We start from the raw sequence: 288,358 nt of genomic DNA, 5'->3' as shown, positions 1-288,358 counted from the left end.
CAAGAATGCAAATAAAAATGTAGTTGAACCTTTAACCCCTATTAACCACAAGGTAAATTGACAATTAGGGTCTTTGTTTTGATTTTTGACTGCAGAATCATATTAGTAGAATAAAGAGTAAACTCGCCACAAAAAGTATTTATTAATAATTGTTCTATCTGTTTTAGCCACTCTCCCATGCATCTTTAATTTTGACTTTAAAACTGTTGCCTTGTTGCTAAGTTAATTCTAGAAACCCAACAGAAGTTGAAATTTCAAGCCTGAGGGTTTCAAAGCAATAATGTAAATATATTAAAAACGTAAACATTTTTTTAAAAATTAAGGCTAACTGCATGTCATCTTAAAATACTTATGTCTACATGATTATAAAAGTTAATTTTTATGTAAATTATCCTTTCAACTATCAGAAACATTGCTTACAAAATTTAGCTTGAAGAAAACTACTTGACAGAGCTTTTCTCTGTTACCTGGGTTTCTAAAATATTTCTGTCACAGCACTCAGGAGGAATGCTATGAGCATCATATGTTGTAATTAGATTTTCTAAAAGCATTTGACAAAGTTCTGCATCAGAGGTTAATGAATACAGGGCAGAGTGATGGAATCAGAAGAGACAGATTGCACTGAATATTGGCAGGCAGCCAGAAAACATAAGAATTCTAAAAATGAAAGCTTCAAATTAAATTCTACGTGGACAAAATAGTGGCCTTAGTTTGGTCATGTTATAGATACGAAAAAATGTTAATAAGATAGTAAACAGATAGATAGATAGATAGATAGATGATAGATAATGATAGAAAATGATAGATAGCAATTATACTTTTTGCTTTAATTTTTCATGTGCATAGAATCTATAAGCTAAAGAGAGAGCAAATTAATTTAGACATATAAAGGCTCATTTACAACTTCACTGCAATTTTCTGCCAAAGTTCGCTATGTTATTCCCACAATGCCTGCCCCAATTTTGTGCAATATGCCAAAATTTAAATAAAGCTTGCTCTTGGCTGGTGTTCAACCACAGGGGTTTCTACTTATGAGCCATTAAATAAAGGAATTTCCCATAAATCAAGATACCAAACCAACCTGCAAAATCAAATCTGAGAGACTTGTCTGAACTTTAACTTGCAGGCAATATAAGTTTGTGTTTTCCTAAATTGTTATTTTAATGAATGGCCCACTGACCCTATTTTCTCACACATTGTACCCTGAAAGCTCATTTACAGTAAATATAACTGCAGAGAGAAAAGCACAAAAGTTTTCTTTTAATCTTAATAAAAGTGTGTGTAAATGCTGCAACTTTCCACTCATCATTGCATATTATGCCAGACATGACACTGCAATGCAGTTCATCAAGTGCAAATTATTTTGTGTAACAATAAAAAGAAACCCTAGATGTAAAACCACCTCAATGCAGGTGTTAATTCCAGGGTTCCCTTGTCTCTGTGCTCCCTGTTTTTCCATCTTGCATGCAATTCATCAAACCAGTAGGGATGTAGCGAACTGCCGTTTTGGTGTTCGCGAACGCCGTTCGCGAACACCGGCAAAAATGCGAACAGTTCGCGAACTTCGAACACCCGCAAAATCGTTCGATTCGAACGATCGAAGGATTTTAATCGTTCGATCGAAGGATTTTCGTTCGAATCGAACGATCGAAGCCATTCGATCGAATGCTTTTCATTCGATCGAATGCTTACAATCGTTCGAACGAATGGAAATCGTTCGATTTTAGCGGTCGAAGGAACCGAATGGTCGAATGGTCGAACGATTTTTATTCGAATCGAACGCGAACTCAAATTGGCGAACGTCGCGCGACGTTCGCGAACATTCGGCGGACGCGAACAGTCGAAGTTCGCCGGCGAACAGTTCGCTACATCCCTGCAAACCAGAGGAGCTGTGCTGGGAGAAAGTTGCAAAGGGCATGTATAGCACAAGTACCTTTTGCAATAGCATTTACTTTTTCCCAATACACAATTATCTTGCCTCCAGTGACCATCAAAGTCAGTTTTTTACCTGATGTGGACAGAAGAAATGTATACAAATATTAAATTATCTAAGGGGCCCATTCACTAAGATTTTCGAATGTTTTTTTTGGCTACTTCGACCATCGAATTGGCTACTTCGACCTTCGACTACGATCTTCGACTCGAACGATTCGAACTAAGAATCGTTCGACTATTTGACCATTCAATAGTCGAAGTACTGTCTCTTTAAGAAAAAACTTTGACCCCCTAGTTCGCCATCTAAAAGCTACCGAAGTCAATGTTAGCCTATGGGGAAGGTCCCCATAGGCTTTCCAAGTTTTTTCTGGTTGAAGGATAATCCTTCGATCGATGGATTAAAATCCTTCAAATCAAACGATTATTCCTTCGATCGAACGAATTGCGCAAAATCCTTTGACTTCGATATTCAAAGTCGAAGGATTTTAATTCGCCAGTCGAATATCGAGGGTTAATTAACCCTCAATATTTGACCCTTAATACATCTGCCCCCAAGACTAGCAAGAGAAAGCAAAGATTTCGGGGGTTTACCTTTTAAAAATTGAATGTGAAAGAAATCAGAATTTGGAATGTTTGACACTAATGTACGTGTTAAAACAAGGAGCATGAATCTGCTTCAGGCCTTCAGGCTAATCCTGCACCCAGTTTTCTGAACTATTTATATATTTCTCCATCAAAGGGAGAAGGGGGACAAATGTTAATTCTTCTTTTGTAGTGGTTACTGCTTTCCTTGTACAGGTATGGGACCCGTTATCCAGAATGCTCAGGACCTGGGGTTTTTCCAGATAACGGATCTTTCCGTAATTTGGGTCTTCATGCCTTAAGTCTACTAGAAATAAACCCAATAGGCTGGTTTTGCTTCCAATAAGGATTAATTATATCTTAGTTGAGATCAAGTACAAGGTACTTGTCAAGGTAATCATTTTTTAAAATTTGGATTATTTGTATAAAATGGAGTCTATGGGAGATGGCCATTCTGGATAAGGGATCCTATACCTGTAGTAAGGCTATGGCTGCAATCATACCATTGCCAGAAAAAAAAATAGTCTGTTGCTCTGGATAACAATTTGCAGATACCACACCAACCAATGGAATAGTAAGTTTAAGCCTAAACCTGTTTGGATTTTTCTTAAACTTCAGAGCATTTACATTCTAATACTTGTACAGCCGAGGTGGTTGGGAGAATCAGACAAGTAGATATGCAATAGTAACAGCCAAACTGAATTTTGAATTGCTATTTATTAAGACTCAATTTTAGGGTTGCCACCTACTCTGGTATTAAAATCTGGACAAATGGGCAGGCTGATTATGTTAGAGGGGCTGTGCATCAGAGGATGGGGTGGTGACTTTGGGGCATGCCCAGTGATATATAACTTGAAAAAATACGGAGCTCAAATTTTTTGGACAATGTTTATAAGCTTATCACTTTAAATGTTGTGTCTGGGTGCTCATGCCCCAGACCTCAGCAATAGGAAGTAAACCACTGGTAGATATAGTGACAGGCAGGCAACAATCCAGAACCTCAGAATGTAGAATCCAGGAGCCCGTAGTTTGAATAATATCCATTTTTATTTTACATTATAATTAAAAACAACAGAGTGCCCAATGATGTTAGAGTGTGTCCTGTGGCATAGGGGGTGTGGCTATTATATCATTCCCACATGATTCAAGTTTTTTAAAGCGGGCAGGATGTTCTGAACTGGACAGGCCCCTAAAAAACAGCCGGTCTGTTTTTTTAATCTACATATTATGGAACAAATTCTTTTGACATGTTATTTGAAGCGATCTTTTAATGCTTAAAAATAAACATTATTTACTTAAGTTTAGGGCAATAATATCCTGATAACTGGTGGGGTCACTGGGGTGGTGCAATCTAATTTGGCAGTCTGCATTTTGGGGGATATTTCCTCCCTTTCATTCCTTTTTTATTTCTATCATTTGCTTCCCCCTGTAGATTAAAAATAGAGCACAGAAGAAAATTTGCCTATATATAACAATTTTCCTACCAGCCTTGTTGTATCTTCAATTGTGATTTTACAAATAGCCCTCTGAAGGTATTTTATTTGAAACAACTCCGGTTAGTACTGTATACATAGTTATCTGTAAGCAGCAAACACACACCATTAGCCATTTTCAGTTCATTAAAAAAATACTGTTTAGGTTTTTCAAAAACGCATGAATAATTCACAGACCATATTTATACAAAATCATCTGAATTCTATTTATATCTGCGTGTGCATCCCTCATAGTTGGAAATTCAGCTCATAATGTAATCTGATAAGCAGAGGTCTTCTTGTGAACAGTGATCCGCTATTATTTAGAAATATTATTGCAGAAGATATGAAGGAAATGAAAGGGTGCTATGGAATGAAGAAGGCCATAAATAAAAGAAGACATGATGCATACACACTCATTTTTCAATTCAGTTTAATTTCATCTTCTGGGACAGTCATTATAGGATTGCCGTTTGGAACAGATGAAATATTGCTGAAGAAAAATAAATAATAATGTAGTAACTTTCTGGAAACAGATTAATAAACTGTGAAACAGCTCAAGCATACTGAAATGAATCAGATTTGGGATTTTTCTTGCATACCGGCATTTACATAGTAATAAAGGAACCAAATGTAAAATAAAGGTGATGAAAGGATCAAAACTGACCCTTCCTTCTCCTTGTGGTGTCCAGTGGCAATATTCCTTCTGTACCCTTCAAGTTTGTCAGCAGCACATGTGAGTTACTTGGATCACACTATGCAGGTTCAATACAGATCATAGAGTTCTACAGGTATGGGACCGGTTATCCTGAATGCTGGGGGACCTGGATCTTCATACCTTAAGGGGGTTATTTATCAAAGGTCGAATTTTAGCTTTATGTGAACTTTTTAGACCTTGAATGAACTCGAATGGGTTCTAATTTAAGAAAAAAATGGAATCAGAGAGTTTGGGGTTAACAACCCAAATACTCAATTAGTCTCATGTGTCATACATCTTATGCAACAGTTACGATGCTCTTTCGAGGCTGATATAATATCATTGTGAATAAGGTCTGTGGAATGAGTCCATATATTTAACTTTTCATAGCAATAACAATTATATGCCAACATAGTTCTTCTCCTTAAAGGAATAGTAACAGCAAAAAAAGTCTTTTGAAGTAATGAAAATATAATGTACTGTTGTGCTGTTCTGGAAGCTCTAAAATAGCTAATATAAACAAGCCACTGTGTACCTTTGGGGGCAGCCATCCAAGCTACAAAAGGAGAAAAGGAACAGGATACATAGCAGATAAGCTATGTAGTATATAATGGCATTCTTTAGAATGTATCTGTTATCTACTGTATATTCTGTGCTTGAAGGGCTGCCCCCATGGCAACTTGTTTACATAAACTATAGTTGTGTTTCTGAAGCAAACACACCAGGTTAACTAGTGCATGGCAACACTGCATTATATTATCATTCCTTTAAAACACTTTCATTTTTGGCGTTACTGTTCCTTTAACTAAAAGATAATTGACCACTCCTTTAAATTCCCCTCACTGAATCCTCCACCTCAAGCCCCCTTTAAAGCACCCCTCCAATCCTTGGAGGTAATTCCAATACTTGAAATGAAGAGATGCGGCAGGTTATATAGTGTAATTTTATTTATGACAATTTAAATATAATTCTCCCCTGTGGCTGTCCAGCCTACATCCCACTAAAAACATTTTTCATTTTGCACAGCCTATTTAACCAGTTTTTATTTTTATTTTATATTTTATATTGCTTTAAATACTTAAAAGTAGCAACCTAGACTTGGTCTTAACCACTGTTGTCTCTTCTGTACACCAGGGGCTTTATGTGATAAATTCCGTTTGTGTCCATTGTTAAAAAAAAATGAATACAATCGTACATATAACAGACAGTTAATAAGTGCATAACCATGGCTTACACAGTCATGCATTCATATTCAAATAAGTTCAAGTATGCTAATATATTTTCCTCTAAAGGGTATACTGGATAATTGCTATTTAAGGGGACAATCTGTAAATAAGGCAACTATATAGATAGGGCTTGACTTGAAAATGTGCTCTGCCTTTACTTATAGGGGGTTATTTATCAAGGTCCGAATTTATCTCAATATCAGCTGCTACAAACTCCGATTTAACCCCCTCGGGTTTTAATGCTTATTTATTATTACATTTTCCCGAAAATTACCTTTGCAGGAAAAACTCAGATTTTCACGATTTCTCCGAATTTTTCGAAGTTTTCACCCAAAAGCTCTGAAAACATTGTGAAATTGCCAGAAACCCCAGACAAAATCAACGGGACTGTTCCCATTGACTTTTATGCAACCACAACAGGTTTGAGATGCCGTGTTTTTATATTCGGGGCTTTTTAGCCCTTAGGTGTTTAATAAATTCTGAAAAATTCGTAATTTTTTTTAAGCCTATTATAACACAAAAAAAACCCACAAATTGTTTGGATTTCGGGGAATTTCGGGTATTCAGAGCTTTGTAAATAACCCCCATAGTGTTCATGGAAAAAATATCTTTAGTCCTTTTTTCATTATAGTGAGGTTTAACTGGAAAGGGAAAACCTAAGCTAAAAAGTCAAAATGCTTAAAGGAATAGTTCAGTGTGAAAATAAAAACTTGGTAAATAGATAGGCTGTGCAAAATAAAAAAATGTTTCTAATATAGTTAGTTAGCCAAATATGTAATGTATAAAAGCTCTAAAAAAATCAACCAAAAACCACAAAAAACTGTAATAAAAAAGTTAAGTTGTAAACGTCCTATAGAAGTCAATCGGAGCTGCGTCCAATGGTCCTATGATCCTATTAGACCATTTTTAATCAATTCAGACTTTTAGAGGTTTCTGGATTTTGTTTCGCTAGGAATTGTCCAAATAACTTTAATTTTTACAGGTTTTAAAGGTAATCATATTTTTTTTTTCGAATCGTTCTGTGCTTTTTTTCAGTTGTGCTTTTTAAATTTGGACCTTTTAATAAACTTGTGATTTTAGCGAAAGTGAGTTTAGTAGTAGTTTCAAAAACCTCTAAAACCTCTAAAACGAGACTGTTGATAAATAGGCCTCTGTGTGTACTAAATACTAAAGTGGTAAAGAATTTCATTTTGGGGTCCATACATTATTTAATGACGAACACTATGATCATGTTCAATCTGGTCTTCTGCGACTGATTTATTCTGATTTTAAGGTGGGATTTAGGGCAGACCCATTTATGCCAAATGTGGACATGGTGTTGGTTATGTTATGCATACTATTAACTAGATCATAAATTGTTCATTTGCTTTTTCTGACCAAATTTACCTACCAGATCAACTGATGTATGTTATGTTTATCGATATATTACCAAGTACTGTTATTTTCATAGTTATACCAGTGACTGATGTTATATTTATTTCTTAAAAGACAGAATTCTAAAAGACTGCATTAAGAATGCAGGAACACACTGTATATGGATGTGTGTAACCATAAAAATAAACCAAATAGGAACATAATTTATTGCTTATTTTGAGCGGAGAAACAGAGAAAACAAAACAATTTATAGTTCAATGTACAGCTTATGTTATGTTACAAATAGCTGCATTTTTTTCCAATAAGTATTAATTGTAAGATACCAACTATATGCCTATAATTTTTATTCCTCCTTAGCATACTGTGAGGGAATGTGAATATTTCATAATTATTTACTTTACAGAAATTATTTTACCTTGCCTTTTTTGCTGGTTCAGCTTCAAGCAGCCTGGATATGTTTTTTATAATCATGTGCATTCATTATCCTTTATTAATTCATTACCCATGGTCCCATAAATGACATTTCATATTACTTTTTCCTTAATTTTCTTATGCATCGGTAAAGTTGATTTAGCTAATTCTAGCTTTTTGTGTATGGACAGTGCAATAGGGGCTTGTTTATTTTAGAATTTATTTTTTATAAGGACATCTGTTTTGCCATGTTTTACAATCTTTTAAATGCCTGTTTAATTGTTGTTTTGCAAAAAACCCTTTAAAATGACAGTTTTATAGGCTGGATAAGCCTGCTCAATTCCTAATGATCTCTGAAAACATTTTATCTGAACATAAAAAACTAGGCTTCCCCTGAATTATTTTGAATTTATGATGACCAGCTACACAAGGAGAAATCAAGAGATATATTTATGGTAAGTTTATATCAGCCACTTATCTAGCTCTGCCAATCCTATTTATGTGTTAAAGTGAAAGCAGAGCACCTGTGTTTAACCCATAAATCAGGCATCACAAGCACCTTACAAAGTAATTAGTAAATAAATTGCACGTAAAGGGGTTCTTACACAGGGAAAGAGCACATATGTAAGGGTTTTGACAAAGAAAATTTGATAAATAGCTAAAAAATCCTGATCCTCTGTAAGAGAGTTTAGGGGGCAAATTCACTAAAGCGCGAAGCGGCTAACGATATCTGGCGTAAATTCGCTAGCGAAGTGGACCTGCTCTAGTGCTACTTCACACCCTTACACCAGGCGAAGTTGCGCTATGGCAAAGGGACGTAACTATGCTAATTCACTAACTTGCGCATTTTACTGAACGTTACCTCTTGCACCAGACTTGCCTTCACCACCTCAGACCAGGCGAAGTGCAATAGAGTAGATAGGGATTGCTTCAAAAAAAGTTGACATTTTTTCTAAGTCCCAAAAAACACTGGCGTCTTTTACTTTTTTAAGGGTGATAGGCTGAAAAGGATCGTAAATTTTTTTGGGGGTACCCTCCTTCCCCCCTACATTTCCTAACATATGGCACCTAAACTATACAGTGGGCACATGTATAGGGCAATATAACAACTCTATTTTATTTTATAAAGTTTTCCCAGGCATGTGTAGTGTAATGTATTTGCTGCTAAATATACGTCCATTGTACTTTAACTTGGCTGTATGCACTTGGCTGTATGCAAATTAGGCATCGCTAGCGTAACTTTGCTTTGCTTAACAAATTAACACTAGCGCAACTTCGCTTCGCTACCCTCCCTGAGCACAACTTTGGGTTTTAGTGAATTAGCGGCGACCTGGCGAAACTTCACCTGGCAAAGTGTGGCGAAGTGCAGCGAAGTGCGGCCAAGCCTGTGCTAGCACAACTCCGCAGGTTAGTGATTTTGTCCCTAGGAGAGATATTGACCACTGATAATTTGGCCCCTTTAAAATTAAAACCTGCACATTCAGGAATGATACTGTAAATCAGAAGTAATTTCTTACAGTTTTAGCTGCTACAGATCCATGAGCTTGATCAGGCATTTCCACTTTCACGCTTCAAAATTTATAGATTTTTCATATAATACGTTTTCATCTATGTCCCAAAACAATAATGGCATCCTTACTGAAGGGAGGGTGATATCGATTTGGGACAATGAATAATCCCTTTCAATTAAAGTATGTAGATCAGTACATAGCTGGTCACCCAAACATTGGGAATATTATCAGCAACAATCTCAATCATCTGTTTGTCTGTTCACATTGTTGTCCCACATGCACTTGGATAGACCTCACCAAAAGGATTGGGTGCAACACCTGTTGGCCATTGTTAGTAAAGGAGTTAGTAAAGGGTACAAAAATGATCAAGAAGTTAGCTAAAATGTTGGGTTTAATATTATTAAGGGGGAATTTATGAAGATTACCACAATATACAAAGTATAAAGCATTTATGCACTGGATGTACTTGAATGATAACTTTAACTTAAAAGGTTAAACATTAAAGTTGTCAGGAAATGATTTATTCTGAAAATTGCCTGAAACTGACATAAGAATTATTCTTGTCAGGCGAACCATTGTGGGTACAAAAACTTTTCCGTTCACTAAGACCTGCTGTTGATTTTCTAAAAGAAAATAGACCTTTTATAGTCACTTAAAATATATTGTCTTCAGAAGAAAACCTGTTTTTATACCTTCCGCATCCACACAAATGAGAGCTTCTTGCTGGCTAGTAAATGTGAGATAGTTTTGCACTCTGTGAAAATGTTCAGAGAGAAAATTGATCACTCAACCACAAAGAACAAAATAACAAAGACAACATTTAAAGCAGATAAAGTAACTGAAATGATGCCCCATGTATACTCAATTTCATTTACAGTGATATTTTGAAAACAATATTGCAGAAGAAAAGAACTATTTGCTGAAGGCAGAGATATTATTTTAAATGAGTCAATACAAAGCTTTTCTAAAATGTAACAAAGGAAGTTATCTATAAGCAAGCCAGGCAAGGTCAAAGTCACGTAGATAAAGAAAATTCAGTGCACTAACTCTGATGATAAGCACGGTCACTGCATGTACAAAACTAAAGAGGGCACTAAAGCCTATTAGTGTGCTACACTCTGAGCGCTCCATTGTGCAAGTATTTTCCTTGACTTCGTTTAGCTGGATGTTAAAAATCGTGATGGGAAAAAATGAATTAGCTAAACCAATTAAAAAGCAATAGCATATTGACATGATATTGTAGTCATGTTCATTGCTGAATTGATTCAGTTTTCTGTTCAATAAAGTAAGACTGATATTCTGATCTATACACACATGTATTAGGTGCTGCCACCCACACCCCCATCTGAAAAAGCAAGTATTTCAATATTTAAAGCCACACACACAAATATTATTTAGACTGATCACATTATGTTGTACATTAAAAGGGTTAAAATCACCAGGACCAAACATTAACTCAATTCTGAGAAAGTGGCATGAAACCACAAAACGAGTCAAGCGTGGGGTATGTTACACTACTGCAGATGTTTGACTGGTTTTAAATGTATCTAAATAAATGAAGATTGTATGACAATAAGCTGCCTGGTGCTTCATGGAAATGTACAAGTTGACATAATAGTTTGCGAGTTTCTGGAGGCGTGGTCACGTGTTAGCACATGTACCATCAGTTAGACGTATTGACCCAGCTCTGGTTGGCCAACAATATTAAACCATGTATGGGACTCCTACAAAAGATCACTTAAAGTGACACGGACACTAAAAAATGATTATTCAAAATATTAATGTACATTAGAAGTTACCTATAGCTCATGTTGATTGTTTTTCACTTATAGGGCTGCTTTTGTAAGTAATTGTTACTTGAAGATCCTAAACCTGACTGTTTTGCCAACCTGTCTGTCCCTTCTCGACATGTCAGTTAGAGTTTCTAATTCTAACAGACTGCTGAAGTTCAAATATGGCAGCCCCCTCAGAGAGGAACATGGGGGATCAGATGGGTAATGTAAAAGCATCTGTAAATACTTTTATGGCAAAATTATAGATAGCATGCAAAGACAATATTATGATAGATGTAAAAAAAGGCTTAACGTCAGTATCTCTTTAAGTTCACAAAACTCACCAAGTACAGGGGAGGCCCTGGTGCACCACCCTGAGCCTTCAGCTAGGGGAGTGGATCCAATCGTATTAATGAAGGGAAGGCACTCAAAAAGTAGTTTCCCAAATAAGTTTATAAGAAACAAAGGTAATATTTTTAGGTACACATAAAGGTACGTGATTCATGTGCAACAGACACTTAAACATAGGCATTTAAAATCTTTGACCAGTCCTTAGAAGCATGCCATTTTTACTATAAATACGGGCAGGCACACAGGGCTGAATTTACATGGCCCTCACCCCTAGGCCTGCTGATATTTGTCTCCCCTGCCCCTCCCCTTTATTTTTGCACATGCGGATTGGCACATGGGAAATGGAAATAACTATAGTATTTTCATGCACATATTCAGTGCTTCTTAAAAAAATTGGATGTGGTTGGACAGCATGCCATTCCCTAAAGTCCTGAAGGGCTAGGCCCGGGCCTTTGTGGCCTTTCCACAGATCCGGGCCTATAAGCCAAGAATGTCAATTCAAATGAATAAGTTAACTTTTTGGTGTTACTGGCCCTTGTTAATAAAATGAATCTGAGTACATTAGGAGATATAAACTCAAGTGCATTATAAGATCTAATCTAAATCACATAGCTAGTATACATTTCTTGACTTCTTTCATAAGTATCAGAAACCTCTTTTGCTTGGAATGACAAGTTGGATCATTAAACAGAGGGTTTTTTGTGACATTCTGCTCTGTATTATGCACATGCAGAAAGCTTCCAACCAATGTGGGCAAAAGTTAGATGGTCCTACCAAGAAGACTAGTAGTAACACTTACAAACCTGTTTACTGTTAGTGGTAGTATGAAACATCTGTTTAAGTAATACATTGTTCTAAACTATTAGGGAATGTAATAAATAGCTCTTTATAGAAAAATATGCAAAAGTCAAAAAAATTTAAGTTTACCTTTGCATAAATTTAACATACTGTAGCTTCTGCAAAAAGTATAAAGCAACTTCATGTGGAAGTTTTCATCAAAACATCAGCCATTATTAAACATTGCTATGTACAATATACATTTGCAGTTTAACAAGTGTCAAACAAAGAATATTACCTAATGAAATGCAAATATTTGTTCTCAATGATATATATTTATTCTGTTTATGCCTCTTATTACAGATCCTACAAAGGCAACACAGGGAGGCACATTTATCAAGGATAGAATTTCGAATTCATGTGAGATTTTTTTTAAACTCCCTTAAATTTGAATGAATTCAAAATTTGACTTGCCAAAATGTATTAATAAAATCAACTATGAAAACTTGAATGGATTTAAACGCCCCAAAAACTCAAATTGATTCGAATTCAATCAAACTCAATTCGAGTTTTTTCTTGAATGTTAGGAAGGCTGCAAATATCTCCAAATTGATCCCTGGAACTCTCCCATTGACTTAAACAGTAATTCGACAGGTTTTAGGTGGCGAATAGTTGAATTTGGATTTTTAAAGGGCCAGAATATGATAAATCTAGAAAATTAAATTGGAATTTTTTTTATATAAAAGTGAGAAAAATGCATGGACAAGATTCAATTCAAGGAGAAAAAACTTTTTTCCGAATTCAGTTGCAGTTTTTTCATGTAGATAAATCACAAGTTTTTCTCAACTGAATTGCATTTTAATTTGAATCTCGCCCATGAGTTTTCAGGTGATAAACTTTTCTCACTGATTTAAATCTGGCCCACAGTCTGTGACTGAATATGGGTCTAATGGCTAATAATTGTATTAACTAGTGATGGGCGAATCTGTCCAATCTCCAAACTTCCAAATTTGTGAAACGCATTGAAGTCAATGGGCGTCAAAATTATTAAATCGCGACAATTTTAATGCATGCGACAATTTTTACACGCATGACTCTTTTGTCCAAATGCATTAAAGTCAATGATAATTTTGACGTGCAACAATTTTTACACCCACAACTTTTTTGTCGTAGGGAATTTTTCGGCGGCAAATTTTTGCAGCAGTTTTGCAAAAACGTTTGCAGGTGGTGAAATGTGGACATTTGCTGCGAATCCATGCCTGGCGAATAAATTCACCCATCACTAATATTAACAGGTAATTCTGCAATTATATGGAATCCGATTGCAAATTAAAATCCAAAGAAAATGACATTGCTTCTAAGTTTCCAAGCATCAATGAAACCAAATCCTCTTAGCATTCCTATAATTCTACTTGGAACGGCAAAAAGGTACAAATCACATTGAAGTCAATGGATGTTTTTTCGTGCCTACTTTTTCTATTCTGTGGCAAATCTTTTTTGTGACTAATTCACAATGAAATCTGGTGGAAATTTTTGCTCATCACTGCTCCCAAGGAAGTGCTGTTACTGTAAACCAGGAATGACATCATCTGAAGTGGGCAGGGCAAAAACATTTTCAAAAATGTGTAAAGAAGTAAAACTTGCTACAGCTAAGACCCGCAAACCTACCCACACCCAAAAGTGCTACCTGCAACCCCCATGTATACTCAACTCGCAGCAGGACTCTATCTCTGGATATGAAGAAAAACTTTTTTTCTAAAAGTTTAAGAAACCACTTTCTAAAGTCCAAAAACGATGAACTTTCATACAGGTATTTCATGCCTAATATTATAATTAAGATCATCATGAATTTCTTCATTCCCATTGTCACCATGACACTAGTCAGTGCTTTGTAGAGTGAGGAAGATTTAAATAGTGATAACTGTATCAAAGCTGCTTGGCTGGTATTCTTATGAAATATATTCTGCAACCTTCAACCTATTTTACACTGAAGAATACTGCCAGTATTAGTATGAAAAAGCTTTATTAATCATCCCTGTAGAGATCTTTCAGATTCTATTACTTGTAAAATACATAGTTTCTCTGTTCAGCGCAAATTGTTTTAAACTATTCCCACACTGCACACCAGGATATATACTTACACATCTTGCCTTTTATCACTTCTAAAAACTTAACCTCAATTTCCATACTCCTTTTGCTTAAGCTACTGAATATTCATGATGAATAGATTCTGTGGATACCAATGAAAGTAATAATATTTCAAATGATTTCTTTTATACAGTGAATACAAAATGCTCTGCTTATGTAAAAAATGTTTTTAATCTGCTTTTCCTTCCTCGTGTCAGGTTTTTGTGTTTATTGAAGAAAGCCTTACTTTCCTGTATTGATTCTTAAACAATTGTACTAATGATATATTTACAACTTTGGCTTCACTGTCATTTTGAATTTTAAGCAGTGAAATAGAATGTAATTTATGTAGAAACTTTCCAAAACCCTATACACAGCTAAAACTAACAGCACGCAAGTATTATTAATAGCCCGTACTCTACATATCATTTACATAAGCAGCTTGCATGATATCCAGGACTGGCGTAGTTTGGCAGTCAGGAATCTGGTGCCCTGAGAGCAGAACTGCAACTATAACTTAGTTTTTATATTCAACCATAGTTAGGCAGAACAGATGCAATTCAGTTAGATTGAATTAAACTAATGAAATTCATAGTCTATATGCAATAAGTATTGCAGTCACTGAGAAATGTTTTTTTATCGAATAAAGTCCCCTGACTGATCGCCCTTTGGCAACGCTCCCAAGGATCTTCAAATTTTATGTTCAGTATTTTCTTGAACTCTTAACCTACAGGAAGTAAAAAAGAGGTCACAAAACAACCTCCTTCCCAGATGCATCTCCCATTATATCTCACACATTGACTACATGTATTTAGTTTTCAAATTCCACATATAAGCCTGCATAAAAGGAAGTAACCTCATTTTAATGGAAAAGTGCAAATAAAGTAGCAGATTTTAATGATGTGTTTGCTTTGATGTACTTGCAGGTTGCATAACCATAAATAATGAACTAAGCATGTGGATAATGATAACAAAAATAATTATGCATACTATAGATGGATACATTTTCTCTATAGAGAGCACTTTAGTTACAACAGTTAGTATTAGTGAAACAATCCATCAAGATTTGTAAATGCAAATACAGATTATATCAATTTTTGGCTCCACAACTGGAAGAGGGTTAGGAAAGGTCAGGAAGTGAGCTCAACCAGGAATCAATAGTGTAGCACTTCCAATGGGTTTATTCTAGGTAGAGACAAGGCTGTTGTTTTATAGCTAGTGCCTACTAAATTTGTCTCCTCCTTTTCGATACATCTGTTTATGTAACTCTCCCTCATCTGAAATCTCATGCCTGAACAAATCATTCTTCCAAAACTCAAGCTGGTTAGCATGGCATACCTTTAATAGAGACATAGCAAAACCTAACCATGCTAAACTCACTCTGATTACAGAAACCTTTTGAAAATGTGATCCTCCAGTCCAAGCATTTACTGGTACAGTCCATTCTCAATACTGTAGATGGCCTGATTTTGATACCTAGTCATATTGCTTATTTGCATATCATGTGTGGGCTGCCTCAGGGTATAAGATTAATAAATTTGTATAATAAAATTGCTACATATAACTTCCTGTTCCCATTAAATTCATGCCTTTAAATGTTTTCTAAAAAATATAATTAAAGATCATTCTCATGCCCTTTAAATACAATATGATCATTTTTGGGGTTATATCTTAGCAACAGTTCCTAGACTCGTTCAGTGAATCACTTCACTACATTGAGTAGCAATACTTTCCCAAACTGCCTCGTTTCTGTATGCTCTTAGTTAACCTTGTGTCCCCAGATTCTATTACAGCATGATTTAAACTTTAGTTCTACAATCTGGTGACCCAAGCCTAAAAGAGAATTCATACCCCCAGACCCCCCCCCCCCTTTAACATGACTCTGTGTGTAGTAGGGTACAATGTTGTGTTTAAGGCAAATGTGTAATTAATAGTTAGTATAGCTATTTTCAGGTGTGCCACTAGGGGGAGCTAGAGGATCACTGTTGTTAGGGAAAGTCCCCAGTGGGTGGAGAAAAGGAGGTTATAAAAGGGAAGGTTACAAGCGGGCATTTTGGACATGCGTTATGGGAAGCGAGAGACTCTGCAGCAGTAGAGTCATCTCTCGGAGGAGCTACTGGTTCTAGTCAGTGAAAGGGCTAGTGGAAAACAGTACCCTCTAGATAGTGTAAGGAAGTTAGGTGACTAGCATGGGCAGTTGTGGACCCTAAAATGAGGTAGTGGGCATAGTGTGCCAAGCGAGAAACTCACCAGTCAGGGCTTAAGTGGAAAGGCTTAGCCTTGCAGAGTCGTCTGGGACCGAAGAGGGGTGCCTGTAGAAGCAAGTCCTCCCAGGCAGTGTGCAGCCACTGTAAGAGTCATAGGAAGAACCCTGTGGATGGTATGCTGTTCTGTTAAAGACCATGACCAATAAAGAAAGAAGTGTTTGACTATAACTCACTGTATTATTATTGGAGGATTATTATTGAGGTTACTATAGTGTGGCAGAAAAGGCAGTTGCCCTGTTAACATGTGTATCACCACACCCTCTCCTCACTTAAAAGTGTTCATATTTGTGAACCTATCATAAAAATGCAGAGTAGTTCAGTAGAGTTCACAGACGCCATCTTCTGCCTCTATAGTCCTATTCAGTCAGCTATCATAGAGTATAATTAGCCAATATGGGAAATCCACACTGGGTTAAAAAGGCTTAGGGCCCATTTATTAAACCACAATTTTTTCTGGTCAATGTATTTAGGAGGAGAACTAATTTTTTTGAGATTTATCATACCCCAAAGCTGCTAAAAATCTGAATTTGAGAATACTCATCTCAAACCTATCGAGGTAAAGTATAAGTCACTGGCAGATGTCCTTAAAGAAGTCATGGTTTTCTTCTGATAATCCGAAAATTTTGATTTTTCAAAGCGAAAATTTGATAACATTGAGTTTTCATGGCATCAATCGTACAAAATGAATTGACACTCAATTTTGTCACAACGTTTTGTTTTGATGTTTTCAAGAAAAATCATTGATAAATGAGTTCATTTGGAAGGGAATTTGGCCGAATTTGTTTTCATAAAAAAACTGAGATTAATTTGAGTTTTAGTAAATAATCCCCATAAAGCAGAGTAAAGCTATTGTGAGGAAAAGTACCTGCTTTTGGAAGAGTTTTTTTTTTTTTTTAAATTTTCATTTCACTTCTAATAAAGGAAAGAGCTACAGTATATTTGAGAGAGAACAAGAAAAAACTGTCATGCTATTCAAAATTTGATATTACAGTTATGAGATCTATTATCACAAATGCTTGGGACATTTGTTTTAAAAATTTAATTATACTAAAAAAAACATTTAAACATTAAATAACCCAATATGACTTTTTGCCACCAATATGGATTCATGCAGCTTAGTAACTATCGAGTACAAGGTATTGTTTTATTATTACAGAGAAAAAGGAAATCATTTTTTTTAAAAAAGACAAGATAAAAATCACAAGAGGTGAATTATGAGTAGAACTATTAATTTTTATATGGAATATGTGTGAGATGTCCTGTAATTTGGAGCTTTCTGAATATCTGGTCTCTTGTTAGAAGATCCCATTTCTTGGGATAATTTTTAATGTAGATCGATTTTAGGTATCGTACCTGGATTGCAAAAGAGGTTGAGTCGGGGGGGATGGAACGTGCTGCATAAATCATGTTTGACAATATTTATACTGTTCAATCATTTTAAATGCGATAAGACAATACTTATTTTAAAATGAAGCCTTTATTTGAATATGACCTTCTACTACTGTTTAATGCTGTAATGTTTGTGGTGTTGATTCTATTTAACAAACTATTTAACATGTGCAGTATTTACACTATACAGTTTCTCATTCGGGGGTGGCGACAAGAATTCTAACTGGGAATTTACACAAAGACAGTTTTGTCTGCTTTGCTTTTTATGCATGCTGAGATTTTAATAGCCTGCACATCATCTAACTGTCATTGTCCTGTTAGTAAGTTATTCCTACATCTAATTTGCCTAAATTTATACACTCTGGGCTTTATATAGTTTGCTTGTTAATGTAGTCTACTTACCTTGCATTTACAGTATTTGAAATGAAACTCATCTGCCATTTTCATGCTCGATGTGACATAATGTAGCTTTCTGTAGCAAGCATAATCACAAGATACAATACATTTCTGACTCAATAAATTTACAGAGCTCAAAGTCATGGTCCGATATTGGAACCTTATGTACTAGAACATATTGAATGGTATTAATAAAATACAGAAAATGACTGACCCCTGCAGTACTACATTGGTGGCTAGAGCTGTTTTCTGTCATTCAGAATAGATTCAGTATACTCAACTGCGAACATTTAGTACTTCCCTTCTCAAAGAAGGTAACAATAAAACCATTTTTTTCAAGTAAGGTACTATGGAGGGAGAAAACAAGAAGGGGATGGTGTTTTAGCTTAACAGAGGTTTAGTTCTTCTTTAAGTAAGATTCCCTCCTACTGTTGACAACCTTTCTTGTGTTGTAGGTGTTCTTAAAAAGTAAACGTGGATTAATCCTATGGATTAAATATCATCAAGGAGACATATTATGTAAAAAACAAGAATGTATCAGTGCATTAAGCTCATTTAGATATAGAAGGAATGTGCTTCAAAAAAGTAGTTTCTAGTAGTTTCTGGTTACTTAATTGAAAAATTATGCAAAACCCCTACTAGTTCCGCCCATCTGTTCCACTTCCTGCTGCCTCCTTTCCGAGGCTGTGCAGGGGAGCCGGCGGCACTCAGCACATTGCACTGTCGGCTAGGAACCAGCTAGGCTGCCTTGATAGGGAACTGAAGCCTGTCTTCTCTTGTGTGACTGCAGGGCAGTGATTAGCTGTCTCCCACCTAATTCTTCTGGCCAGTGACACAAGAAGTATTCACTGGCACTTGAAGGCTGGTGCAAGCAGGGACAAGCCCTTGCATAAATCAGCTTGCCGTTAACCTCGGGAATTGCTTATTGAGAACAGTGTTCTGTACAGATCTTGAAAAAGTACCGATCCAAAAGTATTGGTTATTTATTAATGTAGCCACAAAAATAAAACAAACCAACCACAGACTTCCAAACAGACATATCTCAGGCAGGATTTGAACTCGGAGCTCTTTGGACAATTTGATATTTGTGCCACAGAGCTTACAGGCTGTGGCTGCTTCCCCTGAATGGTTTTGTCCTGAATCCAAAGTAGCGGTGACTGGTTAATGCAGCTTGAAAAAAAGTACACAGATGTATCCACATAGGTCTGCTTACAAACCCCTCCATGTATAAGAAAAGGCCTCAACCGGGATTTGATCTCAGGACTCGGATAAGACTATTTAGCCACAGCGCCTAAGACATCCTTCTCAGGCTCCTGCTGACCATTACAACCAAATAGCCCTTTGCGACTTAACAAACAACGCAGCAGTGACTGGTTAATGCACCTTGAAAAAAAGGGCACAAATGGCTCAGCATCAAAGTTTGGCTCAGGCTTCCCTCAAAGGATTCAGAAATAACCCCCTCCGGGATTTGAACTCAGTACTCCACAGCCGAGAAACAGGTGTCTTAGCAACCGTGCCACAATGAACAAGGCTGCCTGCTAAAGCTTTGGATGACTATTACAACTGAATGTCCCTTTGTGCTTTACATTGAAAGCTGGTGTCGGCAGGCAACCTTCAGCCTAACAGAGTCATTACGCTCTCTGAAAAATAATGGGCATATTTACTATTTAATAAACTGTCAATTTGTGCAGCACAAATTGCTAATATTTTAGTAAAACCTATGGTATTTACCACTATATAGTCTCCCTAATATCATCAACAATACTGATGATGTGATGGTGTTTTGTTCTTATCTTGTGAAAAGATCAAAAGCACAACATCAAGTAAACTGAATCATCTGCATTATGCATTTTTTAAAAATATAATTGTTTGTGCAAAATAAATTTACATTGCATAATAAATATGAATAGTCATAATTTCATTTATACTAATGGTATAAAAACATGAGCACCACAGTTATTTGTAAAATGACCATTTCTATAGCTTCTCTGCCATTTATTCACCTTTGCATGGAAGAAATGCAATGTTTTGAGGTGCCCTTGGATTTGTTTTTGTTGGCTAATAATCCTGTTTTTCACACTGACTCACTTGTCTCAATGTGATTTGAATATAATTCTGTTCTGAAAATAATAGGTGGTAGACAAATTTGAAAAGGACAAAAAATTGTGCATGAGGAACCCACTAAGAAGCCATGCAGTGTACATGCTGAAAAAGTACAACTGACCTGAAAGGTGCAGCAATAGAAAGTTTAAATATGTTATTCCTCTGTTATATCCCCATGTAAATTATCAGGACTGCATAATATGAAGAACCCTGTTGTGTTGCATAAGACAGTGGCTTTAAGTGCGAGATTACATAAATACCCTCCTGCTGCTCTCTTCTTCATAGGGACTGAGAATAATTGTGTGGCACTTAGAAACCCACTGGTAGTATGACCTGTAACTCAATAAGCTAAGCACTCAACGCTACATACAAGCAAAAAAATTGAGGCTTAGTAACATTTTCTATAAATAAGTTATTAACTTGTCTTTGTATTCATCCAATAAAACATTCGATTCTTCTACAATATGAGGTTTGAAGAAGGAAGCGAGTTCTATATTTAAGACCGTTGTCCATTTTATATATTAAAGTTTTTTTTTTCAGTTGTTCATAGAATAGTCGCTCTGCAAATGATGAAAATAAATATTCATGTTATTCATTTTCCATATGAAAACTGACTTTCAGAGTAATCAGCTTTTAATAAAAAAGATTTCTCTATTGAAGCTGTTCATTTTGAGATCCAACTATAAATTCTATATATACATTTTTAATATTCACTGTAATGCTGAAAGATAAGATTATAAATAAAGTGGCAATGTTACCCATTCTTTTAGGAAAAATCCTTTAGTGTGCTGAATTATTGCGTGTATATACAGGTAATTAGTAGAGACTTTTGCACAAGTTATCCTCATTATACTAATTGCTATATGACAACATTGGGCTTGATTTAATTATATGCTACTTTTTGTATGATAAGTGCTACTTTTCACATGTTTGCAATTCAATTCCTTACGTTAAACACTTATTGCGCTAACTGACAAATTTTCTCTATTCTCGCACATACAAAGGCATTTATAGCTATGCTTCAACAACTAAAGTACTTTCACATGTTCTCATGTTTGTACAAAATACATTGATTCAAAAAATATCACCTATTTGTATTATTTTTATTTATGACATTTTCATTCAGGTTTAGTTGTTTGAAAATAAGTGTGTGTATTACTTGACTAGACCTGCATCACTAATTTTTCTTTTTCCTTACCAACCATCCGGTGATTGAAGGCTGCAAGTAGACTTGGAAAGGGCCTTACATCAACTCCAATTTTTATTCAGAGGTCAATAGCACTATAATATTCAACTTCACACCTCAATATATTTTGTTTTCTGGGTTATTGGTCACATTCTGACAAAGACAAACCTTCAAAAAGATATCAATGTGATGCAGAATGAAGATCCTCCTGTTCACCCCGCAGATGCAGGCCAACAAGGAAAACAGGTCCGGCAACAAATCAATCATGAACGTCTCTTGTAAGTAGATTTAAAATGCTCTCACACATGAGATTCTAATTGGTTAGCTTACAAATGTCTGCTACCTCATCTATGAACATGCTAATTTTCATTTGATATAGTTGATATCACATTGTACACTCCTTTTATCAAGCAGGATCATTGTAATGTTGTTGTTTGGCCTTGTCTTTTAGAAAAGTATAAATTGCACATTCCATTCTTCTAAACATGTATTACTATCCCTACCTCACTAAATAGCTTTTTATGTGACGGTACGCTTTGCTGTTTCCAGAAACATTATGAACATCTTCCCTCTATAACACGCTCTACAATTCACTTTACACTCTCTCATTCAAACAGTTAGTTATAGTAAAATGTACACTAATCCCTTGCAGCGCACACTCAACCGAATAACGGTGTGATTAAAACATATTTATTCACCGGACAATCCTCCTAATGCATTTCGTGTGAACACACACATACTCATAGGCATAAATCAGTAATACAAACATTGCATAAAAAGAGCTGCAATGCAATGTTTGTATTACTGATTTATGTGCGTGCTGAAAGGGAATCATGTTCACTGTGAAGTGTCCCCAAGCTGCGGGTCCGGGGCATTGCACCCGGACCAGAGACGTGGAGTGGTGAGTCACATGTTAACATTAAATGCTTACTGAACGGTAAAGTTGAATCTTAAGTGAAAGGTCTGGGGCAGTTGCACTGCACTACAACAGGATTCTTCTTGTGCTTGTGTGGCAAAAAAAACCCAATGACTCGAAATTCACTTGAAACACCTCACCTTGGTGTCAAAGAAAAGTAGGCACTTTGCTGCAAATGTTACACAACCCAAATACTGTATCCACATAACAATTTAGACATATCATGACAATAATAAAATTGTCAAATCAAAAATCATGTTTTTATACTGTGTGTTTTACCCTTTTTCTTTGGAATATTTGAAGTGGGATATGCTATAGCACAGGGGTGTCCAAAATGTAGATCAGGATCTACCAGTAGACCTTTAGCTGGTGATCAGTAGATCTCAAGACACTGTCAACAAACAACTTGTCTAAATCACCCTCCTATTTCATGCTTTTTATTCAGATATTTATTATGTTAAGGTTACATAACAAATATTTGTTCATTAATTATAGCAAAATGTATTCTCTCTTAAATCAATATAATATTTAAAGGGATACTGTCATGGGAACAAAAATATTTTTCAAAATGAATCAGTTAATAGTGCTGCTCCAGAATTCTGCACTGAAATCCATTTCTCCAAAGAGCAAACATATTTCTTTATATTCAATTTTGAAATCTGACATGGGGCTAGACATATTGTCAATTTCCCAGCTGCCCCAAGTCATGTGACTTGTGCTCTGATAAACTTCAATCACTCTTTACTGCTGTACTGCAAGTTGGAGTGATATCACCCCCCCTCCCTTTTCCCACCAGCAGCCAAACAAATGAACAATGGGAACACAAGATAACAGCTGCCTGGTAGATCTAAGAACAACACTCAATAGTAAAAACCCATGTCCCACTGAGACACATTGTTATATTGAGAAGGAAAAATAGCAGCCTACCAGAAAGCATTTCTCTCCTAAAGTGCAGGCACAAGTCACATGACTGGGGGCAGCTGGGAAATTGACAAAATGTCTCGCCCCATGTCAGATTTCAAATTTGAATATAAAAAAATCTGTTTGCTCTTTTGAGAAATGGATTTCAGTGCAGGATTCTGCTGTAGTAGCACTATTAACTGATGCGTTTTGAAAAAAACATGTTTTCTGATGACAGGATCCCTTTAAGTAATATCTCCCATGGAACAAAGTGCTAACTTTAATGGATGTAGATCTTAATGGGACAACATCACTAAAAGTAGACCCCGCATTAGTAAAGTAAAGGCATTCCTGCTATAGCACTTTGTTGTCTCAGCCCATTGTGGAACACAGGAAATTTCTTTTGCCTTGGCCATTCTGTCACATACCAAATCACAAGTGGTTGGTGTGTTGTTGACACTAGGGTGTTGTTGACACTAAGTAAGTATGCTCTTATGAGTTGGAGGTTTGTAAAGGACTGGTGGATTAAGATACTTTTCTGTATAATGACTAATTCCAGTTTTGGGTCCTTGTATAACTATGTACATCTAAGAAAAGCCATTTGTATTGTTTCAAGTACAGTTGTTAAAAATGGTATAATAATGAACTCCTACTTATCTGTTTTTCTGCAAGAGTGAAATACAGGAGGCAGATGGTTTTGTTTATACATGTGCTCGTTATCTCTGTTTAAACAAACTTCCTGATTACTGGGGGCGAGTTAGTACTGGTACAATAAACAAAAATATATTTATGTTACATTTTTAATGAAAAGAACAGGAAAAATCCAGAGTTCTTCCGCATATACAAATCCTATATTTTAAAACTTAATGAATTTCATTAGATAATAACCCGCTTTCCTTCTTGTATCTGCTAGTATTTGTATGTCGTCTGAATGTTTTATATATGGACCCTTCTGTTAAGGAGAACTGCATATGCAGGTGCTTTCTAAATGCTTGCTAATGATAATTCTTATTTAGAGATGAGTCTACAGTATGAGTATGCTGTATATCAGTACAAGATATATACATTGTTTTATTGTCTTGTATAATATAAAGCACTTTCTTCTTTATTTGTTTTTGGTGTATCATCTGTATGTGTGGGATCAGAAACTTGATCATTTTAATGGAAAGAAAAATATTCATTTACAACAACAAGCCTGCGATCTGAAATATAATCTCCACATTGTCATGTGCAATGCTTATATGTCTTCTTCTCAAGCCTCATTTAAGTAAATATACAAAGAAACTAAGAGGAAAGGAGGGAGAATTAGGCTACTGATTTAAAGGGAAATATTATAGGGGTTATTTATTTAGGTCAGTTTATTTCAGCACATTTTAGTCAGCACAACTCTGCTCTCTGCACCAAATGCCAAATATATAATCTGGTATTTGATACAGAGTGCAGCAGTCCTGGGGCACAAGTTAAGTGTGCTCTTCTGCTATTTAGTGTTAAGTGACCCTTAAATGATGACCGCTTATATATCTACCATTTTTTGTAGAACTGCTTTTTGCAGTCATAAAATCATGCCATTTGGTCCATATATTTACCCATGGATTTAGTTTATTAATATATCAGTAAGATTAGTTTAATCATAAAAGAACCAGTGAAAAGATAGAGGAATATTTACCAGTCATGTTACTGCTGGGGAAAGAGATTCATTCTGGGCCTCTGACTACATCTAATATGAAAAGGCAAAAAACCAAGACCAGGACTGGCCTAATCATGACTTTTTTTTACTATAATAAACAATTTTTATGCTAAATGATTCATTTTGTTTTTCTCACATTTTTAGACAAAAACAACTTAAATTTTTCAAGATTTATTATACCCCAAGGCTGTTAAAAGTCAGAATTCGAAAATTCTCCATTTCAAACCTGTCGAGGTCCTGAATAATGGCCAATGGCCAAATTGAAGATATCAGGGTCTGCTCTGGGTTTCGTATGATATTCCGAAAAATTTGGGGTTATCGGGTGTTATTACGATAAATTTGATAATTTTGGATGTCAAACTTGAAAAATTCAAGTTTTACTAATTTTTCCATTTGTTTATTGAGTTTTTTCAATCTGGGTTTTTGAGTTTTTAAAATTATAAATGAGGTAAAATCACGGATAGGAGTTTGGAGGGACTTTTTTATTAAAATAGTGAGAAAAATTCAGATTTAAGTAAGTAACCCTCTAAGTGTACTTAAAATGTATTTATTATTAAACCAATAGGCTGGTTTTGCCTTCAATGAGGATTAAGCATATCTTAATTGGGATCAAGAACCAGGTACTGTTTTATGATTACAGAAGCATTTTTAAGAAATCTGAATTAGTTGATTAAAATGGAGTCTATGACAGATGGCTTTCCTGTAATTTGCAGCTTTCTGGATAATAGATCCCATATATGTACAATCTTGCATTCAATAAATTGCCATACAGTACAATAAATGACCCAGCTCGACTACTGTGTTACATGTTTAGTCACATTAGTTTGAAGTTGAACATGAACCTTAGAGAAAGGTAACCTTTTAGGAAAAATAAAACAATGGTACAAAACTCCACCAAATTAAAAGGACTAACGTGAATTTTCTTATAACTATTCATATTTTCTTTTAGGAAAAGAAAACTCTCGCACAGCCTACATTTGGCAGACAAGGCCATTTAATAGTTCATGCAAATTGTGCATTTTATGGGCTTTATCAGTGTGCACATTAAAACATGGTGATGGTTATGAGGAAATAAAACAGGATGTCTGAGCATATCAGAGAAGCAAACAATATGAAATGCACTGTGTGTTGACGGATGTCTCATAAAGCAGAAATAAACTATTTGAAATGCTTTCTGTATTTGCAAAATATTTGTATTGCAATTCTTAATAACCTGGAGAAAGTTATTTATACTCATGATCTAGTAATTATATTATCATGCTCTAGAACCATAAAGTAGGACATCAAGCAGAGCAATCATCATATTCCAAATAACCAATCCTGAATGAAGCCATCTACTTGAAGCACTCAAAGCCTGCCTTGCAAAAGCATGTTTAAACATTCCTTTGATAAGGTGCATTATTAATATTCTAAATGACAACTTGCAGATTTTTTCAACAATGTTGCATATAAATAATATTTATACCGTTGGTATATTTTCTAGCCTGTCAATTTTTATTCATTGCTATTTCCTAGTATTTACTGCTCATCTTCAAGTGTAGCTAACAAAAAAATAACAAAAAGTTTTTAATTTTTTGAATTAGTTGAGAATGTAACATATATACCTATGCTGCTTTTCTATTTCTCTGAAGAACCTAATATTTTCATTACGGGGATATTGTTAAAATGCAACACGTTAAACTTGAAGCTTGTATTAAGTCTTTTGCCAAAACATATAAAATACATTAAAGGGATACGGTCATGGGGAAAATTTTTTTTCCAAAATGAATCAGTTAATAGTGCTGCTCCAGCAGAATTCTGCACTGAAATCCATTTCTCAAAAGAGCAAACAGATTTTTTTATATTCAATTTTGAAATCTGACATGGGGCTAGACATATTGTCAATTTCCCAGCTGCCCCAAGTCAAGTGACTTGTGCTCTGATAAACTTCAATCACTCTTTATTGCTGTACTGCAAGTTAGAATATCACCCCCTCCCTTTTCCCCCCAGCAGCCAAACAAAAGAACAATGGGAAGGTAACCAGATAACAGCTCCCTAACACAAGATAACAGCTGCCTGGTAGATCTAAGAACAACACTCAATAGTAAAAACCCATGTCCCACTGAGACACATTCAGTTACATTGAGAAGGAAAAACAGCAGCCTGCCAGAAAGCATTTCTCTCCTAAAGTGCAGGCACAAATCACATGACCAGGGGCAGCTGGGAAATTGACAAAATGTCTAGCCCCATGTCAGATTTCAAAATTGAATATAAAAAAATCTGTTTGCTCTTTTGAGAAATGGATTTCAGTGCAGAATTCTGCTGGAGCAGCACTATTAACTGATTCATCTTGAAAAAATCTTTTTTTTCCCCATGACAGTATCCCTTTAAGTACAACTCTATAAAGCCATGAACACTGTCAATGAATAAAATTTGGGTTACATTTTAGGTATTTGTTCCATGTTTGGGCCCCATTCATTTTTAGCATTGATTAGAGAAATTAGTTCTAACATGGTTTGCAGTTGGTTTTCATCTGTTAGTTTTTTTTTTGTAGTTTGAGAATTATTGAAGAGTAAAAAGATAAAACTATCTACTAAAGGGATTTTCTGTTTTTCTTTATTTGGCTTGTCAACCAAGTTGACTGATCATGAGACAGGAAAAAAAATGAATAAATGAATGTAGTGCAAAAGGTAAAGTGAATCATTTGAAAATCTCTTTACAGAAAGCAAGGCAGCCATTATAGGTGTACTAAGTAGCTGGGACACCAGAAAATTGTGGGTCTTGCCACTATTTATACTTATTGTTAGCAGAGAGCTGATCTGAACTGCATGTGCAGCTTCTCTGTAAGTGAGGACAGACACACCAACTTCTGTGTGAACAGTAACTTGATTGCTTTATATAACTCAGCATAACATGTCTGCAACAGGAACTTTTCATAGAGAGCATACACAGGAAGAGGAAGAAGAAAATCACACAGGGTTACAGGTTTACAGGTCAAATGTATATGTAAATATATATAGTTGAAGCCTTACAATAGTTTTTGTATTGAGTTGTCAGGGCCAGTGACCTCCAACAACCAGATAGCATTTTGAGTGGCTGGACAGAGGCAGGAAAGAAAAAAAAACACACACAAAACAAATACTGAAAAGTCTAGAATCTGGAAATGTATAGCATACTAAAAGTTTATGTAAAGGAAACCCTTTAATATTAGTTTCAGTAATGGTACATTTAAGCTGCTCTGTAACAAGAAGTATGTTCATTTTTGCACATTTGTCAGTTTCCGGCATTGACTTTATAATACAAGATCTATTTGGTTTATCTAGTAGATTTGTTAGGTAGATAAATGATTTGCTTTGTGTTACAACCCATAGAAGGAACAAGCCATTGTTATTGGTCCTAAAAATATGTCACAAAATCTGATTGTTCTAACAAGCAGCCTTCACAAATATTGAGTATACACTGTATCTGTTGGTACATGCTAGGCAAGTCTTGCTAAGTGACACCTAGGGGCAGATTTACCAAAGGTCGAGGTGAAGTTTCAAATTGAAAAACTTTGAATTTCGAGCTATTGTTTGTGTATTTAGACTAGGGAATAGTCGAAATTCGAAGGTCGAATTTTTGTTAAGTACTGTCTCTTTAAATCTTCGACTTCGACCATTCGCCACCTAAAAGCTGCCGAAGTGCTATTTTAGCCTATGGGGGACCTCCTAGAACCTGTATGGAGGCAATTGGGAGAGTTTCGGAGATCGAAGTTAAAAATCGAAGCACGATTGGACGATTCGAAGTAGGCCGAGTTCGGCCCACTTCGACCCCAAAAAACGTCGACCACCATTCGGTTGGTCTTTTTGAATTCGAAGTTTGAAGTTTTTTTAACTTCAACCTTTGACCTTTGATAAATATGCCTCCTAATACTGCCTTTCAAACAATGAGAAATCAATGTGATGACTTTTTTTGTAGTGTATTAATTAGCTTTAGCAATTTGACAAATCAAACCTGCATCATGTTGTGTTACTGTATTATTGAGCAACATGTGCTGTAAAAAAACCATTTTCCAGATCAATGAATGCTACTGTTACATAATCTGTATTTGGTCTTTGCACATCTTAAAAACATACTCACACCACTTGGTTGCTTTATAAAATGTATAACTACAAGGAAAGGTGTATCTGTTGTGGCCTGAATGCTTTCTAAGGCATGTATATAATGGGTGAGTTGCTGTTTAGTAAAATGAGCAGAGAACTGATGGTAGATTTTGTCTACATTTTCTAGTTCTATGCAGAGGCAGTGGTTCTCTTTAAACAAAATGCTCAATGCTGAAAAGAAGTGTGGTGACCACATTCTGGTATAAAAAAAAGAAATCTTCCTGAGCATCCTGGCTTTAAGTTGCCAGTTTGATCATCTAAAACCATTGGAACAAAAATTAAAACTTTTTTTGAGGTGTTTGATGATGTTGAGGTGTTTAATCTTAAGGTGTTTGATGATGTTATTAATCACATTCTCCCCTTCCCTTTCATCTTTTCTGTTCTGCATCTTATCTGACTGCACTTTGTCAGGAATGCCTCATCTTTTTTTCTTCTCCATTCTTTTGATTGTTGCCTACAAATGCATCCTAGTCTTAGAGATTCACATATCAGTTGTAAGCTGACTTGCAGTAATTGAAATTTAAAAAAAGTAAATAATTTGTCTAAAATGTCAAACTGGGAATCGGAAATGTTGCTTTTTGTGAGGGATGCATTCTAAAACTCATATTATGGGGTTTATTATATGATAAACTACATACAGTATAATGTAATATTACATTTATTGTTGGCCTCTACATTATAAGTTAACACATGTTGCTGTAGCTTTATCACTGGCCAAAGAGTTATTCCCATATGGTGACATTATAATTTACAGGTTAAGGTTGTGCATATTACACTCACTGTAATTCATATACAATTAGCAGAAGGCATTTATATATTGCACCAAATCCCAGATTCAGTCAAATATGAGCCTTTTTCAGCAGGATTTGGATGCAGTTGAATCCAAGAGCTTGGCCAAACCAAATTTAAACCCTTAAAACCATGTGACATTAGGTCACATGGTTAAGGGGATCAAAACATTTTGTTCACACACACAGGCTTAATTTCTCCCTTCCATACCCTAACTTGGATATGCAAATAAGGGTTCTGATTTGGTTCGGGATTTAGCCGAATCCTTCATAAAATATTCAGGGTGCAGCTGAAAATATGGATTTAGTGCATCCCTAATTTGAAACAATAAAAAAAAGCAAATATCTCAATTTCTCCTTAGGCTCTTAATATGTTATAGAACAATGCTGAAAAGAACTCATTACGACTCATTTCAGAATGCAAATGCAAGTGCAAATGTACTAATATTGACAAAATATTGAGCATGCTTCGACACACTTCAGACACATACTTGCATCTATACATGCTCCTTTGCATTTTGCAGTTGTTATCAACTTATCTACCTTAAATACCTTAACATGGAGTAATATCAATTTCCCCTGTTAGCCTGTCCAAGAAATAACAAACAACATGTATTTTTCATTAAAACAACAGGTACAGTCCTATTAGTTAAACTCATGTTGTAAAAGGGTAAACTCTCCCTTTAACTTGATGGGGCCGATTCACTAACTTTGAGTGAAGGATTCGAAGTAAAAAAACTTTGAATTTCGCAGTGTTTTTTGGGCTACTTCGACCATCGTATGGGCTACTACGACCATCGACTACGACCTTCGACTACGACGACGACTTCGAATCGAACTATTCGAACTAAAAATCGTTCGACCATTCGATAGTCGGAGTACTGTCTCTTTAAGAAAAAACTTTGACCCCCTAGTTCGCCATCTAAAAGCTACTGAACTCAATGTTAGCCTATGGGGAAGGTCCCCATAGGCTTAGCTAACTTTTTTTGATCGAAGGATATTCCTTCGATCTTTGGATTAAAATCCTTAGAATCGTTCGATTCGAAGGATTTTATCATTCGATCGAAGGAATAATCGTTCGATCGCACTATTTGCGCTAAAATCCTTCGACTTCGATATTCGAAGTCGAAGGATTTTAATTCCCAGTCGAATATCGAGGGTTAATTAACCCTCGATATTCGACCCTTTGTGAATCGACCCTTTGTGAATCGGCCCCGATGTGTAAGATCGCCTTATATATTATCTGAAATTTGTTTTCCAGCTCTTAGCAATTGCAGGCAGGGTAAACATATAATATATATTTTCTTATCTTAGAAGTAAAGTACTGCCTTAAATACTGCCACCACATTAGTTATGTCCAGCACAATTTCAGCATGCAGATCTTATTTTGCAGCAGTAATTATGGTAAAAATATAAAAATTGTGCAATTTTGCCAAATAGTTGTGTATTGTAGCACTGGAAGCAGTCTAACTTAATCACTGGCAACTGCTGGAATTAAGGGCATTTAGGATATGCTGGTCATGCAGGAATTTTTTTTATCATATTTCATATTTGATTCCAGTTCTTACTTATTCTACCCCCTTGATTTAACCATATTGTAAGGCTCCCCATTAAGTCTCCAGTCTCTGAATGTAATTTATACTAGAACTACATTAACTCCACAAAGAAACAGAGTTAGAGAAATGAGGAAAAGGCTGCAAATTACCATATTTAATGAACTTTTGACGAATTTACTAATACTATATTATATGACTTCAATCTGGGATCTTTATCCTATTTGCATAAACAATTCAGATCTATACATGCACTTATTTTGTGTTGTCCATTTAAGGAAATTTTTTGCAGAAAATGGAGTCTGTCATTATGACCCAAGCATGCACATAAAATCTGCTGATTACCTTCATGAAACAAGAGTGAATAAAATAGTGCAGTTTAAGGCACACATCAATAGGTGGCACTGATCAGCTAAGAATGGCATTAATCAACTCTAACAAGAACAATGCTAAAGTGTAAACTGATAATTAAGAGGAACATAATATATTTCTAACTATGAATGCATACACAAATATTTTTTGTTGTAACTTCTTACCATCACACCCACCTCACATTGGCGCAATAGTCATCTCAAATATCGCTCATATAACTATAGCAAGTCGCAAGTGAATCATGTATAAAGAATAACATTTACAAAATGACTGATGGAATCCTATATAGTTATGAGATCTCTTAACCCAGTATTCAGAAATTTCAACATTTCAGGAAGGTCATCTCCCACAGCATATATTTTTTTAAGCAAATAATTCAAATGTTTTTTTTTTGTTTATTTCCTTTTGATCTGTTATAATAAAACAGTACCTTGTAATTGATCCTAGCATAGTTAGTATGTATCCATACTGATGTCAAAACAGTCCTATTGGGTTTATTTAATGTTTTAAATGTTTTTTTTTATTAGCCTTAAAGTATGGCGAACCAAATGACAATAGATCCTTTATCCGGAAAAAACCCCGGTCCTAAGCATTCTAGATAATAAGTCCCTTACCTGCACTGTGAGTTTTAGTTTTTTTTGGTAGTTTAAGTCACATACATTCTTATACCTTCCAAAATGGCAAGATTGGAGAGAACCCAGGGTTTAAATACTAGATTAGAGACATGTGAATGTGAGATGTCAGTTTAAAATGCTAAAGATGCACAATCTAAAGCCTCAGATGTTTATTGTTTCCAATAGCCATTTGTTTTTTAACATGACTACGGCTTATACATGTACAGGTAAATACATTTTTACATTACTTTCAAAGCAAAGGAAGAAAGGAATCTAAGCATACTTCAAAATGGATGGCTTATAGTTTGAGTAAAAGTAAAAATGTGAAGTTCTGTTTGCCCAACATCAATGACTCTGACTCACATTATTAAACAAAATAAAAACAATTTTCTGACAGTGTGCTCATATGTATATATATATATATATATATATATATATATATATATATATATATATATATATATATATATATATATATATATATATATATATATATAAAACAGATCAGGAAGGCATGAGTGCACACTGGGATTTACTTATAACATATGATGTTTATTATGTTACATTAAAACAAGTCAACGCTTCGGTCCACCTCTAGGACCATTATCAAGACCAAGGTCCCAGAGGTGGACGGAAGCGTTGACTTGTTTTAATGTAACATAATAAACATCATATGTTTTAAGTAAATCCCAGTGTGCACTCATGCCTTCCTGATCTGTTATGCTTATATGAGTGGCACCTGGGTGTTTTGCGGATTCCAGTGGAGTGCGGATTACCAAGGATTTTTATATATAGATATATATATATTTATACAGTATAAATATACTGTATATATAGAGAGAGTTTCCAACAATAGACATTAGCACACTCAGTAGTTTCACATCTTTCTTTTCTACTCAAGTACTACAATCTCCTTCTAATGGGTATCCTGGTCTCCACCTCTCCCTTGCAACCAATCTTAAATTCTGCTACTAGGATCCTCCTGCTCTCTCCTGAGAGGGACCCTGTTCAACCTCTGATTAAATCTCTATCATGGCTGCCTGTTAAGCAAAGGATAGCATGCAAGATCATTCTGCTAATATTCAAAGCCCCTCACTCCTGTCTTCCTCCCTAAATTACTTCCCTTGTACATTCCTGACCTTCTCTGCTCCTCTTGTCTGTCTACACTAAGCACACCCACTGCCATCTCAACCTTTCTACCTGGTGGCTCCTTACCTCTGAAATTATATGCCTGAATTGCTGCATAGGAAACTATCTCTTGATCTTTTCAAAAGATTCTAACTTTTGGTGCACTAGGACATATCTTGTCTGATCAGTTCTGGCATTTAAGGGCCAATGCCCAAACCTCTGACGTTTTCCTTCAATTTGTGTCTATATGTTAACAACCCACTTAGATTGTAAGCTCTATGGGGCAGAGACCTCCTTCCTACAGTGTCTTTTAGCACATGACACAATGAGGCTTATTTATCAAAGGTCAGATATTATTTGCACGTTTGTGAAACTAAACTCACAAAGTCTAAACTACGAATGTCAGAACATTTCTAATAACATCAGAACAAAAAATAAAATTATGAATGGAAAATAATGCTCTAAATTCCTAGCCAAAAAAAATTTGAAAACCTCAAAAAGTTCAAATTTAAAAGGATGCAATAGGATCAGCACCGCTCACAAAGACTTCTATAGAACATTGACAATGTTTACCATGGATTTTAAACTATGGGGCAGATTTATCAACGGTCAAAGTGAAAATTATAATTTAAAAATTCGATTTTCTTACTATTTTTAGTGTACTTCGACTATCGAATAGTCCAATATTGAATTTGAATTTGAGAAAAATTTGAAATTTATTATGTACTGTCTCTTTAAAACTTTGACTTTAACTATTTGCCATCTAAAAACTGCCAAATTTTTGTATTAGCCTATGAGGGACCTCCTATTTGGAGTCATTTGGTGGACTTCGAAAAATTTAAGTATTTTGTGGCAAATACTTTAATTCGACTTCGATGGAATGCGGTAAAACTATTCGACTACAACCTATTCTAAAACTTAGATTTTTTAATAAATTTTGATTGGTCTTATGTGTCAAATAAACCCTTTAATACTTCTGCACTGCAAATTAGCAATAAACTTAGATTTATTTAAAAAAAACAGAAAGAAATAATGATCTATAGATAGATGATCGATATAGGTCGATAGATAGATAGATAGATAGATAGATAGATAGATAGAGATTAAAACACAATTATTAAAGACTTATTATCCTTAGTGGTCTTCAAAGGCAGCTGTTTGCATTTCTCCCCACTTGACAATAATCTGAATTTTTGTAATTGTTGGCATTTTACTCCACAATATGTTTCAAGTGATATTTCAAATGCAAATGTTTCATAAAGAGCCTAATTATATTTCGGTGAGTCTTATTATTATGAATTATTTCTAGGTAATCATGCAAATTATTACACTTAAGTATTTATATTTCATACATATACTTTAATGTCATTATCCCCCTAAGAAGATTTGACATTTACATTTTAACAGAGTGAAAGTCACAGAGCTGAAAAATATTAAGTTCTTTGTAAGCATTAGTTTAATTTTAATTTCTCATAGCAATCATATTAAATATAGCCTGGATAATTTGTAATGTGACTGCAAAGCTGTTTTTGCTTAGACTTACAGGAACGCACGAGCACACGACTAATAACTGACCGGAAGGTTGCTAGGAAATAACACTATGATCTCCATTGTTTTCAGTAACACTGGGGAGGATCAGAAAAAGAAAGATCTGGAGAAAAAGGTGCCACAAAGGAGACTGGGAAGGAACCAATGTGACCAAAGACAAGGCATGTCATCAGTTCAGCTACACGAAGCTTGCTGGTGCACTCGCAATTACAGAAGGTAATCCCAGAGTACCTTAAACTGTGCATGCACCAGCAAGCTCAGTGTTGGCTAATGTATAACAAAGTGATATTAGTTGTTTAGTTTGGTTACAAGTATTATTTCTCTATTTTCTTTCTTTTATATTGTGTTTAATTTTCATGTTTGTACTGCTTAACCTTATGTCGGTGCTGCCACTGCTTTTGGATAGACATATTGATTCATCAGATATTGCTTTATTGTTTTCAGCAAGAGAACATTTGATACAACATGCGGAACAACTACCTTGGCCCCACTGCTCATTTGTCTTGGGGAAAATGATCTCTGTCACATATCTTGTAAATAGTAAATTAGTTAAAGGGATTGGTAACATCTGAGTTAACTTTTAGTATGATGTAGGGAGCAATTGCTTTTCATTTTTTATTATTTGTGGTTTTTGAGCTATTTAGCAGCTCACTGGTTTGCAGTTTCAGCATCTGGGGTCCAAATTACCCTAGCAACTATGCATTCATTTGAATAAGAGACTGGAATATAATTAGGGGAGGGTCATAATAGCAATAGGAGTAATATAAAGTCACAATTACAATATATTTGTAGCCTTACAGAGCATTTGTTTTTAGATGGAGTCAGTGGCACCCAGTGAAAGCTGGAAAGAATCATTAAATAATTTAAAAAAAAACTGTAAATAATAAATAAAGAAGACTAAGTTGCTTAGAACTGGTCATTGTACAGCATACTAAATGTTTACATAAAGGTGAACCACCCCTTCAATATTTAATTTAGTCAACCTCACCATGAATAACCATTTTCAGCATTAAATGAAAGTTCATTTCCTCAAAGTCTAAAGGGTGGCTCTTTTCTGTGTGAAAACCATCTGTCTATAATACCCTCTAATGTACGCATGAAAAATAATCATGTCCCCTATAAGGAGCCTTTTCTCCAGAGAAAACAATCCCAACTTTACAGTCTTTCTTCATAGTTTTATTCTTCCATTCCCCTTACCAGTCTAGATGTACATCTCTAAGTCTCTCCAGCTCATGTCTCTTTTAAGGACTGGCAACCAAATATATTGCAATTGTGGATTATTCACAATCCACTGTGTCATCTGTCCCTAAGAACAGTTTTCTCTGCTGTCTTTGTTATTGTTCAGTAAAAACGGAATAACTTGGTGTTGTTTTTCATTTCATAAAACACAGAAAGTGCAATTATTTCAAACATGCACAAAGAAAAAAAATATTTATTGAAGGAGCAGGAATACATCAGTCTTAGACTTATTAGCTGAACAATCAGCTTTTTCTGTATTTCTACACTAAACTGCAAAGGCCGTCCTATTAACCTTTGAAGAGTTTTGTGTTTAAATTGTCATGAAACAAAGCCACAAATCATTTCTCTCTAAGGCCTCTACAGTTCATAGGAGAAATGTGCTAAACTCTAGTTGCTTTTGGAAAACAACCAAATCAACTCCCTTAACCAACAATTATCGTTGCACTTGACAGATTTAGGTCTGTAAATTCTAAAGAAGAATTGAGAAAATATTAGAACAAAAGTAGCTGCCACTGTGCTTTTCCTAGGATTTAGGATTATAACATTTCTCATGAGTGAAAAGGGAAATTTAAGCATCTGAAGTAGATTAAGTTTTCTTTAGTTGAAGTTGTTTTTTCATTTGAGAAAGAAGAACTTTATACAACTGTAAAATAAGTGCCTAAAAGATTGTGTATGTGTTTGGGTATGGGTATTTTGGGGATATGAAATGTTTTAATAAATTATGTTAAAATCTCTAATTTGCTTGTGCAGAGATTATTGATTCCCATTTTTGAGGACTGTAAAATGCTATGAGGCATAAGAAAGTAGTAGGTAGGTAGTTGATGTAATTAAAAGAATAAAACACTGGTTCTTAAACAAATTAGATACAAATCCTTTGCTATTTATATTTATGCTTTATATATATATATATATATATATATTTATGTTGATTCTTGTTGTAATTCTATACGGCACTCAGCAATCAAATCTCACCTGGTGCTCAGCAGCATGGGACTTGCCAAGACCTGCTCATAATCTTCTTTAGGTAGACTCCAAGGCACCCAGGAAAAGTTTAAAAACATATTTTTATTGCACCATATAAAACATGTTTTGGGACAGCAGAGTGTATTGAAGTCACATAGAATCAAACTACAACTCCCACCTCCCTTAAAAAAACCAAAATCCCAACCCTTCTTCCACATGATCAGCCTCCCATTAACTTAACCCTTTATGTACACTGATTCGTTGTGATCTGTGCTGGTCTTCATACGTTAATCTGAAAAAGTCAGTGTTTTTGGGCCAGAATTCGTAAAATTTGAGTGTCAAATTCAAAAAAGTCATATGATTCGATTGTCGCACGATTTTGATGAGGCTTTTTTGAGCTGATTGTTGATAAATGATAAATGAGTTAAATTCATAGATGGGGGTTAGGTCGACTTTATTTTAATAAAAAACTTAGATATAGTGATGGGCGAATTTATTCGCCAGGCACGAATTTGCGGCGAATTTGCGCGATTCGCCGCCAGCGAATAAATTCGTGAAACGCCCGCGAAAATTCGCATGCGTCAAAAAAAAATTTCCGAAAAAACGGACGCCGGCGAATTTTCGCCGCAAATTTCCGCGGGTGTTTCGCAAATTTTTTGCCATTTCCCAAATTTAGTGCGAAATTCGCAAATTTTTCGGCGAAACGGCGCAAATTCGCCCATCACTACTTAGATACATTTGCGTTTAGTAAATACGGTATGGGCTCACGCCACTTAGTTACCATCAAGTACAAGGTACTGTTTTATTATGACAGAGTATAAGGAAATCATTTTTAAAAACTAGAATTACTTATGTGAAATGGACTCTACGGGAGATGACCTTCCAGTAATTCTAAGATTTCTGCATAAGAGATCCCATTGCTGTATAAACGTAATCATTTAAAGCCATTTTGAGTGTGCAATCCTCTTCTCTACATCTAAAATCACACAGAAAATGACACTAGCTTTTAGTTTAAAGTAATGGCATTTTACCAAAATAAAAGTTTTCATTTGCTTTGAAAACAATAAGCAGAATAGCTGTTTCATGGGAAAACAGATCTATTTTACTTTGTACTTGCATAGGCAAACTTATTTGCTGGTATATTATTATCTTGCTGGCAAAAACAATATTATTGTTCTATTTTAATGTACAGCAGGGATTCTAGGTATGCATTCAGGATCAGAGTAATTATATATAATTATAAATGATATGATCAATTGCTCTGTTTCTGAGATGCACATCTACAGCACTGCTGTCTGAAGATGCCTCTGACTGACTTAGGTATGAAGAGATAAGAATGCTTAGCTAAACAGAACAAATAAAAATGTTGATTTTACAGCAGTATTTGATATATAAATGGATAGTAAAGGGGTTATAATTGAACAAGCTATTAAATATGAGGCAATTATGTGAGCACACATGAATGCACGCCATGGTACTATACATATGGTTAAAACGCAAACCAAAGCAAATACTGCAGTTTATATGTGGTGTTACTTCCATGTTTGTGTTTTATATTCAAATTGAAAACAGGTTTATTGAAAGGGTACAATCTGTTTTTAAAACAAATTTGATCAGAGTGCTTGCATCTGCTTGTGCCATGAGCACTGAACTGTCAGTTCTAGAACCTGTTTTTACAATATTGGTCCAGTTGAAAGCTATTTATTGCAGGAAAATTAATATGCTAAGAAAGAATGGGACCATATATCAAATGGGACATTAACTTTCCTTCCCAGTGCATAATGAAATGCAACATTTCTCTCCTGCCGAAGAAAATAAAAGATTTAATTACAACTTATGACAAATATTCTTCTATACTTGAAAATAAACAAAGATTCTATTCATTGCATTTGCTACAGTGAATACACATGATTGCCAACATTTAATTTTCTTTTGTGCAAGGCAGGGAGTTTCAAATTCAATTTTTTATGCTGATTTTCTTGTTCAAGTGTACTAGTTAATACAATCTTGGAATACCAGGTTATACCCAGAGGTTAAAGAAAAAAATAACACACAAAGCCTTAATCATCCTAAATAGTAGAACTGCGCACTGAAGAGTACAGTATGTGCATACAGGGTTGAGGTGGATTGCTTTCTGGTGCAGTAATATTAGAGGGTCCCTCACTATAGAGGGCTCTGCAGCTAATGTTGTTCATATGTCTCAAGGTAAAGTGTAACGATGTATACTGTATTTATTAAAGTACCAAATAAATCTTTGAAAATACCCAGCTACTTTTAGGGGCATATTTATCTAGGGTCGAATTTTGAATTTGAAAAACATCGAAATTCGAATTCAAAAAAGCAAAAAGACCAAACGAAATTAAGTTGAAGTTTTTTTTTGGTCAAATAGGTCAGTTTTTGATCGAATAGGTCCGTATTCGGCCGAATTAGAATCATACGAAACGAAGTAATAGCGCATTCTATCGAATTTCGATTTTTCAAAGTCCACTACTTGACTCCAAATAGGTCTGTAGGCTAAAACAGCAATCCTGCAGGTTTTAGAAGGCGAATGGTCGAAGTCGAATTTTTAAAGAGACGGTACATGATAAATTTCGATATTCTAATTTTTTTCAAATTCGAATTGAATTTGGACTATTCCCTAGTCGAAGTACACAAAAATAGCTCGAAATTCACATTTTTTTTATTAAAAAATTCACCTTGACCTTTGATAAATCTGCCCCATTATTTTGAATGAGTGACTAACATTTTGACTATTTATTCATTTCTGTTGATTTGCAGTTCTTTGATAGAATATATACTCAGTCCTACAGACTGTATATAAGTTTTGAAAGCAAATGGAACTTTTACCTTTAAACTCATAAAGGATTTATAAATTGGCTTTGCTCAGGATTTCTGTTTGGAGCTTGATTTCAGCAGCTCAAAACACTGCATATTACACACTGTGTCAGATTTCCACCTTATTGTAAACCTTATCTGGGGGACCCTGGAACTGTTTATCAATATGTTGCAGCTCAGTTTGTAGTCTTTCAGCATTACTGTTCTTTTTAAATGTAGACATGTTCTTAGTTTCCCAGGTGCCCTGAGCCATATGCCTTGTGCTCTGATAAACTTCAGTCTCTCTTTAGTCACTCTTTACTCCTGCACTACAAGTTGGAGTGATATCACCCCTCCCCTTCCCTGGCAACCCATCAACTGAAATGGACCCATCTGATCCAAGACAATTTCTAAAAATTCTCCCCACCTAGTGCTAGATATACAGTAAAAATAGCACTCAGTTGTAAAACATCCAAGTCCAACCCAACACAAGACTCCTCCAGTTACATTGAGTAGGAGAATAGCTTATCTGAAAGCAGTTTCATTGTGAAGTGCAGGCTCTTTCTGAAAGCACAGGATCAGGCACAATGCACTGAGATGGCTGCCTACACACTAATATTACAACTAAAAAAACATTTATTGGTTCAAGATAGCACTTTTAAATGGTAGATTACTTACAATGTACACAGTGTCATTTAGTAATACAACTATACCATCATACCAATTATGATAGAGCCAAGACTAACTCAATTGTGTTCTTTGCAAGTAGACATTATATATGCCAAATTACACTAGGTTTGTATCAAGAGACATGATGCTCAGCTTCTCCCCCTCAGAAGGCTCGATTTCAGTCACAATGAAGATGTAATATAACATATACCCAAATGCAACAGAATCCCCATCTGTAGGTGACAGCATTTCCTTCCATATTGTCCAAATAGCTTCCATATTGTGATGTTGGTTTCTCAATTCCTGAAATCCAGTCTGTTCTTTCTTGAATAGATGTGCTTGTGATACATTTTTTACACCTGCTGGATTGACAAATCACCTGATATCCATGGCAGAAAAATATTGATTATTAATGTCCAGCCTGCATACAAACAATTTAATGGATACGTGTGGCCAGCTTACTAGATCTAGACCCAGGGCCGGATTTACATAGTGGGTGACCCTAGGCCCACTGCCGTTCACCGCCCCTGTGCCCTCCCCTTTATTCATGCAAATTTTCATCATCTGGAACAGAGCAATGGGAAATTTAAGAAATGAGTATCTCGAGTGCATCCCCAGTGTTTTTGAACCAATGTGGGTGTGGTTGGGCAGCATGCCGCCCCCTAAATTCCTGCCACCCTAGGCCCGGGCCTAGGTGGCCTTTCCACAAATCCAGGCCTGTCTAGACCATTAAGTATAGAAAAAGGAAACAAAACTCTCCTTACACTGAAGTTATCGTGGTTTGCTCTGTGCTTAGCCAGAAAATCCTGACTTTTTCTAGATTTTTTGGAAAAAAAAGTGAAAAAATTAAGCTATTTAGATTTTTGATCAATTTTATAGAGTTTTTTGGTTATTTATTAATAAACAAGGTCAAATTGAGCATGGGAGTTTGATCGTTTTTTTTTTTTTAAATAAAATATGAGATAAATTTAGTAAACAACTCCCTAGTGGTTACCCTTAACCATCAATGCAATTCATGACCACAACACCCAGCAGACTGAGAAGGAATCCACCAAACAAAGCTGTGACTGAGTAGGATGATACAGGACCTATAGCTACCTAATTAAATGCCTTCTCAAAACTTAACTACATTATCTAGTATCTATTGTATCTCAGCACTGAATGTCACACTTGTGACCACTAACAAAATAACAAACTGAAACAACAAATCACCAACCAACAATATTCAGAAGGGAGGGAATAATTCCTGTTGCTCCGCCAATTTCCTGCCTATCCTACCTAATCTAAGCTCCCCCACCCCTTATTTCTTCTCACATCAAACTATCCTGTTCTGCTCTGCGAGCCAGCAGTCATGTAATCCAATCTGCCAGTCTAAGCCAATGCAGGCCTTAGAGTCTCTGCCATTGACTGATTCCAATGCTGCCATGCAATGAAGCCCTTCCTTAACACAACCTATTTGTTTTCTATTCTCATATTGTACAGTTATTATAATTAGTTATGAGCCAACTCCACAACACATGCCATAAAAATGAACATTTAATTAGCAGTTGTAATTGGGCAAGAGGTTCTAACTTACTAAGTGAAATTAATTTTAAATCAGCTCTAATTTGATATAGATATTGACTTACAATGTGTAACTGTATTTCATTTTTACTGTTGTTAATTGTACAATATTAAATATTCCTAAAGCAATTACATGGTACAAAGATCATTTGATTTATTTTAGAGTTATTGCAGCACTGAAGGTGAAAACTGGCAATATAAGTTCTGCAAGCTTTAAATGCTAATTAAAGAGCAACAGAAGTTTTGAATGTTATGGGTTTTTAAAGATATGTATTCATTATTGTGATATCAGAATATTTGTAACTGCTTCATTGTTAACCTTTCTTTTCTCTGGAGCTTTTTTTTCCCCTTAATAGTCACTTGGAGTCTCATAGAAGAACTAATTAGTCAACAAATGATACTGTAAGAGCAGAAGCAACACAAATTACTTCTTTGTTTACTGCTACTTTGCTGTACCATGTAATCTATCTTGTAATTAAAATGCGATGCTATATTGTTAAATGAAAAGGGTATAATTCAAAGATAATAGCAGTATTTTAAACTGAAGCTAGCTGAAGCTCATGTTGACATATTTATTGGCTAGTTAGCTTATCTCTGCATTTGACTAAGTACTGAAACACCTGGAGATCGGAAGTAAATGTGATCATGGCACTGCAACTGCAACACGTACCAAATTTATAGCCTTGTCTGGCACATAACATTTTATGGAAAGTGTATAAGTGGAGTTAACATTTTATTTGTGCTACACCATCCTTACTATGCTAGAAACAGTAGGCAAGGCAAATTAGCATAACTACACAAAAACAAAAATACAGGAACACCAAACTGTCTTTGTTTTTATCTATAGTACAAGTCCCACAGACAATGTTGCAGAGAAGGTAAACAGAAAAAAACAGGCAGAAAATGTCCTTTATTATGGCTACTTGTTTTTTTGAGAGTATTCATTGCATGGCATTAATAATACAGGTGTCTTTGTGATTAAGGAGAATGTGTCTTCAAGTTAATATATTTCCAATATATATTGGATTCCTGACAAAGGTCCCTGTGGAGGGACCGAAAAGTTGTGCAAAATAAACCTTTGGAAGATTGATTCAGCAAGTTCTGAGTGCCGTTCTTCTGCATTCCTTACATACATACATACACACACACATATATATATATATATATATATATATATATATATATATATATATATATATATATAGATATATATATATATAATAGATATTGTTTGATGATATATTCTTCTTTGGAAGAACTCAACTCCATAGTATCTACTGAAATATTGCATACAGTGGACACATTAAAAAAAGAGTAGTGTGTCCTAACAATAAATATTTTACTCTACAAAAAGTCTGAGAACATTTCAAACACAACTTTACAGACCTTCTTCAGTCATGCTGTGCCAACTTCCTTTTTTTGATAGAGCTAGCAAATGCATCCATGTATAAATTAAGGTTTGACATGCCTAGTCCATAATGTTAAGTCTTTATTTTGTATGCAAGGCCATCCATGCTAATACAGCACGTTATGACCAGTATTCATATATAAATATATATATATATCTGTCCCAAATAAGGCATGCACTCACGGGACTTATCCAAGGTGAAAAAACAGTGTTTATTCAGCAAAAAACTGCTAACGTATCGGCTAGCCCTCTAGCCTTTCTCAAAGTGCATATCACAATAAAAAACCAACATTTAAACATAAAACGGTGGGAAAGGGAAGGTCATGACGTCATAGTGCGTCATTGTAAGTTAAGTTAAGTAAATGTTAATAAAGTTGCAACAGGGAGAAAGAAAAAAATAAAAAAACACAAAAAACAAATATTTATCATGTATATATATATATATATATATATATATATATATAAATGTTCATAAAGTACCTGCACTCCTTCCTTTCGGTATGGGTGGGTGCCTGGTCAGTCAGGGTATGTAGATTCAAGATGGACCAGCACTCCAAGTTTTTCAATCAAACAAGTGTTTATTTTAACATCACTCAAGTGTCCAACGTTTCGGCCCACATTAGGGCCTTTATTACTCGTAAAAAATATTACTAATCGCCAAGCAGGGACAGATTGTTACAATGTAGTATGTTGCAATCCCAGTGCTTTGGTACAACTGATAATTCAAACAAACATTATAGGACTTACTGTCAGTATCGAGTGCTGAACAAAGACAGGGGAAGACAATCACTCTGCGACAACGTCCATATCTGTAGCATGGAGGATGCAATGGCTAGAGTCACAAAAACGAGTTCCTGGTTGAGCTTTGCTGTCTTCCAAATCAAGCCCTGCAGGCGCCAGGAAGACAAGGCCGGTGGGTGTGTCACTCAGCTCTGGGGCGTGGGCGTGTCAATCTTCCATCAATCAGAATGGCCTTGTTGTTAAGGGCTGCTCGCATAGCAACCGCTGATTCTGGACTTGGCATAGAGGCGGTTGCAATATATTCAATTTGAATGCTTGTACATAGAAGTGACCAGAAACAGTAGCAAAAGTAAAGGAATAGAAGAAAAAAAGTGAGAGGAGTTAGAACAAGAGATACGAGATATAGCAGGAAGAGAGCAGTGTTGCTGTATTACCCCAAGTCCACCAATTGACTCCAAATAGGTTCTAGGAGGTCCCCCATAGGCTAAAACAGCAATTCGGTACGTTTTAGATGGCGAATGGTCGAAGTTGAATTTTTAAAGAGACAGTACATGAAAAATTTCGATATTCAAATTTTTTTTCAAATTCAAATCGAATTTGGGCTATTCCCTAATCGAAGTACACAAAAAATAGCTCAAAATTTTAATTTTTTTCATTCAAAAATTCACCTCAACCTTTGATAAATCTGCCTCTTAATATAGAGGCACTCTGCATTGGAATAACACTGTACCAGATGCTGAGATGCCACTGCAAGTATATAATTGTAAAAGAAACAATAATCCTATGTAAAGGTGTTTCATATTGTCTCAAAACAATTTTCATATTAGCAAACAAGCCTGTAAATAGTTTCCTTTAACCCGATGAAACTATAACCATCTATTTGGAAATCTACTGGTACACCTGACCCTATCTCAACCTCATTAAAATGAGTTTAAAGGAATAGTTCAGTGTGAAAATAAAAACTGGGTAAATTGATAGGCTGTGCAAAATAAAAAATATTTCTAATATAGTTAGTTAGCCAAAAATGTAATGTATAAAGGCTGGAGTGAACAGATGTCTAATAAAATAGCCAGAATCCAACTTCCTGCTTTTCAGCTCTATAACTTTGAGTTAGTCAGTGACTTGAAGGGGGGCCACATGGGACATTTCTGTTCAGTGAGTTTGCAATTGACCCTCAGCATTCAGCTCAGATTCAAAAGCAACAGATATGACCCATGTGCCCCCCCCCTCAAGTCTCTGATTGGTTACTGCCTGGTAGCCAGGGTAACCAGTCAGTGTAAACCAAGAGAGCTGAAAAGCAGGAAGTAGTGTTCTGGCTATTATGTTAGACATCCAGTCACTCCAGCCTTTATACATTACATTTTTGGCTAACTAACTATATTAGAAACATTTTTTATTTTGCACAGCCTATCTATTCACTCAGTTTTTATTTTTACACTGAACAATTCCTTTAAGGGCTATGGAACACAACATTTTGAGCACTACTTTTTACTAGTATCATTAATAGAATATATTGTAGGCTTTTGTCTTCCAGTTGCAGCATTCTAGCTATATGTACAGTAGAAAGTTAGGATTCATGTTATCCGAATTACTAATTTCTGCTTTAAAGCTTGGGATAAAAGGATAAATAAATACTATAGCCATATGCCTTTTTGTTATGCTTGTTTATTTTATATGTCCTCCACTTTTCTTGAGTATATACTGTAATCATCAGACTGCATTCATATGATTGACGAGAACAAAGAACCAATGGCACACCTGATGTTTTGAATTCTGTGGAACAATTAGTAACTATGGAGGATCAAAATGGCCTTTTCTGACTAAGAAATGCTCGCTTTTAGCAAAGGGTGACTGTGAGGAAGAGAGTACCATTTAGCACATGTAATTGCTATTTATTATTATTAGAAATTGTATTTTTATTTTTGCTCAACAGTATTCTTTCAATGTATACAATCTACATTAAGAGAAGCTTTTAATGAATACCACCAGAACCCATTTGGTATTTTTCAAATTTATTACTTTTAAATATAGTTATTGTGTTAATTGAGCTGTGCAGCTACCTAATGTTTTTTTTTTATGGTTTTCACCTTAATTAAAATTAACAATTGTCATGAGCATTTGTATCATTTACTGCAGATGCCAGTTATTTGGACTGTAAAAACTTTACTCTACACAGAGTAATACTAAAAACCCAGCCTCTATTGTGTGTTAGGGAGTGAGAAGGGAAATAACATCTAGGAAGTGCAGAATGTAAAGTGAAAGTAATTGCCTGTGCCGCCTCTATCCATAAGGCATAGAGATAGGGCAGGCAATATAGGATTGACAGCTGAGATTTTTTAAAATACATTTATAATGGTTATGGATGTTTTAATAAGAAAATAATTTGGGTTGTGTGTTTAATTGGAAAAATACTTTAAACTTTTTTTGTCTGGGTGACAGTTCCCCTTCAATCTCATGGAAGGATATTTCTAAAAATTCTCTTCCATTTCTGAAATAACGAATTTACTTTAAATAAGCTGTCCCTTTAAATGCAGGAGTCAGAATCCAATTTTTATTGGCAGGTAGGTCATATACATTAGTGCTTCCATTGTCTAGAACATCTGTTGACATAACTGTCTTTCAAAATAACCGATTCTAATAAAAAGCTAAATGTAATGTGATAAATAGATTGGGTAACTTCATTATTTCATAAAAATTGAAATGTTAATTTATCATATATAGAAATGTTCTATTTTGATGAGATGAAGCTTATAGAACATTTGATTTTCTCTATTGTTCCCCTCTAACTTGTATGTAGAACACATTCAATACAGTTTCAATACTGGGGTCTTATCTTTATCTTGTCTCCTTGGAACATAATACTTCTATAGTTCCCCTCTAACTTGTATTTAGAACACGTTCAATATAGTTTCAACACTGGGGTCTTATCTTGTCTCCTTGGAACATAATACTTCTAGCAAACAGTGGTTTAGATAAATATCATTTTGATATAATAATAGCCTTTAATGCTGGAGAAACAATGCATTGTGCTTTCATTTTTGAAGAACATAGTCCTGAACCATAACATGTTGCAAATAACTGTATAGAGTGTGTGCTGCTCTTAATACTTTCATGTATCCATGCAGCTTCTTTCTAAGCTAAATACCGTAAAATAATAATCTGAATCATCCTCAATATGGGATCATTTTCTAGTTTCTCAGTATAATAGCATTTTTTGCAGAATGAGTCTTCATTTCTTGTAGGACTCTTCTATGCTTTTTTGCCTTTAAGATATCATTCAACTTTTTAGGATTTTAAGGATTTGTATGTGATCCCAAGAGTGTTATTGTTCCTTACAATGAATGTTATTCCAACTGTAAGAACGTTCTGCTTATAGAAACATTTTTCTTTGGTCCCCATGGTGTTTTTATTGAGGCAATTCACAATATCCTGCATTTAGTGTTTTGTTTTATAAGTACAGTTTGAGAAGAACTGCAAAATTGTATCTTTTGATGATTCTCACAATACTGTATACCCAAAAGGTTCTTTTTTTCTACTAGGCTTTTCTTTGTCATCTGTCATCCTTAAGTAGAGTATATGAACATTGGCATGTTATTTGTTCTGTGTAAGCTATGAAATATAAGCAACTGTATAAATCTTGCTTTGTTTTTTTAATTTTCTTTGAAATACATATATCAGATTGAAAAGTTCTGTAACAGACAGTTTTAGAGGTATTATTTGTGATGCAGATAGAAATACTCCAAGCAACTAGCCCCTATTTTTATTTTGAATATATTAAGTAAATTAGGGAAGTTTCTGAAAAAAGCATTTGGGTTATACATCCAAGATTACCCACGAAAGTTTGCCTACTGTGTCTATTCTTCTTACTTGAAATCAAGAACTATCTTCATTACTTTAGCTGCTACTGAGAATGGAACATTTATATATGAGTGCCAGCATTTTCAGAAATCAAAGTTGCCCAGGCCAAGTGAAAACCTGATGGGTAGTCCATGAGGTAGAAAATTGCAGTTCAGAAGCACAATAAAAACAAGAGTATGTGATCCCAGGAAACAATACACTAGTTTTCTTCAAAATGTAGACACTAGTGATGGGCGAATTTCTCCTGTTTCCCTTCGCTAAAAAATATGCGGAAAATTGTGAAATCAGAAAGTTCACGAAAAAATTGTGAAATTAGAAAGTTTTCACTCAAAAATCGTGAAATTCATACGTTTTCACTCAAAAATCGTGAAATTTGAAGGTTTTCTGTCCTCTAATGTACTTGTAAAGTGTAATCAATTAATCAACTGTACCTCTGCACGCCATCATCCTTCAAACTATCCTGAAATTCTAAAATACTCTACACTGCTCCCATCACCCTCTCTCAATCTAAGCACCATATCTTCTAATGTTAAATCTCTTATCCCCTCTCAACCCATCAAACAATATCTAGGTCACACCTTGTGTCACTTTTTTCTTATTACTTGCAGCTGGGGACATCTCCCCAAACCCTGGTCCCACTCGCTCATTCCTACCCTCGTCTATTCCCACTCTCAAGCATTTAACAATGTATTTTCCATTCTCTAAAAGGTTATACACTTCTAATCCTGCAAACCTTATTCACATAAAGCCAGCACCCTCTCTGCTTTCTCATGTGCCTTCTGGAATGCACGATCAATCTGCAATAAACTCACAGCTGTCCATGATCTCTTTATATCCAAATCTTCACCTTTTGGCTATCACTGAAACATGGCTCTATCCCACCGATACTGCTTTATCTGCTGCGCTCTCTTATGAAGGCTTCTCCCTTACTCACACCCCTAGATCGGGAGGCTGTCACATTGGTGGGTTTGGATTTCTTCTCTCACCCCCAAATGTAGGTTTCAAACCCTAAACACACCAACTTCTCTCTCCTTCACTTCACTCACTTTTCCACAGCATATGTTTTTCTCCAATTTCTTTGTGTGTCGCTGTCATATATCGCATATATCATATATCTTGGATCACTTTGCAGACTGGCTTCCATACTTTTTCTCCAGTGAGACACCTTCTCTCATTTTAAGTTACTTCAACATTCACATTGACAACTCTGCTTCCCCTGCCACCTCTAAACTCCTCTCTCTAACAAATTAATTTGGTTTCTCTCAGTGGACTGACTCACCTACCCACATCAAGGGTCATCCTCTTGACCTTATATCCTGCCACCCATCCAACCTTACTAATTCTCCTTACCCCCGTCTGACCATCACCTACTCTCCTTTCAGATAACACTTTCGCCTGCACTATCACATTCATCTCTCTCCGACCCACACATACAGAAACCTTAACGCATTTAATCCACAACAATTATCAATAATATCAGCACAACCCATCTCTCATATTGACAATCTTTCCTGTCCAAATATGGCAGCTTCTTTCTACAACGGTGCTCTTTCAACAGCTCTCAACTCCCTTGTTCCTTCTCCTTCTACAAGCTAACCCTGGCACACTAGTGTAACTCAGCTGAACAATGGTGTTAAAACTGATCCTGACTTAATCCACTTCAAATTCATGCTCCGCTGCAACAATCAAGCTCTATCAATAGCTAAAGAACAATACTCCTCATCTTTAATCTCCAATCTGTCCTCTAATCTGCAGCGACTGTTTGTCACATTTAACTCAATCCCATGCCCCCCCCTCCACCCATAACTGTAACTGCCCAAGATCTTGCTAATTTCTTTATAAGGGAAGACAGTTTTACTTTCATCTCAACTAAAGAATTAGAGATTAGTAACAAAAGATGTGTAATATAACAATAAAAAGCTCCACTCGTGCTATTAGGAATTAATTATATTACATAATATAGCTAAGACATAATTCAGTGTTTTACTATAAATTGTATTTAATTTATTTTAACATTGGGCAAATATAATGCAATGTGCATCTGTTTACATGCAATCCATGATTACTGTTTTGCCTGATTCGATAAAACTTCAGGACACACACTTGAACTGCTACTAATAAACATTTGTTTTAGCATGCTAAGAAATTAATGTAAACATTTTCAAAGAAACACTACCCTGACCTCATCGAATATGTATTTCCACTAACACATTCTTAATAAAAGTAATTCCACCATCCTACGTCTAAACGGCTTAATTTTTCTGTTTTGCATTTTTAATATAGAAGCCAGAAAATTTTTGTATATCTAAATGTTTCCACTACTTTGTAAGTGATATCGAAGAGGAAATAGAGTAACTGTCATGTCTAATTGGCAATACATCTCATCATACACTCTCAAAGATGGAAGCTTAATCATACTTTTAAGTGATGTTTTCAATGACCTAACAATACCACTGAAGATTTGGCAATTGCCATTTGAGACACATCTTATACTGAGCTATGCTAATACAATTTTCAATCCCAAATGAATGGCATGCTAATTATCTGAACATATCCTTCAGTTGCTTTTAGAATGCATGAAAATACAATAAAGCTGGAAAGATGTGGGAAATGAATTGTTAGTAGATGAACTAGCGATGATGTGACAACAATCCTAAAACCCAATTTTCTTCAATTTGCAAAGCCATTATGATGGAAAGGCTATCTGAAGGTGACCGATTTGGTTTTACAGATTCTATGATAGTTCCTTTATTAGGTATTGTATTTATTTTGTAATATTAATCAATGGCCACATTATCTTTAAATTCATATTTCTAAGCAATGACTTCTAGAAGTGATATTCAAAAGCACAAACAAGCAAATATACAAATCCCATTCATAGTTTTAAAGTATTTAATAATGTATCTTATCATGCTTCTTACCAGAAGAAAATGTTGCCATTGAAAACACAGATAATATGGGAAATTAAGCCAGAATATCACAAAAGCACCAACAACAAAGTAACTAAGATAGGGCTTAATGAGATTATATCTGACTACTGGTATTGGGGTGTGCACTAAATTAGCAATATGAAAACGAAAAACACAAGGGACTTTTAACTCCACAATACAAGTGTCAGAAACGATCTAGAGATAATGAGTGAATATCCACTCAATCGAATATATCTAACCTAAGGAATTTATAACTACAATTTTGCATTTATTGTTCCAAAGCCTTCTTATCCTTCAACACTAACGGATTACCACGTTTTTTACACAATAGCATGCCAATTTTCCCATATCTGATTAATACAATCAGCCTTTGGGGTTATGTCCTTACAGAAGGGATCCCTTTAGCTTCATATACAGCGCTGCTTAGTTTTTAAATATTTTTAATCCTATGTGATTATTATGGCATGGTGGTGAATAAAAATTGCTTTTTATTTTATTCTAATGTGTAATTACTTGCATTATCTCTAGATTGTTTCTGACACTTGTCTTGTGGAGTTAAAAGTCCCTTCAACACAAAAACACATTACTGCTCATTTGACCTGCATTATTTTATACTTTCAATAAGGGAAGAAACCTCTCTTAGCATGTGTGCATGAATATTTGTTGTACAGATTACATTGTTTAGATTGTTAGCTTCTGGTTCACCATGTCATCTCACCTTGTTTTACTACATCCTGTTCCAGTCTCTTGCCAGTCCTGACTTTTCTGTTTCACTTTGCCCTTCTCTCTGTTTATTTTTGGCACTCTTTGCTGCCCTTGGGGATGCTCAGGGAAGAAGCTGGTTTTCGCCAAGTAACTGTGTAAATTGAGGGCAGAGATAACTCAGCTCAGTTACCTGGTGCATTACCTGGGTTTGTGTAGTCTTAAGTGACAAGTATATAATTATTATGTAGGACAGCAGTTGTATATGACATATATTAATACAGTATATATTATATAAAATACTACTAAATCCAGGAGCAGAAAAGTTGCTCACACTATAGTGTGTAAGCATTATCTCAGTGCTAATGAGAGGCACATTTTTAAGAGAATGTGAATTTATCATTGTTCATCTCTAATTGTCAGATATTATTGCACAGATGTAATATTGTATTGCTGTGTGCATGTAATTCTGGCATTTTGTAAGATTAAAAGAATTTGATTTGTTTACATATTTATTATGATACAAATTGTTTAGCCAGACCACACAGTGAATGCTTCAGAGAGATTGAAATATAAAAGAATCACAGCTGAAGAGAGTAGCCGATGGAAATAACAGATATAATAACCACTTAAGTGAAGCATGATTATGAACACTGAATTAGAACAGTGTCTTTGTAACAATAGTTATATTATGATACTACTGTAACCCCTAAAATCACAAAAGATCAGTATAAGAAAATACTAACTAAAAAACTAGACATATAAATAATGGGTAACCTTGCATTACTGAAATATGTTTCAGGGGGAAAATTATGTATTAATAACCCATGGGGGAGTTTGAGCATAACCAGAGGTTGAATTGAATCAAATTTTATCAATTTAATGGGATTCAATCAAAACATTAAAAAAATATTTTTAAAAGTTTTAACATGGTCTACAGACTTCTATAACATTCCACATCTCAAACCAGGACAGCACAATGCTAAATATCAGTACTGATCAATATTTATTGAATTGGCTAAACAGCCACTTGGATAATTTTCTAAAAATTCCTGGAGAAAACAAATTATTTGGAATTGGGCACGGAACCTGCAGCTCTATCACTTGGATAAGCTTTAACAGGATGATATAGACTCGAGGAAATTAGGAATAAGAGTCATGTATCTCTTGCTTCATTCAACAGCTCCCTCAATCACTTATAATTTGCAGCCTTCAATGGTGATATGTGAGATTTTTTAATTAACTTAAAGACTGTAGAATCCAATTTGGAAAACGGTTTCTTGTTTTAGAAACACCATTCAATTTGACTGCTAATAAAAAGCATTTCTAAGATGAAGGTATTATCAAAAAAATCTGAACAATTACATGTGTGGTGAAAATGGCCAAATATATTCTAAATCATAATTCAAATAAACTTGAAAATTTTCCAAACACAGATGTTTGCCTTTTTATTACAAAATTTGAATCTAGAATAAATCATTGAATAAAACTGTGAAAATAAAGTTGAATGCGTTGCATTCATATTCTACTAATCATTTTCAATGGGTCTACAAATTCTCAAAAAAACTGAAGAACTTACAGTTTGAATGAAAAAAATCTTACATTTTGCATAGGGCAACACCTATTAACTTCTACATTAACCTACAAGCTTTTAGATGCCACAATTTTACATATGAGTTTTAAAAATGTGGTGCTCTTAATTCACATCAAACATTCAAGTTTTGGAAACCCTTATTCAAGTTCATGAGTTTTATGAATTTTGTAAAAATTTGAACAATTGATAAATCATAATGTTAATGATAAATTTGTCCTTTTAGCCACATGGTGCCACCATTTTATGACTGCCAAAATGTGCACAACAATATGACACAAGGGGAAGGGTAGGGGGCAGGAGAGGGGACTTAATGTACCTCCCTAATCCTGCCCTGACCAATAGGATAACCAGTAGGCTAATAGGACTTATAAATAAGTAGCTCTGATGCATAGTGACTGCTGACTTCCCTGGTTTCTATGGAGCCATATAAAGCATATTTGACTAGTTCCTATTCAGGATTAAAGTATGTGCTTTAGTACAGTGTGGCAACCTGCAGGTATTTTATCAGTTGCTAATTAGTAATGGTTTAATCTTTTATAAGAAAAAACCTTTAAACAAGGTTACATGTTGAAGCTGGTAACCACATTAAATACTGTGAGTAACCACATTTTTGTGCTGATCAATTTATGCTATTCAACATAAAGCATTATATTAATGTTGCATGGATGGATTCAGAAAATTGGCCTGCATTATGCAGTCATTAAAAGTGTTTACATATAACAGGCTGATCTATTCAGATTTAAGGGTTTGTTTCATCCTGGCTGCAGAAGACTTCTGGTTCCATAGATACACTCTGTGCCCGCAGAGAACTAAAACAACAGTAGGTATTTGCTGTTATGGGTTAGGTTGTTTGGCCAATTCATAATTCCCACTTTGTCAGTACTATAAACCATAACCTAACTAACTAGTGGTGAGTAGAATACCCAAATATTGATAACCAAATTTTGTCATTTGTAGCTAAATTGTATTGGAAATATGCAGTTGCAGTTAGTGATGGGGGAATTTATTTGCCAGGTACGAATTTGCGGTGAATTTGCGCAATTCACCGCCAGTGAATAAATTCACAAAACGGGCGCGAAAATTCGCTGGCGTACAAAAAAAATGGACGCCGGTGTCCAGAAAATGGACACCGGCGCCAAAAATGGATGCCGGTGTCAAAAACTAGACTCCGGCGCCATTTTGTGAATTTTTCGCCGATTCACAAATTTTGCGAGAAATTCGCAGATTTTTCGGCGAAGCAAAACGGCGCCAATTCGCCCATCACTAGTTGCAGTGCCTTCCTATTAGTGTTATATATTTTAAACCTTGAATTTCTTTATCACTCAGTGCAGAGCGTACAAAGTGATCAGTTTTCCCAACTGGAATACACTATTGTGCAACTGTAACTCTAAACAACTTCCTATGGTGGTAGCACATATCCAAGCAGATATGAACTGGGGGGGAGGGTCTTGAGAGCAGGAGCAGTCACAACCCAATGTTTACAGACTTAGCATATCAGCAGTGGTTAGTGTAACAGCATTGAAGGTGGAAGCTCCGTCTGAGAATTTAGTCAGACATTTAGTCAGCCAGGCCAGGTCATACACAGAAAGTCAGAAGTGCACAGTACCAGGGATTTAGGAAAGAGCGGAAACCAGGGAACGGAGTTGAATCATAATGACCAGCTAATATATGGTTCCTACTGCTGTTAGGAAGAAGTCAACTAGACATAGGACACTGATTTTTCCTTTCCTCTCACACACTGACCTCCTACTCTGGTTCCAGTTTAGAACAGAGAGAGAAAATGTCTCCTCAGTCCAGGTGCATCTGGTGTGCAGTTCGGCAGTAAATAAGGCCTATGATCCGCTGGTAGGTCATGTATGTGTTGTGCTATCACTGTATGTGGCAAAATCTGGGTTTTCTACTTAGGGGGTTTCAGGCTTCTGTCCTTGCTTTGTTAGCTGTGTCAGATTTCTTATCTATTTTCCTATTGTGTCCTGTCTGGCTTGTCCTTCTGCCTGATACTCAACTTGAATTCTGTTCTGCCTACCCTGACCTTTGTATCTCATCTAGACATTACCAGTCTTTGTCTACTCTGACGGATACCTGTTATCCCCTCGTTATAGAATGGTAACAGTGTGGGCTGCTTGTGGGTCGCTATCTACATCTGATCCCACATCAAGCCTGACAGAAAATGTTTAATACTTTGGTAACAATAATTTGTTCACATTTTTGAAAAACATAGCAGTCAGAGAACAACATATAGGGCAGATTTATCAAATGTGAGTTTAGAGCTTAATAAAATAAATAATACATAAAAACAAATTTATTAAGCTCTAAGCTCCCATTTTGATAACTGTACCCCATTAGATCCTTTGCCAGGAAGCTGAGAAAGCCTGAGGCAGAATCTTCAAGATCTTGCCTTATCAGGAAGAGATTGACCTTGGTTAAAATTAACCCAAGACATAATGACAGAAATGATGACTTTTCTGTAAATGCAAGGGATCCCTCACTCTGCCATAATATATATATTTCACTAGTGCCTGTAAAATAAATTGTTATAAACTTTTTCATGTTTTAGTCAATGATGTCATTTGTTTCACATGACTCACTGATTTACAATGGTTCACAATTTAACTATTTTACAATAGGGGGTGCATTATTCACTATATATATATACATTGCTTCCTGTCTCAGCACTAGTTTGTCTTTACTTGTGATTGTGAACTCTATCTGACCCATTGGCTAGCTCCAAGCATATGATAGTTATAGGCAGAAGAAATAAAGGGATTTGTTCAGAAGTGCAGACATCACCCTCACATTGCTTTTTAAGCAAGCTTAAGAAGGATTAAGAGAAGTTAGGTGTACTCTGTCTAATGAGTGATTCTAATGAAATTCAAATAAAATGCCCTTGAAGTAACTCTTCTTACTGACATGAATTACTAAAAACCTTCAGCTGAAGACATTTCATTATAGTCGTTTTTCAACTCTTGGTGACGTTTCACAGACTATATAAAAAAAAAGAGAGAGGAAGAATCATATCTTTAGATTAAGAAGCATAGAATTTGTTTTGGTTTATTTAGGAGGAGAGTGTTTACTAAAACTCGAGTTTATCTCATTTTTTTATTAAAGCAAAGTTGACCCAACTCCCACCCACAAATTTAACTCATTTATCAAATAAACGGTTTGAAAAAGTCAGTACAGGAAAAGTCGAATTGTACAACTTTTTCAGATTTGATGCCCAAATCGCACAATGTTTTCAAGTTGTTGCTCGAAACATCCAGATTTGTCAGATTATTGTATGAAACCCAGTAAAACCAATGACCTCTTCAAATTGTAAAAGGTACATCTGCCATTGACTTCTACATGACCTCGACAGGTTTTAGCTGGAGATTTTTTGGATTCAGATTTTTAGCAGCTTTGACGTATAATAAATCATTAAAACTTCAAAGTTTTTTTTCTTCTAAAAATTCAAGTTTTCCCCTTTAAAAACTTGACTAGAAAAATTGAGACTTAATAAATAAGCATTGATCTAATTATGTGCTGTTAAATGCACGTAAACCAGTTTTTGTGTGCTTGAAAAAAATGCAATGACATTTTTGCGAGTCTGCTACACTATATAACACTCCTACATAAAACGTCTTTCATCCTTCCAGCAGTCACCCTACGCAGGTTTGTACCAACTTTGGGTCAGATTGAGGGGCCTGGGGCTCACTGGGGCTGCCGTTTCAGGGCCACCCTATGGGCACCCTGCTGCAACTTGTGCGTGTGCGCAGATGCGCGCATTGTGTTTTTTTCTGCTACGGTCAGGAGGTGCCAGGCGCCAGGCCAATGGAGATACCTCTGATTTTTAGTAGTAGAATGCAGGAGAGCAACCTAGTGGGTAAGCCACTATTGAAAGGCTATTAGCAGGATTATAAGATTGTGACATCTGAATGAGAATTATCCGTGGACAGGTTTTCTGTCTGTAGTAGATACATGGGAGTAGCTACCTTGGTTCAAATTCGGTACACTTAGGGGCCCATTTAGTAACAATCGAATTTCGTTTGTTCCCCTTATCTCTAAAAATTCATGGTTTCTAAAAATGTGAGTTTTATTAATTGTAAAAACCATGACAACCACTAATAGTAATAGTATATAAAACAGGTAAAAGTTGTTGAGGTGCTAAAGTCAATGAGAGCTGCGCTGAGCCTATTGGGCTGTTTTAAATCAATTCAGACTTTCATAGGTTTTCTGAATGCCTTTTCACCAGTAATTGTTCAAAAAGCTAAACTTTTTAGAGGTTTTAGAGGAATTCATATTTTTTTTAGTGCATCCTTCAGCGTTATTTTCCGTTCAATGGTTTAATTTACTTACCTGTGCTCAGTAGCTGCAAAACGTACTAGGATCACATTAAATGCCAGGAATTTTGCACTTTGCACTTCATCCTGCATTCATAAATGAGCCCTGCACTATGTTAATAGTTTTGTAAAATGCTATTTATGACCTATATTGTACAGGAATATATATTGATGAATGCATTGCGAGGTATAAGAAGCAAAGATGTGCCTGAGGGGACCCTATTCTGAGCTGCAATCATTCAGTGGGATATTGTGAGAGCTTGGTTTATTCATTTCAGTGCAGCACTCTGGGATTTTCCTGTAAGATAACGGAAAGACGCTGGTATGCTAAACAATCTGTAATACTCCCTGTTCCATATTTATAACATTCCTTTTCCAAAAGAAAAAATAAACTATAGCAATAATTCCTAACCCAAATACTGTTCAGTTTGAAAAAAAAAAAACAGGCCTAAACAGACCTAGGATTCCTTGATTTGATTTTTCCAGCTGTTTTAAGAGAAACACTGATAATTTCCGACAATATTAAGTGAATGTTACTGGTGATTTCAGCTGGCAGATATTACTGGTAACTCTAAAGCAGGATAATGAAAACGATCATGGGAGCAGGTGTTTTCCTGCTTTGTTATTGCTTGTGTGGCTCTACTTTAAGTGTCTGCAGTGATGTGAGATTGAAACCTTCATTGTTTGTTAGCTGCTGGACTTCAGGCCCATAATAAACATGTTGCGCTCAATAAAATCTACAATTTCTATCTGCTCAAAACCTAATTCCTCAGACTAATATTTGGGTTTGGATGATTGCTGGATGATTCAAATGTGAGATTTTATTTCTATACTCACAGTGACATGCTGAAGAGAAAATGAAGCTCAGTTTGGAAAACATGCGTACAATGGTCACATTTAGATGTTACATCTGTTTTTTTTCTCCTTTGCATATGCCAGACAGGAGATTAGTATTTGTGGACTACAAATAGCTTTTATTCATACGACTATGCTTATTTTCAAGGCAATATTCTAAAGCACTCTGCTCCACCAAACACACACATGCATGTGAAGAAACAGACTGACCAAGAAGACAGAATTATGTCTTTTGGTATCATTTCAGATAATAGAGACAGTTGAACTGGGCACCAAGACAAGGAGGCTTGACATCTAAAAACCTATAATGCTTTGGTTTTCTAAACTCTTCTAACCCTGGAAAGCACCGATGTGCAAGTTGTTTCCTGACCAAGCCCGGGACTCCATTTGTGCACAGGTTTGGCAGTTTTTGTTCATTAATAACTCAAATGTAAGTATGGACAAAGGAATGGCTGAAGTGGGATTTTGCCGGGATGAGGGGGTTGAACCAAACTCCAAGGTGGGCTGTGGCTGGGGGCCCCAGTCTGACACTGAGAAAAGTAATGATTGAATATGATTTTAAACAACAACCATTTCTGTTCTGTGTTTTTAGGTGAACCCCCCCCCCCCCCCCGGTCCCAATCTAACCCTTAAGTAATGCTTTTTAGTCTTTCTGAAATTTTGGAAGCCCAATGTATTTGTGTGTTTTGCAATAGAGGATTAAACAAGATAATATAATGGTCACTATTACCCAGATGTTCTAGTACTTATACATTTGTAATTAGCTGTGGGTTGTTTAGAAATCACTAGAAGTATAGCATTCTTTCTGAAGTAGTAGGCAACTGAAGATCTAAGCAAAAAAGAGAGAGAAAACAGCTAGGGTCTGTTCTAGATACTCGGATCAATGTGAAAGAATTCTAATAAAGCTTGTTCATTCCCATTTAAGGTTCTTCGTGTGATGTATGTAAAAATTTTGTATACAAATACATGGTACATTGACTCAATACATGTGATTTATTAAGGTATTAATAAGATTCACAAAATATTTTAGCGGATGAGAGGTTTTACCATGTTCAAATATTAAGCGAGCCTTCTAAAATGTAATGTGTAGTTTGTATGGCACCAAAGTGGCTAATGAAGGGTGCTGGGGACTGTGGGGAGCAGAAGGAACTCTCGTTATAACTACGTGGAGATGAGGGATTGGCTATGGACACTAATAGGAGACACTAAGGGAGATCATTTACCCTCCTCCTCTTTCAGCATCACGGGCACCTGGAGCACTGTGCAGGAGTGTCTGGTCTTCCATAATGACGTCTGATCATCTCATCCACACGTCCTATTGCATTGTTATATTTTGCAATATACGTTAATTTAAAGGTTTTTATTTTTGAATTAACAAAAAATTGCTTACATTTGTCAATATGGTGTTACTTGTACCACTGTTTTGATGTGTTATGCCACAGCTGCTGGCAGGTAATTGATTTTGGTCTGAGCCATTTGGGTCTGTTATGTTTTGAGTATAACAGTGCTTTATTAGCAGGCCATTTGTATAAACAACACAGTCTGGTTATTAAAGGTTTGCTTTTTACATACCCACTGCTGTGACTGGCATCTGCGGTAACCTATGTTTTGGCATAATATGGCAAGGATGGGTTATTTATAGCATGGTTTAATAAAGCTGTGGCCGACCTCCACCCATTAAGAAAAGGAAAACTGAGTCTGGTGTTTTTAATTTTATTGGTCGCAAGGAGAAGGTTGTATGTTTCAAACAAGCGACTGCCTCCCCACAGTCTATGCTGTGTGTATAATTTTACACTGTTGTGCTACCAAGCGTATATGCAAGCATGCAGAAGTAACTTGCAGAATATTTTTGTTACACCAAACAGCGTACAAATAGTTGATGAGATTCTACTAATGTTCACCTCAAGCAATATTATTATTCCCCAAAAAGGGTTGTCAAATTTTGAATGTATTTTGTTGAGATAATAACCATTTACATTTTTTTTCATCAGGCTTATTTGATGTATTTATCCAAACAATGTATATGTATACTTTATGGGAAATATTTATGTCTGCCAGTTGTAAGCAAGCAGTGGGCAATATCAGCTATGTCTATTTTGACAGAACTAGAGAAATAAAGATAAGTTATACAAAATCTTAACAGTCTAAAGTATTATCATACAATTAATTTGGGTACTGTGGTAGAGTGACTAGGAAAAGGAGGAAAAAGGTCACTCTAGCCTTTAATTTCGCCCCAGGTACAGAGATAGGCTCCAGGAAGGGAGTTATGAAACAGAGAATTAGTGCTCTGTTTAAAGACTTTAGTAGCCAGGGACTCCATTCCGCAGATCCAGTCCAGAGATTGGAATTCACCTTCCACAGAAAAGCTGTCCTGTGGAAAGGCTATTTAAAGTTAATTAGAATGGGAGAGTGTGTCTCTCAGCAGGATACACCAGGTAGGAGACCTGGCTGTGTGAGGAACTCCCAGAGGAGCTGGGAGTGCCGCCTGATCCTGCCAGAAGCAAAGGGAGCCCGTGGCTGTGACTAAGAGCCAGAGTTGTTGTCTGTGTGGGACATTGGAGAAAAGCCAGGAGGCTAAAAGGTTCACTCCAAGACCGTGAGTACAGGGGTGAGCCATAACAATTGTTTTGTTTGCTGGTAGTCCACAAGGGGCCCAGCCTAGTCAGGGACTGCTCCAGAGTTGGAAGGTAGTGCCCAGTGGGCAAGGTTTTTATTTTATTATTTGTTTGAATGATAAAATGGTCACCCCTGTGTCTGTGGACAATACACTGTGTTTGTGAAAAGTAGGAAAATAAACATGTGTTTTCCTTGAAGAAGCTGTGTGTCGCTGTCTTTATACTCCTTTTTCCTATGCTGCCTGCTCCCCATTGACTAATCCCCCTAAAAGCTCGCGCAGGGAAATGGAATGCGTCGGAAATGGAATTCAAACAAAGCAATTCGCCGGCAGTTGTTCCCGGGCAGCCAGCAAGAGGGGAGACTGGGCCAGGAAGATACGGTGCCGGTGCGCAGGGGCAGCAGTAAGAGATCAACCGGCTCAAGAGGCGAAGGGCAGCATCCAGAGCCATCTTTTAATGTCCGGACCTTCCTGTCCTGTACCCATACATCTGGGATACAGTAATTAGCGAATGCATAAGGCGCCTCGGGGATGTTGGTAATTGCACCGCGGCTGGAACCGATGAGCAAGGCACCGCAGATCTGCAGAAAGTTCATGCTGGAAGCGCTGCTGTACTACAGAAAGCACAGAATGTTGCAGCTAAAAGATCCAGCAGCAGAGAGCCAGGGAGGAGAAATCAAGTGCAGCTCAATGGATGGTCGCCGTTTCTGTACAAGACAGGAAGCAGAGTTTCTGTAAGTTATTTCTTAATAAAGACTTTGCTTTTTTAAAGTATAATTTGTGTTGGTGTTTTTTTTCATTGTGTACTAACGAATTTTTTAAAAAATCTTTTTGATGTTACTGGTCCTTTAAGAATGACTTGGATGATGTCTTGGACAGACAGAATATCAAAGGCTATTATGATACTAAACTCTATAGTTAGTATAGATATGGGTATATATAATTTATGTGAAAGTAGGGAGGGGTGTGTATGGATGCTGGGTTTTCATTTGGAGGGGTTGGACTTGATGGACTTTGTCTTTTTTCAACCCAATTTAACTATGTAACTATCTTTCTATTCAGATCCTCTCCTATTCATATTCCAGTCTCTAATTCAAATCAGTGCATGATTGCTCAGGTAATTTGGTCCCTAGCAACTAAATTGCTGAAACAGGAGGCCTGCTGAATAAAAAGCTTAATAACTCAAAAACCACAGTTAATAAAAAAAAAAAATAAGTCAAGTGCAAATTGTCTTAGAATATCACTCTCTACATCACACTAAAAGTTAATTTAAAGGTAAATAGTCCCTTTAATAGGTACTAAATCTCAAAGGTATTTTATTTACTTGAATAGATGATCACCATTCCCTTGCAAAACACCTTTTATGTATTTTTCAATATTTTTCTCAACCTACAAACAGTCAGAAAAGAGCATGTATAGTAAAGCATGACACAGTTTAATTAATTGAATGATAAAATTATGAAAACAAAAGAATACATTTTCTTCCCAGGAGGCGTAAAAATCCTATTACAGGAATCACAAGATCTCTTGAAACAATGCACAGCCAAGCTAGAACATTAAATGTTCTAAATGAATTTACTAAACAATTTATCCTAATTAAAATGTAGAGCACTTTGAATATCTGTGCTTAGAAATGTATTCTTGTTATTTAGACGCTAAATGATAAAATATACATTTTAATTTTATCGGTTGTCAGTTTTCACTCACCTTGTGCATTTACTGAGTAGCATTAATAACATTGATCTGGAATGAGCCATGCACACCTGGTAAGCCCAGAAAGTGCTTTAGTGCACTCATACATCATACAAACCAACTTCTATGAAATTTTTATGTCAATTAGTTGAGAAAAACCTGTGTTCTTGTTTCACTGCAGATACAATTGCTGTTATCTGTCAAGCTTAACTAAGGTTCAGATTACATTGTACCCTAGAATTTAGTAGGAGCAGAGACAAAATGTATATCATTTTATTTCCATCAGTTTAGTATTTCCTCAGATTTTCAAAATGCAGATTTGATATTATATTGTGTTTTCCTCATGGCAATTAAGATCTACGTGTGCATTCCTGGATTATTTTATCTGCTAATACTTTTTAAAGGGGAACTCCACACAAACATAACTTAAGCTTTTTGAAATGTAAACATAATTTCAAGCAACTTTGCAATATACATCAATTAAAAAATACAGTATGTAGACATTTCATGATTTTTAATGGTTTGGAACAGTTCCCTAAGCCTAGCCCCCTGATCTCTCTGACTACTTTACTGAGCTGGCTGACTACTGTTACTTTGTATCAACAGCCATCTGTCCTCAGCCTGCATCCTCCAAACTACACAATTAATTGCACATGTGATTTCAATAATGAACAAAACATCACAGTGCAATGCATTGTGGGTTATGTAGTTCCTGCATGCTGCCTGTAAGCTGTTGAGAAGTTGTTAAAATTTGTAACATCTGTGTTTAGTCCCTCCTTCCCTGCCAGGATTTCAAATGATGCAGAAAGAGACAAACTGTTAAACAGTTGGATTTCAGCATAGAAAATGGCATTTATTTATACTTTTTCAAGAAACAGGTATCTGTGATTGGTATATTAGGGGTTTCTGTGTTATGTGGGCCTCTTTATCAAATTTTGGTTGGGAAGAGTTCTCCTTTAAATAAAGTCATGTAGAAAGTCAACCACTGTTTTAGCAGTAAAACTGATCAAGGCTTTGTAGGGCAATGTGCTTTATATATCCATCTGAAATCATGCAAAAATAATGTATTTTTTATAGTATGCAGATTGAAATGAGATATAACTCTATAATACACTATGAAAAGATGTCATATAATTGGGGAGTGAGTGGTGAACTGGATACATTGCTATTTAATGTCTTATGCAAAATCTGGCAACAGTGCCAACATAGAAATTGACCAAAAAATGTCACCCCACTCTCCCCAGAACTAGTGATGAGCAACATTTTTCACCAGGTATTGGATTTGAGTTCTGCACAAAAACCTGCAATTCAATGTATTTTGCACAGAAAAAGTCATTGTTAAAATAATTTCACCATAAAAAAGGTGTGTCGAAAAAGTCCAATGACTTCAATGCACTTTGCAAATATTTTTCCCATGGGAAAGATTTGCTCATAACCACCCTGAACTAGTGTTCGTTATGAACGTGTAATTAGTGTTATATTTGCCTTATATTTTAGGTATATTTCAAGTATCTTTATCCCTGTGGGGTTTACAATTGAGATGGGATAAACAGACATTTAAAGGGGGTTTTAAAGAACTAAAGCCTAACTAAAACAGAAGGGCAGAAATGTTATCCATTATGTTTTGGGTTTCTATACCAGCCCAAGCCCTTTAGAAGGGAAGATCTGTGTCTCCACAGATGCAACAGTAGCTCTCCATTTTCTTTTCTGCTGATTTACTTAACATGCTCTGTTTACTGTCAGTTACTGAGTTTAGGGACAGAAACACATTCTACTGACTATATACAATATACATGTCACAATATAGGGCTGGTAAATTATTCAGATTGCTGGTACATGGCAGCAAAGAAACCAGCACAGTTAGCATCAGAATTTACTAATCAGCCCTGTAGCATCAGCTTATGTGACAGACAAAACTCATTTTCTGCTTGATTATTTGCGACAACTCCTAAGCTTAGCTTCTCAACAGCTGCTCAGAGCCCACCGAGCATGTGCGTGTCACAGACACTCCTAACATAATCCAAGATGAGAAACTGCTGTGACAAATTTGAAGGCCTGGATCATTACTACTATAGAAATGCTGAACTTTTAGGCTGGTTCAATAAGTTCAATATATAAAAAAGGCATTCTAGCCATATTCATTTTTTGGGTTTAGTTTAAAAAAATGTATGTTCATTTTTATTACATTATTCTGTTGAGGTTCTTAAATATAACAATTGATTTGTAATCCTAATTCCTTTTGCTTGAAGTTAGCATGGCCATGAGCTTCACAAAGGGATGCACATTCTTTGACACAGTAAATGTACTAGCCACTGACAAGTACAAAGCAATATAAAATCCATCACATAGGTCAAGGTTAATGATCCAGCTTCATTGTGTAACGCTACCTGCATCTGTAAGCAACTAATAGTATTATGTTCTAAAAAGTTGAAACATCTAGTTATACTGCAGTACAGCCAAAATCGATCAGCTAAAGCATAAAACATAGATATACTGGATAACACATTTGTCAATATAATATTGTTGATTGAAGTCTGAGTTTCTTATTTGGAAACTCCTTTTACTTTAAACAGACATTTGAAGCTGTCATTGAGCATATGGAATGCTCTTATGAAAAAAACATTTTCTAAAACCACAATCCATATTTTCCTGTTTTAAATGGCTGCAGGAAACCAACCTATATCCAAAACCAATGATTTTCAATCTTGTTAAAGGCTTGGACCATGTAACATCTATCAAAAGTGAAGAAAATGCATCTAAAATAGATTTTAAAAAATGAAACCTTTCCATATAATTGGGTAATTTGATGCAAAGGAAATACAAATTCTGTATTCAGATCACAATCCCCCAGCTGACAGAAGAACCGATTCCCTACTGCAAATGAATGTCATTATACCTAGATATATTTATACTCATAATGAACACAAAGTCTTACATAACTCAGTTAAGCAACAAACAAATTGGTTTACTCAGTCATGCTGGAGGAAATCTTCTACAAAATAGTACAATTGATGTATAGGCAGCTGCATTAGTACTGAAGAAAAAAAAAGTATCCAGATGAAGGCGTCTTCTATTTCAACTTTGCTTTCTTTGAATTATAAACACATTTCCTCTGCTTATTTTGCTCAGATGACTAGAGCAGTCCTGGGTGCACAGTATTCAACATGGGAAATTATTTGGTGGCAATTGTGCTTTCATTGTTGTATCAAAACCTGATCCCTTGAGAAGTCATTCTGAAAAAAATCTGCATTTTGAAATTGAATTCAAGCATTCCAGAATGTTTTTTTTAAAATCTTTCATTGCTGTCCAATCTCAGTCCAGGATTCTCGCTTGTCAATAGCTACCGTGTTACCTAATAAAAGAAAAATAAGTACATTTTTATGAGTCTATTTATACATTTGAAAATACTCTTGTATTTATTACCATTACCAATATAGTCAATGTCTAAGACCTCTGTGGAAAATATATTCTGGCTGCTTTTGCATCGATCTAGAATAGTATAATGAATATGTGCTTTATGCAAAGCACAAATATCCTTATCATATTGTCCATACTAAGTACAGTATATCACAGTTGACATCACAGTAATTAAGCTACAACTTTTTTTGGTTGTGCTTTATGACACTAAAAATTTGAAAATGTTACAGAAAAAAAAGCGTAACCTTTTATGCATTTATTATGCAAAAAAGCCTCCAGCTAAAACCTGTTGAAATCATTTAGAAGTCAATGGCAGATGTCCCTTTCACAACTGGAAGATTTGTCTTTGTCTTGCGGTTTTAGAGGTTTTCAGGTATTTTTGGCACTTGCTTTTGTACGACAATATGAAAAAGTCGCAGTTTTCGTGGTTTTAGTGAAAGTGAGTTTAGTCGTAGTTTCAAAAACCTAAAATACAACCTAAATAGGCCTCCACGTTGATATAAAATATACTTGTCATTTCACTCAGGATACATTTATTAAAGGACCCGGACTACTAAAACACTAGGGGTATATTTATCAAAGAGTGAGGTTAGAGATCACCACAGTCCACTAGAGTGAAATATGCCTCTCTCCATTAATTTCTATGGGATTTTTAAAGGTGTATTTATCAAGGGATAAAAGTTTACCATTTGATAAATACACCTTAAAAAATCCCATAGAAATGAATGGAGAGAGGAGGTATTTCATGCTAGTGGATCTCTTTGATAAATATACTGAAAATGCCCACAGCATAGCATAAAAACTCAAATTATTCTTATTATGTTGTCAACCAAAAGAATTCCAGTTGTCTTTATCTTGTCTTGAACCTCCCATGCATGCTAAAAACTGTACCAACATATGAAAGCTATATTCACAGGTTCCAACCTATAATCAATAACAACATTAGACAATATGTTCACAAACTGTGAAACTGGATCCCTAGGGAATTAACCACCTTAAGCCAAATTCTCTTCAGTAGAGATTTTTGTTGGAATCGGTTGGAAACATACCTGTTTGAAACCTGTATATACAGTATACAGCACTCACTAATATAATGCATGCACTTACACATACATATAGAGGCATCTTTATTATGCTGTGTAAAATTAAATTCCCTAAAAAAACTATGTAAAAAGCTTTGTAAAATAAATTTATGTGACTTTATCAAGGTATGTGTAATTTTATGCCACGCAAACGCCAGATTTGCAACCGCTTTTTTACATTGCTTCCGGCAGAAATCACTCTAAGAAAAAACGTTTGGGGATGTGTGGCGTATTATCCCACTGTTTCTTACACAGCATTAGAAATGTGCCCCATAATGTATATACATACTTTCATATATCATTCAAGCACATTATACACATACAAAGCAGGAAAGAAACACGGGTAAATGTATTTTCTGCTCCTAACATCTTAAAAGTACAGTAATAATGTCATTGTCAAGGCTGTGCCAAAACAACATTAAGACAGTGCACATAAATATCATGGAAATCTATAAATGTGAACAGTCACTGATTTCCTTTCCTCTCTTCCTTGCTTTCAAGCATGAGAAATTTCCCCCACTGAATCATCGCTCTCAAGAGACTTAACGCTTATTACACAATTAGATAATTGCAGAGCACTTATGTCATCCATCGAGTAGAAACAAAACAAGCCTTGCTTTGTTTTAATCTAGAGGTGTAAGATAAGGGATAGAATAATGTTGTAGCTAAATGAATCATTTTTAATTATCATTGCCTTGACATATTCATCTCACAGCAGAAAATATAGTGGTTATTTTTTTGGTGTATATAAGCAAATAAAATAAATAATCAAGGTGCAAATGAAAGGTATGTGACTGACGGTCTCAGTTGAAAAGAAAATTTAAGTTGCGAGCAAAGATGAACAGTGCTATCAGTATTGAAAGTGATGTCTATGAACAGAGCCCTCCCTCTGTGCTGGAGAACTCACTGTTCCTTGCTAGTATTGTTCTACCAGATGGTTTCCTGTCCTCTGGATCCTTGATGGAGACCTGGGTTGTGTACGTGCACAGTAGTGCAATAAATCCACAATTTTAGTGTCTAAATTTTAAATTTTAATCTACTGCGCATGTGCACAGCCCAGGGCAGCCGCAAGGGATCCATGGGACCAATAACTGGATGATGGAGTGGCAATCACTTGAATAGTATACACACAAAGCCAGACTTAATTAACAAGAATATAGAGCTGTCTGTAATCATCGTAAAAATAAGCAAATTAGGTTTGGTCTGCTTGCTACAGGTTTTATAATGAAAGTACACTTGTGAATAACTGTTGCCCATTGTAAGTAAACGTTAACATCTGTTTGCCAAAGCTCTAATGTGTTGCCTTGACTGAGTGTAAGTAATTATTTTTATTGTTATCTAACACTTAGGAGGTTATTTAGCAAAATCCAAATGCAAAAAACTCTAAAATGTGAATTTTCAGTGGAATTTTTTTTTGGAGATTTATTATACCCCGAGGATGGAAAAAGTCAGAATCTGAAAATCCTCCTTCGTAGACCTGCCAATGTTGTATATAAGTCAAAAGGAGAGGTCTGTATCCTATTTAGAAGTTTCTGTGGTCAGCACTGGAATTAGCCAAAAATCCAACTTTTTCTGGCTTCTAGGGCAAAAATTTGAAAAATTCTGACTTTTCGGGAAAAATTCACAAAAAAATTAAGCTATTTGGGGGAAAAAATTCAAACAAATCATACGATTCAGATTTGTTTTATTCAAGTTTTTTCCTGATCAGATTAAATTGTGCTTTTTTTAATAATAAAAAAGGTCAAATCGTGGATTCTAGTTTGCTCTGACATTTTTAAATAAAATTATCAGATTTTGATAAATAACCCCCTAAATAATTTTAGGACTTCTAATGAAGAGTGCATTGCTAGTCAATGGGAAAAAATAATCAACACACATTTACATCCATGACAAATTTGATCCAAATGCAATCTAAATCGGTTACCTTGACTTGAACCTTAAATAAATATAAAATCCATAAACGTTTTAATTAATTATTTACTGTTTGCGCCACAAATACATGTATATCTTTACAATGTGATAACAAGCTGTTAGGATTTCCTGTAATATTATCATTACAAGTTTAAAAAAGGCTTAGTTAAATTCAAATTAGCATGATAATTAAATATTCTGAAATCTACAACAAATCTACAACTACCGTTTAACAATAAAATTGATTGAATAGTTTTATCTTTGCATTTTTTTCCCTTTATATCTCCTGTACATCATCTGATAACAGAAGGCAGAAAATATTTCTACCAGGCTCTGTGGAAATACCATTCACTAGGGTGCAATCAGAGAACTCCAGGGGCACTTTATCTCGTGACAGCCATGCTGTTGAAATGATGATGCTTTTAAAAGTCAATATGGCTGGGAATTTGAGTATTCCCAACAGTTAGAGGTTTGGGTATAATGTGGCTCATTTTACCTGTTGAAACAGATCTCTGAGGATTGTTCAAAGGAGCTTCAGAACATTCCGTCCTGAGAGTGTTTTTCCTGTTTCACAACCAGATTGCTTTATGTTTTTTTATCATCTTCAAGAAATTATTTGTTATAAGCAACTCATATCTATCTATCATCTATCTATCATTTCATGCTGGATTAACAGGTTTTTTTTGTCATTGATTTAAATTACACACTGTAGTTTATTTACCTAAACAGCTAGAGTTTTTTTTAAAATGTATTTACCTTTTTAAATTTATATTAATATGTACTCAATATATTTTAATATGTTGATTTGCAACAGAGGCATTGTTTATTCAGTTATATTAAAGGACTCATGTAACAAACCTCAGCTGTGAACAGTGAATTTGAAGAGTGTTATTTCATTGCTCCCCATAGACTCACTTTGCTTATTGGGTAGGCTCCATCAACTTCACAATCTCTAATTGTGAGTGCACTGATACATACATACAGTACATACATATATATATACCCAGTATTAAAAAAGCTATATGCCATTAAACCTCATGGTCCGCAAACCAATTGCAAAAAACTAACAAATTAAAAATATTATACAATATTTATGTTTCTCTATAAATAAAGTTTCCTTAACTCAGTACAGGATTGGCTTACACTTCAGGAATACCAAAATCTTTTAATACAAACTTTAATGGATTCAAGGAAGTACACAAAATAATGGATGCCAACAAATATACTGTAGAAAAAAGCTTTTGAAAAGATTCATTCATTTCTAGAGGATGGATTAAGAAGAACCCTGACATCTGAGGTAAAGAGGTGCAGATACATCTAGTACTTTACTTTCCCACACGTCTCATAATTATTAGCTGCTTCCACTGCTCAAGATAATGCTCATAACACCAACATATGCACGTGTATTGGCTATAGGGACAAGTGGTCATTGATACACGTTTCTAAGTGCTCTGAGATCCAGTTTACAGGCCCACAATCGTATACAGTACAGCAAATTAATTGGCACTGCACTCCTTGACACACGATTATTAATTACTTGGATTCATTTGGCACCAACATAATACATAGAAACTGTACATTATTCACATCAGTCTTGGAATCAGTGACATTCAAAATGTTATTCCCCTACACAACCCAGTTCAGCAGATTAAACTGAGCATATATTTTTGTAGTGGGAGAGTATGGGAGAAATGAAAACATCAATAGGAAACATGACATGAAGAAAATGTATAAGTTCACCACTGAACCTAGAACTTCAAAAACAGAAAGGCAACAATGATGTTTACAACCAACAAAATATATCGTAAAATGGGTAAACTAAATATAGGCACAACTAATACAAGGAAAGGATGCTTTATTTGTGCTGCACCACTATGCCCCCATTGTCATACAGTACTGATTTTTATTGGAGTGTGGATTTTAACATATTTGGAGTTTCCCAATATAGAAAGTTTTATCGTACATGAAAACATTCTCTCAAAAAAAAGAAAGGTTATACTATTTAGGTATAGTTTTCTTCATTAAGAGTTTCACCATATACACATTAAGGGGCCACTTAGCTGCAGAGTGCCATTAGACCAAAAATCCCATTGTTTCCCTATACAATTGTACAGCCCTGATTACTTTAAGCATAAGAGTGCTACATGCATGACAGCTGGCACCCTCTAACACAGGTTTATTTTTTGATTTTGTCTGTGGTGAAGGGCAGGTTAGGAGTGATATAGAAATATATTAATATAATTGAATATAACAAATACATTTACAATAAATGTACCTTTGTTGTTTTCACTTTATTCCCTGAGGCACAACTCCAGCCTTTCTGATCTGGAAGGACTTTGCATTCTTCACCTTCAAGACACGGCTGCATATGGCACCACCATTTCTGCTCGACAATTGATACTAAAATGTGATAAAATAATTAACTTAATGAATATTGTTTTGGCAGATATGTGATGTTATTATACAGGTATGGGATCCAGAAACCAATTATCCAGAAAGCTCTGAATTACGGAATGGCCATCTCACATAGACTCCATTTTATCCAAATAATCCAAATTTTTTTAAATATTTTCCTTTTTCATAACAAAACAATACATTGTACTTAATCCAAACTAGGATATACACAATCCTTATTGGAAACAAAACCAGCCCATTGGGTTTATTTAATGTTTACATGATTTTGTGGTAGACTTATGGTATGAAGATCCAAATTACAGAAAGATCCTTTATCCGGAATGCCCAGGTCCTGAGCATTCTGGATAATAAGGTCTCATACCTGTATAAAGAAAAACTCTCACAAAAATAAATCAGCCTTGATGGGTTATACAAAATGGAAATAACAATCTAGCAGCATATTTCAACTATTTCCTAGTTGGAGATGAATTAAAAAAAAAGGTAAATAATGCAAAAAATACATAAAATAGAAATCCAGCTGCACACTGCATACTAAATACTAATTTTAAAATGAAAACCATTTAAAATTTGATTTCCAAATTGTCCTACACAAGTGATTATCAATTTTAGAAGACCTCCAACATTTTCCATGGAGATCATAGGGAATAATTCCGTTGGAAACTCATAGGTGTTTTAATCACAAACCTTTGTGCAATAGTTCTGAAAGAGGTTAGTAGTAAAAACAAATAAATAAACATATATATAAACATATATATATATATATATATATATATATATATATATATGTGTAAACAAAGAAATTTTGTAATTTCAACATTTAAAATATAACATTTACGGTAGCGCTGTGTAGGAGGAGGAGTACAGAAAATCTTTCCGTAATTTGTACCTTAAGTCTACTAAAAAATCATTTAAACTTTAGATAAACCCAATATGATTTTTTTTTTTTTTTCAGGTACAAGATACTGTTTTATTATTACAGAAAAAAAGGAAATCAGTTTTAAAAATTTTAATTATTTGTTTAAAATGTCTATGAGAGATGACCTTCCTGCAACTTTCTGTATAACAGGTTTCTGGACAATGAATCCCATACATATAGTTGAGGTCTTCTACTACATGAAATGGTGGACATTCTCAAACAAGTCTGTTGTGAATGGCAGATCAAAGTAACAAAATTATTATTTAGGCAAAATGCCTAATCAGTATTCTTATTTAAAGAGCTAGTTGTGTCAGTGTGCTAAGATTCTAAAGTTACAAGCTCACAGCTAAAATCCATGATCATATGTACATTATATCATTTATGACACTAGTATATGAAACAATTGCATTTAAGTGACAGTGAATTCTAGCCAATACAAACAAAATAAATAAAATATGTATGAGATATTAAAAGAATTGACCTTGATGTTTCAAGCTTAGCAAGACTATGGCCAAATTTAAACCATTGAAACGTGAAGAATAAACTTGTATACTACGTGAATACTAGTTTTTAAGTGATTTGTTGTATATGTTTTAACATTCTGTTTAGAGGAGCTTTGTCATATATAGACACATTCTACTTACCATCCACACAAGAAGGAGTTGCCCTTGTGGTCCCTGCCACTTGTCCTGGGAAACATGAGCACTTAACTGTTTGGGACCTTTCTTCTATCTTATTTTTATTGCAACATCTGTGTAGGGCCACAACTTCACAAGTTCCAGTTCTAACATGCTGAGCTGAGAAGAGAATGGTTATATTTACTATATTTCCAAGTATACAGCAACACGTATAGATATAGATATACATTATAATATATTCATGTGCACTTTTACTTGGCTATTATAAGAATAATACAAATATTGAATTGCTACTTAGTTAACCTGCAGAAAAAAATGCTAAACAATTGTTCAATTTACATTGCCTTAAATTTTTTAATTAATGCTTTTGTAAAATCCTTTATAAGCTTATTTTTCTAATCCATACTGAAGCACTCAAAGAACACAGTAAAAGCATCATTCTACCAAGAGAGGAGACATCTCCAATGAGACAATCAGAAGCCACCTGCACAGTGAATTGTTGCTCCCCCCTCCCCTGCTGTCAATTTACTACACTGGAAAAAGCTCTGGAGAGCGAGAGCATTATCCACAAACATAATTTTACAGCTAACACTAATTCCTCCCCTGCGCTAGTATTGTGACCCGGTCACTGCTCTCTTACAGACCCAATACTATTGGGCCCCCTGACTAGCAATTAAGTTGATGGCTCTGTAATAACCATTGATTCCTGTAGTACAATAGCAAGGATAAGCAAGGTTTTAAAAGACTATTTCTTAAACACGGCTCATTTAAAAACCAAATCAAATTGCAAATTTTTTTGGGAAGCACTTCTTGTACATTTTATTTTTTGGAGGCTTTCCTTCCCCTTTAAAGCTCAGCCTTATAACATTTGACTAACACAAGGTACAACGCAACATAATTATAAAATGATTCAAAATGTATTTTGTCCTAGAGAATGTTTCCATTAAAAACCATGAAGATTAAAAGCATAGCGCTTTCACTTGCAGATCTCCTCTGTATCAACAAATACAGCAATTAAGCTGCATCCTATTACATGTTGATTGTATATAGTTTATATTGGAGACCAGATGCTGCAGAGTTTATGAGATTGAATGCTCAGTACACGCTTTGATTTAATAAATGGTAGCTGATCTAAAGGGGCTCGATTTAAATATGTAAGAGGAATGATTCTATTAATGTTTCACACAGAAGCCAACACAAAAAGGATGCTCTAAAATTAAACTGCATTTTAAAACTTCAGAAGGTTTGGTGCCAAAGCTGTTAAAAGAAGGAGTGCTTGCTATTTATGTCACTGCTATTATCCCATGTATTGAGATGATTAGTCAATAAGCCATCAGCTCTTGGACATTCTCGGAGGCAATACCTTTGAGGGCCTCCTGCTGGACAGCAATGACCAGAATAGTTAATGAGCATACCCCCTGTCTAGGCCTTTACATCAGACTGGTTTAACATATTTTGTAATTTTCTTTTATTCGGTTTGCCATTTTGATGATCTTTTATTGGTGCCCATATCCCTATATTTTCAAATCAAACCCTTATAAATTAACATATGAAACATCAAAATCTTTCATTTATAACATGACAGTCATGTTAAGGCTCAAGGAACATGGGTAGTTTTACCCCTGGATAAAATTGTGGTGTAAAATTGTTAGCATTTGTCACACATAACTTTCTCTATAACCAACTACCATCTTCATTAGCATGGACTACAGCACGTTCATCACAAATAAGGCCTGATGGCCTGATTTTTTTTAATAGATAATAATTACACGGAGAAAATCATTTGGCTTGGTCATGTTCAGTTACCAGATTTAGAAGACATTTCAATTCAACTAGTCTTGCCACTTTAGTCACCCATATAAAACCAGACACATATAAAAGTACAACAACTTGCTAAATGTCTAATTATACATTTTAGATGCATATTAAATAATTAGCAGAGTTTATTTCCTATGTGTCTAATTTTGATTCTATGTTTTAGCAAACGAGCAACCCCCATCTGAGTAAAACTTAAACTGTCAACGTTCAGGGGCTAGTCCACATGAGGAGATTTTGTCGCCTGGGGAAAAACGCTGAGGCAGTTCGGGGAGATAGTCGCTCAAAAGACGAGGCAATTAGTCGCCAGGCGACAAAATCTCCCTGAATCTCCTCGTGTGGCCTTACCCTTAAAGGAGAAGGAAAGCTACGGAGGCATTTTATTGCAAATAGATTAGCTGCAATAGTGCAAGCTAGAATGCTATATTTATTCTGTAGAATGTTTTACTATACCTGAGTAAAAAGCTCTAGAAGCTCTCTGTTTGTGTAGGATAGGAGCTGCAGTATTAATGTGGTATGACATCACTTCCTGCCTGAGTCTCTCCCTGCTCTGGGCTCAGATTACAGTAGAGAAGGGAGGGGGGGGAAGAGGAGCAAACTGAGCATGCTCTTGCCCAGGGCAATGAGGTTTAAGCTGAAGGCAGGAAGTTTGATACAGAAGTCCATGTGTACACAATAGAAGGAAAGAAATGCAGTGTTTCTTTTAACAGGGGACTCAGAGCAGCATTACTTTGGGGGTTTACTGGTATATTTAGATGGACCTTTCTGATAAGGCTTACTTAGTTTTAAACATTCCTTCTCCTTTAAAGGTCAAACTTTAGAGTTTTTAGACCTCGAATAGTTTCTAATTTAAGAAAAAAACAAGAATGGAAAAAACTCAGTGAGCTCTGGGTTAACAACCCAAAAATTGATAGAGTTTTCGGCAAAACCCCCCCCCCCCACAAATTACTTGTATTGATCGAGTTTTCAGACAAAACATGGATAACTGTTAATCATCACTAAATACATGCTGCAAACTGCATTGTTTTTGACCAACTCTGTGCTACATATCTAAATTAATAATCAGTAGTGAGCAAATATTTTCACCACACATGGATTCATCTACAGATTTTTTCGCAAAACTGCGAAAAAAATTAACCTCCAAAAAATTTGCAGAGAAAAATGCAATTGGAGTGAGAAAAAAAGTCGCCCGTAGCATCTAATATATTTTGCTACAAAAAAACACCCAAAGAATTTAAAGCGTTTCGCGATTTTTTTTTGCTGTTTTGTGAATTTTTCAACAGTTTTGCAAATTTTTCGGCAAAGCAAAACGGGGAGATTCACTTATAATACACAAAAGCCATGAATATCCTGTAAATTATATCCTTATAAACGGTGAGTTCTGATGTCATCAGTTATAAACGGTAAGTTCTGATGTCATTTCTGTCACATGACTCACTGAAACTTGTGTATTATAATAAATAAAGTACCCCCAGTTGTAAAATATGAGGATATTAGAAGTTACCTCGGAGTTCCATGACCTGTATAAAAACACTCGGCCTTCGGCCTCGTGTTTTTATATGGTCATGAAACTCCTCGGTAACTTATAATATCCTTATATTTTACAAGAGGGGGTACTTTATTCACTATATCACTACTAATCAGCCAATTTCAAATTATTTTATAAGAACTGGGTCACCAGATGAACTGGCTTAGACACCAATAAAATACACATGCTGCTTGGCTGTCGTTTGCCATGCACAGAAATTAATGTTTTATGTATTATAAACAACACCAACAGTACATGGAGACACCATAGTATTTTACTGTATGTAGAAAGAACAGTATAAGAGTTTAGTGTCCCTTTAAAGAACATTAAAAAATGGTGAAAGTCAAAATATTTTAATGCAAATAGTGATTATAAAAGTATGAAAAATATGTAGAACAGATGTTAAAATAGACCACAGTGCATGTAATTAAATCTACTTTGTTTCTCGAATATAATGTTCTCCCCTTTGCTTCATCACCTTGTTATAGCTGTTTTAAGTTTCGCTAATAAATTGTTTCTCTGTGCACTTCCATTTAATGTTCTACACAGGCTGCCTAGGCCTACTCTCTAGAGGTATATATTTTATAGACCAAGCAAAAAAGGAAACCACCTACATGCACTAACAAGCATAAGAAATGCAAGCTACTTAGTAATACAGTTCATTTCTGAACTTTCTAAAAATAATTTGCTGGAATAAACCAAAGTGTATTCTTGGATTAATCAAGAAAAATGCAGATAAAATGTATTTTTTTTTAACTTTCATGCTTCATAGTCTTTATTACATAATTAACTTTTCTCAAGCGCTTCATAAAACGGGTGTACCATATATACTGTAACTGTATTTAACTTCATAATGTTTAAGGTCTACAACAATTAATAAAGACTTTTTAAAGGAAAAAATGCAACTTAAAAAAATGTATAGCACTAGGCTTTTAGTCGTGGGTATAAATACAATGAATACTTACAAACGAAATAAATATATGAATTCCTCTTACATTTTAAAAAATGTATAAGATTTTGCCTTGCAAAGTGGTCATTGCCAAACTTATACAGTTATACAGATATGCAGGGAATAAGAGAGAGTTTTTTATACTTTAATATGAGATATCCTTTAGGGATTACACATTATTATACATTACTATAATTTAACACGCATTAATAATCAATTTGACATTTGTTAAAAAGTTCAGAGATGAAAGAAAAGGAGTTTATAATTCTACTTAATTTAATAAACCCACTAAACACTTTTATTATTGCAAGCTGGATATGTAGTTTGAACTGTGTAATAAATCCCTTTTAGTATGTTCTAGTATGTCCCATTTTATATCTTTCTGCTCAATGTCTCCCCTATTCATTTCTTATCATCTCATTCACGCCATTGCCTAACTGCAGTGGTTGGTAAACTGAACCCAAGCAACCAGATACAGTAGTTGTTGAAATTCCAACTGCTGAATAAAACGCCTAATAATTCAAAAAGTGGTTTTCAAGCAGGCTGATAAGGGAGGGCTCCTTGTGATCCAGAACGTAATAGATTATGAAAATGAAGCACTGAGACAGCTTAATGATGTAGAAAAGTATAGTGTTGAGTAATCTGGTAAAGGATTTTAAGAAAGAATGAGAACATATTGCACAATTTGGTAAACAAGTGAGTATGTGTTTACGATGTGTAAAGCAATAACACCTGATTTTCCACAAACGCCAATATTTTATCACCTACGCAAGGTGCATAAAGGGGATAGCCACTACGGTACACACCAAACCTTATGTGGGGAACTCCATGTTGAGGGTGGTGGACTCTTGTCACCAACGACATTTCAACAAGGGTATACCCAAGGGCAGTGATGGGCGAATTTATCCGTCAGGCGCAAATTCGCTGCAAATTTTCGAAATTCACCACCGGCGAATAAATCTGCGAAACCACTGCGAAAATTCGCCGCCGGCAAAAAAACGGACAAAAAAAAATGGACGCCGGCAACAAAAACGAGACGCCGCGCTTTTTCGACGATCCGCGAATTTCGCAGGAAATTCGCAAATTTTTCAACGAAGCGAAGCGCCCCAAATTCGCCCATCACTATCCAGGGGACAATTTCTCATGCTGCGCAGGAACTGTAGTACGGAGGACCGTTTCCTTGTGGAGTCTTGTAAATTGCAAGACACATTTTTGGAGAAGGGGTGTGAAATGAGCGTATTGCAAGGCACTTTTAGGTCTGCCCTGTTAGCGGATAGGAACAAGTTGATAATGAAGTGATAGCGTTAATCCTTCCACACAACCGGTATCACTGAGTATGAAATATAACAGACAATTTGGTCGAATAAAGGGAATAGTCAACAAATAGTTTCCAGTTTAGCATGCAGATAAAGAATTTAAAGAGATATTTGATTCTGGGTATCAGGATGTAGCTAGGAAAGCCCCTACAATAGGCTCCATTTTGGCCCCGAGTTTTTACTCTGGATATAAATCAGGAACATGGCTACAGAGCCGGGAAATGTTTAAGTGCTGCTCAACAAGGTGTATAATGTGTTCAGTGGTCCAGATATCGAATTGTTTTGAGAGTAGCATAACACATGAAAAATTCAAGATTAACAGATTTATTAACTGTAACACAAAATCTGTTGTTTATCTTTTAGCGTGTGTGATTTGTTACAAACAATATGTTGGCTGCACCATTAGACCCTTGAAGGAGAGAGTGAGGTAGCACTTCAATTCAATCAAATCTGGGGTGAGTCGACGGTAGTGTTGAGACACTTCAAAGAGTGTAATGACTGTAGTGTGGGGGCTCTCAAAGTTCAGGGAATAGAGTATGTGACCTTAGGGCCAAGAGGTGGGAACTTGCAATCGAAACTTTTAAGGGGAGAAGTCAAATGGATAGATAAATTACAGACGAGACACCCTCAAGGATTAAACTCTGTGTTTGACATCAGTATATTATTTTTAATATTTAAAGAATGGAATAGGGATTGCAAAAAATTATTGGAATAAATTGATACTAATTTGTATATAACCATCTTTTTACATATTTATCTATGGATTGAACTAAACTTTGTACCTACTGTTTCTAAATGAATTTGTAACATTATGAAACTATGGATTTGAAACTTAATGAATTGAAACCTTTTTTGCTTTATGATAAGTAATACAGTAGCTATTGTAGTAACTGATAGTAATGATCATTTATACATTTGTTTGAACTTCACTGAACTTTAAGATACATTTGATTAATTTGGTATTTTTCCTTTAATTAGAATGTTTTTAGACGGTCTACTCATGTGTTGCTAATTAGTATATTGAACGGAATGATGAAATATGTGGGAAGAGGGCGAGTTACCTTTGTGGGTATAAATTGTGGGAATAAATAATTCCTGCTCAGGAGTACGTTGTTACAAAATGTGTCAGACCTTGGGCTACTTTGCTCTTTTAATTGAATGTAAGTAATAAAGATGGATGTTTTAACCAGGGCCGGATTTACATAGCGGGCGCCGCAAGGCCCACTGCCGTTTGTCCCCTCTGTCCCCTACCCTTTATTCATGCAAATTTTCATGGAGATTGTATCTCCTGCGCATCCCCAGTGTTTTGAAGGAATGTGGGTGTGGTTGGGCAGCATGCCGCCCCCCTAAAATCCTGCCACCCTAGGCCCGGGCCTAGGTGGCCTTCCCACAAATCCGGGCCTGGTTTTAACCTTTCATTGAACTGAGTGATTCTTGCCTCCAGGAGTGTGCCACAACCTCTAGGTTCTTCTTTGTGCAAGTTGCCTCCTTAGTGACAGACTCGGGACGGTGGCATCCGGGTCACACCACGAAGCGGGTAAGCTTTTCCATATATGACTGCTTATGGGAGATTGAAAATTGGGGTAATACTTGTCGTGAATGGATTTGCCTAAAACAGTAAGAGCGGGGTTCGGGGGTATGGTGCACCCAAACCACTTTGTTTAAACAGTGAGCGGTCATTGAGTCCAGCAAGCTCCATAGCAATATGGGTGGTGGTGAATAAGTATTTACTAGGAAACTCCAAAAAGGGTGCTGGAATTTGTTGTATATATTCATCGCCAATACAACCATTTTTGGGAGTACCGTGCAAAAAAATAATGACATTTAAAAATACTTCTGTTATTCAGGATACAGTATAGAAACTTCATTGTTAATAAAAGCATTGTTTTAAATTATTAACTTCCTGCTGTCACGTGTTCCCTTAGGAGACGTTGTGGAGTACCAGGAAGTTGAAAGCCTAAAGACTGGGTAACCCCGGTTGTAACAAAACACAGCAGTATGGAGGTAAGAATCCATGATAATGGTGAAAGAATACAGTGAAAAAAAAACAGTGCTTTCAATGTAATCGTAGAAGCTGCAGGTAGAGACCCTTATCTTGTTTACTTTTATTAGCTGAACGATGCACCAGGCCAGGATATACTTTACTGCTTCCTAATTGCCATTTTGGTTATCAGGGACCACACACATTAGCAATAAGGACAATAATTCAAAATTAAAACTACCCATTCTGTTTGGCCTCTTCTCTGTGACCCTAAGAAGCACAGCGTACCACTAACTTCTGTGGAAGTACAACTATTAGCAAAAGCATTTTGGTACAGGTACCACCATATAATACTTTTTCTCCACAACTTTATTTCACACTTTAAAATCACTTTATAATCTTTAAGTTGTTCCATTTTGGAATTTATTTTAACTATAATTATGTAAATCCAGGAATCATTATGGCCGGATTGATAGCACTTATTGATTTTTTTTTTTTTAAATCGACAATTTGGCAGGTGCATAAAATTCCTTTTGATGCACCAAGAAAAAGAATTAAACACTGGGGTCTGGCAAGTGGCCATGTCACAATGATTAGGTCCTTTTATTGCTAGTATAGCATAATTTAAAACTACATTTATATAAAGTTGAGATTAATATGTTATGAATTTTATCATTGCTATTAAATAAAATGCAAATTATACAAAAGGACTGGACGAAATGGCACATAATTTGCAGTTCAATAATTTGCAGTTCAATTAAATAGCTAAATAAGAAGGGCACCAGCTAGTAATAATACATTTACAACTAAGCATTGTTTGGAAAATTAGTACATCTCTCTTTTGCTGGAAGTGATGGTGAAGTAATGAATAAATGCCAAGTCTAGGGCTGCACAATTTGAAATATAAAGAAAGAAACTGGGTCATATCAACAATTATGCTTTTGGCCAGAAAAATTTGGATTTTCATTATTTTAGTTGTGCATGCTCTAGGTTTGTTTAGTTATTGTATCCCTCCTACTCTGCTAATTAAACATATCTATACTTTACAAAATACACAAACAATATATATTCCTATAACAGGAAGATTTCTTGGACAAGCATAATATCCAAGGCAATGGTAATACTAATATCTACAATTAGTATAGATATTGGTATATATAGTTTATGTGAGTGTATGGAGGGGTCAGTGTGTTTATGTATGTGCATTGGGTTTCATTTGGTGTTTTTTCAACCCAACCTAACCATGTAGTTATTGACATCTGCCCTATGGGAGGTAGGCACCCTCATTAGCCCAAGTATAGTTCAGCAGCTCCTTATTCCCTACTGTATATTATGGACCTGTCAGTAGTGCAGCAGGTAGAATTTACTGGTCAACTGTTTAAAAGCAAACTTCTTATTGGTTGCTATAGGTTACTGCTAATGGGCAAATTTAGTGCCCATATTACATATGGAGGTATGACTAAAACTCCTGGTACAGCAATTTAAAACTGCTAATATCTCAGAAAAACTACTAAAATAGTAGTAGGCAGACTGTTTTTACCCATTACACTATCCCTTGAAATTAAATGTCAGGGATTCAGTAAAAATCCTACCACTCTGCATTATGAGAATATATGGGGGATGCCTCTGAAAATACCCTATTGGTGAAATTAGACTGGGCCACTAATACCTTATTAACACTATATTTAATCTCCAGGGTACAATTTCGTGGGAATGATCATTTTATATTCAGAAGAAATGTATTTTGGCAGTATAGCTACACAAACCTCCTTGTCTGACTCATTTAACCAGATTTGAGTTGCTGCCCACTTGCATAGAATAATGTGGTCAGCAGCCCAACTTCTAGTTGTAAATTCAGGGATCTCTACCACCGCAAGTGCTCACACAAGTGCCACACAACCACGCGCACACAGCTCCACAGACTGACTCCCAGCAGGCAATAGAATTGAAAAATGGGAGTGTAACCAGACACCTGTGTGGGAGTGTAGTGAGAGGGAGTGGAAGGGGAGTGTAACTAGTCACATATAGAAGGGTTACATTTAAATCTCTGCTCCTTTTGGCTACCACTCCTTTCTCCCTTCTTCACTCTAGTAAGCAAATCTATCCCAATTCGCTTTGCCAAAAAATCAGCACAACTGCTGAACAATAAACGAAACAAAGAAAAATTCCTAAAAAGCATTGAAGCAACTTTTTTTTCTCACTTAAAGTAAAAGGGCATTTTTTTCTCACGTTGTTTCTCATACAAAAAGGGGCATCTTTTCTTGCGGCAACTTTTTTTGTCTCTGCGATTTTTCGTAAGTTTCGTAAGAAAGTTTGCAGATTCGCTACGAATCCATGGTTGCCAAAAAAATCTCTATTTATTTCTCTCTTACAAAAAAACATGTTCTACTCACTTCTATATTAAATCTATCAGCATTGTCTATGGGGTTGTTTCTAGAAACCCTCATTCATTTTTTCTGTTAACTGATTTCTTCTGATTGACTGCCAGTTACCAGTTAAGTGATTATATCTAATTAGATTATATCTAATTATTACCCATCATTATCATCACCGTACTTATCATAATAATGTTTCTTTATGCAGTGTGATTTGTAAAATGTTTAAGGGATATTACAGGTTCAATATATTTTTGTATTATATTCTGTGAAACAGATTCATAAAAACTAGTTAAAGCTTTGTCAATTTATTCATTTTATGATGCACTCAAATTTTTATTACCTAGCAGCCATATAGGCCAGACCTTACCAGTAACTCTTTGCTGCGTTACAGCAGATGAACTGAGCAATGGCCCCAGGTAATAGTTGATGCAATGCCATGTCTGAGGTGGCCAAGTATTCCATTTTTCAACGGCAGCAAGAGCTTTAAGTAGTTTGCTTTTCAGTAACTGAGTTTAACGCACGCATTTAGGATCTTGACTCTCCAACGACCCCGAACATTTAACCAGCAAGTTTATTTATACTTCATTAATGGAGAACCATTTAAGATACTCTTTAAGGTATGATTTAATACTCGTCAAGGCTGTATTCACACTACTAACTGCATTTATAAAATGTAGTAATATATAAAAGAACACATTGCCTACCAAGAGATTTCAGAGCTGTTATGAAGTAGAGGACTTACTAAGTGGAAATCCATTGCATATATTTATGTGAGCACTGAACAATTATATGTGTCACACTATTGCCTTTTCCAGAGCTGTAAGCTTCAAACTTAATTGCAAAAACTATTATTCTATTTTTTAAGGGGGTTGGCCAGTCCTACAGTTAAGTTTTTCTTATCTGCATTCTCCTACCATAAAAGTACAGTAATTACACACTAAGGGGGTCATTTACTAAGCTCCGAATGCCCGAAATTCCCCGAAATCCGAAAAATTTGTGATTTTTTTGTGTTATAATAGGTTTAAAAAAAAAAACATGTTTTTTCGGAATTTATTAAACCCCAAGGGCTAAAAAGCCAGAATATAAAACCGCGGCATCTCAAACCTGTCGAGGTTGCATAAAAGTCAATGGGAACAGTCCCATTGATTTTTGGTTGTGTCGGGGGTTTCGGGCAATTTCACTATTTTTTCGGAGGAAAACTCAGAATTTCTCTGAATTTTTGGGGGTAAATTCACGAAAAAATCGTGAAATTCTGAACTTTTCCCGCAAAGGTAATTTTTGGGAAAATGTAATAATAAATAAGCGTGGAAAACGCGAGCCGGTTACATCGGAGTTTGTAGCAGCCGATATTGAGATAAATTTGGACCTTGATAAATAACCCCCATAGTTTTTCACTGCTAGTGTATTTCAGCCAGCAGAGAAAGGCCTGATACCTCACATTAATCATGTCACTTAAATAAATGGAACCCTGTCACTGTTCATAACAGCTGGTTTAAATACTGAAAATATATATGAGAAATATATACATAAATATACATTTGAGAGTTATCTTTAAAAAGTGCCCGTCTTGAATAATAACAGGTGGTTACCATTCATATCAATAAAAGGGCAATTCACTACTAGCTCTAATTATTCTTTTATATCTATATCTATATATAGAAAAGAACTTTCATTTGAAGCAACGTAGGGGGTTCTTCACAGTCAGGACAGTGAGGTTGTGGAATGAAAGTAGGGAGGGGTGTGTGTATGGATGCTGGGTTTTCATTTGGAGGGGTTGGACTTGATGGACTTTGTCTTTTTTCAACCCGATTTAACTATGTAACTATGTAACTATGTAACTATATATATATATATATATATATATATATATATATATATATATATATATATATATATATATATATATATATATACACACACACACACACATTTAAATGTGTACCTTTGCGGCTTTATTTGCTTGTTTGAGTGTTTGTTCCTTGTGATTGGACAAGGTATGAGCAAACATTCTTATTCTTAAAGAGTATGACTTTTTGTGCAAAAAACAGCAGACCCCGTGCATGCACTGCTATCCAATAATCAGGATGTAATGTTGTTCCATCTATTCCTGCATTTGCATCCATGCATTTTAACATGCATTAGCCACTTAGCACTGGGTGGAGTAATGAGAAATGAACACCACCCTCTATATCTGACTCTAACCCGCTCCTGCGTGACAATAACCTTGCCATACCTGAAAAGTAGTAATTGTATCATGCTCGTGAAGCTCTTCAAGGTATGATGAAAACCAAACAGCTCCTATGAGAGAAGGTATGTTTTCCAGGAATTGATGGAAAAGTGGAGGTACATATCCAGTCTTGTATACACCTAACTACAAGCATTGCACCCTTGAAAATAACACCCCTAACGGATAGTCCATGGACTGCAGTTATTGTTGTCCTCTGCTCAATGTCAGACCATTTCTACTTCCTTGGACTGCAGTTATTGTTGTCCTCTGCTCAATGTCAGACCATTTCTACTTCCATGGACTGCAGTTATTGTTGACCTCTGCTCAATGTCAGACCATTCCTACTTACTAGTCCTCATGGATGATTTTGTCCATATATTCTGTAGTTTAAACTGTCTTGGCAACCTCAGCCAGAGCTTTCATACCCAAATCAGACAAGATTTTTTGGAATATGGCTTACCAAAAACTGTAAAGACTGACAATGGCCCTCCTTTCAGTAGTACAGACTTTCAGTCTTTTGCCACTTACCTAGGCTTTACCCACAAGTTAATTAATCCTTACTGGCCTCAGGGTAATGGTGAGGTTGAACACTTTATGCAATTCATCAACAAAACTCTCAAGATTGCTATCATAGAATATAAGGGCTTGCAAAACAAATTATGCAAATACAGAGCAACTCTGTCTATACTATCAGAGGAATTTGCATAAAATTATAAAAGGTTCATTTTTAATATGTATTAGCACTGGGTGGAGTAATGAGAAAGGGTATGACACAGTAAGGGGAGGAGCAGACAGTGTGGAATGAACAGGCAGGAGTAAAGCTGACTTATAAAGTGTAGTCTGGCATGTTTGTGTTTATTCTGCAAGTTCCGCCACACCCTGCACTGGGTTATCACACAGGACAACTACTTTTGGAGTATGCTTAGAGTAGCTTTAATTTCCCTGTTTGCCTTGTTTAGTTCAAGAATTAAAAAAAATAGTTTTTTTGTGATTAGAACAGTAAGTAATGTTCAGCACAAATGTACAATGGGCAAAATGTAAATAAATATATAATATGGGGAAAATAACAAAAATAATAGTGTTTTTTTCCAAATACATTTGCACTATATAATCTAATTTTGCTAGTTACATTTTTTTATGGTATTTCCCATGTTAGTTGTACTGTTTTCTAAATTACAGTACAATAAACAAGCATCCAATCACCAATGGTGCATAACCACTAGGTTTTCTATGCTTGCAGCCAGTATAGTTCATATATAACAAAACAACAACATTAAATTACTTTTTCAGGAGTGACTGAAGCCAGTTGTTGATTCCATCTTTCCTATAGTAAAATTCACTGGGTTGGAAGACCAATTTATAATCTTTAAATTTCCATAGTTTAGCATCCAATGGCCCAATGTGACTATGAAGGGTGATGAAACAGCAACCTCCACTAGCTTTACCTAAGCCCACATTCATATACTAGTAATGGTGACTTTTTGGGCAGCTGTGTTTATTAGGCAGTGGTGCCTAAAATCTCATAATAACTGAAAAACAATAGGAAAGAGCATTACATTTTCCCCAGGTCACAAGCACTTTAGCATTTGCACCCCAGTGAAAATAAATGGCCCCTTTTATACTGTATATGATATAAGACATCTTAAAAAAAAAGTCTTCTTCTAATACACATGTTTGTGTTTGCTGATTTGTTTATTCTGTAATGTGACCGCAAAGGTATATCTTTCTGAAAGACGATACACAAAGTTATCTGATTTATTTTTAATACAGCTTTAGCAAAAATCACCAAGCATGGTTTGTCAGTGAGAAACTGGTCTGCTATTGTGCTGTCCTTGAAAAACAAGTAAAAGCTATTGTCTCAGCTTGTAGGGTGAAAAGTATTAACTACTCCAAGGATAACACTTTTGGAATCCACAAGGCAGGCACTGCCAATTTGTACTAACCATTTCAGTGCTGGAAAGAACAGGCTGTCCCTACAGTTGTTCTACCCAGGGACACCCTCACCATATTTACCCTGTCTACTTAACACACTTTAACATACTTTGTAATTACTGCTTGTCATTGTAGGTGGTAAGGTAGGAATGGTCCCAGGAGGCATCTTTTGCAATCTATTATCTACAGTTTATAAGCACAAAAGGAAGCTATTGTGGATTAAAGTTCAGTTTGGGCAGATCTGTGCTCTTCTACTTGTATGGCAAAATCAGGTAATCAGGAAGAACCTTGATGTCTTATTTATTCGATGCATCCTTCCTCCATCACTATATTTAAATTATTTATGGCACTTTATACACTTTCCTCCATTCCCTTTCTAAAAGAATGGGTGCAAGAACTCTCATAGGACCAGTTCAGAAGTTATCCCATTTGAATGTAGGAAAATGGTTCAAAAGAAAAAATAAAACCTTGTGGGACTGCACTTTTCTAATTGCTTCAACTCTGGTCTCTATTATTTTGCTCTGTTCTGTTTAGTCTTGTCCTTGGTCTTTCAATGTATTCATTTGCTCATGTGTCACTTGCCCTGACATTAGATAGGATTCGATTGAATTGGTATAGTAATTGTGAGTTGTTCAGGGATCTGTTGCAGTAGCCTTGTCAACTTCTTTCATTTCCGATACTGTATACAGAGGTGCTTAATTTTCTTAAAAACATCAAGTTCCAGCAATGCTTCAGTAAAAGGAGCAGAACTTAGTTTCGTTTTGGATTCTACTCAACAGATGTATAGTTAAGCTACAGCAGTCCCAAACTCTACAAGTGCTTCACTCTGAGCGGCACTACATGGCAATAAATGGTAATACTTGAACCGGTTTCACTCTAAAAGAAACCACCAGGATTTGTACACCCCAAGCCAGTATCATTTTTGCCCCCTTTCATATTGATAATTCTATATAATAGAGAATCCTTTTGAAACCGTTGTCTACATAGTTCTTTTTTTTGCTTAATGTATTTCTTATTGTACTGGTGTTCTGTGTTTGCACAGTAATAATACACATTTAAAGGTTCTTTCTTTACAATTTATTGTGTCTAAAATTCATTGTAACCACATAAAGTAAGGACTTTCCTTTGTGTTATCTCAATGATAACACTAGGCCATTGCCTTGCTATAGAGGGGTTCTGATCATTAACTTATTTTTATAAATGTTTATAGACATAATATTAACAAATTTAATGGAAGAAATAGAAATACTTTTACAATTCATGTAAATAAATAAGGCAGTTACATGAAGAATGGAAAAATAACAATGGTGTATTGAGTAAAATATGGTGATTGGACTAAGTAACAGAAAATAAATATGCCATTTATTTTATACCTCCTTTTACAGTTTTTTTCAGTATAATTTATTTTACACAGTTTGATAAATAGGTCCCTTTAGAGTATAACAATTAAAACACTCCAGTTTCCTCTCCTTTGACTAAAGAACACAGTTAAAATATATGATAGTTGAAAGAAAAAAGTAGCACATGTTCCTTAGTACAGTGCAATGTCTAAAACACCTCCACTAAGTCAAACAAGGGCATAAAGGAAATCTATATCATCAATAGTCAGGCCTTTTCAGGTTTCTTTGTGAGAAATATTGATATTCAGAATTAAATTTTGTGCTAAGCAAGGCCACTGACTGGTACAAACATTCAAAAGTAAGATCTATGAACCATTCACAGAGGCAATAAGTGCACATACTATATCTTTATCAGACAAGATTCAATGAGAAAAAAATGTTTCTAAAGATTCAATTGTTTATTTCTGTTTCTTTTTATAAACTGTTAGTGATTCTTTATTTTAAATGTGATAAATACAATGAAGCTCTTAGTAAAAGATGGGTCTTTACAAATATTTATTCTTGTTTTGCTTAGAGAAATCATAGGATTACTTTAATAAAATGTAATTTAAATAGTAACAGAATAAATATAAAGGGAAGTCATGCTACATGCAGGGCCGTATTTTTAAAATAATACTAGTCTGGTTACACCGAGCATGTGATTTTGCAGTACAATTATTTTGTACTTTTTTTTTTACTTAAAAGGGGATAGTGTTATTTCTAAGTGAATGATATGGTGCTTAAAGCAGTTTTAATGTGTATCTTGCTCAGTGTCTGCCTTAATTACAATCAGTAAAGAAGCTAATGCTTGTCATGCAAGGCTACTCATAGTAACTTCTACAGCTACTTACAGTGGTCACTATGATTGCCTAGACGTCGGTTTTGTATACGTGCACGGATATGATTGGCAATCTATATGAACTATTAGGAGAGGATGATTATTTGGTTTAATTTTATGGTCACTTACTATATCTAGATTCCCTTAAATATAAATACTTGCAAGTGAGATTTTATCTATAGAGATACCCTTAAGTATTATTGCAAAATTATTTCTATCCAACAGTTAAAGACAAAATTGGATAATCCTAAAGCATTATTACAAGGAAAAAATTGTCCTTTGCAAATTAGCATTTGTCATAACTAACTGGCAATGTATATAGTGCTTAGAAAATTATATTCCTGATGGCCCAGAGCTCTGGAATTCAAGTGTATCATTATTGTGTGCTTATTACTATATTTACTGCATTGCATTATAAAACAGAATGCAAAATTTCTTACCTTTGTGATGAATTACACCGAATGCCAACTTCGCCCACAGAGTTACAATAAATATTATTATAAGTAATTTTCCTTTAATTGCTTTCTGCAGATATCTTTTATTCATCCTGGAAAAAATAAAAAGGTTATCCTCTAAACAAAAGTACATTTTGTCCCTGTTTCGAATAATATAGTATCTGTCCCTTAAGGATTGAAAAAGCATCCAAATCCTCATATAGAAAATGCATTATTGAAAAACTATCATTTTTTAACACCATGTCCTAATTACAAAATATACCACACAATGCCATAAACCACACAGTTTTGGCTGGTTACACCAACATTTATCTAAACTGTGGAGAGGTGTAGTAAATGCATAAATGATAATAATTTAGCTGGGAAATGTGACTGAATAAAATACAAAAAATGTTCTCATATAAAAATTGCAAATGAATAGAATAAATGGCTAAACCGGTATAGGATATTTTTTCTGTAATGCAAGGGTCCTAGGGTTTTGTAGATATGATATTTCTGTAATTTGGTAAGTTATAAAGGATAACGGATCTATATCTGATATACCAGTACCTGTACAGGTATATATAATAATTTATGCCTCAATTATGTTATGTAGGAATGACCAAATTGCACAATGTTCAATTGCAAGGAGTTGGCAGATTAATCAAATAAATGATAGATTGCAATAAAAATTAAGAAATGATTGATAAAAAATGCAGTTAGTGTAGAAACCCAATAGAGATTTTTAGGGAAGCAAGTTAATCTATATTACACTATAAGGGTTCAATCACACGGGCAGACTCCCCAAACTGCCTTCCGTCTGCTATAATGAGAAAACGCCAGAGCCACTGCACTCGCCGCGGCTCTTTGATTTCCGAAGACGCCTGAAGTTGCCTCACGAGAGTTTTGATATTTTATTACATGTTTTATAATAATGTATTTGTATTAGATGTTTCTTCTGACAAGAGGACTACCTCTTCCCATCAGGGAGCGAATTGTAAATTTGCCATGTTTTTTGAGGTTGATGAATATTAGAACTCTCTTTATTTTGGAGTTTAAGCCACTAACATTCCAAAACAAGAACAAGATCACTATTATGATTTCTAAAAATATTGCATCGGGGGTGGTATCTTAGGTAATGCCTAATGATCAATTACTTTTGTGTTACTTTGTTTAATGGTGCTTGCCCAGGAAGTAGGGAAAGAGAGCATATACAATTAAATAAAAGGAATTAACATATTTAAATCTTAGAATGCCAACACACCCTGACATACCCAACCAAACTGGAATGGCCTTAACATTGTAATTTGGCAAAAACTTGTGATGTGCTCATCTAATTGGGCAGTTGAGTCAGGGGCAATATATCAAGAGTCGAATTTCGGATTCAAAAAAATTCAAATTCAAAAAGACCAACCAAAAGGTTTTTTTGGTCGAATAGGTCAGTTTTCATTCAAATAGGTCTGAATTCTGCCAAATTCAAATGAAGGAATATCGCATTAGATCGAATTCGATTCGAAGCTTTTAAAAAAAAACTTTGATTTTTCCACCGATTGACTCCAAATAGGTTATAGGAGGTCCACCATAGACTAAAACAGCAATTCTGCAGGTTTTAGATGGCAAATTGTCAAATTTGAATTTTTAAAAAGACAGTACATGATAAATTTCGATTTTCAAATCAAATTTGGACTATTCCCTAGTCGAAGTACACAAAAAATAGCTTGAAATTCAATTTTTTTTCATTCGAAAATTCGCCTCAACCTTTGATAAATCGGCCCTTTAATGTTGTTGAACTATTTAAGTCTGACAGTGTGTTGAAGAAGAGAGTCCTATGTCTGAAACAATTAAATGCAGGAGAAAGAAATAGGGGAGGGGGTTTCATGTTTGTGTATCTATTAAATGGGAACCTGCTATTTCTTTATTTCTCTTTTTGTGCTTCATACTAAGTACAAGGTTGTTTCTCTGTCACTGTACCAGCTTCCATACCTTTCCAATATGTACAAATGGGGTCTCAACCTAAGGCCTAACCATAGTAGTAAATAGTCTTTTAGGGTTATGAAAAATTATTCTGAGCTTGGCAGGAAAGATTGCAGAATATTATATATTACATTCCCTCAGAAGACTAGAACTCTGCCAGCTGCTGCTTTAGTTCTCTAATAGCTTTACAAAGAGGGTAAATGCAATTCCCATTATCTCTGATCCTGCATTCAATTTCTCCCCTGTGCTGTCACAGGGATTGCTTATTGTGCCAGAGAAGCAAGATGTCCATTTTGGGTTCAGAGACATTGAATCTACTTTGGTCCTCAGAGCTTAACTAGTCGGTTTTACCCTGTAAGTAGTAAATGGAGGGATGGCTCTCCTCATTCTAGCAAAGGTAATGAAGCCCATCTCTACATCACAGCCACCATCTTGGATATGTCTTTCTACAACTTAATTGATTTTGTTTTCCCTGCATCTGCTGCTCTTGGCCTGCCTCCCATTTGGGAGTATGGATGCCTCAATTATTACATGCAGCTTGGCTAAACTCTGGCGCAGGTTAAAATTTGCTCACAAAGACTGTCTCAGAGGGAGCTAACTGTAACGACTTCAGTTAGGAACCTCTATGGCAGCTGGAGCTCTTTCATGCACAAGGGAACCCGGTGTTCACCGACACCCTTTTGGGGCCCTGGGCTTTCTGCTGTAGAACCAACAAGGAACTTGCACAATCCAGAGAGAGAGTATATGAAAAGGAAGTACTGGCAAGGATCAAGCAAAACCTAATCAAGAAACAGGCAAAGGGGTCTAGGCAGGCGGCAGGAATCGTAGTAAGACAGGCAAGGATCAAAAAAACAGGGAATTAATCAATATATAACGCTTTTGCAGGATCTGTAAACAGAAGCCAGCTTGGGCACTGTTACAAAGCAGGAAAGGCTTTTTAAAGAATTGGCGCCAAAATTCAAACTTTGCACCAAAATATGATGTCATGATGCTCCACGACATAGTGTCCTTAGCTCTAACCACTTATTCTAGAATCCTGTACCTTCTCATTTTCTCCTGTGCTTAGTTTTGATTCTCTAACCTGTTGTTTTAATCAGGATTTTTTCGGTCCTTCCTCCTTGCCCATTGTGGAAGTTTTAGTTTCTGTTGATGTTCCTTTCATATATTTTCCCAGCATTACCACCCTACCCCCACTCCATCCCTCCCCAGCATCCTCCTATGCCTTTGGCCCAAACTGAAATCATCTATAATCCAGATCTTCAATTGTCTAAATTTGAACATTTCTCAATTATCAGTAAAGGATGATTTGAAACGTGTTGGCACATCCATACTCACATATGCTTTGTTCTTTTGTAATTCTTTGGGTTTATTTTTTAAGGTTTATTTAGGACTTCACCATCTGTGTCCATTTACTCTGCAACTCTGAAAAAAAACAATAACTATATATTATCTTATTAAAGTCTCTATTTAATCTCAATGTATCAATGATTTAATAAATGTAAATCTGCGCGGTAAGCATAGGCAATTGCCTATTTTATATGCTGCTAGGTCTTATGAAATGAACTTAAATCAATTGCTTCCACTTTTTTTTTTCTACTTTGAGTACTGAAAAAATATGTAATCGGATACCTCCCTGTTCCACATTTACAAAGAATAACTATTTCAGATAAAGTCATGAAACTGATCCAGGATAACAGAAGTACCACATCCCTTTAAGGTAGATTTATCAAAGTTTAATATTTTATTTGAACAGTTCAAAAGTTTCAATAAATATGAATTCAAATATATATATATATATATATATATATATATATATATATATATATATATATATATATATATATATATATATATATATATATATATATATATATATATATATATATATATATATATACTTCAAGAAAGACCAGCAACACCAGGGTTTCTGTGTGTCAAAGCAAAAGTGTATTCAAATAATGCATGAATAGCCGACGTGACGTTTCGGTCCACGCAGGGACCTTCCATGAGGAAGGTCCCTGCGTGGACCGAAACGTCACGTCGGCTATTCATGCATTATTTGAATACACTTTTGCTTTGACACACAGAAACCCTGGTGTTGCTGGTCTTTCTTGAAGTATTCGCATTTCTTACCTTGCACCCAGGTAACACGACGTCAGCAGGGTGCTGCCCTAGTGAGGATATATATATATATATATATATATATATATATATATAATATATATATTACAGGGCCGCTAATAGGAATCACGGGGGCTGCGTACAACTAAATGTTCAGGGCCCCACCCACCCCAGCCCCCAAGTCCCACCCCAGATCCCGCCCACTCCACACTACAGTTAAAAGACCACATAGACATCAGTGCTAAAAAAGATAGCTCCCCCCCACACCCAAGTTATAAAAAGCTATTGATGGTCAGGCCCTTATAGGTTAAAAAAAACTGTGGTGAAAGGGCCCCCATAATTATTTGTGATCAGGCCCCCCCTATAAGTTAAAAAAATAATTGGTAATCAGGTCCCCTCTATAAGTTAAAAAAATAATTGGTGATCAGGGCCCCCCTATAAGTTAAAAAAAAATTGGTTATCAGGGCCCCCCTATAAGTTAAAAAAAAAATATTGGTGATCAGGGCCCCCTATAAGTTAAAAAAAAATCGGTGATCAGGGCCCCCATATAAGTTAAAAAAAATAATTGGTGATCAGGGCCCCTTATAAGTTATAAAAAAACATCAGGGCCCCCGGTAAAAGTTTTTTTTAAAAAAAAACATTGGTGATCAGGGGCCCCCCTGCAAGTAAAAAAAAAAACTGATGGCCTGCCAACAGTATTCTGGTCATTCCTTTCCCTGGGAAACTTAATATAATTCCATGACACAGAACTGTATTCTGGTCCTGCCCAAGGTATCATGAAAATGTGTTAGTGGTGGTAGGTAAGGCTCCAGTTCCTCATAAAGGTCTTTAATAGCTGCCCTACAGCTCCTCACTACATCTTCCTCTATTAATCCATCTGATGTTGTTTAGTAACGCCTACTCCTGGGAGGTGTTACATTTCACAGTAATTATCACACTATTTTATGCTTTTATCACTTAAAAAATGTTAGTGAGTAATGTGTTAGAATTAATTCTATTCTATAAGTATCGTAATGCGATTAGAATACCGCTGTGCAGAAATGTAGAATTAACGCTTGCTATATGTCTATTATCGCATGCGAAAATACTTTGATGAATCATTCCTTAAATAACGCATTTTGGACCTGTCATCCAGACACAAAAGTCTGTACAATAACAGTCCTTTTCAAATTAAACATGAAATCCAATTTCTATTATTTATTAAAGCTTTCATAGCTGTAGAAAGCCCTGATCACCAATTTTTTTTTAACTTATAGGGGGCCCTGATCACCAATATTTTTTTTTTAACTTATAGGGGGGCCCTGATAACCAATTTTTTTTTAACTTATAGGGGGGCCCTGATCACCAATTATTTTTTTAACTTATAGAGGGGACCTGATTACCAATTATTTTTTTAACTTATAGGGGGGCCCTGATCACAAATAATTATGGGGGCCCTTTCACCACAGTTTTTTTTAACCTATAAGGGGGCCTGACCATCAATAGCTTTTTATAACTTGGGTGTGGGGGGGAGCTATCTTTTTTAGCACTGATGTCTATGTGGTCTTTTAACTGTAGTGTGGAGTGGGCGGGATCTGGGGTGGGACTTGGGGGCTGGGATGGGTGGGGCCCTGAACATTTAGTTGTACGCAGCCCCCGTGATTCCTATTAGCGGCCCTGTAATATATATATATTATTTATATATATATATATATATATATATATATATATATATTTGAATTCATATTTATTGAAACTTTTGAACTGTTCAAATAAAATATTAAACTTTGATAAATCTACCTTAAAGGGATGTGGTACTTCTGTTATCCTGGATCAGTTTCATGACTTTATCTGAAATAGTTATTCTTTGTAAATGTGGAACAGGGAGGTATCCGATTACATATTTTTTTCAAAATCTCAGCTGTAAATGAAATATTGTCTGCCCCTCCTCTATGCCTTAGGAAGGAATAACAACCTTTAGTGAATCGGCACCTATGGGTGTTTTTTTCGTAGCACCTTGTTTCTGCCATGGGAGGACAAAATCACATGCGTTTTTAATTATTCTCAGAAAATCCCAATGATTGTTTGTGAAATGCCTGCAGCTCTGTAGATAATTCAGTAGGATATTACCTCAAAATGTTGCCTGCAAACCTATCCTTCATTTTCATTCCTTTGAATGAGATGTAATGAAGGAGTTAATATCAACCCTTAATGCATAGTTATTTATCAAATAAAAAAAGGCTGTTATGCTTCTATGCTTCAGTTGTCTTAACATAGAGACACCGATCCTCATTTTGTCTTATCCGTACCACTCCAGCCTCCTGTGTACAGGATTCCCTGCCTCACAGATTTCTTACATCAGTGTCAATCTGCCTCCCTGCAGTGGGAACCTTTATGTTGTCTTCCTAATAAATATCACATCTAATAAAAGATTCTTCACTCCATCAAGACCCATCACTCCCTTGGAGCACTTTTTGAGGCTTATTCTATATTAGGAGAAAATTATTTATGGCATTTTTTTTCCTGATAGGAAGAACTGCTGTCAGATACAGTTAACATGAAAAAAACAGTCCAGTTAGCTTTTACCTTCTGCAGAATAAAACTATGTCAAATTTCTCACAGAACTGAGATTGTTGGTTGGGTATTGCAACTTGCTATTTTACTATATTAGTTTTTCTGTTTTTTTTTTTAAATGTTTCACAACTCATTGACTTAATTATGGGAACAATGATGTACTCTAACAGATACATTGGTGCTGTGGCAATAAAAATACATTTACAGTATATTCTAATTATGCAAAATATGTAATTATCTGTTACAAAACAGCATGTTTTCTCTGCCCATTTAAACCTTTGTCTGCAGCAGAATGTAAAATATGTGGTGCTAGTTGTCAAGGACCAGGGTGCCAGGCACCATAGATAATACATTTCTGCATTCCATTCTCCACCAGGGTGAAATGTATAATCAAACAACCAGTGGTGCTGGCAGCAGCTGGAACTAAAATGTTACACAGGGAGGAAAATTACTTTTTCCTGCCCTAGGTTAATGTTTCTGTGAAAAGTATTCAAAATTCTATAGTTTTTTTTATTAACTGTTGTTTTGCATACTGCAAAACAATTCCATTCCCATTTATGTCAAGGAATGTATGCAGGTATTGGATCCATTATCCAGAAATCCAAAATCCTTGTACTTGATCCAAACTAAGATATAATTAATCCTTATTGGACAGTCTATTGGGTTTATTTAATGTTAACATGATTTTCTAGTAGACGGTATGAAGATTAAAATTATGGAGAGATCAGTTATCTGGAAAACTCCAGGTCCTGAGCATTCAAAAAATATGAATAAATGTTATTTACTATGCTGAAATCCAGCTGTTTAACAGTTCTTCTCTTTCTGCATCATTTGAAATCCTGGCAGGGAAGGAGGGACTAAACACTGATTGTAACAACTTCTCCACAGCTTACAGACAGCATGCAGGAACTACATAACCCACAATGCATTGCACTGTGATGTTCTGTTCCTTATCGAATAACGTGTGCAGGGAATTGTGCAGTTTGGAGGATGCAGGCTAAGGACAGCTGGCTGTTGATACAAAGTAAGAGTAGTCAGCAAGCTCAGCAAAGTAGTCAGACAGATCAGCAGGAGAGCAGGGGGCTAGGCTTAGGGAACTGTTCCAAACCATTAAAAATCATGCAAAATCTGTATATTTCTTAATTGATGTATATTGCAAAGTTGCTTGAAATTATGTTTACTTTTTAAAAAACTTAAGTTATGTTTCTGAGGAGTTTCTAAACATTAAATAAACTAGGGATTCCCAACCTTTTTACCCTTGAGCCACATTCAAATGTAAAAAGAGTTGAGGAGCAACGCTAGCATGAAAAAAGTTCCTGGGGGTTCCAAGTAAGTGCTGTGATTGGCTATATGGAAGCCCCTATGTGGCTTGATATAGGATTATATGTTTGGCAGTACACCTGTTTTTCATGCAACCAAAAGTTGTCTCAAAGCCAGAAATTCAATAATTAGCACCTGCTTTGAGGCCACTAGGAGCAACATCCAAGGGGTTGGTGAGCAACACATTGCTCATGAGTCACTGGTTGGGGATCACTGAAATAAACTGTAAGGAAATTCTTGAGTTAATACTTGAAACGCATGATATGTGAAATGTAGCTTCTTTTACCAATAACATGTCCTTGTGATAATTGTAGCTTCTTTAACAATAACAAGTCTTTGTGATAATTTGAAACAGTGCATTTGTACACAGCTAACTGTCCCCTGAATAAATGACATGAACGTGGGGCCAGATCAGCTGCAGAAAGATTGTAACATTTTACAGTATCTATAAAAGCCAGCTACTTTCTGTATTAGCTGGTCAACCTGCAGCTTACTTCTGTATTGCTTGTCCCCTCGCAGCGAGTATAAAACTTATCACATTCCTCTGAACCCTGAATGGTCATTGGCAGATTTTTCTAACAACTTGGTCCTTCGAGCCGGAAACCAACATCTGTCTTCTCAAACGGGAAACGTGACTGTGGTCACTGCAGAGGGTTAATCATATTCTCTCTGTGGACTGAACCGAAAGACCTCCGACAGCTGTCGTAAAGAGAGGCCAGTTGCACTCGTTTGGGGGAACAGTGACGGTTTCCAAAGAACACAGCGACCAGGGTCACTGGAATCTGGTAACGTATATGTTTTCTTTTTGTTGTTGTTGTTATTAGTTGTCTACGTAGAGGTCCCATCACTAGACTGTTGATATTAAGGTGTTAAGTGGCATAATCGCCCGCCTTTGATAAAGAGACAGGGAGTGATAGTGGGTCCAGTCACCTAGACTGTTGCTACGTAAAGGTCCCGTCACTAGACTGTTGATATTAAGGTGTTAAGTGGCGTAATCGCCCGCCTTTGATAAAGAGACAGGGAGTGATAGTGGGTCCGGTCACCTAGACTGTTGATATTAAGGTGTTAAGTGGCATAATCGCCCGCCTTTGATAAAGAAACAGAGTGACAAGCGGACGAGTCCATAGTCTGTGTGAGAAGACTACAGGAATAACTAACTCCGTGTGCACGTTAAAGATAAAGAGTACTCCGGGGACCGCGGAATTTGTGTTTGAAAGTGTGTGAAAGAGAGTGTTTGGGAGTCAAAGAGGGAATGGTCAACCCCTCAGACAGGCCATAAAGGGCGATACACTGACCGGTGAACGTTTTCGGCAAACGGACTACCTTGCTCCTCAGGTTTTACTTGGCCGAGCTCCAAGCTGTGAGGCCATATCCGTGAGTACTGCTTCACCAGGCGTTTGACTCCACAAAATTGTTTGTCAATTGTTTGTCATCTATACCTACTAACCATGGGAAATAAATGCTGTAAAAGTATCAATGATCTAACTGAGGACGCTCAGTTCATGCGTGATCAGAATCCAAATAATATCAGGTTCTTAAAAGGTAGAAAGAGGATTCTAATTTTAATCCTATATTAGACAAGGAACAGTATAGATTGCTTGTTGGAGAGGTACTGACGATAAAAAATGTACATTAAAAGTTACCTATAGGTCATGTTTTTTTTTTTTTTTCTCTTTGCTGGGAGGTTTGTTTTTGTAAGTAATTATTAGATGAAGTTTCTAAACCTGACTGTTTTGCCAACCTGACTGTTTTGTCAGCCTGTCAGTTAGAGACTCTAATGCTAACGGCCTCCTGCTGCACAAATATGGCAGCCTCCTCATACAGGAGCATTGGGCATCAGACACGTAATGTAAAAGCATTATGCAAATACGTTATTGTGAAGTTATAAGTTTCTTTCCAATGCGATATTATGAGGAATGTAATAGGAGGGAAAATAAAGAAAGGAATGCCAAGAAAGGCAAGGTACAAGATCAACTATATGTCAGGTAATAAGATAATGAAGGGATTGTGGATTGATATTATTGTAAACTGAAGGAAGTCTTTGACACATATAGTGGTGTGCCTATACCAGCTCAGGGCATGGTTAATGATAGTCCTTATGAGCTACAACTAAAAAATGCATTCCTATGAGGATGTCTTAGCAGTTTTGTGAGTCAGCATATGGTAGACCACCGGGTAGCCAGTTTGCAAGCAGTCCTTGAGTATGCCAGACATGCTGAAAGACATCTCCAAAAAACAAAACAAAAAAAAAACCGAGGGTTAAACTATGTGTTTTAGTAGAGGAAGATGTGTATGTGGTAAAGCAGGATAGAGGATGAGATAGGCAGAGAGAAGGGGGGGATCAGACCCCATTGAGATGACAAGCGAGAAAGGGAAATACTGTAAGTAAAAGACGTAGGAGAAATTAGGTTTTTTCATTGTGAGAAACCGGGGCATTTTCCTAGAGAATGCCGAGCAGAATTGAGCAATGGGGATGACAGGAGCCCCCTTGGGGAGGCATGACTATCTGAGAGTATACATTCCCCTATAAATAACTGAGGATAATTCTTAATATAGAAGACATAGAATGTAGTCTCTTATGTAAGTCGAAACCCCAACTCACACTTGAAGTTGGGGGAAAATCCATTACCTTCCTATGTGACACTGGGGCATGTAGATTCCTTATACACCCCCCTGATGTGCCAACTATCCAAAGAACTGAGGAATTTACTTTTCCAGGAATAGCAGGGGGACAATTAGATAAAGTATACTTGTCCCCACTATTAGCCGTAACTGACCCTGACATTCAACAGACTATTCTTAATCAGTTCATTCTCTCTTCCCATTGTCCATTCAACTTACTGGGAAGGGACATGTTGGTGAGATCAGGAAAGTGCCTTATAACCACCCGGATGGTTAATTGCCTTTGGCGACCATCCGCTTAATAGAATAGCAGCCAACCCGAATCAAATACCAATCAAACCTCTTACACAATCACAAAAGATGAGGAAGCTAGAAAGCTAGAGGGAGAGATAAAGCTGCTAGCAAAGGAGTTAAGTCAGAAAATAGTGAACAGTGAGAAACAACACCAAAAGGAAAAACACCTTAGAGACAATTTATCTTTCAGTGCTGAAAATAGCAGCTCTGATACTGAGGAACAAGCAGTTCCCAGCCCCCCAGCCAAGTTCTACCCCGCCTGTAAATACAAACTAGAGAAGAGGGGTAGAAGTGGGGGCTGCTGCTTCAACACGTCACATTACACACACAGAGTACATTCCATGGGCAGCATCAGATCTTAGAAGGATTTTTCAAGACGTTCCACATCCCCGCACCAATCCACACAAATTTGTACAGGAACTCATGTTTGTCCAACCCTAATTGGACTGATGTTAGTTGTACTCAAACATGTGTGTGGTCCAGGGGCTTACCAACATTTGTTGGTCAAAATGAATTGGGACACTAATCCTGCTGACCCAGCCCAAGTAGGGTTCCGCTTACGTTCTCTGGAAGGTACCAAAGGCACCATTTTTCCAGAAGTTTATTGGGAAACAGTTTTCAAATTTAACCATGATGCTCAAGAGTCTGTTGTCCAGTATGCAACCAGATTTAAAGAGAGGGTCAATGCCTGTGGTGGACCTGCTGTCCTAACAGATGAGGAAAACCTGATGGGAGTTGTTGCATGGTTTAGGACCTACAAGCAGTAAATCAGGCCGTTTTCCAAGATCTCATTAGGAAATGCCAAAGCTGATGCGGCTGCTAAAGCACATTCACATTCAAGCTTTAACTGCATCACCAGACACAAACTTTTTAGATCAAGGGTTACTCAAAGACATGCAAAATAATGTCAGTGAAGCAGAATGCCACAAATGGGTTTCTAAAGGGGCCCAACTTAAACAGGGCATATATTATTGCCCCAAAAGGAAAACCAATCCTTCCTACTACACTCTTTCACTATGTTGCCATTTTGAGTCATGGGCAAAGCCATGTCTCAACAGGAGGAATGGTAAATAACATACTCATTTTAGATTTTAGATCTGCATGGATTTTATCAAACTCAATAGATGGGAGAACAAGAAATGTTGCCTTGTAATTATAAATGCCTTTTTCAGATCATCGAGGAAGAGGCAGACCAAAGTTTGGCGGAACATGTGCAGAATATTAAATAAACAAGAGCTTACTCCAAATTCTCTTCCAGATACCGGAGAGCCCATCCCAATAGAACTTGTGAAGCCTGGAGGCTACATGTGGGTAAAGGTAATAAAAATGAAGAATTGGTCGACTCCATTGTGGGAAGGGCCTTATCAGGTGAAATCGCAGAAAGAGTGTCCTGGGTACACTCCAGTCATTGTAAACTAGTAAAAGAACTAGGGCAAGTAGCTAGGGAACCCAAATAGTCCTTTAGATACAGTCTGACTACAAAGGGGGTTCTCTCCACTAGGGAGGGGGTCGTCTCAACGTCAGTGAAGAACCATGGGACTATTTGGGAGCAGCAGCAGAAGTAGGGAAAGAGTAGAACAATATGATACCTGGACACCATTCTCAAGGTGGGGTTGTGCAGGCATGTTAGAACTAATAATGTTTTTCATCTTATTCCCTTGGCTTTTCTTCCCCTTATAACATAATGCCACCAACCACAATAATACACCCAAGAAATAGGACTCCCCAGAGTGTAGGTACAACAGGCAGACAGGATTGGGGACTACCTCCCAAGGATTATTCATATCCACCGTGGAGCAAACCTCTAGACATTACCATTATCGAAAGAACCACTACCACAGTTGAATTTGATGCCAGTGAATTCAGAGTGATTCCTTAGAGACTGCTAGGTCCTTTGCCTGGGAAAATAAGTATATGTGCATCATTGTACCCCCCAACCCCCGGACTAAAGCCCTGCCCAGATTGGTCCACAGTCTGGTGGAGTACAGATCCACAAGGGTGGGAGATAGCACCATGGGTAGGAGACTTAAAGAAATTCATGCAGCAGCAGATTTCCATAATAAAGAAAGCCCCATCTGCTTACTGCACGATCAAGTCATGTAACCCACTGCTCCAAACCATTAAAAATCCACATCCCAGAGACCAAAAACTTTTTGGTCTCGGGATTACCATCACAGGAACAGACCCCATGGGATTAATTAATGTAACCATAGATAGGGCAAAGGCCATAAAGAGAGATTCCACAACCCCATTCCTCAAAGAAAAGATCTCTATCTCTGGTTTTCTGAGCCCAGGCTCTGAAGGGAGGGTGACTTACTTACTTACCCCAATCTCACCCTTGAAAAAGCTTTTGGAATAGAGACAGGTGTCCCCGAGGGGAACAAATGGTTAAAATATGTCCCAAACATGTCCCCCCGCTCAGGGAAAGATAACTGATTCGCTTGCGCAAAAGCACGGCCAGCCATTGGTACGGTGCCATTCCCGCTAAACCCTGATAATGACTTAGAAGGGTTGTAGTGTGTGCTTAAGTTATATACTCAAAAGAAACCCGCAAACGGTACCACCCTGTCCTTTCTCTGCCCTGCTAGATTTGCCACCTTCCATTACAGTATATGCAGGTAACCACACCTGTTTCCATAGTCAAGGGCGTGGTCAGAAATTACTGGCACTGCCAGCCTCCTTTTGTGCCCGAAATAAAGTTCTGACACAGAATGACACCACATTTAAAAACAATGGTTCCAGGACCACCGTAGTGTGTGGGCAGATATATGGTGGTTATGTGGAGACACAAAATTGCGCCCCTTACTTCCAAGTCTCTGGAGTGGGAGCTGCTGTTTAGTACAACTGATATTGCCTTTCTATGCTTTTCCCATAACCTCTATTCCGCAGGTACCAAGATTGGAAATGATTCACCGCTCCAAATGAGAAGTCCGACTTAAAGGGTCTTTCAACAATCATGTATACATTGATGATATAGGAGTACCCTGAGGAGTCCCAGATGAATATAAGGCCAGAAATCAAATCACCGCTGGTTTTGAATCCTTCCTCGCCTGGTGGGCAACTATAAACAAGAACGTCGATTGGATCTACAACTACATCTACTACAACCAACACAGATTTGTCAACTTTACCCATGATGGATTCAAAGGTTTAGCAAGTCAACTGGAAGCCACCTCGGTTGCCTGGCAAAATCATATAGCCTTGGACATGCTTCTTGCCGAGAGAGGTGGCATGTGCAAAATCTTTGGTGATATGTGTTGCACCTTCATCCCAAATAACACGGCTCCTGATGGGAGTATCACTAAGGCCTTGGAAGGACTGGCTATGTTATCTAATGAACTGGCGGAAAACTCTGGGATATCCAACAATTTCACCGACTTTCTTAAGACTTGGTTCAGGAAATGGAGCGGACTTGTATCCAGCGTGATAATTTCAACTGCTATACTTGCAGCTATTTTGGTAACCTGTGGGTGCTGTTGCATCCCTTGTATTCGTGGCTTATTGCAACATCTTATCGATACTACTTTTACTAAAACCATGTATACTGCAGCTTCACTCTGCTCTTATGACTATGTGGATAATTATAACACAGATATATGACACGAAGGATGAAAAGCTATGCTAGTCCTGATCACTGATGTTTTTCTGTCACACATAATGCATTTACAAGTATAAAAAGGGTGGAAATGTAAGGAAATTCTTGAGTTAATACTTGAAACGCATGATATGTGAAATGTAGCTTCTTTTACCAATAACATGTCCTTGTGATAATTGTAGCTTCTTTAACAATAACAAGTCTTTGTGATAATTTGAAACAGTGCATTTGTACACAGCTAACTGTCCCCTGAATAAATGACATGAACGTGGGGCCAGATCAGCTGCAGAAAGATTGTAACATTTTACAGTATCTATAAAAGCCAGCTACTTTCTGTATTAGCTGGTCAACCTGCAGCTTACTTCTGTATTGCTTGTCCCCTCGCAGCGAGTATAAAACTTATCACATTCCTCTGAACCCTGAATGGTCATTGGCAGATTTTTCTAACATAAACCCAGTAGGATTGTATTGCCGCCAATTAGGATTATTTATTTCTTAGTTGGGATCAAATTTATTTGATTGAAATGGAGTCTATGGGACATGGCCTTCCCACAAATCAGAGTTTTGTGGATAATGGGTTTCTACCTGCTTAATGGTGGCCTAGTCTATTGGCGCAAGAAGTTTTATTACACACAATAAATCGTACTGGTGCAACTTAAAAAGTTGAAATCTTTCCTTCACTGGCAGATGATAAACAGTTTCCAGGTTCACAAAAGCTGTATGTGATTCACACACAAAATTTTTTTGCAAAGGAATTTTTTTTCAGGGCATTGAAAACTAATGAACAATGAAAAGAATGATCCCTGCCAGCAGGAAGTAAAGTCACTACAAACTAAGATGGTGGCCACACGTTTTACAAACACAAGGGAACTTCAAGTAATGTATAAGCTGGTATAGTAAAGGTTTCCTAACTAATTATAGCCTTTTAGTAGAACAGGGTGCCTTTAAACTATTTAAAATAAACCCTATTTCTACCTTTTGTTCTACTTCAAGTGTTCTCATCATGAGCCAAATGCAAACCCAAAGAACTTGACCAAATAAAAATCCTGCAAAGATTGTATCCTTAACTGCATCTTGGATTCTTTGCAATTAATATGTTATTCTTCTTATAACAGATCATTAAAGCAGGGGACAAAAACAAGGGTAAAATATCAGTCACTTTGCATAAATTTTCTATGTATATTCCATTTAGGGATGCACCGAATCCACTATTTTGTATTAGGCCAAACCCCTGAATCCTTCACGAAAGATTCGGCTGAATACAGAACCGAATCAGAATCCTAATTTGCGTATGCAAATTAGGGTTCTGATTCGGTTTGGCTGGGCAGAAGGATTCGGCCGAAAAAGGCCAAATACTGGCTGAATCGCAACGAAATCCTGGATTTGGTGCATCCCTAATTCCATTCATTCTTGCTGTTTATGTGTATTTTTATTTGTCTTTTAGGTATTGCTCTACATGACAGAACATATTGGTGACTGGTCTTAGACACATGTACTGTAACTGGCTCCTTGTGTTGATGGTTGGACTAGGCACTCAATGTATCTGACGTAAGCTTGGTGGCACTTTTGACATAATATTGGTACAGTTATGTGGGCAATGACAAATGGCTAACACACTAATTCTTTTAACCTTATCACCCAGTCTAAACCATTTTATGTTCTGAACGGCTGCATTGGTAGCTATGCTTTTTCTGGCAAACCTTAAAATAAGGCAAAACTGGGATTGGCAGCTGAAAAAAGTGACAAGGCAAGTCACGATATGATTGCACACTGAGGGGGTGATTGGTGATTTTTTAAAAGTCTGATTTTATGACAAAAAAAAACACTATTTTTTTGTGATTTTTGCATTCGGAGTTTAGTAAATAACCCCCTGAGGGACCCGGTGTTATAACCAGAAAGAGTTTTTTATTTCATGTTTTTTGTTACACTATGATGTCACCAAAGTGGATGGGCTCTTTGATTTCCAAGCCTCTCTTTGGTTATATATTGCTTGCTCTTTCACTGCACTGTTTTTCCTTGAAAAAAGGTTCCTGTGTGGGAACGAAACGTTGGAGTAATAAACCTTTTCTTTTAACTATATTGATTTTGTTGTACAAATCCCCCCCTCTCTCTCTTTTAAAAGCAAAGCCTTAAAACAATGCACCAGTTATTACCCCAAATAAATGAATTTGCATTTGCATATATAAAAGGTTTATGTGCAGAATACATAAAAGTGGTCTGCATATAAACCACTGGACTAAAGCCAAAAATGACCAACTAGACCTCAGTATCCAGATTAAGAAATGATGATCAATATCATTGATTATAAAGAACCTTATTTTTCAGGAACTAGTTCAATGCTCTGCCATATGAATAAACCATGGTGAGCTGCTGTGCCCCTGAACACCAGACCCAAAAACCAGAGCCCAGCAGTGGCAGGATTCAGTTCGTATTTGAATAAGAAGGCATATAATCAGATCCTAGGACCATCCAAATAGTGAATTACCTGAACCCTGGAAAAGACTTTTGAGAGAGGCAGTTGGCGCTGATACCTAAATTCCTCCATTTAATGCTCAGGCCCCTAACGTGACACCTCTCACTAAATTAATGTCAGATAATCTACATCACCCCATTGATGGGCCAGCTGACACCCCTTAAACTAATAGATTAACCTTAGCTAACTAACTCCCTCTACCATCCGTAATTATAATAAAACGGGTGTAGGACCACATACACCATTGCCGCCAGACACTTTTCAGGCAGGCCGGTAAGGCACACCGATGGAGGGACAAGCACTTGCTGCCAGAGATGCTGTTGGCCAGCCGGGAGGGCACATGCATCCAGGACAAACAAGTGATTTCATACAACCACAGTGCCTACCCCTGAAAATGTGGATAAGGTAGTGCTTGCGGGTGGTAAAAGATCACAAGAACAAAAACCCCAGTCCCTAGGATGCTTTTTTTGGCAGCCCTAATGCTATTTGAGGCTAAAAAGAAAAGCATGCTTCCAATATGAGCAAAAACTGAAGCAGAAGAACAAAAGACACTGAATTGGGTGTAGGGTTGGGCTTTTAAAGCTTTGGGGAGGGTCATTCAGATGGGATCACTGGGGCTATACCCAATGAGTATGACATAGAGTTGGAAAGGGAAAAATCAATAACTTACCTACTCTGTTGTATCTTTTTGAAACCTTGCTGATCCCGATACCTTAAATATATCCAGAAAGAGGTCCATAGGTACATTTGCAGTAATACTAAAGCAGGAGATTATCTGCTTTAATGTCAAGCAGTCATTGAGGTGGTTTACTTATCCCAGAAATTTGCTAATACTATGAAGCAGCCCACTTATGTCAGACCTTGGCTTGCATACAAGCAACACCCCCATAAAATGGGCACAAATTCAATAATACACATCCTTACCACTTAAGTAATATGTTATTCACTCATATAACCAATATTCCCTTATCCAATCTCTCTATTCTAACTGAATAACATTTGCAGTATCTTTTTGGAACTGGTGTATTACATATTGATTATGTGGCGTCTCTTCACCAGCAACCCTAGAGTTATGACACCAATTCATCTGTTGATCTGGGCACCACGTTACATGACTAAGATTATTAGTAGAGATGTCGCGAACTGTTCGCCGGCGAACTTGTTCGCGCGAACATCGGGTGTTCGCGCTCGCCGGAAGTTCGCGAACGTCGCGCGACGTTCGCCATTTTGGGTTCGCCATTGTTGGCGCTTTTTTTTGCCCTCTCACCCCAGACCAGCAGGTACATGGCAGCCAATCAGGAAGCTCTCCCCTGGACCACTCCCCTTCCCTATAAAAACCGAAGCCCTGCAGCGTTTTTTCACTCTGCCTGTGTGTGCTGAAGAGATAGTGTAGGGAGAGAGCTGCTGCCTGTTAGTGATTTCAGGGACAGTTGAAAGTTTGCTGGCTAGTAATCGTTTTGATACTGCTCTGTTATTGGAGGGACAGAAGTCTGCAGGGGTTTGAGGGACATTTTAGCTTAGGTAGCTTTGCTGGCTAGTAATCTACCTTCTACTGCAGTGCTCTGTATGTAGCTGCAGTGGGCAGCTGTCCTGCTTCTGATCTCATCTGCTGACTGCTGCAATAACAGTAGTCCTTGTAAGGACTGCTTTTATTTATTTTTTTGTTGTTTTACTACTACTACTACTACTACTATAAGAGCCCAGTGCTATTAGTCTAGCAGTGTTGGGGAGTGGGACTGGTGTGCTAATCTGCTGCTCCTAGTAGTTCAGCAGCACCAACTTTAATTTTTTTTTTTAATATTCATTTTTTTTTATTTTACTTTTTTTTATTTTACTACCGCTGTAGTAGTGTATAAGTTGACCTTTTAGGCATTATTTGCCCTGTAGGCATTATTTGCACAGTGTTTTCTTCAACCCGCCATCTAGCTGTGTGACCTTGTTCACATTCTGTCTAAATATCCATAATATTACCGTCTCCAGAAAAAACACCGGAGTGACTTTTTTCAAGCAGCCATAATATATTTTACGTAATCCGTATCCACCGCTGTAGTAGTGTATACGTTGACCTTGTAGGCATTATTTGCACAGTGTTTTCTTCAACCCGCCATCTAGCTGTGTGACCTTGTTCACATTCTGTCTAAATATCCATAATATTACCGTCTCCAGAAAAAACACCGGAGTGACTTTTTTCAAGCAGCCATAATATATTTTAAGTAATCCGTATCCACCGCTGTAGTAGTGTATACGTTGACCTTGTAGGCATTATTTGCACAGTGTTTTCTTCAACCCGCCATCTAGCTGTGTGACCTTGTTCACATTCTGTCTAAATATCCATAATATTACCGTCTCCAGAAAAAACACCGGAGTGACTTTTTTCAAGCAGCCATAATATATTTTACGTAATCCGTATCCACCGCTGTAGTAGTGTATACGTTGACCTTGTAGGCATTATTTGCACAGTGTTTTCTTCAACCCGCCATCTAGCTGTGTGACCTTGTTCACATTCTGTCTAAATATCCATAATATTACTGTCTCCAGAAAAAACACCGGAGTGACTTTTTTCAAGCAGCCATAATATATTTTACGTAATCCGTATCCACCGCTGTAGTAGTGTATACGTTGACCTTGTAGGCATTATTTGCACACTGTTTTCTTCAACCCGCCATCTAGCTGTGTGACCTTGTTCACATTCTGTCTAAATATCCATAATATTACCGTCTCCAGAAAAAACACCGGAGTGACTTTTTTCAAGCAGCCATAATATATTTTACGTAATCCGTATCCACCGCTGTAGTAGTGTATACGTTGACCTTGTAGGCATTGTTTGCCCAGTTTTTTTGGCCGCAGCCACTGAAGCACAGAGGCCAGAAAAAATATGCCATATAAATGCTGAAAATAGTCATTTTTTGCCATACGTTGACTCAACGTATATGGCAAAAAATGACTATTTTCAGCATTTATATGGCATATTTTTTCTGGCAACTGTGCTTCAGTGGCTGCGACCAAAAAAACTGGGCAAACAATGCCTACAAGGTCAACGTATGGCAAAAAATGACTATTTTCAGCATTTATATGGCATATTTTTTCTGGCAACTGTGCTTCAGTGGCTGCAACCAAAAAAACTGGGCAAACAATGTCTACAAGGTCAACGTATGGCGAAAAATGACTATTTTCAGCATTTATATGGCATATTTTTTCTGGCAACTGTGCTTCAGTGGCTGCGTCCAAAAAAACTGGGCAAACAATGCCTACAAGGTCAACGTATGGCAGTTGTTTAAAGAGAACAGTAGATTACTAGCCAGCAAAGCTACCTAAGCTAAAATGTCCCTCAAATCCCTGCAGACTTCTGTCCCTCCAATACAGAGCAGTATCAAGCAGATTACTAGCCAGCAAACTTACTATCATCTGTCCCTGAAATCACTAACAGCTCTCCCCCTACACTATCTCTTCCAAGCACACACAGGCAGATTTTTCAGATACATTTTTGCCCTTGATCCCCCTCTGGCATGCCACTGTCCAGGTCGTTGCACCCTTTAAACAACTTTAAAATCATTTTTCTGGCCAGAAATTTTTTTTTTAGATGTTAAAGTTCGCCTTCCCATTGAAGTCTATGGGGTTCGCGAACCGTTCGCGAACCGCTCGCGTTTTTGCGCAAGTTCGCGAACTTTTTTTCCGACGTTCGCTACATCCCTAATTATTAGTACTCCCCCTAATAAATAATCTTTACTCCAAAATGGAGTATGAATATAAATAAAGAGTATCTTAAGGTCGAGCAATTCATAAATGCTAAACTAGATAAATTGACAATAGATCCTTTAACCTCATTTGAAAACATTCTTAGTAGCCCACATCAATAAAGGGGCATGCTATCCAATCTCTATAAGCTAACCCTTCCCCAAACATAATTATATTCAATATTGGGTTAAGATATGGAATAATGCTTATAGGATTGTGGTTTGCCCACAGGGGTGATCCTGGCCCCTCCGCCGCCTGAGGCAGCAGCAGTTGCTGCTGCCCCCCCTCCCACAGAAATTCGCTCTTAAAGTATTAGGAGCAGCATTTTTGCTGCCCCTGGTACCTAGTTGGGCGCTGCCGCCTGTTTGCCCAGAGCAAATAAAGTCATGATGAAGTGGTACTTAGCACCTGATAGGCTGAGAAAACACTTTTGGCAGTCGTCCACAGCTGGTTGGAGGGGATGCTCAAATAAATAAGCAAGGGGTCACCCTGCATTGCAATGTACCTCGTGTGCCAGTGTATCTTTACTTGCAATCTTATACTATCCATATTGGCATAACTACATACCATTAAACTACCACGTCTTGCTGGCAGAATCTATTTTGAAACTCAAATGCCCAGCTCATAAATTGGTTAACATGTTAGCCCAGCTAGCAATTACTTACAAATAGAACTCTCAAAAATGTCTCATAATCGCTGAAGTCATTTCCAGGATTCAAATTAATAAGCACTTTGAAAATATATAATAATATAATAATATTTCTGCTGTTTCATTATACTTCGACATATGGTCCCTGGATTTACAGATTACCTACAAATGCTTGGTATTGTCGTGGAGTTTCAGAAACCGGACATCATTTGAGGAATAAGATAGAAGTTTATTTGACACAAGCAGGTTGGATTCTGAACTCACCAAGGGTCAGAATACCAACTAATGGAATCACAGGCTGTTTAAAGAATTTTCATGGTCACAGCACACAAAGACAAGTTCATAAGAAACTGCTCCCAGAATGCTATATTAGTAGTTCTGAATTCAAGGCCATGGTAAAACTGAACCATGGAGATCTTGAGAAAGCACTAGCAATTTAAGGGGGCACAATGCTACAGGTGAAATCTGCCTATACAGAACCAGCCATTAGAGTATCTTAAGGAGATGAGTACCCTGTATTTTATTTTTGAAGCTTACTGGCTTTTGTCATTTGACCATATAACATGACATACTGCTGCATTCTCTGTTATTACTTTCTATGTTTGTATCTAGTTTTTCTATTTGCCATGTTCATAAGAATGAATACCTTTGTACAATTTCATATGGTTACAATGTGCTATATTTCTGAAATTGGCAAATAAAAATGATGTTGCAGAAAAAGAAAAATATAAGCCCCTAACCTAAATAAAAAATGACCAAAAAGCAACTATGAAAAGACAAATGGTTAGATTGACAGCAAATGAGAAATATCAGTGTTAGAATGATTATGATTTGTTATAACAACACCAAACAGACAAGTGGCATGGCTGAAAGGTTGATTAGCGGAGTTAGTTTGTGTTTTAACGAAAGACTGAGATTAAGCTGAAGTTATTATATTGTTAGTGGAATTGTCAAGTTGCCAGCCTGTCTCAATGTATACGTATCAACACCAATCTTCTACTGAAAACATGTATTAAAAAAACAGAGCTTTAAATGGGAAACAATACTCTTTCTTATGCTACACCCATTTGCCTTATTTCAGAACCCAGTACTCCATAGATGTGCAACCATTTGCCTTTGATTAAAACACAGGACATAAAAATATAAACTCTGGTGTTTTCACACAGGTTGTTTTATAACTTGAATGGCAGCCCTCCTGGCAACAAAAAGGCTTACTTTATTAAATATTTTGAAGCAATAACTCAAAAAGTTTTTTATTTTTACACTGAACAATTCCTTTAGAATAACTTGGAGCACTTGCAGGCTTCCAGGTGGACAGCCTTATCCTAGTGGATTACATCTAGCTATAGGATGCACATCACAGGAGTGAAAGGGTGGAGCAAAAAGTAAGACTTGATGTGAATGATTCCCACAGACTATGTTGCCAAATGTTTCTAAATTTCCACAGTGATTTGACAGAATTTCCATTTGTAAAATGAGTACAATACATTTAAATCACAGTGCTCAATATTTAAATTCAAACAGCCACTATAAAATAATTAGATTTTCCATCTAGGCATTAAGATACCTGGAAGATAGGCTGATAGGGAAATGATATGTTCTATACCTGGTGCCACAGGGTTGTCAGGTTCAAGGGAGCCCGGTACTTAACGAAGAACTAAACCACTTACCCCATGATTTTTATGCTTAGCAGCCCCACATAGGACCCCCGGTCCCCTAAAAATCATTTCAATAAGGGATAGAAAAGGCTTAAAAAGACATACAGATACTGTATGGCTATATTAACACCCATAGCAAGAGTACACGTTTACCCTGTATTGCCACTTGTAGACTTCAGACACATGATAGCTTTTACCTAGGTCTTTTTAGCCTTGTTTAAATATAGTGACAATATAAGTGCATTCATTCTGAGCATAGCACAAGTCAGACAAGTCTGTGAATGGATCTCCAACAGGGAAGAGAGGATATGAGAGGAGTAGTCTTGGTTGAAGGCTCTGAAGATCCCATATGGTGGGTTCTGAGACAGTATTCGATTGAGTTTAGGCATTGCATGTCTGTTGTTCTTTTTACTGTCATGTCTACAACATACCCAACTTTTTATTTGAATGACAACAGGTTTTATGATTTATTTATGATTTAAAGCACAGATACATGCAGTTTTTTTCTAGATGTATGTATGTATGTATGTATATGGTTCCTAGTATCCAACTAATAAAATATTACAAATTGTTACCTATGCTTTACCTACACTTTTCATCCCAATGTTAGCTTTCTAATACCACAAAGGTGCTACTTTATACACAACATTGATTAATGCTGTGCCAGGTCTAAACCTTAACACCCACCTCAAACTTATAAAGCCATCCCTAACATCTTGTCCAGTGTTTACTATAAATTCTTCCCATACTGAATGTTATACTTATTCACTGGCAGATTTAAAGCTTGTCAGACTTACATGCTATATACTTGCAGTGCTGGTAAATCTGTTGATATTTCACAATAATAAACAGGTATAGAGAAAAACAAGTCTAATGTTTCAATAATGTTGTGTATCACATTCCCTTGTATATGTTTTAATCAGATCGTTTTTCTTATTTAAAAGATAGAATGACTACATTGGAGAGATTGATGATGTGTTGCCAAGCCTTCTAGTTTGTTCAAGAATGTGATCTATACAAGATGGTCACCGCAATATTGTCTCCAAGATAATATCCAACAGATGAAAAAAGAGCTCTCTAAGCAGTTGATGTTTATGTAATATAGTAAAACATATTTTTTGTGTTTTTTTTCAAAGTTGTTAGCAATGCTTATATACAGTAAGTCTGAAGAAAATTAATTTAAAGAAACAGTTCAGTTCAAGATTTAAAATGTTGCTAATATAGTTAACCAAAAATGTAATGTATAAAGGCTGGAGTGATTGGATGTCTAACATAACACAACAGAACACAACTTCCTGCTTTTCAGCTCTCTAACTCTGAGTAAGTCAGCAACTTTAATGGGGGCAACATAAGACAAAACTGTTCAATGAGTTTTGCAATTGATCCCCAGTATGTAGGTCAGAAAAAAGCAAACAGTTATGACCCATATGCCCATATGACCCATATGCCCCCCCCATCAAGTCACTGGTTACTGCCTGGAGAGCTTGAAAGCAGGAAGTAGCGTTCTGGCTATTATATTAGATATCCAATCACTCCAGTATTTATACATTACATTTTTGGCTAACTAAACTATAGATGAGTGCAGCAGCAATCCAATCACTGTTAAAAGTGCAGCCCCAGTGTTCACTGGACACTTGCTATCAAGACACTGAGATAGTTAAAAGCAGGTATCAATGAATTTGCACAAGCTCTTATACATGATAATACAGGACATATTATCCCACATGCACAGAATTTAGCTGTTTCATTTGCCCTAACATTCAAATACCCAATTCTTCATTTTCCGCTAAAAATATATTATTTTTTGTAGATTTTAGAAACAGGGCTCCAAATGATAAACCTAACACCAGCTTAATAAATGAAAACATTGATTTGCATGTCAACATACATAAAGGTCTGTTCAACTTGAAAAAAAAATACTGTGTTGTTTTCCAGTCTGCAATAAATAGTATGGCATCTGTCAGTCCTGCAGATGCAGGTGTTTAATAGTCTCTGCTCTTTAAGTAATATATAATCCATATGAGCAACACAGGAGTTATATTTCTTAACTGATGGAAACTTCTAGTGACTGCTCACATAGCTATTTGGAGATAATTAATTTTTTTACCTGTAATTAGTCATTTTCTTGCATAAATGTACAGATTGTAGGATCTCTTATACAGCAGTTTAAAAAGACGGTATTTTTTTAACCTGGTGAAGTGTACACTGTATTCTTCGATTCGGCAGCAAAAGTGTACCACACCAAATGCAATACTGCGGTGAAACGGTGATTTCCCAAGAGAACTCTTGGGAAGGATAGATTTCAGCAAAGTGCTTGTATCCCAGTAGGGGAGGAAATGTGTTTTGATCTTGCTCTGACTGATGCACAACCTAGATCTTGCAAATCTTAATCAACAGAAAAAGAGCAAGCATGAGCAATGTTATTAAAAGGCCAAGTATAATCTTAATCTTCTCTTTTATACTTACCTGAGATGTTACCATCACGTGATGATATATAACACATAACTCACAACACACCTTTTCTTCTTTAAAGAAGGCCTCTTTACCATAAAATATAATAAGTGTGTGTGTGCACTTGTTTCAAGGTCTGTCGCTTACATTTACACTTCAGATGAAAAGGATGTTAACTGCAAAATGTATTGCATTTGCCTTGGTGTTTAGTTCAGCTCCTACTTTAAAATGCTTTGAAATGAAATCTGATTTAAAATACATCATTAGCCTTGCTAATGTTGTATAAGTGGATAACAATCACGGTTATATGCTATATGCCAGCTAGATGAACAGTGGAAAATATCACAAAATAATAGAACTATCTACTAACATAAAATATTAGTCAACGGCAGCCATACATCAAAATATGTTATAATCACAGAAAAATCATTCTAAAGAATCTGTAATTCGCAGATTCCTTCATCTAATGGCCATGTCATTTTTCCCCATCTACTATGTCAACAATATGGTAGTAGGCTCAGAGACTATTCGCTTGCAGTTTTATTGTATTGCTTTAGTGTTTTGGAACAGAATCAGCAAACAGCAAAGTAGATGATGTAATAATAGGTCCAAAGTTTGATCCAGGTATGCCAATCTAGAGATCAAACAGCTGACAAGTGTGACTGTTCATTGGGTGGCAAGGGTTACTAGAAATGAATGTACTAGGTAAACGCCCACACACCTTTCCAAATAATAGATGCAAAGTTTATTCCAGGTATACTAATCTAAAAAACCAATAAGATGTTTGTTATCAAACAGCTGACAAGTGTGACTGTTCATTGGGTGGCAAATGAACGTAATAGGTAAACGTTCGCACACCCTTCCGCAGTAAACCGTTTTTGCAAGGGCTTGCAACTACACTCCTTGTGTGCCAGTGTGTTTCTTTTCTTACTAGAAATGAAGCAATCATTTCTCACATTACCCAGTCGTAACATTTTTCTTTCAGGAATGTATTTCTTTGGTCCATGAAGAAAAATGTAAAATGAACATTGAAGTGAGCGGGTTAATATCCAGCAGAATAAGCTATATCATCAGAAAACTGGGCACGCATTTTTAAAAATGAGGAATAGCTAAAAGAAACATACAAAGACACAAAAATGTGTATTATTTTCAGCAGAGAAGGACAGGATTATCCAGAATGCTCTACTCATCCTGCTGTGGTATACATATTACATCTGTTTTAGAACAGTTGGGTTCCTGCTGTCTGCATCTTTTGCATTTAATATATTCTGCCACTGAATATTGCATGTAAGATGCACAATATGTGCTTGCCAGTTTTTGATCTAGGCACCAGGGATCTTACACAATGCAATAAACACCATGAAAATATAATAATTCTTAATCCTTATAGAAGCACCAAGAACACAAGTCTGAGAAACATATAATTCTCTCGTTATGTTGAGAAAATGTAAACCCCTGATGGGACCCGACATTTTCTCCTCCAAATATTTCTCAAACCATTTATATACAATCGGGAATAACATACTTTACAGCTGTTCCTTCTTGCATCAGTGAGTGACTTTTTAACATCAAATCACAACACTGTTGCCTTGACATTGTAAATCAGTTCAGAAAGTATAAATCGTGAATATAATTTAGTAGTCCCACATAGGTACTAGCATTAAGCAAACTCAAATTAAGCACAGGATACGAAATATATTAGTGTCAGTCTTGTGAATGTGCTTGCATTTATCTCACAGACTACCTTAATTGCATTTTCATTGTTTTGTGCTCGTGTTGTGTACAATTTTGTGTTAAATGTCTATGATTGTAAACTCTTTTGAGCAGGGCCCTCCATTTCTCTTATATTGGTCATCGGTTGTTGTTTTTGTATGTAATCTGTATGTTCAATATACTCACCAATTTACTGTACTGTGCTGCTGAATATGTTGGTGCTATATAAATATGCAATTTTATTATTATTATTATCATCATCATTAATAATAATAATAATAATAATACAATGGGGATTTCTTTATATTCTTTCTTTCTGTGCTCTCTCCTAAATAAAATGGTCTTGTTTTGTGTAAGCGTATAAAAACGAATATATTCCTGCACATTCTGTTTTCATTTGGGAAGGCTACATACAATATCCAATATACAGCCATAAGTGCTTATAGGACTTTGTCAAAAAAATGCAGCGTAATTTGCAACAAAAATGCCTATCTATAAAATAAAATGGTTTTGCTCATTTTATTTATTTACTATTTGGTTTATTGCATCTGTAGTGTTGCCATGACAAAAAACGCTTACAAATTTTACAAAATATATAAGTACATTATGTTTGTAAAAAAAGATTTTATTAATAAATTCAAAAAGTTACCATGATAGGCAGTGATTTAGATAGCTCTGATTTGTTTTATGCATGTCAGCTATCATTGTAGTTAAAGAAAACAACAAAAGCTCTACGTGCACCAACGAGTGGATTTAGCTTCCCTACCTGCCTAAATTAAAATTTCCTCAGTGTTATTCATGCTAATCCACAGCAGGTGCTCTGCATTGCAGAAATAGCACTGATCAAAGGGCTTTGAATATAAATCAGTAAAGGAAATAACATTGGCAAGAGTAAGCAAGCGGAAAACGCACAGCTAGGAGTTTGTCTTAAGACGTATCGTTTTTTAAAGTCAGAAATCATTGTACAGAAGGCCATTTACTTACAAATGATGGCAGCAATATTGTAAACACATTTGTGTGTGTTAACATGCTTCATTCAGCATAAAGCTGAGCTGTAAGTCAACATAAGCAAAGCAAATGTTCACATGACATAAAAAAGCAAAAATTCAAAAAGACTCATATATGGATTCAAACATATGCTAATAAATAGCTTTGTAAACAACCATTTTCAATTAGTGCACTAGTTATAAATGCACTGCATGTGCAATATCTTATAAACATGTTTTTAGATTATACAGAAAATGGTCTGTGCATGAATGGCACGTGTATATGTCACAAAAGCAGCAAAATCAACAAATGCTAAACAAAGATAAAGCTATATCAGTAAATAAGAAATGTATTCTCAACTGAAAGGGATAAACTGACACTTATCAGCATAGTAGACTGCACCCTATAAAACAATATAAAGGCATATGGACTATTATACAGAATTCTTCAGACCTGGATTATTCTAGATAAGGGATCTTTTCAACATTGGATCACCATACTTTAGGTTTTGCCACCAATGTGGATTCATGCAGCTTAGTTAGGATCAAGTACAAGACATTGTTTTATTATTACAAAAAAAATAAAAATAAGAATTTGTTTAAAATGAACAGCTCTTAAATGGGAGATGGCCGACCTGGGAGATTTCTGAATTACAGGTATTCAGGTAAAGTACTATCAAAGTAAAAGTGTTTTCTGTCAAAATGGTTTGGGAAATTTAACAGAAACTAAGTATAATTTAAGCAGAAAAGGAATATGACAAGTATAGCAGATGTTTATAAGATTTAAATATCTACTTGGGTTGATAAATACTCTGCAACTTTAAATATAAGTGTGTGAACAGAATTTTCAGTATGTAAGCACAAGGTCCATAAATTGAGGTGATGAGTGAAACTTTTCCATCTCAAAAATAACACCAAGATTTTTTTCACCCACAGACTTCAAAGCATTTTACGTAGATTTTCGTTGAATTGAGTCAGATTCACCCATCACTATTGAGGAGTAAACTTATCTTAAGTTACTATAAGAAGTCTATTGGGAGAAAGAAGAATCATAAATAAGTAAAGCAAAAGTCAATTATGTGTGCCCTAGCCTTTTTGCTTCCAAGAAAGCTAGGCTAAGTTTTCTTTTTCAAATGAAAAATCTGTGAAATCTGTGAAACTTAATACGAGGTTGTGATTCAGAAAAAAAAATGCATGACATAAGTTATACAGTGCCAATATTGAGATGCAAAAAAAAACTGTGTAAGATATAAACCCAGGATACAATGGCAATATATACTGTATAGATATGTATACAGGTATGGGATCTATTTCATGGGATGCTTGGAAGCTGAAATTATTATTACTTTGTGTAATTTAGAGAACCATTCCTTTAGACTACTAAAAATCTTAACACTTTTAAAATATACAGTAGGATTCATTTGCCACCAACATGGATTTATGAAATCTTAGCTGCCATCAGGTAAAATGAAGTGTTTTTATTATTACAAAGAAAAAGAAAACAATACAAAAATTATTTGCTTTAATATGGGTCTATGGAAAATTACATTTGCATCTTTTAGAGCTTTCTGCACAAAGGATTTCTGGATTATGAACCCCATATCTGTATATATATGTCTACAGGGGAGAAAAAATAGCATGAGAAAATAAATACTGCAAAGGGCAAATAAAGATAAATTATATTTGCCTGATTGCCAATAGATAATAGCTATAAATTAGGTGTGAAAAATACCAATTGTATGTGTGTTTTTAAATAAATGCTCTGTGCATGAATGGCAGGTGCATCATTGACGAAAGCAACAAAATTATGTTTAGAATTCTAAAAAGTTATGTCAACAAATGCTAAACAAAGAAAAAGCTGTATCAGCAAATAGGAAAAGAAAATGTAGTCTCAACTGACAGATACTTAGCAGCTTAGTTGTTAAACACTGCAAAATTTCAAGCTCTATATGAATTAGCACTGCTGTTACCCCATGCCAACAAAGTCCATATATTGTGAGTTTCACAAAGCTGGGACATTTTGCAGTTCTTCAATTTGGAAATTGCTTATATCCCATGGCAAATGAAAAAAATGAATGCAGCGCAAATCATTGACCCTTGAACAATAAAATAATAAGTATGTCTAATAAGAGAGCACCAAAGGATGCCTTCAACCCAAAATGTCCCTTGACAAGCATTTTGGTGAATATATCTATTTCAATGTGATTATATATTTGGTGATTATGGATCATGTCATTTTACATTCTACGATACAAATTGTCTTCATAATGTTCCCAAATTTTAAAAGCATAATAAATCAATACATGCTACAAAAAGAACAAAAAAAGTTGAATCAGATCCTTTAAATAGCCTCACTAATCACATATCTGACATTGGCAAGACACTGCAAAATGTGCCACTAATTAGTTATTTTTGCCTTTTATTTTGGAAAATATCAGTCTGACACTGGTGTATGCGTGGATTTAAAATGATAGAACCAAATAATTTGGTTATGGTTCTTCTAATTTGATAAAGATGATGACAATGCTAGTGTAATATCCTGCCTGGAGTTGAATCAGGGACCTGGTGTTTGTCTGAGTTACCACTGCTCTATGTGAGCAGACAGCTCAGGCCCTGGTTCTCTCCTATTGCTATACGTGTAATTGCAAGTAGGGCAGAGATTTGTTCACCTGTTATCTATCTGACCCTTCTGTTCCCAGGTGATCAATATAAGCCATTAGGATGCCTATAAAGACCCCTGCTCTGCACTGAATCATTGCCCAATATAGGTTCTGTTTAGTAGTTTCTGGGTGTGATTATTATATTTATATCTGTGTTTGACCCCCTGCCTGTTCTGACTCTGATGTTTTGCTGAATGTCCTGACCCTGGCCTGTGACCTTAATTACTCTTCTGTTCCTGACTTGGTACCGTATTGTCTGATGCTTGTTATTGACCCAACCCATCCCTTGACTACGCTTCTTGTACTCCGTTCCTGTACCATGTGTGGTTCCCTTGCCTGCCCAGAACCCGGACCTTGGGGTTTGTTCTGGGTTTGGGATAACATCTAGAATATAGCTATCTTACAATGCTTCCTAAAATGTACATTCATGCCGGCACATACTGAGAGAAGATTTTTCTTAACAAAAACAAAAAACAACACACACACAAACACTGGGTATTCTGAAAGATATATGTCGCTTTGCTAAACCAAGCCATCAACAATGTCTAATTTATTTACTACTACATTTTGTAGAACCACTTTTTAAAAAAAGTGTAATCTCTACATTTAAATACAGTAGGACCCAAAATACTTAACCCCACCATGATTTACAATAACATATCATTGTTTGAGCATTTTGGTAACTGTGATAAATGCACAGCTTGTTTAAATAAAATCACTTAGCAAACAGCAGACGTGTTTGTTCAATTTATCTTATTTACAGAATTATATCTCCTTAGGTGAACAATTTAAAAATCAAGTTTTAAGTTTACATACTGAATACATTATTTTATAGCAGGATTTGTAGGCTTTTAATGATTCTAATGCATTTCTTAAGTGCAACTGCTGTGTTCAGGAAACCATTTTACATACTTTATATGTGACAAAAGTCATTATTACAGAGATTTAGTTTTTTAATGCTACTTATTTGTTGGAAACTCTTTAAACCGCATATTTCATTTACAGGTTAATGCAGGTGTGTCCTTACAAACATGAGCATAGACAGCCAAAAACACAACTTATACATCAACACACTTTTATAGAGAGTAGCGATTCTGTTTCTTGTAGAAGCAGGAACATCATCTTTAATTTAGTAAATTGAGAGTATAGTAAATTCTCTACACAGTGTGAAAGTCTTCTGTTGTACATAGGTATATATTTCCAACTAGATGTTGAGGGGTGGTTTATCTTTTACCTAACGTTTAGTACAATGAAGATTCATATTTTAAGACTATTTGCAATAGGTTTTTATTTTATGGGATTTTTAAATGTTATCTTTTTATTCTGCAGCTCTACAGCTAGCTAGTTGATAGGGTTTAGTTTATCCCAGCAACCAGGCAGTGGTTTAGATGAGAGACTGGAATATGAATATGAGAGAGCCTGAATAGACAGATAAGCAACACAACTTAACAATAACAAAAAAATTGCAGCCTCACAGAGCAAAAAATATTAAAAATAAACAATGTCGACAAATTGAAAAGTTGCTAAGAACAGGGCATACTATAACATACTAAAAGTTAAAGGTGGACTACCCATTTAAGCAACAAAATGCAAAGGAGAAAACACTTTCCTTTAATCATGGTTTTTCCCATACCTGTTTCCCTAAAAAGCTTCAAAGAATCATGTCATCTGATTTGCACAGTGTATAGGATCATAAAAAACAAGATTTATTGGCATTAAACTGTGCAGGCTAAGCACATTCCTTGTCTTATTTATACATCTATTATTCATCTATTAGCCATCTGTATAATTTAAAATCACTGTACATGTTCATGCTTATTACATTAAGGACCAGTAACACCAATTTTTGTAATACTTATTCCCACCAAAATAGCTATAATGATAGGTAAGGTTTACTTCCCCTTAGCTTTTTTAAAATCTTTAGTTTGAATTTGACATGCAAAGTGTCCCATAGGACAAAGGCGAAAAGGCAACAACAGCTTGAATTCCTCTATGTGCTGAACCATAAATCAGCTTCGTACCAATAACCTAAATCACCTAAGCTTTTTTTCAGTTTCTGCAGCTTAAATGTATGTTTCTATTCCTTCGGACAGCTTTGGGGATAATGATATGAGCATACTGTATATTTAAGCAGCAGATGCTGAAAAAATGCTTAGGTGCTTTAGGTTATTGGTAGGAAGCTGACTTCCGGATCAGCACACAGAGGAATTCAAGCTGCTGTCGCCTTTTTGCCTTTCTCCTATAGGGCATTTTGAAAGTCAAATTCAAGCTGAAGATTTCAAAAATTAAGAAATGGTGTTACTGTTCCTTTAACTGTCTGTGTGTTATTTTTAATGACAATTGTTTGGTACACATTTTGTGTCATGTTATCTGGATAGAAAATCAATAGCTATTTGGTAACTCACAAAAATTCTTCAAAATAGCCTAACCTCAGCTGACCTTCAGGCAAAGTATTACAGGGATATATCACCAGTACAGTAGTATTATTCATATAATTATTTATATTAATAGTGATATTTTCTACTGGATATCCTGAAAACGCTACTCGTTCCAAACATCTTCACTTTTTGTCTGCAAAACCTCAGCCTCCCTCAACCTAACTGGCTGTAAGTAGATGCATCCTTTGTTTATGCTTTTTTGGTATACTGTATCATCAAAGGCAAGAATTCAAAAGATCTTGTTTTGCTGAACATCACTGCCGAGAAACAAAAGAGTTGTTTTGTCCTCTTAATTCCATTGATGTGAAAGGGGTTACCAAAAATAATTTTAGAATATGCAATACATTTCAAATAGACACACATAGACGCAACTTTCATTGCTGTGTATTGTTGTTGTGTATTGTTGCTTATACTTTTTGTACTGCTGTAAAAGGCCCCAAAGTGCTGTTCTATTTTTAAGTTTTGATTACAGGTTACAAGTTTGGATAGTCATCTAAACACTTGATTTATCATCTAAACAAGAGGTTAGTAAATAGAGCAATGAAATAGGGGCCCTTGATAGTTCTCTAGTTTTTAGACTCTTTGGTTACAATTCTACAATATCTGTCGATGACCTTTAGGCACAGGTTTTAAAAGTGTTTTTTCAAAACAAATGCAAACACACTATTACAGACATTTCTATTATGCTCGCGTTCCCTATTTTAATCCTTCTATTGTTACATACCCAAAAGATGCTGTCATTGTTTAATTTGCCTTGCTCAGCTTTCTTTTCATATTTACACCATAAATAAGTCCTTTTACATTACTTAATAGAAAACAATAGCTTTTACAATCAAGACCTGTGTACTATGGTCTGAATGGTCTATCACAAATAGCAAGAATCAGGGGCGATCCTGGGCACTTTGCTGCCTGAGGCAGCCTTCCTTTTGCTGCCCCCCACCCCTCCCCACGGCACTCTTCAGCCTCTTCAGCGACGGAGGGGGTATGGGGCGGTCCACGTTGTACCGGAGGGGGTCGGGGGTGGTCCACGTCGCTAGTGCAGAGAGCGCAATTGTGCTTTCTGCACTAGAAGAACCGAATTTATGGGTTGAAAAATGGAAATTCAGATCATAGTTACCAGAAGTGCCATTTTTGCAACGAGGGGGGCGCTGCCACCTGAGGCGGGTGTCTCAACTTGCCTCATTGGTAGAGGGCCCCTGGCAAGAATCCTAGCCATAAGGCCTATGGCACACATAGATTTCTTTCTCTGGTGTATTTCACTCTTAATTAATGATGAAGATGGTAGCATCTGATCTCAGCATCAAAGTCAGCTGTCTGAAAAATAACCTAAACCTAAAGTAATGAGAATTGTATTATATAAAACAAAGTGGTGAATATTGATGTACAGTTTAGCCTTACTCGCCATGTATATATCTGTTACTTCAGTTTCCAAGACTGAACTAACTGACTAACTTATCACATCATCCTTCACCTACCTTTGCCAGTTAAAAATCATTGCTCCCTTTTCTGTTCCAGCCATATTAGCCTGAGTTATTTTACATGTAACCAAGTGACCGTACCTATATGGAAAAATCTGCACCAGGTTTGAGCTGCTCCACGTAACATATTAGGCAAATAGATACCCTAGACAGTAAGTAATGCAGTAGGAAAAATATTTAGAGAGACACTTGGTCTCTAGGGGACTTAGGATGTAATTATTCCTTTCCGTTGACAGAGCAGAAAGTGAGCTTTGGGCACAATGGGAAGAAATCTTGACAGATTGCTCATTGATATTAATGACTCTCTTAGAAAGAACTTATTTGAGTGAACTGGCCCAAGTGAAATTATACATTCAGATGGGGAGTAATCATTAGAAACAATTTATGGCTGATCCAGCCTTACAAAAATTTGGATAAGAAGTGTAGATTAAATATAGAAGATGTAAACTATGAGCAAAACATATACATACACACACACATATTTTAAAATTATAGCTAAGATTATACAAACATTAACAAAAATGCATCCATAAAGCATCAAATGCTCTTGGTTTTCCAAAAACATGTGTCCAGCAAACCAATAAGTATAATGTTTCTAAGTGCTTTTATATTTCACACAGACAAGTATGTATTATTGGGGCTGGAAAAAAAATAATTAAAATTAAGCACCAGTAAAAAGAAAAGAAAAACATCCTTTACCTCACAACAAATATGATCAGAATAATGATAAATCCTCATCGGGTGAGAAAAAATGCAGGCAGTCAGTTTATCAAAGCATTCTTTTCCAATAGACAATCCTTTTTATATTTAAAAAGGTATTTTTCTCATAATGTATGTTTGAAGCAAACTATTTTTTTGTGCTAGAAGGATAATCTTATATAAACATTATTATAATAGAAGTTAAGCTTTTTTTTTTTTACCACTTTCTATATTTTTCTGAAATGGATTACATGGGACACTGACGTTGCCCTTTGAAATGGTATATAAGTTAAAATTATACAGTGAACAATTTAAAAAAAAAAAAGGTTTAGAGAAAATCCAAACTTTCCCTATTAAGTAATTCTGCAGCTGTGGAAATGTCCAGCAAGTCTGCAGGAAGATTTGCAATATGACATTTAAAGAATAGGTAGAATCATAAATCAATCATAGATGTGAGGCTCTAAATGCACCTCTAGAGCAATACTTTTTTTTTTGAAAAATATGAATATAAAATGTGGTTACATTTTTCAAAAGAAACTCATCCAGCTCACACTGTGCACACAAAGTACAAGGTGCCACAGTGTATGACAAAAGTCGAAAGCATTTCATTTCAGTTGCCATTGTTGTTACTTATCTTTTTACCATCTTTTCAGACCTTATTATTGACCATGATAATGAGGTGTTGCCTTACGTTCAGGCCTTACGTTCAGCAAAACAATCTTTTTCTTTTTTTATATTCCCCATTTTCTCATTGTTTCATATAATATAATTTCCCATTTCATGCATCCAATCCAAATGTGGGGGAAAATGTTTCATTAGATTTAAAAAGACCATTAAAATATTATTCTGTTCAGTCACTTCCCTACAAATGTAATCTAGTATGCTATGATTTCTTTTAAATGTATAATCTCATGAAAGGCAATGACACACAGGGAGTATTGTAACTACTGCCCCCCTGCCAATGCACACATGCTGCCATATGAAAATGCAGCATTTTTGACCAATAATACAAGTGCACCAGCATGTATACAGCAAGAAAATATCACATTAACTAACCTTTAAAATTTACCTTACAAAACAATATTTAAAAATGCCTAAAAATGTAAACCTGCCTGGGGAGTGTGCACATGCACTGACTTTCATTTTCTATTTGTGCCCTTCCAATATGGAACTGAAGCATTGTGCTAGACAGTGTTATGGTCCCTCAATATAACAACAGAGAACAATTTGCAGAGATGGAAGACTATGGTGTCTACCAATGTTTATAACAAGCTATTATCAATCAAATCTAATCTAATTCACTATGAACCAATTAGATTTTTTTTGTTCTTTTCTTCAAAATGTCACCATATTTTACTAATAGTCATCACTAGTAAAAATCGACTTGGTATTAGGCCTTGTTTACCGTTGCATGATGAAAGCTTTAGCTTAATAAGGGGAAATCTGCTATATCTTATATTCCAAGGAATAACCTAGTGTGATTCTTTAAACAAACTGACTTTAATAATATATGAATATATGACCCACATACCAACTCACAATTAAAATAGCCTTCTCTAAAAGATTTACCAGAATCTGCTGATTAGTGTGTAATTCAATAGGTAAATAAAGTGCTAGGATGGATGTGTCCTAGGCTGAAGGCACAGTAGTTTTACCTCTTCACCTGCCCTCAGCGCTCCTGTTATGCAAATTGCAAAAACTACATATACATTTATGTTAAAACATATGTAATTTAAAAACTTGCCCTAAATTTCCTAGAAACTCAATGTAACTTACATAGACGCTTGTGTTACATATCAAGCGTTACAGTAAACTGTCTGACTTATTAGCACATTAATTAATTATTTGTGCTATTTACAAACTACTACCAACTAGTTATTGGGTTCCACACTAAAACCATTAGACTAAACTTTGGGAACAAGATATTTTCCATGAACTTGTGTAGCAGCTACTTATCAGTTCTACTGCCCCCCCCAGCAATTGCACAGTCTGTTTCCTCTACAGTTACACAACTGATTTTCAGTACAATAATTGCCCCGCCCCTTGATGTCATAATGACTCCCCCTTGGTTATGCGGTTCCACCCATTTAGTATTGATGCCCATAGACTCTAATGGGTGAAAGAAATTGTTGAGCGTCAAAAAATGCTGTTGCCTATAGACTTCAATGCATTGCAGCGAATTTGTGCTTTTCCAGATAGTGATTCTTTCTGTAATTTGCAGCAAAATGCCTGAAGACCAACTTGTACACAAGTTAACAATGCAAAAAAATTGCTTGAAGTCACAGCACTATTTAGAAAGCCCCAACTATTGCATTGTAGGTGAATAAAAGTAGTTATTTTCATAAATTTTTGTATTATATTGTATTGCCTTATAAACCCTGCATTTACTTCGGCAAAAATATCTTACAAACCAAAGGGAAAGTACTGTATCTTTAAATAAAACTTCAAAAATGACTGGTAAAAGTACATTAGATATATAACCACCTATTCTCATTTGTTGACTTTGCTATGAACTTCAGCACAGGCATTACCCTGTGGGAAAAATTACTTTGAAGTGTGATTTCTTGGGAAGTTACTTTTTTTTTGGTTGTAACACATGCTACAGCTACTGAGCGATCTTTGCCGATACATAATTATAAATTGTTACGTAAATTATTCACAAAGGCAAAATATACAGTCTTTTTCATTTTGACTATTTGTGAAAAATACTTAGACAATCATAACTAAACAAATTAGAACGTATATCCTGTGGATGACAGCAGGGAGATTTGTCACCCGCAGTTAAATCTGTGTGCTACATGGGGGGCAAAAGTGCTTTCCCACTTTGTATACCGAGGTTGCCTGACGAGAAAACTTCAGAAACTGAACCACCATCACCTTAAAGCTAATGTGATTATCACTTATTTGCCCTTGTTTCCCTGTGTAACTTTGATGTTGTTGTGCAACCTAACAGTACCCTGTCTATAAAATCACTTATCCCCTTATTCTGAGATTTCAACAAGGGGAGGCACCAGGAGGTCTTTAAAGACAATTGGGCCTAATTAAGGTTCCTTCAGACAAAACACGGGCACAATTGTTGCAATGAAATGAACCACTAGCTTATTTAGTGATTACTAGGTCACATCCAGTTGAATACAGGTGAATACAGGTGAATCAGTTTTGGGCACTCTCTCTCTCTCTCTGTATTAGTATATCATTCTCAGGCTACATAATGCTAACAGTTCACTCATTTTTACATTTGGATCAAACTGATCAGCACAAGTTAAATTGATTTTGTACAATTTAACTCTAACTCTATCATTTTCACTTTTCTACAATAAGGCAAAGCTTATATAATGATTAAACTTTAAAATCTGACTTTTTTTTTTAAACAGTATTACTCTTTGCTTTCCCTTTTTGCTATTGGAATTGTTAATCATTATTTAAGGCAGTTATTTAGCTGATGGCACACAAAAACATATAAGTGGAATATCAATTAAAACAAGTTATAATGAGGTCCAGCGCCTGTATTACTTATTAATTAGAAGCAACTTCTTTCCAGGATTCTGGCAAGACAATTATGCATTTTGGTGGCATGTTTTGTGAAGATTTTAGAAAAAACAAAACTAATACTGTAGGTATGAAAACCAAATTCAATGGGACAAAATGTAGTATTTTAGAAAAGGTAATAATGGAAATAGTTATTAAAAGCAATGTAAACTTTACGAGAACTATAAATATTGCAAAGTATCATTATTATATATACACATCACTATTTCTTTCTGCAGCACTTTGAGGAGTAAAGGGAAACAAATAAAGACATAACAGTTTACCAATAAAGTTACATTTGAATAATGTTAGGAGACCATAAGATCAGATAGTAATGGTAAGTGTATAGTAAAAATAGAAACCAGTAGTTAGTGTTTGTGTAAGTGAGGAGTAAGGGGGTTAGGTACACGTGGGTTTTAAGTGATCGTTTGAAAACCTGGAGGTTCTGAGAGTGTCTAATGGGATGGGGCAGACCATTCCAGAGGATGGGTGCAACAAGTGAAAAGTCTTGGATGCAGGAGTGAAAAAAAGTAGTTAGTGAAGAGGAGAGAAGTATACCTGGTCATTAGAGATGAGATGTATGGTGTGGCATTGTTGAACACTTTGTTAATGAGTACAAGAATCTTAAAGAAATTTCTATGTATGACATGTAGCCAGTGCAGGGACTGACAGAGAGGGCTAAACTTGAGTGGCAGAATTCACAATTGTAGTGGGGTCACTGCAGAACAGTTTGTAACAGTAGTAGTCTGTATTCGATATGAAGATGGTTATGGATGAGAACTTTGACCATCTCTTGTGTAAGGAAGAGTTAAATGTGAGAACCATACCATGCTTTTGGCCAATGCCTTATAAAGCCTAAAATGTCATGCATCCTAATGTTGTTCTCAAAATTACTTACTGTATGTCTAAGCATTTACAAAAAACTTTGTTTTCACATACTAAACCACAAAAATGTACTTTTTCCACTGCTTTTTTTTTTTGCTGTTTTTCTAACATTTTATGAATTAGTATAATTTTCTTCACTCTGTTACTTCTCAGTAGCAGAACAGTAAGTCAGCCATTGGTCGACTACTCAGCTGTATAAGCATAAACCCAGCATGCTTCCAGAGCTTTGCTAAAAATAATTAAGATGAGTACAATTCCATACATTAGTTGCTGGGACTACTCTGATGCTGCTGAGAAATGTATCAAATATTGACTTTATGAACTGGCACTGGTAAACATGAGATTATTATTTGCTGATTTGCTAATTCCTCCACATAAATCTTTTTGGGATTTACTGCTGTCGCCAAACTCTAACACCCCTTATAAAAGAATTTCATTCAACAGATTGAAATTAATTATGATGTACTGGCATAATTTTAAAAATGCATGTATCTGATTAAGATACAAATGTATTTAAACACTTTCCTGACCTACACTGTGCTAAATATGCTATCCAGCCCCCAGTGGAGAATACAGCTAATGGCAGATGGGTACTATGAGCAGCTTGATGTCAGTGTGTGTTGCCTAGGGTTAATGTGGGCTAGGGAGGCCGGGTGGGGTACAAGCCACCAGGGTTTGGTCTGGGATGTGAAGCGGGTTTGAGCAGTGTGGAGGGAAGGCTAGTGGCCCTGCTTATTTAAACAAGTAAAAGTAAAATGGGTTTCACATAAACATGGATTCTATCTTAGATTACAATAAAGGGCAAGGTCATTCAAAACAGGACACTAATGGAAATTCAAATGCCATATTTTGGAGGTCTTCGAATAATAGATCCAATACTAGATGATGTATTGTTCTCAAGTTATAGCTTTGTAAAGATTATTTCTAGTCTCTCCTTCAAACTACCGAGGATAAAAAAAACATTATCTAATATAATTAGCCAGAAAGAAGCATTACGGTACTTAAATGGGACCGTGGGCTGCTTCAGAGCCATTAATCTAAATAAACTGTAGGAATCATTAATGCACAATTCAATTTTTTATAAGATTGCAATAACTTGTAAAGAGCATTCATTTGATGGCACAATATATAAACTAGGCTTATTAATTAGTGACAGTTTTGGATCAACTGATTGGAGATTTCTTGTATTTTGATAGTATTATCTAAAAACAATTCATTCAAATGTATAAGAAGTTAGCTGTAACTGTGCAATTTCTTCCACTATTCCAGGCATTAAGGACATTGTACAGTACTATTTTTGTTGCAGTATAAATAGTAACTATACAGTGATATCAAACATTGACATTTATTTATTTTAACTGATTTACCAAATGTTCTTAATATGTAAATATATAAATAAGTTGTTCTTTCTCTGCTATCATTTCTGTTGCCTACAGATTATTATTTAAATAAAATGCTGCTGAATATATTGTGTAGATTTAGATAATGCATATTCATAGTTAGAAATATCTACAAAATAAAATGTATTTTCAATTAAATATCTAATTTTTTACTAATGACTTCATGGCATTGCTTTGCTTATAGAGTTTGTTTTTGCCAGTTTGCCAAGCGCTCTATAGCCATTGCAAATGGTTTGAGGAATTATAGATACTACTACCTTATGCCTTTGCCAAGTTCCAATGGGACCAAGATTGTATTGGGTTTTTTAACCCTGGCCACACGCTTCTCCAGTTTACAGATTTGAAAGCCATTACTTCTCACAGATAGTTGAAGGCATGTTACTCCTCATTACAGGCCAGTTCATTATATGTAAATAGTCTGCAGATATTAATATCTGGATATAGTACTGAAAGGATTAATTTTAGGCATTGGTTGGCAATAACATTTGCTAGAGTTTAAGCATAATTGGCTAGTAGTGAAATAGGCCTATTGACAGAACAATCTGCTTGGTCCACTCCCTCTTTGTGTGTCATGCCTGAAAGGCAGCTTAAGTAACTTAAAGAAATGCTGACACTAGTAATTAAACCTTTTTTTACATCTATCATAACATTGTCTTTGCATGTTATGTATAATTTTTCCATAAAAATATTTGCCCAATTTGACAGTCAGATTGGCAAAATAGTCATTTTGCCAATCTGACTGTCCCTTCTCATCCTGCCAGAGTTTCAGATGCTAATACACTGTTGCTGCACAAATATGGCAGTCATCTCACAGAGGAACATGGGGGATCAGATGAGTCATGTAAAAGCATTGGGCAAATATTTTTATGGAAAAATTATACATAACATGCAAAGACAATGTTATGATAGATGTAAAAAAAGGTTTAATTACTAGTGTCAGCATTTCTTTAAGTTACTTAAGCTGCCTTTCAGGCATGACACACAAAGAGGGAGTGGACCAAGCAGATTGTTCTGTCAATAGGCCTATTTCACTACTAGCCAATTATGCTTAAACTCTAGCAAATGTTATTGCCAACCAATGCCTAAAATTAATCCTTTCAGTACTATATCCAGATATTAATATCTGCAGACTATTTACATATAATGAACTGGCCTGTAATGAGGAGTAACATGCCTTCAACTATCTGTGAGAAGTAATGGCTTTCAAATCTGTAAACTGGAGAAGCGTGTGGCCAGGGTTAAAAAACCCAATACAATCTTGGTCCCATTGGAACTTGGCAAAGGCATAAGGTAGTAGTATCTATAATTCCTCAAACCATTTGCAATGGCTATAGAGCGCTTGGCAAACTGGCAAAAACAAACTCTATAAGCAAAGCAATGCCATGAAGTCATTAGTAAAAAATTAGATATTTAATTGAAAATACATTTTATTTTGTAGATGTAGCATCAGAATTTAATTTAAAAAATTTGACTTTTTTAAAAAAAGCAAAAAAATTGAGTTATGCCCCAAAAAGCCGACCAGAGTTTAGTAAAGAACCCCATTGAAGAGTAGTTATTAATGTCAGTATCGCTTTAAGGGTCAGGGCCCTTACTAGTAAGGATGAATTGTATCTTAGTTAGGATCAAGAACAAGGAAGAAGAAAAGTGCACTTCACTTTGATCAATGCTTGCCTTTCACTTCTACAAACTAGAAACTATTTTGTATGTTGTGTGTCCATTGTAATGTTTCTAGCAGTGACTTATTAATGTTTTTTATTAGTTAGTTCAAAATTACATTCTTATATTAACTAGACAAAGTTAGGCATAATAAACCCTAAATGTAAAGTGAAAATAGCAGATTTATTCAGAACTGTGCTTCAATATTTGTTTTTATAAATAGGTCCCTTTGTATTGTTAAATTCATGTCTACTCTGGGTTGTGTAGAGAGAGGCTCCATGGCACAATGAAAGCATATAATTACATTTGTTACAGCTAAGGTATATAGTCCATTACAGTACAAGACGAATTACAAGCTCTGTATAAACCCTATTACAAGTAATGGCGTTTGAGTATAATATAAGGACATTAAGTTAAATATATGTAAAGTACTGCTTTAGTGATATTATAGCACATTATAAAAATGTTAATCAGTGTCAATGGCGCTGTTGATATTGATTAAAATGCTTATTAATGTATGAGTTAATAACTTTCATTTCTTCCAATGTCATTCAAATCTAGTGCTGGAAACAATGACGTACAAATTTGTGTGGTTAATATTCTAAGTATCGGCGGTATATGAACTGCACTGTCAATAATTATTTGCTATTTTTCAAACTTGGGCAAACCTGTCTGCGCCTCTTTATGAATGTAACATTAGAAAACCAGTGAGCTGAAAAACACAGTAATGTAAAATATGTAAATGATTGAGGGAAACGTATTTTGCCTCAATCGTTGTGGACGCTTTTAAATGGGTTTTATTTATTGTGTAAATTATTTTTCCTATAGTTCTGTGACTGCATAATGAAAGATTGTAATACAGCATGGTGTTTTCAACAATACCCTTGAAAACAAATGCATTGAAACACTTTGCTCCCCATACCCCCAGAATATGATTATACAAAGTAAAGGACATGGAAATATTTCTGAACCTCGGTGTATCTGAATAATGCATCGTGTTTCCATTTTCTAAGGGGTAAGATTAATTTTGATGACTTCCGCAGTGCATGCAATTTATTCTTTATAGTTTCATTTTGGATATCAGGTTTCTTTTTTAACATTTTGCTTGCTTTACACAGAAAGTTTTCTTTAATAAGGTTTCATATTTACAGAATAGTGATTGTGCTCTACTGTTCAGTTGTATCTATGGAAAGGGAAATGTTTTCAAGTTTCACTTGAAATATTTATTTTGCACATCTGTTAAATTACATTAACACCATCCTAATTCATCACAGTAATAACAACAACTATTACATTTGTATACAATTTTCAACCAATCACTCAGCAACGGCCTGCTGAGTTTTGTGTACAAATGAACAGTGCACACCATTTGCTGTTCATTTCTATTTATGTTACATGACTATTTTAAATTGTAAATATCAAATGTTTACATTTTCTTTATAAGTAAAGTGAACCTTTATTTTCTATATCTTCAATTCAATTGACAATCAAGTACTTAGATATTGCTTGTTGTATGTGTTTAACAGATATACCTGTTGTCTGAGTACCTACTACTTTCTGGCTGTCTCACCATATCCATTGTGCAAATAGAGCTAACTATAGATACATTGGGTCTGTCTGCAAACTCCTCTTTATTTATGCTCACTCGAGGCTTATGTAACCATTTGTGTGCCCGGCATGCTCTGCAAATGCAGACCAGATTTCCTTGTAAATTGGACAGTGTGTATGAGAGTTATAGTTCAGCTGAATACCACTCCTTTCACTACTCATGCAAGAGAAGCTGAGGGATTAAGTTCTATGTACCAGAAAAGCATGAGTTGATAGATATATGAGATTATTTATCAAAGATCGCGTTTGAGAGTTTTTTATAGCTCAAATAAACTCACAACTCAAATATTTTACAAATTATGAAAAGATTTGAATGTAAAAAACTCGAATTCGGGGTGAAAAACCTTTAATTTAATTGAGCATCTGGCAAAAGAAAACCTTGAATTGCTCGAACTAATCAAACTGTCGAGCGAAACCTCCAGATGAAAACCCAAATATCATGAAGGCTACAAACAAAGGCTACAAAGGGACCTCTGCTATTGACTTCTACATGACATTGACAGGTTTTAGCTGGTTATTTTGGAATTCAAGCTATTTTCAGCTTCAGGGTATTATAAATCTTGAAAAAAATTTCGTTTTAAAAAAAAAAACAGAAAAATTACAGTTTTCAAGGGTATCTTTGAAATTTTTCCAGTAAAAAACAACTCGACCAACCCCCTTAGTGTAACCACCATTCCAATGTACCACATTCCTTTGCAAGCCTATCCTTCCCTTGTTCACCTCAGTTTTTTAATAAAAAGATAAGATAAATTTGAGTTTTAGTACATAACTCCCTTAATGTCCAGAAGCACAATTTAAAGGAATAGCAAAAAGTATTTTAAAGTAATGAAAATATCATGTACTGTTGCCCAGTACTGGGAAAACTAATCTGTTTGCTTCAAAAACTCTACTATAGTTGATTTAACCAAGCTTCTGTGTAGCAATGGTGGAGATTGAAAAAAAGGCTATATGCACAAGGTAAATAGTGGATAACAGATAACACCATTATGTTCTACAGAGCATATCTGCTATCTGCTGTGTAATTTGAGCCTTTTCTCCTTTGAATGGCTGCCCCCATTGCTACACAGCAGCTTATTTATATAAACAATAGTAGTGTTTCTGAAGCAAACAGGAGTTTTACCAGTGCAGATCACCACTGAATTATATTTTTATTACTTTAAAACACTTTCATTTTTTGATGTTACTGTTCCTTTAAAAGATAGTATATTAGGGCTAGGGATAAAATCCCTGTTTCTAAAATAAGTGCAAAAGAAGCATAAAATAAGTCCCTTCTCCTGTTATTCATTAATGTATAATAGGGTAAACATTGTTTCTTACAAGATACTCTAAAGCTGTCCATAGACGTGCAGGTAAACCTTTGTGCAGTGCAATCTCCCAACCTGCCACTAACCTTTCATATCAAATAAAGTAGTAAAAGAACAGATCAGATAGTACATGCCGACAGAAACTTCCTAACCTGTCTGATCGACTGAACGAGCAATCGTCATTGCACGGAAAAATGTTCGAGACACTCCACACGGCCCGAAAATCGTATGAAACAGAGATTTGTATGATCAAATCTTAGGGGCCGATTCATCAAGGGTCGAATATCGAGGGTTAATTAACCCTCGATATTCGACTAGGAATTGAAATCCTTCGACTTCGAATATCGAAGTCGAAGGATTTAGCGCAAATGCTACGATCGTACGATCGAAGGATTATTCCTTCGATCGAACGATTAAATCCTTCGAATCGAACGATTCGAAGGATTTGAATCCAACGATCGAAGGAATATCCGTCGATCAAAAAAACTTAGGCAAGCCTATGGGGACCTTCCCCATAGGCTAACATTGACTTCGGTAGCTTTTATCTGCCGAACTAGGGGGTCGAAGTTTTTTTTAAAGAGACAGTACTTCGACTATCGAATGGTCGAATAGTCGAACGATTTTTAGTTCGAATCCTTCGATTCGAAGTCGTAGTCGTAGTCGAAGGTCGAAGTAGCCCATTCGATGGTCGAAGTAGCCCAAAAAACACTTCGAAATTCGAAGTTTTTTTACTTCGAATCCTTCACTCGAGCTTGATGAATCGGCCCCTAAGTGTCTATGGCCAGCTTTAGTAAGGTATGGCATACCAGAAACTGGATTCCAAAGCATTTGATCTAATTACTAGAATTGGATTTTAATGATTTATCGAAGGGGGAAGGGAAAACAAATAAGATCATGACATGCAAAACAGGTACAGTCAAAGGCAGAACTGAGGTGAAGGTCACAGGTGAGTGTAAGCTAAATATAAATCTTCAATGCAAGTGGATATATAACTATCAGTTGTTAAGCACAGATCTAGAATTACAGAAACTCGTTGAACTGACAGAGATTTGTAAGGCTAGACAGTTCCTTTGAAAGCAGTGCAAGCAATGAGCTAATCTCCTTCTGGGAAAGACCCAGAATATCTAAACAGCAAAGACAGACAGGTGCTATGACCCAGCTGTAAGGTAACTATGAGCTATAGATTGTGTGGTTCAAGCCTTAATTATGAACCCTATACTGTAGTAATATTACATTTTGATAATTCTTTTGTAATTACATTCTGTCTTGAACAGAATGCTATAGCGACAATTGGTAACCTAGATAGAGAAGAAATGGGCTAACATAATGATTAATTGAGTTGTTGGAAACAGTTCAAATGACCAGATAATATTCTTGAGTGAATCTGCAAGTGTTTTATACATTCAGTGGTAATTGGAAAGGTGTGGGCTCATATCACGTCTACTATTAATTTGATTTTTAAGGTACTGTTCAAGCTTTTATTTTACCTTTCTTTTGCAGCTACTGTACCTCAAGCACAGGCAGCAGATTTTATTTCCTACAAAGAATTATACCTTAGCAGCAATGCATCTTATTACCCTGGTGACAATGAAATTGAAATACATTATCCAGCCTAATTTTCAACAACAAATTACAATACATTTTCCAAAGTGCTTTCTGTACTTCTATGTAAAAGTACTGTTCAATATTTTGATTAAAAGGACACTTGTTATTATAACAAAATTAGCCAAACCACTGTGGACATTCAATAATAAAAATATTCTTTTTTTTTTCTTACAATAGTTTATATATTTAATGACTCATTTGTGAGCTCCTAAACACAACACTTTTTTCCTGACTGCAAACAACACACTGAGTTACTTTCAGATTTCCCCTGGTTGGCTGATTCCAGCATGACCCAGAACTTTCAATCCGCCACTGACAAACAGCATGCTTGGGTTAATAATTAATATCTAAAAACCTATAAGAATAAATAAAACCTATTTACTAAAAAGTAATTGTGAGGCATCCACTACAGTTGGACTGTATTAGGGCAGACAGACTGCTTATGATTATGGCAAATTTATCATTGTCAGGCAAATCTGGAGGCTGAATTAGTGTGTGAATCACGTAGCCTCATTGGGCCTGGTCCCAGCACAGAGAGAGCACCTTTCTCTAAAAGCGATCCCTATGTACAGGGTTTGTGCCCCTTATGATTATGTGGGCATGTATGGTGCCCTACTGATCCTGACAAATATCCATGTACAATATATATAGGTTTGTTTTGAAGCCAGGCAGATTTAAAAATTAAATCTAAAAACAAAAAGTACAATGGAATAGAAAGGAGACCTTGCCATGCATATGCCTTTCCTATGTCTGTCTATTATTATTGACCTGGAGGTGGGAATTGAAAGTACTGATTCTTTTTTTGCTGATACCAAATTGTGCAGAACTATAGGTTCCATGCAGGATGTTGCCACTTTGCAGAGTGATTTGTCTAAATTGGAAAACTGGGCAGCAAACTGGAAAATGAGGTTCAATGTTGATAAATGCAAGGTTATGCTTTGATAAAAAAAATATAAATGCAAGTTATACACTAAATGGCAGTGTGTTGGGAGTGCCCTTAACTGAGAAGGTTATTGGGGTTTTTGTAGAAGTTAGAACAAGTTGTCTAATTCTGTGGCTACTAAAGCAAATAAAGTTCTGTCTTGCATAAAAAAGGGCATTAACTCAAGGGATGAAAACATAATTGTGCCTCTTTATAGGTCCCTGGTAAGGCCTCATCTGGAGTATGCAGTGCAGTTTTGGACTCCAGTCCTTAAGAGGGAAATAAATGAGCTGGAGAGAGTGCAGAGACGTACAACTAAATTGGTTAGAGGGATGGAAGACTTAAATTATGAGGGTAGACTGTCAAGTTTGGGGTTGTTTTCTCTGGGAAAAAAGGTGCTTGTGAGGGGACATGATTACACTTTACAAGTACATTAGAGGACATTATAGACAAATAGCAAGGGACCTTTTTACTCATAAAGTGGATCACCGTACCAGAGGCCACCCCTTTAGACTAGAAGAAAAGAACTTTCATTTGAAGCAACGTAGGGGGTTCTTCACAGTCAGGACAGTGAGGTTGTGGAATGCACTGCCGGGTGATGTTGTGATGGCTGATTCTGTTAATGCCTTTAAGAATGGCTTGGATGATTTTTTTGGACAGACATAATATCAAAGGCTATTGTGATACTAAACTCTATAGTTAGTATAGGTATGGGTATATAGAATTTATGCGAAAGTATGGAGGGGTGTGTGTATGGATGCTGGGTTTTTAGGGGTTGAACTTGATGGACTTTGTCTTTTTTCAACCGATTTAACTACTGTATGTAACTACAAGTATGTAACTATGTATGAGTCACAGATGGTTCTCGATCAGTCCATGTACAGTCCATGCCCTTATATTGATGATTGAAGATGGTTTCCCCATTTTCTCTTCCTGAAGATGCTTTTAGTAACATAGTAGCATATCATCAATGTAAAATTTTTCCAGAGGAAGGCACAACATTTAATCTGAAGCCTCTTCAATGTGCCTCATATTTTCAATGACCCTGTATTTCCTCACTTGCTAAAAGCCACACAAACCCTTCTTAAAGCTATCTAATGTATCTGCCAGTACAACAGATTTAGAGAGAGAATTCCACAACTTTACAGCTCACTGTAAATATCCCTTTGTGTAGTCCTCCTTGTATAAATAATTTCTGCCTTAAATAGGGGTGGGCGAATTTTTTCCCCTAGTTTCACCGTGGAAATGACGCCCATAGACTTGTATGGCGGCGTGCGTCAAAAAAAAAATTCCGAATGTCAAAAAAAATTCGAATCGCGACAACATTTTTTGGACAGCCATAGACTTTAATGGGCTAATTTTTGGCGAAATGAAACGGGTCAAATTCGCCCATCCCTAGCCTTAAAGTATTTAATAAATATGATGGAATATGCTCTTACATCTACTAATAAAAATACATAGATAGCATGTGTTTCTCCTCACATGCTACCTCAAACTCATCCATTCATTAACTTTGCTTATCATCTCTTTACAGACACGATGCCATCTCTCTCGATCTTAAGAGCTATCCACAGTTCCAGCTCTGGTTTAAAGCTGTTTAAGGGTCATTTCAGTCTAGGTAACTGGATAGAAGTACAAATATAATCATATAAAGCTTATGGTTTTTTTAAGTGGATTGGGTATATGATCATAGCCAATACCTTTGTTATATTCATCGATTAGGCATTTGAGAGCTATAAAATAGAACAGTACAATAGAAAAGTGTCCATAGCATGTATGGCCATTTGTATGGTATTCACACGGGGGAAGATTTATTAATAGTTGTATTTTTACAGAGCAGTAACATTTCAATTTTAAAAATCCCTTTCCTGTGGTATGATTTGCTTCAGAGTGGAGGATTTGGAGAGGAGTCAGAGCTCAGCTGCAGAACTGTGTTAAAGTTTAGCACATTCTTAGGTATTGATACATTCATCTACTTTAATAAACTTAACTGATTCAGAAGCCTGACAGCTGTTAAAACTGTGTTCACCCAATATTCTGTATTCATTGTTCCACTGTCTACCACTATTAAAATATAACAGATTATTTTAAAATCATCACATTTTCTTACTGGGTTTTACTGTTAAAACATTAAACAAATGCAATAGTAATGGTTTTTCAACCAATAAAGATTAATTATATCTTAGTTGGGATCAAGTACATAGTGCTGTTTCATTATTGCGGAGAAAAAAAAAATTTAACATTTGAATTACATAATTAAAATGGAGTCTATGGGATATGACTTTCGTGTAATTCGGAGGTTTCTAGATAACTGGTGAGAAAACAAAGTTTGGATGCCATGTAACAACCTGCTTAAAAGTATGGGAACTCAGTTCTCCTTTGCTATAGTTTTCCTACTATTTTGTTAGCCAGCTATACCATCTACTCAGTTAACTCTATACTTCTTGATTTAGATTTGACGTTAACATCGTCTCTGTCAGCTGAGAATAAAATTATTTTGATCTGCCTGCAGGTCATTCAGATCCCATGTCATACTGCCACTGCGGATATAGCTCCAGGGGTTTTTTCCAGCTCTGCCTACATTTCATATCAGAGTAAAGCTGGGAATGATGCCAGACAAATAATACACTGTTTTTTGCAGATAACATTGTTATCCATAATAACACAAACAAAGCGTACAAAAATAGCAATAACAGTTAATTCTGGATTTGATTAAAGCCATTAAATATGACGTTTCAAAGAAAATGGTGCCCTTTCCTCTTTCATTAAGGTATATGATGATGCCATAAAAAGGAAAAATAGTAATTGCCATCTCTTCCAAAACACCAATAATAAATACAACATATGGAACAGTTGCCTCTATTAAAAAAGGAAGGGGCTATGAGATGTTAGAAGAACTCTAAGCAAATATAAAAGAAGAGAAACATCACTTAATGTTTCTTTACGTTCTTGTATACTGTCCAAACAGTGAAAGCCAAGGAATGCTTATGTCAGTGAAAAGTCTTAACAGAAACCCCATATCAAATTATCTATAGCTGCAGTAATACAGGTTTACCAGCTGAACAAAAATATTGCTTTACACTTAGCCTCCCCGAAAAAAAAATCTGAATACATTTTAAATCCTTCATGCAGCATTTTGTGGGAGACAAACAATACATTTTAATTAAAACATTGAGCAGAATGCATGTCCAACACTAGCCCTCTTTATTGAACTCATGTTGAACATGTTTATATTGCTCTTATTGGTCCTAAAGTACAAAGAAAGCTTTTTTTGTGGGAGTTAATTAAATGTACTGTGTAAGAATAAAACCTGACATTCCCAAACACAGTAACAGAGAGCAATAGTTTTCCGATAATGAAAGAAAATGGGCAACCCACAGTGGGAGTTGGAGTCTTGGCTGCAGTTGATTTCTGATACAATTAGCGATATGTGATAAAGATGTAAATGGAATAAATATTCACAAAAAATAAGAAATACAAATTTGCATTTCATAATATAATAATGCTCCCTAAATAGTTTAATGCATTGCAGACTTTGGGGCAAATTTACTAAGCGGTGAAAATTCACCAGCGATGGCTTCGCAGGCAGCGCAACACTTCGCCAGCGAAAATTTGCTCAGACAATGCTAAATCGCTAAAATACGAAGTTGCGTCCAGGGCGCTGAACGCTGGCGAAGTTGTGCTAGCATTAATTCAGCAGGCAGAGCGAAGTTGCGCTAGTGTTGGCTAGTTTGCATAGAGCACAAAGTTAAAGTTGAATGGACGTATATGTTGCAGCACATACATTACATTACACAAGCCCAGGGAAGCTTAATAAAGAAAATAGAGTTGTTATAATGACCTACACATGAGCCCAGTGTGTAGTTTATGTGCCATATGTTAGGAAATGTAGGGGGGAAGCCGGTTACCCCCAAAAAAATTTACGCTCTTTTGCAGCCTATCACCCTGAAAAAAGGAAAAGACGCCAGCATTTTTTTGGACTTTTCAACTCAATTTTGAGGAAGTCCTATCTACTCTATTGCACTTTACCTGGTCTGAGGTGACAAAGGCAAGTCTGGTGCAAGAGGTAACATTCAGTAAGATCTGCATCTTAGTGAATTTGCGTAGTTACGTCCCTTAGCCATAGCGCAACTTCGCCTGACGATTGAGTGCGAATGAGCCTCAGTCTCTTTTGCTGGCGAAGTTACACCTCCTCCCGTTAGTAAGTCGGCAAAGTTCCAAAATGATGTCACACTGGCAAATTAGTCACTTCGCCCTTTAGTAAATTTGCCCCCTTAACTGAGCCTTGTACAGTTTAATAGCTGCAAGGAATTTGCCCTGTTTTCTTACATACTGTACACTACACACTAGCATAAACAGCAAAGCAGTTTATTGCCAATAGATTAGCCACAATAGTGCCAGCTATAACACTATATTTATACCATACTTGAGTAAACAGCTCTAGAAACTCTCTCTGTTTGTTTAGGATAGCATCAGCCATATTGGCTTGGTGTGACATCACTTTCTGCCTGAGTCTCTCCCTGCTTGCTCATAGATCTGGGCTCAGATTACAGCAGGGAAGAGGGAGGGGAGAGGAGCAAAATGAGCATGCTCAAGGCCATGCCCTGGAGGTTTAAGATGAAAACAGGAAGTCTGATACAGAAGTCCATGTGTACATAATAGAAGGACAGAAATGTGGTATTTCTTTTGACAGAGGACTCAGAGAAGCACTACTTTGAGGATTTAGTCTGTATTTATATAGACCTTTCTAATAAAGGTTACTTAATTTTAGCCTTTCCATCGCCTTTAAAGGGGTAATGTTATAAAAGGTCTTAAGTTGGCTACATGTCAAGTAACCAATAGCTATAGCAACCAATCAAAAACAAATATCTGAATGGTTGCTGTGGGTTACTAGATGTGAGCAAACCTAAGACTTTTTATTACATACTGTGTTTTATTATCCTGTTTTTGAGTTGTTCCCTGGTGCAAATAAAAAAAAATGGGAAAAATAAAGGCACACACGAGCTTAACAGTTTGTCTGCCACAACCATACCTTAAAGGAAAACTATACCCCCAAAATGAATACTTAAGCAACAGATAGTTTATATCAAATTGAATGACATATTAAAGAATCTTACCAAACTGGAATATATATTTACATAAATATTGCCCTTTTACATCTCTTGCCTTGAACCACCATTTCGTGACTCTATCTGTGCTGCCTCAGAGATCACCTGACCAGAAATACTACAACACTAACTGTAAACAGGAAGAAGTGAGGAAGCAAAAGGCAGAACTCTGTCTGTTAATTGGCTCATGTGACCTTACATGTGGTTTGTATGTGTGCACAGTGAATCTTACGATCTCAGGGGGCGGCCCTTATTTTTTAAAATGGCAATTTTCTATTTATGATTACCCAATGGCACATACTACTAAAAAAGTATATTATTATGATAATGGTTCATTTACATGAAGCAGGGTTTTACACATGAGCTGTTTTACTCAGTATCTTTTAATAGAGACCTACATTGTTTGGGGGGTATAGTTTTCCTTTAAATTCATCACAGAAGAGTCATTACCACTGCCTCTTAAAATGGCCTTTATTCTTTATATGTTTAACGCATACTTTGCCACATTTGCACCCTTGACTGACGTTTGATTGCTATTTCATTTGTGGTACAGGTATGGAACCTGTTATTCAAAATGCTCAGGACGTGGGACTTTCTGGATAATAGATCTTTCTGTAATTTGGATCTTTATTTCTAGTCTACTAGAAAATAATGTAAACAATAAATAAACCTAATAGGCTGGTTTTGCTTCCAATAAGCATTTTTTATATCTTAGTTTGGATCAAGTCCAAGGCACTGTTTTATTATTACAGAGAAAAAAAATATCATTTTTTTAAAATGTGATTATTTGGATAAAAAGGACTCTATGGGAGATGGCCTTTCTGTAATTTGGAGCTTTCTGGATAATGGATCCCATACATGTACAATTTTTTTAGAAGCAAAAATCATAGACTGCTATATAGGAACACCATTGGTTCTGATGTTTTCTAGAAACAAGAATTTGAATAACTCAACATACTCATTATGTAAAAGAGCATCTGCATTGGATATGCAGTCTCTGAAAAATAACTACAAGTGAATCGGCATCCTTCAATTTCTATATTTTACTTCAGTCTTTGGATTTAAGAGATTAAATCCTATTGCCATATGTAAATATTGTAATATAGAAAGCAAACCAAAAAATGCTTTTCTTATTTTTTAATAAGTACACTATTATTGACATGTTTAGGCTTAAGTGATTTTTTTCCCATACAGCTTTTATGAAGAAACTATAAAATAAAAATGTGAGATAATAAAAATTTATTTTACAAATTATGTTTTTATCTCCCTTCTGATTAAAGCTGAGTGTGCAGGCCAGAATCTCTTTCAGTTATTTGTTTCTATAAATCATTTCCAAGAGTGCATTATGAAAGAACATTTTGTTAACTGTTCATAACATTTAGGTGATATTAAAAGCATAAAACAATAGAGCTAGTAACATGTTCCTTTCCTCTTCTTTTATTTTTCATTTTTGCAAACAGTATAAATGTTCTTCGACATTTGTAAGCGAATGGTATTTTAGGATTTCAGCCTCAATGTCTCGGTAGGACAAATTTTAGGCACCAAATGTGGCAAAAGGGATAGCAGGGTGGTTTGTAAAAACTGCCAGCAGGGCCGCCATCAGGGGGGGACAGGGGGGACAAGCGTACCGGGCCCGGGCATGAAGGGGGACCCGGCAGCGCTGCATTTTTTTGAAGATCCGGGCCCCCCTTACGAGCGCCCGAGCCGTACGTCTTGCCTCTTCAGTGCCGAATGCGGAAGTGCCGAAAAGCCGAAGCCGATGCGACGAAAAGACCCGAAGTCACGGAAAAAGCCGAAGTCCCGAAGTCACGAAGCGCCGAAAAGACCCGAAGTCACGAAAACAGCCGAAGCCGAAGTCCTGAAGCAGCGCAAAGACCCGAAGTCACGAAAACAGCCGAAGCCGAAGTCCTGAAGCGGTGAAAAGACCCGAAGTCACGAAAGGAGGCGAAGTTGAAGTACTGAAGCCATGAGTTCAATTCTACTGAACACCAGTTTGTGTTTTTTTTTTTTTTAATCCCCTGGCCACCAATGTATTATTTTAATATTCTATAGGCCCCTGCCACCAATCTTTTTTTTAAAACTTTTGTTTTTGGGGCCCCAATTTTTTTTTAACTCGTAAGGGGCCCCTTGCCACCATTGTTTTTTTTTGGGGTTTTTTTTTAAAAAAAAAATTAATTTTCATTTTGGTGGCCCCAAATTTTTTTAACTTGTAAGGGGGCCCCTGCCACCAGTTTTTTTTTTTTTTCAAAAAAAAATTATTTTTTTTTTAAATTTTTTTTGGGGCCCCAATTTGTTTTTAACTTGTAAGGGGGCCCCTGCCACCATTTTTTTTTTTCAAAAAAAATTTTTTTTCTCCAAATTTTTTTTTTGGGGCCCCAATTTGTTTTTAACTTATAAGGGGGCCCCTGCCGCCAATGTTTTTTTTTTTTTCAAAAAAAAATAAAAAAATTTTCAAATTTTTTTTTGGGGCCCCAATTTGTTTTTAACTTAGAAGGGGGCCCCTGCCACCAATGTTTGTTTATTTTTTAGGTTTTTTTACATTTTTTTTGGTGGGGCCCCAAGTTTTTTTTAACAGGGGGCCCCTGCCACCAATGTTTTTTAAAAAAAAAAAAATTTAATTTTTTTTTTTTGGGGCCCCAATTTTTTTTATAAGGGGGCCCTGACCATCAATAGCTTTTTACAACTTGTGTGGGGGGGGGGTTACTTTTTTAGCGCTGATGTCTGTGTGGTCTTTTAACTGCGATGTGGGCGGGATATGGGGCGGAGCTTGGTCATCAGTGTGGGCGGGGCCCAGGGGGCCCCAAAAATTTTGTTGTACGGGGCCCCGTGATTTCTAATGGCGGCCCTGACTGCCAGTCACCCCCAGAAAATAAATGATCAGACAAATCTGCAGAGATGTAACTGCAGATCATATAGCTCTATGCAGGGCTGCCATCAGAAATCTGGGGTCCCGTACAACAACGTTTTCAGGCCCCCCTGACCTTAAGATTAAAAACAAAAACAAAGCAAGAAACTCAAACTGCTCTCACTGATTGGCTCTTTCTCCTGCCACATAGCACACTATTTCAGATAATTAAAAATGAACACTTTTAATACTGCACTACTGCTGCATTGCTACACAAGCAATCTAGGACTCAGATATAAATTGTTTCTATTTTCTGATGTTTTTCTTTCCTGCTCTCCTCTACCAGCCTCCTTAGTATATATTTTAGCCACACTCTCACCTCTGCCAGTAGATCACCCAACTTTCCTTACTTATTTGGTGTTCTCTACATACTTTTATCTTCAGTTCTGTATCCACCAATCTTTCCCACTCACTATAATATTCTACACATCTCACTTTCCACTGTAGCTCTTATGTCCTCTATCTGATTTACAATGGGGGAGGGCTGGGCCAATTTGGATTGTGGGCAGGCTTGGCCAATCAGGGTTGGGGGTGGTCTGGGCCAATCATTGCTGGAGGTGAGCAGGGCCAATCACAGCTGGAGGTGGGTTGGGTCAATCAGAGATGGGGCAGTCTGGGCCATTTGGGGTTGGGGGTGGTTTGGGCCTATCAGGGTTAGGAAAGGTGGTGCAGTGGGAGTAAGTTAAAGCATCCGCCTTTATCTGCTGCAGGAGCAAGGCCCGATTTGTCCAATCCCAGTTTGCTGACAGTGGGGGCCCGGCTAATACAAATAAGGCATGGCTGACAACCCCTTGTCCAGCCCACTGCCCCCTGGACAACTGTCCCCTGATGGTGGCCCTGGCTCTATGCATCGGTACTTATAGCCATTGTCTAATGCAAATATTAAGAACTGAATACAGTTTTAAATTATTTCCACCTTGTTTTATTGTTCATAATATTTTTATGGTGACTGCAAATTTTACTTTAGCCTTGCGCCCTAGTATTTAAAAGGCCACTTGGCCACAGTCTATTTTTTCACCTTAGAAATAGAAAGGAAAGACCCTTGTGTGGTGTGGGCTGCCATGGAACAAATATGACTTATAATGGAATATCCCAGGAACACTACTCCTTCATTTGCTTATAGCCTTCTAGAGAGATAGCATAGAAGTATACATTTCTTCTAGGTAAAGATGATTGACTGACATAAGGTTCTTATACAAGGCTTAGATTTTTACACAAATATACATTCACATAATGACAATTAAGTAAGGATGCATAAAATCCAGAATTTGGTTTGAGTTTGGCCAGGAGTTGGCTTTTTTTCAGCAGGATTTGGCTGAATCCAATTGCCTGGTCTGACCAAATCTAAATCCTTAAAATCACTTGACTTGTCATCACACAAACAAGGGAATTGTGATTCTCATTTACCCTCCCTTACCCTAATGTGCATATGCATGACATGAAAGATTTGGGACAAGTGTGAATCACAAAATAGTAGATTTGGTGTATCCTTTCTAGTAAAGTAAATAATTTTTCCAGAATAAGCATACTGGTCTTGGTTCAGTTTTGAAAAATTCTAAACTTAAAATAGATCTGTGATTCATTTTCATTATTTATATCTGTATCTCTAAAAATAATGGGCCTTAAAATTCTACCAATGTTGTTTCATATGTGTAACTAATATGTAAAAACATACAATGTACTGTTGTCATTATGTCATCCTACTCTATGGTGTCACTTGGGACTGGACTTAAATGCTTATTTCCCAACAGGCTTAAGTATTAATGTATGGTACTATTAAATTCACCACTAGATAATCAGTAGAATAAATGGTTGTATCAGTCCATACATTATACATGCACAGTATGCTGGCAACAGGGCTACATGATGGTGCTAATGTGCACTGGTGTCACGGCCACTTTAACTAATGAAGACTACAATAAGGCAAAGTCACAGTATTTACACCACGGCTTGCAATAATTAGCACCAAGTCTGAAGTTTCAAACTAATAACCATTAAATGATGTAATGATTCAAACACTATTATCTGGAACACAGGGATATTTAAGGCTCTCTATAGCACATTTTTTGAAGAAGAAGAAAAATGCATCTCAGTGATTTGAGACATGACAAATAAAGAAGGAAACAGAAGACAAGCGAGAGATAATTAGTTTTCTTTTTAATTATACCTCCCCTAAATTAACACTTGTACACTCTGCAATAACACAATTGTCAAAACAACAGTCCTGTTGTTTGTTGAACTTAAATAACGGCAATACCAAGTTAGACAGCAAAAGCTGGAATGCATTCTCATTACAATATTTTTATGAATTCATTATTTAACTTTCATTTTTGATAACATTTTGTACAATTTAACAGAAAGATCTACTAAAGCACTAGTATCTCATGTACTTGGTACAGTATGCCTTGTAAAGCTAAATATAACCAACATAATCAAAGCACTTTTAATTAAGCAACTTTCCATTTTACCTTAGTTATTCATTTTCAGCCTCAATTACCCACAGTGCCTTGCATACATCTTCCATTAGAGATCTGTTAACATGCAAGGTATTTCAGGAAACTCTGGCCACTTTTCTATTGTTCCCATAATTTGAACAATCAGAACAGCTAGAAGTAAGAGGAGATGCATCTCACTTCCGCATCTGTTAATGCACTATATACTAGTACCTGGATAATGTTTGGGTTTGACAGGCACCATACACATACTGAAAATCATACAAAAAAAGTTTAATGAAATTTTTCTGGTACAAATATGGATAGCTGCTTGAGTTGGGTCCAGCAGCTAATAACTACAACATTCACTGTTTGAATAGTACATAGTCAGAAACAACAGTGCAGAGCATAAAAACAAACAGGTGATGCTTTCCATAGAAACTAAACAAGTTTAAAATAATTGAATATTGTTAACTAATATATATTTGAAAGTTGCTTACAATTAACTTTTGGTTTCATTACTTAAAATGTTATATTTGGGTTTATAGTCTCTAATGCATGCCATAAAACATGCCTTACAACAAATAAATGGTTATTTACTGTACGTGTGCATTTGCTATGTATAATTTTGGATGCAAGTCACCATGTTTTTTACACGAAGCATTCTCTCCCCATATTTCCAGAATAATTACAGACACGAAAGGAAGTTGCGCTAGATGCGTGAAATTAGGTGCAACTTCAAGTGCATATTTTAAGATGCATTTGCGCTGAATATTTTCAGACTGGGGATTATGTTATTTCCAGTGCTTGGCATCAGAATGTCTTCTGAGATGAGTCTTCATGTAGAAGTGCAAGGAGCAATATTGAATCTTTAATGACTGACGTCAATGTGGTATGACTGCATCCATTTTTGTAATGATTTTTTTTTTTCGTGTAAATGGCCACCATAGCACTTCCAATCTCAGTTTACAGAACAGAGTTATGAACCTGCATTTTCCCATTGAACACAACACTGGGAGGCCCATTTATCAAGGTCCGAATTTATCTCAATATCGGCTGCTACAAACTCTGATCTAACCCTCGGGTTTTTAACGCTTATTTATTATTAAATTTTGCCAAAAATAACCTTTGCGGGAAAGCTCAGATTTTCACAATTTTTTCATGAATTTTCCCCCGAAATCTCCCAATTTCACCCGAAAGCTCTGAAAACATTGTGAAATTACCCGAAACCCCCGACACAACCAAAAATCAGTGGGACTGTTCCAATTGACTTTTATGCAACCTCGACAGGTTTGAGATGCAATGTTTTTATATTTGGGCTTTTTAGCCCTCAGGGTTTAATAAATTCTGAAAAATTCGTGATTTTTTTCAAAGTCCGATTTTATGAAAAAAATCAAGATTTTTTCTGATTCCGCGGAATTTCGGGTATTCGGAGCTTAATAAATAACCCCCAACCTGTGTTCAGCAGCATTTTATTTATCAAGGGTGGGTTGAGGGAGGCACATCTTCACCCTGAATGCAACTGCCAGAAATACTTGCAGCCTGGACCTCATGATATTTCTATTTTTTCCAAGAATGTTATTGTTATAACAGATAATAACAAGCACCATATTTCTTCTTTGAAAGGAGCATGTTTAGTACCCTTGTAAATAGTGTAAAAGCATGCAAATTTAGCCATTTGTATTTGCTTTTAAAACTTATTATTCTAGCGCCATAAATATTGCCTCCTGTTGCAGAGAAATGAGGAACTCATAGGAGACAATTCCCAGTGAGAAACCAGGGAAGCCCTCGGAAAAAGAATTATCTGTAGAAAAGGAATACTTCATATACTTGTTCAAGTTTTACATTGGCTCATAGTGATATTTATGGCAGTTGGTCTATTTTGGAAAGGCTGAGTTCTCTTAAGACTTAGATATTTCTGCCTACATGTCAAGCCATGGTACAGAGTGTACTCTATCGCTGACTTATAAGATGTCTAATCATAAGTAAAAGCAGAGGTACCATCTGTGTCCAGCTACTTTACTGCCTCTGGTTTTAAAACACACTTTAATTCTACATTTTGAAAACTATTCCTTTTGTGTTTGTTTTCTTTCATCTTATTTGTCTGTATTGTGTGGGTACTAATAAATAGCAGTGTATTGCGCAGACCATATTTAGTGAAATAAAACCAATTGACAAGCAAATGAATATTATATTAAAACAGCTGAAGAAACTGAAAGGGGTTTTTTACCTTTGAGTAAACTTTTAATATGACGTAGAGAATGACATTCTGAGACAATTTGCAATTGGTTTTCATTGTTTATTATTTGTGGTTTTTGAGTTATTTATCTTTTTATTCAGCATCTCTCTAGTTTGCAATTTCAGCAATCGAATTGCAAGGGTCCAAATTATCCTAGCAGCCATGCATTGATTTGAATGAGAGACTGGAATGTGAATAGGATAGGGTCTAAATAGAAAGATGATCAATAAAAAGTAACAATAGCAATACATGTGTAGCCTTACAGAGCATTTGTTTTTAGATGGGGTCAGTGATATTTGAAAGCTGTAAAGAGTCAGAAGGCAAATAATTAAAAAACTATAACAAATAAATAATGAATACCAATTGAAAAGTTACTTAGAATTGGCTATTCCATTACATATTAAAAGGAAACTTAAAGGTGAACCACCCCGTTAAAGGAAAAGTAAAGTTAAAAGTACAGCAAGCTCATCAATGGATTATTGAAATCTTCACTTCAGCAGCAACATTGGTTACAGGGTACTTAGGTATCATCAGAGAGCAGAGGTTGTGCACCAAGCAAAAGGCTTCAAGAAGGAGATAGCTATCAGGCTATGGTGCCTGTCTGGGCTCAAGAAGCTGTTAATTTATCAAGAACTATATACAAGTTTTGGGCATGTTATCCAAAATGCTTGGGACCTGGGGTTTTCCAGATAAGGGATATTTTTGTAATTTCCATCACCAAATAATACTTACTAAACATTATTTAAATATTAAATAAACCCAATAATATTGTATTGTTTGTTAGGATTAAGTACATAGTACTGTTTTATTAAATAATTTTTTTAAATAATTTGAGTTATTTGTTTAATTTGGCCTTCCTGTAATTCAGAGCTTTTTGGATAAAGGGCTTCCAGATAAGGGATCCCAAACCTGTACACTAATACACCTAGGAATAATACTAGAATTAATATTAGTAACTAATATTACTAATACACCTAGAACTGCTTTCTGCAGTATTCTACTGAATTTACTGTAGCAGCCCTATAGTGGCATCATTCCGTTGTGGTTGTGTAATAAAAGGCACTAAGTTTGCCCAGGAGCAGTAACCAATAGCAATCAATCAGCAGGTCAGATTTACTGGTCATCTGTTTAAATGCAAAGTTGGTATTGGTTGCTATGTGTTAATACTCCTGGGCAAACTTAGTACCATATATTACACATGGGGTCATGTCTTTACAATTGTCTACAGCAGATCTCCATCTCTGTTCTTGTTAGGCCATCTTTTGCCTATCAATGGCACTGCACATACTCAGTGTGCTCCGGGCTGCTTTCGAGAAGATAAGCTTAAGGGAAGAATGCATAAAGCCCTGGTTTCTATACTGTCATGTAACTGTAACTGACATCAGCTCAGAAAATGTTCTACAAATCAACAAAAAAATGGGATGGGAACCACTGGGGAATCCTCACTGCTAAAGGGCTGCCCTGGCCTTCTACTGGTACACAAGTCTGTAATATACATTGTAACATATCTAGTTTTAGTTTAGCTTTAGTACTCCTTTCAGCTTGGATAATTTTGAAACATGTATCCAAGTAAATTATACTTTTTTAAATATGGCCTTTACTTTGGTTCTTTCTATTCAGCTTTACAGTTCTTCCCCTTTAAACAGTTCTTCTTTGATTCAGAGCTCAAATATTGTTCAGTTATGACTACAACTAACTACAATTACTTTATAGCTTAAAGTTTTCAATGCACAAGTTCTGTGGGGGTAATTGTTTGCATTTCACAGTGTATTTCCTATTTGACAGACTTTTATCTAAGAAATGCGATTATAAAATGAATTAACTTGGATGTGACAGCATCAGGCAGTTAAAAAATATTTTGCTGGCTTCAATTTTTCCAACTTGATTACTCTGCAGTATTAACTTCAAAGCTTAAACAAATTGTGAAGCCCAGCAGTAATAAAATTATAGTGGACAATTATGGATGCTAGTTTATATGCTGGAGAGTTGAAATTTGTTTTTCCTAAATTATGGAACAGATCGGACAACTGTTATAATGAACTCAATTAAAATATTTAGTTTATTGCATTTCCAATATATGTCATTAGGTGAAAACCAATTTGTGTTGATTGTTAAAATGTTATGTAGTTAATGTTATGCTTGGATGTTCATACAATGATACACCGAATTTTTTTTTTTTTTACCAACAAATTAATGCTGGTATTGAGCTAAAATATACAGACATGGGAGGATGCATTCATGGTTACATAGGGTGCATAGCAAATCTTTAGCTTTCGGGCGAGTTTTTATGCATGCAAGGGATGTCAATAGGGAACTGGATGGGAAATGCAATTAATTATTGAGGTGCTTTATAACTGGAGTATTACTTGCACTTTATGCATTCTTTTGTTTTTACCTTAACCTTCCCTGTTTCCTCCAATAGCCTAACTCTTAGGGGCACATTTACTAAGCTCGAGTGAAGGATTCGAATTAAAAAAACTTCGAATTTCAAAGTATTTTTTTGGATACTTCGACCATCGAATAGGCTACTACGACCTTCGACTTCGATATGAATGATTCGAACTAAAAATCGTTCGACTATTCGACCATTCGATAGTCGAAGTACTGTCTCTTAAAAAAAACTTTGACTACATACTTTGGTAGTTTAAACCTACTGAGGTACAATGTTAGCCTATGGGGACCTTCCCCATCACTTTCCTAAGCTTTTTTTGATTGAAGAAAAATAGTTTGATCGATCGATTAAAATCCTTCGAATCGTTCGATTTGAAGGATTTTATCGTTCAATCGACGATTTTTACTTTGATCGATCGAAGTATTTGTGCAAAATTAAACTTAGAGGGTTAATTAACCCTCGATATTTGACCCTTGATAAATGTGCCCCTTAAGTATGAGTGAGAAAAGCTTGTAGCAGTAGTGTAATGGGGCGAGGCATAATATTACTGTAAATATAATCAGGACTTAAAGAGCCAAAAATACCAGATAACACCAAACTAGAAAAACACATCCCTTGTTCCAGGTCCCTTTCTAGCTACAGTAGGTCTATGGTTGTTTGAGTGCTACCATAGTAATTGAAATGCTATGGACTCCAAGTCCATTTTGTTGCAAAACCTGCCAATATTCTTTATGCATGCTGGAAGGCATAAAAACTGAAACCAATGGGGGTTGGTACTTGATACTTTCATGATGATCCTCAATGAAAACTTACTGGAAAATGTTAAATGGAGTGTTAGCACCTTGTAACAGAAATATGTGCTAATGTGTAGAGTATTCAGAAGGAAGAATAAGATGTTCCTGTTGTTGTTCCACCTTGAATGACTGCCCCCCATGGCTACACAGCAGCTTGTTTATATAAACTATACTAGTCTTTCTGAAACAAACACACAACTTTTGCAAGTGCATGCTAACACTATATTATAGGTGAATTACTTTAAAATGCTTTCATTTTTTGGTGTTCACTTTCATGGTTGGACCCAGGAAGGCTGGGGATGGAGGTACATTGGCAGAAGTGCTGCCCCTTTTTCCAGCAGGTTTTAGACACAGACAAAAATTCAAATAGGACAGTTCCTGTGTTTTACTCATACAATATTTACTGCCAGTTCTACAAATCCTGCCCTTTTGAATGGATGCACAATCAATATTAGGGCAAAATGTATATATATATATATATACATACACACATATAATACATAGATAAAAAATTGTGGAGTATTTTAAAATGCTGCTATCCAGGTATAAATAAAACATTTGTTCTGTACTTCATTGGATTTATGTAGTCACTGGATGCGTCCCTGAATCCATCGAGCCAGCTTTGTAGGCTTTTAAAAATATCCGGAGAAAACGAAGATTAGAAATATAAAGTGAAGCAAATAAATCCTTTCAATTGCAATATAGAGATTTGCCTCTTGTTATTCTTTTACCTCATGTCTTTCTATATAGCCTGTAGTATTGCCAATGGATTTGGTGTTCTCTGTATACCATCTGTGCTAATAAACCATTATCCATCTGTGCAGCATGCGTTACCAGTAGAACCAAAGCCAATACTATTCAGTTTTTGGCATAATCCATGCAATTAAAAAAATATCTTCATTTTCAATGGTTCTGCAGAATGAGTCTCCTTGATATACTGTTTTAAGCAATTTGAAATATTTAAATTCAGATAACACAGTAAGACACAGCAACTTTATCAATGATTTGCAGCATTGAAAATGACTCCACTAAAACATCACAGATAAATTCAAAAATGATCAAATTTATTGTTATGCTAATATAAAATATACAGAATATATGTTGGATTACATGGAATACATCACTTATAGGAGTTCTCTATAGATCAGTGATCCCCAACCAGCGGCTTGTGAGCAACATGTTGGGGAGCAACATGTTGCTCCCCAACTGGCTTGGAGGCAAGTTGTGGTTGCATAAAAAAACTGTTTTATGGCCAAACAAATCTTCCTGTAGGCTGCCAGTCCACATAGGGACTACCAAATAGCCAATCACAGCTCTTTTTGGTATCCTCAGGAATATTTTTCATGCTTGTGTTGCTCCCCAACTTTTTAATCTTGAATGTTGCTCATGGGTAACAAAAAAGTCAGGGACCCCAGCTATAGATGATGAGGCCTACTAAAGAAATACTAATATGTTTTTAAAGAGGATATTAACCTTAAAAATAACTATAAATATGATACAATAGTTCTTGGGTAGACTTAAGGACTCATAAATAATTGCAGAGCATAGCTGTTCCACAAAATTTGCCACAGTTGTTGCATACATATACACCATTTTTTAAAAGGTATTTGCATCAAAAGTCGCTCCTTGCACTTTGCACATGCTTCTTGGTGAGAACCAGTGTGGCTGGGGAATTGTGTGCAACACCATTCCTGTACAAGTTCCCTTAGATGATTGTGACTACATACAGTACCTTCTGTACCACATGACCACAGTCCATATACTATGTTGCTATATTAGTAACCAACTAATATACACCCAGACAGCTGGAGGCGGTCTGAGATATTAAATCCACAGAAAACTCACACAGTGTTAAATATTGATTTTGATCTGATCAGTCAGTATCAAATTTATACATGCTATACTTATTTGACTGATGCAACTGAAACTCCATCAAAGATGGAAATACCAAGAATTCAGCATAAAGGATTCTATCTTTCAATTGTTGATATATCTGCTGCTCCTATGTTTCAGCACAATTATTAGGCACTGTTGTAGGGGTCAATGCAACCATAAATGCAAAACGCCAAAAATAATACAACATTCAGTGCAATATTAAAGGAACAGTAACACCAAAAAATGTTAGTGTTTTAAAGTAATGAAAATATCATGTAGTGTTGCCCTGCACTGGTAAAACTGATGTGTTTGCTTCAGAAACACTACTATAGTTCATATAAACAAGCTGCTGGGTCATCTCCCATTGACTTATACATGACAACGACAGGTTTGAGATGGTGGATTTTCGTATTCGGACTTTTAGCAGCTTCGGGGTATAATAAATCTCTAAAAAATTTAAGTTTTTGCTCAAAAAACCTCAAAAAGAAAAAGGCATGGTTTCATAAATAACCCTCTATGTTAAAAACAGCTAAATAAGAGCATTGCAATATTTAGGGGCCCATTCATTAAGTTCGGGTGAAGGAATAGAAGAAAAAATACTTCGAATTTCTAAGTGTTTTTTTGGCTATCGAATGGGCTACTTCGACCTTCGAATCGAATGATTCAAACTAAAAATCGTTCGACTATTCGACCATTCGATAATCAAAGTACTCTCTCTTTAAGAAAAAACTTCGACCCCCTAGTTCGCCACCTAAAAGCTACCAAAGTCAATGTTAGCCTATGGGGAAGGTCCCCATAGGCTTGGCTTTTTTTTTTTGATCGAAGGATAACCCTACGATCGATGGATTAAAATCCTTCGAATCGTTCGATCGAACTATTTGAGCAAAATCCTTCGACTTCGATCGAACTATTTGCGCAAAATCATTCAACTTCGATATTCGAAGTCGAAGTATTTTAATGCTAATTAACCCTCGATATTCGACCCTTGATATATTTACTGTATATATAGTTTATGCAGCCTGAAGATATTCATATGGCATCAAAATTAAAGAACAGTATCTTACAGATGAGATTCTAGTCTTGCTGACTACCCCAGGGCCCCAGACTCCAGACCACCGCCATCCTTTTATTCACAGTTCAGAGATCACTTTTCTCGATCAGTCAGGCCACAGTCTACTTCCAAGTCTGCTTAATTGCTGCACTCTCACCAAAAGACTCAGCCTCTCTCCAGGCGCAGTCACCAGTCCCTTGGCACTTGCTTTCTCTATCAAGCTAAGGCACCCTGTCTATCGTTGTCAGACACTCTCTCAAAACAATAGAAGTTGTGTGTCTGCTTCAACCACCTTAAAGAACTTTATGAGTTGGATGCAAAGCAAAAGTAAGTTTTTTAAAGTGATACATATATAAAGCAGTGTTGCCCTGCACTGGTTTTTGCTTCAGAAACACTGCTATTGTTTATATAAACAAGCTGCTGTGCAGCAATGGGGCAGCCTTTCAAATGAGAAAAGGCTCAGGCTACACAACAGATAGCAGATAAGCTCTGTAGTGGTGTTATCTACTATTTAACCTGTGCCATATAGCCTTTTTTCAATTTCCACCATTGCTATACAGCTTGTTTATATGAACTTTAGTGTTGTTTTTGACAGTTTTATCAGTGTAGAGCAACAGTACATAATCTTTTCATTACTTTAAAACACTTTAAAGTGTAAGTGTAATGTAAGTGGACTTTTTTTTTTTGTTCAGGTAAGTTTATTGAAATTGACAAGATTATACAACATTGTGATCATCATCATGGTATGCATAAACATATTGTCCACATGCTATCAAGTCAGGCATTTAGTACAAATAAAAGAGAAACATAAAAATTACAAAAGCATATGTGACAGCCTGTATCATACCTCAGTAGTTCCCTACTAAACCTCGAGGAAACCTCTTCAACCAGTGGCAGACCACCAATACTGGTGAGGGGGGAATTTCACTAGCCAGGGGTCCCAGATCCTATGGAACTTGTCCTGGCGGCCCTTTCGCTTAGCTAAAAGATATTCTGTATTGGCAAGGCTAGCCATTGCCGCCACCCACTGGTCCACACATGGGGGTGATGCCTGTTTCCAATTCAGGGTGATCAGTCTACGCAATTGGAATAGTGCTTTGCAAATGAATTCTGTCCTGTGGGAATCTACTCCCAGCCCTATCTGTATACTTAGTAGGCATACTCTTGGATCATTAAGAGTTTCACACCTTGTCAGTTCACCTAGAATCTCAAGGGCCTTATCCCAGTAGTTACGCAGAGCCGGGCAGCTCCAGAGGGTATGAAGTAAGTCCCCTACAGCATGGTCACATCTAAGGCACTGAGAAGACATGTTTGGGTACATTTTGCTTAACCGGCTTCTTGTGTAGTAGGCCCTGTGTATCAAGTAAAGCTGCAGCAATTGGTGCCTAGGGATAAATGAGACCTTCCTGGGGGCTCTAAGGACTGCTTCCCACTGGGTGTCAGTAAGAGCACCGAGGTCACGCTCCCAGAGATCCCTGCACTTTAACTGGGTGCCCTTAGATCTGTAGTCCACCATGAGTTTGTACACCTTGGAAATCATACCCTGGGGCTTGAGCTGACCTAGCAAAGAAATGAGCGGATGTGCAACTAGATCCGTTGGTTTGCCTTTAAGCCACTCCGTCAGCTTGCCCCTAAGTCTCATGTAAAACAGTGTGAGGACGGTACGTTCCACTTATTTCTTAGTTCCAGAAAGGTAAGAGGGCCCCTGAGACCCCAAACATCTGCTAAGGTACAAATCCCCGTATCTATCCAGTAATGGGGGGGTATGAGATCCGCCACTCCACCCAGTTTAGAGTTGTGCCAGAGGGGGGTGGATGGGTCTATGTGAGTAAACCCTGTAGTTTGGTTAATTCTGGCAAATACCCACTTGAGATTCCCCAGGACTGGGTTGAGATTTGCCCTGTTCGGTCCCGTGGGAGCCACTAAGAGGGCTTGCACAGGGGATACACCTGGGGGGAGTAATGTATGCCATGCCTTGTACAAGGCCGAGCAAGGGCCATTCGGTTTGAGAGCTGTCAGATGTGAGATCTGCAAAGCAAGATACAGGGCCTGAAAGTCAGGCAGAGCCATCCCTCCCGCTTTAACCGGCCTTTTAAGTGTTATCATACTTAGCCGGCTCCTGCCGTTCCCCCAAATGAATTTTCTCATTTTCATGTCTAATTTAGTGAAAATACTGAGGGGGAGAGGCAGTGGAGCGTGCCACAGCGCATACATTAGCTTAGGTTGTATAAACATTTTGATCAGTTGAATTCTGCCAACTGGGCCAAGAGGAAGGGCCTCCCACGCGTTCAGCTTCACGTCCACCCAGGCTAAAAGAGGGATAACATTCAGTTCGCAGTAACTTGATATCGGTAGTGCAATTTCCACACCTAGGTACGTAAACGTATCTGATAGCTGTAGGGGGCAATTGGTGAAATCCTCAACAGCAGTTGGGGGGTCCACCAAGAATAGTGTGGATTTTGAGGGATTTACTCTCAACCCTGAGACCCTCCCAAACCTCTCAGTCAGGTTAACAAGCTCTGCTAAGGACTGTCCTCTGCATATAGCTGAATTTTATCTTCCCCCGCACTTGAGACCCATCCAGTCATACGTGAGTTTTGTCTGACCGCCGCAGCAAAGGGTTCGATGGCTATTGCAAACAAGAGCGGGGACAGCGGACAGCCCTGCCTGGTGCCTCTAGTCAAAGCAAAAGGAGTAGTCAATGCAGCACCCACCCGTAAGTGGACTTTTATTTATATATATTATTGCAATGGCCCTCTGTTCATTCTATTAATGTATAGTTCTGCAGTACAGTACTGCATGCATAAGTATCTCTAAATAAAAACATACTGTACATATACACGCAAATGATCCAGAAAACAAAAATTATTATATTTATTCTACCGAGATTTACACAAATTGTGGCAAACTTCTTTCTTGTAAATGAATCAGTCCCTAAGTTTTTGTTTATTATGACATACAACCGCATTGTAACATATTTTCCTAATAATCCAGTTCAGCAGGCTTGAAAAAGGGCCAAGTGTGGACCAAAACGTTGTCTGCCTTACATTTTGGAAGGCTAAATAAAATTTGTTCACTGCTTTGCAACGGTTAGGGGCCGATTCACTAACTTCGAGTGAGGGATTCGAAGTAAAAAAACTTTGAATTTCGAAGTGTTTTTTGGGCTACTTCGACCATCGAATGGGCTACTATGACCTTCGACTACGACTTCGAATCAAAGGATTCGAACTAAAAATCGTTCGACCATTCGACCATTCGATAATCGAAGTACTGTCTCTTTAAGAAAAAACTTCGACCCCCTACTTCGCCATCTAAAAGCTACCAAACTCAATATTAGCCTATGGGGAAGGTCCCCATAGGCTTGGCTAACTTTTTTTGATCGAAGGATTATTCCTTCGATCGAACGATAAAATCCTTCGAATCGAACGATTCAAAGGATTTTATCGTTCGATCGAAGGAATAATCCTTTGATCGTTCGATCGCACTATTTGCGCTAAAATCCTTCGACTTCGATATTCGAAGTCGAAGGATTTTAATTCCCAGTCGAATATCGAGGGTTAATTAACCCTCGATATTCGACCCTTTGTGAATCGGCCCCTTAGTGTGCCGCTAATTCTTCAGATTGTCAGCAGCCACTGTATGTCTATCAACAAGCATGTCAATTATATCAGTCAGAGTTTTAAATAACCTCTCTTGATTTGAAATGATCCAAAATGATGACCCGCTAACACGTCTCATGAAGGCTAGTTTAGGAACTTGAAACAGTTCAATGCGCCTGGCAAATTTTTATAGCAAAGCAAGCCAAACTTTTCTCCTCTGTGCAGGGTCATTTCTATCGGTTTTCCTCTTAATATTAATCATAGAAAATATATATATTTGTTGTAATCTAAAGACATACATACACTGAATATCACTTAAAAAACAAAACTTCTCATATTAGTAATTTTGTGCTGACTAATACCTTGTCAGACCGGGAAGAGATTTTATACCCACATACAATATTCACAGTCACAGTGTATTGTTATCAGAAACGAACATTCTCTCTGCATGACACTGACTGGGATTCACATCAAAGAAATATCTCATCTTTAAAATGGGCAGGTCTTGGATGAGATTCACTGTGAATCAGTCACACTGTCTAAAAACACACAGTTGATTTTAGGGTAAGGCAATCTGTTCTTTAAACCATAAGTTAATTAACACAGCTTTCATACATAGCCCATAGTCTGCAATCAGTACAGTATGAAAGGGATGGATTATGGCAGTTCCCCGGTTTTCTCCTGATTCTGCATTTATTCTTGATAGTTCCCATTTTTTAAGTCCAGTATTTTCAGTGAAAAGGGTACAACAATCAGGCAGCGATAGTGATGTTCTATAAACAAAACTTTACCTGCACACAGTGGTGTAACTATAGTGGAAGCAGCATGGGGTCTGCTTCCTCTGTAGCGTTTGAATCCCCCTCCCCACCGCTCTTTTCCTTCTTCTAATTGATGTGCTCACAATGGGCCATGTGCTTGTCACACCCCTGCCTACACATCTGTCCTAAATCTTCATTATGCAGTGTCAACTTGAAGAGCCTGTTGTATCTTTGAAGTGGTTATTGGAAATTCAAATATATAGGGCAAACCTAAATAACTTGTGCCTGTATTTGTCATTTTTTTCTATGTATAAAAAAGCACACTTCAGAATCTATTCATAAAGTAAGGCTTATTATGGGTGTTTGACATTTTTTTGTCACTGATACACAAAAATTTATAGAATTAAAAAAAATCTTAGACTCGGAAAAAGTCTTTATTATTACAAAAGACCTAATCAGAATAATTTGAAAAAACACTTTAAAAAGCAATTATGCATCTCAGTCAAAAGTAATCAGTATTATCATGTATAAAGTAAGAAGTATAAACTATGTTTTGGTAGATGAAAGCACACTTAGATTCCCTTTCAGTGAACCCCTCATTGCAGACCGTATGCAGTGATGCAGACTGACTTTTCACTGTTCCCTCAGAAACATGTTATGGGGCAATACTAGTTTATAATGTGTCTAAGCTAACAATTAACCATCTGACTGCAGTTTCTGCTATAGCAATAAGGAACATTTTTCAGGCATACTTTGGGGGCATTTTCACACCATTTTAATAACTTTTGAAGTCTCCCATCTGGACACAATGTTAGAACAAAAAAAACAAAGCCATATATCTGGCCCCACCTTTAACGCCATATAGTAAACCATACAAAGTTGTTTTATTTATCAGATAAAAAGTGAATATGAATATAATACTAAAGTTTTCCAGACCACAGCTTATACCTGTATCAAAGCACAAAGCAATCATTTTCAATGTAACAAACAATGAATCAGTTCTTTGCAAACTTAGTAAAATGATAGCATGCAGAGTAAGGTATGCATCAAGCAGCTTTCGGTAACGTCACATACTTTGTCACTGTCCTAATATCTTTTTTACTTAAAATACTCATTTTCTTACTGAAAGTTTTCAGTCTTCAGAACCCCCTCTCAAAGACGGCAAACATAAACAGTGAAATTTAGTTAGTGTGAAACTAAGAAATTAAATAAGAGAGAAGAAGTTAAAAAGAGACAGGAAAGAAGAAAAGACAAGACACAGGGAGCTATTCTTCCCTGGGTCTCAGGACACACAGCCAGGTATAGATACAGAGTAAGGGCTATAATATACAGAACATGAGATCAAGTTTTCCTACATAAAAGTCACGGTGCACTTTACCAATGGGGGGGTTACCCCAAACGCTATGTCATGTCATTTACATTGACATCCTCTTGTAATAAAGAATAGGCTCTAGTTAGGCAGATTGCATTTTTCAAGCTTTTAGACCTCAATTTAATCAGAATTTCACCATATTTAACAGCATATTTTTAGGACACAGTCTACCAAATAATTTAATCTGTGATGCTCAGAAGGCACCAAGGACCAAGAGCAGTTATAAATCAGGCCCAATTCATGATTCATGAAGGTTAGAACCTTATTGTGCAATACATGAACTATTAAGCAGATGAGGGCCTTCCAGATACTATAACATGGCACCTATGTCATTAAGCAGGTTCAGTTCTCCAGGCCAGTGCAGCAAATGGAAGTGGTGGCTTGTGTGCTTAATCCACATAAACAGAACATTTACAACAAGCCATAAGACAAAAAAAATAAGACAAAAAAAATCCAAGAAAAAATCTATAAGGAGGATTGACACAGGGCACATGAAGAAAAACCAGAGAGACAGATTTAAAAGAGCACAAATCTAGACCAATATCAACTGAACTAATGTATATTCCAAAGAGAAAAATGAATCCATCAAAAAACTATCTGTATTTGAAATTGTATTTTACTGTTCAACAACTTATATCTCTTACGAATACACCAACTGGTTACATATTTTGGGTTCATAAAATCAATCTGTCGATTAGGTGTAACCCGCAGTTGCCCTTCCCCTTCACCTTTTGTAATTAGAAAACCTTGGCCAATGAAGCTAGGTAAATTCAAGCTTGGCCACATCGTGCAGGCAGGTAATGGTGCTAATAACTATATAACTGTTTGATATTGCACCTGTAGGGCAGGTACCCCAACAGGACTGCTGGACAAGGAGTTAACACTTAAGCCCTACAGGTTAAGACACTTACATTACTAGAGCATGTAAGAACGAAATCAGAATTATATACTCTTGTATATACTCCTGTACCACGATTACTTTTCATCACAAAAACTAAAATATGGTATCCTTGAATCTGTTATTAAAATGTTTGTACTGTATATGAAGATCGGCCTGATCTTGGAATAATTTAATGTAACAATGTTATAGACAATGCCTTGTCACCTCTAGTAATAGCTCTGTTCATAGGTCTCACCATCCACAGTTAAAGTTTGTCACATGTGAAGGCTTTGGTCAGCACCTGTGACACTGTTTATACTATATCTATATACTATATATACACACACACTATCTATTATTATCCTAGTTTTAGTTTTCTTTATGCCTTTATTTAGCATATACTGCACTGTTTAAGAGTTAACACATGAATTCTTTTCTCATGACTCGGATATGTCCCGTTTGTTTGATTGATTGATTCCCCTGTGACTGAAACTGAGCAAACTGAGATACAATAATGTGGAAACACAATGATGAACAACTGCAAAAAGCTATAGGTTTTCAGGTATAATGACCTGAACCCCTAGTTAAGGGAGATCTACTAGAAAACAAAATGAGTGAACTCATTACAGAATCTGGTTTTTAAAAAGCAGCTTGGACCTGACACTTAACATAATGGAAAGCTTACCTTATTACTCGGGAATTGCTGTAACAGGCCCTTCTCATGCAAAAACACAAAGGTTTCCTTTTAAAGAAACAATCAGGCGACATCAAGAATCCAAAAATGTTTGCCTAAAAAAAAAAAATAATAATCTTTAAACAACAAATGTATATTATCATTACAGTGCTATATATGCAGCATTCTTTTTCTATTTGATATCCCTGACTCCAAAATGAAAAACTCTAGTCAAAACCCGCAAAATGTAATAATACTTGGACAATGTATCTAGAAAAATATATTCAATCAGGAAGTTCCATCATACGTGAGCCGGCCGAACTTCTACCTCTGTGCACCAGGTATCTTTACCTTCATTTAAGTTAGGGCATGCGAGAGCCGATTTTGTTTTAATCGAGAAGTGTCATTGCATTTAAATAACTTCACTACATGTTGTACTTGTGTGTATGGCCACCCACATGTCATCCATATGTATACCTCCACATAAGTAAATAAATATGCAGAGCAGTGAGCAGACCCAAATCTCTAATATAGGGGCAACATAAGTCTTGGGCCTAGAGCACATTGGGTGGTTCAACCACTGCTGTAGTGAGGCTGAACACTGTGAACGTCAGAATGTCCAAAAATGTCCGTTACCTATTTCTAATTGCCATAGAAGAGGTGAATACAAACTAGATGTGCCACAAAGTACACACAAATGCATATCTTGCTTCATAAAACACATACTTTTTTCAGACATTCAAGTGCAATTGGCAGGTATAAGGACAGTGGTCTGAAAACAAAGTACACATACATTTATACAGATTGACCTACTTATCCATGACATTTAAGAGAGACATTTAGTAAAAAATATTTTAACTTAAATTGGCTGTGTATGCCATGTATGGACATTTATGCCATGTCAGAGGACAGTTTGGACCTAGTGGATTATCTGTCTTGAGTAATAATATTTGTTGATTTGCCTAAATGAAGTAAAGAGCAGCCAATGTGAACAATAGAAAAGTGGCTATACACATGTATGGCCACAACAATATTCAATGCTTTTGGCCCAATCGCTCAGGCACTGTATGGATCAGTTCACCACTTTTAGTGGAGTATCTTAAAATATCTACACCAACGTTAACAATATTTATCATTGTAAAGATCTATTCTTGTTTTATCTGGAGTCATCTCTTTTATTTAATCGATTTAATCTTTTTTACTTTTATTTAATTTCTCAGGCGCCTTGTTCTCAAGTTAAGCAATATTACATTAGGGTTTTGTTTAATAGATTTACTAATCCAGCTCAAGTATTCTCAAGCTGGTCCTCTGATTGAGGGAGATGTTTTTGCCCTTGATAAGTGTGCCCTGTGTAGAATTGAATATTATACAATTTTATATTGCTGGTAAGACCAAGGTTTTCAGTTGAGATATGAGTATTATAACTTGCTATGTTATTTTTCAGTGACACTTACAAGCCTGTCTATCAAACTAAAAACATAATTATTTTTCTGTATTGTGTGAGTTTGGAAATCTGTCCAAACAGGATATTAGCAGCAAACAACAACCTGCACAATCATTATTTCATTCGTAAAATTTTAAACTGGTGTTTTATTAAAACTGCATCTGTTTTCTAAGGCACATATGCCAATGAACTTTGCTTGCAACCAATATTTTCTTGAATTTCGTTTTCTGATTGTTTTACGGAAACCTGTGGCAAAAGAACACGATTTGTAATCATAAAATCCCATTGTATGTACAGATATCTTTAGGCAACAACAGCTACTGAGAATTGTTATTCCCAGAGTTGTAGGGAAAAAAAGAGAATTTTTAAATTTGTTTATTTCAGTCTGTGCATTTATTTTGTGCACTACTCGTGGTCACGGTCGGCACCCAACACCAGAACAAATGCCAAAGACCCTGGTCTCGGCTCGTGCTTCACCAGTAGTGTGACCGCCTTTGGCCTCTGGAGGAGCCCTCAGCTACTTGGATGCCACCAGGACTTAAACGAGAGGTGCAAGGCTAGAGGTTCTGGATAGGCAGAGGGGCACGACTGTTAGCAAAGTCTTTGGGCAGAAGGTCGTGGTTCAAGGTGTTAGACAGAATCGTAATCGGAACAGGCCGGGTCGAGGCACGCAGAAAGTGAGCATAAGCTCAAAGCGAGGTCAGTCAGGCAAGGTTTAAAACCAGGAGATCAATAGATGGATTAAGGGATAGTCGGAATTCAGGCAATGGATCAGGATACAGAGGTCAGAATTGTCAGGAACAGGCAGGGGTCACAACAGGTAGTCAGAATCAGAATCAAGAACAGAAGTAGCAAGTTAACACCACCAGGAAAAAATCCTATAACGGGCAGTGAAAAACGATACAATACCCCATTAAATATATTTGAAATTCGCGCCCTTGCGCGCTGGCATCAACACGCCAGAGCGCATGCACCTATAAATACAACAGAGGCGCGCCGCCAGGCACAGGATGAAGATGGACGCGTGGCGGGTGTCCCCGCCGAGGGGGCGGCAGGTGTCCCTGCTGTCCCCCCACTAGACCACCAGGGTAAGCTGTTACAACTACACAGTGTATCTGACATTTGTCCTTGACAAAATCTCTGGAAATTGGAAGTCACCACACAGAGTACATGGAAGGATATGCTATAGTATATTACATAATATAGTTAAGATGCATTCAATTTTAAGTTACAGATTTGCTGCAGTAAGCCTAATATATTCTTCCCATCATTTCAAAAACAGGTGTAAGTAAAAGTAAGAGATAAATACATGCTATGTATCTGTGCTCTGAGGGGTTTCTTATTTGGATCATTTGTTACAGTGGTCTTTAAGCCATTAGCAATGGATTTCTCCCATACTTCTTCCCTAGTTAAGGAATTTTAAATAGGTAAACTACTGGTCTATTACCACTAGCCTTTACATGTGTGATATCGTATGGAGTTGTAAAAGGCCATAGGTCAATGAATAAAAAATGTAGGGGTTATTCATGACCAAGAGCACAAGAGTGTTCCACTTAGTGCTCATTTTCTAGGCATGTGTACCCACTTGGACTCTGTGCCCTCCACTTAAGTACCAGGTAAAAAATCTGGTGCTCTATGAAAAACTGAGTGTCAGCACATGCAGCACAGCCCTAAAGAGAGAGCCCCAATGCTGACTGCATGTCCTGTTACTCCATACTTTGTGCCCCTGAATGACATACAAGGTACATTATAGGGCAGGGGGGAGATGCCTACATGCCTCCTCTGCACACCCTTATTGAGTGGAGTGCTGCACAATGCAGGTAGCATTCTATTCAGAGTACATTCTTGAAGTCTCTGCATTCTGAAACGGGACTGTGGATAATTGTGCAATACCCCACAAAGTGGCCATTATGCAAAAAAAATTCACATAGCATGTTACATACAAAATGTATATAAAATTTAAGCAATACATACAAAATCAAGACATCCTAGTTTAAACTTCTCACATCACAGGTATGCTTCAGTTAACTGGTTTCCACATTACAGATCGCACAGATGTGTGCTTGATGTATGAATAAATATATATATATATATATATATATATATATATATATATATATATATATATATATATATATATATATATATATATATATATACCCTTGTCTTGGAAAATGATCTAAAGATTTTCTGAATGCAATAAACATAATGCAGTTTGTTATAACAAAAAAACATACCTGTGTTTTGCATCATCATATTTTTCCCCAGTGCACTGGGAAGCCCACTTATTTGTTTAAGGCTTATGGCATCATTGTTCATTGTCCCCGTATTTTTTCCAGTATAAGACATTAAAAAGGCACTAGATATTTGCCACTACCTTGCACATTTCCACAAATGAACGAAATGAAAGGATAGGAAATGGACCAATAAATAAAAAGATCCAGGTTTGGAGAGGGAACTCTCACTGGTCACTAGTAGATAACCAGAATTTATCTCTGGCAGAATACTGAGGGGAAGATTTTCTTTACTTGACCACAAGTCTTTTGTGCCAAGGAAGAGTATCCAAGCTGTTTCTAGTAGCAATCCAGAAGCAATCATGTGAGCTAGATTATCATATGCAACAGGAACATCTGAAAGGAGGAAGTTCTTGGTAAAGGATAGAGAAGGAGGTAGATGAGCAATAAAGTCCATGGCAAGATTGTATGATGTTGCTCATGCTGGCATAATGGTTTGACCGGCCCACGCCAACCTCACAAAAGTATCTTAATGGTATCCTTACTCATTGCTCTCATGATATGTTTCCCAGTAATACAGCAGTGCAAAGCAGATACTACTCAGAAAAATGATTAAAATAGAACTGAGATTTAGAATAGATGAGAGAAGTATTTTTTGTATTGCTAAAACCCAGCATTCTGAAACAACTGATAAAAAGAGGGTGATGTACTATTCGTTTAACCTCCCAAATTGTAATTATTTGACTACAATTTAATTGTTTTTTTTTTTTCAAACACCAGAAAATGTATACTTACTGTATATGCCCCAGTGTAGGCAGTCTTTTTACATGACATGGGTTAAAAGGAGAATACCTTAATCAGAAAAAATCATTATCTTTGTCACTTTTTTTTGTAATTTTTAGCAGATTTAAGGTATGGTGATCCAAATTAAATAATAAACCTGCATATAGAAAGATAGATAGATAGATAGATAGATAGATAGATAGATAGATAGATAGATAGATAGATGATAGATAGATAGATAAATGATTGAGAGATAGATAAATGCATATATATAAAACTAAAATTGGAAGGAATTCCATAATTTCATGCTTTAAAGTAGAATGATTATTTTATCCATTTTTGCCACTACCCTTGGTGACTAAAATTAAATTATAGCTGCTGTAGCTAGGGTACCAATTTAATAAACTTCCTTTGTAACTGACTCACAGGTGCTAATCCCAGTAGAAAGTACAGATGAACAAATGATCACATTCTCTCTAGCATGAAAGTCAATCAAGCTTCCTCCTGGTGTGATAATATGTTTTTGAAATGTCAAAACATAAGAATAATAATTATACTGTTTTTCACAGTGCATATGCTTTTCTTAATAGTTTACATACAGTTGTTCTTCAAACTAGATGTAGAAGCAGTATCTTCAAACTAGAAGTAGAAAAAAAGGTTGGCTTCTGTGGACTGGAAATTGAAAATAAATGTTTGGATGAAAATATAAAACAAACTAGTTGCCTTACCTGTATGGCCGAGCGCAATGCAAGCTATGAATACTTCTGAAACTTCTGGTACAACACAACTATAAACATGTCTTTTAAAACTACAAACATAGTGCAGCTTTGCTTGCAGAAGAAACTCTGCTTGTCTTTCTTATAGTTATAAAAATATAATCTAAGTCTTTCATTCTGTGTTTTTTATTATGTTACCAAAAACGACTACTTTTGGTTCAAACGGCATCAGACCCTGCATGCAGTATTAACCTCATTTCTTGTTGTCACTTGATATTTCAGCAGGATTACAGAGGGATTTTAAAAAGATTCCTTCCATTACCTGTAAAGGTACTGTACATGTATAGTGAAACTTGAGAATCTCTTTTGCTGTCACTTCTGTAACTCCCCATGTAGGTAATACACCACTAGCTTCACTGAATATTAATTTTACAAACACAATAACACATACTGTATGACATGTCATATTTAGTAAGATATCTTGTTTTCCATTGTTATGTAATTTTAATGGTGCTCATTTTACAATCTCATACCCATAATTTGTACTTTTTTTTTGCAATGCTGAAGAGAGACTCAAATAAAACATGAATTATAATAAGCCATATGGTGTTTTGGGAGTTGTTGTGTGTAATTTGGCATTTGGAGTTTTTCAAAGAGCTTAGCAGTGTTAGTAATATTAAAGTACAGTGAACATGTACTCTTATACATTAGATGGGATACAACATACTCTGCATTAAACTTATAGCCCTGCCCTTATAACAAAAATATTTAGGTAAGGCATATTTGATTCTAGAAAGCAGATGTTTTATTTTTTATGTAGGAACTATGTTGAAAAATTGTTTTGTGTTTTGTACAATATATCTATCTATCTATCTATCTATCTATCTATCTATCTATATATCCCACTGTGAATTTTTATCTGCATCTGTTCCTCTAGTACTAAACATACTGAACCCCAGTGGCTCCTTGGATTGCTCTCTTATATTCAGACTGTCCATCTAAATATTCTGGTAATAGTTTCTGTTTTGGCAGTGTTAAACATATTTATAAACTGTTATAAAAACGTATCCAGTGCATTAACTGCAAATATATCATATGTGCCGGAGGGAATTGCCCAAAATGTGCTTACAGGAGAATGTCATGAGGACAACAGAGGGTAATTTTTCATCACGTGTAGTGATGGGCGAATTTGCGAGATTTTTGCGAAACAGCGACATTTTTTTTACGCCATTGGCCGGATTTTAGAGCGCGTCCGTTTTTAGCGAGATTTTTGCAAAACGGCTCCGGCGTCTCATTTTTGACGTGGCCAGTAAATGTAGATAAGGTGTGCTTCAAAAGCGGATTAAGCTCTTTGCAGCCCCGGGTGCATGCCGTACCCCCTGCCAGGGCAACGCATACATATAGTGAATAAAGCAGCAGCACTCCGGTATTTTTGAAAATTTGTAAACCTTTACTTAAATGCCATAGGCAACGTTTCGGGCTACGCAGGCCCTTTGTCAAGCCATTTTTGACGTGGCCACAATTTTTTTGACGCCGGCGAATTTTCGTCAGCGAATTTTCACGCCCGTTTTGCGAATTTATTCGCTGGCTCATCACTAATCACGTGTTTTGTTTAATAGTAAGGCTTCAGTATCTTATATTTTCATTCAATTTATAATGAAAATATTTTGATAACCAATATTAATTGTCTCTTAGGGTAACACTTTTATCCACAGTTAAAATACCAAGTAGACTTGCATAACAATAATTATAACTCTCTTATGTAATATTCAAAAATATTATATTTTCTTGATTACTGTTTAAATGTTCATCATTGAGTGCTTTCACGTCTAATTACAGTTTCTAATGGAATTAGCCTAAGTGATAGTTGTGAAGCTAATTAAATTGGCAGTTATTTCATGTAGCCAACATTCAGATCTTGGCAGTGCGAAAGAAGTAAGAAATAAACCATGATTCTTCTGGGAACAACAATGTATATACATGAGGACAACATATTCAGTTTCAGAAAAAATTGCCCCTTTTACATTTATTGTGCTGGTGACTTTAAAATGGTTTAAAGATAAATGAAAAGTTATACAAATAGCAAAAGGAAAAAAATAAATAGTAAGTGTTGACATTAGATTGAATAAATATGCTATGGCCCCAGAGAGAATTACCAACCTTAGATTAAAGTGAAATGTATTGTTGTTACATTGGAGTTTCTCTATTGGATTTAAAAATGAAAATCTAAACTTTAGCAGGTCGGAAGCATTGCACAACTTATGGCATACTTGTATTAAATAAACATTATACAGTTTTGCACAGATAAATATAATAGTTAGGTTTTGGAGAACAGTTGAGAGGATCAAGTTTAATGTCAACCTACATTTTGGGGCCTATTTATAATGCAGTGTAAAATTATATTCAATAGAAAAACGGTGTAAAAAGCTGTGTAATATAAATAGTAAATTTATCAAGGTGTGTGTTATATTATGTCATGTGAATGCTTGATTTTCTGCTGTTATTTTATATTGCTTTCGACCTTTGTAAATTCTGGCAGAAGTTGCTCAAAGAAATAAAATCCTCCATTTTTTATATGGCGATGTCTGGTGGATTATGCCTCTGTTTTTTTACACCACATAATAAATCTGCCCCTTTATGTGAAGATAGGTGAGCTTCAAGTAAGTCAACTTGAAGTAAGGTGTATTTTTTTTATATATATATTTTTTCTCAAAAATCCTCACATTTATCATTACAGAATATAGTGCATAACAGAATAACATGGCAGTTTTTATATTTGGGATTTTCCAGTGGCACTTGACTAGAAAAAGTACACAACTAGAAAAATACCATGTCCCTCTTGCCTTACCATTTGTTGTACCAGTGCTGCATTTTATAAATCCTACAGATGGTTCAGAATCACTGGCACCTGTTCATTTTTCTAAACACTTGTATGTTCAGAGTTCCATTTCAGCGTGCACCCTTCCTCTGACACAATCAACAGGTTCCAGCTGAGAGGGTCTTGGCATAACTTTGAAATCTCTATTCTGCCTATTACACTAACATGTAGTACACCTAATACAATTGCGGTTGATGCATCAAAATTCACAAACTGAAATGTTTTTAAGTCCAGATGGCATCACTGGCATGCAGCGTAAAATGATTGGTGTGCTTGATTCTTATAGCACAAGTATACTTAGTCAATTGACGTAGGCCACTTTGGGAACTCTTTGGAGTTGGTGGTAGCTCCAGATTTCACCTGCCTCCCAAATGAGTTCACTTGGCCATAAATTGTAAAAGAAAGTGGGATGAAGGCAGCAGTGCCGAGCACAACGAAGTGCAAGGAAGGCTTTGGATGCAAAAACCTGCAATTAATAGCATTTATCATGCAACAAGTATAGAACACTGTGCAACTGCAAACACACTTGTTGTAAGAAGAAAACAATTAGAAACATTCAAAATACATTTGGAATACCACTAGTTATGTAATATTGTTTATCTGGTATATTGATTACATTTTAATCTTCACACTAATTATACTTTGTGGCAACATGTAAAACATATGTTATATACAGCAGAAGCAACACTGACACTGCACATTTTTGCCACGAGTTATTTGCAATAGGATATATCATTCATTTTAAGCCTAGGGAGACAGCAAACAATACAGTCTGAAGTCAGTGATTCGTGTTATGCCCCTGGCACTATGAAATTAACAATACAATATTATATAACAGAAACTTTAATAAATGGTTCTAAACTAATACAATCAGTTGCTTTGGAATCAAAGCTGCTCTGTTCAGCTAAGCCCTCCAGCAGTTTTCTAGCATTTTAGAAATTAGGAATATTCTCCTGCATGTGTTGTCAAACAAGCATTAATAATTTAGTTGGTACATAGTGGATAAGCCCAAAAGGATGTGGAAAGAAAACGTATTTAGCAAAAATAAAATATATTAAAGTCACAAAGCACCACTATCTGCATCCATATACAATGAAAGCAATGAAGGCCAGACAACTGAGGACGTCATTTTTTCCAAGGGGAGTGTGGAGGCGATCAAATAACTCTTTATCCTGTTCTGCCTGCATTACATTCAGACCAGCCAGCTTCTGTGCCTAGAGGCCCCCATACACGGGCCGATAAAAGCTGCCAACAGACCAAGGGGCATCCAGACCAACGGGCGTCCCTGATCGATATCTGGCAGATGCCGATCAGGCAGGGTAACAAAAATGCAGTCGGATCACGGGCACATCTGTTCATTGATGTGGTCTCGCAATCCGACCGCCCGTATCGCCTCCATTTTGATCCGATCATCGCACCCTAGGGCCCACAATCAGATCAGCCAGATATTGCCCAGCTCAATGTGGGCATATCGGGGGCACAGATCCCTGTGTATGGCCACCTTTAGCTGCCTTTGCCTGTGACATCATTTGACCTGTATACAGGCAGGGAAGTGATCTGGGAGGTGGAAGAAAGGTCTGAGGCTTGCTGGGAGCCCAAAAGGACATCTTTAAAAAGAGGAGGACCTGAGGAGAGCCTGGATTTAATATAGTAAAGAAAAACTGCTTTCACAACTTGCCACCAAAAGCAGAAACTGAATGCTACTGGAAGAACACATGGGAGAAAGAGAAGACACATAACACCAATGCAAAGTGGCTGCAGGACCTAGAAGCATAGCACAGCAATCACCTAAACAGTAAACATCGCAGTAGCAGGTTAAGAATATGAAGAACTAGACAGCACTTGGTCTGGATCTGATCCATACCTTCTGATGGGTGAAAGAGGAACTAAGTGGTCCCGGTGGTGATGGGAGCACTTGGGGCTATGATTCCCTAGCTGAAAAATGTCTCAAACAGATCCCAAGAACAACATCAGCAAACTCTGTAAAGAAGAGTGAACTGCTAGGAACAGCCAAGATACTGCACAGAACCTTCAAACTCCCAGACCTCTGGTAGTGACCCTGAGGTTGAGGAGACACATGCCACCCACAGGGGGTGAGAAGTCCCTATGTATACAATAAAGCAGTACATTGGGTTTCTAATTAAAATAACTTCTGCACTAGAAATATTTGTAAAGTTGGCCAAATATGGGGCAACTGTCTGGGCACCTAATTGGATAATAAACAGTTTGACCATATATGAGAGTGGCCACATAGCAATATTTATATCATCTGGCCACTAAAACACTCCAGAGTGCAAAACAATGGTCAATTACAGTCTCATGTACTCTTAGGTACATAGTATATGACACTTACTGTCTCTTGAGAAAGTACCAGGACAATTACAAAAATTCTCTATCATTGCCTATTCTGTCACTAGGCCAAACACTTGAAATATATTCTTCTTGCATGTTAGTGATTTAACAAAAGTTTAAAACTAAAAGGTACAAAATATTTAATTTAGATAATAGCATTAAAAAAATAAGTTAAGGCGCTAAAGAATTAATGTACTTGATCTTTGATTAAAGCTAATATTCACTACAGAAGCAAAAACAGTTTTGAAAAACACAAAGCAATGCTGACACAGTAGGCATAAATTATTAAACTATAATTAAAGTATCGAGCTTCTCTAGCTATTAATGAAAGTTAAAAAAGTCTATTCCTAGCACCACTGTCAGCACAGTTAAACTATACCGAGGAAAGCTGCTCTGCACTGGTCCATATTTTTTTTTATATAATTTAAGAACATATCAGTCATCCAAAAATGCAGATTTCACAACATTTACTAGAGAATTCACAAAAAAAAATCAACATGCCTTTTTCGGAAATTAAACTGAAAACATGTGATTTAATTGTATAGTAGATAATATACAGTATTCTGTTAACACAGATTTCATGAGTCGCTTATAGGGCCGCAATCTTCAGCTGGAATAGTTTTCTGTGCAGGCTCAGAGAAAAACTAAAGAGCTGTATATGCTGTAGCGAGTTGCGTTTAGTACAGCACCCTCGGTATGCCTTACTTGCTAAATTGATAGGCCAGTCCTCACTCTCACATCTTAAAAAGGGGATTAAAAAACAAAAGGTGTAATACATTTTAAAGACAGTCAGAGAGACAATGGTAATACAGGCAAATTTATGACAATAAGAGTACAAAATTAAATATGCTTCTTCATTTACCTATACAGACACTTGGTTAAAGGACCAGTAACACCAAAAAATTAAAGTGCTTTAAAGTAATGAAAATATCATGTAGTGTTGCCCTGCACTGGTAAAACTGATCTGTTTGCTTCAGAAACATCACTATAGTTCATATTAACAAGCTGCTGTGTAGCAATGGCGGAAATTGAAAAACGGCTATATGGCACAGGATAACTAATGGATAACAGATAACACCATTAGACAGACAGAGCTTATTTGCTTTCTGCTGTGTAACCTGAGCCTTTTCTCATTTGAATGGCTGCCCACATTGCCCAGCAGCTTATTTATATAAACAATAGTAGTGTTTCTGAAGCAAACACAGCAGTTTTACCAGTGCAGGGCAACACTGCATTATATTTTCATTACTTTAAAACACTTGTATTTTTTGACATTACTGTTCCTTTAAGGGAATAGTATAAGTGTATTATTAGTGGTGCCAAGTGCATGAACTGTGAAAGGCTTTTCTTAGGGTTAAACAAAGAAGGAAAAATAAAAAGCCTTAAAATGCTACTTAACAAATAAACCTGTCAGTATATTCCCATTGTAAGCAAGGAAATATGTAGCAAAGCAAAACCATTATGGCTTGATCGAAAGGTTAGTTTTCAGGCTGCATTTAAGGTATTCAAATTAACTAGGTCAGCTGAAACTTTTATTAGGTACAGAAAGGGGTATAAAGTATGTAAAAAGGCAGACATGCTAAAATAGAGATTGAAAAGGGCATTGCAGAGTAAAGAGTAAAATAAATCGCTAATTAATTGTTTACTTACTTAGTAACTGAGTGACCAAAGGTAAAGGGTAGCAATTTTTTACATTCAATTGCCTATAATTGATACAGAGACACAAAGACTTATCCTTTTCCTTAACAAAGAAAATAGGAGCACCTGCCGGTGAAGAGAAAGGCTGAGTAAACCCCTTCTCCAAATTTTCCTGGAGGAACAGTACAATATGTATTTCTAAATGGTATTTCTCTGGTTGTGAAAGGCTAAAAACCTGCGTGTTAGGTATCTTAGCAACATATGCAGCCTGTTAGGTATAGGGCAATCATATTCCAGATGGGGTGGAAGCTTTTCAGCTTCTTTCTTATCAGAATCATTCACAAATTCTGAGTATTAAGAAGGTAGGATTTTATTAATAAGGGTAGAGTCTGCATAACCTGAACTGGAAATATTAAAACTAAGTTAAACTAATTCTTCACTCAGTGAATTCATATAACTAGGAAGGGAGACTGTACACCTTACCCTATCAGTGTGGGGGTTATTTTTAAGGAGCCAGGGAAACCCTGAAATTACATTGAAGGGAAGATTTGGGAGGACATTGCTATTGCTTACATTATTTCCATCGAATCCGACTTGACACTAGCGTTTTGGCACAGCGAGACAGATCTGCTGGAAACGCACCGAAGTTGTCCATGTAGTTCTACTCTAAGAGTTCAGGAGCACCCTTACTAACACAGAGAAAACATGTTTGCTCAGGCAGAGAGCAACTCCAGCCCTTTAAAACCCCATTCCCTATAAAAAGCCTCTCAAAACACCTAAGTGGTAGAAAGGAGTTAACCCTTATCCTTGCTGGATAGTACAGCTTTTGAAACACTAACAGATAGATTGCAAATAACAAATGCTAGTTATACACTAAATGATGTGTTGGGGCCTCCTTAAAGGAAAACTGGAGGCCTAAACAATGTAGAATTCTATAAAAATATGTTGAATAAAATAGCTCATATGTAAAGCCCTGCTTCATATAAATAAACCACTTGTATAAAAATATACTTAATAATATTATGTGCTATTAGGTTATCAAAATTATAAAATTGTCATTTTAAGTAGTAGGAGTCTCCCCCTGGGATCATATGATTGACAGTGCAAACAAACAAACCAAGGGCACACATGCAAGTTGGGTCACATGAGCCAATGAATGGACAAAGTTATGTCTTTTACACTTCACATACAATGAGAGCTGATTATTTCCTGTCAGATGATCTCTGAGGGAGCACACAGACCATCACTAAATGATGACTCAAGGTAAAAGGTGCAGAAGGGCAATATTTATATATATATTCCAATTTGGTATGATTTTTTAAAAGGCCAACTAATATGATATAAACTGTTTGTTAAGTAGTCATTCTGGGGGTATAGTTTTCCTTTAATTGAGAATGATTTGGATATATTTGTGGATAACATACTCTAGAGCAACCCTAGACTAGAGTCCTGCAGCGGGTCGGGTACCCTGCGGGTTGCGGGTAGAAGTTCCGGGTGCAGGTAAAGACGCGGTCCGGCGGTCCTGCAGGTCGTGCCATGGGTCTTCTCAATAGCGATATTTACTCCTTTTTTCTGGTCACGTCTACTTCTGATGACGTCACCTCCAGTTTACAATGACGGCACTTCCTGTTTTACTCCCATTTTCTGATCACATCTACTTCCGCTGATGTCACTTCCGGTTTACAATGAAAGCACTTCCTGATTCTTGATGGTCAGCGGGTCTGGGTTGCGGATAAGGTACTTGCGGGTCGGGTAGCGGTTCCAAGCAGGTAAGAATGTGGGTTTGTGGATTGCAGGTTGTGGGTACGGGTTCCAAAAAATTGACCCGCGCAGGACTCACAGACAGTGTCTTGGTGGATGAAAATATAATTTTGCCTCATGAAACATCCCTAGTAAAAGTTTCACCTAGAGTATGTAGTGCAATTTCTGCAACCTGATATTATCGAGCTGGATCAGGTGCAGAGATGAGCAACTAAACTGGTAAAAGGCATGGAACTATGAGGAAAGACTGATGGGGTTGTAAGGGTATATTATATTTAGATGACATTATAGACATATTTTTCACCTAAAAAAGAACATAGAACAAGAGGCCCCTTTAAACATGAGAAATAGAACTTTCAGTTGAAGCAGTACAAATGGTTCTTCACAGTGAGGACAGTGAGACTGTAGAATACCCTGATGAGTGATGTTGTGATGACAGATACCATTAATGCGTTGGCTTGATGCACAATTATCTGTTTTTTATTGTTCCAAATTAGCTATGTAATTATATAACTATGAATACGTGGACTAAAATCAAATTTTCCTATGCTGTATGGTCTAGCTTTGGCCATATTAATTTGAGGACAAGTGTTACATCGTTTCTGTGATATTTTACTATTAATAATGCACCATTTTAAATGGATACTAATGTTATTTGAAAAACACTGGTTTCCCCCTCAGGGACTCAATTTTTGATAAATAAACTGTTTTCCCAAATGTCTAGATCCAGCTCACTTAGATGGGAAGGAAGCTAGATGCTGCCATTTTTACCCTATCCAGCAAGCAGCAACCATGACTTTCTATGTGTCCTTAGTGATTTGGGCTAAGACACTTTTGTCCTGGGATCACACCCTATTATTTTGATTGTTATGAATATTATATATTAAATATTATATTTTAAATAGTGCCAATATCACTGTAAACAGCCACAAGGACATACTGTATTTACCAAGCTGTGTAAAACAATGGAGTAAGAATACAAAACAAAAAACTGCTTTTTTGCCACTTTTTTGTTCAGCTTAGCTACATTGATGTATTGCACCAGCGCAGAGGTAAAATAATGGTGTACATTTCTGGATTAAATCAAAATACACACCTTTATATATTTCCCCACTTTCAGCTTTGAAATGGGTGATATCTGGTGTGAAATCAGAAGACAGGCGCATTTCACAGAATTCCAGCTACTTTTTACAGCAAGACCTAGATACAATCCTTAATAAATCTTCCTCTTGGAGTCGCTCTATTACATTTAAAGTCACGGGCAAATGTAATTGTGTAAAGTAATTCTTCTGCACTCTGTGAATAATGTACTGAACATCATGGTCTGTCACAGACTGTGCCAATAAAGGAGTGTATAATTTGAAGTTCTGTCTATGAAAAAAGCCATTTACCAAATATATTAATGTTAGTTACTGGTTTCTAAACAGTATGATTTCCCTAAATGATTTTATTGGTCAAGATAATTGCTGTGTTCCAATCCTCCTCCTGAATAGCAAAGACAAATTCAACTTGTGTTTTATAATATTAATATTTGTAAAGGCAAAATAATTGGGAGGTCACAAAACTTATATTAAACAAACCAAAAGACTAAAGTGTAAGTGATAGATGACAAACTTTAAATCAAGTACAAAGATTTTTTCTTTACTACTAAACTATATTACCTGTGGCAATGGTGCAGAACATTAAAGCAGTTCAGCTTGAAATAAAAAATATAAAAAATATACTGAGGGAAGACAGTTTTAGACACATCAACAATTTTGCAGAATATTCCCTGCCCTGACATAAAATGCACTGATGTAGAGAGCTTACTATATTTCTGAAGGACAATGGCCGGCACCAAAGGACAGAGACATGTTATTATTAATAAAATACTGTATCTTTTAATAATATCTTATGAATATAATTATTCACCTGTTCCTGTTCATTTCCAATAAAATGTAATTTATGGAGTATAGAATTGCAAACCCATTACAACTTGCATACTTATTTACAATGACACATCAAATCAACATAAAATGCTGAACCGGATCTGATTATGTCCTTGGGCAGGGGCACAACAAGCAGTAAAACAGGAAAAAATACTTTAGCAATGTTAAAATCCAATAAGTTTAATAATACAAATTTTAAATTAGTTTCCATTAAAGATTATTTTGACATTATTGTTATATTTAAAGTAGCTGAAAATATAATGAACAATGACTGAGGAAATAAAAATGTCAAGTTATGATTATGCGGATATAGAAAATGAGATTCTAACGCAGTATCATATATTTAAGTACTTACGACTTAGCCTTTTCTCCTTACCCCTTAAACAATTCCAGTTCAAGCTTTTCTGATTGATGTTATGGTTTTTCATCTTCTGTCTCCAGCCTATCTATCTATCTATCTATCTATCTATCTATCTATCTATCTATCTATCTATCTATCTATCTATCATCTATCTATCTATCTATCTATCTATCTATCTATCATCTGTCTATCTATTTCTGAATCTATCCCTCTGTTGGGATCCTGTTTTAAGGCCATTATATACCTTTGTCTGCAATTTGGGGAAAAGCCTACTATGTATGCTATATACTGACATTTTCAGAAGTGTTAATGGTTTGAGCAGGAAATTTTTAGTATTAATGGGACATCCACCAAATAATGAAAAAAAAGATGCATGATAAAAGAAAATGTAATTCTAATCAGCTTTCCAGTGTATATTAAAGGGGTGAATAACCATTTCAAAATGTAGAATTTTCTTAAAGGAATACTGTCATTGGAAAACATGTTTTTTTCAAAACACATCGGTTACTAGTGCTGCTCCAGCAGACTTCTGCACTGAAATTCATTTCTCAAAAGAGCAAACAGATATTTTTATATTCAATTTTGAAATCTGACATGGGGCTAGACATTTTGTCAATTTACCAGCTGCCCCTGGTCATGTGACTTGTGTCTGCACTTTAGGAGAGAAATGCTTTCTGGCAGGCTGCTGTTTTTCCTTCTCAATGTAACTGAAAGAGTCTCAGTGGGACATGGGTTTTTATTATTGAGTGCTGTTCTTAGATCAGCCAGGCAGCTGTTATCTTGTGTTAGGGAGCTGTTATCTGGTTGCCTTCCCATTGTTCTGTTGTTTGGCTGCTGGATATCACTCCAACTTGCAGTACAGCAGTAAAGAGTGATTGAAGTTTATCAGAGCACAAGTCACATGACTTGGGGCAGCTGGGAAATTGACAATATGTCTAGCCCCATGTCAGATTTCAAAACTGAATATAAAAAAACCTGTTTGCTCTTTTGAGAAATGGATTTCAGTGCAGAATTCTGCTGGATCAGCACTATTAACTGATACATTTTGAAAAAAAATGTTTTCCCCATGACAGTATCCCTTTAAAGTATACCTGAAATAATGATTTTTTTGGGGGGAGGCTTGAAATTGAGTTTTTAGGGGGTTATTTATTAAAGGTCGAATTCTAGAGCTTTTTTAATCCTAAAACGAACTCACAACTCAAAAGGTTTCTAATTTTAAAAAAAAATTCAATTTTACATACCCTGATTTTAAGTTTTCACTTATTTTACACCATTGTTTTGTGGTTCCACCATTATATGCATAATGCATCTACCTGATTTTACATTTTCCAGGATTTTACACAATTTTTTCTGGTCCTCTGAAAAACTTAAATGGAGTTTTACTGTATATAGAGTATCGATGCACAAAATTGCCACATTTTAAATGCCATCAATTTTGTCCCATTAGCATCTTTTGCCAACAATATACATAAACAGTTATGTGTTTGCTATGCTTTTTACACTAATCTACTTGGGGACAGATATATCAAAGGTCACGTTTCCCCCTGGGATTGATCATAATAAAAAAAAGCATTACTCTTACAGTTCAAAAGTTTTGCTGTCAGTTTCATGGTGAAGAATTCAAGGAGCTCAGTTGTTCCAAGATCCATTCAAACCAGTGGCATATCACTATTAGTTATTATAAATAAAATGCATCTATTACTTTACTTACATGGCATTTTTAACAGTTCTGAAGGATTCTCTATGGTATAGTTTATACCATAGAAGTCTATGGGAACCTTGCCCAAAAATGTCTTGGGTGTCTTCACACAAGAATATTGATGTGAAAAATTATAATTGTGAAAAGTTTAAGCACTAGCAAAAAACAGGTGAGAAATAGAGTTGGGAGATCAGGTGACCATAACTCAGAATCTCTCTGATTTTTTTATATCTCTGGATGAAATGTGCTATTTATAAAACTGGCATTAGAAGGGTGATTGTAACATCTTAAAATTCTTGTGTAATAAAAATACCTCGTCCTGGTGGTCTAGTGGGGGGACGGCAGGGACGCCTGCCGCCCCCTCGACGGGGACGCCCGTTGCGCCGCGCTGTTCTTCCTGTGCCGGCTCTCTAATGACGTCAGCGCGGAGAAGCGCCAAATTCAAAAGTATTAAAGGGGCATTCCCACAGTTATCATTGCCCGTGATAGGATATTGTTTCCTGGTGCTTCTGAGCCTTGTGGTATAATCTGAACCTGTTTGATTCCTGTTTTTGACCCCTGCCTTGCTATTTTGACTATTCTGACTTCTGGATTCTGACCCTTGCCTGTTTACCGACTACCTCCTCTGATTAACCCTCTGATTGACTTCCTGGTTTGACCCTTGCCTGCCTGATAACGTTTATTCTCTGCCTGCCTCGACCCGGCCTGATCTGACTACTCTTTTGCCTAAACGCCTTGTACTACGATCTTCTGTCCAAAGACTTTGCTTTACAGTCGTGCCCCTCTGCCTATCCAGAACCCTCATCTTGCACCTCTCGTTTAAGTCCAGGTGGCATCCAAGTAAGCCGAGGGCTCCTCCCGAGGCCCAAAGGCGGTCACACTACTGGTGAAGCACGAGCCGAGACCAGGGTGCCTGGTGTTTGTTCTGGTGTTGGGTGCCGACCGTGACATCTTGGCTGTTAGGGTTGGTGGCCTTTAGGGCAAATGACCAGAGGAGTAGTTCAGTAAGGACTTAGGATGAAGCAGGTACTGGGCAACGCAGAGAAAAAGGATAGATTTGTACTGGATACAGGCAGGTCAGGCTTCACAGTGTATTATCGTACAGGCAGGACAGGCAAGGTGATTATAGGCAAGAGAGGCATGGTTGCCACTGATAGCAGACAGGACAGCAAAGACAGGTACTGCTGGCACTAGTAACAGGCAATAAAAACAATTTAGTGAAATCATAAATTAAGCAAGGGAATTCCAACAGTATCACTGCAAGTGAATTTGAATGAGGGTAGTGGGTACATGGCATGTTTCAGGTTAATGCCCTTCATTAAGGGGGTTACTTACCAAAACTTGAATTTATCTTATGTTTTTATTTGAACGAAACCCAGCGCAGACCACGATATCTTCAAAATGTAAAAAACCTTGGCAGGTTTGAGATGGCGGATTTTTAATTTTTTTTGCAGCTTCAGGGTATAATAAATCTTGAAAAATCTGAGGGTTTTCTTCCACAAAAAAATTTGAGTTTTGCCCAAAAACCCTCAACCAGAAAAAAATTGTGGTTTAGTAAATAATCCCACCAGTATCAAATAAATAATGACAAAGTATAAAGGCAAGATAAAGGGTTAAGAAGAGAATGAGACACAAGCCAGGGTAGTCAGGGCATCTTCCTTACATTGGAAAGGCCCTATTTTTTCTAATATTCAATCCTTCATAAAGAGTTAATTTTACATCTAAAAATATAAATACAAACAGATAACATATATGTAACATTTTTATTTTAATATGATTATTACATCTAAGATTATTTTAGCATAAGTGACGGTGCATTTAACAAGAAACTGCTTTTCTTGGGGAAATAATTTACCTGACTACTCAAAAATCCTTAAAATGGCATTTGAGAACACAAATTTGTAGATGCTGCATATGTTCTCTGTAAGCCACAGCAGGAACCTTCTGATGCAGCTGATATGGTACATCAAAATATTTGTTTCAATCAGCTAATTAGGCAAATTTTGACACTGAAGATTAAAGTGCTCTGTGAATACAATATGTGTCTATTTTAGATACTGTCAACATCAGCACAAGTGGATTAACCTAGGTAAGATGTTCTTTCATTCACCTTAAGGAAACATGTGCATTGGTGGAAGACTTACTTAGTCGGGGAAACTGTAAATATTTAGTATTTGCTTTGGCATCTTTAATTGCCATAACGGGGACATTAAAGCGATACTGTCATGGGAAAAAAAAATTTTTTCAAAATGAATCAGTTAATAGTGCTGCTCCAGCAGAATTCTGCACTGAAATCCATTTCTCAAAAGAGCAAACTGATTTTTTTATATTCAGTTTTGAAATCTGACATGGGGCTAGACATTTTGTCAATTTCCCAGCTGCCCCTGGTCATGTGTACAAAATGTACAGTAACATACCGCTTTCTAAATGTTTCTTACCTATGTAAGTTACTACATATGTTAACAGCCACTTCCGTTTCTAAAGAGATAATTTTCATATGAAAAGCAAATTGTTAGTAGTAACAAGTTCTGAATGTGTAGGAGGCTCTTCCACATTGCCTTGTTGTATCCTTATTTATAATATCATTTTCAAGAAAACCAGACTGCTTCCTGGTTTCACTGTCCCTAGCAAGCAGCTACAATCTTATATTTCACTTTGTAGACAGAGGTTAACCAAAAAAACTATTTTCATAGCTGATTGTACTACCCTCAAATACTGAAATATAATATAAAGATAATCATAACCCTTTAAATATAGCAAATAATGTCACTGTGCATCTATATTCATGTATATATATATATATATATATATATATATATTTATATATATATACTCTCTATCTATAATAACATAACGTGCCTGAGTGCAGGTAAAGTAGCAAATATAAAAGAACACAGTACCACATTCATCATGCAAAAAACTCAACTTATTAATTTAATTTAAAGCCAAACAATACAACATTTTAGTGACCTTCCTCAGGGTGAAAAAAGTTGAATTGTGTGTCTTTGCAAAGAACGTATTGCATGCCTTCATGGTATACTGTTTCAAATGTGGTATGGCATCCTGATATGTTGGCTTGGAATCTTATCAAGGAGACAAAATGTGGGAGCAAAAAGAGTAACAAAACAATGTTAGGTATTAATTAATAGATTATCTTCCTGTGAAGCTATTAGTATAGCTACTTTAATCCATTTAATTTGCATCCAAATCAATAAGATAATCACATTACAATTGTGTAAAAAGCAGTTCATTAATCCTTATAAACAGATAAAAAGGACATCAACTGAAGCTCATATAAATAATCTGATAGATAAATGAAGGACTGTCCAGATCTAAAATTCCAGTATAGAGTACTTAAAGATAGATAGAACATTTGAACTCATTCCTCCCATCAGCATCCATGTACAGAGCACTTTGAACAAGTGTGATGAGAAACTTTCTTTCTAAATCTGTCCTATCCACCACCAAACGATTTAGAGGACAATATACTAAATTTCAACACATTAAGAGAATATTTTCCTCACTGTCAGGAATGTTTTATCAAGTGGGAACCATTGTTACTACTCAGGGAAAATAGCAAGCATTAGTATATTGGCCCGTTAGATGTGTTTATAATTATTTCTTGGTTTACTGTGCAAACAATAATTATGCATTAGTATGAAGTAATAAAATGTAGCAATTTAGCAAACATTGATCATAACACAAATGTGTTTTTAAATTGGATTTCCAAAACATATGCAATCAACTAAGAGAGTGCATTCTTGTTAGATAACTGCAGTTTTACAGTAGAGTTTAGAATAAATCTATGCAGTTGAAAGCACTTTCTTAATTGAGACATTGATCAAACATACTCTTGGGAAGCAACACATAGAAACAAATCAAAACCTTCACTGTATGTCAAATCAGTTACCAGTACGGCTGGCTGCATGTATGAACAATTGAAAATATAACAAACAAACAATATGGGGTGCCAGTGGTAGGGTTTCCAGTAAACTATAGAAAGAGCAATTAAAGTATTGTAGAAGAAAACAGTGCTGAAAGAAGGAATGATAAAGGAACAAGACACAAAGACCAAGTGAGGCTACATTATTAAGATTGGTGCAAAACTGCACCAGTTCAGTTGCTCATAAAAACAGAACTTGGCTTTTGAACTGGTATTGCTGATTGGTTGGTATGTATAACTTCAATGGTGCAATTTAGCACCTATAAACGTAAAATCGTTTAAAGCTGTTTAAATCATTTATATATTTACTGACATTCACCATATCTATACTATTCGCTTCTTATACAGCAATACAATTTTACCATGTACAAATATCATGGGATTCCTGCTTTGGTAGAAGAAACAGCTTATTAATTGAAAAAACTACATTTAACCAATATTTACCCAAAAAAGTACTAGGTGCAGAAACCGTGCCCTCTGCAACACACCTTTTACGAAAAACACAGATTAAAAATAGCTACAGCAGATAACAATAACTAAGGTTCACAAACAAATTATTTAGATACCAAAAAACATATAAATGCAATATGATGTGTAATGTGATGAATGCAAGCATGTTGCATTCATTGGTTATTTACTTATCTGCTGCAAGGTATGTTCCAGTCCTGATAGCTCTTTGAGTTTGTTCAAGATTTTTGTAATAATATGTAAACACAGAAAAACAATCACTATATACTGTATCTGTAGGGTACCCAAGGGATTAACTTCCCCTACTGCTTAGGAAGTCCTGATATTCCAATTGACTCAGGGATAGTGTGACCCATTCATTGTCCTTAGTTTGTATAAGGGTAGGGATTACATGTCTCACATTCTATGGTCTCCATCTAGCACCAGAAATGTATGCATCCAAAATTTAGGGGGTTATTTATCAAAGTTTGAATTTATCTCAACCTGTTCTGACAAAAACTTTTCCGCTTATTTATTATTAGATTTTCCCGAAAATGTGGTTTGCGGGAAATAATCAGAATTTCACAATTCGGATTTTCCACACAAAAACTCAGATTTTGTATGCTTTGTTCCCGAAAACTCTGAAACTTCTCCCATTGACTTATATGCAACCTTATATGCAACTTTGACAGGTCTGAGATGCTGGATTTTCTGATTTGGACTTTTTCGGGTTGGGGTAACTGTAGTGGCACACAGGTATTTTCATAACACACACATAGAAGCTCTGTGAAAGGAAGGACATTTCACTCCACCAAGGAGAAGTAGTTTGGAATAAGTACTCCCCTGATGACACCATCCTAGAGTAGGAACTACAGATGTAAACCTTCTCATACCTTATAGACTTCCACTGGAGGGGATCCATTTCACTGGTGTTCCTGATTCTTTTTTCTTGATATTTTATGTCTCTTACAGATAATATGAGTCCTCGGTAATGGTGACCTCAACAAGAAGTGGTTAGTGGCTAAGCTTTTCTTCATGAAGAAACAACTGTTCATTTCCAGCTTGTCAAACCCTTCCTTCAGGGCCTTCAGTTGGGCCCAGCTGAGAAAGGTAGTCCCACGATAACGATGCTTTATTATCCAGCCGCTGGGGTAAGAAGGCATTTTATGGGACTATCTATCAAGTTACATATCCATATACGGTATTTACACGTTAAGAAAAGCTTATCTGATCGTATCTATCTGGTGCATTTCGTATTTGTATTCTAATATCAGGAAAGAGTGTTCAATGGAAAAAAAATATTTTAAAGCAGGGGTTCTTAACCTTCCCCCAGATACAGCACTAAGGTTGCTAGGAAGAGGCTGAGACTTAATTTTGTTGTTTACAAGCCATTTTATATGTATAACAGTACCCTATGATACATTTCCCTCTTGGTTCAGTTGCATCAATTCAAAATCATCTCATCTTTTCATCTGTTCTAATTGCCGACACACAAATAGTAATTACTCTTTTATGTTATAGTCTAGGTGGGATAAGCTGGTTTCCTGGTGTTCATGTAATTTGCAACAATGTTCTTATAAAAGAAAACAGGCATCTCCTAAACAATTAACAACTTTCTTCAGCCAAGCATACGAAAAAGACCCTGGCTGTGAAACCTTTTTAACAAAAAAACTTTTTAACATACTGACACAGTAGCAATAAACATCACAGTAAGAGTAACACCACCAATCTAAAAATTATTACACATTACAACTAAGCTAACTGGGTGCATGAATCTTCTTTAGAACAAAGGATTGACATATATGTGATTATATTTAGCATTCATCAGCATTAACTGCCATATGAAACACCTTTTTTTACATATGGTCACATAACCAAAGAAAAACACTGAAAGGTATGAAAAAAGATCATTGCTATTGCAACTAGTAAGTCTTTATCTGTTTATGATCAGTAGAAAGAGCCGCTCTAGACATACCCTCCATCCAAAATCCCCGCTTACACAGCTCCTGCCAATACCATGCCACAAATACACCTGTTACTCAGACTCTAGCATCCCAGCCATATACTCACTTCTCTCAGTCACAAACCAGATGGCACTTCAGTTAAAAAGCAGCAGCATATTGCAAGAGGCTGTTAGACAACAAGGTCTGACGAGTTTCAGGCATGGTGTCCTTAATCATAGGCTCTTTATCAATTTAGGTGCATTACAGAACTTTTTCACTTGTATGTACCCCTGAAGTTGCAAAAGTTAAATATTGACATAGATCATTTAAACTTTTGTATTTAGTATAGTATTTATTGGATAGTTTGGATATCCCATGTTGTTCTCTGTTTGTGACTCTTAAAATGAGAAGAAGAAGCAGGTAAATCAGCTGTCTTTTTCTACATTGTTTCAGAACCAGAATAGAATACAAACAAGTAGATGGATATTGTTTTCAAAAGCAATTATATGAGCACCGTACTTTAAAAACAGTGACATTTTATAATTAAATTTCCTTGCAGACTGCAAATTTCCTTTAGCCCTCTGCATAAAAAATAACAGATGACCAATGTGCAAGTCTGATACAGGAGGACCGTGAGACACGAATAGGTACAAGATTGGTTTATTTATGGGATTGTGTTGATCTAATTTGATTGGAAGACGCTTTTATGGGCAATCAGAAGTGGCCAGTTGACTCACAAATTGTATGCAGTAGCACAGGTAAAATTATAGCGGAATAATATTCTTTGGGTTTTTTATTGTTTCTAGAGCAAATAAACTCTGAATGGATTAGTTGAAAATGTCCTTTTTTTAAATATTTTAAAGAAATGTAATTATGGGTTGCTTATACAAGACAGATAGACAACCAAGGGGGTACAAAACACATTGCTATCCTAGGCTGCCTGAAAGAGAGTTCCAAGTTTATTACTTAAACTTCATTTAGACTATTAATGGCTTAAATGGCTTTGAGTAATTTTTTAATTTTAAGCTTCCAAAGTTTTTCTGTCTCTATACTTAAAAAAAGTTCTTGCCATGATTATTAAGTGTAAAATAATGTACAAATACAATATAGGAAAAAAAAAATCAGTTTTTTAGATGAACTTTCCCTTACCGATCCTCACACAGTCTCTCAGCTGCAGTCAAAATCTCCAAAAAGTATGTATAGATCAGCGCCTATGGCAACAGAGAAAAACCCCCCAAAAATAGTGCAGTATAGTTAAATATTGCGGCAGCACCCAGTGCCAAGATAATTTCTATGTGTATTTTTACCTTTTAGTCCTCTACTCTTAATGGTGACATGCAAGATTCCTTTATATCCAATCTATTTCAACCACCATATGGCTAGATTGCCTACTCACAAGACGAAAATGCAATATAATGCCTGTAGTAGCAGATCTCCGTTCCCTTCTGGGTCAGCTCACGTGCCCCAATATGGAAAATACAAATCCAGGATAGTGTAATACTGTTTATTTAAAAATGATTTTTCAACACAAATTAAACACTCACATTTGTTCGAAGTGAATCACACATGTAATGTACAGGTTTCACAGGCTTTCCTTTTACTGAAAGGGGCCCTGTCAGCGTGTATATTACCCATGTGGCCTTTCCTGTGATCCTAGCGTGACATCACTTCCTGCCTGACGTGTTTCGCCAAATGGTTTCCTCAGAAGCATGATTATTAAGTGTTATTATTTGTTTATTGTCATACTATCAATATCATGCATATCTGCAAACTATCCATAGAAAACCAAGAACTTTAAATTAAGGAAAAGGAAAGGTTCAGTCATTGGGGGTGCGAAATGTTATGCATTAGTTAGTAATTATAATCAATTACCTGATACTTAATTCAAATAGAAGAAGCCCAACAACCCCAGAGTTAACTGGAAAATACTATTTTATTTCCCTCTGTATTATATAATATTAATTTACTTAAAAACTTGGCAAGCCAGAACTAAAAACAATTGCTTTAATAAATAGTATACCAAAACACATATATTCGTAAAGAATTCATCAAAATTCATCAAAAATCATACCACCACATACAGTACCTGATGCCTTTTAGCAGAAAATTGCAAAAACCTGCTATACTTTGCAGTCAGCACCACAAAGTAAACTTTAACACAAAAAACAACTTTTTCAATCTACTGCATAAGTGTTGGACAGGGACAGGAGACTAACTGCCAACTGTCTAAAAGTTGGCACCCCCAGTGATTGAACATTTCCTTCTCCTTTAAGAAGTCTATTTTACTAGCATAACAAATTCTCAGAAATGATCCTCCATCCAAGGTGAAAGCACAAGTGCAAAGCTGTGGTGCATTAGGGACAGAGAAGACAGAGATCTGCACCAATTCAAAGAGCTTTCATACTTTCGCCGAGCATTACAGGGTGGTTGTAAGAGCACAAGAAACAGTGTCCAAGGCATAGTTTGGTCAATCCTAGTTGAAGTAGCAACTATCTGAAAAACTCTATTGCAACAATATCAATATGAAGTTATTGGGGCAGATTTACTAAAGGGCGAAGTGGCCATCGCTAGCAAAAATTCCCCAGAAATCTCATCCGCAGGGACATCTGCAATTTACTTAAAAGCGTAGCTTACAATTCAATCATGAAAAAGACCGTTGCTAGAACAATTTCGCACCCTATCACCAGGGGCATTTTTGCCCAGACGAACGGCCAGAGTTTCAGTCGCCACCTTAGACCAGGTGAACTGATAGGACATCCTCCTCAATCTTATGTTAGTGACATCATATCCTGTATGCCGGAAAGTCATAAAAGTTGTAAAAAAAACCCTGGTGTCTTTTCCTTTTTCAAAGCAGGATTGCCTTCAAAAGACCTAACTATTAAAGATGTATCTGTTAATTTTAACCAATTTGAGGGGCATGCCACATTTGTTTTAGGGTGGGCTCATATCTAGGGCATTACATGATCTCTTTATTTTGCTTCCTTGGACATGTATAATAATAAGTAATCACTTCAAGCTTTTTAACCCACATCTCTAATAAAGATTTCTATACAAGCTATATGTACCAATCCCCAATGCAAATTGACCTTAGCGTAAGATTACTAATGAATTTTCGCTAGGCAGAATTGAACGATAGCAAAAGATTGCTAAGAAATGCTCGTGCTGACAAATTAGCGCTAGCCAGCATCCGGCTGCTGAAACACAACTTCACATTTTAGTGAATTATAGCCCTGTAGTGAATTTGCCCCATTGTCTGGGGGAGCTTGCTCCTCACACACTGTATAACTGTGATTATTTTGTTGTAAACTGTGGTGCTTTCAATAATCCACTCTTTTTGTAAATTGGATATTCTCTTAGGTTTACTCTATGTGGATGAAGAAAATTCAAAGTTACTATCTATTATTTCCTTGTCCTTAAATTTTTGATAGCAGCACACAATTATTTCCTTCCTCATTATTCAAGCTATATTTTGTTACTTCAGTTACTTTAGACGGAGTTTCTCGGTTTTTTTTTGTTCTGTGATACATAAGCATATAATTGTAGGAAGGTAATAATTTCTGATGTTTTATTTAAATATATAGAATAACTGGCATTTTAAACAAATACCTGGCGCTCCTTTAACATATACACAGAACAGACAAGGGTTTAAATTGGCAATGTTGATAAAAATATAAGATTTTCTAAGCAATGGAAAAGTTTTAGTACAGCACGTTTTTGATAATTATATAGAATACGTACAGGGCATCTTTTTCTAAGATTTGTAAAAAAAAAAAAAACACTGATAGTTAATAAATGTAATCAATATTGATCTATACAAAGTGTTTACAAGGTGCCCTCCAACTGCTGTTGAAATACAAATCTCAGCACCCTATACCCAGTGTGAATAAGCTTAGTTTGCATACCATGTTGACATTCTGAATGGAACTGTAAATTCCAGCAGGCAATAAAGTTCCTGTGTGTCAGGTTCCTAAGGAGTGAAAATTGTTTTTTATTCACATGGTATGTGATTAGAATATTCCAGCTGCTTTTCTACAGGGATGTTTTGGATTAAAGGTATGCACACTCCTTAGTGCTCATTCAGTAAGCATGCTTCCCCTCAGTATGGCTGCTTTCTGCACCTCGTGATGAATAAAAAATCCAGTACAATTTGCAGACCACAGTGTTAAAGGGTGCAGGCCAGCTTCTGCTGTTCACAATAACTCACCATGATGCACAAGGCAATGGGAATTGCGCAAGAAGGGGTGCCCATGTGCCTCTCCCTCCCATCCCTCATAAATACAACACTGCTGAATATAGGTAATGCATTATTTGAGGCAGCCATAAGTCTCCCTTCCTAATCGGAAAACAGTGGCCTGCAATAATTTGAAAATAGTAGTAAGCATTGCTTCAGTATTGTGCACCTTGCACACAGCTTTAGAGGTCATCAATGAACCCTTTAGTCTGTTGTACTAGTCTGATGTTGAGTTTTAAGTTTCAGCTGAAGAGGAACTGCTGCCAGGCCATTTTAACATGTATTGTTAAAGGTAAATCAGCTGTGTGTGATGCTATGAATGCAAAAATGTGTTTTCCAGAATTGAACTATTAATGTTTTTACAATTGCATTTCAGTCTCTAAGTAATTACATACATTAACATTACTTTAAGTCTCCATCATTCATTTTAATAATTCTGAAAATGGTGAAGGTGTGTCAGATTCGGTTAATATGCACAAGCAAATACAGCACTTTCTAGAAAGAATCAAACATATATAACTGCAGGGATGTGTCACAACATGCATTTCATGTGGATCCGCATAGTTTGTAAAAGCTACTAATGCTGATTAGGTGAATGGAATCTTAAATTATCATTATCCAAAGCATTTTTGCTTATTATCAAATGAATAACAAAATAACATGCGCCTGTACCACAAAAACAGAATTTATGCTAATGTTAAAATCAAAGAATACATCACATTTTATTGATTGTAGTTTACTAAGGGACATAAATATGAAGTGTATTTATGTAAAGTATATTGCATATTTAGAATATTTCATTATAGTTATCAGTTATCTATGGCACGAGCGGAGCGCACTTCCGGGTTTTTATACACTGGTGCAAAATTCAAAAGGTATTTAAAGGATTTTGGATTTTTAGTAGTTGCCCGTTGTTAGGTCTAACTTGTTCAGTTCCTGGGTGCTTATTCCTTGTGAATCCTGCTTATTTCTACTGTTATTGACCCTTGTCTGCCTGCCTGACTATTCCAAACTCTCCAATCCTGATCCTTGTCTGTCTGACTATCCTGTGAACTCAGCCTGTACTGACCTGGCCTGTCTGACCACGCTATTCCGTTGGACCCTCCTGGATTGTGTTGCCTTCCATCCTAAATCCTTGGTAAAACAATCATGCCCCTTTGCTCATCCAGAACTCTTGCTTGGCTCCTCTCTTCAGTGTCGGACTGGGATGCCAGGGGCCCACCAGAAAACCTTAGACCTTGGGCCCACTTTCCAAACTATTATTCTTCCTCTCCTCACTCAACCTCTTTATTCTCCAAGTCTTTTATATCTACTTACTCTATTCTTCCATTATTAAGCATTTTTTCCCATAAAGCAAGAGGCCCACTGAAGCCTGGGCCCACCAAGAGTTTTCCTGGTATCCCGGTGGGCCAGTCCGACACTGCCTCTCTTAATAAGACCTAGAGGATGTAGCTTCATTTTATCAGTTCTCCTGGTATAACCTAGTGAAGCAGACTCTGGTGAAAAGGGTAACATATTGTAGTTCACATTTTAGTGAATTTGCAGAGGATCGTTTGTTTGCCTGAGCAAAACTTTGCCTGGCGAAAGGGCACAAAACTTCATTAGCGATGCCGATTAACTCTTTCTCTAGCGAATTGTCATCTACGCCTGTTAGTGAACTAGCGATGTCCCTGCGGATTGTATTTCTGATGAATTTTTACTAGCGACAGCCACTTCGCCCTTTAGTAAAGTTGCCCCTTGTATGGAAATGTGATGTAAAATGTTGTTTCAAAAGCAGTGTTGCACTGATTTGCTTATTTGGACCTTTTTGTTTAGCTAACACCTCTTTTTTGGAAAGAATTGTAAACATTTGCATAAATCAGAATACAGTTTTCTTAATATGAATGATTTAATATATTTTACACATGTATACATTTTATACAAGCAACATCTGTTGTATTTCAGTGCCTTTTCCCCCACCATTATAAATATGTCTCAAATTCTCTAACAGGGTTTACAGAAATATAAATAAAAAATTTAAATCTGGCTTGATAATTGAACCATTTTAGTATTCTGATTTTTTTGGAATGCTGAATATTTGTAGAAAGAAAAGCTGATTGCATTATTAGCAATCAACATCCTGGTGAGGCAAGTTAAGAAAGAGATTTCTCTTGAAGTTATTGAAGGCTGTTCCTTTCTTTCTTAGCTCAATCAGTACATGTTTCTTTTACTGCTACAATAGCTTTCCAAAAATACAAATGATTTTTCCTATCAACATAGATTGATTAGGTGATTACTTTTCAGCAATTTAGAAATGAGTCATTTCCAGTGGGCTTCAGTTGTAACTAATGAAAATAATAAGGACAAATGGGAAAATGTCAAAAATATTGAACATACAGCAAGTATATGCCTATTCTGCAAACAAAATTGAGTTTTTATAGGTGATCAAAAAAGAATCATAATACATTATAGAGAGTCAGTGTCACGTACGGCTCCCTAAATTCAGAACAAGTGCTAGGCTCCCTGGTGTCGGCTCAATCTTCTGCCTTTAGCAGCCGCCTTTGGCTTCTGGAGGAGCCTTCAGCTACTTAGATGTCTGGTGTTGGTACAGGCAGCATTCAATAATAGCCAGGCAGGCATGGGTCAAAACTGGTAGAGTTCAGAATAGTCAGGCAGGCATGGATCAAAACCGGAATAATACAGACAGAATCGCACCCAGAACAGTAATCAAATTAGACCTTACAACAGGCAACGATCACAAGCCCAGAGCTCTTTGAATATTTTGAATTTCACGCCTGCGGACATGATGATGTCACACACAGCACATAAACCCCTGGAAGTGTGCGCCGCACACGCCCTAGGAGCAACCAGTGGGAGTCCCCGCCAGAGGCACGGTGGGCGTCTCCACCGGAGGAGCAGCGCCTGTCCCCTCCGGCCCCCTAGACCACCAGTGTATGTTACAGTCAGTGTTGAAAAAAAAAAATTATAAATAGTAATCAATGTTTCTACCAAGCCCTTAAAGTAATTTTATGTGTTTTGATCTGATAAAGCTGTGTCAATATGCCACAAACATGGATGGCAAAACTGCACGAAAGTAGAGGGTTAACCTACAGGCCAAAACAAAATTACAGAAAAGGCAAGAGAACATCTTTTTTTAAAATATATATTTGTATCTTAACATCTGTGCTTTTATATAATATAGCAAGCGCCTAAATCTGCAAAAAGTGTCACTGGCCAATAAAAATATCCATCAGAGAAGACTACTTTGTGGCATGGCCATTTATTTATGTGTATAGTCAGTTTTACTCATAAACTCTTCAAACTAGAGTGAAAATCATATTACTATAAGAAAGCAGAAGAAACATTTATGAAACATGATAAACAATAAAAATAAATAGCTATTTTCCAACACAGTATGGGACTCATTTATTAAACCTAGTGTTTTTTTCTGGTCAAAGCTTTTAGGGAGAAACTTGAATTTCTCAAAGCTGCTAAAAATCCAAATCCGAAAATACAGCAAAATACATGGAAATACAGCTTTTTGGAGCGTCAATCGTATGATTCAAATTGATACTTGACTTTGTTGTGACGTTTTGTCGCTCTTATTTTTTCAAGAAAAATGATTGCTAAATGAGTTAAAATCACGGAAGGGACTTTGGCCAGATTTGTTTTCATAAAAAAAATTGATTAATTCAGGTTTTAGTAAATGTGCCCCTATATGTTGCCTTATTAAAGTACACAGTATTTTTAATCTTTAACCAAAAATGTCATGATGACAATACTTACTAGAAGTTACTACATGTAATTGTAACTGAACATACAAAGAATTAGGTGGAGTGGTAATTTGCTTGTTTTCATAAGAAAAAAAAATAAAAAACATTAACTGCAGAAAACGTGAGATAATCGAAAAATATGTGCAGCTGTAAGCCTCTAAACTCTAGCTTCCAAATACTAGGCAAATTTGCACTTGGATAGATAACAATAACAACCAATCTGTGATTAGCTTCAAGTAAAATAGGGGGAACACACATCGGATTGGTTGCCATTGATAACTGTCAAGTGCCACTTTGCCCAGTAGTGATAAATTATCTTTTTATATAGGAAGGGAACGTTTATCAGCAGGTCCTTTGGTTGACAAGAATGTGCAAGTCTTTGTGCACCAAAAATGGAGTGCATAGAGCTGTACCTAGGCTCTGAAAAGGGTCCTGGTAAAATCACTTGAAATAGAGCAACCAGGCAAGTAGATTGTCCCAAATCCATAACGCTTATATTGTAATAAAACGTTAGGAAAAGAAACTGTACATGAACATCTATCCTAAAATGAAACTTTCACTATATTTTAAAACCAGACTTAAAGTTTTATTTCTGTGTTCCTTTCAAAAGAGAACTTTTAGAAAGACACTGAAACTGTGTAGAAATGAGTAGGAAGTTCTAGAGAGAAGGGGCATCCTGGAAAAGGGATGTTCAGTAAATGTGACACAATATTTCTACCATTTCATTGCAAAATAAGATCGGTTTGAGCAAAACACAAAGGAAATATGAGAATACAGTGAGATCTGCTTGACATATGATGGATTCTAAAGGAAATAAGAAAATATGTGCAGTGGATACAAGAACACAACAGAGAGAATTTTAAAATAAGAGGCAGTAACAATGATCAGTGAGTAAAAACTTGACACTGGCTTGTCCTGTCCCTGCACTATGCTGTCCTGTCTTGCAGGAGTAGCATATTTTTGCACTTGCACTTTTTGTCTGTTGTCTGGTACATCTATGTTGTGGGTAGCACCATGGCCCTACAGGAATGTTGTTTCGTTTCACTGTGTACTGTACAAATGTATATGGATGAAATGACAATAAACTCACTCTTGACTTGACTCTTGACCTATTCTCTAAGATATTAAAAAATTAATTGCTTTTCAGTGGTCTTCTTGGTTAACTTGAATAAGCCATTGGTAATCTACTGATGCATAAAAGAAAATGTGGTGGAATGAAATTCATCCTGTGTTTAATGCAGTATAAATAAATTCTGTAGTATGATGTAACCAGCAGCTTTATATGAATATTCACAAATGGGCTTTTTAGAAATATACAGTATATATATATATATATATATATATATATATATATATATATATATATATATATATATATATATATATATATAAATGCACTATATATATATATGCACTAAATCCACTTTTTTGGATTAAGCCAAACCCCCAAATCACTAAAGATTTGACCAAAGAATACCAAACCAAATCCTAATTTGATTAGAGGTGGGAAGGGAAAATGTTTTACTTCCTTGTTTTCTGACAAAAAGTCAACCGATTTCCTTACCAGCCCTAATTTGCATATGCAAATTAGGATTCAAATTTGGTTCGGACAAATATTGCTGAAAAAGGGCAAATATTGGCCGAATCCTGAATTTGGTGCATCCCTAATAAATAAATATATTTATATATATATATATATAATCCAAAAAAATAAAACTGCACTCCAAGGTCTTGAAATAGTGAAAACAGTGGAAAGTTTATTTCATCGTTTCGGCACACAGACTCGGGCCGTCTTCAGGAAGTGTCTGAAGTGTCCGAGTCTGTGTGCCGAAACGTTGAAATAAACTTTCTACTGTTTTCACCATTTCAAGACCTTGGAGTGTGGTTTTATTTTTTTGTATTATCATACTATGCTATAACCAGCACCCAGGCAGTTGCTTGTATTGCGAGTGCACCACTATAGACTTTATATATATATATATATATATATATATATATATATATATATATATATATATATATATATATATATATATATGTATATAGACATATAACTAGATAGGTGCACTCAGATAGCCATGTTAATGCCTAGGTGCTGGACAAAAATTCATATCTATAAAACAAAAAAAACTTCTGCACACATAGGTCTTGATAAGTGAAAAAAAGCTGGTAGATTTATTTCAACGTTTCGGCTTACAAACTCAAGCCGTCATCAGGACGTGTTTTATATATATATATATATATATATATATATATATATATATATATATATATATATATATATATATATATATATATATATATATATATATATATACATATACACAATATACAACAGCTTCTAAACCCATACAAAACATAGTAGATCAAAATTGGCAAATAATGGGCAGTGATAAAACTTTACCTAAAATACTAAGTCAAAAACCTTTATGGGGATATAGCAGAGGAAGAAATCTGCGGGAAATTCTGATGCCCTCTGACCCCCAACGCTGCTATGAAAAGAAGCCCTCTCTTTTTGCCCCCTTAAAAAATGGTTGCTACAAATGTTCATGTTGTACCACATGCCGAAATACGATCACTGGTCCGGATTTCCAGCATCCACACTCAGGCAAAAATATTTCTATTAAGCACCGCATTACGTGTACCAGTACTCACGTTGTCTACATAATAAAATGTCCATGTGGCCTTATGTATGTGGGGAAAACACAGAATACTTTAAGGGAGAGAATGGGCAACCATCGCTCATCATTACAGGCCGCATTTGAAACAGGCAGAAGTGACATTGCCTTGTATAAACATTATCTTGAAAAAGGACATGGCCCTCCCACTTTTCGCTTCATGGGCATTGACATTGTAACTAAACCTAGAAGAGGAGGTGATTGGAGTAAATTATTGTTACAAAGAGAAACTTTCTGGATACAGACTCTGAATACAGTTTCCCAAAGGGGCCTTAACGAATATTGCTCTTTTGTATCATTCTTAAATAGCCGCTAATGGAGTATTTTTAATGTTTGATACATATTTATGGTTCTTATCCTGTTCATTGGATTGTAACTTATGGCTTTTTATCTACAAATATATATGTGTTTTTTCACTTTTTAGATTCTGACTTGGGACAAACGAGCATGCTGGGAAGGCTATGCCTGATCTGTTGGACTTTTTTCACTTGATGGGGGTTGGTGTCTGGGCGTGGCTGGGTGAGTTTGCCTATTTAAAGCTTATTGTTTGTAATTTGCAGTATCTTGACAAAGGCCCCAGTGAGGGTCGAAACGTCGATAACAATAAATAATTACTTTTTTTTGCAAGACCCTGTTGTGCAACAGCTTTTATTCTACATATATATATATATATATATATATATATCATTTTTTTAATTGTGTTTTTATTCAGCCAGTCCACCCAATAATAACTGTTGCGTACTCTGGTCCAGGTAACTAATCTGTATTGGTCACAGCTTCATACTGAGATACAGTCAAGACCTGTCAAGTCTGGAAACCTTATGTTGACAAGCCAGTGGTCTTCTTGGCTGAGCCACAGGATGTTTTGTTAACCTAGCCTTGGATTTAATGTTTATGAAAACTGCATTTGCCATTATTTCCATTAGTCACACCTCCAGACTCATTTGGTCCAGCTGCAAGCCATTCACAGCTTGAGGGTCTGATTAAGCCTACTTCTTTCTTTCGCCCTTGTTGAGTTCTCTTGGTGATTTAACCTAATACCAGAGCTGAGTCCTGAACATAGAGTTTTGTTTTTGAGGGTGTTTCTATCCCACCCTACTACTATTATTCTTGTACTATTCTTGTACTGTCCCTGACCTGTTTCTTGCCGCCTGCTCCATTTGGTATGTCTCATAGATTTTGCTTGTCTACCAACCGCCCACAACGTTTGCCTGCCAGACAGACTTGTTTTACTGCTGCCTGCCTCACCCACTGGTCACATTCAGTACATAAAATAACACTACTTATTATGTTTCTATCTATTATGTCCCTAGGATTACATAGCACACGGTTACATAGCACAGGTTCTTCTCTGCCAGTCACACAGTTGTGGTCTCACAGACATCTTGCAAATGATATAGGCCTTGGGGAGCAAGGCAAAGTTTTAATAGGCTGGAGGTCAAAAGTGAGAAGTGCTCCAGCATACTGGGACTTTCCCCATTCACAAGCCCTAATGCAGTTTCTATTCAACATTTTGTAATTGTCATTGACTTGCAAGTGATGTTTGGAGATTTAACAGAGCTTCTGGATTGCCCAGGTTTGAAACAAAGTGTTTTACCCAATGCTTTTTTTCCATAAGCAACCAATTTTTTACAAGTGGTAGAAAGACCAGGAGAAATTGGTAGAAACACCAATGATCTAGGATTAAAAATATTATTTTTATCCCAAGCTATGGCCCACCAGTAGCTGTTGCACTACATCTCACATCATTATGTGATGCTAAGAGATTAAATAGAGCTGCTCCCTCCTGGTTATAGTGATAGGTTCAGCTACCTGATGGTATTGAGCTGAGCAGCCCTATGATTGGGTGGAAGGTGTGATTAAAATAAAACCATATTTAAGGATGAAGCTTGTTCCTTGGTTTGTCAATGGCAAGAATATTTTTGGTGGCTCACAGTATTGCAGGTACACCCCTGTAGGTAAGATAATGTACAGTCCCACAGATCTTAATGCTTTATAAACAAATGTAACAACGCTAGGGATGCACCAAATTCAGGATTCTGCCTGTAACCATCCTTTTTCACAGGATTCAGATTTGGCAGAAACCTTGTGCCTGGCCGAACCAAATCCTAATTTGCATATGTAAATTTGGGCCGGGAAAGGAAATCACTTGACTTTTTTTTAAAAAAAAAAAACGAAGAAACATTTTTTATTGGCCAAATCCCACAACTACAAATAATAATATAGATACAGTATACCAGTACCCTACCAGTACCCTAGTAATAATGGAATTCTATGTAGGTGAGTTGACTATGCCAGCAAAATAGATACCCATTGTATGCAGGCAAAATTATTTGCAGACTAAAAGAGTAATGAAATTGCCAATAAATAATGTATAAAGGAGGCAAAATATTTTGGATTTGAACTTTCTGGTGTGCCATCACCAAGCTTTACAAGAGAAGATGAATTACAAATTGTGACTCTAAAGGGATGCAAAAACGAGAGGGCTTTGCCTTGAGTTTGACATTAATGATGTATTTTAAATAGAAGTAGTCAGTGTACAGTGTCAAAAGCTGCAGGAAAATCAATAAGAATGTCATTAGTAAGAGCAGTGTGGGCTGAATGATCACTGCAAAAGTCAGATGGGAAAGAATAAAGGAGGGCAACAGAAAATAGCAGATAACACACTCCAAAAGTTTAGGAGAAAAAAATGAGACTAGGCACATTATTCAAAGGACAGAAACACTGCTGCAGAATATTTACAAAGGTCTTAACTTGAGGAAAAAGCATTGCAGCTTGAAAACCTTAAATTTTACAAATCTAATAGGGAACGCCAGTGAAAAAAATGTTTTGGATAATTAAATAAAATGCAGTTCTGAGCAACTTTCCAATATATATTAATTAAAAATTGTCAATAGTTTTAGCACTATTTGTGAATCAAATTTCTACTGAAAGCTGTATCTGCCTGATGTTTCTTGTTTTGCCACTGCTGGTTGTGACTCTTTGTGGGTCAAGTTCACCTAAGATAAGTAAATCAAATTTGATTTATGTACATTACTGAAACCAATAATACACTTACTTCTATTGTGCAACATTTTGCATTCAGGCTATGTAGTTGGTAGCCTGTTCCAGTTAATGATTTACAGTACAATAAAAGGATGGAACACCAGAATTTTACTTAATATAGTTTTCAGTTCATCTACATATCCATAGTTTTTATATTTTACAACAGGGGTTGTACAACTTTCTGATTCTTTGTATCATTGTCAATTGTATTTTCTTTGTAAAATGTTATAAGAATATACCACTAGTCAAAACTTTCCTGTTTTGGCTTGTGCATTGGGGCTCTTTTATATGTCTGGGATAAAAGACCTTTGGTCCGATTGCTGTTGTTATTGGGATACTTTCACCAGTTTTGTTGAACAGGGATTGCTGAGAGTTGTAACCAAAAGGTTACTGAAATTTTTCAGAAATTAATGTTGAAAGATACAAAATGAATTTTTATTACAGCAAATGCCACAGTGACATAAGACCAAAAAAAACTATTATCAGACAAAAACACAGGCACACGTTTCACATGGGTGCAATGAGTGTCTTACATTACCCACCAAATCACTAGAGCAAAGTGCAACATTGTTGAATCCTACACAAATTCCCTAAGAACAAAATGGCTAATTATCCCTTAAACACATTTCTATGATTATCTGTAAAACAAAACTTTTCCATTTGCATGCAAACCTCCATTAATCACTGGATCGGTTTAATTTTAGCAGAGAATTACTGAACAATCAGGCAATCAGCAAATATTTTTAGAGAGGTGGTGAGGAAGTTTGCAGCAGGTATTCTGAGTTTGTGATCAGAGCAATCTTGTGTGGCCTATGGCAGGCACCTTATATGCATTTGTCTGCCTAATGTTATATTGTTGGTTCTGTGACATAGGTTATCAAATGGCCCTCTCTTTAGCCTATTCTATTTAGCAAAGATTGGCACAATTTTTTTAAAAAATCCAACATATAATCAAGGCACAGCTGCACACGGCAATGTGCATTTGAATGAGAAACAAAGGAGCAAGGAATGGACTGCTCTATACAAAACAGCTGAAGCACAACAGGTACAATCTACATAAAAGACAAAAAAATCTGACAGTTTTGATTGTGAATAACCTGCTGGTGACAGGGAGCAACAATAAAATAGTGGCACTTAACCAGGCCTCCTTCACCCAATTTGGATTTCTTGATTTTGTTCAAATAAAAACAAAAGCAAATAATCCATCCTCGACAATCTGACTGATGATAATTATATGTTATCACAGTGAATCAGTATTGGCGCTGAATCTGTTTTGGCAATACAAGAAGCATGATTAATTGTACAATAGAATGCATTATTGTACAATAGCAGGGGCAGAGAAATAGCTTGGTTCTGAATTCCTGGAGCACAAGTTCTATAATCACATGCAAGAATGTGAATTAAGTGAGTTTTGGAGGGATAAAAGAGCCACAGGGCTATAAAAACACCTTCCTTGGTAAATGCTACTGATTGTATGGCTGCTCATTAATATACAGATGTAACCATTTGCAAATACTAAACAAAGACCAAAAAATACACATGCCTGCCGGATACATAGCAGTGCTAGGGAGTTAATGACAAGGGAACACCATCACCTCAAAGGTGTCAACTTTTTCTAATCTTTAATGTGTAATTCACCACCTCATTGATAAATGCTATGGTGCTCAGAGCCATTAGGGCAAGATAAGAACCAAGGTCTCATGTAGCACCAAGAGAATACAGAATAGTCCTTGTTGCTGCTGCCAGTCAACAGCCAAAGGAAAAAACAGGTCAAAAGGAAAATCTTGGGTGAAGCTTGGGGCACCATAAAATTATTTCTAGTGGTAGCAATGCTCAGAGATATCATTTGTAACAGCATTCTGGAGAGGATTGTGAAACAAGGGCCAGTGTATAGGATATCCAAAAAATCTCTCATCATATGAATATTTGTACAATTTAGCCAAATGGCCAAATAGTGCTGCTTTAGTACATTGGTCTGCAGGATGATGATAGGAAAATGAATAACAAGCATTAAAACAAAGCTATACAATGCTCTATTTAAAAAAATAGAGTTAAACTAAAATCTTTATATGTAGAAAAATTAATTATCTGACAAATTCTCAGAGAGCTAAAGTCAGATACAGTTTTCAATGGCACTGGCAAATGGGGTAGAGTGTTTTCCCTACTGCATGATTTTCAGCTCAGCAAGTTGACAGCCATCAAGAATTATTAGAATTGTCTGGAAGTTCATGGAAATTATTGTTTGGAAACACAAAAGTGGGCACTTTGATGTTGATACATGGGTTGTTTTCATTGATTCATATACAATTTCTACATGTAACCTATTAGATGATATTGAGAAAAAAAACACATCATCAAGTTCAAGCTTTTTGCCTTAAAACAAAAAATATACATTTAATAAGATTCCAATTAAAAAAGAAAAGACCTTGCTACCCTTTCCCTCTGTGACCAAATATCTGTAAACCTCATGTTAATTGTGCCTTTGTCTTAAAAAGTCCACCTCCATTTCAATATTTTTTTCTACTAAAGCTTATATTTCTTGTGTGCTTCTTCGTTTTTTCTATGTCCTCTTTCTCAAGTATGAAGTTTGGATAACTATGGAAACAAGTGCTTTGAAATTGACAACCTGGAGTTTGTATGAAGCTTTATAAGGGGATTGTTTTCTTACAGTGTGACATAAAATAATTTTCAGAGAGTTTCAATCATTGCATGCACTGGAGAACTTCTTGGAAAACCTTCAGTTATTACAGTAGAAAGTCAAAGTTTATCAAACTGCCATAGGTATAACTATATGAAAGATTTGACAACCATTACGATTAACAACCTTACAGTCATTGCTGTTAATTATTGACTAGTCAACTGTTACTTACTAGAGATAGGGTAATTCAGGTCTGTCTATTTGGAGATTTTTATGGCCCCCAGCTTACATGATACATGACCCATTTATAATTCAAAACATATGGCTTGCTTGATAACTGGCTAATTACATTCATGAGAAAAATGAACAACCAAGGTAATTCGCTCAAACAACCAATGGTGGTAGGCGTGTCCTGAATTTTCTTAAAACACTAAAAACTTTATATATGGCTTAGTATAAGGTGGATAGGTAAAACTAAAACTTCCCCTAATAGCCTGCCTGTTTGAGAAAACATAGATAAAAGACACTATTGCAAAACATTTTTAATTATATATGGACGTGTGAGTGCAAAATATAGTTAGTGTTATATACTATGTGGGTGGTTTATGTGTTTTAGGTTCAGATACTTTAAACTACACACCTGTGAGATATTGGAGATTATTTATCCAAAAAAATTGTGGTAAAATAGTCAGACCAAATCCACATGGATTTTTCCCCTTATTTATTAATCCATTTTTCCAATTATTTCCTGTGCGGGAAAAAACAACATAAAATTGTGAAAAAATGTGAATCATATAAATTTTTCGTATTTTTGAAACAACGAAATCTTGGGATTTTTTCACGAAACCCAGCGCAGATCAGGATATCTTCAGGGCTTCTCCAATTGACTTCTACATGAACTAGGCAGAACTGAGTTGGAGTCTCAGTTCTCTCAATGAAAAACGTGAACCGCACATCCAATAAAAATATATCCTTTATTGTTTGACTATCAAATTATTAAGATCAAAGACCGCATCATTGCCTGACGTGTTTCGGTTTTCTATAGTCCTTAATCATAGGCTTCATAGTGTCTTATTCAAAGATCATTTAAATACATAAACAATAAAATCACATGACATTTAAATCCAATCAAAAGCAACTTAGTCTCAAAGATATTTGTACTCGAGCTGGCATGTACCCCCACCCCCTTAGGCTTATTGCTTGTATATCCATGTTAAATGACCAACAATATACCGGAAAACAGCATTTTACACAATCTAAGGTGGTTCACACCCTGAATAATGTCCCAACTGATCCACAGTATAATTTCTAAGTGCATGTAATATTCCATTCTCCTTATGAAATGTATTCTCTCCAGAAAGTCTACTTCTGATTGGGGGTGAACACTTTTCCATGTCCACACAATGCTATTTTACGGGTTTGGTTGTTTAATATGTTTTTGAAGGTGTTTTAGAACCCTTTAGTTGGTGGATGTGATTGCCAAGGAACTTCAGTGGGCCCCTTTAACTTTTCAGCACATTTACAGTTGCTTTTATTAAAATCTTATACAATCGTGTACAATATCAAAGTAAATTCTACACTTTCTCAGTCTTTTTTGCACTGTCCTAAGCTGTAGAAGCAAGTAAAAGAGTATTTGTAACAGTTTGAGTTCAATGATTTTTGAGAAGAGTATTAATGAGTGCAAATGTACATACATGTCTCTGAATACTTGATTACAAATGTGATAGAAATAGCAATACACCAGGGCATCAAGATTCTCAGAAGTTGCTGAGGACATGGTTTCTGCCATGAAATTCATCAAGATCTGTCATCTATGCTTGCTAACTAGTATATTTTGCTGTGTTTTACTGTGAATGGTATAATGTAGGATTTTAATAATGGAAAAGCATATTATCCTGTTACTGAGACTAAAAGGTGATGCCACTGGTGCAGCACATTTTCTTTGTGGTTAGGAAGTAATTTTAGGGTAATGGCACATAGGATATTTTGCTACACAAGGAGTAGAACTTCCTTTGGGCCTACATCAAGCTTGTTTGACTTAACGTATTTTCTGACAAACCTAGGCAGAGAAACACTGTTTGCCACAGCTAGAACTACAGCTGGATCTACACATCTATGATTATTCCATATAGTAACCTTAATGAAAGTAGTACAAGTACTTTAGAATGCATAAACTGTATAATACATCTAAATAAATGCATTTTCTGTAACGAATATAAAAAGGCAAACAAGGACAAAAACAAAATTAAAATTTTCCTAAATTACAAAAAGCAAAACATTTTATTAAGGGTGTATCTGCCAACTGCTTCTGTACAAGGCAGGGTTAGTGGGTGGAGTACAGTTCAGAAAAGGGAACTTGAAACATTATTAACCAGAAATACCAGGAAAAAGATTAGATTATGGAACATTTCACTGATCTTGGAGGGCACAGAACATACAGTAAGCATTAACAGTCAAATAAACGGCCGCTCCAACCTCACCTCCAGTGGGTCAATATCCTCCACTTGCTCCAATCCAAATCCAAGTGCTCAGCCCCCAGCACCTCAGCTGTAATACATTGGAAAAAAAGGAAATAGGCGGCACTCCGGATAAAATTAGAAGAAAATTTATTCCAACAATGAAAGTATCAGCATGGCCATGTTGATCCTTTCATTGTTGGAATGAATTTTCTTCTAATTTCATACAGTAAGCATTATGTGAGAAACTCAAAAGACAAGTGGATTGTAGGCTTAGCCTCCCATTTTCAAACAAATTTTTTTTTGGTTCAAATAAGTTTATTGAACAGTTAGAAACACAACAGTTTACTCAACAGTGCATGTACATTCATTTTCAAACTAATTTAATGTTTTTCTATTTAATGTTGGTTACCTAGCTACTTTTTTGTTACATGTATACCCCAAACAATACCTTCTTCTTTTCCAAACAGTCTAATAGGGTGAAGCAGAAGAGACGTTAACCGTATTTTCCTTTATAGTTTTTAATGGATTTGAAGAACATGAGCATGCATTCATGATTTGTTTTTGTAAAGGGTATTCATAAATTCTAGGGAACAAACTCACTGATCTGTATGTGATACAACCAAAATATATTTCTCTACTTCAGTTTCCAGTATTTAACAAAGACTACAATGCTGTGGGGCACAATAAGTGTTTTCATGCTCTTGTATTTTAATGAACAAACAGCTGCACAATAATGTGAGTCAATGAGCCATTCCTAATAAAGCACAGGGAAAGATATGAGAAAGAAATAGAATAGGGATATTCTGTCAGTGTTGTCATTCAAATAAGCAGCATCAGTTTTACAGTTTGTAGTAATAATAGTGTCAGCCACTGAGCCCTCATTACTAAGACATGTATTTATCATGTTACACCTCACATGTAGTAAGTGAAACATTGTACATACGCAGGTGAGAAACTGAGCCCTCATTACCCAGACATGTATATCTCCAGTAGCACCTCACATGTAGCAAGTATACTATTCTTAATAGGAAGAAAAGTTCTTAGGACAAGTTGTCTAGTGTGAATAAACGATGGGCAATTAGGAAGCAGATTAGGCATGTCAGTTTAGCGTTTTCTGTTTGTCTGAGACCTTTAGATTCAGAAAGACCAGAGCAGAATTATATAAAAGATTGTTGCCCCTGAGGCAAAAATGGTTTTAAAAATAATAGAGACAAGTACAAGTAACTAAAAGCTTTATAAAGTGAAATGGAGTTAATTATTCTGGGTGATAACTTACTTGGGTTCTCAACAACCTGAATAAAGAATAAAGAATAACCTCTTTTCATTTTCATTTGTCTGCATTAGTGTTATTGATAAGAAGTGCATTCTAAAAAGGATAGTTCTTGGTAATTATTAATTGTATATATAAACATCATTACAAAAGACACAGATATATGTGTGAATTGTATATATGGCAGGTTTCTTTTTATGTGTATATCCATTGAATTCTCTCCAGAATTCAATGTTCCTGCACCACTGTTGAAACAGGATTTAGCGGTATGAAAGCAAGCATGCTAGTCCTCCAGAAGCACACAGTGGATGTGGCTGCCATCCCCACCTGCACAAAACTGTACTTCTATCCAATGGTTTCAATGGGAAAGCTATTACACTGCAGAGAGAAAGAGCACCACTATGAAATCAGCACCTGCCTTGGACAGGGAAATTGCGGCAAACATACTGTATAAATCAACATGGAATCAGTCCAGCATTTAATAAAATATACATTTAGATCCCAAATGAGCCACAAACAAGACTCTTGTAGAAATGTAATTTTAATGAAGTAAAATGAAAATGAAATTCTGCCTAGTCTTCACTAGTGCCAATATTGTAAAGAGCATCCCACACAGTTCCAATTTAGCATTAACACACCCAGATTATTTTCTGCAGTGCTTCAGCTCTTATTCAAGGGACTGTTTATGCAACCTGTTACAGAACAGATTTGCATTGGCTGTTCATTATGATCAATATATCAATGTTTGATTGTATATTTTAAAATGTTGTATCTTGGATAGTATCTTTTCTTTCCATGTAAATGCAATTGTCTGACTTCTTTCTGACAGTATTTTTATGCACACCCACAGCATTACTTGTTTTGAGTTAATTCTGTTTTTGTTACTCAAAGCAAAATAACTGCTGCTAATATACTATGTCATCAAGTTGACACTATATGCTTGGAAACAGTTTTATTACATACAAATCATATTTTTGTCTAAAAAAGCCAATATTGGTATGCTGTACGTACATAATACTTGGCTGAGCTGTTGAATTTCTTTTTTACTGAAAGGATATCTCTAGGCTATCATGGTTAAGGAAATTTAAAAACACAAAAAAATTATTTTGCAAAAACTGGATAAAGAATCTATTTATATAACAAATTTAACAATGGTATAACACATACACTGTATACCATTTTACATATATTTTTTTAGATATAGTGCCACAAAGATTTGCAGTACTTTACAAAACAAAAAAAACTACACAGGGGCTTAAACAAAAAGAGGGGGTTGGATTGAGCGTCATGTGTATTGTAGCCAAGGAACCCTGCTAAAGGAAGCTTAATTTCACAGGAGGCATTAGTATAAGGCTAATGTGGGTTAAACTGAACATCATAAACTCACATTGTGAACATCATGAACTCCTACTTCCTTGTGTGAATAAAGTAAACTTACAAGATAAGCCTTACTGATAAGTTCAGTAATAAAGGTGACAATACAATTTAATTTAAGATGCTAATTTGCATATAGATGCACAATTCAATAAAGTCTGTCCTGCAATTAAAGGAGGTGAATAACATAATCAGAACAAAATGTATTGTTTTCCATGTAAACGCTAAAGTTTCCTCCTTTTTTTTCTTTTACAGCTGCATATCAAGAACACCAATGAAACATATGAAATATACTTTGTATAACAATTTCTAACAAGGTCCTGTCAGATTTGTGATATTATTGTATACTGAAGATGTAGCTGCTTATAGACGAAAACAGCTTGTCTGAACAATATTACAGAAACTAAAAACATATAACCAGGCCAGTTATTTTTACATTATTTGTCCAACTGCAACATTAGCTTCCAGACTGATATATTGGATATTCATAGTAACAGAATAACGGATCAATAGTAAAGTCTGCCATTTTAGTGACACTTATTGAACCTCAAAAATAAATGTGTCTGAACTTAACACATTGGCACTTCTATCAAAATAATGTGACTTTCTCCATTTAAGAACTGGTGCCAACAATGAATCACTTAATTAATTTCTTTCCCCTGAACTCCATCTGTTAAAGTCTCACGTTCAGCGAGAGGTCAGCACTGTTCCAGCACTAATTGCCTTAAGTGATGTTCGTTACTTCTAAATAATACACAGTGTAACATAAAGCATAGCATCTGAAATCAGTTGCCTTCACACATAAGCCATTCTATATAATGACTGCATTAAAAAAAACTAAATCAATTTTGCAATGACTAATATTTACTCTGCTAGTTGTTGCATAAATCCTGCCATAAAACAGTTTTCTTTCACTTGCAAGGATTTCATTCATTCTAACCCTAGAACTCATCCTGCTACCACAACAGTGCAGTATTCCCTGCCAAAAAATGATTGTTTGTCATTTTAAAATTTCATCTCCTTGTTTCCAGATATATGGATGATAAAATCGACTTACCTGCTTTTTAGGTTCCTATTGCCATGCGATGTAGGTCCAGGGAGCTGAAATGAGTTTTAACTCCGCATCATACTTTAGACCCAGTGTAATTTCCAGACTCCAAACTGTTTAATCTTCCCAAAATCTTGAGAGAAAATAGTAGCTAACATAAACAGGATCAGCAAAAGATAATTTAAATGTTACCGGTATGTTATTGTTTTACATAGAAATCATAAAACTGTAAATAACGTAGCAGTGCTGTGATGCAGGAAAATCCCCTATCCAGTTCAAGCTGTATTTAGCACATGTGCTTTCAAATAATAAATATCCACAAAGGAAAAAAACCTAAGTGCTAATGCAGCAGTCTCCTTATTTGACATCTGATGTGTATTGTTCAGTTATATTAGACGTTGTTCTGCCTCCTTTTCTCTCGGGAAGCTAAATGAAAGGCAGCATAGCCCCACACCTGCAGTAGAGCACGCTGTAACAATCCTGTTCTGTGAATTGAATGGATGTCTTGAGTCCCTGTCTGTCTTCATAAAAAGGTGTGGTAAACCCAGGACCAATGTAATATGCACATGAAACTCATTTACTCAGCCGGTATGATCATTTTAAAATGCTGAATATGAATGCTTGCTCACCAGCCCTGGCAGACTAATGCAGTTATATTTCTCTCTGTTTCTGTTATCTCTTTGCTTCTTGATTTCCTATCAAGCAATTTCCCTGGCAAAGGTTCACAAAGATTCCAAACGCTGTTTAATCCACATAAACAAGTACAGGTCTGGTTGCACGTCTTGAAGTTGGTTCAGTACTGCTGACAGCTCCAGCACCCACACAAGGGGGTTGGGTGGCAAAATGGCACCTGAATTAATGACTCCGTGAAATCCAAGAAGAGAGCCATGAATTTAAGCAATGTCACAGCAAGTACCTGACAGCGCTGTACAAACAACATGAGGGTTTCTTGTTTGAAAATAAAAAAATGGGAAAAAAAGAAGCTTTTCATACTTCTGGACTGAAATGTGAAAGAAAGTATGCACAAAATTACTTATATTTTATAGCAGGGTTTCTTTCTCAATATCAGTTTCTTTTCTCAACATTTGTAAAACAAACTCTGAATGTTCAGACTTCATAATAAGTTGTTCTTTTCTACATAATCTAAATTTATAGGTTGTAATGTATCAAACAGGTACAGCGTATTACAAAATATTAGATGGAATGACTAAACTTACATCTAAACCCTGTACAATGTCTCCCTCTTGAGGAAAGATAGAATATTTGCTGAGAATTCTAGTAACTTTGTTTTATGGTCCCAAGATTAATGTAGATGTGCCAAATCTATCATTTTTTGGATGCAGCCTCCACATAAAAATGTCTCAATAACAAAAATAAATACAAATTCTGATATGCATATTAATGTTTTTGTGTTGTCTTCAATATTCAGAACATTATGACTTATTTACAAAAACAGAAAAATAGACACAGCACTAAACAAAAAAGGGCACAAAATTGGGTAATTTTAAATGTTATGTAGGAATGGTAAAGGTTTTGCCAACCTTTAGGTCCTTTGGTCCCCTGGGCATTACTTAGTCAACTAGAGTGGGTCCTCAGTTATAGAAGGGAAGCTGTTTCCTTTTCCTGTGTGAAAGTATTGTGCTGGCAGTTCAGTGACTTGCCAGTAGATGTCTTTGTTCTATTTTATAAAAGGGGAAGATCCATGTGCTCATAGTCTGCACATTTGCTAGAGGAAGTACTGTGGTGCTCCATAGGGCCTGGAGCAAAGGAAGATTCCAGAATAAGTGAAGAATATGCAAGGGTAGTTCTGTTATAGTCACTCTAGGAGTAAAATACAGGATCAGGAGTTATTTAAAAAGCAGCCAGAGGCTCCAACAAGGAGACAAGGAGGCTTAGTACCCTGCAGGGCCAAGGCACCAGGTTAGGGACTCAAGTGGTTAGGTTCAGGGATACAGAGATCCTTGAAGCGTGGGACCCCTGTGAGATTCGCCTTCAGTGGGATTGTGCAACAAAGGCAAGCAATACTACCTCTAGGGTGCTGTGAATACTGAAAGTTGTATATACTGGATGATTATTCGTGGGAAGCTCTTACAGATCATTTGTGTGACTACAAACAGCTCCCATCAAAGAGAGACTGTAAAGAGATCCATATTCTGCATGTTATTTAAAGTTTCCGTGTTCTGGATCAAAGAAGTTCCCAGAGAGGAGTATTACAGCCCAGTCTGTCCTGACCCTGGGTGTACCTGCTCTCTCATATAGTGGAGGCTTGGGACTATTGTAGAGCCACACAAAAGAAAATGTATGCTAGATCTCTTGAAGCAGCATAAGGGGGCAACAGTTATATGCAACCATGCACACATCCATGTGAGTGCCCTGGCACAGCTTACTTGGAATGGCTCTGTGTCCTTTACACTTGTCTAGACCCAGAGTTAAATACTGGCATGAGACCTGTTATCCAGGATTCTTGGGACCTAGGTTTTTCTGGATATAGAGTATTTCTGTTATTTGAATCACCATTCCTTAATTCTGCTTAAAAATAATTTAAATATTAAACAAACCCAATAGGGTTGTTTTGTCTCCAATAAGGATTAATTATATTTTAGCTGGGATCATGTACAAGAGAAAAAGTAAATCATTTTTAAAATTGTGTATTATTTGATTAAAATGGAGTCTATGTGAGATGGCCTTTCCGTAATTCAGAGCTTTGTGGATAATGGTTTTCCGGATAACATACCCCATACCTGTACATGATTCAGACACAAGTTGCAGTCAAATCACCCTAAACTGTGACATTTTTTTAACTCTCTGATATTTTATTCAACAGTAGGCCCTTCCAGCAATCACAGGGGCATCCATTTAGATTAAAAGAAAAGTGGTTGGATCATAAAGCTGTTAAATGGGTTTTTTCAACAGTGAGAGGTGGGAATTTGTGGAATTGTCTCCCCGCAGCAGTTATACTGACAGATATGTTTTATCAAAAGGTGCAAGTAAAGGGGTGGGTAGGGCATAGGAGGCGGGACACTTAGATGCCTGCCACCACTGCCCCTCATGAATACATTGCTTTTGAATGCAGGCAGTTCTGTATTAATCAAGGGGAACTCAAGTCCCTGTGCTATGGTTCATAAATATGCATAATAAAAACCCCCATTGACTTTTGGCTAAATATATTAATACTCACACTAACCAAATCAAATTTAGGTTTCCATAACAAATACTGCTCAGAATAGAAGAAATTGTTGCTTGGCATATAGTGAGAAAATGTGCAAATTTCAAGCAAACTTGCAAATGCATACATGTACGAAGCAGGTAGCACCCTGCATTTGATTCATCAAAAGATTCATGTCAACAAGGCAAAAAGCATATAGCCCTCTAATAAATGTGAAAACCCTAAACCAAATGAAAGTCAACCCATATTTGTTGTAGGGGATGCACTGAATTCACTATTTAGGATTCAACTGAATCCCCAAATCTTTTGTGAAAGATTAGAGGCAGGAAAGGAAAAAGTGGAAATAATTATTTTAACGTCCTTGTTTTGTGACAAAAAGTCAAGTGATTTCCCTTTCTGCCCCTAATTTGCATATGCAAATTTGAATTTGGTTCGGCCAGGCACAAGGATTCGCAGAATCCGAATCCTGCTGAGAAAGGCTGAATCCTGGATTTGGTGCATCCCTAATTTGAAGGATTTTTTTGAAGATGGAGAAATCCTTATCAGTGAGACCATGAGACAGTTACAAGAATAGTTGGGCCTTATGGCAGGTGTTCAAAACCAAATTTCAAACTGTTTATTCAAATGTTGGTTCTTTGACATGAGGAATGTTTTTCAGTGGCATCAACTGGTTTCTTTACTTGTCTATACTTGCAAATTGGTTTCACAAAAGTATGTCATTAAACATTGACATTAAAAGGCATTGTATAAAAAAAAACGCAGTTACTATTCTTTTGTTGGTCAAGCTTATTTGAACATTGAGCAATATTTGCCTATCATAATAGGAATTCCTAATGTATTTGTTGTTTGTATTAATCTTATTTTTTTTTTTGGAGCTTCACATTCACAAGATAGGTAGTCTCTCCTAACCAGTAAATGAACTTTGGCCATTCAACCCAACTTAATTATGTAACTATGTATGACGTGTTGTTTGAGTTTTAGCCAACGTGTTGTTTGAGTTTTAGCCAACAGAGTAAATGACAAATTTTAGATCTTAAATGACAGACCAAAAATTTACATAACTGAAAAGGTGTTATAATATGCCTAGAGGTAAGTTTAAGCACTTTGTATTTGTTCTTTTAAAGCTTATGAAGAATTTATATTATTATTATTTATAGAGACACAAGGCATAGTCTGCCCTGCCTACAACAAAACTTGTCCTTGCTCCTATTCCTTAAGAATAGGGGCTGCAACTGAGCTTGCAATATTTGTCTTGCAAAATAAGAGGATGATGTAGATGGGCAGAGGGAAGTCATAAAAGTCCAAAATCTACATTTGCATATACCATAGTCTATACTGCTGTCTAGTTTATTAGAACTTGAAAAGCCCATAGTCTATACTGCTGTCTAGTTTATTAGGACTTGAAAAGTGTCATTGAAATGTCATAGTACTAATGTCATAATACTAATCTGAGCTTTTATGGCTAGAAGTAAAGGGTACAAGGTCACTGAGTTAATTCCAATTTGCTCTCAAATGGAATCTAGATCATAGGAGCCAAGAATAGTACTAATGCGTCTGAATGTAAATGACACAAAAAAAAGAAAATAATTGAAGCAATTCAGATTATTAGAAAAAAACTGGAATACTTCTCATTTATTTATCCTAGCATGGTGTTCTTTTTAATCTGCTTATTTCAAGATTGATGTGGCTCAGATCATAAAAATTCAGGCCCCTTTACCAGATAGGAAGAATGTAAATTGAACAGTGGCAAAATTTCAATTACAGACACCTGACCAAAAGCTTGGCAGAGAAGGCATTCTCAGAAATGATTTACTTCCCAATTTAGCCATCTAGTCGCAACTATTGACCATCCTGGTCTCTGAGGAATAAAAAGATGACTGGCAGTAAAAGAGTTAAGTGTATGGAAGAAAATTTATGTGACAGGGATTTAATCAAACTGGCTGTAGTGTTAACAAGCAATATCCTGATGACACATAGCAAGAGGAAGTGACAGGCAGCAATATGACAGGTAGAATAGTATAGGAGGGTGTGTGACAGCTGGAGTATCATGTGACTAGCAGCTGGTGGTATAAATAGGTTATGGGAGAGCTAATACCTAATAGGGGTCATGTCTTCAGCCAAGAAAAATGTCCAGTAAAAGGTAATTGGATTTGGTAGTTTGGCACAATTGAGTAGGTAGCTAAAAACAAGTTGGATAAGTGTCCTGACAACAGGGTACAACCTACTGGCTAGCCAGATTGGTAAACAGCTTCTTCTGGTTTTTCTGGTTCTTTTTACAGGGTTCAGAAAGGTGTTATTGATTATTTACATATAAACATACATACATACTCTAACCTTTCTTGTCCAAAGGTACTGTCTGTCTGTTATTTATTGGTAAGATATTAGCAATATACCATGGCCATATTTGGCAAAACAAACATAAATTTGAATATAAGAATATCATTAAAGCTATCTAAACAGATCTTGCTTATTTTTAATTAAAAAAGGATCGTAACACAGAAACGTAAAGGGGAAGTAAAGTCTAAAATCAAATAAGGCTAGAAATGCTGTATACTAAACATAAACTTACTGCACCACAAGAGCCTAATCAAACAAATGATTTATGCTTTCAAAGTTGGCCACAGGGGATCACAATCTTGTAACTTTGTTAAACATCTTTGCTAGACCAAGACTGTGCACATGCTCAGGGTGGTCTGGGCTGCTGCTTAGGGATCGTCATAAATTATCAAAACAGCACAAGTCAAATAATATCTGCCAGAAGCAGATACAGTAAGACTGATTGATAATCAGAATATGCAGACTGTGTAATCTAACGTGGATTTTATAGTTTTTGTATTGTTTAATACAAACTTTCTCCAACTCTGCAGAACCAGTGGCTGCATCAAAATAATCCTCCAAATAGAATCCCAGTTTATCTGTTTAAATCTGGCTCCATGATCTTTGTCCCTGCAGCTGGAGTTGCAAACAGTAAAGGGTATGTAAAGGCAAAAATAAAATCCAATACAAATCTCTAAACATTCGCCAACTGCTCTACAGGGAAGTAAACAAAACTGCTTCAGTTCTGCATGGATGGGAAGTAAGGTGGGGGCTCCCCCCTGGTGTTCATAAGTATGATTGTTTCCCTGCAGAGCAGTTAAGGACCATCTGACAATTCCTATCCACAGCAGTAAATGAAGGGAGAATATTCACTGCATACAGTTTCTTATAAAAACAGTACACATTCTTAAATTAAAGTATATTGGAAAGTAAAAATGGGGTTTTATTTTTTTTTGCCTTTGCAAGCCCATGTCTAAAGCTAGAAATACACCTGCAGTTATCTCAGCCAGCAGAAAAACATTGGTGGAGAACACACCAATTACCCCATTCCATTCAAACCTCAGTGTCAGTGACATCTACAGCATGTTATCTGCCTGTCATTGAGTGCACAAGATAGACTTTGCAGCAGAAATGCACACTTCAACGGGTTTGCAAATGCATAGTGACATTAGGGGGTTATTTGTTAAAACTAATTTTTTTCTCACATTTTATCAGAAACAAACTCGACCTAACTCCCATCTGCAAATTTGGCTAATTTTCTATAAATTAAACTTGGGTATCAAAGAAAATCTCTAAGAATCTGAGTTTTTATGAATACCTACATTTTTTGAGATTATAGTCTTAAAAACCTTGAATTTACTGATTTCTCAAGAAAACCAGCATCAAACATAGGTGTAAAGTATTGTATTATTAGTGTTTGCAAGAGTAAGTGATAAGTCAGACTACATAGAGAGTAAACTTATGCTAACTGGATAAAGGCAATGAGTTACCATTTCGGATGGATTCACTAAATTCCCTTATTCAGTGTTGCGCAATATGTTGGCGCTCTAAAAATACATGTTAATAATATTCTGTAAAAACTGCTCTCATCTATTGAATCAGACTCTCCCATTTTTATTGTGTACAACGCTAAAGCTGTAATTACTAAAGACTTTCTATTGGCAGGAGACTCAGGTAATTAAAATTATCCCTACTGTTTTGGGCCACTAGATGTCACAATATGGTAATGCACATTCTGTCAAATACTGGTATTATTACAGTAAATGCCTAACAATGAGTATGGGTGTGCTTGAAATATTATGAAATGCTGAAATCACTGAAGGCCACAAGGAGCTTATTATTCGGTGTATTGAATCTAATACCAGTTGAGAGGAAAATGAGCTTTCATGAGTTTAAGAATCAGTGGTAAACACAGTTTATGTGACGGACACTTTATTTACTTTATACTCTAGGCCGGTGTTTGTATTTTAATCTTCATCACAGTTTTTAGCCAGAAACACACCACTTTGCACAAATTCACAGAAAATGCAGTTTTGAGCTCTCCTTTTTGAAACAGGATCCCTTTAAGCAGAGAGCATCTCTTAAGATAAAGAGCTTTCCCTTTCTCATTTTCCAGTTTCAGCCTCATCAGACTCCCTTCTCACACAGACATGAGGGGCCTCAGTGCTCTCTGAGTCAGAACACTAGAGGGCCAGCACCTCCTCCCTGCACAGACCCAGCAAAGAGACCCAAGATTAGTTTATTCACTGCTCTTCACTGCAGGAGCGTTGCCCTTAGCTAGTGTAATTACCTGGCCAAGAAAAAAACCTATCCCGATGTTCACCAGGCAAATCTCTACAGTCTTTGCCATGCAACACATATTCTAAGTACACTCTGTAATAGAAAAATTGTGAAAGGCAGCTCTACTTAATAAAATTTACTTTTATTTTGCAGCAAGCATATCCCAAAAAAGAGGTTAATAACCCAAAATTTGATCGATACATTTAGGGTCAGATTTATCAAAGGTAGAGGCTAATTTTCAAATTCAAAAAAATTTGCATTTCGAGCTATTTTTTGTGTACTTTGACTAGGGAATAGCCCAAATTTGATAGTCCAAATTGCTGTTTTAGCCTATGGGGAACCTCCTAGAACCTATGTGGAGTCAAATTTGGGAAAAATTTTGATTAGAATTTGATCGAATGCGATATTTCTTTGATTTGTACGATTCAAATTCAAATACAGACCTATTCGATCTAAAATGGACTTATTCGGCAAAAAAAAACTTCGACTTAATTTCGTTTGGTCTTTTTGAATTCGAATTTCAAAGTCTTTCAAATTCGAAATTCGACCCTTGATAAATATGCACCTTAGAGATGTTTTTGTTTCACACACAATAGATAATGACATGCAAGATTTTTTTTAAATCTTGCATGTGGTTTTCATAAAATTAGTTTTAAAACACATAAATGTACATTGTGATTATTGAATCTTCCAATCTAAAAGATTTAATATATCTTAAATGTTTGATTAATCACTTACTTCTGTATCAAAATATACATGATACTTTCTTAAATATAATAATTTTTTTGAAACAAATAATTATTTTTGTAATCACCAGCTACAGTATTTATCTTTTGCTTGACTACATGAAATCACACTGCAGTAAATGTATGTCTGGCAGCCTATTTTAAGAGTGGTGATATCTTTTCTTCAAGTGCTGTGCAAAGAAACAGTTCCATACAAGGTACACAATGGCTTTGTCAACATAACATTTTCATGGGAGCTTTGGGCTGCATTCCAGTACTCCAGTCGTTGGGGGTGTACATGTCATTTAGAATTAGCGTGTTTCAATAAAAATTCACTTGAAATATACAGACCGGGGACCTATTATCCAGTATGTTTGAGACCGGGGGATTTCTGAGTAAGAGATCTTTCTGTAAATTGGATCATTTACACATTAAGGGGCATATTTATCAAGGGTCGAATTTCGAATTGAAAAAACTTCAAAATTCAAATTCAAAAAGACCAACCGAAATTAAGTCGAAGTTCTTTTTTGGTCGAATAGGTCAGTTTTCGATCAAATAGGTCCATATTCGGCCGAATTCAAATTGTTCAAATCGAAGGAATAACGCATTCGATTGAATCCGATTTAAAGTTTTTCCCCAAAAAAACTTTGATTTTTCAAAGTCCACCAATTAACTCCAAATAGGTTCTTGGAGGTCCCACAGGTTTCCACATAAGAGATCCCATACCCGTACTACATGTTTATTTATATATTTTATTTGTAATATTTAGACAATGTTAAGTACCATGCCCTTTAGTCCCTCCAGTTCCTGTTCAGCTCTAATTTTGGTGGCCGCCAACCTTCACCTGTGACCCCTAGCATCTGTATGTTTCCAAATCTGCTCCTGAGCTTCGCAATATAGAGCTTTTATTTTTTTTTCAAGCTGATCTTGTGCCCCGTAATGCATGGTTCTGCATGTTTCTAAGTGTTGAGCACCCAATATGCAAGGCTTCTCCTTATTTCTGAGCCTGCTCCTTTGTCAAGTTATTCCTCTTGTTGAGCCTGTTCCTTTTCCTCCAGTGGCCATTTTGGAACACTCCATGATCTCCAGTTGGTACTGTATTGGGCCTTATTTTTTAAATGGCACCTATACAGTAATTAATAACTGTGTATATCATAAATGCATTATTTATAATTTACGCAGGATCCAGCCGGAGTATATGGAATAATGTATTTAGAATTGTGGCTATTGGACTATAGAGCTTGTCTAGTGAGGGGATGTAAAATAAGTGGGATTTTCCAAACACCTGCATAATCTGTTGTCGCCAATGAATACATTAAATATAAAACAGACCCCATATATGTAAGAATGGTTATTACCTTCACACTTTGTTTTCCATGATAGTTTGTTGATGTTTTAATTTAACAGTTTTCAATTTTAACCAGATATACAGCAATTATAAGAAAGTAAGAAAACAAATTTTCCATTATAGTCAAGACTAAAGATCCCCTACCCAGTCATGTGCAGAAGGGTAAGGACACCAAACTTGAGATCCAACCTTCCTGTAGATTTGGTAGGTATAGGGCATTATATTGTTAATAAACCTTCTAGTTTACTGAATAAGGGGTTCAGTAGTTGCTTTGACTGCTAGGCCTGAGTGAGGGTAAGGGCAAGTAACTTGTCTGTGTGACCATCTCCCAGTCCATTTGCTTGAAGGCAATTAGTATAAAATAATATGACCTTATGGGATATTATTCTACATAAGAACGTTGCCCCATTGTTACATGTGTGGTGGTAGAACAGTAAAAATAGTTTGTCTCCATTTTAAGCTGAGGAAAGGACCTGTTTATTATAAATCACATTCATTGGTCCACATGCTATACAGTATACAGTAGAAGCATTGGCTCACAGGGAATACAGTTCATAATATGCATGCATACTTCATAAAGGAAATATTTTGTTAATTTTAATTTCCCTATGGAAAAGTAAAGTATTATTAACCATTTAAAAAAAATCACATAAAATTCTACAATATCAAAAAGTAAAAGTTTTCAAACATTTTTTGTGGTTCATGCACCACCCTTAGTTCAAAATGAGATACAGACATTTGAGGTAATGTAATATAGGCAGTTAATGGTAAAACTGTTCACAATGCGAATAAATGTTCGCAAAGTGAATCATTTTGCCTTTGAGAACCCTTGGCCCCTCATGCAACAGTATGATAGTGAAGTTTGCGATAGTACGCAGTGTGTGTTATAAAACTTCTTTAGAAGATAAGGAAGCAGGGCTGACCGGCACTCAAACGGATCCACAAGACCAGAGATAATAAGTTAAAAAATAAATTTATTAGTAGAAAAATTAAAAATGTAGCTTCATCTCCATCCACCCTACGCGTTTCACACCCCTCAGGGTGCTTAGTCATGGGCTCTAAGTTATAAAACTTCTTTTACATTTGCTCAAAAAGTGTACTCCACCTTCAAGCATGTCTTTAAATTTCACAAATGCACAGTTAAGATTCACAATGCAATAAAAGCCTAATGAAGAATATTACATTGCAACATGCAAATTTTTATTATTATTAGTGCACAAATATGTTCTCTTTGCGAATTTTATTACATATCCCCCATAGAGTCTTCCCATTATATCAGTAAATTAGAATTCTCCTAAATGTTACCCTGCTTAAAGACACAAACAAAAGAAATGCTTTTCAGAATAAGGTAAGGAATAGTTGAAATTTTACTTACCGTAATTTCCCTTTCCTTTTAGTCCAATTAGCAGCACACACTGAGATTTCCTCCCTCCCCCTAATTAGGACAGTAGGACCAATAGCCAAGCTTTAGAAGCCATAAGAACCCTCCCCTCCCCCATCGTGTCTTTGCAAGTAATACAACAACACCAAATGCAGAAATGATCATCCTGTTCGATGAAAATTTTGGGCCTCATGTCAGCCTCTATAGAATCGGTACAATGGGAAAAACTGCATATGAGGCCGCTACAGCAGGAACTGCTCTCCAGATGGGACAGAGACAAAGAGTCACTGGACAAAAAGTTCTTCGTATCTGCAGAAACAAAAAAGTCACTACGCTGGTGGCTGCAGGAAGGAAGACTTACACATGGAAACATAGAGGAGCCAGAGTGGATTGTCGTCACAACAGATGCTTCTCTCAGTGGTTGGGGTGCTCATATGGGAGGCCTATCTGCCCAAGGTGACTTGTCAGCAAGATTAATCAGGTTCTGAGATGAAGAACTCCTGATTTCTAAGAAAGACCGTTGAATTAAGTCTTTAAACCAACTCATTACAGTTTCAGCAGATTGAGGGTTTAAATTAGCCTTTGCTAGGCAGGCTTCACAGCGACCTCTCTCATAGTTATCTGGGAGCGGAACATCACATTGTCTGCAGACCAAATGCCTGGTCTTAGACCGCTTTTTCCCCCTGTCTATTTTCCAGACTGGACATCTGTAGAGAGAGTAATGAAAAACAATATTTGCACTTTTTTAATATTGGGACACATATTGGGCAATAAGAAGACCAGCAATACCTTAATTGCTTCCCCAGGTAACACAGCACTTGTTTGTAGCGTGACCGCATGTATTGAAACATATTAATGGGCACCTAATGCACTACACGCTATCCTTTTAAACCAGCCGATTCTGCACTGCGTGATGACGCTGTGCGACTCCTGAAAGCCAGTCCGTGTATGCGCGCCTATCCTTTCCCTAAGCGGTCAGCTAATGTGGATGGGCAGCAGCTCTGTCCTCTACCCTCCCCAAGGACCACCACCCGAAGCTGGCTCCCTGGAACGTCCCAGAGCTCACTCCCGAGCCCTTCTACAAAAAGAAAAAAATATCCCACTGTCCCAGGTAGGACAGAAAAAACAAGATGGAACGGCGGAAGGGAGGGTTCTTATGGTTTCTAAAGCTTGGCTATTGGCTGTACTGTCCTAATTAGGGGGAGGGAGGAAATCTCAGTGTGTGCTGCTGTTGGACGTTAAACGAGTTTAGAGCTGGTGCACCAATCAACAAAAGAAATGCCTGGGTGCTGGTTATATTCCAAAATATAAACGACAAAAATGAAACCGCACTCCTAGGTCTTTGATGAAAAAACGTGGTAGGCTTTATTTAAACGTTTCGGCTACTACACTCGAGCCGTCTTCAGGAAGAAGACTGCTCGTTTATATTAGGGATGCACCGAATCCACTTTTTTGGATTCGACCGAACCCCCGAATCCTTCACGAAAGATTCGGCCGAATACCAAACCGAATCCGAACCCTAATTTGCATGTGCAAATTAGGGGTGGGAAGGGGAAAACATTTTTAGTTCCTTGTTTTCTGACAAAAAGTCACACAATTTCCCTCCCCGCCCCTAATTTGCATATGCAAATTAGGATTCTGATTCGGTTCAGCCGGACAGAAGGATTCGGCTGAATCTGAATCCTGCTGAAAAAGGCCGAATCCTGGCCAAATCCCGAACCGAATCCTGGATTCGGTGCATCCCTAGTTTATATATATATATATATATATCTATATTTATATATATATATAGATATATATATATATATATATATATAATATGTCCAAGGTACCTGCACTCCAACCACTTAGATACTTTCACGGGTGCTTGGTCAAAATAATGTTGTATAATCATCAAAGGATGGACCAGCACTCCAGTTCAGATAAATAATCGTGCTTTTATTTACACATCACCGTGCGTCCTATATCTATCTATCTATCTATCTATCTATCTATCTATCTATCTATCTATCTATATAGCCGAAAAGTTGAAATAAAGCCTACCACATTTTATAATCAAAGCCCTAGGAGTGCGGTTTCATTTTTGTTGTGTATGTATATATATCTAAGTATAAGCCGAGTTTTTCAGCATCCAAAATGTGCTGAAAAAGTCTACCTCAGCTTATACTCAGGTCAGCGGGCAGTAGCTGAGATTGCAGTTACTTTTAATCATTCCTATACCAACAGTTCACTTGGGTAGAGACTGCAATATCCCACAATGCCCTCTGTTGGTTATATGAAAGAATAACAGTGCGCCCTCTGTTGGTTATATGAAAGAATAACAGTGACTGCAATATCACACAGCGCCATCTGTTGGTTATATGAAAGAATAACAGTGCACCCTCTGTGGGTTATATGAAAGATTAACAGTGACTGCAATATCACACAGCGCCCTTTGTTGGTTATATGAAAGAATAACACACAGCACCCTCTGTTGGTTATATGAAAGAATAACAGTGACTGCAATATCACACAGCGCCCTCTGTTGGTTATATTAAAGAATAACAATGACTGCAATATCACACAGCACCCTCTGTTGGTTATATGAAAGAATAACAGTGCACCCTCTGTGGGTTATATGAAAGATTAACAGTGACTGCAATATCACACAGCGCCCTTTGTTGGTTATATGAAAGAATAACATTGCGCCCTCTGTTGGTTATATGAAAGAATAACAGTGACTGCAATATCACACAGCGCCCTCTGTTGGTTATATTAAAGAATAACAATGACTGCAATATCACACAGCACCCTCTGTTGGTTATATGAAAGAATAACAGTGCGCCCACTGTTGGTTATATGAAAGAATAACAGTGACTGCAATATCACACAGCACCCTCTGTTGGTTATATGAAAGAATAACAGTGACTGCAATATGACACAGCACCCTCTGTTGGTTATATGAAATAATAACAGTGTGCCCTCTGTTGGTTATATGAAAGAATAACAGTGACTGCAATATCACACAGCGCCATCTGTTGGTTATATGAAAGAATAACAGTGACTGCAATATCACACAGCGCCCTCTGTTGGTTATATGAAAGAATAACAGTGACTGCAATATCACACAGCGCCCTCTGTTGGTTATATGAAGGATTAACAGTGATGGCAATATCACACAGCACCCTCTGTACATGGTAGTGGGACTGTGGGACAATGCACACAGTAATCCGTTTGGCAATTCTCTGTCACCATCAACTTTGCAAAGAAGTCCGGTTGATCGCTGGGGGGGTCGCTTTGGCAGAATGTGCGCTGCTGGGAAACAGGGCTGTAGTTGTGTCTAGGCTTATACTAGAGTCAATACGTTTTCCCAGTTTTTGTAGGTAAAATTAGGTACCTCGGCTTATACTCGGGTCGGCTTATACTCGAGTATATACAGTATATATAATATTTACATCAGAGGCATTTTAGCGGGGATTTGGCCAGTGTTTTGATGAGGGGGATTTGATGAGTGTTACAAATGAAAACCAGATTTCAGAAATACTTATAACTGCGTACAATAAAGGGGTTATTTATCAAAGGTCAAGTTTGTGAGGTTTTTATATAAACTCACAACTTGAATGTTTTCTCATTTATTAAAAAACGTGAATGGGAAAAACTTGAATACTTGAATTGATTGAGTTTTCAGCAAAAAAATAAAAACTGGATTCGAGCTATATACAGCTTCAGGGTATAATACATCTCGACTTTAAAAAAAAATAGAAAATTCAAGTTTTGCCTGAAAAATACCATTGAAGGCTGTAAAAAACAACTTGACCTTTAATCAATAACTCTCAAGTCAAATTGGGGATTCATGTAGTTCACACAGTATATACAGTATAGGTACTGAAATACTAATTACAGTAGTAAGTGCATAGTACATGTTAGGTTGAACTTCGAATTGATGTCAATTTTTTTCTACTCGAATAAATTTGAATGTACTCACAACTCGAATGGGAGGTTATTTATGAAAAAATTTGAATGTCTAAGATTAGATCTAATGGGAGTGATCCGAAAATTCGATTTGTATTCGAATTGAATATGAATGAAACTCAAATCAAATTTTCCTCCAAAAAACCTCTGTCAGGAGGGCTATAAACATATTCAAATGGGAAAATGGACCTCTGCCATTGACTTGTAAATTGATTTGGCAGGTTTTAGGCGTGAATTTTGAAACCAAAATAAATAAAAATTTACTATTCGACCCTTAATAATCTGGCCCTAAATGTTTCCTTCAGGTGAACACAGGGATATACACACCCTAAATGTAACCCTTTGTGGTCCCTGTTGTGTGGTGGGGCCTGGGCACCAAATTTTTTTTAAACTTCTGGGGGGGGCAAGTTTTTTTACATGGACATTTAAGGGGAGCCCTGACCACCAATTTTATTATAACGTGGGGGGGCCCTGGCCATTAATTTTTTTCCCCATGTGGGGTCCTAGCCACAAATATTTTTTAATGGGGGGCCCTGACAACAAATGTTTTTTTCAATGGGGGGGCCCTGACCACCAGTATTTTTTTTATAAATATGTGGGAACCATAGCCACCAATGTTTTTTTTTTATTGTGTGGTGGGGGTGGACCTGTGGGGTGGGCGCAGCCCAGGGGGCCCAGGAATTATTTTCGTATGGGGCCCTGCGATTTCTGATGGCGGCCCTGACAGGCAGACATGGGATATCAAACATTGCACACCAGTACCCTACCTGATCCAGAAGCTGAGGCCCAGAAGACGCCAAGATATGAGGTAATGTGCTAGGGAACAAAAAGGTCCCATGAACCAAAAAGCCCTGTGCCCAATGCTTTCACGAGGTTAAAGAGAACATTTTGCTTCCAATGAGAGCAAAAGCAGAAGGACCAAAAAGATGGATCACTAGTTAAAGATCACTGTAAGATGTGCTGGGTGATTTCGCCCTTCTCTTACCTCCTGACTGGTATCTCTCCAGCCACTGGGGCGCAAGAGCACACTTCCGGCAACGTCACACACACCAGCCATGCGCAAGTGATGCAGGCGTCGGATTGGTAGCATTTGACGCTGAGTATCATGACGTTTGGGTTTTGATGCAGAGTGTCATGACGTCATTTTTCGGCACGAAATTCCAATTTTTGCCGCCAATTCTACTTTAAAAAATGCCTTTCTCCATTTTAACAGTGCCCAAGCTGGCTTCTGTGCTGAAGCATTATTTACTATTGGAATTTCCTGGTTTTTGACTTTGATTCCCGCCGCCTGCCTCAACCCTTTTGGCCTATTTTATGTTTTGCCTAATCCTTGCCAGTACCTCTTATGGACTTGTTACTATCAAACGCACCAATTCCTTTTTGGTTACGCAGCAGAAAGCCCGGGGGCACCATAAGGGCATCGGTGAACACCGGAATCCACAGGAGTTCCATTGTGCATCTGAGTGTACCTGCTGCCTTCAAGGTTCCTGATTGACGAGTACGTCACAATCACTATATTAAGGGGGTTATTTATGAAAGGGCAAGTTGTGTGTTTCCTGAATTTTAGCTTTTTGTGGGTAGTTTCCGTAAAAACTAGAATTTTTAAGATTTATTATGCCCCGAAGCTGCAAAAAGCTTGATCCAGCTAAAACCTGTCAAGGTTATGCAGAAGTCAATGGCAGAGGTAATCTTGCTCAGTCCTTCCATAACTAATAGTCACATAAGATGCCTCACATGCTCCTCACTGAAGTGATAAAAAGAATTTCTGAATTGTCAAGTGGCGCTGCAGTGTGCACCCTCTGTATTTTTTTGAAAAAAATCATACCTGTAAAATCCCATCCACAGCACTTATATTAAAGACCACAGTCAGGATTATTCACCGGAATTTCAAGCATGACTGCACACTTAATCACAGGTTATCCTAATTGTTCCTGTCAGTAGCATATGGTTGTCTTAAAGACTTAACCATGCACAAGCATACAAATGCAGCTTATACAGTAGAACTGTGACTACATTTTTTATGGTTTCTTTGATCTCTGTGTACCATTGGATGATACTGTGCTCGTCTTTTACATTCATAAAGATAGAAAGATGGTACAGAGTTTGCTGTTTGGAATTATTTACTTTTATAAAGTTGGGCTGTGCAGGGAATCTAGGCACACTTGTCAATAAAATTAAAGAAAATATAAATAAAGATAATCAAAATGGTGTAAACATGGGTATAAGTACCAAATGAAATATACCTTGTGTTTAGTACACCAATATAAGACAAATCAATGCATTATGCAGTTAGTTTTATGCTGCAGTAGCAACATAATTAAGTCCCTATTGGCACGGTAGGCAGGAGTGCATCATTTATGAAATGACCTACATTATTTTCATTAGAGAGCTACTGGTTCTTGTGTTTTTCTGAATGTATGTACTATTATATGTCCTTGAGGGATCATCATAGATCCCAACTAGTTTGTTTGACAGCACTGATGATGTAACAGCTACCCAGTTACAACCCACAAGTAGAAACTTGTGTTTGTGCAATTCCATCAGGTAAACCCTTGAGTGAAGAGTAACCCTGAATATTGGTCTTACTACTTCATGTCTTCAAACTGGGGGATGCCAAGTGGCTCCATGCAGTTACAATTTTTTTCATAAGAGTTTAAAGAACTGGCACAAAGATCACCAGAGTTGAATGTGCCAATTCATCAGAATGTGTTCACAATGTTTTGGGCACCTGTTTAATGAGGTGTTAGCGCGCAGTGGCACTCTATAAAAAGAGTAAAACATAATTAACAAGCACAGCATTAAATTTACAGCAATTACCGATCTGGAAAAGCTCTTGTTTTATACAGCATTGTTAACTGTTGTTTTTTTATTTACCCTCTTTTGTAATATATGAATAGCTGATTCTTGTATTCACACAATCTGACTCATACTGATATTTATGAACTCTGCTTCATTCACATATTTCTGTATATGAAAAGGTTAATGGTATACATCCAACACAAATGCCCCTTTTGCCAATCTGCATTGCAACCTTTTCTGAAAAATACCTGCCTTCCTATATGTTTCTTCCCCATTAATAACACTGCCAATATGCGTTACCAGACAGGTGGCTAGGTTAGTGGTAACCCTATGGGGCAGATTTATCAAGGGGTCGAATTTTTTTAATTCGAATTTGACCCTCGAATTGAAATACTTTGACTTCGAATATCGAAGTCAAAGTTTTTTTCACCAAATTTGTCCAACGAACGATCAAAGTAAAATCGTACGATCGAGCGATTAAATCGTTTGAAACGAACGATTTGAACGATTTTAGTGTACGATCGAGCGATTTTACTTCGATGTGTGAAGAGTTAGAAAAACGCTGTAGAAGGTCCCCATAGGCTAACATAGCACTTCGGCAGGTTTAATTTGGCGAAGTATTGAAGTCAAAGTTTTTTAAAGAGACAGTACTTCGAATATTGGAACTATTTTACTTAGTCGTAGTATCCTATTCGATGGTTGAAGTATCCAAAAAATTACTTCGAATTTTTTTACTTCGAAAATTATCTCTAATTCACTTCGGCCCTTGATAAATCTGCCCCCTAAGTGAGACTGATATTACACACCCATGTTTAATGCATCAGGCACAGAATACCAACTGTATTGGACCCTAAGAGGACCCAAGGAAATCTTATCTGGGGGTAATCAGTGGCGTAACTACCGGGGGAGCAGGGGGTGCAATTGGGCCAGGGCCCGCACCCCCTCAGGGTTCCCCCGGCAGCTCGAGCGCCACGAATTCCGAACGTCCCACACCAGGGCCCCTCTAGTTACGTTGCTGGGGAAATACAGATTCCGTTATCAAGAAAGCTCCAGATTAGGGAAAGGCCATGTCCCATATAGACTCCCATTTCAATCAAATAATTCACAATTCTAAAATTGATTTCCTTTTTCTCTGTAATAATAAAACAGTACCATGTACTTGATCCCAACTAAGATATAATTAATCCGTATTGCCGCCAAACAATCCTATTGGTTTTCTTTCAATATTTAAATAATTTTTAAGCATGGCCTATAGGTAACTTTTAATGTACATTAATATTTTAAAGAGTATTTTTTTTTTTTTTAGTGTCAGTATCACTTTAAAGAGGGAAGGGTAAGTCGACCACATTTCGGATGGTGAAGTGCAACAAATTAACTTCTCTATATTCATTAAAAACGTATATTTATTACATAGTTAAAAATGACCCCACATAGAGCCTTTTTGGACAGAAAATGGAATCTTACAGCAAAATATCTCCGCCATCTGTCTATGATTTACTCTAATAATTTTGGAAAATAGCAGAGGATTATCTACTTGGTTTGTACAGTCTCCAGCACAAGAGCAGCACTTGCGCTACAGCCGCCTGCCGCTCGGGTTCTTCCAACAGCAACAGCCAGGGACGCGCTTTTTCCCTACTTCGCCCACGTGACGTCACTCCCAGAATGCAGCTCGCAGCTGTCAGTGGAGGAAGATGGCGGAGGGCGGAGTGGTGGATCTGGAGACTCAGAGATCCGAAGTGTCAACCCTGCTGAAAACCCCTCTGCGAAGAGGCGACACTTGGTAAGCACGGGCGAGTGGAGTGGGGAGATGTGGAAAGGCGCGCGTTCTCGCTGTCTTAAGGTGTGAGGAGATAATGCAGGTTCCAGGAAGCGAGAGAGGTAAAGAAGGAGCTTGACAGGGAAAACATCTGTATCATGCACAGCAGCAGCGCAGCGTGTGGGGACACAGTACCGGGATCTGTCACCTGTTCATTGTCACTCAAGTGCTGCTGAGAGGTCGCTGGGGGCTGTCTGCCTCACTCCTAAGCATCTGCGGCCACACGGGCTCCAAGTCTTGTACTGGTGTAGTTCAGGGGCCTTGGGACGACTAGCACTTCTCCCTCAAACCCCCTCGCATTCAGCCACTCTGCCAGGGACACTCAGCTCTTCTCCACTTGCCAACCCAACCGCCTAGAGGGCCCACAACCCTTTGCTGATGTCTCTTTCATTTAGTTGTGAATATTACTGAAATAGTGGCCTTCAAATGTAAAACCAAAGATACATTTTTGCTTAAAAAACATTTTTTTTGCATTATTAATGTACATTAAAATCAATATTTGCATGCGCCTTTCTGTGTGTGTCACATGCGGAGAGAAAACATAATCAGCATTATTGTTCCAGCATAAAACATAAAATCAAAAGCTAAGACTACTGATGTTACCATGCAGTAAAATGTACTGAGGATAAACCTGCTACCATTCTGACCTGATCTGTCAATTTCGCTTCATAGACCTTTAAGCTAACTTTTAGTATGTCATAGAATGGCCAATTCAAGCAACTTTTCAATTGGTCTTCATTCTTTCTTTTTTTTATATATAGTTTTTGAATTATTTGCCTTCTGACTCTTTCCAGCTTTTAAATTAGGGTCACTGACCCCATCTTAAAAAACAAATGCTCCGTAAGGGTACACATTTATTGTTATTGCTACTTTTTATTACTTCGCTTTCTATACAGGCCCTCTCCTTTTCATATTCCAGTCTCTTATTCAGATACATGCATGGTTACTAGGGTCATTTGGACCCCCAGCAACCAGATTGCTGAAACCGCAGACTGGAGAGCTGCTGAATAAAATGCTAAATAACGCAAAAACTACAAAAATGAAAACCAATGGCAAGTTGTCTCAGAATATCACTCTCTAATCATAGTAAAAGCTAATGGAAAGGTGAACAACCCTTTAAATTGAATGGCGTGCTTGTTTCTACTCTGAGGATTTTGCAAATCGGTTCCCTGGTTGAATTGCGGGATATCTGCCATAGGAAACAGCGGACGTCATCTACTTTTTCTAGCCAGTTGAGGAAAGCAGGAAATGCTTTGATAAATGAGCAATACAAGCAAAAGTCCAGAATGTAAGGGAAAGATTAATAAATCTAATAAAATCTCCAAACTCCTGGTAAAATGGCAGGAATCCTATTTAAACTATAATAACACACACACACACACACAAATGTTCTGATTATGATTTGGTATTGTATTATTCTGGCTCATTGTTGTCCTGTTGTGATTTGCAAACCGGTGAAAATTTGCAAAACGTTAATCAGTGGGCATTTTTTCCCCTTGGTGACTTTTGTTTTTTGAGTCTTTTTTTGAGTCAATGAGCATCTTTTTTTGCAGTGAAACTTTGTGAAACATTTTGCTCATCACTAGTGGTCCCTGTTATGTTAACTGTACAAATAACAGGTCCTTTTCACATTCTTATTTTTAGCTTTGGGGATTTTGCATTTCTGATGCTGAAAGTGTAAAACAGGTGATGTCGTTTAGTAGTTGGTTGATGACAAACCTCTGCCATATGGCTACAGATGGTGTGCTGTGTAACAGACATTGTTTTAGATGTCATGTATCCTTATCAGTGTTTCTAAAACAGTAGTCAGCCCATGTAATCAGTGCACAGTCCACATTTTTCACAGTTCCTATCTGTCAGATTAGGATGTTTTTTTTTTCACTGGTTTCATTATTGTCCGTAAATGCATTACTTTTGAGGTCACATACTGTAGGCGTAATTCAGCTAATAGTGTTTAGTTCAGATTTTAATATACTACAGCATTGTTCCACACTAGCTTGTTAGTGCAACAATCACATATTCAGTTATATCAGTGAAAATCTCATTAGTTCATGTTGCTGGTCCTGTTTTTATATCAGAACCTAGGTTTACTTAAAAACTGTATTTGCTGGGATTGACTTGCATATAATCATCCATCTTCAGAATTGAGGCATTTTGAACAAATACAGTACCAGACAAGAAAACAACACTTATTTTAGTCCTTCTATGAGTTAACAAAATTTTGAAATCTTTATACTGTACTTTGTATAATGTTTTTTTTACAGTATATATATATATTGATGGATCACTTTATTTATAAATAGAAAACTAGAGTACCCTATTCCATCAACGTAAAGTAAGTCTTCCCATTGATTTTGTTTTAGTTTTTATTATATAGTTTTGTGAACCACCTCACTTACTGTTTCCAGAACTTTGCCCCCATTTAATAGAAATAAATGAAGCAAAGTTGTGCTACAGTGGGCACTACCATTTGTCACTGATTGCTTTGGGATGGGCTTCTGGGGGCAAATGTAATAGTGCTAAAAATAAATGTAAAAATAAATTCAGGGGGGCCTTTTGTCCCCTTAAAGTTGGTGGAACAGGGTATTCTTGCTATCTGTGTAGTCTTAATTTCTGTCAAAATTATAGAGTTCTACATTTCATATTCATTTTTATCAACAATCTTTAATACTGAGGAAGCATAAATACATATATAGACATTGTTGCAAGCTTATTGTATACATTACAAAATCCTTTAAAGAATATGTAAACCTTTGTATCAAAAAGAAAAACTTTAAAATGACTCTATCTCTAAGGGTAGGGACACACTGGGCGATTTGGGGAGTTTTAGTCGCCTGGCGACTAATCGCCGCGACTTTTCTCCCCGAATGCCTCCCCTCGCTCTGCGCCTGGCTAAAATGAAAAATCGCCTGCGCTAATCACACGCGGCGATTCGTTTTCCGAAATCGCCCGAAGTTGCCTCACGAGGAAACTTTGGGCGACTTCGGAAAACGAATCGCCGCGTGTGATTAGCGCAGGCGATTTTTCATTTTAGCCAGGCGCAGAGCGAGGGGAGGCATTCGGGGAGAAAAGTCGCGCCGATTAGTCGCCAGGCGACTAAAACTCCCCAAATCGCCCAGTGTGTCCCTACCCTAACAATATACTTCAGATACAATATAATTGTATTATCTGCTTTGCAAGGACCAAACATTGAGAAGCTTCAATCTCTCTGTTTGTCCTCTTTAGCTCAATAAAATAACAATAACCATATATTTCTGTGATGAGCAGTGGTGTATCATGAGCAATGCTGTATACTTTTAATTGAGGGATCCGTCTGCGGCATGAAAATCAAAAACAAAAAACAACTTGGTTTACATTTTTACCGTTGACCTTTTCTATCCCATTTATTTTAGAAGTTCAATTATATCTTCACTGTAGGGATATGACATGTTAATTCGGTATCCTAACCTGTCTTACAAGGTGTGACTACAATTAAAATAGTCCTTGCATTTTTCAGAGCTTTTGTATGTCTAGTTTTGCAAGATCATTTTTAATATGGTAATGTAGAATATCCTAAATGGATTTAGGTTTTGTTAGATTATGATCTAAAATGTAGGTTAGGTGATCCTGCTTAATGAAATTCTGACGTTATCCTGAAATAAAAGTATTGAAAATGTAAAACTTATATGCCTGTCAAGATCTGTGTTCATTCAAACCCTGCAATCAGTGTCGCATTTTGCAATCGAGTGAGCTTACATTTTACAGAGATCTTGATAGGTTACTTTTACCATCTGTCTCTGTTATTAGTCTCCAATCAGGTTTACCATTGGCTTGGTCATTGAGCTGTCTATCTGTGATCTAGACTGCCTACCTATAGCAGACTAGTCTGCCTATCCTATATCCCTGCCTTGTTTAATTGGTTCCTGAATCATTTTGTGAATCTATTGGTTATTGGCTGTTATATGTACTTTGCCTGCCACCGCTAACTTGTTTCTGTTTTCTGGCCTTTGTATTGGACTAAATTTTGGCCTCTTGTCTGTTCGTCATAGGTGGTTACTTTTCACCGTAACTTTAGAAGACCACTCATGGCCCCTGCATGTAGGTTCCAGCACATCTATAATTAGTCAGTTAGTCATGATGGAGTCATAGTCTACAGTGCTTTGGAAACTTACAGTTGATGTGAAGCTCTGCATGACGTTTTTGTTTATAAAAGGTTTGTGTCATAGAGTTGGTATTCTAGTCTACCTTTGCCTTAAATTATAATGTTTATTTTAAAATCCTTTTTTTACTTAAAGCAATGTCAAACACTTTGTTGCTTAGCACCGCTGATATTGGCACATACAGGCGGTAAACTTGTTCAGAAATAGTTAAATTCCTACAACAGCCCAGAAGGTGCATTGCAAGTACATCCCAATGAGTCAAGCAAGGCATCCAAGTTGGAAATCAGAAGGGAAGAGGTATAGGTATGGGGGATATTCTGAATGCCATAACTTTGTTGTCTGTGGACTGCTTTACAGGGATTTCAAGCCTAACTATGGAATATGTTAATATATGGCTACTCTACCTTCAACATGAGCACTGCTATAGGAATCCTTGCAAAAATTGTTACTTAATATTGGGGTTGGAAAACCTTTAGCTTTAGAGGGATTAAACCATAGGTTCCCAAATTGTGGGGCTGTCTCTCCCATTAGGGGAAGCCTAACTATGTAGGAGGAGGCCCTAATGAAGGCCGTGGCGAAGGCACATTAATTTGTGATTTGGATACAATGCTTTATTTCTGTCCTAGATCTTCTTATTGCAACTGCAAATTGTCTCATACAACAGTGTTAACAAAAATCTGTGATCTTTTTAATGGGAGAATGATAACTGTGTCATGTGAGAACAAATCTTTGGATTATAGCCCTGCATTCCAGCTCTCAAAAAATGTCATTATGCTGATTTAGAAGCCATCTAAACATTAACTGCAGTGTCTCTGAACATGTAGCACATCTTTCTTGTAAACCAATGTCTTGGGAATACACTGATTAGCAGAGCACTCCAGCAGACCCAACCTTTGTAATATTAAATATAATAAAATATTTCTGCATATTCTTTGCTTATTTAAAAAAGCACAACTCTGCAAATCAGGTTGTTATACTGTACTCTGCCTCCAGCTTTTGTTAATATTTTGCTTGCAGCTGTCCACAGCATTTCTCTTTCTCTGCGAATCCTCCTGACATGTTTTACATGCCTTTAAGGTGACGATTGATCGATCTTCCTGCATGAGAAGCGTCTTTGGAACCGACATTTGTTCATATAAAAGGATAACTATACCTCTGAACATTGCAATTCTCTATGAAAATATATCAGATTTAAGAGCCCATATGTGCACTGTTTCATATGCTTTTTCATGGACAATTTACTTTGATAATAGCATGAGCTATTGGACTGTCCAGTGTATAAAAACTGCCATTTTTATTCTGCCAGTTGGTTTGTATGATGTGCCATGCTCACATGCAAACCAATGTCACACATAGCTTACACTTCTTCCCCTCACAGTTAGAACCTATATTCTTTCCTGCCAGGTGAATGACACACAACATGGTGGCTCAAGGGAAAAGATGTAAAAGTGCAGTATTAACTGACATGTACAAAAAGTATGTGGTGTGGGAATTGGAATGTATAAATGCAATTTCCATTAAGAAAAGAAGTTGTAAACAAAATATTGTATTAGAATGCTGAAAGGTAAGGACTGTGAGGGTTATTAAAATTGGTAATGCAGGTTGTTCAATTTTAATTGGACTAACATACAACTAATTTAGATACTACCGGTTATGTCTAAACAACTGAGAACTGATATAATAATTCCATCCTCGTATCTACCAGGTATTGCATTTGGTGAAATTTCATCTGATTATTTAACAGGGCCGGAACTAGGGATAGGCAGAAGAAGCACATGCCTATGATGCAACAACAGTGGGGGCGCGAAGCATGTATATCTTTTTTTTGCCTACCCCTGGTCCAGATCCTTGATCCCCACTGGCAATTGACGCACTCTTCCATGGGCGCTCCCTTGCATCGCTACACACTCACCAGGGAGGGGGCAAAGTGGCCGGCTGGGTTGGCTTGGGCACCCAACCAGCTTGGTCTGGGCCTGTTCTTTAAAATATATGCAGTTGCACTTAAGTGCCAATCAGATCCACTAAAAATATTGGGGATGTCGAAGTCTGAGCATGTACACTGCTTATATTGATCCCACTGTTAGGATCAGTTGCAGAAGCTCCAGGGTTCCCTAAAGTCAGTAGGTGCCCTGCAAGCAACATCATGCCAAAACACTTGAGTGAAGAAACAGTTTAAGACGCAAGTACCTTTAATGATTTGTGCAACCACTAATTACATCTTTGCACACCGCAATTGTGATTGTGCTTTGTAAATGAGCTCTACAGAGTTCCAAGACCTAGTAGTGGCAGTAGTGCCGAACATTGAAACCCATGTCTGCTTGATTGCACTTCAATATATAATAGTGCCACTAATTGCTATGAGTCTACCCATAATATCAGCAATGGACAGGCTACATCAGATAGGACTCTGACAGGGACCTAGTTGCTCCTGCAGTTATATTATTACCCTTAACCCTTTGGTAATACCCTAATCCTGTTTTATTTGTTTGCTGTGCGGCATTAGAGGGGTGGATTGCAGATATCAAAAAGTGCCAACAGCAATCACAAGGTTGACTAAAAATGATAACCTACCATCTAATATTAAATATTACAGTATTTAAAATCATTCAGAAGTTTAAAGGAGAAGGAAAGTCATCTTGCACTTGGGGGTGCCAAATATTAGGAACCCCCTAGTGATTGTATTTACGTACCTGAAACCCCGGGCCGGTGCTCCTATCAGCAGAAAACTGCACCAGCCCTGGGTTATTTCAGCGAGCACCACGGATTGATCCTCTTCTGGTTTCTTCTTTCTTCAAATTTCCTGGGGCAGACGCATGCGCAGTTGAATGAAATAGCCGACTTTTAAGGATCGCTCTGTGGTGCTCAATGTTATAACCCCGGGCCACTGGAGTTTTCTCTTGATAGGAGCACTGGCCCGTGGTTTCAGGTAAGTCAATGCAATCACTTGGGGGTGCCCAACATTTGGCACGCCCAAGTGCACAAAGACTTTCCTTCTCCTTTAAAGGAGAATTCAACCCTTCACTAAAAAAAAAAACCCTACCCCCCCAGTCTAGCTACCCCCCGGGAAATGCCCCTAACTTTTTACTTACCCCTCGTTGCAGATTCAGGGATCGCAGTTCATGGCAGCCATCTTCCAGGTCTTCGTGCCATCTTCTGGAACTTCTGCAATTTCCGTCCATGTGCAGTTGTCGCAAACCAGGAAACTGCTCAAACTGTGCATGTGCCGCTTTGCCGGTCTCAGTCTCAGATTACCGAAGACCCGTAAAATGGCTGCTGTGAACTGCGACCCCTGAATCTGCAGGCTAAGAAGGCTAAGTAAAAGTTAGGGGCATTTCCCCGGGGGAAGGGACAGCTAGGCTGGGGGGAGGAGGGAGGGGGATCTACTTAGGGTAGGGGTTTTTTTTTTAGTTAAGGGTTGAATTCTCCTTTAAGGTGACTTCTGTTATTTAACAGAAGTAGATGAATTTGCTATGATAATGCAAAATTTTTCTGTTCTAGGGATGTACTTTAAGAAGGCATGTGTGAAGAATAGATGAATATCACTTTGTCCCACCTAATAACCTGGCTCTGTACAAGGACCAGCAATAGTTGACAAGGTGGTTCAACTTTTATCTGCTAATTTACAAACAACTTTAAAATAATTGGAATTGCTTAGTTAATATATATTGGAAAGTGAAGTTGAAGTATGTTTTCTTTAATTTTGTAAAGAGAAACTAAAAACACCAGTCTGTGCTGTATGAATGGTAACTTAGGCTTGTATGCTGCACTAGTGCAGGATGGAACAATCTTTATAAAGGGCTGTGGAACTGTGAAAATGTGTGTTGCAAGCATAAAAGTCTAAGGGGTAGATTTATTAAGGGTCGAATTGAAAATTCGAATTTTTTAAAAATTTTTATGGTCAAAATTGTCAAATTATCCAAACTTGATTCGAGGTTTATCATACTCTGGCCCTTTAAGGATTTAAATTAGACTATTTGCCTAAAACCTAAAACCTGCAGAATTACCATTTAAGTCAATGGGAGAGGCCCAGGGATTGATTTGCAGATGTTTGCAGCCTTCCTGACATTCTAGTTTTTTTCAGAGAAAAAACTCCAATCGAGTTTTCGGGTCATTTAAATTCGTCCAAGTTTTAATAATTAGATTTTATTAATACATTCCGCTTTCTTCTCTTTTAGGTACCTGATTGATAGTCGTTGGTTTAAACAGTGGAAAAAGTATGTGGGGTTTGACAGCTGGGACAAATACCAGATGGGAGATCAGAATGTGTATCCGGGCCCCATTGATAACTCTGGACTCCTCAAAGGTAGTTTCCTAATATTTTAATTATTTTAACGCATGGAGTTTTTTTTGGTTTGTTAGTTTAAATCAAGAAACTCTATATAAAATGTATAAACTTGGATTCAGTGTTATGTCACATGAACAGAAGCTTGGGTTATATATAGGTATAGGTACTACTGAGACATAAAACCATTTAATATGAGCTTTGTCTATTGTAAATAAGAAACTTTTTAAATATAATCCATTACAAATTCTGTACCCTTCCTAGAATAATTAAGTTATTCTTCACTGTTCCCCTCTTAGCAATGTATCTCTAAATTTTTGTGTCGGTAATTTTGAAACTGTTGGCTCTAACACATTGAAAAATAATGAAAAATATGATTATTGTAAGAAGAAAGACATGTTTCTAGGAGAGGTATTAACTTGATTATTTCAGAAATGGTACAGAGCTTTTAAACGGTTATATTTAGAAAGTTCCATATTTCCACAACATGAAGCTCATATTCATTTTTCATATTTTTTTTTATACTACAACATATGTTGTACAGAAATTATATACAGGTATGGGATTATTTATCCGGAAACCCATTATCCAGAAAGCTCCGAATTACAGAAGGCCGTCTGCCATAGATTCCATTATAAATAAATAATACAAATTTTTTATTTATTTTTTTCTCTGTAATAATAAAACAGTAGCTTGTACTTTATCCCAACTAAGATATAATTAATCCCACTTACTACAGGCTGCTAAATCACTTATACCAAAAAATTGGAAATCTTTAGACATAAAACAAATGGAAGAAATCACACACATAATACACAATAAAAGTGGTCAATTTTGGGAAATATGGGCACCTTGGATTAACTACATTGAGACATTTAGCACTTTAGGGTTAAAAGTAAACGAGGTCTGCATTTTTCACGTTATTTTATTTTATAATTGTTAAACTTTCAATATTTTTGTGAAACACATGGATCGACTTAAAGATGAGACATGCAGCATTGTATTGTTATCAACCGTTGATTTGATTGCATATTCCCCTATTTCCTTTTATTTTATCCTCTTTTCTTCTGTATCCCTCTTTTCTTCTGAATTTAAAAAAAAGATATAATTAATCCTTATTGGAAACAAAACCAGCCTATTGTGTTTATTTTAATGTTTAATTAATTTTCTAGTAGACTTAAAGTATGAAGATCCAAATTACGGAATGATCCGTTATCCGGAAAACCCCAGGTCCCAAGCATTCTGAATAACGGGTCCCATACCTGTACAAAGAAATAAATTGTATTTTGCAATTATCTCTGTTACAGATACTGACACTCAGTCTCTTAAGGAGCATCTTATCGATGAGCTTGACTACATTTTGTTGCCCACTGAAGGGTGGAACAAGTTTGTTAGCTGGTATTCTGTGGTAGAAAGCCAGCAGCCTATAGCACGGAAGGTATTTCAATATTTATATCTAGTTTTCCTATTCTATTTACATTGCGGGTACATTTTATTAGTCTTTAATATATGTGTTTTATGTTGATTATAATGCTGATGCAGTTGGAACATTAGGTGGATCTCACAGATTTCTTAAGCAATGCTTGGAAACAAAATATAACACAGGCTGATTTGCTGAACTTTGAATGTTCAAGTTTTTTTAATTCTGAAAAAACCTAGAATTAATATATATGAAATCTTGATTGCACAAAAAATGCATTCATAAGTAGTCTGTAAAATCTCAAAGTATTTTTCAATAAATCAGAGTTGAGCAAGATTTTGAGAATACACATTCCATTGATTTTTACAGCAGCAAAAATCTGCCAGGTTCTAGTTGCTACATTTTAGAATTTGAGTTTTAAAAATGATTTTTGAATTAGAATTTTTGTCTCTGCAAAAAACTCAAGTTACTAAAAGGCATTTTCAGATTTTAATAACTCAGCTCCTTAGTTCTGAATTATAAAATGAATTACTACACCAACCAATCAGCAAGATGCAAATTTTATAATCATAACACATTGTTTAAATAGATAATTAACTACAGGTAATGGATCTGTTATCCGGAAACCCATTAAGCTCTGAATTATTTTATCCAAATAATCCAACATTTTTTAAATGATTTCCTTTTTCTCTGTAATAATAAAACATTGCACTTGATTTAGCATTGTACTACATTGTACTTGATCCAAACTAAAATATAATTAATCCTTATTGGAAGCAAAACCAGTCTATTGGGTTTATTAATTATGTTTACATGGTTTTCTAGTAGACTTAATGTATGAAGGTCCAAATTACTGAAAGATCTATTAACCAGAAACCCCATGTCCCGAGCATTCTGGATAGCAGGTTTCATACCTGTATTAGAATATTATGTAATGGACGAAGCATAGCGACTTTTCAATTGTTTTTAATTTTTCATTCATCAATACATTATACTTAGTCTGTGCTTAAAATAATTTGAATAGGAATGTGGTGACAACCATAGGTGCTATATGCACGAGTGTAGTTACCAGTAGCAACCAATTAGCAATTACTTTTGCTGAATGAATGTTAGAAATTGAAAGCAAAGATATGATTGGTGTAATTTAGTAAAATGTTTTGTTACATATGCATTTTTATTTTATCCGTCAAGCATGAAAACACAGAGCTGTTGTTAGAACAGCTGGCCATGAGCATAGAATGCTACAAGATCACCTTTGTTTATTATATAGACTGTACATTTTATGCATATTATTCTTTGGAAAAAGTCTTTAGGTAAATCTATATGATAATGTAAAGCTTTGCATTGTCCAGCACATATGTTACATTTTCTGATGCAATATGATATTTCTAGGGATGCACTGAATCCTGAATTCAATTCCATTTTCAACAGGCCAAATCCAAGTGCCTGGTCGAATCCAAAAAATGATGTGACTTTTTGTCACACAAACAAAGAAGTAAACATTTTCTTAACCATTTGCTGCCACTCTTTATCTTTCTGTTTTTCTTAATTTACATATCCAAATTAGGGTTTGGTTCGATATAGGGATTCACCGAATTCGGGATTCGGCCAGGATTCGGCCTTTTTCAACAGGATTCGGCCGAATCCTTCTGCACGGCCGAACCTAATCCTAATTTGCATATGCAAATTAGGGGCAGGGAGGGAAATTGCATGACTTTTTGTCACAAAACAAGGAAGTAAAAAATGTTTTCCCCTTTTCAACCCTAATTTGCATATGCAAATTAGGTTTGGGTTTGGTTCGGTATTCAGCCGAATCTTTAACGAAGGATTCGGAGGTTCGGCCGAATCCAAAATAGTGGATTCGGTGCATCCCTAGTTCGATATTTCACAAAGGACCCGGGATTCGGCCGAATCATAAAATAGTGGATTCGTTACATCCTTAGATATTTCCTTTTGCTTATTCTGTTTCTTTTACTACAGGTGGTTGAACAGGGTATGTTTGTTAAGCACTGCAAAGTAGAAGTTTATTTAACTGAATTAAAACTTTGTGAAAACGGAAATATGAACAACGTTGTCACAAGACGATTCAGCAAAGCAGATACAATCGGTATGTTTTTATTTTTTCACAGTGGCTGCATCATGTTAAGTTTTCTAAGTATTAAAAGAACACTTCTGTTTTTTCTTATTATTTATATTAGATTTTGCAAAAGTTTGCATTTGCACACAAAAATCTAGCCCATTCATGGATAGGGAGATGCTGTGCCTGTAAATTAATTTTAAAGACATGGCGGAAGCAGTGGATTCCACATATGGGGTAATTTAGAACATTTTAGGCAGTGTGCACCTAGGCATCCCTCCTCCTAGAAGGCAGTAAGGAAAGGGCTGGCTTGTGTCTGCTGTCTCTGGGCACATCTAGTCCCTGGGCAGAAGTGTTCTCTGCATGAGCACTAAGAGGTGAGCTCTAGTACTTTTGAACTTCTGCCCAGGGTATATGTAAATAACCTCTATTGTCAATTTAAGGGGAAATGCAAATGGGGAGAGGGGAATAAAATTCGACTCAACTAAGATGTCCTGGAAGTCTAGTGCTGCCTGTATTTCATTATGCAAGTGAACAACAACCACCTTTGGTGAATCTGGGCAGGAATTTCAGACAACTGTACATCAAGTTGTGTGGTGTGATAGCTGGAGTTGTTGGAGAAAACTTACAGCATTCTAGTTTGCAAGTTGAAGTGCCTGCAAGACTTTTAATTTCAAACTGATGACTTGGTTAAATTGAACCGATAATTACCTTGGTGTAATCAGGGCTGACACTAGCATAAAATTTGTGCCTTGGATTAAACCAATCCTTTAGCTATATGACTGCTCAGTGTTCCATTATACAAGTGAGTTGAGTTTCTTAAACGTGAAGTTTACTCCCTAAATATTATTGGTGGGGGTTGCTAATGTGTAGGGCCTGAACTTGGGGTGGGCAAAAGGGGGAGGGGCAAGGTAGCCCAGCACTGCTAATGTGCCCTTAAAGCATTTCTCCTTGGTTATGAAACAATGCCATCAATAATCATTTCCTTCCCAAAAAGTCTCCTCCTGTGCATACTCTATGCTTGGCTTGCATAAGTACATAAATTCAAATCTAATTTAAAACACTTTTTTTAAAATTGAACATTAGCCAATGACTAATTAGAAATTTGCTTTCACTAGTGTAGCTGCACTGCACTAATCAAAGCTAATTGCTTGACTGGTTGTTTTAGGGTTCTTAAACTTGTGAAAAATTGCTACTTTATTTTGATTTCTTCAGTCATTTTGTTAGTGCACAAATTAGCAAAAAACTTGAGATCTATAGAAAACTGATGTGGTAGTTATGTCTGTGTGTAATATATATTTTCATTATATTTTGCTCTTTTAGACATGATTGAAAAAGAAATGAGAACAATCTTCAGTATTCCAGATGAAAAAGAGACCAGACTGTGGAACAAATACATGAGCAATACATTTGAGCCTTTGAATAAACCTGAAAGCACTATACAGGATGCTGGCCTATATCAAGGACAGGTATCTCACAGGCAGTCTTTTATAGTTTTCTGAGAAACTAGAATTGTCAGGTTGCATTCCATCTCTTCCTATTCAGGTTATTGGGATAAAACTGCATGGAGAAGTATCTCGAAAATGTCAATTTAATATAAGCTTCAGCATACTGATACAAGAAGGTTTCTAAATATAATCAATTAAAAATTCTGTAACGTTTCTGAAATAATCAAGTTTATCTTCACAATCCCTCTCTCAGCATCTGTTTCTCTTCATTCTCTCTCTTCATGCAAGCGTTGGGTATCAGATTTTCATTGACAGTTAGATCCAATATATCTTATAGGTGGGCACCTTTTGCCTAGAAGGTGTATTAGAGCTCACTGTAATAAAATCACCAGATATCATGTCTCTCTACATGCAGGATTTGAACAAAAGACCGTTATTTTTTTTAAATTTTGTTTGTACTGGAATCAGTTATTTAAGTAAGCTCTAATTCATCTGCTAGGAAAGGAAGCCCCTCCTATAAGATATATTGGATCTAACTGTCTGAAGAACAGAATGAAGAGAAACAGATGCTAGGCTGACCCGATAGGGCAGCTTGTATTTGCCTGCGTGACTGCAAGACAATCCTCCCTCCTCCTACTGTGCTTCTGGCAGGATCCTTTGGGACACACCCACTCCACATTTGAAACATGGACAGCAACCGTAGCAGATCTATAGGGAGTTCCGATAAAGGGGCTATTTTTGAAGATAAGCTGCTGATTGGTTCTGATCCTACAGTGCAGTGTGCTGAATGTCCCTGCACAGCCAGATAATGTAGCGGGCACGAAGCTGAACAGATGAGCAGGGCTAGTTGGATTTGGGAGAATCTGTTAATTAATCAGCCCCAAACATATTTTTTAAGCACATTCCTTCTATAGTTAGAGGAGTATAATACACTGGTAGAGTCTTGTTTTCCACAATATCTCCTTTAATGCTCAACCGGTTCCATGTTTTGTTGTTTTTGTAGCTTTGCCTTGTGTAATAGAAATGCATTTCTCTTGTTGCCTAGATGCTTGTAATTGAACAGAAAAATCAGGAAGGACAATGGCCAAGAGGTTCTATGCCTAAGTAAGTCAGTTTACATATTTGTGATATCATATTTATATGATAATATTTTTTTGAAAAAAAATGACAATTTATCAATTTGTTTTTTTCCTTAAGTTGCTGAGCACAAATTCTAATGCTATAATTGTTATTGTTCGTTGAAATTTCTGTATAAATGTTATATCTATCTAACTATCTATCTAACTATCTATATATATTATATATATATATATATATATATATATATATATATATATATATATATATATATATATATATACACATATAAGAAATGTACCAATGATAGGTCTGTCAATGTGAAATGTATATTTCTAACAGAATACAAAAGAAAAACCCCAGAGCCTGCATGGTCATCTAATGCTAAGGTTTTTCTGTGATAGTGAGGAATTCAGTTGGAAATGTTGTATATACAGGGCTGACTGGTCTCAGTCTGCAAGACACTGGGTGAAATCCTGGTAGTATCACATACTCACTCGCTTCAGAGCGAAGGTGCAAAACTAACGCATTTCGTGCCTACGTGCTTGGCACTTCATTAGAGTTCAACTCTGATGAAGTGCCAATTATGCAGGCACGAAACGTGTTCATTTTGCACCCTCACTGTTGGAATCTAAATATGCGCCTTAAAAAAGCCAAGTTGTTATTAAATTGATTGTGCTCCTGGATGTGCTTTGATCAGCTCTCTAAATCGAGTGAGTATGTGATTTTGCAGTCGGGAGAAGTGGCCAGTTTATCACAAGAGCTACGATCATAGAGGAGATGGGACATATCAATCCGCCATTGCACATCATTGTGGTTTGTTTGAAATCCTGGTAGGCCTGCTGCCCCAGGCCAGATGCCTTCCAGTGATCTGCAAGGCGGGGGGAGTGGTTTGCTGGAGGCTGGAAGTTCAAGCACCTGGCAGAAGCAGCAACAGGACTTATACGTTGGGGGTAGATGGGGTGGTGGCCTTCATGGGCCCGAGATAGTCCAGTCTGAAACTACATGTATAATCAGCAAATTTTACAGTGGAATACATTTAGAAGACACTTAAATTAAAGGTCAAATGTATAAGTGAGATAAAATAGCACAAAACAAATTGTGCCATTGGTATATTTAGTAATTATTACAGACAAATGGAACTCCTTTCTTTCTTGCAATGTCCTCCCCCTTCTAATGGCTCTAATGCTGTTCTGCTGAAACACTAGACAATAGAGAGGAGGCACATACAAAGTAAAAAGTAAACTGACAAAGGGCACCGGGGACATGGTTCCATGTTGGCTACTAGACACAACTTTGCATTCAATTTTAAAGTGATGGAACTCACATTAGAGCCAGATCCAGCCATGACTTGGACTTGTCTGGGACTTGTCAGTGGCCTGGTAAATTATACAGAAAGCAGAACTTTACTTCAGCTACTACTATACTATTCCAAGAAACAAATAATTCTCAAATGGGACAGGCCCATCCCACCTACTCTAGAGGAATCCAGCAATAAGGCCCTGCCTACTACAAAGATACCTACATATCTAAAGGTTGTACAGACAAGTTTATAAATGTGTGGATACTGTGGTCTGTCAAATTCTAATAGTCCCCATACTGTTATCTCATCTTCTTCTCTCCCTTTTCTTTCTTCTGTTACCTGTATTTCTTTCTATTTAATCTTTCCTTTTAGTTGCACTTCTATTTTTAGAAGATCAATAAATAGTTTTTTAAATTAACCACAGAATCTGATCAGAGAGGATAGAGAAATGATATACTGTAATATGATGGAACTGCCTCAGCTACGCTATTTGTATTGATCAAGAGATGTACATTTTGACCATTTTCTCATTTACATTGGTTTGATACAAATCTTTATTAAAGGAGAAGGAAAGCTACCGAAGCAGTTTATTGCCAATAGATTATCCACAATAGTGCAAACACTATATTTATTCTACAGAATGCTTTACCATATCTGAGTAAACAGCTCTAGAAGCGCTCTCTGGTTTGTTTAGGATAGCATCAGCCATATTAGCTTTTTGTTTCATCACTTTCTGCCTGAGTCTCTTCCTGCTCACTCATAGCTTTGGGCTCAGATTACAGCAGGGAGGATGGGGAGAAAAGGGAGAGAGGAGCAAACTGAGCATGCTCAAGCTCTAGCTCTTGAGGTTTATGCTGAAAACATAATGATAATGATACAGAAGCTCATGTGTACAGGATATAAGGAAAGAAATACTGTGTTACTTTTGACAGAGCACTCAGGGCAGCATCACTTTTATGGTTTACTGGTGTATTTATATAGACCTTTCTGATGAAGCTTACATAATTTTAGCCTTTCTTTCACTTTTAATTAGATGGCTATGACTGTATTATGACACATAATGTTTATTATGCCTCTTTTACATACTCTGCAGTTATATATACTGATTATTTGCACAGTACATAAACAGTAGGACATGCATTTATGTCAAGGCCTTTATGGTATTGTGTAGGGTATTGTGTAGGGGAGGGATATGGTGGTGTTTTGGCAACTGAATCTTGGCATCTTGTATGCTAACAAATGCAATGACAGTATGCAAAAATTCACTGTGGATTCATAAGCACGTATGTAAGCAGCGATACTGTCCTATAATGTCAGACACATGCCAATGAGCTTCTTTTGACAGCAAAATGCCCTTTTTTATATATATATAAATTCTACTTACTTATGTTGTACATACTGCACTTTCCAATGTATAATGTAATCTCAATCTGATGAAGTAAACATTATAAATAATTAGTGATCTAATAGTGAGTGATGTAATGGCAAGTTTAGGTGGCAAAATAAATTGGGCACAAGATTGCAAGATGGATTGCCCACACTCTCACAATTTATTTACAGCAGATGTAAGGTCATATATGTTAGGAAAGTGCTCTTCCAACCCCATTCCTTATTCATAGCATACTACTTACAGGCTTCAATTTTCCTTTTGTGCAAATGGCACAATTATTTATGTATTTATGCAAAAGAATGCCAGTACTTGTGTGTCATCAGAAGCACTGCGCCTGGGTACGGGCCACACAACAACAGATGCCCATGAATTTAAGAAAATTCACACTCACAGGTCTTGTCAAAAAAGTTGAATATAAAGCAAATCCAAGTTTTCAGGTTAAATGTCTTTAATGAGGTGCCAGAATAGACCACTATCAGGCATTGAGCAAAACAAGCTGGTCTTAAGATATATGTCCACATGTTCTGGATTGTTAGTAACCTGATATCACTCTGTATGCAGGTGTAGAGTGATTGTTCTGTTACCCGATCACTTGAAAATTCAGGGACATTTCTAAAAAACGCATGTTTCAGGGTTCTAGCTTGATGTTTCTATGAGTATCCCTGAATTTTTAAGTGATATGGTAAATAAAATTTGACTGGTCATAATTGAAGATCGAATCAACATGTTACGTGTGTACAGTTATTCTGGAACCTGTGCCATCTGGTTATTTACCTGGAGGCTGAAACTACTATAAATATGTAATGAAAACTAGAAAACAGTCAGGTATGTGCACATATGGCTATTGTAGTTTAAAGTTATACTGACACATTCCTATGAAAATCAATTTCATTTATTAGGAAAGAATAAACTATAACTCTAAATTTAGCACAAACTGCCCCCATCCTAGGGGTACCTGGGCACTGTTTACATCACTCACTATGGACTGTGGTAGTGCTAGCCTTCCATAGGGTACAAATGTAAACAATACTCCAGCCTATTGAAGGCTCATGCCCTATGTTGACGAAAGTGTCACACAACCGGATCCTGCAGGCAATGAATCTATGAAGGGATCTTTCCCTTCCATCTGTTAGTACTTTTTATCGTTTTTAGTGCACTACATGCGTGTTTGTGGAAAAGTGATTGAAGTGCCATTGGCTTAATGAAATAGGGTTAATCAGTCTTCAAAGACTGATTAGGGCTGACATATACATATATAATCAGCCATGTCATCAAATACATTTGTACTTGCCCCTCACACAGGTGCTTTATGCTCCTTTTACATGCTTTTAAACCAAAGTATCACCTCCTTTATGATTGCAACTTACATCCAGCAAGAACACAAGTGTAAAGGCTGCCCACTCCAACTGTGTAAATCTAGCTATGCAAGTGTTTACATGTTCATTGTAGATTTCATTCTATCATGGGGTCTAGCACTGCTCACAAGAGTCAAATGTGCCACATAGCTGGCCTCCGGTTACATGTGGATATATGATATATGTGATATATATATGATATATGAAGCACATCTAGCTACGGCTGTTTGCTACATTATACCAGCGGATTGGGTGGCTAAATACACAACACCACTGCCCTAGTGTAATAAAATGTAGCATGCTCACTAATGAACAGGAGTGAGAAGAGAAGTCTATTAAAAGTGAAATCAAGTAATGGATTTCATGCACCTGCTATCCAGTATCACATTGTTCTTTAGTGAAAGTTAATAAATCTGCCCAGTATAAAGGAGATTTGTGTTGCCTTATTGAAAACATTTTACTTTTTACTGATTATGGGCTAATAAGGTACTCTCCGATAATCAATACAGTTTAAAAAGTGCACTTTTTTTTAATGCATTGGCCTGATTTGTCAGGCGCATCGCCCCCCTCGCCACAATGGAATTATGGGGAAAAAATGGCTCTCATTAAGTTTTACTTGTGTTTTGTATTTGTCACATTGGTTTAGAATAACTAAATAAATAGAAATATATAGCTACATATGACATTTTTTCTGTGCAGAGGAGACTAATAAAAGTTGGTTTAGTAATTTGTGTGTAAAATATGGGTTTTAATTGCACATTATCACATTTGACGATCTGAATCTTTTACTTGTAATGAAAAGGTACCATAGAACAGATTATCACTTAAAAGCAATACAGAAATAACCATGTGTAACTGATACATGAATACTAGTGTTTTCTCTAGTACCAATTCCTTAGTTTATACAAAATGGAGTTTGTAACACACTTATCAGACAATAAGCCTAAGATTTACCTGTATATCTATCTGAGAGGAACTTGTCTGGTGATATTGTTTTTTGATTGATGTGGCTGCTACATGAAAAGAAAAATGCAGACATTGCAGAAGTCAACAGCCCCTCCAGCTGTTGCAAAACTGATTTTGCTTGTTTCTGCAGCGCAAACAGATACTGTGGCGTTGATCTGAAGTACTTATTTTTTTATAAAGCAAGAAGAATAAGAGCTAAAAAATAATGTAGTTCAGAATAAATAAAACAATGAATAGGTCTCAATGTAGAAACAATAGTTGATCTACCACTGAGCAAGCCCATAATTGTTGATGTGTTTTGTTCAGTAACACTGAAGTAACATAATATTTCTATTATTTTGCCATTGTTGTTTTTTTAAATATTATTTTGCCATTGTTGTTTATTTACATCTCACTTTCTTTTATCACCGATCACATACCCTCTAATTTATCATTTTTATATTTTGAAGGGCCTCAGATATGCCAAATATTTCAACTTTGCCAAAGATTTTGCCTTCATCTCTCTCAAATAATTATAACTTCAACAGCAGAATGTAAGCACTGTGTTCTGGAATGTTTATGTCAATTAATCCAACTTTGTTCCACGGGTGATTTTGTGCTTTCTGATGCCAGCCTTCCATAGATTAACCATGGTTAAAGTTTTTGATTGTATTTGCCTTCCTCTATCTCTGAGGCTTATTAGGAATTTCTTGGCTGTACTTTGTCTGGCTTAAGTGTGGATGCTTGAAGCAGTTATTAAATGCTGGTACTATTACTAATCTATTCTTGTATGACCAGCCCATTGCTTCTCATGGGTACAGCACGTGTGCATTGTGCAAAAAAATAGTTTTGAGGCTCACTTCACTGTTACTAAATGGTTAAAATGGTTAAATTCCATCCTAGTAACAAGTTGCATGCAGGTGAAGCTGCTTTTTATATATTTAAATATGGGATTTTTTGTTAAACAATGTATATAGATGACAGATTCACTGAATTAGAAAGTAAATACAAAGCATGGGACATGGATCGACAATACAAATCAAAATCAAATGGGAGTCCATGTAGGACCACTTATCCACTATACCAGGGGGCATGCTATAATAAAAAGGTGATATATGAAGAAATCACTGAAGCCCTTTGGCAGGCTGGGGGCTGGATAAATATTTTGGAGAGCCATATTGGATCTATTATTTATAATTCTTGGAACCTGTAAAGATGTCTTGCTGTCATTTAAAATACCATGCCTTAAAGCTAATTAAAACATTTGAATTTGAAATCCAATAGAATGCTTTTCATCATTGTGGATTTATACTAGCTTAGTTACAACAAAGTATATGGTACAGTTTAGAGCCTTGACAAAGGCTATTACGCCAAAATGTTGAGGCTAATTCTCATTGCTGGCAATTCCGCTGTCTGTGTTTTTTTTTCCTTTTTGCCTTGTTTTTGTACAAAGTGTGATATGTATTTTTACTTGATGACATTGCTGTACATATATATGTTAATCTTTTTTTTAACATCATAACCTTTATTGAAAGATGATAGGCATGACATGTAGCAAAGAATGCAACAGAAAAGGCGTAATGGACAATGCAGAAGATGACATAACACATGACAGTCACATACCAGTCAAATAAAGTTATACAATATGATAATCAAAAGAAAAGAAAACAGTGAAAGAAAAGAAACAAAAGAAAAAAAAAAAAACAAAAACAGAGAAAGTGCATATATTCAACATTGTCTAGAAAACAACAATATGATAATCTGCCAACAACACTATATATAGATAAGAGTCCCGAATGCAGTAAGCAAAGCTGTCTAAATGCAAGAATACATCGTTTACTCAATAGAGCAATCCAATCGACGTGCCTAAGAGGCCGGCCACGATCCCCAAACCTTGTCAAATTTGGCAGATGATCCCCGTTTAGTGTATAGGTAAGACATACAATTAATAAAGCTAAGCATTTGTTCCATCCACATCTGATGGGTCGGGGGAGCAACACTCTTCCACTGTTGAGTTAGGCATTTGCGTGCATGGAATAGGCTCTGGCGTACAATAACTAACTGATCCCTATTGAATTGGGAGTCGTCACAGGCACCCAATATGGCTAGTTCAGGGGAAGGGACTAGAGGGGTACCCAGTACATTCGTTAGCGTAGCAAACACCTCCTCCCAGTACTTCTGTAGTTTCCTACAGTCCCAAAACATATGTTTGAGCGTTCCCATCTCTGAGGTACATCTAGTACAGGTGGGGGGGTTCTGGGAGTGCATTCTGTGCAATCTCACCGGGGTGAAATAGGCTCTATGCAGAATATACCTCTGTATCATTTTGTGGTTAGCGTTGGGGGACACAAATCCAGGTGCCTCCAGGGCATCTAGCCATTCCTCATCAGTGAGTGAAGGGATGTCTAGTTGCCAAGCCCTGAATAAGCTAGCATTGGTTTTATCAAATTTACTAGACCGTAAAACTTTATATAAATTGGAAATAAGATGTTGGTTATCTTGCAGTTCCAGTATCCTGCAAAAAGGGGGTTTCCCAATTTTAAACGGGTCTTTAGAATAAGCATGCTGAACCTGCCTATAGTGCAACCAGTGGGAAGCAGGTATATCAAAGTCCCTTTGGAGATGTTCAAACGGAACAATAGCATTATTATGAAATAGATGGTGCAACAACTTTATGCCTTTCCTCTCCCATGCCCGCCCCACCGGTATCGATACAAATTCCCGAAGTTGAGGGTTATGCCAAATAGGAGTATCTGGATGTTTTAATTGATGAGTGCAGACAACTCGTGCTCGTTCCCACACTTTACGGGCTAACTGCATAAGGGGGCTGCAAACGGATTTTTTCCTATCTAGTGAGGGTCTCAAAAGCACTTGTAGCAGCGGATGCTCTAGATTGTGGGCAGCCAACAACAATAGGGAGGAGGGACACTGCACATCCAAACGAGCCCAAGGTTTGACATGGGCCAATTGGGCAGCTAAATAATACAACTCAAAGTCCGGCAAAGCCGCTCCTCCACTATCGGTCGCCTTTTTAAGAGAGTCAAGTTTGAGCTGAGACCTACCAGATCCCCATATGAAAGGGCACATCAGCTTGTCCAGTTTTCGAAAAAAGGCCTTGGTGAGCACTATCGGTGCCTGCGTGAGTACATACAAATTTTAGGGAGGACTGTCATTTTGATTAAACTAATGCGTCCCTGTGGACTAAGAGGCAGCCCGGACCATTGCCTAAACCTAGCCTCCACCATGGCTAACAGAGGAAGTGCATTCAAAGACCCGAAGTCAGATATCTGCCTAGAAACTTTAATTCCCAAGTATTTAAACTCTGGGGCTATCTCCAGTGAGTGTCGGTTGGGGACCGCGGCCACCTCCTGACCGTCTATCAGGCAAAGGGTCGATTTAGACATATTCACTTGCAAACCGGAGTGGTCTCCAAATTCTCGAAGGGTAAATACCAGTTTATCCAACGAAGTTGTACAATCTGACAAGTATACTAAGGAGTCATCAGCGTATAGCTGAATTTTCTCCTGAAGCATTCCTACGCGCCACCCAATTATGTCAGGGTCTGCTCTAATAATAGCTGCCAGTGGTTCAATAGCAATCGCAAATAAGAATGGGGATAGGGGGCACCCCTGTCTCGTCCCTCGCGAAAGCGTAAAAACGGGCGAAGCTATACCATTGACCACTACGGAGGCTACCGGGTTGGAATAAAGTAACTGAGTGAAGGCTAAGAAGTTCGGGCCAAATCCCATCTTGCCCATCACCTGCCAAAGAAAGGACCATTCCACTGTGTCAAAGGCCTTGGCAATGTCCAGCATCGCCAAGGCCCTGTCCCCCTTATTATCATGATCAATGGTCAAGTTGGTATACAGCCGTCTAAGATTTATGGCAGTGCTCTTATGGGGCATAAAACCGGTTTGGTCAGGTGCAATGAGAGATTCTATTACTAGTTGCAGCCGTCTAGCCAACACCTTTGCAAGAATTTTCACATCACAATTCAATAGTGAAATGGGTCGATAAGACCCACACTCCAACGTGTCCTTGCCCGGCTTAGGCAGTACAATAATAGTTGCTTCACGCATCGAGGACGGGAGTGCCCCCCTCGCCAAAGCAGAGGTGTAGACGGAAAGCAAGTGGGGAGCTAAAGTTTCAGCATACTTTTTATATACATCTATGGGGAGTCCATCAGTGCCTGGTGATTTACCACTAGAAAGAGACTGAATAGCTTCCCGGATCTCTGTAGGGGTAATTTCCGCCTCAAGTCCATCAATTTGTTCCGGTTTTAAGCTAGGGAGTGGGACACGTTCCAAATACGCTACTATTTGTCGGTCGTCATAATGTAGTTGTGACTGATATAATTGTTCATAGAATAACCCAAAAATCTCGCTCACTACCTTAGGGTTCTCAATAACTGTCCCTGAAACATTCCTAATTGCTGGGATAATTGGGGGAGTAGAATCTGCCCTTGTCAGGTGAGCCAACATTTTACCCGTTCTGGCGCCCTGCTCAAATACATTATATTTAAGAAATAGATGTCTCTTATTAGATTTGGCCTCAAGGAATTTTTGGTAAGCATCCTGCGCCTTCTGTAGAGCTAAGTGGGAATGTGGAGTAGGGCTAGCAACCACACGAGTCTCAGCGAGAGTTACCTCCTGTTGTAGCCTTGCTTCTGTCAGCCTAGTTTTGGATTTGATAATGTTAATTTCAGATATATAGACACCTCTAAAGTAGGCCTTGAATGCATCCCAATTATAGGGGCCATGTTCCTGGGGGGCGTTGTTAATTGAGTATTCCTTTATTAGGGCATCTATCTCCTCAGTCTTCCCCACAATATCTATCCAGACAGGATTAAGACGCCAACGTCTGGAGTTGGACTCAGTTTTACCAGCCCAAACCATCTCCAAGGGGGCATGATCGGATATGCCTCGCGGTAAGTATTCTATGGCCTTAGTCAATGGCACCAATTGCCTCGGGGCTAAGATCAAATCAATACGGGATAGGCTCTGGTGGGAAGTAGAATAACAGGAGTACTGTTGGGCATGCAAATGAAATGTTCTCCAAAGATCCAGAAGATCTAGAGATTGGAGAAAGTTGTCAAACCTCTGGTTATCACCACTCCCCCGTGATCCATCTCTTTTCCATCTATCCATTGCAGGATTGGGAGTAGTGTTAAAGTCTCCCGCCATTAAGATGAGAGAAGTGGGAAACTGAAGAGCCCATTTAGTGAAGTCAAGTAAGAGGCCTTCCACAAAGGGTGGGGGTATATAAATATTGGCAAGCAGATATTCTGTAGAGTGCAATTTGCAATGTAAAAAAACATACCTGCCTTTCGGATCAGATTTGAGATGCAGCAACTCGAATAAAACCCTTTTATGTACCAAAATAGATACTCCTCCCGTATACACCGAATATGTAGAGTGGTAGCCCCACCCCACCCAAGGTTTCCTAAGCGCTAATACGGATGATCCCGTGAGATGCGTTTCCTGAAGAAACAATATATCTGGGTTATAAGATTTGGCGTGACTTAAGGCAGTACGTCTCTTAATAGGGTCATTCAATCCCCTAACGTTCCATGTAATCAGTTTTAAATTACCCGCCATAGTGGTACCTAGCAGAGGACCGTAAGCTGACCAGTAGGCCGCAGCTTGCGGACACTGGCAAGTTATGTGAATATATCAACACAGGAAGTACCATAATGCTACCAAAATTAGTATACCTCAGGCACATCACGGTATTGCTCCCCTTTGTGCACATACAAACATTATTCACATCAAATATCACATTGTTGTTGTCAACCATAAAATAAAAAGCATTTCTCATATCATCTAACCATATAACCCAACTACCCTTCCCTCCCCGTGGCCCCATAATAACAGAAGAACACATGGGGCTACTTTTCCCAAAAACCAAACTTAGATTTGAGCAAAATGAACCCTTGCACAGGGTATAAACCCAAAGTATGGGGGGTGTGTTGAAGCGGCGTCTCCTGTGCCATAACACCCTGCATGGTGGTTAATCCAGGGTAGCTGTAGATGAGTGACAAAGATGACCCCCTCCCCCTCACTCTCACTCCTCAAGGGGCACAATATGTGGTCTTGCAAACTACGGTTAAGAAACCGGATGAAACGTAGCCACCGCAGGGTAACCGGGGGGCAGTCGCCCAAATAAAGTCAAGGAACTGTCCCTACAACAATAAAAGTGTAAAGTCCCGCAAGAAAAAAAGTATAAAACCAGGTAACAGTCCCTCGTCATGGCTACCCCTCAAGCAGTCTCGGCATAGGATGAAAATAGCAGGGAGGAGGGGTGATACATTACCGACCCAACGAGTCCAGCCATTGACACGCATCCGACGGGGAGTCAAAAAACTTGGTGCCCGTAGCGGTCTGCACTCGAAGTCGTGAAGGATACATCATGGAGTACAAGATCTCTTTTTGTCGTAGACGTTTCTTGATATCCAGAAACCTGGCTCGCTGTCTTTGCAATTCCGCCGAATAGTCAGGGTACAGAGAGATGTTGGAGTTGTTGTGCTGCAGTCGGCCTTTCTTGCGGGCCAGCATCAGTAGCTTGTCACGGTCCTTGCAATTGTGGATCCGGGCGATCAGAGGCCTCGAAGGCGCCCCAGGTATAGGAGGCTTAGCAGGAATCCTGTGCGCCCGCTCTATGGAGAACGCCGCGGTGAGATTTTCAGCGCCAGCCCAGCCCTTCAGAAGGGTTTCCACAAAGGCCTCAGGCTGCTCACCTTCCTCACGTTCCGGTAGGCCTATCAAGCGAATGTTGCTCCTTCGCGCCCTATTCTCGAGGTCGTCCACCTTCGCCCGCCATTGTTCCACCTGCTGCTGCAAGTCCCTGGTAGTTTGTTGGAGCGGGGTGCACAAATCCTCCAGCGAGGAAATTCTGGCTTCCGCCTCAGTAGTGCGCTCCCGGATCCGCTGCAAATCATGCTTTATCAAGGATAATTCGGCCTTCAATTCATCCGTCCTCGCCATAGTAGTGGCCTGGCAAGATTGCTGGCATTGTTGGACAGCTTTCAGGATATCTTGCATGGATGGTTGCGGCTGGAGGTCTTCCGGCTGCCCATCCTGTATTTGTTCCTCAGGTTCAGGCGCCATATTGGGCGTTTCCAGCCCTGCCGCGGCCTTGCATACATACTTCTCCATTCTTGTAGGTGCGGTCGATTTTGGCTTTTGTTGCTTTTGTTGCCGCCGCCTATTGCTCATCTCCGTTAGGGGGTAGTGTACCCCTATTTCCAACACAAACAGCGTACCCCAGCACAGTAGTTAAGACAGGATTAAAGAAGGGTGCACGGAGCTCTTCCAGAGCACGTCTTACTCCATCGGCAGTTCAGCCACGCCCCCCATATATGTTAATCTTTGATAGAAAAATAAGTGACCTATTTGTGCAATGTATTGATTGAAAAAATATATATAAAGATTTTTTTTATAATTCATACCACTATATATTTGCAGTTCTTTGTGAGTGTGCTAACCCAATAGCTGTAATATTGTGTATTTTGGTTACTCTGCGGGGATTATTTTTTGGGTTATTTTGCACCTTTTATCCATGTTATTCTAAAATATCTAAATTGGGAGTGCCCTCCCTTGATCTGTATTCTTTGGGCAATTGCACACCAGGAAATTAATCGCCAGCAATAAATCTGTGCCTCTGCGGGCGAATAATCTCTTATAAGGGCAGTGGTCTCAAAACAGCAAGCATTGAGTAACAGTTGCCTGACCACCCACTCATAGCAGCCCTTGTCATGCAATAGTTGTCTGCAAAAGCTTCTATAGCCTAGCTACTGCATTGTGTTACTTTATCAAGGGCTATTTTGGGTGCATAAAGTAGCATTTTTGAACAGCCCCTTGTTCAAAAATTATAGCATCGTATTTCTTATTTCGCTTTAAAATATTTCCCATCATTTTAGCACTTAGAAAATGGTCTTTGCATCATTTATCATTTATTTGTCTTTTCAAACATTAATTGCCTAAAATTGGCCATAGATGCAAAGATCCAATCGTTCGAATCCTCGAACGATCAGACTTCCCCATCTCCCGACCTGCTACTAACCATTCCGAACAAATAAAGTAGAACAGATCAGCCAATCTTCTGCCCCTGACAGCAATCGTACGAAAGTTATGTCCGACAAAAGTTAGTGACAGACTCCCACTGAAAATTGTACGATTGGCAATACATGCAGAGATATTATCGACAGCAGACAGAAATCTTTTAAGTTGTCCGATCGACCAAACGACTGATCTCCGCCAGACAAAAAATGCGAGGACTCTCCACACACGGTCTGAAAATCGTACAAATCCTCGATTCGTACGACCGGATCTTTGCGTCCATGGCCAGTTTTATTCCCTTAAAGTGATTGTATAGCACTTATTTTTCTGTTCACTGCTTGATTTTATTCAAAGAAGTAACACTACTACTAATATTAGAGTTAATGGAATGAGACATTTTTTGTTTTCCAGTCCTGTATTTATACAGTTACTGCAAGAAATCCCAGTTCAACAAGAACACATTGATGATATACTTCATATGGGCTTAATATATTGCCAATTTGTGTTTTAAATTAAGAAAAAAACAGGGTTATATGAATTAACTAACTGAAATAAGTGTTTCATAACAAAAGCTACAGTAGATCCTTACATTTTATATAATGGTCTAAGCTATAATTATAATGGACAGTGCCAGTTTTATTTTACAATTAAAGATCTATTCCATTGTGGAAACAGAGTTTCTATAATCAGGACAAACACAAATGTTCTGTGGGGGGGGAAATGATTTATAATCAGCTTGATCTTCTGCTTATCACTGACTAGTAAATGTTGCTATGCCACCTCGGAGTTAATATATAATGTGATTGCAAATCCTAATAATTTTTGGAAAGTATGGGCTTGCACAGGGGAATTGTCCAACGGCTAATCTTAGCTATTGGCCGCTCAGATAATAATGGTCTGTGGGACACCAGTAGTTTAGTTGGCTCATGTTGAAAAGGTGCCTGAACACTGTCTGATCTTACAAAAATAATTTTTTTAAACAGACATACATGAGTTCAGGTTAAAAGGAAGCTATGTTACTTATAAGAACCATTTACTAACCTCCCTTAGGCTCCCAGAAGCCTATTCTATCGTGAAGTGATGGATTCTGTGACTGACACAAATGTATTTATCTTATGTATGTAAAGGAAATTCAGAAATAACAGTATTTTACATTTACAAACATTTGGAGCACATTGATCACCATGTGGTTCCCTGCATCATTTTCAGTTCCGTCGAGCAGAATTTATGTTTCCACTGACCATCAATTTAATCTTAACTTAATAATTAAACAGCCAAACCAATATGGAGTAGGAACTCAAATTAAGGCAAATATTCAAAAGCGAAAAGAGTTAGTGTCCACAGCCTAAAATAATGAAACAGCGTTTGACGTTGAATAGAAAGGACCAGGCAAATCGTATCATTTGTAATTGCCAAAATCCAAAGGATACTCTAGTCTACATAGATAATATATTGATCATGAATGAATATATAGATCATGTATGTTTTAAAATACTTGATATGCTTTATGTGTAACATAATGTAATCAGGCAGTTCTCTCATTACAGCTGATTGGAACTGTTATTTATAGCGCATTGCCCAGGGGATAATGTTCCATTTGTTATACATTATACCAAGGCTTATGCCGCTGCAGAGTTTTTTGACCCTATAAATAGATATAAGATATAAGATATAAGAGAGCAAAGTGAGTGCCTAGCTAAACATGACTACTATTATCATTATACATATTAGTTACGGTTATATTGTTCCATGCAGTTTTGCATATTTCCATAATCATAATTACATTGGCACATTCCTTATATAAATGGTAAGAATAACTATCTTCCAGGCAGAATGATCGTGGTGTGATTTGTAGTTCCCCATAACTTTTTGTATACCTGATGTTACATAGCTAAATGGAACAAGCCATCTTTCATCACACACTTCCTTGTTTGCAGCTTGAGAACATTCACTTGTACTGTCCTTGCTGGCAAGCTATAAATAGGCTTTTTTTTTTTTTTCCCTTTGGGCTTGTGGATCTTTTGTCCTTGTAAATTTTGCTATATCACCTGTAACTGGATAGCAAATCTATTCAGCGTTACTAAAATCTCCAATCCTGCAACTGTAGAATTACACATTTTCTTAAATATTTAAATACAGTATTCAAGATTCTAGCTCATGAAATGACTGATTGCTGCTGGGCATATTTAATATCCAAATGTTTTAAGTTTCAAAGGCCAAGAGAAAATCAATTGAATTGTGAACCTATTCAACAAAATCCAGGGTATGAAGGTACTAGTAATGTGCAGCAGTGATTTGTTCCTTGTCATGCAGTGGTTCTTTTTGGATGTTCTCAAGCAACTTAAAGCTGATATATTATTTATTGATTAAACTGTTTCGTGCTCTTTTTTTAGTGTGAAAAATTCAAACTATTGCCTGCCTTCATATGCTGCTTACAAGAACTACGAATACTCAGAGCCAGGAAGACAGAATGAACAACCTGGACTCTGTGGTCTCAGCAACTTGGGGAACACTTGTTTCATGAATTCTGCAATTCAGGTAAGGAATATATAGCCAGGTGATCATTTAGATGATCAGTAAGTATTAGGAGAACACATAAAATGTATTCATAATATATCAATATTCAATGCACTTATAATATACTTTTAATATAAATAAAGCCTTTTTAAATGAAACACTTGTCTCTGCCTATGGGTTTTAGAGGTATGGTTCACCTTTAAGTTAACTTTTAGTATTTTATAGAATGGCTAATTCTAAGCAACTTTTAAACTGGTTTAAATGTTTTCATTTTTATTGTTTTTGAATGATTTGCCTCTTTCTTCCAGCATTCAAATGGGGGCCATTGACCCCATCTAAAAAAACAAATTCTCTGTAAGTCTATAAATGTATTGTTATTGTTACATTTTATTACTTATCTTTCTATTCAGTTCCTCTCCTATTCATATTCCAGTCTTTTATTCAAATCAGTACATGGTTGCTAGGGTAATTTGGACCCTAGCAACTAGATTGCTGAAATTACAAACTGGACAGCTGCTGGATAAAAAGCTAAATAACTCAAAAACCTCAAATATTAAAGAATTATAATGAAAGGGTTGGCTCTGTATTCAAAATAAGATGCAAATATTAGTTTATGCTTTGCTCAGACACACAATAAATGATGTTTTTGATAGATTATTTTCCCTTGTTTATATAATTTATTAGAGTCTTTGTGAAGCTATTTTTTCTTCTATGTCTTTCACCAGTGTTTGAGCAATACCCCTCCACTTACTGAATACTTCCTTAATGACAAGTATCAAGATGAATTAAACATGGATAATCCATTGGGAATGCGTGGTGAAATAGCCAAATCTTATGCAGAGCTCATCAAACAAATGTGGTCAGGAAAATACAGCTATGTAACACCAAGAGCATTTAAGGTTTGACTTCTTCCATCTCAAAACTGTTTTTATAAAGGCAGTAGTGTCAGTTTTGATTTTACTGCCTTTAAATTAACTTAAAAATCGGACACTTTTTTAGTGTAAATAAGACATTACGGAAACGAATATATGATACTGTTACAATAACCCACGGCTAGGCAAGTTCTTGTAAAACTGTTTATTCTTTGTGTACTTCTTAGACTCAGGTGGGGCGTTTTGCACCACAGTTTTCTGGTTATCAACAACAAGATTGCCAGGAATTGCTTGCATTTTTATTAGATGGCTTACATGAGGACTTGAACCGAATTCGAAAGAAGCCTTACATACAATTAAAAGATGCCGATGGAAGGCCAGACAAGGTGAGGAAGGAAAATGTATGAATACTTAATTACACTAACCAATAAGATCCCTTCTTAGGAGTAGGCTTTAGTTTGCTGTCTGTAACATGGGAAGATCCTGTGCAGCATCTTTTTTTTTTTTTTTTTGATTTAAAGTTTGGATAGTGGGGGCCTAAAGGAAGTTTTTTTTTTTTTGCTATATTCTCCACTCAACTGCATAAAAAATCATTACCAATCTTCTGTGGTGACGAGTGGTAATAATAAAATCAAATTGGTGTTTGCAGATCCGAGTTTATACATTTACAGGATAAGGATTGTCTGACTAAATTATAACTTACTGTATTTCCCCTGTCCAGTGCTACTGTTTGGGGAGAATGCACTGACCCAGGGATTTTAATAACTATGCGCTGGCTGCCATCTTAGCAGTATTTTGTAAGGCCACCTTGTGCCTAGCTAGACTTGCTCATGTGCAGTATAGTAATATTAAAAACATTTTACTATAGTGAACACGTCTATCCTTGGAAAATACTGCTAAGATGGCAGCAATGCACCTAAACATTTTTTCCCAGAGAGAATTACCAGCCCTGGAAAAAAAAGCAATTTAAGTTAGTTGGATTTTTCTTGTTTTTTTTAAAGCCAGTCAATAGGGAGGATCTATTTTTCTAGAACGGCCCTTCCTTCAGTGCAGAACTCTATGGGGTTAAGTATCCACCCGGAGGCAGGACAGAAGAAGAAACAGATTCTCGGCTCCACCCTCTTCATATAAGCCCTTGCTCCTCCTGTTCCCCTCAGTTTTTTTCTTCTGTCCTGCTCGGAGGTTAGGACAGTATTTCTAATGAAGGGTAAATCTATTTATAGATTATGCTGTATAATTGTTAAAACAGTGCTTAAACTTATCCATGTTTCTTACATTATAGGTAGTTGCTGAAGAAGCCTGGGAGAACCATATAAAAAGGAATGACTCCATTATTGTTGATATATTTCATGGGTTATTTAAATCCACTTTAGTATGTCCTGAATGTTCTAAAATTTCTGTAACGTTTGATCCTTTTTGTTACCTTACACTTCCACTGCCCATGAAAAAAGAACGTGCATTAGAAGTTTATCTAGTCAGAATGGACCCACTCACCAAACCTATGCAGGTAAGGTGTGTTCCGTGGATGTCACATTCCAGGAACAAATGTATAAGCTTGAAATATTGCGGACATCATAATGACTAGGTAGCTATTTCCAGAAACCCATCGTACAGGGATCTCTGAAGCAATTTTTTTCACTGAAAGAATATATTTCTTATTTAATTTTTTTTGGTGTAATGAGAAAACAGCCTAAATACTGCTAAATATGCTAGCATAAAACCTATGGCATAACATTCTCCACCTTTTTCATCCAGTGGAGAAAGGCCCAATCATGGCAGTTTGGCCTGCCATATAGTTCAGTGCAAGTGACAGGCAAATTTGAGCACTAGTGTTGATAGTGGGTTTCCACTGAACTGAATGACAGGCCAAAGCAAAGTGTTGTACCTCATGGCACAACCCACAAAAGAATTGTGCTTTGTTCCAGGGTTTGTAATTTTCACATTGCTCCAAGCCTGTTAAGTGTCAGGTATAATCTAAATGATAGAACCTTGCATCTAAAAATATATTACTTACTAAATACTTATCTTACTATTCAGTCCTTCCAACTAGTCATATTCTGGTCATATCACAGCCTCATTGCTAGGGTAAACAAGAACAGAGCAATCGGATAACTGCTAAAACACCAAACTGAAGAGCTGCTGAACAAAAAGCTAAATCACTTAAAAACCTCAAAATTGTCTTAGAATATTAACATCTACATCATACTAAATTACAACTTTAAGGCCTGTCCTCTGTCCCTATGAAAAAGTAACCCAGAAGAGACTGACAAGTGTGAAAAAATGTTGTAACAATGCAGAAATCTGACAAATGTTTTTAGGCAATTTTCTGATACATTTAAATTCTTTGTTTGTTTTAGTATAAAGTAATTGTTCCAAAAATTGGAAACATTATGGACCTTTGCACAGCTCTTTCCTCATTGTCTGGCATTGCTCCAGAAAAGGTATGTTTCTTTATTTTAAAATGTGTTCATAGAAACAAACTGAAACTTTCTGATTGTAATTCCCACTTTTCATTTTTAGATGGTAGTCACTGACATCTACAATCACAGATTTCACAGGATATTTGCAATGGATGAAAACTTGAGTAGTATTATGGAACGTGATGACATTTATGTGTAAGGCATTTTTGTTCATGTTAAACATGCTTGATTTGTATCGAAAGGAATCTGTAATGAAATCAGTTATACTGATAGGGTTCGCTGTTTTAACAGTAACATATTTATCAGTCAGTATACATGGACATTTCATGTATGTGTTTTTTCTCTAGTTTGTTTGTTTTTTTTTTTTACTTGGGATATACAAGAGATTGTATATATTTATCACACGCCCTGTGCCAGTGCTCCTATTAGCAGAAAACTGAACTGGTCCGGGGGTGATCGGTTTCTGCTTATTCAAGAAGTTGACTATTTTGTTCTGCTGCGCATGTGTCTGCCCTGGGAAATTTGAAGAAAGCCAATCGCTCTGTGGTGCTTGCTGGAAGAACCCCAGGACTGGTGCAATTTTCTGCTACTAAAAAAAAGGATATTATTGTGAAAATGGTTTATTTACATGAAGCAGGGTTTTACATATGAGCTGTTTTATGCTATATATCTTTATAGAGACCTACATTGTTTGAGGGGTATAGTTTTCCTTTTAAGTTGGGGGAATTGAATAAAACCTTTATTTAAAATTGATAATTCGGTGGAGGCTGAATATTTTTTTTAAAAAAAAGTAAACTAATTAAGTGGATGTTTGAGGCTACAAAATAGAAAACACAATATTAGGAAGAATCATAACATAGAATTTTTGCACAATTATGGCAGAACTTTTCTTTTTGTTTTCTGTTGTTAATTTCAGCGTTTACTATAAAAAGGTATTTACAGAGCAACATAAAGTGCACTATTTGTAACAATGATTCATGATTACTTATGGTTGTTCCAGATAAGAGCAGAACTACATCTAGAAAGTAGAAAATATTGCAGAAGATGTAGATAACAAATGACAATGTTGTATTTAGATATACGGGTTTATACACAGTCGCGTAACTAGCAGCAGATGGAGGGGGCACAGACCTGGTGGACTGCTGTATTGTAGTTCCCCTGGGCATTGCAATAAAGTTCACTGCCCTCCAGCAGTAAGCCACTGACGTAGCTGGCAGACATCTTACCGGAGCTGACGGGATGGCAGGGCTGTGCCATGGGTGACGCCCTGAAGATTTTTTTGGGGGAGTCCTGTCAAATTATAATTACTCCACTGTTTATATAAGTAAATAGTTCTTTCTGAAGTGCACCTTTGCCTCAGTGACATGCCTTTGCCTCCACAGTGGCATGCCTTCAAGGGTTCTGTATGTGTTTATTGATTAAAGTGCTTCCATATTTGTAGTAAATACATCTTTTAATGCACCCTCATACCAATAGGTAGTGTATTCTCTCTACCATTCTCTACCATTTGTCTTTCAACACATTAACAAACTAAACGCATAGTTAATTAAAGTGCCTGGTTTTATTGTCTTTTTTCCTTTTTTTTTAGTTTCGAAACATCCATCAGTAGAACAGAAGATACAGAACAGGTTATAATTCCTGTTTATTTAAGAGAAAAGTTTCGTCATACAAGTTACAGTCATCATCATGGTTCAACTTTGTTTGGACAACCATTTCTTACTACTGTGCCTAGAAATATTACTGAGGATAAATTGTATAATCTGCTTTTGTTAAGAATGTGGTAAGTATATTATGGCAGATGTTCTATTATATAGTTAAATGTACAAATTCTATGAGCGATTTTGGACTTTCCATAGGCATATGAGCCAGTCTTTTAGACTTGCTTATAGTCTGAGGGAATTCTGCAGAAGCAATGTTCAAACCTTCCCACTTTGGTATGGAGAAATTAGAACTAGCTTTAGAGTTCTGCTGGTTCAGCTCATTCATGGGTACAGATATAAAAAAAATATTGGTTTATCAGTCATTTAGCCACAGTGATCCCCCCATGCACAATTGTGGGGATTGTGTGCAGGACTCAGGGCCCAGAATAGAGGTAGACAGACAGAACATGTATGTGCCTAATGCCCTCACCTGGTGAGGGGTATGCATCTTTGCCCAGGTACTTTGTTCATGCAGAGTCCCTATTCTCCTCAATTATTACTGCAATGTCTTTAAATACATACTAACTGTAGAAGTTCTCAATTGAATGACTTTATACTAGCAGTATGTACAGTAATTATGTGCTTACTAGAACTCTCCATCTAAAAACTCCCCCATTTGCCTGCAAAGTAATGGCTTGGGCCAGTGATTCCCAACCAGTAGCTCGTGAGCAACATGTTGCTCTCCAACCCCTTGGATGTTGCTCCCAATGGCCTCAAAGCAGGAGCTTATTTTTGAATTCCAGGCTTGGAGGCAAGTTTTGGTTGTATAAAAACCAGATGCACTGCCAAACAGAGCCTCAGTGTTGGTTGACAATCCACATAGGGGCTACCAAATGGCCAATCACAGCACTTATTTGGCACCCCAAGAACATTTTTTCATGCATGTGTTGCTCCCCAACTCCTTTTACTTCTGAATGTTGCTCACAAGTTCAAAAGGTTGGGGATCCCTGGCTTGGGCCATCAGGTTGGAATGACTAGCCACATTTCTCACTTTTCTCTTTTGGGACCTTTTATCTTTCTTTGTCATTAAACAAACTTGCTTATTAGAAAGAAGTCAAGAGCACAGTGTGTGGCTTTCTCCCATTACAAGGTAAAATGGCATCATCATGCAGATGTATAAATCCATAGGATTATGCATTGGATAATGGATATGAAATGATGTAGTCATTTTGATTACCTGTTATTATAGCCAACTGACATATGTTCCCATATTTTCCTGACAGCCGATATGTAAAAGCCACAAATGACACTGAAGAAAACGATGGATCTTTGCACTGCAATAAAGAACATACCGTCAATGGAAATGGCCCAAATGGTATCCACGAAGAAGGTTCACCAAGTGAGTTTTTAGCCATTTGTCAGTTTCAAATGTTTACATGTTTATGTCATTTTAAAAACATTGCAGAAATGGACAGGTGTCTGACTAAATGATTTTTTAGGATTTTACAACCTGTGATTTAAGAACACATTGTACACGTGTAGTTCACAGTACAGGTGTAGTAACAATGTGACAAAACAACTGAAGCTTTAGTATATTAGCACCAATATACTCCTTCTTTTCAATTGATGAGAGAGCACTTCCATTTACTGCAGTCGCTCATATATTAGCATATACACACACCCACACACAATTATTAGCCATCCGCTCTTAAGTACCTTAATGTTAATCATTGCTATGTATTACTGATACGTACATAAATGTGCATTTATATATATGTATATCATTAATTTTAATATCGCCAATGGAATATTGTGCTCTCTGTACTGCAATATAGGCGATAGGAGTATATTGAATATATAAATTATAAGCAGGAAATGTACATGAGAATATATTGTTGCATTCGTGAGGTTACTGTTGCTCTTTAAAATCTCAAACCCCTTATAATTTTTCAGGCCCATACTGTGTTCAGAAGGCATTTATTTTTTCATTTTCTGAACCATGTATTGCCTTATAAAGTTATATGTTTCTTTATCATATTGGCTAGATTTAATGAAATAGAATTACAGATAATATACCTCCCATATACCTCACAGCTGCTGTCAGCCCACTTCAAGGACAGAAACATTAGCTACACAGTATCTTATTTATATAAACTATTGTAGTGTTTCTGAAGCAAACACTGTTACTAGTGCATGGTAAAGGTACATACATGGGCAGATTTAAGCTGGTTATTTAGGCCCTTTAGACCGATTCAGCAGTTTATCTGCCTGTGTGTGGAACCTTGGACTGGCCCACCTGAAATTGGCCAGATCTCTATTGGGCAGGTTTAATCTTCCTGCCAGATCGAGGACCAGTTCTGCTACTTGATGTAGGCCACCTATTCCCACCATTGCCATCTGACAGTTTGACCCTAGATCCTCGCAAAAGGAGCCATAGACGTTAAGATTTTTCAACCGATTTTCTTGCGATCATCCAAATCGGTCCAATTATCGCGAGGTTATTGGGCACCAAACGACTAACGTTTTTTGTCCGACCACGGCTTGAAATGGTAATTTTTGTTGATGTACAAATCATACATTAAAACGATCGTTTCAGGTCCTATGATAGCGAAAAGATCTTTTACAAATCTTAACACCTATGGCCACTTTTATAGTTTATACTTTTATAGTAAATTCAAATATATAAATGTCTCAAATGAAAGTCATATATTTAAATCTGCTTGGAATTATATTTTATTTTTGGGTTTAAATCTCCATAAACGGACAACTGTAAAAAGCAGATGAAGCAATTTCATAGTGTTTCAACACTTTATGTATTGAGTTCATTCAATATGTCATTTTGTTTAGGATTTTTATCTAATTTACTTTTACCTGAATGGTTGGAGTAAAGTTATCAATGCTTTCTAAGGTGAAATGGAAACAGATGAACCAGATGATGAGTCTAGTCAGGATCAAGAGCTTCCGTCAGAAAATGAAAACAGCCAGTCTGAAGACTCCGTTGGAGGAGATAATGACTCGGAAAATGGATTGTGCACTGAGGATACTTGCAAAGGACAATCAGTAACGGGACAAAAAAAACGCTTGTTTACATTCCAGTTTTCTAATTTGGGCAGTTCTGACATTACCTATATAAAAGATGATACAAGATATATTCGATTTGATGAAAGGCAACTCAGGTTGGATGGTAAGCTATAATCATTTTTTTCTGTTATACAGGAATTTAACATAAAGGTAAAATGTGTTTGTATGAAAGGTAGTAGCAAACAAAAACAAATGAGTTTTTGTTTGCACATTTCTTAGAACTCGTATTTTAGTCGTGTTTTTTTGTAGCCCAAACATGCAGCTCCAAAGTTCCAAACCTTACCATCCAATGTTTTTTGTTTTTTTTACATAAACGTGCTTGCTCAGCTTCAGGCTGTTACTGCAGTTAATCATGGCAGTGCTTGTTAACAAGTTTTCAGTTGAATCAGCACATTTAGGCAATTGTCAACAGGGCAGTCTAGAAAGTTTTTACACAAACTATTTGGGCTAATGATAAATATAATTTGGAACATGTCTGTCATTGTCTGTGTGCCATTACTTTTGTAAAAAAAAAAGTAGTAAAAATTAAGCGTAATTTTGGGGTAAACCACCCTATAATTCTGTTCCTTTTTTCTATCTCTTCAAGGGAACATTTATATCACTATTCTTATAATGAAGCTACCAAAGATAAGGAAAAAATTAAGCAAATATACCTTTATACTGTGTGTATCATAAGCAATGGCTAGAATGTTATTGTGCAATTTTAATTCTACATTTGAAACCTCTTATTTTACTGTATAGCCACGTATCTGTGTTCTCCTTAAACTTCAAACACGTTTTATTATTTTGTAGCTTGACAATACAGTGAAAACTCAATTTTAAGTCCCCTGATTTTAAGTTTTCCCAGAAGTTTTTTAGTGGTCCCATCTCTCTGTATAATGCTCAATACATTTCCCCAATTGTATTTTTTCCCTGATTTTAATCCATTTTTTTTCTGGTCCCCTGAAAAACTGTATTTGCAACTGTGTTTCCCATATATAATCATGAATTAGGCAGATATCTTTGTATAAACCCCAATACTTAATTTACATGTTTGTACCATAAATTGAGCCAGTTTATTGGATCTCTTGTAGTCTAAAGATACTAAATTTTCTACAGGTATGTGATCTGTTATCCAGAAAGCTTCAGATTACAGGAAGGCCATCTCCCATGGACTTGATTTTAATCAAATAATTCTCTGTAATAATAAAACAGTACCTTTTACTTGATTCTAACTAAGATATAATTAATATGTATTAGAGACAAAACTATCCTATTGGGTTTATTTAACGTTAAATGATTTTTAGTAGACTTAAGGTATGAAGATCCAAATTACAGAAAGATCCCTTGGTCAGAAAGCCCAAGCATTCTAGATAACAAGTCCCATACCTGTATTAGGGCAAATGGCACACAGGGTGATTTTGTGGCATTTTACCCTCTCTAGTTTAAAAAAATTGCCTAAAAATGCTAATATAGATGCTTGCTAGATGATTTTTGCCCTAATGTTCAAAAAACAAATGTCACTATCACATGATAATTACTTTCCAGTACTTGAACTACCTCATTCAGGCAGTTCTCGCAGAGGGCAAAAATGGGCCATTTCAGGTATTTTGGCAAAATATCCTAAACTGCCTAGTGTGTTACTGGCCTTTTAATTAAAGGAGAAGGAAAGCTACTGAAGCAGTTTATTGCCAATAGATTAACCATAATAGTGCAAGCTAGGACACTACATTTATTCTATAGAATTACCATACCTGAATAAACAGCTCTAGAAGCTCTCTCTGTTTGTTTAGGCTAGCAGCTGCCACATTAGCTTGTTGTGATATCACTTCCTGCTTGAGTCTCTCCCTACTCACTCATAGCTCTGGGCTCACATTACAGCTGGGAGGGGAGGAGGGAGAGAGGAGCAAACTGAGCATGCTCAAGCCCTAGCCCTTGAGATTTATGCTAAAAACAGGAAGTCTGATACAGAAGTCCGTGTGTACACAATAGGAGGAAATAAATGCTGTGTTTCTTTTGACAGAGGACTCAAGAGCAGCAGGGTTTACTGGTGTATTTATATAGATCTGTCTGATAAAGCTTACTTAATTTTAGCCTTTCCTTCTCCTAAAAGTAGAAGCTTAGAAGTCTTTTGCAAAGTAGCTTAACCTTGTAGTAATGTTTAATTCTATGTGCCTTTCTTTTTGTCTAAATGCTGCTGCATTACAGAGCCCCAACACATTCATTTTGGTGCATTGTAGCCCTTGTGCTTATGGATGTGCCTAATTTTGCAGAGAACTACTAGGGTAAACAGATGTATCCAATCATTCCTGTCGGATTTTCATTCATTCTTTCAAATACTCTTTTAGCTGATTTTATTGGGTGGTAACATGTTATATGTACTATGCTATTTTTTAACTAGCCTTAATATTGCTTTATTAACTTATTTCTCTAAAAATCACTCTAGTACCTATACATTTTAAAGGGAAAGTACGTATTGGAAACTTACAGTGCCTAAAAAGTTCCCCCGAACCATTATTGCCGCGCACCCTACATTCTTCAAAGTAGCTTTCCAAGTTACACCTTTGATGGAATAGGTGTTTCCTACCTCCCTGGGTGCCTCATATTAAACACCTCTTATTGTACAGTGCTGCAGAATATACTGTCTAGTGTGTGAGTAGAGAAAATATTAGATTAACTTAATATTATCAGCAGGAGAACGGATTCAATCTTGTTCTGATTTTTATCTTGCTCATGTGACATTAAAGCTTCTGCTTAGATTGCAGTATGTTGACTTTCCATTGAAACTACTTTCTTGCCAAACACAAGTCTAGTGATAACATATATACAAAACGTGATGTTTCCTCTGACTACTTTCCCTTTAATATAATATAACCTATGATTTGTTTATTAAAAACCTCATGGCAAACTAATGCTTTATGTCTTAGAAAGATCTTACCTTGCCTTAGACTGGGATCCCAAGCTAAAGAAAAAATTCTTTGATGAGAATGCAGCAGAGGTAAGCCCCCAAATTAATTCATGTTCTAAATTTAACAAAATAACAGTGAAACACTGTGCCTACAGCTTATTAGATCTGCTTTATACCTGTAGTGATGATCACACACAGTGTAGCAATAACTTGCTAGGTCCAAAACAGCATTCATAACTAGTAACCTCTGATGCGTCTGAAACTTTTCTTTGCATGGATCACAACACCCTGGTACCCTCAATTGCTGTAGGATTTATGACTGTGCTTCTGTTTGATATAATACCTTATTTACCCGTTGCTTCTCCAGTTTATAATAAAGGCATTTCCTCTTCATCTTGATAATAGCTTACGGTTCTGTGATGGTATTCAACTTCATCTTTTTCCTTTCTAAAGTAACTTTCTAAAGTAACTTACCGCAACACAGCCTATCCCATAAACATCTCTTCTTTCTTCCAAATGAGTGGTTCTTGGGCAATTTGGCAGTGCATTTTGTTTGTCATAATGTCTCAGGGGGGAGCAGTGGGATCTGAACACCCCTCTTGGCCTTTGATGACCCATATGCACCAGATGGGATTTTGATAAACAGACAAAATATGGTCTAATGTCAAAGCTGCCACCTATGGGGCCCTCCTCAACCTGTATTTGTATGTTTTGAATTCATACCCTTTTATATTTGCTAGAAAATAATTTTGCATTTCATAACATGTAGACCTTAAAATATAGATCAAAGATAACTTATACTTTTAATGGTGCATAACATGGTTGTTACCAGATTTCTCTGTTTTACTCAAAATTGTTGAACAATGTGTTCTTGACCAGCCTCATTCAAGTTCCAAAGATTTTATGCAAACTACAATTCTGTCTCACCATGAAACCTTTTAGTGGCAGCCCTGTGGCCAGAAATGTTATGGTGGCTTTATTATTTAGTTATTTCTAACAGAAAAATCAAATAAAGCAAATATAAAAGATGCATGATTTTTTTTTTTCAAAGTTGGAAAAATATTGTTGAAGCACACTAATAAACCATATATATTTGAACAAATGTAAAATAAGAACCTGTATGAGACTAAAAAAATATTTTGGGTGCAATATTTAATTCAAATCTGAAAATACTTTAATGTAATGTATAATGTATTCCTAAGGCAGCCACATCCCTGTAATGCAGATAACCTTGATCTGATCACTTTAGGAATCATGTCTCATTTCTTGAGGAGTTGTATGGAAATCATATGGAATTAGTTGTCTATGCGACCAATGGAATTTGATTCTACATTAAAAAGTATGTTTAGTATTACTTATAAAGTATAATAATGTAATCATATAATTAGTCTGGTATTTATAGGTGAGCGGTAGGTTTGAATTTCATGCTAAATTATTTACAGTACTTCTTTGTCCCTTTCTGTCTAATTGGTCTTTGCATTGCAATTTTTACAGGATTTTGAAAAACATGAAAGTGTGGATTTTATTCCACAGAAAAAAGCATTTATGAAATTAAAAGATTGCATTGAATTGTTCACGACTAAGGAAAAATTGGGGGCTGAGGATCCGTGGTAAGCTCAGCAATACTGAAGGAATACTACTATCACATTATTTTTAGAGGCGGATTTAAAATGTTTGCATAGGCTTAAATGGCACTTGTAGTTTGCTGGCCGAATCCAAGTGCCTGGCCAAACCAAATCCGAATCCGTAAAATCACATGACTGGCACACAAAGAAGGAAGTAACGAAAAAACGTGTAATCACACGCACAGAGCATGGTTCTCTTTCAACCTTCCTGGCCCTAATTTGCATATGTACATTAGGATTCCAGATTGGGTTCAGTATTTGTCCAAATACAGGATTTGCCCGAATTTCAAAATAGTAGATTCAGTGCATCCCTAACAAAAATTATATTTTTTGTGGTAGATTTATATTATATGAAACTGAACAGATACCGGAACTGAATCATTATCTTAAAATTCATAAAGTTATATTTTTTTATGTAGGTACTGTCCCAACTGCAAAGAACATCAGCAAGCAACCAAAAAATTAGATCTCTGGTCCTTGCCCCCAGTTCTTGTGGTACATTTGAAACGTTTCTCTTACAGTAGATACATGAGAGATAAACTGGACACTCTGGTTGATTTTCCTATAAGGTAAGTGTAGAATATAATGCTCATTTAAGTTGCCCAAAATTGGAAGGGCCAAACATTTTTGGCCATTTTTTTGTGCTGTGCACATAAGGTTCTTGTGCATGTGAATTTATATTGTTCTGAAACAACACAACTTGGTTTTCTGCTTCTGATACACTTCCGATGTCCCTGTTTTGTGTAAAGCGTTCATTCAGTGACATGTTTAAAGGAGAAGGAAAGCTACGGAGGCATTTTATTGGCAATAGATTAGCTGCAATAGTGCAAGCTAGAATGCTATATTTATTCTGTAGAATGTTTTACCATACATGAGTAAAAAGCTCTAGAAACTCTCTGTTTGTTTAGGATAGCAGTTGCAGTATTAACATGGTGTGACATCACTTCCTGCCTGAGTCTCTCCCTGCTCTGGGCTCAGATTACAGTAGAGAAGGGAGGGGGGGGGAGAGGAACAAACTGAGCATGCTTTTGCCCAGGGCAATGAGATTTAAGCTGAAGGCAGGAAGTCTGACACAGAAGCCCATGTGTACACAATAGAAGGAAAGAAATGCAGTGTTTCTTTTGACAGGGGACTCAGAGCAGCACTACTTTGGGGATTTACTGGTATATTTAGATGGACCTTTCTGATAAGGCTTACTTAGTTTTAACCTTTCCTTCTCCTTTAAAGGAGAAGGAAAGTCCACAATCAGTGGGTGTGCAAAAAGTTAGACACCCCAGTGATTATATTCACTTACCTGATACCACAGGCTGGTGCTCCTGTTAGCAGAAAACTGAAACTGCCTGTGGTTTTTCTCAGCAAACACCAGAGAGCGATCCTCTTCCCGTTTCTTCTTTTTTCATACACGTGCGCATGCACAGTAGAGTGAAAGGCCCACTTTTTAACAAAAAAAAAGCCAGACTTTTCCCTGTCGGCCCCAGAAAAAAAGCAGAAGAAGAGGATCGCTCAGTGGTGCTTGTTAAAAAGAACCCGAGGCTGGTGCAGTTTTCTGCTAACAAGAGCACCGGCCAAGGGTATCAGGTAAGTGAATACAATCTCTAGGGGTTGTCTAACTTTTGGCACTCCCCAGTGATTGTGACTTTCCTTCTACTTTAAATCCAAAAATGACAAGTTCAGTTATGTTGCTCAAGAAACATAGGTTTCTGTCCATGTCACGTATTATTTGTGAAAAAGGTGGTACTTATAGGTTTCTGACTTTGTTTACACTCAGTACCAGAAATGCCCAACCTGTGACCCTCTATCTGTTTTTTAAAGTGATACTGACACCAAAATAGTACTTTTCAAAATAGGAGTGTACATTCAAACTGACCTATAGGTCTTGCTGACCATTTTTCCTTGAAAGGTCTGCTTCTTTAACTAGAGGAATCTGCTCTGATTGGCTGCATTCTTTAAATGGTTTTCAGGGCAGTGTTTTGAGACAAGCACAGACTACCGACTGCTGCTCCTTAGGACTGGAGTCGAGTGAATCAAGCTAGTATTAGACTTAGATTTGGCAAATTATCTTATCATATATAACATGATGGCAGGTGTTAAAATGTATGTTTTTGGTGTCATTATTGCTTTAATCACAACTCTTTATTGTACAGCACTGTGGAATATGTTGGGGCTTTATAAATAAGTGATAATAATAATAATAATATATAACATTGTTAAAATACACCTGATGTATTGAGATGAACTTGGGCAGAGTTCGAAGAGAAGAAAATTCATATTTTATTAAATATGTCACTCTGGCATACTCGCATACATTACAAACACAATCCACTGCAACAGCACCAACAAACCCACAAAACCCACTGCTGCTTAATTACAATGTACAAATACAACACATTTTCTGACTTATCTGACAAATATGGCGTCCATGCTTTGAAGAAATGCCAAGAGGCTGCAATGTCACCTTGTCTCTCGCTTAGACTGTCAATGACGGTGGCTAGAATTCAGATACATTTAGAGGCATCTAACATAAAAAACATAATTACAAACTTGCTAGATTTATACAACTAGATGCTATCATTTGAATCCAAACCATCTTGGGCATCTTGCTTACCTCACTTTAAATATAAACCTGTCGTAATTTACATTTTTGTTCTTTTCAACAGTGACCTTGACATGTCCAAATTTCTCATTAATCCAAATGCGGGTCCTTGCTGTTATAATTTAATTGCTGTGTCAAATCACTATGGAGGAATGGGTGGAGGACATTGTAAGTTGTTCATCTAAATTTGCCTTAAAATGAATGCAAGGTACATAGAGTATGTGTATCAGCGACTTCTCTTATCGCACTAAAAATACTAGAAATTAAAACTACGAGAAACCCGTTTATTCAGTTATCAATGTCAGTTCAAAGGTAAATTATATTTAAAAAAAAAACTATTTCCCTTTAATCTGAAGTGAGTTTTTTATTCCACCACTTTGAATAATGGGAAGACAGTCACAAATGTTTTAGTGCAGTTGTAATTAAAGAATGTCCCAAATTAATTTCTATTTTACTGTTGTACAATTTCCTAATAACAGAAGGTCTTTATAGACAGAATGAAATGCTCCCTTGTATTCACTTGCATGGGCTTCCACATACATGCACACTGTTGGGCATATTTATTAACATTGGAGACAAACATCATTGGAACATCATCAGTGATGTTGCCCATAGCACCAATCAGATTTTTGCTTTTGTTTTCTAAACTGTAGGTGACTGCTGAAATCTAATTGCTCCTTGGTTGGTATGGGCAACATCATCGGTGATGTTTGTCTACAATGTTAAAGGAGAATTCAACCTGTTCGGGAAAAAACCTGTACCCCCCACCCCAGGTAGACCCACCTCCCCCTAGGCTAACTACCCCCCCCCAAGGGAGTTGGCCCATACTCCATACATACACCTAAGCGCAGATTCTTTAATTACAAACTATTCACAGATCCCGAGTGAATACATTCCAATGCATTTATTAGATTAGATGTATGCGGGTTTACACAGGCACAACATACTTTGATAAAAAGTTCTGCTGGTTTTGAGCACTGTATTGGTTAAGCTGAGCTCAGGAGAGGTGGTTAGGAGAAAAAAATAGGTTCAGACAGCTAGGGTTTCTATGGGGTCCAGTAATGTTATCTTGTCATTGGTTGTTAGACTGGAGGGTGTGTTTAGTAATCTGAGATGAGAAGAACTGAGCATGCTCATGAGCCAACAGCCAAAGCAAATTCCTGAGGTAGGGGAGCGAGTGGGTTAGAGGAGGAGAAGGAATTCTAAGTGATTAAGTGGATGCTGCAGCCTTACTGTTAACCTTTTAACAACCAGAGTGGCAGTTACCTAAATATTTCAAAGAGGATGTTAACTGATTACATATTTGTAGGGGGGGATACATGTCCTTTAAAACTGTTTGATTTGCTACAATACCTGCATCAAATATAATATAGTGCAAATCAAAATGTAATAAAACGGTTGAAACTAAAATAAAATGAATATCCCATTAACATATTTTACTCAAATATGGGGTGGGGTATGACGCATATCCAAATTCTCAATTGACATTTATTTTACAAATTTATTCCTATGTTAAATAATTTTTATGTTACACACTAAGGGTTTTATTTACCATGCTGTGTAAAAAGGGGAGTGAAACATTACCACTGATGTTGCTTATAGCAACCAATCAGATCTTTGCTTTTGGTTTTGTTTTCTAAGTGTTGAAATCTAATTGCTTTGGGCAACATCACAGTAATGCTTCACTCCACTTATTGCACAGCATGATAAAAAGGCCCCTACGTTCATTATGGACAGAAGAGCATAACGCTCCCTACATGTTTTGTGGTTATTTGCTGTGTATCTTATGGCCAACATTTGTAACATTCCCTTTCCACTTGGCTTTGTGATTCTCATTTAGGCAGATGGAGAGCTCCTCAAATTCTCAAAGACCTTCTGCAACAGTGTCGGTGCACTTTATTTTATATGTGAGACTGCACTGAAACCTTATTTTCAATTAGACCGACTTTAAGAGTACAGAGCAAAGTATAAACTGGGTTTGACTGACTGAAGCTAAGTTATTACCTCTGCAGCCACCAATGCACCCTTCAGAAATGAGATTTGTTATATACTGAGTCTGTTCTAACCGAATCATCAATTCAGCTTTACCCAACAGTTATGACTTCATGCTATGCTTTTTCATTATACCGCTTTCTTCCTTTTGTCTCGTTTAGATACGGCTTTTGCTAAAAACAAAGATGATGGAAAATGGTATTATTTTGATGACAGTAGTGTGTCAACTGCATCTGAGGAACAGATAGTGGCAAGTATTATGTAACGGTTGTCTAAACGTCTTAAAGGTGCCTGGCTTATAATGAAACTAGAGCTTTCTTCAAGGGAATAAAAAAGAAAAGGCTCTCAACTGCTCCCTAAATCAACGATTTAAAATCTATGAGAAGCCTTATATAATTTTTTATATTCTCTTACAAATTGCTCTATGTGTCAGTTGTCTCCAGGAATGCAATACATCGACTGTCTGTATATTAATGAAAAGTATTACACAGCAGTAACTTCATTAACATTCTACTTGTAGGACTGCCCTGGTATGTCATGAAATATTTAATTTTGGGACCTAAACCACAAAAAACATCAAGTCATGTAAACGTAGAGTGCTCCTCTAAGCACTTTTGCCATTAACATAAATGTTTTCTTTTTAGTGGCTTCTTAGATATTACCAGTTTTTGACTGATAATACCAAGCATTTGCTTCAGTAGCTCTCTCACAGTGAGTCTACAATGCTACAGTTAACTGACTGTCCAGAAAGTTGATAATCAGTATAGTTCACTGACTTTAAAAGAGAGCTAGTGAACCAAAAACCTGGTATACCTGGTAAACCTGGTACTGCCTGTCTAAAATTACTGATATCTCCGACACCACTAAAAATAGAACATGTACTATAAACTGAAAAGGTGTTCAGCAGATCACTCTGATTAAGGGGCCGATTCACTAAGGGTCGAATATCGAGGGTTAATTAACCCTAGATATTCGACTAGGAATTAAAATCCTTTGACTTAGAATATCGAAGTCAAAGGATTTAGCGCAGATAGTTCGATCGAGCGATCGAAGGATAATTCCTTCGATCGAACGATAAAATCCTTCGAATCGAACGATTCGAAGGATTTTAATACAGCGACCGAAGCAATATCCTTCGATCAAAAAAAGTTAGGCAAGCCTATGGGGACCTTCCCCATAGGCTAACATTGACTTCGGTAGCTTTTAGATGGCAAACTAGGGGGTCGAAGTTTTTTTTAAAGAGACAGTACTTCGACTATCGAATGGTCGAATAGTCGAACGATTTTTACTTCGAATACTTCGATTCGAAGTCGTAGTCGAAGGTCGAAGAAGCCCATTCGATAAAAACTTCAAAATTCGAAGTTTTTTACCTTCGAATCCTTCAGTCGAAGTTAGTGAATCAATTAATTTTTTTTGTTATTTTTTATGTGCCTTGTTTAGATTTTTACATAATGATCATTTTTCTGCAGTATATGTAAACCTAACGTAATCATAAATTAAACCTTCCTTCTCATATATTATCTTATTATCTCATTGTCCATGTCTTTACCCTCTCCAGTTCCATCATTTCCTTTTTATAAATTGGATGCCAATGTCAATTCTTTGTATAGTCCACTGCCTAAAAGCTCCACTTTTCCTTCCCTTATTCAAATTCCATTCCACTTTTCCTTCCCCTATTTTTGCAGCTGTTAATGTTTTCTCTTTTCTTTTTGACAGTCAAAGGCAGCATATGTGCTTTTCTATCAAAGACAAGATACTATTACTGGAACAGGTTTTTTCCCCCTGGACAAAGACGTTAAACAAGGTGCTTCAGCTGCCACGGGAGCCCCGCAGGAGAGTGGCGAAGAATCGAATGAAGACGAAAACGACATAGAGAATGAAAATTGTATGCACACTAACTAGCTGGGGCCTGTGATGCCATAAGTACAACTGACAAATGACACTTAGGTGAAATGCCTGCCAAAAATAGGGGGGAAGGGCTTTGCCTCAAAAGTAGTTTTTCAGATGATAGAATGTACAATTATTTGGGGTTTGTCTTTATTTAAATGTTTTATTTATTTATTTATTTATTTTGTCATTTTTGTTGCAAAGTTCTCAGCAAGGGCAGTGCTATGGAAACATATGAGAATATTTCAAGCTAGTTCATCTTGGTATTACTATAATAAATATAAGTTGTGTATATATATATATATATATATATATATATATATATATATATATATATATATATATATATATATATATATATATATATATATATATATATATATATACTGTACATAGTCACAGACTAGCTCATTTTTCTACTTTTAATTTATTTACATTCACTGGATTCGTTGGCTCATGCTCTTAAAGTAAACCTGTCACCCAGACATAAAAATCTGTATAATAAAAGTTCTTTTCAAATTAAACATGAAATCCAATTTCTATTTTTTATGAAAGCATTCATAGCTGTTGTAAGCTCATTTACAAATCTGCCCCAACTCTATGACTTATGGTGGCCATACACGGGCAGATAAAGCTGCCGATATCGGTCGTTTGGACCGATTTGACAGCTTATCTGCCCGTGTATGGGGGCTTCCGACGGGTCTTCCCGATCGATATCTGGCCACGATATTGATCGGGAAGGTTGGATTTTTACCCGACCGACCCGTCGGAGCCGCTTGGCGCATCGTAATTCGATCGTTCGGCCATATTACCCCCGATATAGCCACGCAGTTTAGTGGCATATCGGGGAAAGATCCGCTCGTTTGGCGATGTCGCCAAACGAGCGGATCTTTGAGTCTATGGCCACCTTAAGGCATAGAGGCGGGGCAGACAATTACATTCACTTTCCATTCAGCACTTCCTAGATGTCACTGCTCTCCCCACATTCACCCTTTCTCTTCAATATTTAATTGTGTAGCCAGGGCAAGGGGATTGACATTGGGTCCCCCATTGTGGTGCAGAAACAAGAGTCTGAGATGATGTAAGGTTTGCCTTAATAACAGTGTCCACAAAATGGCCCCTGCCTGCTTGTTATAATTATGAATTCCCAGACTGAAGGAAACAAGATTCAAATCATTTATACAGTGTAATTAAAGTTCATTTTGCTTGACTAATGTGATAAAATAGGATTTTGAATAATTGTTTTGGGTGACAGGTCCCCTTTAATGGCCTATAAAATTGCTCAGAGGTTTGCTTTTTAAAGGAGGGAAATGCATTTTAGGCTCAGAATGCAGGAATGGGAACATTTGTGGGAAAATGTAGGAATATTGATTTATAATTTGACAGGGCAGGCTGGTAATTAACAAATTTGCTTTGGCAAATGACATTTTTGACGAGTTTTGTTTTTTCTTTTCGCAGACCTAGAAAAGCTGGATCAGTGAGCCAAGGTTAATGTTAAAACCTCTCTGGAATCCGTGCAAACTACTAAACAGCTGTGTAAATGATACTGAGGAAACTAGCAAAGGTGTTTTAGCCTTTTGGTGATACTGGTTTGACTGTCTTGGTGATTCTACTTAATGACGCATATTTAATTTGGCCTTCGCGATGCTGTCAGAGCAAGTTGCAACTGAATGTAAATGTCCCTCTTCCCGTATTGACTTCCTGTTATACAAATTAAAATTGGTGCATACATATGAATTTGTGTAAGTCACGCGTTTCAATTTTGTGTTGTAAATGTTATCAGTTTGAGTTGGCCCGACAACACTGTAAATGTAACATTTAGAAGACGGCAGCACTCCATGTCAGTGACATCGACTGTGGATTAACCTCAAATTGTTTTTATTTCACTTCGATTTTTTCCCCCCTTAAAATGGTCTGTGGAATTTCTTTCAGTGTGTGCTCCCTTTATAAGTCACCATGGCCTTACAACTCATCTCAAAGATTCAACTGCTATGAAATAGGACAACCGGCATTTTGCATGTTGAAGTATCAGAACTTGTAGTGTGTATATCACATACAAGCCGTTGCAAGCTAACTGCATTCAAGGGTCCAGGATGCCAAAAAACAAACAAATCGGAACCATTTGTAAACCAACTTGTTCATTTTGCTGCTTTAACCCCGTGATCATGTTTGAAGAATGTACTGTTGTTTTGTATACTGCCTATAACAGGAACTCTAGACATTTTGGGACATGCTTTACATATCTACTACCTGAAGAGTTTCTTTCCTGTCCCTTTGTTTAAAGAAAGACATATGACGTTCTGCACTTGAACTAATGTAATAAAATACAATAGGTTTTAAATTGTGTATTGTAAATAAGAAGTTCACTCTGTGAGTGCACATTTTGGTAAATTATTTTATTTATACATTGGCATTAAAATTATATGAATAAATGCATTTGACCAGGAGAAATGAGATATGGCGTTGCTTTCTAGCTCTGTATTAAAGCCGGTGTGTTACATTTGAGATGTCTAACCTGTCCTCTTCTGGACGCTTTAGAACTACAACTCCCAGTGTCCCATGATAGCCAAAGCCTGTTACAGTATGGTGGGAGCTGTGGTTCAGTGTCTGGAGGGAGACAAGCTCGACATCTCTGTCTTATATCCTGGTATTTTAAAGCTGCTTTCATTTTTTTTTTTTTTTTATAAGGTTATCCTTCTGCATGATGGAGGTAACAGGTTTGTCTGCACTTTAAGTTCACTTCTGTTTACATTTAAATTGTGCATGATTATTTATATAAATTTCAATAAAGTTGTTGAAGGCTTAATGGTTTTGTTCAGTTTTTGTGTAATCTGCTAATAATGATAGATAAATAATAGTAAGTCTTAACAGTAGTTATTAGGCAAAGTAACACCTACCTAAAAAACCTTAAGACATTTTAGCCACATAAGGTAAGTCATTTAATGGCTGTTCCCTGCACATGGATCACTGCTTATTGCAATCGCACATATGCAGTGGTTGTAATGGAGGATAAAAGCTTACAACTGTACTCAAAGGGTCACTCGTGGTTGGTGTCAGGTAAGTTTCTAATTATTATTAATTTTAAAGGAACATTTCAGTATAAAAATAAAAACTGGGTAAATAGATAGGCTGTGCAAAAAAATGTTTCTAATATAGTAAGTTAGCCAAATATGTAATGTAAAAAGGATGGAGTGACTGGATGTCTAACAAAATAGCCAGAACACTACTTCCTGCTTTGTTGCTCTCTTGGTTTCCACTGACTGGTTACCAGGCAGTAACCAATCACAGACTTGAGGGGGGGCCATATGAGTCTTAACTGTTGCTTTTGAATCTGAGCTGAATGCTGAGGATCAATTGCAAACTCACTGAACAGAAATGTACCATGTGGCCCCCCTTCAAGTCGCTGACTAACTCAGAGTTATAGAGCTGAAAAGCAGGAAGTTGGATTATGGCCGTTTTATTAGACATCTGTTCACTCCAGCCTTTATACATTACATTTTTGGTTAACTAACTATATCATAAAGAAATTTTTGCACGGCATCTATTTACCGAGTTTACCAGGTTACCCAGGGTATATACATCAAAAATATGTTACATACAAAACTACAACCGATACCAGAGGTAAAGCAGGCCCTGTTTAAAGGAGAACTAACCTCCCCAAAAGAGTGCCCCCATCCACTACCCTCTATTGTGCTCACTCCTGTATAGTCCATTATTTAAAAAAAAAAAGTGTCCCTGGATGTTACACTGACCTGTACATGCAGACTAATCAGTGGAGTTCAAGGATGCCATCTTCGGGATCTTCAGATTCTTTCGCTAAGGGGCCGCCGACACTAAACTTTAACCTGGATATGTAGTTGGAGCCAGTCTGGGATTTGTGTCTACTGTGCATGTGCCAGAAAGCTGTAAATTGCCGAAGGGAAGAAGATGATCCAAAGATGGAGCCCATGAGCTCCACTGCATTAGCTGCAGTGTTACATCCAGGGACACTTTTTCAAAATAATGGACTATGTGGGGAGGAAGTTGGGGGGGGCAAATGGGGGGTCCTTTTGGGGGGGGTTTAGTTCTCCTTTAATAAAGCTTGAATTCATACAGAACTCGCTGTCAGTATGTAAGTGCTCTTAAATGCAGAAATGAAAGCAGTCTGACAGAATTACTAGCTCCTATTATCATGTATGTGGCTTATGCATAGACAATGCCGTTTTTTTTATTAGCATTTACTAGAACAGGTTTTCTTTATATCAATTAGCTCCAACTGTATTGCTCCATGGGATACTGTACTAAGACAGAGCAGGTGTTAACTCTCCCCGTGTGGTTTAGGTGATATTTATCCACTCCAGGCATGTTTGAGACTCTATTTCATGGTACCAATTAGATTGCAGGAGAATAGGGTTTAATGAGACCTCTGTGACTGTTTAGATTGGTTCAAAGTTCCAATGTGCTGTGACTTGCTGGAACCAGACCATCCCGATTGGCTGCTAAATGTAACTAGACCTGTGGTACATTTTAATATATAACCCCCTGCCACGTGTATGTGCATCAGTAGTGAGATTCCAGAGAGGAAATGCTGGATGTTGAAGTCTTTTGTAGTACAGGCAATATAAACTTAGGAAAGTACTTTACTCCAAGCACTTGATAACGCTGCCAGTGAATAGACGATTTTATTTTGGAAAGTGTACACTAACGAATATTTTGGAAGCACGTTGTGGGAAAATTGTTTGCTTTTGTGACACTGGTTGTCCCTTACTCAGCCAAGGGCTTGGGAACTGCACGTGTTTATTCGTGTTTATTTCTTATGTATCTGTATAAACAGCACACTGGGGAGCAGTAAATAGAATGCAGAACATTTAGAAGGAAAGGGTAGTGAGGCCACATCCTTTAGTTGGATGCGTTGCTTAACCCTGGATGTGACTGTATGAACTCATCAGTTCCAAGCAAGTTTCTATCAGATGTGCTGAACAGCTACTTAAAGGGCAGTTACACCAGAAAAGCAAAATATTTCATACAACTGTATTTTGCAGACAATCAACTGCAGCTAAATATTTCTTGGTAGCAACATGCATTGCTTATTTAGCATTAGAAACATATTTATCCTATATGTTACCACAGAGCCACGAATGACATTCAGCTCCTGCCAGTCACTAGTTAAAAGGGAATATATGCTCTTAAACTGCATTATTACAAAACACATCACTAAAGCTTTAAAGTGGCAGCTTATTGAAAAATAATAAAACCTGTTATCTTATAGAAATGGTATTTGCTTTCAGTTTTGCAAAGAGCCTCTCTTCCCAAAGTCCAATCAGAAGTGAGTGGCAGGTGTAATTTATCAGCAAGTGGACAGTAATCCTCTAAATCTGGCCCTGACTCTCTCTAAACCCACCCCTGTCGTCTCTAAAGGTTGAACCCAATGTCAACCTGTAACCCTCCTATTATTAAAGAACTACTTGTATCCAGGGTTTGAGGTAGTAACATCTAGATGGTCCCATGTTTGATATCAGCATGTATCATGATTTCTTCTCAAGCTTATATGGTGTCCCTAGTTTTAAAACTTTCATTTCCAAATGCGCTGCTTCTGTCTTACTTCAGTAGTGTGCTCTCCTTGTCTCTGTCCTTAAAGTGGACCTGTTACCCAGACACTGCTGTATAATAAAAGTCCTTTTCAAATTAAACCAAATTTTCATTTTGTATTAAAGCAACTCATAACTCATTTAAAAATCTCAGCTGTCAATCAAATATTGTCTGCCCTTCCTCTATGTCTTAGGCATAGAGGAGGGGCAGCAATTACACTTTCATTCAGCACTTCCTAGATGTCACTGCTCTCCACACATTCCCACATTTTCTTCATCATTTAATTGTGTAGCCAGGGCATGGGGATGGATGTCAGGTCTCCCATTCAGGTGCACAAACAGGATTCTGAGATGATGGAAGGCTTGTCTTAATAACAGTGTCCACAAAGATGTTCTTGGGAACCCCCTAGAGCAGATGTTAGCCTTGACCTTTTTCCTTGACCTTTTTTGCAGATCATCTTTGAACCTCCTCCTCAGGACATGGATTTACTATACAACATTGCAAAGCTCTGCAGACATTATGGTTTCAGTATATCCGTCACAATGAAATCGTACACCAGAGCAAGGAGGTGTCGTGAGGTTAGTTATACTGGTGCTCTGACTTTGTAAACAAATAAGGAGTGAATGGTATTTTCAAAACTGCAATAACACATAAAACCTGACCTTAAAACTCCCAGAAATGTGTTCAAACTTTCCATTGCCAACAAAAACAGACATGGGATTTAGGGGGAGTGGCCACAAAATGGGCATGGCCAAAAAATGTTCACTGTGCTACGTGTGGCAGAACTTTTTGTCGCTCTTTCCAATTTTCCAAAGTTGGGATGTATGAGACTGACCCTGTTGGACCAATTAGCAGTTAGGCAGGTTTTATAGAGACTTACATTAAAAGGATGAACTTGATGGACTTTTCAAGTTTATATGATACAATAGGAAACAATGGCGCTCACTCCCTACTAAAAGAATCTCATATATGATGAGCAGCACTACATATACTGTATAGGTATATTTATCTTTCCATTACCACCGCACATATAGAATTTTGTATCCATAGTTGTCCTTCACTTTGCCTGCTTGCACATGTAATAAATCGGCAATTCCAGGATGTTGATGTTTAAAGCTACTGAAGTTGTAATGTAGTAACAGGTGTTAGTATTCTACCGCAAGTCAACAATCAGACAGCCTCCACTGATTAGGAATATGTTTTAGCGGATGAGAGATCAGCTATTTAGAGCGGCTCTATTAGCTGATATTTCTGGTGATAGAATGCTCAAAAGTCTCATACTACACCATGGCATTTCCCTGAATTTTGAATTATTTTGTCTGGCCAACTTTTAAGAGTATTTCAGCATCCTGCTATTCAGTTCTGCCAGAAGGTGGCAGCGTCCTACCACTTGTGTGCTCCAATGTGTGAGGCCTGCATTGAATTTAAAGTTAAGAACAGTAGATTAGAATTGTGCTACAAATCTATAACATTTTAACGACAGTGGCTTACCCTGGTGGTCTGGACGCACGCTGCATGGTTCCTTGCTCCTTCTGTGCCGGTTCCTCTATGGCGCACGTGGCGCACACTTCCGTGTTTTAAGCGCTGGCACGATGGCGACATTGCACATTGGCATGAAATTCAAAGGTATTTAAAGTGGCTTTGAATGAAAACTGATTGCCCGTTGATTGGTCTAACTAATTTAGTTCCTGGGTGCGTTTTCCTTGTGAATCTTGCTTGTTTATACTGGTATTGACTCTTGCCTGCCTGCCTGACTATTCTAAACGCTCCAATCCTGATCCTTGCCTGTCTGACTATCCTGTGAACTGTGAATGGCATCAACCCCGGCCTGCCTGACTATGCTTTTGTCTATTCCAAGAACTGTACCTTCCGTCCATAAACCTTGATAACGACCGTGTCCCAGAGCTCTTGCTTGGCTCCTCTCTTATTAAGACCTGGCGGCATCCGATTAGCGGAGGGCTCCTCCCGAAGTGAAATGCGGCTGCTACAGGCGGAAGCAGAGCTGAGACCAGGGAGCCTAGCACTTGTTCTGTATTTAGGGTGCCAATCGTGACAAAAATATAATGTTTGTAACTAAGCAACTCTCTAGGAATCAGAAAGGCAGGTATCATCACTTGGTGTCAATTTATAGACTGTAAGTTCTTGTGAGCAGGACCGTCAAATCCAATTTTCTTACCCTATAAGCTTGTTTGTTATACATTATTGTAAAGTGCTGCATAACTTGGTGGCTCTGTATAAACAAATGTTGACACTTCTGCATGCAGCCTTCACCATAGGAGGATACAGAAATGTTTCTTCATTGGGACATATGCATTTGAATGAAACCTCATATACAATGCCTTCAAATTCAGATTTTTGACTTCTGATCATTAGGGGGCAGTGTTCTATCCTATACTGGCTTATGTTACTAACTCCTATGCAAATACACCTTCTCTTAGTTACACTAAGGGATGAAGTGATTTCCGTTGGAAACATCTGTGGACAAAGCTGTTTACAAAATGTTAGCAGCCAATGACAACCCTGTTTTATTGTCACCATAGAAATAGATGACCCCTATTACATTTAGCACTCTTTATATGATATATTATATCAGAAGGCCCAGTCCGACACAGATTTCAAATTAAAGAAGCATCAAATGTGCAGCAACCACTTAAGAG

At 36.6% G+C, this 288,358-nt stretch overlaps 2 protein-coding genes across 10 annotated transcripts; one reads left to right on the top strand and one right to left on the bottom strand.

Annotated features, from left to right (window-relative positions):
• Window positions 1-65,281: 65,281 nt before the first annotated feature.
• Window positions 65,282-212,366, bottom strand: LOC108710259 (chemokine-like protein TAFA-2). 2 transcript variants are annotated; one of them, XM_041586379.1, is made up of 6 exons: window positions 211,354-212,366; window positions 164,735-164,838; window positions 90,324-90,430; window positions 73,547-73,699; window positions 71,847-71,971; window positions 65,282-66,513 (listed from the first exon to the last, which is right to left on the bottom strand). In XM_041586379.1, the coding sequence occupies exons 2-6, from the start codon at window positions 164,815-164,817 to the stop codon at window positions 66,502-66,504; spliced, it is 480 nt and encodes a 159-aa protein (XP_041442313.1). In that variant the 5' UTR covers window positions 164,818-164,838; window positions 211,354-212,366; the 3' UTR covers window positions 65,282-66,501. The 2 variants fall into 2 exon arrangements, with proteins under 2 accessions (XP_041442313.1, XP_041442314.1); XM_041586380.1 differs by lacking the exon at window positions 211,354-212,366 and adding an exon at window positions 93,627-93,713 and having other exon boundaries at window positions 164,735-164,815.
• Window positions 212,367-230,924: 18,558 nt separating this feature from the next.
• usp15.L (ubiquitin specific peptidase 15 L homeolog) lies at window positions 230,925-282,939 on the top strand. 8 transcript variants are annotated; one of them, XM_018252501.2, is made up of 23 exons: window positions 230,925-231,090; window positions 239,441-239,568; window positions 240,855-240,985; window positions 242,948-243,074; window positions 244,368-244,513; window positions 245,538-245,596; window positions 251,033-251,116; window positions 261,013-261,157; window positions 261,862-262,035; window positions 262,236-262,409; window positions 263,291-263,515; window positions 264,366-264,449; window positions 264,529-264,623; window positions 266,017-266,208; window positions 267,352-267,467; window positions 268,977-269,252; window positions 272,056-272,126; window positions 273,531-273,646; window positions 274,081-274,230; window positions 276,319-276,422; window positions 278,408-278,496; window positions 279,963-280,193; window positions 281,592-282,939. In XM_018252501.2, the coding sequence occupies exons 1-22, from the start codon at window positions 231,002-231,004 to the stop codon at window positions 280,146-280,148; spliced, it is 2,961 nt and encodes a 986-aa protein (XP_018107990.1). In that variant the 5' UTR covers window positions 230,925-231,001; the 3' UTR covers window positions 280,149-280,193; window positions 281,592-282,939. The 8 variants fall into 8 exon arrangements, with proteins under 8 accessions (XP_018107990.1, XP_018107989.1, XP_018107993.1 ...); XM_018252500.2 differs by having other exon boundaries at window positions 230,926-231,090; window positions 279,963-280,131; XM_018252504.2 differs by having other exon boundaries at window positions 230,927-231,090; window positions 262,236-262,394.
• The last annotated feature ends 5,419 nt before the right edge of the window (window positions 282,940-288,358 follow it).

Source organism: Xenopus laevis, chromosome 3L (assembly GCF_017654675.1).
Source record: "Xenopus laevis strain J_2021 chromosome 3L, Xenopus_laevis_v10.1, whole genome shotgun sequence".
NCBI lineage: Eukaryota > Metazoa > Chordata > Amphibia > Anura > Pipidae > Xenopus > Xenopus laevis.
Note: the sequence above shows the minus strand (reverse complement) of the source record. Positions and strands in the feature narration are given on the sequence as shown.

Excerpts from the sequence above, each read along its gene's own strand:
- LOC108710259 (XM_041586379.1), bottom strand. The coding sequence starts at position 164,817 with ATGTCGCCTGATTGTTTCTTTAAAAGGAAACCTTTGTGTTTTTGCATG. Across the intron at positions 90,431-164,734 it reads AGCAATTCCCGAGTAATAAG|GATGAATAAAAGATATCTGC; the intron begins GTAAGCTTTCCA and ends TATTTTTTCCAG. Across the intron at positions 73,700-90,323 it reads CGGTGTAATTCATCACAAAG|CTCAGCATGTTAGAACTGGA; the intron begins GTAAGAAATTTT and ends TTCTCTTCTCAG.
- usp15.L (XM_018252500.2), top strand. The coding sequence starts at position 231,002 with ATGGCGGAGGGCGGAGTGGTGGATCTGGAGACTCAGAGATCCGAAGTG. Across the intron at positions 240,986-242,947 it reads AGCAGCCTATAGCACGGAAG|GTGGTTGAACAGGGTATGTT; the intron begins GTATTTCAATAT and ends CTTTTACTACAG. Across the intron at positions 251,117-261,012 it reads TATAACTTCAACAGCAGAAT|TGTGAAAAATTCAAACTATT; the intron begins GTAAGCACTGTG and ends CTCTTTTTTTAG.